The sequence below is a fragment of the Labrus mixtus genome, chromosome 19 (genome assembly GCF_963584025.1).
Source record: "Labrus mixtus chromosome 19, fLabMix1.1, whole genome shotgun sequence".
Classification (NCBI taxonomy): domain Eukaryota; kingdom Metazoa; phylum Chordata; class Actinopteri; order Labriformes; family Labridae; genus Labrus; species Labrus mixtus.
The window spans coordinates 7,578,356-7,841,601 of NC_083630.1; the positions used below are offsets into that span (position 1 = coordinate 7,578,356).

The 263,246-nt window shown below is 40.6% G+C and overlaps 9 protein-coding genes, 1 long non-coding RNA gene and 11 other non-coding genes across 24 annotated transcripts; 4 read left to right on the top strand and 17 right to left on the bottom strand.

Moving 5' to 3' along the window:
* Positions 1–5,497: 5,497 nt before the first annotated feature.
* Positions 5,498–10,533, bottom strand: dtx3la (deltex E3 ubiquitin ligase 3L a). Its single transcript, XM_061064373.1, has 5 exons — positions 10,378–10,533; positions 9,150–9,232; positions 8,903–9,054; positions 6,018–6,229; positions 5,498–5,742 (listed from the first exon to the last, which is right to left on the bottom strand). Exons 2-5 carry the CDS (start codon positions 9,229–9,231, stop codon positions 5,673–5,675), a joined length of 516 nt encoding a protein of 171 aa, XP_060920356.1. The 5' UTR covers position 9,232; positions 10,378–10,533; the 3' UTR covers positions 5,498–5,672.
* Positions 10,534–25,707: 15,174 nt separating this feature from the next.
* c1ql3a (complement component 1, q subcomponent-like 3a) lies at positions 25,708–39,007 on the bottom strand. The gene is made up of 2 exons (XM_061064771.1): positions 37,944–39,007; positions 25,708–26,695 (listed from the first exon to the last, which is right to left on the bottom strand). The coding sequence occupies exons 1-2, from the start codon at positions 38,532–38,534 to the stop codon at positions 26,516–26,518; spliced, it is 771 nt and encodes a 256-aa protein (XP_060920754.1). The 5' UTR covers positions 38,535–39,007; the 3' UTR covers positions 25,708–26,515.
* A 2,034-nt stretch (positions 39,008–41,041) lies between these two features.
* On the top strand, positions 41,042–94,560 carry LOC132994448 (uncharacterized). The gene is made up of 2 exons (XR_009676703.1): positions 41,042–41,181; positions 94,401–94,560. It is a non-coding gene; the product is annotated as an uncharacterized LOC132994448 (long non-coding RNA).
* rsu1 (Ras suppressor protein 1) lies at positions 44,478–71,111 on the bottom strand. The gene is made up of 8 exons (XM_061064228.1): positions 70,974–71,111; positions 68,786–68,836; positions 63,770–63,890; positions 61,186–61,304; positions 60,603–60,685; positions 59,695–59,809; positions 58,926–59,058; positions 44,478–46,378 (listed from the first exon to the last, which is right to left on the bottom strand). The coding sequence occupies exons 1-8, from the start codon at positions 71,080–71,082 to the stop codon at positions 46,276–46,278; spliced, it is 834 nt and encodes a 277-aa protein (XP_060920211.1). The 5' UTR covers positions 71,083–71,111; the 3' UTR covers positions 44,478–46,275.
* trdmt1 (tRNA aspartic acid methyltransferase 1) lies at positions 72,171–84,360 on the top strand. The gene is made up of 11 exons (XM_061064365.1): positions 72,171–72,302; positions 72,679–72,788; positions 73,348–73,424; positions 74,435–74,506; positions 75,105–75,170; positions 75,789–75,858; positions 75,948–76,031; positions 76,316–76,677; positions 77,308–77,365; positions 78,384–78,513; positions 80,949–84,360. The coding sequence occupies exons 1-11, from the start codon at positions 72,239–72,241 to the stop codon at positions 81,047–81,049; spliced, it is 1,194 nt and encodes a 397-aa protein (XP_060920348.1). The 5' UTR covers positions 72,171–72,238; the 3' UTR covers positions 81,050–84,360.
* Positions 86,996–94,232, top strand: LOC132994447 (putative ferric-chelate reductase 1). The gene is made up of 13 exons (XM_061064801.1): positions 86,996–87,715; positions 88,508–88,644; positions 89,197–89,294; positions 89,421–89,592; positions 90,013–90,210; positions 90,569–90,670; positions 90,848–90,992; positions 91,452–91,559; positions 92,456–92,571; positions 92,729–92,815; positions 92,960–93,051; positions 93,580–93,638; positions 93,777–94,232. The coding sequence occupies exons 1-13, from the start codon at positions 87,529–87,531 to the stop codon at positions 94,037–94,039; spliced, it is 1,764 nt and encodes a 587-aa protein (XP_060920784.1). The 5' UTR covers positions 86,996–87,528; the 3' UTR covers positions 94,040–94,232.
* A 988-nt stretch (positions 94,561–95,548) lies between the features above and the next one.
* On the bottom strand, positions 95,549–141,990 carry cubn (cubilin (intrinsic factor-cobalamin receptor)). The gene is made up of 67 exons (XM_061064802.1): positions 141,857–141,990; positions 141,573–141,702; positions 138,552–138,647; positions 138,286–138,324; positions 138,100–138,201; positions 136,723–136,826; positions 136,337–136,463; positions 135,487–135,655; positions 134,852–134,983; positions 134,509–134,604; positions 132,731–132,855; positions 132,213–132,405; positions 131,405–131,523; positions 130,705–130,939; positions 130,267–130,448; positions 129,403–129,565; positions 128,877–129,067; positions 128,402–128,558; positions 127,353–127,528; positions 126,430–126,595; positions 125,870–126,095; positions 125,654–125,784; positions 124,891–125,080; positions 124,401–124,561; positions 124,135–124,316; positions 123,446–123,602; positions 123,076–123,260; positions 122,312–122,471; positions 121,334–121,515; positions 120,815–120,983; positions 120,190–120,371; positions 119,127–119,283; positions 118,661–118,777; positions 118,450–118,563; positions 118,169–118,297; positions 117,928–118,060; positions 117,191–117,396; positions 116,316–116,497; positions 115,994–116,186; positions 115,670–115,867; positions 115,348–115,494; positions 113,375–113,565; positions 112,577–112,745; positions 111,534–111,708; positions 111,004–111,182; positions 110,612–110,821; positions 110,105–110,245; positions 109,352–109,536; positions 108,215–108,386; positions 107,558–107,761; positions 106,955–107,104; positions 106,750–106,871; positions 106,294–106,519; positions 106,022–106,209; positions 105,173–105,329; positions 104,861–105,010; positions 104,417–104,602; positions 103,814–103,943; positions 102,513–102,730; positions 101,934–102,133; positions 100,305–100,467; positions 99,726–99,934; positions 98,771–98,915; positions 98,193–98,374; positions 96,850–97,015; positions 96,153–96,388; positions 95,549–95,659 (listed from the first exon to the last, which is right to left on the bottom strand). The coding sequence occupies exons 1-67, from the start codon at positions 141,973–141,975 to the stop codon at positions 95,552–95,554; spliced, it is 10,884 nt and encodes a 3,627-aa protein (XP_060920785.1). The 5' UTR covers positions 141,976–141,990; the 3' UTR covers positions 95,549–95,551.
* A 4,303-nt stretch (positions 141,991–146,293) lies between these two features.
* trnag-ucc (transfer RNA glycine (anticodon UCC)) lies at positions 146,294–146,365 on the bottom strand. Its single transcript has one exon. It is a non-coding gene; the product is annotated as a tRNA-Gly (tRNA).
* A 2,273-nt stretch (positions 146,366–148,638) lies between these two features.
* On the bottom strand, positions 148,639–175,170 carry jcada (junctional cadherin 5 associated a). 4 transcript variants are annotated; one of them, XM_061064301.1, is made up of 7 exons: positions 174,857–175,170; positions 173,568–173,630; positions 166,490–166,804; positions 160,424–160,968; positions 156,630–157,583; positions 152,269–155,978; positions 148,639–150,956 (listed from the first exon to the last, which is right to left on the bottom strand). In XM_061064301.1, the coding sequence occupies exons 4-7, from the start codon at positions 160,783–160,785 to the stop codon at positions 150,922–150,924; spliced, it is 5,061 nt and encodes a 1,686-aa protein (XP_060920284.1). In that variant the 5' UTR covers positions 160,786–160,968; positions 166,490–166,804; positions 173,568–173,630; positions 174,857–175,170; the 3' UTR covers positions 148,639–150,921. The 4 variants fall into 4 exon arrangements, with proteins under 4 accessions (XP_060920284.1, XP_060920283.1, XP_060920285.1 ...); XM_061064300.1 differs by lacking the exon at positions 173,568–173,630 and having other exon boundaries at positions 166,490–166,791; XM_061064302.1 differs by lacking the exons at positions 166,490–166,804; positions 173,568–173,630 and having other exon boundaries at positions 152,269–155,972.
* A 38,587-nt stretch (positions 175,171–213,757) lies between these two features.
* Positions 213,758–227,694, bottom strand: mtpap (mitochondrial poly(A) polymerase). Its single transcript, XM_061064005.1, has 9 exons — positions 227,491–227,694; positions 226,134–226,300; positions 225,790–226,014; positions 225,406–225,630; positions 222,690–222,901; positions 220,084–220,310; positions 218,165–218,257; positions 217,985–218,058; positions 213,758–214,738 (listed from the first exon to the last, which is right to left on the bottom strand). The coding sequence occupies exons 1-9, from the start codon at positions 227,675–227,677 to the stop codon at positions 214,409–214,411; spliced, it is 1,740 nt and encodes a 579-aa protein (XP_060919988.1). The 5' UTR covers positions 227,678–227,694; the 3' UTR covers positions 213,758–214,408.
* A 350-nt stretch (positions 227,695–228,044) lies between these two features.
* map3k8 (mitogen-activated protein kinase kinase kinase 8) lies at positions 228,045–236,671 on the top strand. Its single transcript, XM_061064006.1, has 8 exons — positions 228,045–228,193; positions 228,798–229,175; positions 229,300–229,470; positions 231,486–231,747; positions 232,635–232,741; positions 234,051–234,203; positions 235,157–235,403; positions 235,496–236,671. Exons 1-8 carry the CDS (start codon positions 228,191–228,193, stop codon positions 235,618–235,620), a joined length of 1,446 nt encoding a protein of 481 aa, XP_060919989.1. The 5' UTR covers positions 228,045–228,190; the 3' UTR covers positions 235,621–236,671.
* Positions 236,672–240,210: 3,539 nt separating this feature from the next.
* Positions 240,211–240,282, bottom strand: trnag-ucc (transfer RNA glycine (anticodon UCC)). The gene has a single exon. It is a non-coding gene; the product is annotated as a tRNA-Gly (tRNA).
* A 1,713-nt stretch (positions 240,283–241,995) lies between these two features.
* trnag-ucc (transfer RNA glycine (anticodon UCC)) lies at positions 241,996–242,067 on the bottom strand. The gene has a single exon. It is a non-coding gene; the product is annotated as a tRNA-Gly (tRNA).
* A 1,605-nt stretch (positions 242,068–243,672) lies between these two features.
* trnag-ucc (transfer RNA glycine (anticodon UCC)) lies at positions 243,673–243,744 on the bottom strand. Its single transcript has one exon. It is a non-coding gene; the product is annotated as a tRNA-Gly (tRNA).
* A 1,186-nt stretch (positions 243,745–244,930) lies between these two features.
* trnag-ucc (transfer RNA glycine (anticodon UCC)) lies at positions 244,931–245,002 on the bottom strand. The gene has a single exon. It is a non-coding gene; the product is annotated as a tRNA-Gly (tRNA).
* Positions 245,003–245,294: 292 nt separating this feature from the next.
* trnag-ucc (transfer RNA glycine (anticodon UCC)) lies at positions 245,295–245,366 on the bottom strand. The gene has a single exon. It is a non-coding gene; the product is annotated as a tRNA-Gly (tRNA).
* Positions 245,367–247,189: 1,823 nt separating this feature from the next.
* Positions 247,190–247,261, bottom strand: trnag-ucc (transfer RNA glycine (anticodon UCC)). Its single transcript has one exon. It is a non-coding gene; the product is annotated as a tRNA-Gly (tRNA).
* A 3,204-nt stretch (positions 247,262–250,465) lies between these two features.
* Positions 250,466–250,537, bottom strand: trnag-ucc (transfer RNA glycine (anticodon UCC)). Its single transcript has one exon. It is a non-coding gene; the product is annotated as a tRNA-Gly (tRNA).
* A 389-nt stretch (positions 250,538–250,926) lies between these two features.
* trnag-ucc (transfer RNA glycine (anticodon UCC)) lies at positions 250,927–250,998 on the bottom strand. The gene has a single exon. It is a non-coding gene; the product is annotated as a tRNA-Gly (tRNA).
* Positions 250,999–251,290: 292 nt separating this feature from the next.
* Positions 251,291–251,362, bottom strand: trnag-ucc (transfer RNA glycine (anticodon UCC)). Its single transcript has one exon. It is a non-coding gene; the product is annotated as a tRNA-Gly (tRNA).
* A 1,836-nt stretch (positions 251,363–253,198) lies between these two features.
* Positions 253,199–253,270, bottom strand: trnag-ucc (transfer RNA glycine (anticodon UCC)). Its single transcript has one exon. It is a non-coding gene; the product is annotated as a tRNA-Gly (tRNA).
* Between the last annotated feature and the right edge of the window lie 9,976 nt (positions 253,271–263,246).

Genomic DNA, 263,246 nt, shown 5'->3' on the forward strand with positions numbered 1-263,246 from the left:
AACGACGTGGGTACAAACTCATTTTTAAAGCGGTTTATTTTACATCGGGGGACTCTGTGTCGTCTGTCAGAAGGTAGAAGCTCATACTCAGAGTGGAGGATGTGAGACAGGTCAGACAACACTCTGACAACAGACTGCTCATATACTTGACTGTAGGGAGAGGTTTTTCAGTCCTCCCCATCACCTTCATGGCCGTCTGCACCAGACGACCAAGTTTAGATTTGAACTGTACTGTAATTATTGTACTGGCATCCCTCCCCCAAGGATACTCTCCAACACAGCCAGTGGTGTTTACCACTGTGGGAAATGTATTGAATTCAAACCTAAACACAAATTTATAAAACACAATGCAATTTTAATTCTTAATTTGTAGTCATTAAAACAAATTACACAGCATTGTATAACTTAAGCTACACCAGCAATTGCTGTCAAACTTGTTCAACAGGGTCTATTGTCAGACTCTTCGTAATGGTTTGTGCTCATTGAATCAAAGGAGCGCTTAAATAGAAGAATGAGACAGACAATGGACAACATGTAATAGCCTCTGTAGTATTCTCTTTTACTTTTCAGACATTTATTAAAAACAAGCTCCTTATAGTGACATGATAGAAATGAAGGCTTTTATGTGTTCTTTTTAAAATGAATGTGTAGGGTAGAGTCTGCTGCCCCACGAGTTCACAGATCCCAAATGAAAATGAATTAAAGTGTTACATCTGGGCCTAGAGAAAACACAGCTCTGACTCATAGGGGTGAAAGAGAAACCTGGTGGCATTGATTGTCTAGCAGCTGTTGTCTGCCTAGCTGCCCCCCTTTTCTAAGCCTGAGGGGTGATTTGTCAAATATAAGTCCATTAATCACTGACTGGGAGAGCAGAGGAGTACAGTTTAGAGGCACAACATGACCACCCATCCATCTATAAAGATCCAGACACCTCACACAGAACCTGAGGTGCAAGTTCAAGGCCAAAGGGGAGAGCCCTCCCTCGGGTGGATACAAAGTTAGTGGCCAAGCCAATCACAGATCAGAGCTCTTGCAGCTAAGAACTGTAACCCTTAAGCCAAAAAGCCTGCAGGGTATCAACATTTGTACCACAAATTTGTACAACTGGAACAATCAATCAAATCACTGTACAGTCACTCACAACTGAAAAAAAAAACTAAAACATGAACTCTCACTTTTTTATTAATTGCTCCAGTGGGACATTTGTATAATTTTGGCTCAGTACCTCTCTTTCCTAAAAAAGTAATTGTCCTTTATCGTTAACACCAAAGAGATGTTATCTTTCTAATGATAGCTGCCCATCATGATTTGATTATATACAAAAACCTGTACATTATTTCTCTATACATTTTCTCTTGTTAATACTATCTCTATATGTATTTTTATTATTTCAGTGGTGTATTGATTGATTTAATCCATTCATTCATGATTTCATTAAATTCTTTCCACGTTTTGATTGATTTCATCCATTCATTGATTTGATTTATTGCAATGCTCGATTTGATCAATGTAACTTGGTCATTGATTCCTTTGAATGATTTCCCTGATTGCTCTTGTTGATTCGTTGGTCTCAGCTCTCCCAGGATGATTTCACTGAGTTAATTTTCCCTGAGTGTTGAGATTGATCTCATTGACTGATTTATGGATTGATTTAATTGATCTCCTCTAGATTTCATGAATTAGTTCGATTTCATCTCTTGATTGATTTGACTATTTTGTTGAAGGATTTGATACATTTCTTGAATCCATTTGATTTCTTTATTGATTTAATTCATTCATTTGTTTTGTCATCAGTTTATTTGATTGATTACAATTTATTGATGGATTTAATTGATGATTGATTTAATTTAATTGACAGATGTTTGTGTGATAAGATATGTTTTCAAATCCATCGGTGATGCATTCATAGAATAGAACACGTGATATATATCATTCAGTATTTTTTTTTAAATTTGTCTTAAGCAGGCTTGACAATATTACAGATTTTGTATCAGCTTTGACATTAAAAGTGTGAGTGTCAGATTCTGTTTTCTTTCTTTCAAACAGTCAAAGGCCTCCACCTCCCTAACCCAGGATGAATGGTTGTGTCCAAGGGGAGTCGGCATTCTAAGACTCCTTCAGTGCTATCTGAATAGCAATGAAGAAGAAGAAGATGGTAGACATTATGACATTCTCATATGTATAGGCTATCACACTTCCCAATCTCCTGCTATTCAGAATGCATGAGCACAAAGTGAAAGAGGGTTGAAGATCCTATCAAATAACAGAAGATCTGGTGGAGTAAGAAGCTCTCCAAGGCCTCACATAATCTTACACACACAAACGCACACAAACACACGCACACAAGTCCTCTTAACATGGCTGGATCTAACCCTACTGTACAATATGTCTACATAGGCCATTGTTAAGTCTTTGTGAAGGGATAAAGTGAGGGCACAGGGGAAGGTGACCGTCTGGCTGCTGGTGGCCTGGGCTCTGATAGCATTGTGATGAGTGAGTGGGCAGGGCTGGAAAGGGCTGCTTATTGAGGGATAAAAGTGATTGATGACTGTATAGGAAAAGTTAGGGTGACTCTTTGACAGCATACCCCTCTAAGGTCTGAATTCCTTTGCTAGTCAACCAGGTCCAAAGGTTTGCCGATCCTATAATGCTTTTTTCCCCTTTTCTTGACCAAGAAAATTTGATCTATCTGTCCGTCCGTCCGTCTGTCCGTTGCTCTCTTTGGCAGAAAAAGATGGATATCTAGATTACTTCCATTCTAGGCATCCACCATTCCCAACTCTTGCAATTACCAGGCACACAATCTGCTTTGTCTTCTAAAATAGATGGACTCTAATTGTGGGCCAAATTAAAGAGCTTAATGAAACACTGCTGTCGACCATTTATCACCACTAACAAAAGGACAGCGATGACAGAAGAGGAAGGGGAATGCCAACACATGCTATATCTTTGTAGCACAATCAGCCTTAAAATCACATACATTATTTTTTTTTTTAAAGTCTAAATGATTAAACTTATTCTACTGGGGCATAAGAAAACTGTGAGCCTCCTCTTACCTCAGCTGAATCGACTGGGATTGGGTATATAGCTGCCCCTGGAGCTACAAACAATACTACAACCTTGTGCGTCCCTGATGTGTGTGTTTGTTGGTGTGTGTGTGTGTGTGTGTGTGTGTTGCTTTGAAGACAGATTTGACAGGATGTGTGACCTGCCAGAGGTGGACAGATGAGTGTTTGTGTGAGCGTCCAGGAGAAAGTGGTTTAAGAGGCTCCTGGATGACAGAGGCCTCCCAAATGAGATTATACTTTATTGTCAGTGCAAGGACCTGGCTGTAATTCAGTTTGAAGAGAACATCAGGCCTGCATTAAACTGAGAAAGTTCACACTTGGCAATATGGACCAATAAGGGGATGACGAGGCTTTAGGTAGAAGCATGAAGCTAGAAGGGAGAAATAAGAACAATAAACTGCAGATGTCTTCCCACCAGCTCCTACTGGAACAGTTAGGCTGTGGGACCCCCTTAATCCTTACCACGTCCAGTAATAACACAGCAAGAACTAAGGCGTGATGGTCAAATCAGGTGGAAGAATTGTTTACCTTTCACTTGGAATCATCACTGACTACATCAAATTATTTTCATCAAAATATTTCTGGATGATTCCATCAATTCCACTCCCCCCCCCCCCCCCCCCCCCCCCCCCCCCACAAACATCTTTGAGTGTTATGGTACAGGTAATTCTACAATAAGAAATATCACAACAACATTGTCAGTAAAAAGTCACAATAAATTGTTGATATTGTCTTGACCTCAACAGTGGATGGAGCTTGCTTAGTTGTCATGATATTGAATGTTACAAAGATTTTGTTTTTAGCCTTCTTTTTGTGTAATGTGTCATGCATATAGCCTGATTGGTTGATCCTTTGGTCATCATCTTAAGACGTATGAAACTTCAGGCACACATAGTTGCACATGGTCATGATTTGTTTAATTTATTGTAAATTGAACAGGACACTTGGGTTGGGTACATGATGACAAAACGTGGGGCTTGTCACAAAAATACGTAGTGATTTGATTGATTAGGTCTAGTTCTTTGTTTTACAATTTGCTTGCTCAAGGGCACCTCGGCAGTGCCCAGTAAGTGAACTGGCTCCTCTGCAGCTACCAGACCAATTTCCAAACCTGGTCCGCACTTGGTCCGGGACTTGAACCATCGTCTCAATTACCTTATTTTTCTTTTCCTTTCCTTTCCTTCTATCCTTCCCCTTTTTTTTAAAGGACCAACATGTTCAATTCTCTTTTTCTGGCTCATTATCATAAGAGAGGTGTCAAAACTCTGTTATCTAAAAATCAACTGTAACAGCAACTCTTTGGTTAAACATGTTTTAGATTGTTTCTTCTTTGCTATAGTATTTTTCAGAAAAATATTTTTTAAAGTTCTTATATTGTGGAAGTTATCACATGCAGTAATGTCAATCTCATTGTCAAAATCTGACGGGTAATTTACCTGAACATAGATCGCTGTGGATGTCTTGAGAAAGTTGACTTTCACACCAGACGGACAGGAGTGACAGGATGCCAGTGATTCCCCACATTTTTGGTTTTGTTGGGTTACTTTGCAAACTACTGCACATACAGAGAGTTTTGGTGTTTGGAGTTTTTGTGCTGTGAATATTTTTAGAGTTTTTTTCAAGGTAGATCTTGGTGCTCACTATGAACATTGAAACAGTAGAGCCCTGGCCTGAAGTATCATGTCAAGACTTCTTAAACCTTGGGGTATAACAGTATTTGTTCTTGTCCTGTACCATCACGGCTCGGGACATACGATGAATATATCTGAGTGTAGAAAAAAGGCAATCAAACATCACACACCCCAACCCAGGTGTTGGTAATGCTGTAGCAATCAGCGGTCGCACAATTTCCAATTAAGTTATCAATAAAACCACTAGAGAAAGGAATGCTTTGAAACCAGCAAATATTTATTTGCAAAACCTAACGAATATGCTGCTGAAAGAAGACAGTTAACACATTAAGAAACAGCAGGTTGCAACACCTACAATAAAGTATACAACAAATATATAGTAGTATATAGTATAGTATACCTACAAACAATTACAGGTTCTACAACTCCCATATAAGTAACCACAAGAGAAAAGTCACAGTCAAAGTCAAGAAACTCAGGTAAACAGCGTTTTTGACTTTACTCACTGTTGAAGTCCTGCTCAGTCACAGTTTTAGATTTTCTATCCTGATAAGCAATACGACCCACCTGCCTTTTTTTTAAATTAGTTGTGTGGAGACACTTCAGGTTCTCATTGTAATGTTTCATTAAAAACACATCATACCTGCTGATGAATATTATATGTATGGGATTTTTATGCCTTCATTAGAAATAGAGTGGATAGAGTTAGAAATCAACTCAAGAGAGAGAGAGAGAGAGAGAGAGAGAGAGAGAGAGAGAGAGAGAGAGGAATGACAGATTCAATTGTTTTCAACTAAGGATTGTATAAAATAAGGTTTATTATTTTTAATGATAACATTAGAACAATATATTTGAACAAGGACATTGTATTGCACAGATGACACCACCAAGGTTACGATGGATATATTAAATGATAAATACATTTGACGCAAAAAGATGAGATAAAACTCAAGATTACATGATTTGTCATCCATTATTCAACGCCTTTATCTTTCAGTATCTGTCTCACAGTCTTTAGATATTCAGAGTCCGGGTAGCCATCACTGGAAGAACACAAATTAAGAAAAGTAAAAAAAAAAAGAATTATAAAAATAAAGTTTTACATTGAATGCAATGATTTTTCAGAATCGTCCTTGGATTAGTGTGATGTGAGAGTAAAGTTTTTAGATTTCAACAAACTTTACACTTCGGATAGATTTTTCAACTTACCTTGGGTCATTATCATTATGCCTCTATCACACTGTATAATCCTATAATATGTTATTGATGCAAATGTGGAGGCCTTCAGGTGAAGACTGTGGTTGTAATATATACTCACACTTTGCTCCCTGCGTCTGGTTGTGTTTTTAGCGGAATTGAAGTTGTAGTGACCATGTCTTTTCCATCTTGGTTTGTGGCAACAGTAAATAGGAGCTGCTGGTTGAAGGCCTTGTCCAATAGCTTCCTCACCTTCCTTCCCTCACGGCTGTCCGGCAGGTAAGCACAGAGCCGGATCCCTGCATAAGGCTGGCCAGGGTTAGGATGTTTCTTCTGCAAGAAGAAAGTACATTTTCAGTGTTAGAATAGAAACACTGTTTTTTATATAGACTTATTTTTTTTAGCTTTTAATACTTTATTTGGTCTACAATGTTTTGGTTGACTCCAGGAAGAATAGCTGTGGCTTAGGCCATGGCTAATGGAGATCTGAATAAATGAAATGAAATGAAATTTGAGATACAGAGTAGAATATCAGAGAATGGGGAATGACATGCAGGAAAGAAGCCGAAGGCCATTTGCAAACTTGCTTCAAGGACAACAGCCTCAGTACACTGGGCACATGAACTAAATACTAGGCCACAGGCTCCCTAAATAGAAACACTGTTACCTCCGATTATCCTCTTGTACAATCTGTTAGTTAAAACATTGGAAGGAAACATAATTGCTTCCAAATAACGTGCATTGATTGCTCCTCTACAAAGGTGTGACATATTGTACTCGAACCCTCAGTATGGGTAATGATGGATGGAAAAGATCAGCACCTAAGCTGTAGACAATAGACATTATGGTCTTCTTCTTACGTAGCTTCTGATTACTTTAAGCAATCTTAGATGCTTTTGCTCATCAGAAATTGATCAACTTCTGGAATCTTCTTTTATTTATTTTTTAGCTATTATCAGACTGTCCACTACCACATGTGCAGACTGCCATGGACCAATTGTTCATTGTTCTGGTCAAATCTGGTCCCCATTAGTCCAGGGACTACCCCCATTAGTCCAGGGACTACCCCTCTTTGCCTTCAGTGCCTTGACCATCAGACCTATGATCAGCAGCTCTAACATGTGTGCCTCATGTTTCCGAAGCCCAAGAGAGTCCCAGTCCTAGCAAGACACTCGTATATTGTTTAATAATATCAGATATTTGACAACCAGAGCATTACTGTTAAAGACCTTCACAATGAAACATGATCTTGATGTGATGAGCTCCATGACATTTTAACACTTATCAAACTGGCCGTGCAATATGTCTATGCTCCTTGCATGACCACGACAGAACCATTGGCTCCACTATGTTCATATTTTATTTTAAGTCTCAACTCAGCTCATTTGAGCTTTATAACAGACACACTTCTAGCTACAAAAATGTTGTGGTTAACCTCTACTAAGGAAATGACATGATCCATGGCCTATAAATAACTTTTCTAAAGAAGGAATTTGGACTCAACAATATTTGACCTAGATAATTTACAATCATTAATAAGTGGCCAGACATGAGAGACTACAAAACATTTGGCCTGGTGCGTAGTAAAAGAGCTAAATTCATTAATGAAATGTTAGGAGTTACAATGTCTGTGCAGGTTGTCAGTCATCCAGCTCATGGTAATTCAAAGGTTGATCCAAAGGCAACTGGACTTGGTTTAAGGTCTTGAGGTCACCTCTCCCTCGAAAGGTTTCTTCAGTTCTAAACTGACTGGTTGACCAAAATGGATCTGAGCTTTTGACCTTAGTTTCAGCTGGAGTCGTTCACACTCTCGGTCGTCCATGAGTTGTTATCCCAATATACTAGACTTGGTATCTCAATTAAATCTCTTCTTGCAGAAAACTCAGGGTTTGGAATCTGTTTTGCTTCAGTTATTGGAGGGATTTAGCTCCCATCCTCCTGTAGCTCTACTAACCAGACTAACCAGACGATCAGCTTCTTTAGTATCAGGAAAGCTGAGTCCCGAGAGAAACCTATTACCCTACTCGGAGCTCTTTCAGCTTCTCTCACACAAAGTAATCTCTGACATTGTTACCCTTCGTGTTGAAATGATTTTCACCTTTTTAGAGACTGCATTCAGGATGGTGTGATTTGTGCTATCACAGCAGTGCAATGTGATTTTATTTTATTTAGAGTGATGTGAATAGAAGAATGTACAAAATCTGTACTTTTACAATAAATGAGGCTTGTTTCTGACTCCTACTTCTATTACTCTAATGAGCAGTTTGTAAGAAATTGCTAATTGTTTTTCAAAAAGCTTGTTTTTGAATTTATATTTGTACATTCTAACAACATAAACCACACATTGTAGACACACATTAAAACACAAACACACATGGACACTCAACAATACAGAGAGTTTCAGCCTGTACCCATAAGGGTCCCTCAGACTAGGCTGAACTGCGAAGAACATTAATTTGTGCAGATGACCATTAAAATGTTAATAACAGATAATGTAGGATGTGCCATGGGGCCGTGCAATATGTCAATATGTCACTGCTGTAAGAAGGTATTTATGTATTCCATCAAATCATAAAATGCTATGTGTTTTGTATGATCTCTTTTGATGTATTTTTTATTCATTCTCTTGTAACTGCAGGACCGAGTCCGAGACATATTTCCCTTTGGAGACAATTCAGTTTAATTCTATTCAAAGAAGAGTAACTCAAAAGATTTAAAAGAGGAGTTTCAGCCGAGCTTATCAGTTGTGCATCTTTTTAGGGAGTTTTCATACAAAATAAAAACAATTCCTGTCTCATTAAAAAAAATTGGTTATGCACATAATCACTTTTATAATGCTTAAATTGATACTTGTTATTGTGTGTAATTAAAGGGTGTTTTCTTTTGATTTCCACATAATGTGCATGCACATTGACCAAAAGCAAAGCAATCTTTATATCGGTAGTAGATAGTTTTGAGGGTCCTTCATACTCGTATTTAAATTTGACACAGATATTTAATTCTTACTGTTTGTATTCCATCTGGGAATATGTAGTTGATCTGCACGGTGTTGTCATTAGGGAACCCTGGCAGGTCTCTGTGGAGGATCACCCAGGTCATCTGGCCCTCTGGCTGGCTGCCGTGCCCTGCTCTGTACGTCCCATTCACATCTTCCTTAGCTGCACAGATAGCAGGCCAGTTTAATAAATTATCAAGAGAGACAAGAAGATTATCAAGGAAAAACTTATCAGCCGCAATAATGTGTGTAAAGGACCTTGTTGTACAAGTGATGGAGGACCCTGTCCGTTCAGATAGCGGTTACAGTGGAGCTTGTCGCTGCTCTGGCTAGAGCCCATTCTGGATAGGAGCGCACAGGAAAACAAAGGGAGGAAAACAGATCAACACCATTAACTGATTGAAAGGGACATCACCAAAAAACGAACACAGTCAATCACATTTTATACATTTGTACGACTGTTTTAATGGCACACTCTGGTTTTACGCACAAATTTTAGTCAATAAGTCTGAATGCTGCTCCATCAGTGGTAACAATTGTAATGATCTTTAGTGGCTAGTGATGAAAAAATCTCTTTGCTTTGTGATCTAACTTTACTCTCTTCACAATTCTGATGGAGATTTTTATATTTATGTTCCCTGCTTCACACTCTGTCGTGGTATGAAGACCATCAGACTGAAAGTTGTTGAAGTATCATGAATAAATGGATGAAGTGCTGTTAAACATTTACTGAAGAAACATGCCATTTTATAATTAACTATGAACTACAAATTAAACTAACAAGGATATAAAACTACAAAAGATAAGGTTGATGAAACGAGAATAAGACGTTCAAAAAGGATGTTAAACCAGAAACTGAGTATCAATCAAAGAAAAAGGACTAGGAGGTGTTGCTTTCTCTATTCCTATAACTCTATATTTTATTATTTCATTATATTGTTAGAAAAAATAAATCCCACTTTCAGATTGACAAACGAGGGGCAGGTTTCTAGTTTAACCACATAGCAACCAAATCACAGCATCCCACATCACAGAATTAAACAAGATTTATTTATCTTTGCGGGTGTGTCCCTCAGAGCGCACTGCAGTCCTCTCTGTCTAAAAACTCGGTAGAACAAAGTTGACTAATATATCGGAGGTATACATTATGTAGACGAGGTGCTATAATGATAATGATGCATGAGGATGTTTGTCTAATCTTATGGCCCAACACGTTGTCTGTGACTGTTAAGACTGTGTCTGTATCATCAAATATAACTGCAGGCTAAAGTATGGAGCCATGACTTTTTAAAAATGTTGCAACAGAACATTCTGCTTGTCCAGTTTTAAGATAACAGGTGTGTTGTGAAAAAAAAAACTGTGTGAGTGCTATGTCACAGTGTTACAGGATTACATGAAACAGGTAAAGAACTTGTAAAAAATCTTTGTTATTAAAGTAAAGCCGACAAACAGTGAGCTATTGTAACTGCTCCTCTCTCCACCCTACCTTTGTTAGGTTCCTCACTTGTTCTGGCCCTCTTCTGTGCAGGCCCGGAGTTCAGATGTTTGTTCAGCTCATGATAACATGAGAACGAAACAGAAATGGCTTAAAACAAGAGCGAGAGGTGTGGGTGTGTCAAGTTGATGCACTCTCATGCTGAGTGATCTGTTTAACTGGTGTAACAGCTTTGACAGGTACTCTGATGTGTGTGTGTGTGTGTGTGTGTGTGTGTGTGTATCTGTGTGTCTGTCTGTGTTTATGTGTGTGTGTGTGTGTGTGTCTGTCTGTCTGTGTTTATGTGTGTGTGTGTGTGTGTGTGTGTGTGTGTGTGTGTGTGTGTGTCTCTGTGTGTGTGTGTGTGTGTGTGTGTGTGTGTGTGTGTGTGTGTGTGTGTGTGTCTGTCTGTGTTTATGTGTGTGTGTGTGTGTGTATGTGTGTGTGTGTGTGTGTGTGTGTGTGTGTGAGAGAGAGATAGAAAGATAGAGAGAGAGAGAGAGAGAGAGAGAGAGAGAGAGGCAGCATGGAATAAAAACAATAATATCTTTTAATATCTTTAGTTGATTATTGCTCTTTCAACATAGTCGGTGTATCAATGATAATCATAACAAAAACTAAAACAAAACAACAACGCACCCCCCTCAAATGTAAAAAGTAATTCTGACCACCTTCTCCCCCCCCCCCATCTTACAGTTGAAAATGTTATTTAAACAGTCCAGAATCCAAAGAGTCCACTGAACATATGAAATCTGAAATAACATATAACACCGATGTTACCAGACAGTCAAAGTTAGGGTAAAAATGTTACCGTCTGTTGAGACTAAGTGGGTTTCTGTTGGTTTGTGGTGTGCTGCAGTACTTACATGGGATGTTACATTCAATCTTTCCAATGATCATGACAACAATCCCACCTCTGGGCGACATAAACATCATTTATCTGTAAATAAAATGTGTAAATATTACTCTGACATCTACTACTATTATTACAATAATCAGGGATTACATCAGTCTGCAGCTTTCTGAGTTTTCACCCTGTCACAGTCTCACCACATGTGTTCAGTGAAACCCCCTCCCAAACACTGCTCTGTGGATAGGTGGGACGATGTGGATTGCAAAGATTGTGAGATTTAGGTCTACATAAAGAACCATACCAGAATGTTTTACAAGTGTTTTACAAGTGATGGGAATTTCAGCTCTTTATAGTAATCTGGATCATTTGTCTCAGTAGTAATAGGAGAAACTGCTCTTCAACTGGCGACATTTTGGCTCCATTAAATCAGCAAAATGTAGCAATGTTTTGACCTGTGATTGATATGTGTGCATGTACTGAAATTAACGCCAATAATTAACGGTTAATGGATTAACGGATGTGTGCCCAGCTGACTAATCTGTATAAATCCCAATATAAAACATGAATGTAATACCACTGAGCGTTAGGTGTGCCTCTGGCAGAGCGGTGTGGAGAAAAGATCATCCCTGTATTCTGTGATGTAGAAAGTAACAACAAAAAGGGGGGAAATGAAAATGGCTTTCAAACAGGAGGCGACCTACAAATCACTATTTTTCTGCCATTGTTTGCATTTATATAACATAAGTTTGAACATTTGAACTTCTTACATGTAAGAAGTTGAATATTGTATAGCTCTGTCCAATATGCTCACGACAATTATAAAGCTAAAAATGAAATAAAAAAGTTATATAAGGTTAAAAATAGAACAAAGACAGGACTATCAGAATTTTTTTCCCAAGAGTTTCTTAAGTTTTCACAGGAAAACAAACTCACAGCTCTTACAACTTCCCCCATGTAAAGGTAACATCTTTGGAAAGTGAAAGAAGACCTTTGTAATCACATCCACTCAGGCTTGAAGATAGAGTTTGCTTTCTCCTAATGGGATTAGTGTTGTGCGGATTTCTCTCAGTGAGAGCGTAAGCTTGACACTCTATCACGGTGAATGGCACAATTAGCTGCAGCGCTGCTGTCAGGTATTACTGGCATCTGCAGTGAGAAATTAGGCTAAACGACAAAATAAATGGACAGGAGCCTTGTGCACCCACACAGAACTCAATCCCACATCCCCCACCTTCCCTTGCCCTCGATGTCTCCTTAGGCTCCCCTTCAGCCCTCCCTGCCTAATTTTCCCCACTTCACGTTTTCTTCTCCTCTGCTATACTTCCCTTCACCTCCCACTCAACCTTACTTGTCCCCCCCCCCCCCCAACCTATTATCTTCCATTTACACTCCCTTTGCTTCCCCAATTGCCCTCTTTTGGCCTGCCTAACCAACCAGTGTCTACCCCTCAGTTATTGGATAATTTGGCTTTCTCCCACGTGTCTCTATACTAATTAAATGTGGTGTACACTGTCTGGAGAATGTCACAATTGATTTTTCTTCCTACAAAGCAGTGTGGAGCCATTTAATTTTGAGGACCTCATCCCGCCCGTCCCCGAAACACCCTTCATGAACACATGCCATTTCTTCCCTACGAGGAACTGCTACACATTGACTCTGCATTTAAAAGGCTAACTTTGTTCTATATCACCACTTACTGCTGACCCTCTCCGTCTCCTATGACCATGCTTTGTTGTCACTGTCCACCATGCTTGTATGTTCCAGGAGTCAAGGCCTGAGCTAAGTTTTCTCCTTCCTCCTTGTGTTTCTCCTGCAGTATTCTCCTGTGTCTCTCTCTGTTTGTCTCTGGGAGTGATGGTCCTCAGCTCTCCTCACCTGCTCTACCTGATTTCCTGATTGAGCATGGTATGCTCACTGTAACTTTGCCAAATGTTTGCCAAATGTTGCTTAATACTCATGATGGTTAATGTTGGGTCTTTGTTTATAACAATGAGTTGGGCTGGGCGATATGACTAAAAATGTTGTTAGATAAAAAATGTTCCTATCAGTCGATAACGATAATTATCACGATAAATGTCAAATGATTATTTATTTCAAATTGAGGCTGATTTTTCTGAATGGAATTTGAAGAATCAAGGTAAATTGTGGTTAAATTATTGGTTATTGTCAGAACATGACAAACCATAGTTGAACAGAGGAACATTTCACAATCATTAACACAGTGCACGGTGTTGGAAAACGCTGAGAAGGTTGTCGTTGCCGCTTTATCGCCCAGGCCTGACAATGAGTAAGGCCTTTTACCTGCTTTTTGTAAAGTGTCTTGAGATAATATGTGTTATGAATTGGCGCTTTACAAATAAAGATGGATTGATTAACAGGGTGGGTTTTCTCTTTTTTTTTTTTGCAGAACTATCACATTAGTTGCTGAAAATGTATCTAGTTGTAATACATTATGGTCTTTTGATTCTTTTGCATGATATGCCATAACTCCGTTTCACGTATTGAACTACCCTCCTCAGGACATCCCCCTTATTTATCTCTTGTCTCAAGCTCATCATGTAGAAACTAGAGGTAGTTCTTCAATCAGGGTCATCAATCAATCCATTTTTATTTTGTATAGCACCAATTTATAACAAATGTTATCTCAAGACACATTACAAAAAGCAGGTGAAATACTTTACTCATAAGGTCCAAACTAATGTTGTCCATAAAATATGTTGTAGAATGGCACATTTGATTTGTGCTGGTGAAAAGAAAATTGAGAGAAAATAGCAAGAGAGCGCGATGAAGAGAACCATGACAAATGTGCTTTTGCTATCAGGCGTCTGCTAAGCAAGATGAGACTTTTTCACCCTGACAACAAACAGAGATATCAGTGATATTAAAACAGACAAAGCCATTTTAACCTACTTGGCACAATTTGCCTGGAGTTAATAGTCAGTTGTGGGAGATTTGATCAGCAGTGAGCCGAGTGGATTACATCCAGTTCAAACGGTCCAAGTAGCTGTCTCTTCTCATTACATCAGTACCGCTGCTGGCTAAATCAGAAAGAGGAAAAACTGCTGCCAAAGGATGGAATTGTCAAAGTGTGAGTGTGTGCATGTGAGAGTGTGTTTGTGTGTGTGTATCTTTCAGCTCCAACAGCAAAAAAGTGGGTTTGTTGGAGGGCGCAATACGTTTGTCAGAATGTTTTTTTTATTTTTTGCAAAGACACAGAAATACTAACTGTGTTTTTGTTCTTTGAAGGTGACTTTTGCTTGATAGGTCCCTCATTAAATGCCTTTAAATTAGAAATAGAATTTGTTTTCATAAGAAATGATTCAGCTCTTTCCATTCAGCGTTTAAGTTGTGTGGTGCCTGATTTTTGTTCCCCCTATCCACACAACCACATATTCTTATTAGCATACACGACGCATCGCAAAGTAGAAACCTACGGGTTCCATCAAAAAATTAACTACAGTGGAGTGAAGAACTAAAGTAGTCTGCGTGTACCCTTTATAAATGTACAATGTTAGATGTTAAGTGACCCACTAAGCTATTCAGTGGCTCTTCTGCTCTGAGAATTGTAAGTGCCTGAACAGGGGGATACAGGAGACCAGAGATGGGAGCTTCTGTTGCTCCCTTTCTCTTGGTTCCGTAGGTACAAACACCTTTTGAAAACAATACACACAGAGTTAGGCCTATTGTTAGCAGGACATCATCCATCAAAAGTCACTATGTAGACCACCAACACAAAAACTTTGAACCAGTGCATTTTTTTAAATTAGTCTAAGGGTCAGAAAGGCTCCTCTGTTAAAACACGATTGTACACATTTTTGGATGCTACAGTAGTATTTGCATACAAACTTATTTCTTGTATAATCTATATATTGACTTGTTACTTTTTCATCTATTAACTGTGACTATAAGATTAGCCTCATGACTTTTTCTATGCATGTTTTCTGTCTTTGTAAGCTGTTTATTTCCACGAGAGTCCAACTACTTACTTCTAATAGATAACCAACAGTTGTCATAATAACAGAGGTTGTTCATCAGAGACTCTGCAGCAATTCACAGTCTCCTTACATACTCACTGCCACTTCTGACTTGCTGCTGAGCCACTTTCTATGGATGGGATTTGAGGCTGATTGTCATGAGAACTTATGTTGATGCATTATTCCAAGAAGGAGCTATCTGGCTAGCTAGCTTGATCACTGAAATGACTTGACTGAATAGAACACACACAACAACAACAAACCAGAAGTCCCCCTCACTGTAATATATGGGGCAGTAATAAATATTATATTCCACTGGTTTACTTTCTTAGTTAGAGAAAGTTTGTGTAAAGCCATGGAGTTGAAGTTTGTCTTAATAACCTGTGAGATATTTAGGGCTTCTGAGAATATATAATGGGATCATACTGCGGGTTAATATGGACAAAGTATAACAAAGTATAACAAGGTATATAACAATTAACAAAAGATCTGATTATGGGTATAATTATTATTTTAATCTTTGGATGTCTCATAACAAGTAGTCATGGAATTATCTAACTTTGTTTTTCAGCAGGTGGGGTTGCCATTTCAGCCAAATGAAAAAAGCCCCTGAGTGGTGAGAAATCCTCATTATCACTCAAAATAAGAGAGCTGCATGATAGTCAATGGCAACATTTTGCCCACGTATACGAAGACGCTATTATTAACGATAAAAAAAGGTTCACCTCTTATCAATCAACCTTATTTGTGTAGCGCAAAAATCACTACAAATGTTATTACAAGACACTTTACAAAAAGAGCAGGTCTCGAGGGTACTCTTTGTTATATCACTACTATTACTGATGGAGGCGGAAAGATGTTTGACTGGTGGTTATTGTCCCATTAAACTGAAATTATCTGTGTCATCCATAGCACAGATATGCTGAGCATTGCAACGTTAACTATGTGTTTACTACTGTTACCATGACAACAAGGCCTAGTACTGTAATGCCAGTAGTTAATCGTGTCTTATGCACCTTCTGGCCTACAGGTAGTTGCAGTTGAACTCATTTTAAACATTGTAATGGTAACAATTGACACTAAATGTGTGATCTGAAGCCATTGAGGGAAAAAAATCACAAATGACTTTGCTGATTTCAGATGTTTAGCTCACTTCAGTAAAATATAAATAGTAACTGAAGATATAGTTTGTTCACCTTTCACTAAAGGCTGCATTACAATTAAAAGGGACTTCAATAAAGATCTGCGCTGAGTCTGACCGACTAAACCTTGAATGGGGATGGGTTAGATGGGAGAAGGTTGGCTGCGAGGAAAAGAGAAAGTTAAAATAAGAGGAAGTTCACAACATAATTGGACTGCCTGGATTAGAGGAGAGAGTCAGGCAGGATTTGGGACACATGATAATTATCCCATCTGAGATCCCATCTGTGACCCCCCCATGTCCCCAGCCTGTTTTCTTAACCCTCCCCAACCCTCTCAGCTTAAGCAGGATTGTCTTTCTCTGCTCCAGAGTCTCTGAGGTCACTAAAAACAAGCCAGGCTTTTGTGTCACAACAACAAAGGATTTCAAATGAAGAAGCAGATACCTTTTAACTCCCTATGTGAGGAGCTAGCACTTGTTTTGCAGTTTCACACTTTCAGGAAAGCTTGAGTTTCTGTGGACTTTGTTGCTGTGTACGTTAAAGAAACGTGTCTTGTTAACTTAGCAGTTTTTGTTTTCATTGGAAAACAGACGGTAAAATCAATGTGGTATCTATAACTACTAAACAACACATAGATGATGTTTATGTTTTTACTATGCATCATTTCTTTCAACAAGAATACCCCATTAAGCATAAACCAATCAGAATACGTTTATGCTGTACAAAATGTATTTTTACTTAAATATTTTCATCAGACTTGACTGTGATAACTTAAACAACTTGTATTGTCATTAAAGTTGGTACCTCTTGTATCACATCCAGTGGTGATTCTAGAGTCTGTTGGGGCCCTAGGCAAAAATTAATTTGGAGCCCCACCAACCACCGTCTGCCAGTGTCCCAACACTCTTACTCTTTCTTTAAGAATTCTTCTTCATTTTCCTTCAGTGACTTTCATTCTGCTAATGAGAGTAATTGCCGTCAGAGGGGGCCCCCTTAGGGAGGTTTCCTACTGTCATTGCAAAATTGCACGTTTTGAGCTACTGCTGCAGTTTAAAGTTTGTCAGCCCTCTGGGGCCCCTTACTGGCCTGGTATATAGGTATATATTTCCTAAAATCTGTGGAGACATACTTAAAAAACAGTCGATTTGCCGAGCTAGGGTTTAATTCAAATAGCAAGTGAAGTACTCTCAGTTTAAGACAGTACAGCAATTCGAAATGAACCCCCCAAAATTTGTAATATTTAAAGTCAAATAATGAAATTTCAAACATGCGATCAAATATGCAATTTATCACAATTCTAAAATGTAATTGTTTGACAGCCCTTATGTTTATGTATCTAAAACTAATGTAAAAAATCGTATTCAGTGAAGGTCCGTCTCTATCCATGTGGGGAGTAGTTGGGCTGCGCCCCAGTGCCCTCTATTGACCAGCTGCCAATACAATTCATTAACCATGTTACTACATTTTAATTATATAGAAGCACTCTCCAGACAATAAATAGCCATCAACCTTCTGAGGTCCCTTACCCACTCTTTGCTTGATCTTCTGGACTTGAACTGGGAGCATGGGTCACAGTTCTCCCAGTTGCCTCTCGACTGTGTGCACAAACAGAACAAAGTGTCAAGATAACAGATGCATCTCTGATAATAATAGCACTCACAGAAAAGAAAGACATTGATTTTAAATCCCCTCTAACCCAGATGTGGATGGCCTAAATCATTTTTTCTCATGAGTAATGACACATATGGGTCTCAGATCCTGAAAACTATGTCACATTTTTATCATCAATATATCAATTTTATAATACCGACAAATTAACTGTATAGAAATCATGTACCTGCTTTCTGCACCAATTCAATATTCAGCCCCATTCAGAAGCAAGATTGTGACTGGTAGAACTAGACTATAATCCATGACACTTTCATGAGAAGCAGCAGTTTGTATAAACTTATCTCACAAGAGATGCATCCTTACAGCTCAGACGACATGGGCGCTAACCATCCAGTAGGTAGATTGTTCATAGTGTCAGTCTGTTCCAATTCTGGGCAAAGTGATAAGAAGAGGCACTAAAATTGTCTTTCCATGTTGCAGTTATTTATTCTGCTGTCAAACTGGAGCCAGGAAGCTGCTTTCTGGGACATATACTGAAATCCAGGCTAGTGGAATCTGCCTATAGGTAGCTATCCAAGACTGTACAGTAATAGGTTGGGTAATGTTTAAAAAAACTTTAATACTCGCATCATTACCAGAACTCATTAACTGACACTAATACAATATCTCTGTTACTGATTTTCTATTTCTTTTGAGATTCATGAGGTGATTTGAAGAACTCGTTTATTGCCTTACTGACATTATTTTGATAACCAAAAAATTCAATTCAATTAAAAAAACTGTATTTGTTCACGAGGGTAATTCAAAGGCACATTGAGCAGAAGCATATAGACAGTGTATGGACCTCAGCAAAGTGTGCAGCTTTTGTTGTTGCAAAACAACTTACAGTTCTTCATTAGTCAAACTTTAAAGAGTCATTACTCTTTACAGCCAACACCTGGAACTGGACAAAAATATTATGATTTAACATGACATTTATATAACATTTATGATCCGTTGCCCTCCATTAAGCTTGATTTGTGTCCATGCATTGGAATATTACAGGCTCGCTGTGTTACGCTAAAGCACTTAGTTTTAAAGTTCATTCATTAATTTGTTACTGTTATTTGATGTTTAAATGAGTTCACTTTAACTGGAGATATGCGATTATACGAAGCAGATATTTCAGTTCGATAGGTGATAGCACCTTCATGCTTGAGTTTCCACTTTCTCCAGCACATGCCAGTAGCTCCACTCCACCATACTCCACTCCAAATACATACCAACACTATTTTCAACAGAGCCCTGCTAGCTGCTACAGGCGTCAAGCTGAACAGAGCAGATCGACCCGGACAGGAAGCATCCAGTCAACTTCAAAATAAAACACAATGTGCAGACCCCCAATCATATATCCCATCACTCTGTCATATAGGCACCAAACAAACAACCAAGCTACCTCGGAAACACAAAGTAACATGTTGCTTGCACGTTTTTCTTTTTATTCTCGCGTGATCTTTTGGTTCTCCTGTGATCTTGTGAACCCGTAGCTCCAGCTGCTCACGGCTGCGCTCCACTAAGGGACACAGGGGTGTTGGGCGCTCAGTTGGACGAAGCAAAACCACAGCGGAAAAGAGACGCTGCCCACATGGATCCTATAGAAACCAACAGCTATGAGCTTAAACATCCTACAGGTTAAAGTTGTCCGTATTGCTTCTTATACATCTGCATACATATGTTTATGTGCGATGTTAAGTGTGAGGAGTCCTATTCATGTAGGATTGTGTACTGTGTGAAAAGCAAACAGATGTATTTATGAGCACATGCTTATAATCAGCCCACATAGTGCGTGAAGGACATAGAGCTGGAACAGCTGGCCAACACAGGATGAATGACAGCAGGCAGGAGTCACTATGCCAGCTCATTATTATTAACAACAAAACCTTCATCAGAAGAGAGGTGTAATAACAGATAGATCAAGGGATTCCTGTCCCTGAATACTCAGCTTATAATTTAAAATCTTAATTTTTTTTTTTTTTAAATTATTTAATTTTTATTTATTGCACAAAAAAAAAAACATAAACGTAATAGATCAATGGAAAAACAGACAGTACATAATGATTAGTTAATTAACAAAATATACATTTTGAAAGAAATGTGCTGGAGGAGCCAAATAAACCCAGAGGGGCTTGTCGAGTGGCCCTCCTAAAGAGAAACATGTAACACAGACATATTATTAATGTAGTCCAAGCAAAAACAATACAGCTAACAAGAACACATACTCAATAAGGTGTAAAAGAAAGCAAAACAAGAAATAGACAAATTAAAGAAGAAGGAAAATAAGCTCTTATGGCAGAGAAAGATTATGATGGCACATTGCTTGATTGGCCAAGCAAGAAATGAATGGTTTGTTTTTAAATAAGTTGAGGCTGGTGCTGTTTCTAATATGATTGGGTAAATTGTTCACTGGTTGTATGTTCACCTGACTCACGGTTAACTTGCACCTTGTTTCTGCAACACTGAGCGTGCTTACACGCAAGAGGGAGAGAGAGAGAAAGACAGAAAGAGAAACAGAACTTCCATGATAATGATAGTGAAAGAAGCAGACAGAGGGGTCGGACCAGGTGAGTCTGTGAGTAAGAGAGAAAGAGAGTGTTAGGTGAGCTGTGTCTCTCTAGAAAGACAGTCTCAATAATACTGTATATCACAGGGTGTACTAGTGTGCTCTGTTCATATTAACTGAGTTTGGTCACAGTGTGAGAGTAACTACTCATCCAAGAGTGCAATGAAACTCTTATAAAATGGTCCATGATGAACTAGATTTACAAACAGCTAATGTGATGCTAATAGGAAATAAAACTTAGTTCTGATCCCAAGCTACGACAAGTTCAAGTCAAAGTGAAACTAAACCTGAGAAGAAAGGATTTGTACATGGCTTCTCCTATACTCCCTGAAATGCAATAGCAGAAAGGATTTGACCATGAATCAATATGGCTACAGAACCATAACAGAGTGAATGTGTCTTTTTGAAGTCAATGTTACATCATAGTTTCAGATGAAATGCTGTTCCATTATTGTCTTCTCAGTTAGCTGCTATTATGTCCGGTCATATGAAAAACACAATATCAACCATTAAATAAGGTGGAAAAACTTGATATTCATTGAAAGTGATCTTTAACATTTATTAACCAGACAGGTCTGAGGTATGTTGTGCAATTTATGCTGTATGAGGTATAATGTAATAAATAATATATACTGTAATTTGATTTAATTTGTTAACTTTATAAAACCTTTTGGCCAAATCAAGAAGGGAGAAGCTTTCCCTTCATAACGATGTATTTAATTTAAATGACATCAGTGATGAAGGGCAGTGAAGGAGACTGCTGAAGCAATCTTCACACCTCTAGTATTGCTCCAGATGGAGGCTGTAGCCTGGCTGACAGCACAGGGGCCTGCTAAAGGTTACCATCTTATTGTACTGAAACTCCACCACACCACAAGGAAATGAGAAACAAAAAAAATCTGAAAAGACATCTGCTCATTAGACTGGACGTCTCTTTTCTTTTTTGTTCAGTAAAAAGCATTCATTACATTTTAAGCTAACTTTTTATCAACTCCATATCTGCTTTTATTTTCACATTTCTGTTTATTTTTTATATAACTATCTATCTATCTATCTATCTATCTATCTATCTTTATTTGTATGGCACCAATTCACAACAAATCTTATCTCAAGCAGGTAAAAGACCTTACTCATTGATATATTTTCTACAAAGACCCAACGTGTTTTCTGTAGAAAAATAAAACACAGGGTCTGCATGAAGCTTTTGAACATTTGTATGCATCTTAAACCATTCACAGTTTCAATTAAGAAAGCTGACATTCCTTCTCTCGTTTGAAAATGTGTTCATTTGTTTAGAGCTTGTCTTCGATAGAGTAAACAGAGGTGCTGCTTGTCAACAGGCAAGGAAGGCAACTTTTTGGATGGGGCTCCAAAAGGCTGACAAACCCTAAACCACAGAACAGTGTCTCAAAATGTCCAAAGGCTGCCATGACAGTAGGGAACCTCCCGTCTTATTATTCATAAGGATTAGATGAATAGCTACAGTCCCCCATACATGTCTACACTTAACCATTTTAGCCATAATAAGCCTGTGACCTGTAGTCCTGAAGGATGCAGTTAGGTATATTCTCTCTTTTGTTGAGACGTTGTTGGTACTCTTATATTTCTTACTTTCGATGATTTATTAAATAATGTATTTTTTTTCTAATAAACCCTTCACTTTTAAAGGCCCCAAAGGGAGCATGCAAGCGGCAACCTCCGGTGTGAGGCCAATGCGAAGCGTAAAATCCTGCAGTCTGTCGAGTGTCCGCTTGAGGCTGGTTCCAGGAACACCGGAAGTCACATTGACACTACAGGCAAAAATCCCATTTTTACAGCATGAATTAAAATTTACAGCCTGGTACAAAAAACTAAATAGGTCTGATTAGTTATTGTCATCATGGGCACACACTGTACTGGGCAAGATTTTATTTTTAACGCCTCCGTTTTGATTTTATGAACGATACCTGTTATCCAAAGTTAGGAGTTTAGCTGACCTGATTGACAGGTGGGCGCAACTGTGATGTAATGGTTTGTCATAAGGCTTAAAACCCGTCTCAGCTCCAGCTCTCAGCCTGCCGTTAGGTTGACTGAAGGTAAGGATGAGACAGCATTACCAGCATGGCGGCCGCTGCCGATGAGCCTCCGGAGCCCCCTGCAGGAACAGATGGGTGATGTCACTCGGGCTTCATCTATTTATATTTACAGTCAAAGGGGTGTCGTGCTTCTTAAGTCAACATAGGGAATGATGGATGGATAATGTGATTTTAAGAATGAACTGAATTGTCAGTTTGACATCTGGTGACATGGACAAGGTGTTTTAGCTGGTTGTGAAATCCTGACCTTCAGAAATACAGAAGTCTCATGATCAAGTAAAAAAAAAACATACACAATGTTACTCTCATTCATTTAATTGAAATGCTGCTGAGGTAAAAGTACACAGGTGACTCTTGTCGGACAAAAGAAAAGTGCAAAGTTTGTTATAGTATTGCACACACCACACATTGCATCTAACATACATATGCCTTTCACACCAATACACTGGAGAGGGTGCAACTTCAAGACAATCAATCATTATGATTGTGATTATGGGATCATTGAGTTGATTAATATAATATTGAAACATTTCCTCTGTGCTCTTTTACACTCTGTACATGGATTAGGCAGAAAAAATAAGAACAGTTTGTATCACTACAATATTTACACAATTCCAGTAACAGTGATCCATACTTTCTATCGCCAAGATACACAACACTGTACATGGAGGGATATTCTTCTCTACTTCTGCATAGTGCTTTCAGTTCACATTGCAATACTTAACACTGTAATAACAACTCCATATGTGTAAAAAAAAAAATGTGTTAAACATTGCCAAAAACACAGTAATCATTTCATAAGCCCAATGATTAAGTTCAGCATGAGTTGAAGATGTTGTCATAGCTCAGTCAGAGCAACACCGTCCTCATATTTATTGTTAAATGTGACGGACACAGAGTAGTGTCAGAATCCAAGCCATGATGTCTTTCTGAATGCAACTTTAAAGTCTAGATCAAGAGTTTACAACTCATGCCCATCTCATACGTTGTTGGACCTTAAAGATCTGAATGGGGTCAAATTGGAGAAGGACAGGAAGGCATCAGGGCTGAGACAAAGCCTATCAAACAAATCACTTTCATTAACATCTTCAAAGTTGCTACCAGGAGACATATTTCAGTTCAAGTTTCATGTAGACGTAGAAGAACTACTGCTCTTCTGGAAATGGTAAATGACTGTTGTGGTTGTGATGCCCCATTTAAAAATGCCCAAACTGATTTCCTCCTTAGGGAACGGGCATTAAAACTAAAATATTTGGACGAATAGTAGAGCTCACTGAATCATGGTTGATTGATAGACAGGTTGAGTCACCCTGACATACTCAAACATTGAAATGACAGAAGTAAGATCAAGTAATTATGGAACAAATAAGTTGGTTCTATGCCTTCATTTTTTTTTTTGTCACAATCAGATTTCAAAGTTGAGGATATTTAATGATTAATACCTTTTTTGGGGTACTTCTCAAAAGTGAGAGTATACAATAGATTGCTGGTACCAGAGCCACTTTTTGTGTTAATCACTTCTGAGTTATGGACTCCAGGAAGGCCTCACACTTGGATTAGACTCACCCTTAAATGCTAAATGTTCTGGACAGTGTTGGGGGATAGTGCCACCTTGGTCTGTTCCTATTTAGTGTTACTATTTTAAAATACAGTTGTGTCATTGTTCTCAGAAGGAAGTTCAAGCTCTCTTATTCAGCGGGTGTTGAGTTCCTGTAGTGTTCTACACTGATTGTACTTTTGATCTTCCTGGATGGGATCTTCATATCCAGGGTTTGCGGGGCAGCCAGTTTTTGGACCTCAGGATCGCTCTTCCATTTAGATGATGTGTTCTGTTTGCTTCATCAGACCATGACATTCATTATTTTAGAACACAGCGCTGGACTGCTGTAGCTCAAACACTGGGACACTTTGAAGACGCCATTGTTTGCTTAGACAAAGTTTTGTTGCCCTGCTACCGAGGAGTCTCCCAAAAAGAGGGTTTGTGATTTCAGTTACAGCAGAATAACGCAGCATTGAGCCCATGTAGAAGCAGCAGAAACTGGATGGATGGATAGATTTTCATCCAGCATTCTTTGGCAGCATATCTGTGTTGCCGTTTCCTGTAACTCAGTAAGAAGCGCCATAGCGCCACTAAAAATCTAAACTCAATAAGGAAACTTAAGACCATAACTTTACAACCAGTTCTTGCAGCAGCAGTTATCTGAGGTTCAATATGGTTGTCCCTAAATCCTTTCTTTTCACTGTTTTGTGTTTGTAATTACTCTGTGTGCTATTGTACTGCTGCCCCCTCTTGGCCAGGACACTCTTGTTAATGGGATTCTTAATCTCAATGAGGTTTCACCCGGTTAAATACATTTTAAATAAAACATAAAAATGTCCCTAAAAACCACCCAGCAGTCATCAGAAAAATCATCAGTGGTTCATTATTATTTTCAGTCAAACATTTCCCCTTTAAAGCTCAACACAAATCAATAGATCAGTAGAAGGAAACTCTTGCGCTTCAGTCACTCCACAAATGGAGGTCGGTTCTCTCAGAGACGTTAAAAAAAAGAGGCCTTCTGGATTGATACCTTCAACACAGTTGAACACTGTGGACTAAATGAGGAATTAGGCCTCTCATTCTTCTTGTAATGTTGTTTATATCGTCTTAGGCTTTGTCTCAATAGAGGAATAGTAGTCGTCTTATAAATAGAGTATTGTAAATATTATCACATTTGGCATGGGATGTTAAATGATTGGGCTACACATGAGTGTTGTCACAGTTCCGGTATACTCCCTGATTTCCTCCAACTTTCATTAACCAATGAGTGTGAGTGTATTTAGCTTTTTCAAATCTGTACCTGTACTGTTTGACTCTGAGGAAGACACAGTGCGTCAAAACGTAAAATTTGCCTCAAGTGTGTCGTGTGCTCCGTTGTTTTCTTTGGATCCAGTCTGACAGAAGGAGTCAATAGATATTTCTGGGCCACATTTTAAGAATATATTTTGAGCAGAAGTGTTTCTACAACGGCCAACATAATGTATTTAAAGTGATTCTAATAAATACCTGCAGAAATAATAATCAAAGCATTTAAACAGCACAATTGATGCTTCAATCCGGCCATTTTGAATCAAGATTCAAATCAATCATGTTATAACATTTCATAGATATATTTATATAATATATATATTATACCTGTATATTTGTGAGCATAAAATGAATGACGTGTTTATTATGGGAGGTATAATCTGCTGTCAGTCTATCATTATTCTCTATCATAACTTCAAGCTGTCCTTTATGTCGGAGCAGCATGACACCGACAAAGAAAGAAGAACACCCTTATGACTTTCTCTTTGATCATCACCATTAATATGGTTTATTACTGTGTGTATTGCTCTGAATCATTAAATCGAGTCAACTACTTCAATTGTTTAAATGTATATTTGAACATCATTGGTAGATCTTTAGAACTACCTCCGAGTTTCTTGATTTCTTTTTGTTTTTTTCCACCTACTCCTTAATGTAGCTTTCCCAAATTTGAATATACTGTACTGACACCCGGCTTGATCTGTTGGCAGGAAGCTTTTTGCCAATCAGACTTAGAAGCACTAAGCATTTACAAACTCTTCCAATTCCCATTCACCATCATCAGTCATGAGTCCTTAACAGGACATAAAAAAAATAGGCTTCAAGTTGTAGGGAGACGTGAGGGTAAGATAGAGGTCATTGTCTTTCAGCTATTCCATCAATATTAAGGTCCAAAGTCAGTTGCACCGAAGACTGTGATGATGGCAGAGAGTGGAAAATAAAATTCTTTACAGGTTATGGAGGGCTGATTTATATAGGGCGTCTCCACAGATGTTTAAAAGAGAATGTTTGTGCATCTCATCAGTGACAGAAGACTTGAATGTGTTGTCTAGTCAGCGTAGATGATGAATCCAGAGAAGGTGCTGTACTTGTTGTTGTTCCCTCCATGAGCTTTGCCTCCATCCAGTTTAATGTAGACCTCATCTCCGGGCTCCAGATGCAGCACAGCGCTGTTACTGGCATAATCGTAGTTCTGGTCGGCGTCCTGGGCTATAGCACTAGCACGCACCTACAGGATTGCACAAACAAACACAAGCATGAACAAATGTAAAATCATGCAGTAAACATCTAAAAAAAAACATTAAAAGCATTTTATTCTTTCTACACCTGACACTGAACGATCAGCTTTTCAGGCATTCAGCAGTCAGATTGAGTTATGTAACAACATAGAAAAGGAGCATGTTGCTGACGGGGAATATGGGAACTTTGACATGATGCTGCTGGAGGATATATCAGTCAGTTTTTGAAGATTTAAAAAATGAATGCTTTGATGCTTTCATGTGACATTGTCTTTAGGACACATGTGGACATTTCTTAAAGTTCTAAACCGCCTGGTCCCGACGTGTATGGGGATGCATTTGCCTATTAGCTTGTCAAAGGGCACACAACTGCTAAGTGAGGCACAGGGTGCAAAGTGGTTGGAATAAGTCATTTGATTATACATAGGTGGGTTTTTGGCGTAACATGAATAAAACCAATCAGTGTCAGCTCTCATTCCCTTTAAAAGCCAGGTAATATTCGCTGTTTACTCGGCGGATTTCTGCCTTTATTTTCAGATCGATGCACTCTGATCGGCTTTCTAAAACAACAAATAACTTCAATTCATTCATAATTTCCCAGTGTTATGGTCGAAGTGAGAGACATGCCCCCTTCACACAAGATGATGATTTTTCATTGATATTCATTCTCCTGGTCCTGGTCCTGGTCCTGGTCTTGGTCTTGGTCTTGGTCTTGGTCTTGTCTCAGTCTCGGTCTCGCCCTGCCTTGGTCTTGATTCCTAGATGTCTTGTCTCAGTCTCGGATCACTCTGGTCTCGGGTATGTCTTGGTCTCGGTTACTGTGGTCTTGACTACAACACTAGCAGAACACATGAGGGCCATTGTATGAAATATGCTGATTCAGCATTGCCACAGCATCCAAAGCAATCAACACCTTTACACACAATAATGTGTGTAAGGCATCAGATAGGATCTTATGTTAACCAGTGCGCTCATCTCTAAAGATACCTAGTCTGTTATATTTGTTTTGCAGCGGGACTCCATGGCTTTTCTCTCTTCCATGCAGTAATGGACACTGGACAATCTGTATTCATATCTGCGGGCTTGATGTCAATGGCACTGTTAGTTATGTCTCTGATGATAACATTTTTTTGCATGAGATGTGTAAGTGTGAGTGCTTCTGTTTGTGTTTCTGCATGTGTTGGACAGAACACACATCAGACCGTGTGCACATAATGTGCTCAATGTTTGTTTTTGTACATTGACAGACAGCTAACAGACTTCAAGAAGGGGGAAAAAAAGTCAGAGGTTGGAGTAAATTCAAATGCTCTTTATTGTTCCCATCATTCTAATGAAGCAAAGCACCAATAACAAGATGCTATCATTTATTACATGTCCACATACATTTAAAAAAGACAGCTAAATATAGGTTTACTAAGATACGTAAATAGCTGTATGTAATGTAAAAATGTATTGCATATAGTGTACAAAAAATGTGCACAGCTCAACACAATTATTACACCATAAAACACCAGTGAAATGCGTAGCTATCTCCAATATTGGGAACGTTAGCTTGTAAATTACAAGTCATATGCAAAACTACATCAGTGTTATTTGATAAAATACATTAAACAGTATTTGTGTACTGTTATAACGAGTTGCAGTTCCAATTTAAACCTACAAGGGATGCTTTCCAAGGCACAAACAAGGGAAGGACTAAAGGAGCTAGCTTGAGCTGCTGGCTGACCACATGGAGATAATTGAAGCCTTTCCTGATTAGAGTCTCTGAACTGTGACCCAGCCGAGTCACCTGACTAATCTGACCAATCAGAAATGATAGCAAGCTATAAATAGCTAAAATGAAAAGCTTTCACATGACCAGCAGGGGGAAACAGAAATTAAATCATTTGAAACATTCCTGCTCTACATGAGTGAGAGCATGGTGTTGGTCTGGAGTTTTTAGTCCAGGCAGATAGAACAAGAATCACTATTATGTGAAGCAGACGTGTAAGATGTTGTGGTTTGTGTGTTCTCTTCTTCTGGCATCAGCAGCTCTGTCTCACTCCGAAACAAATATAAATACATCAGAAGGCGGGGCAAATATAAGCTCAATGTCTCCCAGTCTGTATCCTATTAAAGGACTCAGTCCTTTCGATCCAAAGGAGCAGGGGCTCAACTCCTAGCTCCTTACCATACAGTATAAGGCTGAGCCAAGACACTCTGGAGGAAACTCATTTTAGCTGCAGGTACATGCCCACATTAATGCTTATGCTGCACCAACCTTTCGGTCATCTTTTGATCCATTTTACCCTTAAAAATACATTTCAAGAGAATTGCAGGAGGACTGCCCCTGAAATCCACTGATCTGGTTGTTGTTCACACACACACAGCTCACAGCGGGATGCTAGCTCTGTCAAACCAAGGACTATCACAACTCATAGTGCCATGAGCACATAGATGGTTTAGCAGTAGTTAATCTAATAAGTATTATTATTTGACTTTCTCCACCTTAGTCAATCAAATATCATTAACCTTCACACACTAGATGTTACAAACTGATTTATTTATTAATAATTGCGTTCCTTAATCTATTTTTAAAACTCATCTTATTAGTGATCAGGGTTAAACTAGTGGAAGTTTATTCCAAACTATACATAGACTGTAAATAATTATTGAAGAAGCCTGAGTGACCCATCTCTAACAGCAGGGGGTTTTGTAGTCCAACTGATGGCGGTCACCATACTGGAAATGTTGTCTCAATCGAACTTTTCTGTAAATCTTTAGGCTGAGAGCTGGAGCTGAGGCGGGTTTAAGGCCTCTTGACAAACCATTACAACCTGCCCACCTGTCAATCAGGTCAGCTACACGCCTTATTGTGAATAACGCTTATCCTTCATAAAATGTAAACAGATGACTTGAGCTAATCATACCAATTTATTTTTTATACCAGGCTGTAAACAAGCTAATTTCTGAGGCAAAAACAGGCTTTTTTGAATGGATGACTTTGGGTGCTTGGGCCTCAAGCGGACACTCAGCAAACTGCAGGATTTTGCTCTTTTTCAATGGCTTCATTTTTCAACACTTGAGGTTGACGCTTGTTCCAAGACGAACTCCAACAAGATGTAAAAAGAACCATGCTGAACGGGATTCGCTATACAACGCTAATGAGAGTATTTGCCGTCATCCCAATGATATGTGCAGTTCAACAGATTCACAATATGAACAAAGGAATGGTGAGAACATACTGGTGAACCGTGAACAGAAAACACAAGACAGAAGTTTAATTATGTGCACAGGGACATGGGCATACAGTCTATGGGCCAATCGCAGGGAATGAATGTTACCACCCCCTCCCACCCCAGCTCGAGGAGAGTTCTCCTGATAATATACTGCTGTGTTCTCACATCAGTTCATACGGACTTCATGCAGAAAAAATACAAGGAGGCTGACAGGAGAAACTCCAGATAAAATACGAGTGAAAAATGTGGTCCCTTTTGTTCACACATGCAGCTCAGCTCACCCCGTGAGTTTTTTCAGGAGTTCTGTACAACTGTGAACAAAGCATGTGGAAATCCCAAACAGATCAGTTAAAGGGGATAAACCTGGTAGAGGCTGACACACACCAGAAACATGTGTGACTCTGTGCTGAGGAAGTGGACACAGCTCTCACTGTACAGGGACCTGATGGCTTGTATAGCAACAGCCCTCTCCCAAACCCCACATCACCATCCTAGGGATATATCATAGGCTTACTCATTACACCAAACACCTATAGACTGGAAGAGAAAATGTTGGGTTGAAGACCTTGCAGACGTGGGATTTTTCCAGTTCACCCTCAGTGCATGGTTGGTCTGTCCAGCAGACTCTCCAGTCAACTGATCCAACTCCCCACCAGGTGGATCACTGATCTCTGGCCTCAGGTCTTCTGGTACCAAATTCACTTGTGAATTATCCAATGCTCTAACACGGTGCATGTTATGGGTAATCCATAACTATCAAAGAAGTCCAATAAAAGAACACTACTACTGTGTTAAGATCAGAGCGGGCAGCCCAGTACCTCTAAGAAGGATGGATACTCTTTACTGTGTACAACTTGTCCTTAACTATTAGGAAGTTCAACTGTTTAATCATGTATACTGGTCACCAAGCCCAGAGCAAGCAATCGTACCTTTCTAGACGAAAAGCAATTTAGCCGCCAGTCTCAAAAAACACATCAGCGACAAAATGCAAAGCGCAAAATCTCTCGTGCATCGTAGGTGTGGTACAATTGTCAGCATTACTATTGTAGACAGGAGTCAACATGAACACATGTTGAAGCTCTATAAATAATGGTAGTTCAAAAATAGATAGGACTAGACTACAGCAGGGTCAGGACTGTAGGCTGCAGATACTTTACAAACAACCACAGTCCAAATCCTCCAAATGACAATTCCAAAGCAAATCTCTCTGAAACAACACTTTCTCGTCTGGGTCACACACACACACACACACACACACACACACACACACACACACACACACACACCCACGTAAAATGTGCAAATTTCCATTTCAGAAACTCAAATGACTAGAGAGAAAATTTGATTTTAGAAATGGTTTTATAGCCTACCTGTCAGGGGTCTGCATAGTGAGCTTTCATCACAGCAAAGGCCTCATCTGATTACTCCTATATTTAAATTGTCTTTCAGTTCATGTTCTGTGGAGATCGTTGACAGCCTTTGAAGTCTCTATTATTTCATTGTAGCCTAGCTTAAAACTGGAAATGTTCAAATAATTGACTCATAAAATACCTTGGAACAGTGTTCGATTCTAAACTAATGTTTTCTAAAAACTGTGAATCAATAATGAAAAGGGATCAACAGAGAAATCATTTGATGTGGAGGCACAACTCTTTCAGTGTTTCTCAAAGCATTTTATGAAGCTTTTATCATTCTTTTGTCGAATTTCTTTCAACATTTTCTTTTTCTGTTGGATTAATGGGTTGTCTGTGAAGGACAAGAGCAGTTTAAACCACATAGTAAAAGTCTGCTCAAAGATTGTGCAGTCCAGCTGACAGACCTGAGCTCCCTGTGGAAGGAGTGTGTGGTCCAGAAAGCAAAAGGAATCATAAATCAACCTGGACACATTCTTTCATCTGTCTTTTTTTTAATGCCCTCTGGACGGCGCTATCTTGCCCCTCCAAGGAGAACCAACAGCTACTCAAACTATTTTTTATCCCTTCAGCTATCGGGCTGTTGAATGCGTTGTATTTATGAATTTCTAGATTTGGAAGCTCTGGCTTTCGTTTTGATAGAATAGTTTCACATCAGCCTCTTTGGTGGACGTTAGCTAGTCGTCAGATTCATTGCCACCCACTGGCCAGCCGAAGTAAGTGTCCAAAAATGAACTCTAAATCAACATGGCCGCCGGAAAGTCACTTTTGCCATGTGTATCTTTCCACTCCTGCTTTTCTAGAAGAACCCTTTCCGGTGATAATTTTTTATAACATCAAGTAACAATGATGGAACAATATTATTTGTCAAAATTCCCAAGTATTGATTTCAGGTTTGTAGAAAAGTATTATTGATTACCTGTCCACTAAGTTGGACATCATACATTTCATATATTTCACTTACAATTAATAGTAATTGTGAGACTTTGCTGATCTTGAAAATATTTGAAGTGGAGTAAAATATTTTCTGTAAATTAATAGATTTTTAGTATTAAACTATAGCTTGTAGTTTTCTTTTACATAAGCAATATTTTGTGTGAGTTATTGGGTAGGTTTCATTCAATGTGTTTCTAATGCAAGAGCTCAAGTCTGAATTAAAACCCTTGCTCTCTCATTAAATGTCTGCAGTTGTGCTGTTCTGGCAGCGCCCAGGCAGAACCTGTGGAGGTAGTTTAGCCTTTAGAGTGTCTTTTCCTGTAGAAGACAGTATAAGACATGAAAACTCCAAAACTTAAAGACTGAAAAACCTCCAAAATTCGAGAAATTTGAAATGATTCTTTCCACTCCAATGGACAATTATAAATATTAGAAAAATAATAAAAAATGCCACTTTGCATGTCATAAAACGTTAAAAAAAAAAAAAAACACAATTAAAAATGTGTTATTTCATAATTCATGCACGCTGCATGTCTAAGCCCAGCTCAGCCTGTCAAACCCAGACACCCCACCTCACTGTCTTAGACAGTTTTTATATAACACATACCAACATGCATTAAACAAAGCTTAGAGGATTACCTTTGACTTTATATTTCATGTTTGGCTCGAAAATTGCCACATATGAGTTTAAAATGAGTGTGAGGCTGTATCTCTAAACTGAGCCTTTAAGTCAAGGAGTGGCGCTGCTGGCTCGCTCCAGAGACCAACCGCAGTACATGCTCTGTTAATACAAACGTTGACTAGAGTGGACGGATGGGCCGCGGCGTGCACAGAGTATATGGACATTGGCAGTTATCAGGCAGTCTGTTCCTTCTAAGAGTGAGCACCAAACCTCCTAAACTGAAGAGCCACTCTACAGGTGCACTTGATGGGGTTGGGCTGTTGTACTGCATGTAGATGTTTTTGATATTTGAGAACTGGTTCAGAGTCTCAGCCCCCCTCAAGTAGTCCATTACTTCTTTTTCTGCTGAGTAGATGCCTTCAGACTCTGTCCCAAAAGAAAAAAAAAAGTCAATTTCATCAGTGCTGCCTGACGTGGAGCCAGTTTGAGGGTCCTCTGTAGGGACCGTTGTGCGACACTCTTCTGTCAGAAGCATCTTATACTCAGCGAGCAAGTCATCTGTCCTTGTCGATCTTCAAGGTAGCTTTATACTTTTGTACCTTACAAATCTATCTCATCTACCATAATAAATGACCCTCTCCAATGTAGCCATTTAGCCACAACCCATAGATATCATGGCAACAGTTGAATATACATACTGTGAACATACTCCACCTGCAAACAGTTTGCAAACAGCAAGCTACAGACTCTGGCAGAGTCATATCTGCACAAAATCCAGTAGTATTACTTGTCAGTTGACATACTTGTTTAGCTTCTCGCAACGTCTTTGAACAAATGCATGTTGTCTAAGAGGGGTAGGGGTAGCAGCACTATGCGTTTCTTTGGCAGTGCAGTTGCACCCAGAGACCTTCGGTTGGCGCCAAAGCGTACCAAACCTAACTCCTTCATATTGTTTCTCGGTGCTTGCTTCAGAAAATGAGAAAATTGAATATAAGGTCTAAAGAAGTCAGATTATTTACATACATAATATCAGCAAAAAAAAATGTTTACTCATATTCTGAGTATGATCTATTGGTTTCAAGCTATTCATGATATCACAGGTATCATTTGAACCTGGGAAAAGCTTGCTAAGCCTATAGCCCTTGTCATGTGAATCCTATGCAGCGCTTTAAAGTTAAAGTGGCACAGGAGGAGGATGTAGTTAACCTGTGAAGTGCTTCCCCATAAGTCTGTTAAATCGAGGCCAAGCTCCTTTCCCCAGTTAACTTTAGTTAATATCAGGTCATATATACTTGAAATGATCCCCGGCGCCTCAGGAGATGACACCATAACTGTTAGAGAACCCATTGGGTTACAAGTCAGAGAATCCAGTTAAACCCCTTTCACTCCACAAAGTGAAAAGAATTACTCAAAATCAAAAGGAAGGACAGTGTGATTATTGCAGATGGGACTGCATGGGATAGGATTGAAAAGTTTACAGAGGGGCTCAACTGCTTCTAAATTGTCAAAGGGGCCCAACTGGATTTTCAATGTAATTGGGACAATGTGGGAGAGTTCAGTGACAGATGATAAGAGCAGTCCTCCATTTTGCTCCAACATAGGTTGTAAGAGTCACAACACTCCTCTTTGAGCTCTTGCTTTTTCCAGCCCAACTGGACTGATTTAAAAGAATATGGGCATAATGTTAATTTAAATAGAACTAATCATCAATGGCGACTCTGGAGTCTGTTGGGGCCCTCGGCGAAAATTCCCAGGGTGCCCTTCAAACCAACGTTCATCACAGCGTTGTGTTGTGTCATACAGTACATGTTACATTCTGTTATGTAATGGCAGCAGAAGTTTGTTTGATACATACCTTATTTGGAAGCTAATTATGTATTTATTGTGTGCTTGTTGTAAATAATTGTGTAAATGGCCTCACTGTTAGATCATGTGGTAGCAGAGTAGTAGTGAGTGGCCTTTTTCTTTGTTCTTTTTTTTCTCATATTTTTTTGTTGAGGAGCTCAGCTAAGAAAATAGTTCTTTGTTTCATCTTTTGTTCTGGGTAAGGGCAGATGAGGAGTAGAATATTACTTTTTGTACTTTTTGGGCACTGCTCATCTCCAAAAGAGTTCAGCTGCTGCTCTGAATCTGATTTGACTTGTGCTGCTGGCTTTCTTGGGAGTCACATATCATGTTGTGTCTATGGTTCTCTTTGGCCAGGGACATAACTGAGGGAAGTAATCAGATCTTTGAGAGGTAGAGTCCAGCGAGAGTCCAGCAGAATGACGTTTTGCAGTGCATGATAACAAGTTAATTGGTGCCTCTAAACGGCCCGTATGTGTGAATGTGTTGGCGGCTGCTTGTCTGTCTATCGATGTCAGCGCTGTGATTGACTGGAGGACAGTCCAGGGTGTACCCCGCCTCTCGCCCAATGACAGCTGGGATCTGCTCCGGGCCCCCCACGACCCCCGAACGGGAAAAGCGGTATAGATAATGGATGGATGGAAGGATGGATGATATCAAGTCAGAGCTTTCAGGCTGCCGGTGTGTGCAGCACCTCTCATGCCCGTGTCTCACACCACAGGAGATGTTGAGATTAGAAGGCTTGCATATTTTGAGCGACATGGAGTTCTCGGCCGAATAGACAAATACTAGTCAGTCAAATGTTCATTTCTCTGCCATTATCAGCCAGATATATTTCATTACAGCATTATCTGAGTATTTTACATAAGCTGTATTTTAAATTCCTGTCAATGTTTTAATGGCTCATCCTGCACTCAGGGTTGTTCACACATTTTTTGGCCCAATTAAAAAGCTTTGTCGAAGCAAACGTTCCAATCACATTCATCCCTTTTGTATGTCTCACTTTCTGTCTTGTGATTGGGTCTTTCCTATTTCATTTGGAAATATGTCATGTCATGGCAGTTTGATTCTCTAAATTCTGTTTCATGGGGACTTTAATAAATTATCTATTTAACTGATGATTGAACAAAAAAAACAAGATTACTGTGATTGCAAAGCTATTATGTATGTATGCATCACACTAACAAATTAAGATTCACAGATGAACATCCCAGTCCATCAGTGAGAAATGGCCTTTTCTTTGGAAACACATTTTCTGCTGGTATTTTAAAATTCCAGGTAAACAAGCAAAAGGTAATGTCCCACAATTAGGATTAATTTTAAATACAGGTTTAGCATTATGAGACTGTTGGATAATGATTCATAATGAATAACCGTATATGTCAAAATGTATTTTTTAAAAAGAGTTTGTTGTCTTTATGGTAAAAAAAAAAGGTGAAATGGTCAAAGACAAGGTTGATGGTATGAAGAAAAAGGAATGGAAAAGACTTTGTCTATCTAGGAACCTTGGAGATCAAAAAGACATGCTGCTTTACCCTAATCCTGCAGAATGTGCTTTCATGTGACTTATGACTTAAAATGTGAATAATTATAACTTCTTTAAGAACGACTTATCAGTATAGTCCATTCTTAGATTCTGAGGATAGATCCATTTGAATATTTTTTAAACATGCCTCAGACTCCTTAAAATAACCGAACATTAAATAACATCTCTGTCACTCTATTGAAGAAGCTAAAGCAAGAATTTAATGTTCGCTACTGTATGTATGTGCACACACACACACACACACACACACACACACACATGCCTCCAGATGCTGCAAAAAACAAAATGTTTAAAATGTTACCTGCTTTAATTTCCATTCTGAACTCAAAAATTCGTTCAGGATTTACTTTTTCTCTACAGTACTGTCTTGTTTAAATTTCAAGATATTATATTATTATATTATAAATATATATTTATATATTATAATATTATTTTTTAAATAATAGGAAATGCAGATACTCACTGGGAATAAGCAGAATCTGTTTTTTTTTTTTTAATTAACATACATGTATGTTCCAGTCCCACTTTTTCATGTGTTTTTAGGAGGCCATGCATTTTGAGCACATGCCGATCATTTACACAGAAATGTGTTTTTCCCTCTGAAAATGTTTTAGAGTCTCAGTAGCTGTACCTCTAATTGAAACATGTCTTACAGCATCTGATTTTTCATGGTGTGAAGCTCTGCTGGTCTAATCCCAGAATTTTTTGCTGTTCTGTGGGGTCTTCAGACGCATTACAGTTGCAGGCTGACAGGCAGGGATGTGCTTGGTGGACCGACGCTGCAACACTGGTTTGCCCCATGGATTAGATCTGCTGCTGACAGCCTGATCACTACAGAGACGCAGAGAGAGCAGGACACAGTGATGGAACAAACACGCAACAGAGAGGACAGGGGGCAACTAAGTACCTCTGTGGTGTAAAGCTCACGTTGTATTATTGTTTTTTCTTCGTCTACTTATTATTATTATCATTATTATTAGTATTATTATTGGTTCAAGGGGCAGGCCTAAACATAGTAGTAGTGGTAATTTAAAACTTGACCACGATTTTTTCTATTGTGTTTGGTTACAGAAAAATTATTATACTTAATCTTTCAGAATTTTTGTGAGTAGGTCTACTTTAAATACTTTATGAATTATATAAAGTAGACCTACTTACAAAGATTCTGACCCCTGACCCATGAAACCCATGAGCTTCAGACCACGACCAGGCTTTGGATTCTTCCTCTTCACCCTTGAGGCCCATAAATTCTCTGTTAAAGTCACCTACTTGTCTAAACAAAATAGCACATACATCCTGGAAGAGACTCTCCGTGGTGACTGGTTTTTGGAAAGATGATTACAATAGGCCTGAAATAACTTGCTGATATTAACGATCGGAGACATACTCCGCTTCTTTTATTAAAAACAATAATAAACGGAGCTGATGTTCTGTGCCTAAACTTTGTTGTCCAATTCAGTTTTAATCTGACTGTCTGAAATGAAACATGGGTGAATGGAGCGCTTACTCTATGAACTACAAGAACTCCCACAACTGCGTAAGGAATTGTTTGTAAACATTAAGCCCGCAAACACTGTGATATCCAACCGTGAAACCTGCGTGTTTAACGTCACACTTAACGTCATTAACGTTTGTTTCTACATGCGCATTTTGTGTTACCTGGTTGTTTTTGCACAGGTCAGCCCACATGCTTGTGCCGTCCCCTCCGCGCATCAGGACATGGTAAGTGAAGTAATAAATCCCGGGGATGGAGCATGTGAACTTCCCGGTGGTCGGATCGTAGTGGTTTCCGAGGTTGGTCACAACGTCGTCGAACTTCAGCACCTCGTAACCCTCGTGTTGCTTTTTCAGCCCTGCGTAAAAGGCAATCTTGGGCACGGTGCTGTAGGTGGCCGCGCTTATGGCACCGGCAGCTGCGTTTGGTCCCGGAGGTCCAGGTAAACCAGATCTGCCCGGTTCTCCTTTTTCTCCCGGTGGCCCCGCTGGACCGGGCACCCCCGGTTCACCAGGAGGTCCTCTAGGACCCGTCTTACCTGGACGACCTGGTTCTCCCTTCGGTCCCTGGATAAAAGTGGGTAAAGACTGCACAAGGCTGTTGTCCCGGACCGTATCCGCCGTAGCGGTGCTGGTCGGAGATTTGGTGCCATAAGGATCGCACACCATCCTACAGGTACCGAGCATCTCGTAATGTGCCGCTGTCCCCGCCGAGTTTACCAGAACTGGGATGAGGATGACCAAAACCAGTACCATAACGACCCCCAGGACCCCTGCCGCCACTAGCCGCTTCCTGCCGACCAGCCGCGTCAGCGCAGGGCGATCCGGTTGTCTGCTTTTGGGTGAAATTTTGCTGGCTAAAGAGGCAACCCTTTAAAGAAAAAATGTAGCTGAGCTACACTGTATTGGTGTTATTACCTTACTTTTAAAAACACTGCCCCCCTCCCCTCGGCTCCCCCTTTCCTCTCCTTTCTACACTTTTTCTGCTGATGCGCTACTTACTCAAATCTCTCTGAAAGTTCAGCCCTTTACTGCATTGTAATGTTCAAAAGAACTGGATTCAGCATCTCCGAGACGCTCTTAAATCCAGGCGTGGGGACTGGCCCCTCTTTGATCCACAGGTCCCAAACCAAAGTATCGTACAGAAGCTGAACTCTTAAGGTGGATCAGGATCAGTTTCTGATACAAAGCGCACAAATACCAAGGCGCAGATACACAGCAGGAGCACGTCAGGGAGGTGGGAGAGAGAGGGAGGGAGAGAGAGAGAGAGAGAGAGAGGGAGAGAGAGAGAGAGACTGGGAGAGAGGGAGAGAGAGAGAGAGATACTGAGAGAGAGGGAGAGAGAGAGACTGAGAGAGACTGAGAGAGAGAGAGAGAGAGAGAATGAGAGAGAGAGACTGGGAGAGAGACTGAGAGAGAGGAAGAGAGACTGAGAGAGAGGGAGAGAGAGAGAGAGACTGAGAGATACTGAGAGAGAGAGAGAGAGAGAGAGAGACTGAGAGAGGGAGAGAGAGAGAGACTGAGAGAGAGATACTGAGAGAGAGGGAGAGAGAGACTGAGAGAGAGAGGGAGAGAGAGAGAGACTGAGAGATACTGAGAGAGAGAGAGAGAGAGAGAGAGACTGAGAGAGTGAGAGAGAGAGAGAGAGAGAGAGAGTAGGATCCTGATTCTTGTCCTTAGGTTCGGTAAGGATGAATCGTTTTATTATTTATTATTTTATTTTATCCACATATAGACCTACACGTATTTATTAAGGCCTGTTTTGGGAATATCTCTTCATAAAAAAAACAACATATTTTGAACTATGATAATCTACTGGGCAGAAAGTGTGTTCATGGAACCATCACAAAACTACTTCACCTGTTCCCAACAGCTTCATTGTTATAACTTTATTATTAAAAGATCGGTAAAGCGACAAAGAATAACTTTGAAAAAAAAAAACAAGGCTATAGCCTAGTAGCCTACTTTACGAATACTAATCTATCAACCCTCTGCTGACTCCTTTTTTTCCATGGCTGCAATAGAAAACTATGTGAGAGCAGCATGAAGACTTTGACTTGGATATAATTGTTGCTACATGTTCCGGACATGAGGGGACACAGGTGTATCAGCGATCACTTTTTCTTCAGGCTCTAACTCAACATGAGGGACGTATGAACAATCCAAAGGGACGTCTAATAAGACACCTCCATCACCAAATACTGCATTTCAATGGAGAGAGGCAGGCAGGCCTACAAGACATCAGACTATTGAAACAACTTTGACATGGATCTCACGTAGAACCTTGTATTTGAATCAATAAAAGAAACCTATAAAACAAATATTTTTTGGATGAAAAAAATATGAATTCAGAGACACCTCTGGTAACAGGCTCTGTCTGGGAACTACAAACATTTTTGACAAATATTTCTTGATCTAGGGAAGGGACAGGGTTTGCTTTATTATTTTGTCGCAATGCCAATATGCTGGTGATAGTTTACAATTTATTCCTACATTAAAAAAAATCTTTACAAAATAATAATAATTACCATTAGGCCTATTAGTTAAGTATTATTGCATGTGCATCTGAGATTCTACTATACTATAACTTTACCAAAGACTATACTCTTAAAATAGTTGGACCTTCATTTGTAATGTAATTCACACTGATGTATTACTTATAAATAAATAAAATACGTCAGACAAAGTCAAGCTAATGGCCCCTTAAAATGTCAGTGAAATATAATAATCCATGCAAAAATAACTTTTAGGGTAGGAGAAAGTCACTTTAAAAAAAGATGTAAATATTTGGATGATAACAGAAAAACTTTGCTATCACTGACCTTTAACCCTGTCCATTAAGTCTTCATTAAAGTCGCCCACTTTCTCTATAAACATGACAACATGGAAACTCTGCGTATATGTACTGCGGACACCACAGGGAGTTTAAAGGGACTGTTTTTGTGAGCACATGCTCTAACCGCCCATTCACAAATCACTGCATATGCAAAAGTCATTTGTCTTTAGAATCCCGAGAACAGTGTGGTAGTCATGGTGTATTGACGCCTCTAAAATCAAAGTGGTCCTGTCTTTTCTGGCCTCATTAGGCCTTGAAACATCCAGTTATCGAGAGTCCCTGAAAATGAGCTTTGAAGGTAACTGAGCATCATTGAATTGGCAGCTCACTCAATATCAGCCCAGTGAATGATGAATTGCTGTTGAGGGTATAGGAGGAACAGAAAAAGGCAAGGGACCAGGCAGAGTAATAATAATAATGATTCTCAACTTTATTTATAGATAACTCTTAGAAACAAATCTTTCAGAGTGCTTCACAAGCAATAAAGAAACACAGTTACACAAAGTGAAAGTAAAGGCAAAAACTTAAAAACACTAAAAAGATCAAGAATGAAAGTCAAATATGAGAGTAGTATAATAAAATTAAAATAATCATATGTTTACACTGTCTATACAGTAATGATATATACCTAGTTTATATCCTTACCCAGTCGAGAGCCTTTCAATCTTAACCTTTTAGGATTGACAAAGTTTTTTTGTTTCTAAAACTAAATTATTTGTAGTTTATTTCCTTATTTGTAATTGCTTACAGCAGTAAGCAAGTGTGCCAGAGTTTCAGGTGGATACTTTCTCCTACCTGGATGTGACCTGAACTCCATCTCACACTAGTGGCCAGAGGAGGACCAATGGGACGTCTATACTTGGGGAAATGAAGCCAGCGCTCATCTGTCTGCAGTCACACCTCACACGTCCAGACGTCTGACCTCTGACATTCTGCAGAAGAAAGTGGATGGTTGATAAGCTGTATTGTCAGAGGACACTGGAGCATCTCATCAATAAAGTGCATGTTTTCTCAAAGGAAGCATGTGTGAGGTCACACACTATACAGCGTCAACTCATAACAAGTGTTACCTCGAGACACTTTACAAAAAGCAGGTAAAAAACCTTATTCTTTGTTATTTAATATTACAAAAGAGCAGGTAAAAAACCTTATTCTTTGTTATTTAATATTACAAAAGAGCAGGTAAAAGACCTTACTCTTTGTTATCAAATCCAACCTGTGGCTCCTTTCCCGTGTGTCATTCCCCACTCTATCTTTCCCAAGTTCTGGCTCTTTCCACTGTTATATCTCAAATTAAAAACTTTAAAAGCCCAAAAAGAAACTGTAGAAAACAGGTATTTTTCTTGAATGTAGTTTAGTTTTCCTTTCCTTTTCCTTTCTGTCGTTCAGGTCTGACTTGTGTATTCACATTAGTTGTTGAAGCCTGCCTGGTTTTCATACTGCTCATGTTTCCTATTACGTCCAATTTTGTTAGTGTTAGGGATTTTTTAGAGCTCCAGGTTGTAGGTTGAGATGTGAAACCTACTCCAATGGTAAAATAAGCTAAAAGTTATCATAAGACAGTGTTAATTACGCTCAGTAAATAGGAAAACGAAACAGAGATGCCAGCCTATCCTGATGAAAATGTTATCCTTTTGGTGAAGCAGGCTTAGCCCCAAATGAAGGTTCTGATCTCTCACACTAATTTTTAAAGGGAGCTGTTACTTTCCTCCTCCTCCAGTTAATATTATGTTTCTGAAGCCAGAGGAAAGTCCACTCAACCAACTGATCCAGAGGCTCAGCCCAAATCTCATGACCCGGAACGGAGAGCCTCAGGACCCCGATACACATATAACAAAACGGCTCAGGAGCCCAACAGCTCCCACTTAGACCAAACCAGCCTCAGGATCCCAAATCCCCCCCAGTTTGCTCTAAACCAAATGATTGAGCAAAAAAAGAAAATAAAACTACATGAAATATTGGAAGGAAAAAACCCAAACACAGTAAATTCAAACGATATCTAACCCTAAACAGAGTATACACATTGACAGATTACCTGAGCACTGTAAAATAATTCTGACGATGTACAGACTCAGCGAGCACAGTCTGGCTGCTCCGCCTCCCAGAGGAGGACAGACTGCCCTCGGTGCAACACCTTACAGGTGGAGACGGACTGGAGTTCCTCACATCATGCCCTGTAAATGAAAGGCTGTAAGAGAGGAATACTTCCGCCTAATCACACACATCCATCCTGAATGTAAACACACAACACACATACACAAAACCCTACTGGGAGAACAAAACAAATAGTGAGATTATAGCTGCAAAATGTATCACAGCCTGTCAGGACCAGAGGACGACCAGTGGAACCTGAAAACACACACACACACACACACACACACACACACACACACACACACACACACACACACACACACACACACACACACACACACACACACACACACACACACACACACACACACACACACACACACACACACACACACACACACACACACACACACACACACACACACACAGTAAAACATACAATATAATTTAATGGAATATTATTGCTGCTGGTGCATTGGTAATTACAATTAATAATATAGATTTCTGGATATATTTTTGAAATCAGATATATTGAAAAGTACAATTTCTAAAAGGTCAAAAGAAGTACTGAAATGGGAAGATTAAACGTAATGTTTTAAGACCCTGTATAAATGTGGTGGCCATTAAGAGAAGCAGCAGTTGTATATTAGCTGCTCATCTTGTAGTGGGCGGGGTGGTTGTGTCTCTGCCCTATGTCACCACCCTCATTATAGTGGCACAGTGCAGCCCCCCTTAGACAATCAAGCCTGCCCTAACACACACGCCACCTATAAATCACCTTGTGAAAATCAATGGGCTTTAGTTAGCTTGGGACTCATTGTGTCCTTGCACAGGTGTGAGATGAATTGAGATGAAGCGAGAACAAAACAGGAACAACATCCACCAAAAGAGGAGAAAAAAAGTGCAGCAGTGACTGTGGTAAGGCTGACATGTAGGAAAGACGTGATAGTTGGTGTAGGTCAGTGAATCTTATTTATTTCAAATTCATACTAAATAATATTTTCTATTGTGTGAACAGAAGGCAAAAGACTGAATCAGGTTACCATCAATAGATTCTTTCTCAGATAGATGGAGGTATCAAACTAAGCCTACAGTATTGAATATTATTTTCTTCAGAAACCTGTAAATCAGCAATTTTTTCATCTCAAAAAGCACATTTGGCAATATAAAATATGTTGGATCTATCTGCATCCTGCTCGCTATGTTATATAAGTGAAAAATGCACCTTAAATGATCAAAGGAAATTGTTGGAGCAATGAGGTATAAATTCTATGGGCAGCGTTCAGGAGTAATTTTTGGAATTTGAAGCTAAAGTACAGCAGTTTTATTTCACTTTGTTTTATCCCTTTCCTGACTGGAACTTCAACTTTCTTGTCTCTGAGGGGGGGGAATTTGGTTGACATTGATAGCCATCGAGTTTTTGTAGTTTTTAATAAAAATTGCGAACTTAAAGGTCACGTATTATGTAAAATATGTGTTTTCTAACACTAATGTGTGCCCCTTTTCTGTCTCATCGATTTATTTATTTTCCTTTATGACACACTGACAGATCATTTCTTTATCTTTATTTCCCCACAAGACTAACAGCTGGCCATTTGATGTGGACTTGTTAGTTATAATATTTGATTCTGCTCTTTATAAACTTGAGTAATGAAGCTGTTCTTAGTGAGAGAAAATAAGTTAAAGGAGAACACTCCACAAATAATGACAACAGCAAATCATATTCACACCCATACCACTGTAGCACTGACTTAGCTTGCCTTATATCGTGTTGTATATTGAGCTTTATTTAATAATAATGATAAATACAGAGATACTGTGATAAAAACATGATGCATTTAAAAAAGGTCAACATTCATTCACTTTTTTTGAAATGTTATGGACACTTGGTAAAGCTTTGCAAAGTAACTTATTAGGACGACGCAGCATTTAAGGTACAGTGAGGTTCAAACAGAAGCATACAAGTAGAAATGAAAGTGGAATGAACACAATCAATGGAAAGTGTTGGCAACAGAAAAGAGCAACTGATTCATCGCTCTAATGCCGAGGTCAGACTACACGATCTTTTTGTCTAGTAAGATGCTCACTGTGTCTGACCTGTTAGTGCCCTACACGGTGGTAAATACTATTAAAACAAAGTAATACTGTCTCATTGTTCCATCTCATAGCATCAACTTCATCATTCTTCTTTCGCTTAGCCGTTTTGTTTGTTTACGCTCGTAACCACTGCGCGTGCGGTGCGCTCTGTGTTCTCATTGGTTTACATTACTGCCCTGACGGAGCACATCGTAGAAAACAGACAGATAAATTAAACGTGCTAGATTCGCTTTTGGGATGTCAGGATGTGTCCTTTGATGTGGTCTTGATTGCTGCTCACTATGACACGCTATAAAACGATTGACTTTTGGGATCGACAGGTCCCGAATCCCTACGTCTGCCAGACCAGGTTGAACTTTGTAACATGAAGTCTGACCTCGGCATTAGAGACTTTTGTCTCAAAGTACTGATTCTTGTTCAGAGGAGAATAACATCACTGTCCAATCCCACAATCCCAAAAATAAACCACTGAAATCCCTCCTGCTAGAGACAGTGTGCCTATGTCTACCTATGGTGTGTCCACAATATCTCACCTTTAAGACTTTATACACATGAGATTGTGGAGTGATTAACTTGAGAGAAATAGATCCATTAGGGACTGGTATCTGTTATCGCATCCATTTAAGAGACAAATGTGCGTCCATAATGCTCTTAAACTTGAAAAATGTATCTACATTTGGCTGCAAATGTATTTAAAAACAAACTATGGCTTTCTTTGGACATTGTATGTGGATGTGTTTGAGCTGGGGGGGGGGGGGGGGGGTGGGGGGGTGGGGGTGGGGGGGTGCAGCTGGAATCTGACAGCTGCGTAAAGTGAACAGTCAGGGTTAGTGTTGACGGTGTTTGTGACTCATTCCTGTGGTGCCCTATTGCGTAACCTACAACAAAAAGGAGGGAAAACAAAAGAATATACCAACCGCCATAAAACGGGTACACGGCCATCAAGCGGCGAGTTGAGTGCTCCGGCGCGATCCCTAGCGTCCTCGCCTGAAGCAGTGGAGCCGTACCGTTACTCTCTCACAGCTGCCTCTTTAACATCAGAGTTGTTTCCAGAGAAGGCTGGACACACCCATATGCAACTTCTGTCTTTGGAATCATACGTAACAGTACTTCTTGAAGCTGATAGCATCAAAAATTGAAACAAAAAGGAGTGTAAGCATTTGTAGAAACTGTCTTTGAAAAATCTCTAAACTGGTTTTTATGTGTTACCAATACTCATCTATACGTCCAAGCAATATAAGTAAGAAGCAACAGCACAAAGGCAGATAAAAATAGCTCTTAAAAAACAAACAACGCATCCATGAGGAGTTCCACCTGCGCAGTGGAATACAGTCCAAACAATGTTTAACATAACACTTTAAAAAAACATCATTGACACATATTGATGTCATTCATTTTTCTGACCAAAAAGAAAGAAGGCACATGCAGTGAGTCTGACTGAACGGAGACGACATTCATCTCCGTCTTCTCTTATTTGTTCTTGGTGGCCAGTGGTTTTCGGCTGATCTTCTTCGTCTTGTCGTTGTTCTTCTTCGGGGGTTCTGGGTTGGCCTGCATGTGTCTGCCATAGAGACTGAGAAGAAGAGGGGGGAGGGAGAAGGGAGGGGGACTGTGGTTAGTGTCGCAGACTGCTATTGCATTCTCTCAAATACAGTAGGTGTGTGGGAACAATTAAAAGTAGAATAGGAACAAATATCCCTAAAAACATTACTAATGATCTCTTAGCCTGCAGTTTTCATGATACAATGCCATGGAAAGAGTGTTACTGGTGGCTTATTAATTCAAATACTCTCTGCATTATGACATGTATAATTACAGCACATATATTCAGACCAATTATTAGAAAATGTTGTGGAAAAAATAGTTTCTCTGATCAAAATAATCTTATAGATTATATAGTTTTATAGATAATCCTGCAGTACAATGATGAATCAACTAACCATGAACAGATCACAGTGACTGGTTCTTATCGGCCTAATAGTGACCAGCAGTTTAACCTGGATAAATATTCATACAGCATGAAGGGGTATGGTCAACAGTGGACACATAGATGTGTAGTCTGTATCGATGGGGATCCCCTGGGGATCAATAAAGTATTCCTGATTCTGATGTTCAATGTAGTGTCAATTACTGCTCGGCAGTGGACAAGTCACCCCCAACACACACACACACACACACACACACACTCCCCATGCCGCTCTGTCTGTCACTTTCCCTCTCCCACGGGTGTCTCTTGCACGTAAAGAAGAGAAAGAGCTCATTGGAGTGGAAAAGACTTCAGCTCGGTGTCTCTGTCTTTCACCATGCAGCCTGTTACACAGATATTTGTATCTTTGCAGTACCTCCTCTGTGTCCATGCTTTGTCTGGGTTTGAAAAAGGGAAATATTTGAGTATTTAAGACTCATTTTGCTCATCTGTTGCTCTACAGAACTGAAATGTGTACATCTATATCTATCTCTACAGATCGGACATAGATCTAAGAAAGATATCGGCGATACATCGGTATTGGATTTTCTTTTTAAATTGGTATCGACCCCAAAAATCCCATATCTTCGGCCTCTAAAAAAGAGTGTTCTTAATACAAGTAATAAGAGTCTTTAAAACAGCTTCATGAGGTCTTGTGTGTTTGTATTGTTAAAACCCAAACGTGCACAATGTTATTCAACCCTGGAAAGTCTGAATAAACTATTCATAAAGTAATATAGTTCAACAATTTTGGAAACTGCAGACTTTTATTACTTTCCTGAGTTATTTTCTTTCTCCAAATAGTTTTAAATGATCCATTCCCTTGATGAGACTTTGCCCCTGGCTGGCGAGGAATTCTGGGGTCATAAATAAACACTACAGGATCTGCATCATAACTGTACCTTATTGGGAAATGATGATCTATAGATACGTTTTTTGTAGAGCATTTCTGCTTTATTTATTTCTATAATTGCAAACTAGATTAGCTTTTTAAAAGGTACAATTATCAGGGGGTGCCAGGAATCCGCTTTTAGTTAATTGTCCTTTAAAAAATTAAAGACACATAACGCGTACCTAGCAGTAACACAAACACATTAACACACATACACCAAACACTGTCGGCTCGTGATTGAAGTGTCTTGTATTACTTCTCCTCGCATGCCTCCGTCTCATGTCAACACTTTCAGCTGGGAATTAAATGCTGCCAAAACCCTAATATCTGCTGCCCATCAAAACCACAGCAGCCCTATAGCAGAGACAGACCGAAGTAACAGAGAGATGAGAGGAGAGCGACATGGATACAGCCGGAGGAAACACTGGTGTCATGTAGTCGACTTTTCTCCCTCTTAAATTACTATGATTTACCATTTTCCCTCCTACATATTCCTCCTTTTTGGAGATGTAGGCAATATTTTTGTTTTACAATTTTCAGAGCCCAGCCAACCCCAATGCAGGCCTTACTGTCTGCAGGGATATATGTTTGACGAGCAGAGGGTCAGAGAACAGGGGGGGGGATCTCCCATTCAGCTGGGATGCTGTCTCCCAGAGGAAACGAACGAGGGCACGGTGCCAGGCAACTCCTGGGAGTAGCAGAGTATCTCGAAGCAGCAAGGCACAGTTGGGACAGTTGACAGTTTTAGCCATGCTAGCAGGACGGCTCTAGGGATCACAATGGCTGTCCGTCCAGTCTGCCGGCCTTGTCAGTCCACCACTAATCATTCCAGGAGGAAATATTACAACAGCTATAAAATGGATTGCTGAATAAATATTGGTCAACATTCACGGCACACATGATTTCCAGTCAGTCAATGAATTAAGTTTATTTGTTGCATGCTAAATTAAATTGGCTATCCACTGAAGACGATACAGCCTGTTGGAGGCGCCGGCCAATATACATTCTGATAAGCGATAAATGATACCCAGGACTTTCTGTTCCTTACACATGATCTACAAGTTCTTGAGGATATCCGGAAAAGAGGGTGGAAAGCAAACTGGCCAATATACATTCAAACTGTTATCTGGTTGAAGTAGGCTGCAGAGGCTTTGCAGGCCGCTCTCTCCACAGTCTACACCCTGATGGGCATGAATGAGGTCGCTGAGGAGAAGAGCCATCAGGACTGCAATGGAGGCAGCAGAGGAAGCCTTTAGGTAACTGTGGATATAAAAGGTGGGATTTGTGGCCTAATGCTGCAGGGACACATGTCGGGGCTCGATCAACCCCGGCTGGGTCGCCTGGGCGAGGGTGTACGATGTTGCGACAACCGAAACACCCAATGAACCCAGCAAGCATCACTGATTATGCATCCCAGCGCATCTGTAGGTTATATCTTTAATCTAATTTAAGCAAAGTCATTGTTAGCATAGCAAAATGCTAACAATAGCTCTATACACATACACTGACCACTAATGAGAGCTACTTATGGTGTTCAATCATGGAGTTTGTGAGACATGGTTTGGCATAATAGATCACAGAAGGTGATATTGTGTAAATGTTGCAATGACATTAGCCTAAAGTTGCTAGCTACAGATACTAGTTTGTTTAGCCCTGTTACCACTAGCATCGCTAGGCTAGCCTCAAACAGAGGCTGACGATACAGTGTCAGAGGAGCTGCTTGAAGAGTTCAGGAGTTTGTGCGTTTTGAGTGCACATTTCAAGAAAAGCAAGATTGTCTATGAAATCTGTAAATGGACAACGCAGCACACTTGGTGCTGTCGTTACAAAATAATGTTGGCAACATTTTTTTCTTTCCAGCATTGACGGATGAGTCAAGGGAATGAAGGATGCGGAGTCAAGGGGAGAAGTGGAGGAGGGAAATTATCTGTCAGTGTGTCATGAAGGAAAATAAATAAATCGATGTGATGAGGGGAGAATAAAGCAGACTTATTGATTAAGTGTTACCTGAAAACAATAACAGAAATGTAATGTTTTATTGGCTTTAATCATTTCCTTTGACTTCTAGTATGTGTTGTCTGATGTGATGTTACATCAAAAAGTCTAAATCCATCTCATGTCCATCTGCCTAAGACTGACATGGAGGAGAGCATAAATGTAATACTGAGAGCATGAGGAGGCCCACTGTGACCTGTTCCAGTACAGAACACAAGACCACAGAGAGACTGAACTCAAGGGAGTGTGACGAGAGTTGCCAGTTTATGACAAATGATTTTAGATCATAGAAGCAGTATTGTATTCACTGTCATGTTCTTACACAAGCCAAGGTTTACTTTTCCCTCAACCTTGTGGATCCTGTCAGCCTTAGCACAATGTCCACAGCAATCAATGAACATAGCAATGTCCCATGAAGTAGAAAACAAACCTATCAACGTTATTTTCTCCTACAGTTAGCTCACGTTTGTCCAGCGTGCTACAGAGTACTAGCATGTCAAAAAAAAATATATACAGCCAGTAAGATCGTTCATGCAGAGAGGCATATGCACATCAGCATCATCTCCTCCTCTCCCATATTTTGGTGCATGGACAAAAGTAAACGCTGTGTCCAAAATGCCCAATAAATCTATATAAAACAGAAAGTAATGATGAATAGATATGTTCTTCATTGAAATTGTATTCAAACCAAGCCATTTGGTTTCCACTGTATGCATAACTTCTATAACTTATACTTTACGGTGTGAGGGGAAAAGACATGAGGTGGCTGTTGCTCATCCAAGAGCAGTTGGATTCAGCGATCCTCCAGACCTCACCTCCAACTGTCTTTAGGCAAGATCCTGGGGCCAAAATGGTAGGGGTACCAAGAGTGTAAGGATTGGTGTCTGATCTGTTTTGAAACAGACGGGTTAGTTTGTTGGTCCATTTACTAGACTCACTTAAAACTACAATATTCTAATACATTTGTATGTTTTTTGAAAAATCACAGAAATGAGTCGACACATTTTTTGTTCTTGAAGTGATTTCTTTACTCTCCAAAAAATATTGATATCTGAATCAAGAATCAATAAAGAACCTGAATCAATAAGTGGAACTGGATGTGATATCCAACCAGCCATAACTTTTCAAAATACAAGCATGCACATATACCAATGAAAATAGAAACCATTCATTATACTGTATACAACCAATACAGAGCACATAGAGCTGTAGCTCCAGATCAACACAAAGATTTCCAGTTTCTTTTAAGTACGTTTGTGTGTGTGTGTGTGTGTGTGTGTGTGTATTTCCAGTGATGAACTGTTAGGGCCAATTAAGGGCAGAAGAAGAGAAGCGAATGGATTCAGATTCCTGATGATGTCTTTATGGAGCTCTGCTATTCCATACGGCTTAATTAATCACAGCAAAGTTCTGCATGTGTGTGGTTGCGTGTGTGTGTGTGTGTGTGTGTGGTTGCGTGTGTGTGTGTTAAGAGAATTGAAAGTTGATTTCTTTACCCATAAGTGTGTGTGTGTGTGTTACAAAGCTAAAAATATGTATGTGTGAAGCCGTGTGTGATAAATGCGCGAGGAGGCCAAAGGCCATTGATCTGAAGGGGGCCTTCCTCTCACAGCCAACTCATCTTCACAAGAGGTGCCAGGCAATTTAGTAGCTCCCTTTTATAGTCGGGGAAACATTAGCGTGAAGGAGAAGAAGTTGGGAAAAGAAGCAATTGAGCTAAGGGAAGAATGGAGCAAGAAAGGGGAGGTAAAGGGAGAAGAGTGGAGAGGAAGGACGAAAGAGGAAGGGGTGTGAAAATATCCTAATTAAGATTCATGACAAACAACTTGATCTTTATGCCAGTGGTGGAAAAGATGGCTGCCCTTATCATTAGTTACTTACATTTCCTGCTGACCCACCAGTCCTCTCAGGAAGGTCTGTGGTGAGGTTACGGCTCTTTGGTTGATGTTAAGCAAAGTGTTATTATTTTTTTTTAGTTGTGAATTTAAAAAAAGTTTAAAGTCACTGCTGACCCTCGTGTATTAAAGATAACTATTAAAAACGACTGCAGTCACAATTAGTGAACCGTGGTAGATCAAGATAGTGCAAGATCCCATCTCTTGGCCGAAGAAAAAGACATACCCTTTCTACTGATAAGTTCAGTGTCACATCTTTTTGCAGGTGACCATAATGTATTCATTCGATTTCCCTGAAAAAAAATATTTGCCGTCACAAATAAATTGAACATCAAAGTGATTTTAGGAGACATATACAAAACCATTGTCAGGGAATTCTAACAAAAACATTGCCGTGCAGTGAAACTTTCAGGTGCTATAACATGCATGTAAAGATACAATATGTACATTCTGCCACCAGGGGGCTTTCTATCAATACAATAACAAAAAGATGACGTTGAGGCTGGCGGGGAATCATGGGAGTTCTCTCTGCTACCCCCACCCCTGATCAACTCCGCATTGACCATAGCTTTAGTTTGTTAAGACGAACGGGCAAAAAACACCAGAAGATGACATTATATTTACAGACGAGCTAATGTATCCAAGTATAATTTACACAACGTTTTTATCACCGCAGCACATACAGCAGCAGTACGGCAGCTTTCAGTAGCAGCTCACGCTTCCTTATGCAGCAGTCTTTGATGTAACATCCTGTTACAACTATTAAATTAAGGATTTCTCTGGCTTTGATAACTGGAAATATTTGAGGTAATGCAAGTACTCAATAAAAACATATATTTAACATAGGTTTAGTCCATTTTCAATACATTTATGTAATGAAATTCTACATACTTTATGTTAAAAACTCCTCTGTGTCGAATTGAACATTTCCAACTGGAACCTCTGCTGGTTGGTTGGTCTATTGGTCTACATCTCTGAGGAACATTTTGCGTAATAGAAAATAAATAGTTTATTCCTATGATATAACAGGATTCTCAAAACAGCTGCTGCAACGCTTGCTTTACAGTTTTGAATACAACAGTGAGTTAAACATCGAGGCTAACTTCTCTATGTCCCAGCTGACTCAACAGAAGGCCACCAGCCTCAAATGGACAACATGTGGATGTAATATTCAATCAACTTCAGATCATTATATGCTGATGTTTCAGATATGTCTTTGATGATTGGCAACTAAACACTTGTGCTTTTGTGCCACTTGAATGACCATGGTTTGCATGTTAGTCTTTCACAGTGAATTAATAAGCTGATTTGTTTTTGCGGAATAGATGTTAGTAAAAACGCTGCACAAACACAGAGCAGCAAAAGGACATGTGGTGGTATCAGTTAATAATATGGCCGTTAAGTGTCAGCATTGGGCATCAGTGAGACCAACTTTTGAGCAGTGTAAGGCAAGTTGCACAACACCATTTATTTAATGCATACTATTCACTGCAAAAGTGAGCTTCTAGAGATTCTTGCTGGAGTGAAATACTAAAATATGATCTAAAATATGTGATTTGTAATATTTATCTTAAAAACATTTGGAATATGCATCTATGTATTTTATTGCTGCTGATGAATGTTCCATACATGATGAGTGATTGGCATTTTAGCCAAAGAACTGTATTTAGCAGTATAGCAGTGGCACAGGTCTCCTCCACTTCAAGAAGTTCTCCTCGATTAGAGAGTTGCATTTCAAAGAATAAACCAGTAAAAACACACATGTCCCAACATTAACTTGAGAATTTCTAAGTACTAATGGGTGAAAGAACAACAGCTCCTCTAGCAGCTAAATGTGTATCTACCATCCACAGCCTGAGGGACTCACACAGACTGTTGGAGCCCAAATACAGAGGGTATGTGAAAATGGGGGCTAGACATGAGACAAGGTTGAAACACCAGCTCTCCAATTTTAAAAACCTTCTCACTGCGGGCCCCTGGTGCAGCAATCTTTGTTAGGCATTTATGCGTGAATATAATTAGACAGCAGCTGACAGGGAAGGACTGAGTAATGTGTCCAGCACAATTTATCAGGCCTAGTCAAGCAGAAATGGCCGAAAATGACATTAAATGGGATGAAAGAGGAGTAAAAATGGTAACATGCTGCTGAGGAAGATGGAAACTGCAGAAAGTTACAGGTTTCCTACCTTCTTTGGTGTGCGATGGTAGGACAGAGTAATTGTAAATTATTGACTGCTGTGGAAGCATTTCATTCAAAAGTTGTATTCCAAAAAGCTTTAGGAAGGCCTGTTTTTATCAGATACTGAAAGTACATGTACAACTACCCCTGGATACTGGATACCCCCAAAAGGTTTCACCATCACGTTAACCTGCCCAATCAAAGTAAGCTCAAAGTCTCTTTTTATAAATCTATATATACTGTGTATAGAAAGACAGCATTTATGGCAGGATATCCTATTTCTATCTTTCTTTTTCTCTCATGCACACACAACAAAGATAAAGTTCATCAGTATTTAGAATTTTACAACATATTAAATCTATAGCATTGCTGCTGCAGGTTAGACTGACAGATGCTACCCTGCAATAAAACTCATATTCAATGAACTCCATCCGTACAGACTCTGTGCTTAGAACTGTTTTAAGTTTACTCCTTTAAAGAGTTAAAGCCTTGCTTAGTTTCTCAACCACAACCAACCCTGGCAATTTTTCAGAACAGTTGTTACAAGCCCTCCACCCAGTCCCTATCTGTCTGTGTGCGGGTGCTGAACTGTATAGTTGACCCGGTCCTCTGACCTCCCATTGGAGGAAGCATACAATTTCTCTACCAAAAGAAAAAGAGGAGAGCTATCATACTATTTCAAATTTCACAATCAAAATCCAGCCAACTAAATTAGAGTGAAACTGGTGGTGTGGACAGCTTTGTGTGTGTGTGTGTGTGTTGACAGGGTTAAAACTTGAAGGACATTTAGTCAGGTGTGATGAAGCTGTGAAGACGCAAGATGATCTCTTTGGGAAATGTTTAACACCTGTCTAAAGACAGGCTGCTGCTAGGTGTCAGTATGTGTGTGTGTGTGTGTGTGTGTGTGTGTGGACACTCTTTCACTGTTTCACTTTTTCGTTTGCAATCATACATCTTTGCCACTCACTTACGATCTCACAGTCTGTTCTTACGATGTCTCCCCCATACTGAGGGGTGTCTTCAGTGTGACGGCCATCAAACTAAAGATAGCAGCAATTTGAGTTGTTTAATTTTTCACCTCGCTACAATGACGGACAAGTGTGTTGATCATTGTATGAATTTCTTTGTGGGAATAGGTTAACGTGACATTTATGAAGCTCTGGTCTGTCAGAGGACTAGATAAGTGCTATATAAGTCATTCCATTTACAAAGGGACCAATAAGTTAAGGTGACCAGTTTTTTTATTTTTATTAAATGTATGAAATGTAAAATACACAATGAGGGACCCTGAACTGTTGAAAAGCTGAAATCCTACAAAATAACAGAAACTTGTCTCATCAGTTCCCAAATGTTGTTAAATGAGTTGTTAAACAAACGACATAAAGAGTCCCCCGATGTAAAGTGAACCGTTATTAAAACTCTTTTGTTCCCACGTCGTTTAGAATTCTGAACAATGTTTCGTAAAGGTGTGTGGGTTGTACAACAGCGTCATTGTGTTCCTCTATGTTTTTATATTCTCTTACCTTTGTTCTCTTATCTCTCACGCTGTGTTTTTGCAGATCTGTGCGATATGGGTAATGTGCAATATATATGTTGTGCTGTCTTGCATTGGCATGTGCCTTTCTCTTTACATGTGGATGTGTTTTTCTATTTTTCTTAATTTATTGATTCGAGTGGAATCAATGTGTCCCAAACTTTTTTGAAAGATGTTGCCGGCTTCAATTTCAAAATTGGTTTAAATTTTTTGAAAAACACCATATTCTGTTTTTAGTTACATTTTACACAGCATCTGAACTTTTTAAAAACGGGGTTACATTTATATCCTTGTCATTTATTGGACTCCATTCATCATCACTTCCTATACTGAGACGTTTAGAACTTAAGATAGTGAAGAGGTTCCACAAGGTACTGTAGATGAAACCCTTTTAATCACCATAGGCATGTACCCTTTAGACAATATTATTAGTAAAGACTCATCAAACTTCTATTGTTAAACAGATTAAACTCAATTACATCTATCATTCGAGTCAGCTGGTTGGTAGACGCACTATGAACATTTCATAGTAGGTTGAAAATGTTCTACTTAATAATGTTTGCCTTGTAGTTATTCTGTTAAAGGCTTAGACCGATGAGAGATTTCACATAATGCTCTCTTCCTCTCTTACTATTATCATTACCAGCTCTATCAGGAAACGGAAATGTATCTCTTCCTCTCCATTTCTCTCTTACCATTTCCCTTTTCTACCCGATCAGTCAAGGCAAATAGCAGTCCATCCAGAGTATGGTCCTGCTCGGGGTTTGAGTTAGGTTATCCTTCCTAAAAGGTAAATTTAACACTTAACTGGAATTGATAGCTCTCTATAAAAAATGTGAGAATGAGTACCATATGCTTTGCCATAAATGAAAAGTTCCCTTGATTTGACTGCATTTGGCTGTTTGTGTTAAAGTGTTTGTGTCTGCCCTTCATTGTAGCTATTTTCAAAAGGTGATTTTACATGATGGAGGCAGATGACTGCCGTTGTGTGTGCAATGTGTATGACTGTGTGTGGCTAAAAATTAAGTGTTTTTATTGGGAAAGACCGGACTTGCAATGGGGCTAGAAGTCGCTTGTGGTGTTTGTCTGCAGGTGTATTGATGAAAGTGATGGATTAATTATGCATGTGTTGCTTTTATGAATGCCGGCTAATCTTGACAGTGACTGATCACTAAGATAAAGTTGATGTCCATGAGACAGAATCGCTAGACTCTCCATCATCTAGACTGACAGACACAGGTGACTGGTCAATTTGATCTTCTTGTCATTAAATATAATGTATAGCTTTTCATCCCAAAATGAAAGCTGGATGTTATTGCTGGCAGGACAGATTCCCATCTTCCAGTGGGTCCAGTGGGACGATTCCGGGGGTCCAGTGGGAAACACATATGAATTAAAAAATGCCATGCCTGATGACTGATGTGCTACGTCTGTTTAAACTAATGAGATGCAACTGTGCTGCAATGAGCCTGTCTTTACATATTCCTTTTTAGTATGATACCAAATATGTGGAGTGCTTTTTTAAGTAAGATATCAAAGGCCGCTGCCTGGCTGCGAACAGCGCCCCATAAGCCGCCAGCTTGGCGGTGTGGTACAGAGCCTGGCCTGCCTGCCTTGGACGCAGAAAAGCGCTGGCTGTGAAAAGAGCGCCGGTAATGTCACCAGCATCTTTCTGAAAAGTTGAAAGATTTTCAACTTGAGCGCTCAGAGTTCTTTTTCTCCTGACGGCCGCCTGCTGCTCTCTACTCATGGAAAACAATTGAAAAAAAGACGCTGGTGCTCAGAAAAAAAAAGGCTAGGTGGACACCGCATCTTGTTATTCCATCAAGTATCAAGTCGATGACAAATATTGACTGGTGCACCAACTGTTATTACAAGGAAAGTCCTGGATTACTCCATAAATGTTTAACTGTAACAAAGGTAGTTGTCAAGATACTGATGTCATAGAAAAAAAATACCCTCCCAAGAATGACCCTCAAACATGCCTATAAAAACAAAACATTCATTTTAGGCAATCTAAGCACCTTTCATTCAATGTGATGAGTATTTGCAGGTAGTGTCAATGATACTTTTGAACATTATCTGCATCTATAAAATACCATATAGTTTTGTAAGTCATTTGTAACAACATGGATTTACAGAATTTGGATGAATTAAAAAAAAAAAAGGCCTAGTACTACTCGGTCAGCTCTTTAATAAAACCTGTTTAACGATGGTGATTTGAAATATATGCACCCAGATACAAGACTAACTTGCAAACGAATGCTCATACACGTAAGAAAACATGATTGGAATGGAATAAGGCTGAGAACTGGTCTTTTCTCGTTTCACTCATACACAGTCTAACAGTGCAGGGATCAGTTCCAGAGCATGCCTCAGAGCAGCAGTCTGAAGCATCCACACAGAGGATTTGCAGCATCTCCTTCTAACTGAAACAAAGAATTCATCGCAGCTCTCCGCTACATAGAAGTGCAATCTGTGACGCTTAGCTCCCAACAAGACAAACCATTTCTAGACTCTTGTACACATAAAGTAACATTTGATTAGAAATTGTACATTACACCTCACAAACAAATCACAGTCGGCTGTTTGATAATCACAGGATGTAGATTAATGCTGAGTGTTTGATGTTTTTCAGGGCTGAAAACTGCATCTGTTAAATCTGGAGATTTGGTGTTCTTTCTTTGGCTCTCCATATATCTACCAGTACCACTATTCAAACATTTCATAAAATGTAAAAATGCACTCAACACATCTTCAGAATGATCAGCAGGTTTGAAAAACGTTATTTAATGCAGCAGCATGAAGAGTTGGGTGTGATTCTCTCTCTCTCTGTCTCTTACTCTCATTCCTCCTGCTCTCTCTCTCTTTTCGTGTGTGAGGTATTTATCGAGTTATACCAGTGTGTTTTGGTGTTGATTGATGTTGTTGAATGTCAGTGTGATGGCATTCAGAAACATTTTCTTTAAATGTGTCTGATATTCCTATAAGGGACGGGTCATTTGGCCAGACACAAAAATAAAAGATTCCTTCAGTCATTCATGCTTTAACTAACACTTCACTACAGACAGGGTATAAAGATAAATAAACAGCTGTGCTAAGACACCACCACAAACTCATTCTGCGTGAAACATGAGGTTAAACTAGCTCATTCAACAATGAATGAATCCATTAGCCAAGCGTGTCGACTTTAAGTTTTGATAACTTCCTGTTGGCCAACCCCTCCCTCTTCTCCAGGACCAACCTCTCCTCACAATATGGTCAATTCTGGCTCCAGAATTCAAACATAGCCACAGCCAAATGTTGAACGTAAGGCTTCAAATACGCAGTCAAGAAACCACAGGGTAACGACTCAAACTGGTTTATAGTTTATAGTCAATGGTCATTTCATCACTGTTAGATATAAGGGTATTCTATTCGACGATAACTTGTCTTTTAACTCCCTCATATATAGTTCAGAAATCTCTTTTGTCTTTTGTAGTTACTGCTCTATTTGTTTGTCTCTCTGTCTGCATCTTCTTCTATTCCTTAATCACGACACAGACAGTTGCGTCCTAATTGGTGTAGAATGCAGATTTACTGCTGGTGTAGGAACGATGGTTTGTGTGTTTGTGTGTGTGTGTGTGTGTGTGTGTTTGTGTGTGTGTGTGATTACTTACTACTTATAAGTCTCAGAGCGAACATACTCAAAAACGTGGGAGACACCCAACTGGAACTGGTCCGCTATGGGAGTGACCCAAGGATTGTTCTCAGCTTTAAACACCTGTTTAGGACCAGTCAGATCCAAATTACCTGCAGACAAGACAGAGACCCAAGCACAGCATTGGAACCATATCACCTTTTGATGGGTGAAATACAAGAACATTAATTATCCAGGAGTTATAATAATGAGGGCCCAGGGAACAAGCAGGGTGTGAAACATCTGAAAGTGGTAAAGCAGGTGAGGGAGGAGCTGGGATTGAACGTGTCTTTGTTTTCTGTCCATTGCATTAAGCTGTAGAATAATATCAGTAGATGAGCAAAGGGAGGGCCCTCTGTCATCCAGGCCCTGGCCCATCAACCACGCCATCCAGCTACACATAAGCATCAATATTTGACATACTGAGTGGTATGTTTTGAAGCTTTTTTTCCACCCTGTTTGTGTTAAAAGCAGAGATGTTGTTAACGTCCCTAAAACACCAAATCTTTCTTTTTGAATGTGGACCAAAGGAAGAATATCTGAGCTCTCAGGTACAGCTAATGGGGATCCTAACAAATAAACAAATAGCATTACCTTAGGCCACCATGTGTAAGAGTTTACATGTGTGTATGTGTGATGTAGCATATATATAATATGCCTCTGTATGTGTGATGTAGCATATATATAACATGCCTCTGTATGTGTGATGTAGCATATATATAATATGCCTCTATATGTGTGCTCAGTACCAAGTTCAGGTGGCAGGACGGTCAGCCTATTGCCCTGGATGTGAAGCTCCTTGAGTTGAGCCAAATCCCCTATCTCCTTGGGCAATGAGATCAGATCGTTATCCCTCAGACTCAGCTGGACGAGAGAAACAGAAGGAAGAACTTAGTCAAACTGAATATCTGACATATTAAACATTCAGAAAAATGTGATTCTCTAGGACTTGATAAACATCAGTCGGCTGTTTCCTCTGGTATCTTCTGCATTTGATAATCCACAATTACTTATTGAATAAAACTTCCTTTTGAAAATGGTTCTTTGGAGTAACAATGTTCTGTTTCTTAAATGTCTTTATGATTTGAGCATCAAAGGCCTTTGCACACCGAGTTCAGAAGCGTTTTTTTTAGATCTGCAATCGGATAAAAAATTTTACGCACGGACACCTTGCACACCGAGTCCGCTGCGTTTATTTTTCAATTCATTGAAGAGCGAGGAGAGTTTCACCTGTCGATATGTTTCTGTTGATAAGGATAAGCAGAATTATCTCGATCGGTCCAGTTTGATACGCTGCGCTCTATACTGGAACCACACATTTAAAAGAAGACCACCAATTTCTGCAAAGCAATCGATCCTAAACAGCAGCTGGCAGTATAGTTTCAGAGTCTGTGTGCAGACATGATTTTTTAACGTCTCCATGTGCGATGGCCTTAAGGTTGAATTCCAATTCAATGCTGCTAAAGATTGTTTGTAACACGTTATGTAGTGACTTACATTTTTGTTTTGTAGCACCATCTCTTGTTCAATGTTAAGAATCACTATATATTTGATTTGTTTAAGCATGTTTTCCTTCATTGTTAATCTAGTAACCCCACATTAGCCCCGTGACACATCATGGCGGGCTCATTGTGCCTGTTGTCTGACATTAACTTACTATCTGCAACTTTGTCAGCTTTGAGATGTCTGCAGGCAGGAGCTCGAAGTCGTTGTCACTCAGATAAAGAGCGCGAAGAGTGGCTGAAAAACAAACTCTGTTAGTCGAGTTGCGGTTGATAAATAATACTGATTCATCCTCGCACACACACTGCTTGTCTGTCAACTCAAAACACACACACACACGCAGAGAGAAGTCAGTTTTGTCATGTTAGTGAAAATGAAAGGTCACCACCCTCCTTTTAGAAAAAAAAGAGAGGCTAACAATGCTGTCTCGGAATTTTTACAACATTTAGAAAAAAATCTGCTTTTTCTATGAAGATAGAACAGAAGTTTGGAGCACACTTGTGATCAAGTCTTTTTTCAAGTTCATGTTTGTGAAGGTCACAAGAGTTTATTCCAGTGAAAATATGGATTAAAAACAGTTTTAATTTCTGTAGAAACAACGATATCTGCGGAAGTCCTTTCAGGTCAATCTTTGTTTTTTGAGATTTTTTTGGAGTGTAGCTCTTAAAATCTTCAAACAGACCCGTTTGTCCTTTACGCATAGCACATGTGTGTCTGTGTGTGTGTGTGTCCCTTACTCAGGTAGAAGAAATTTCCAGACAGGGAGTTGTGGTTCAGGTTGTTGTAGGTAAGGTCCAAAACTTCCAGAGCTGGCAATGAACCAAATCCTCTCGGCAGGCCGTTCAGACGATTCATTCTGTTCTCACAAAGACACAAATCCAAAAGATTAGATTCAAACAAAAACCCATAATTATGAAAATAACTTATTCTTATTCAAAGTCATTATATAGTTTGACAAAATGTTCTTGATCAGAACACATACCTGGTTTAAGAGTTGCCTTCCAATTAATGGAACAATCATTCATCTATTTCAGATTATTGGACAAGAGCCGATCATATCAGGTAGAGAGTCAGGGCTTTCAGCCGACTGCTCATCATTCATTACAGCCTGTGTTCCAGTTTATATTCAGAAGAACTCACCTTTACTAAAATCATTCAGATTATTATATTATAAGATATCCGTCTGTGTCAACCTGCTCAGCTGAGAGGAGATGTCAGTGTCAATAAATATGAGCAAAATAATTGAGGAGAAGAAGAATTACTTCTTTTTATTTTAAAGGTTTACTTTTTATGCCTTCATTTGGAGACAGGAGCGGATAGAGTCAGAAATCAGGGAGAGGGAGAGAGAGAGAGAGAGAGAGAGTGGGGAATGACATGCGGGAAAGCAGCCACACAGGTCGGATTTGAACCCAGGCCGACCACCACTACAGCCTCCGTACATGGGGCGCATGCACCAACCACTAGGCTACTGGCGCCCCAGAAGAAACACATCGTCATTACGAAGCATGTCTCAGCATTTTGTACTTGTATATTGTTTGCACCAGCACTTCAGATCCTGCTCTATTTTTAGATGAGAATACAGATATTAAAAGTTCAGTTTATACAACAAACATTACGGTTAATGTGTCAAACACAAGTGACTTTTTTTTTTTTTGGATAAATAAATTGTGTTCATGTTGATATCCCTATTGTTAAATGGTTATGCTGTTTGTTTACTACTTGTCTGTGGTCTTACTCTCCCTGAAGTCAGCAACCAAACAGGAAGAAAGCAGCTTCGATCGCCCGCACGGACAGATTAGCAGACAGGAAGGATGACATGCACATATATGCCTGTCTGTGTTTGTGGACGACTGACAGGTCATAGGGACAACTATTCTATTCAAATTCAATTAAGTGTGTTTGACAAATGAGATTAAATTATTCCAAGGTTCGAACACACAGATGCATGAACACTCACACATACACACATCTACACACAGCCAACACAAAAATAAACAGACAGTGAAAAGTGAATGCACAACCTGAATATCAGTCGGAGGCTTACACTATCCAGATGATGTTTGTTTGTGGATCAATACACAACAAAAGCTCCCTTCCTAATCCCTCTGTCACTGAGACCCTGCCAGTGTCAGCCTGCACCGATATGAAAACACACACATGGGAACCAACGGGTGGGGAACTAAACCTTCCTAAACTTCCTCTGCATAGGTTACATACAGGCACAGACATACTTTCAGTTTGAATTCTCAAACACACAAATATCCCTGTTACCTCTGAGGGTTGACGTGCATGGATTTGTAATCAAGCATCATAAAGCACAAGGGGCAAACAAAATTGTCCTTCGCTCAAGATGATTGCCTGCATTGTTGTGTTAGCATGCTAATGTTAGCACACTTTGGTTAACTCATAACTTCATATTGCACATAAACTGATCTTAAGACCCTTACGTGACATCCAGTTAGTATGTTATTCTTCTTTTCTCTAGTCCTAGACTAAAACATCTTTATACTTAAGGTCGTCCCTTCCATGTAAACACGATGTTAACAGCCTTGTACAGTCTTCCTTTAATTGTATATATTTATATTTTTTCACTTTTTTATTTTAATGCATTGCTTGTTTGTCAGAGTTTTCAGAAAGAGAAAGTGTTAATGGGGACATCATGTGAAAAATCCACTTCTACAGTGTTTGTGAACATTTATTTGGGTAACCTGAGTGTCTACTGACCCACAAAAAATAAACCCATCCAGTCCTTTGTTTGTGGGCTGCATACGTCTTACAACACAGAGAAAAATGCTCTGTTTCAAATTTCCTCCGTTTGTGATGTCACAAGTGGGATTCTGGAGGAAAACAAATCCCCTCCCGTCCCCTGATATCTCCACCCATGGACTCCATCCCCAGCCTACAACAAAACTTTTGCACAGGTCGGCCATTTTTATTCTCTCTACAGAGGAGTGATGTCTACCGGGAAAACCCAGGGGGGGTTCATTGCATTTAAAGAGACACACATACCATAACGGAGCGTTCAGAGAGAGCTGGTTTATACAGGGTCACAAACCTCCTCTGGTGCTTGATTCATGTTATATTTTGACCAAAGCACAGCACAGATGTTTCATTTAGACCACAGGGGGACTGTTTGAAAAGGGGGAAAAGGGGAATAATATGTCTTCTTTAAGAGTGTTTAAGTTAGATAATGTAATCCTGTTTAATAATCGTGAACACATCTTTAGCTCTACAACAACACAGTTTTCTTCTCTTGGAGGATTACTACTTTGACTTAAGTTAAAGACTTGAGTTTTTCTTCCACTGCTGGGCGGCACATACCCGAGGTTGAGGTGTTTCAGCTTCTGGAGGCTGCTTATCTGAGTAGGCAGCTCTTCAATCTGGTTGTTGAACATGTTTAGAACCTCCAGGTTCTTCAGCTCAGATATATTAGCAGGCACCACTGGAAGAAGACACAAGAAGAAAGAAATGACAGGTACATTAAACGCAAGCAACGACATTTCCAAGATGTGCATTGTTTAAAAAATTAAAAAATCTCTCTGCTTAGCAGCAGCCCTGATTCCTGACAGCCATCATTATACTGTAAGCTGCAGGGCACTGACACACCTCATGTAACATTAGCTGCTCTGTCGTCCCTCACTCTACATGAATCTACAACCTTAACATGCGAGGAGAAACATATTGTGCTTTCTTTCTTCATCTGGGTCTTCAGTTTAATTCCCCCGTGGTCTGTGGCCACAGAGGCGGACACAGATCAATGAGCTGATAACAAAGAGCAGGACATTTATCGGATTATCAAGAAGATCAATGGAGAAAGAAAGAGATTAAAGCAATGAAAAGAAGAGGAGAAGAGTAAACCAACCGTGCCCTGACCTGAATGCTGCAAGGAGAATCAGTGTTGGAGAGGTGAGGTGATAGCATACTGATACATCAGTCGGACCTGGATGTTTGTGTGTGTGTGTGTGTGTGTGTGTGTGTGTGTGTGTGTGTGTGTGTGTGTGTGTGTGTGTGGAGGATTACTCTTTTAACCTACTATTTAAGATAAACTTTTATATAGTATGAATTATTAAACTAATAGACAGTTTACTGATACAGAACAGAAACTGTACTCAGATGAGAAGCCACTAAACTGTTAAATGTAACAACTAGAAGTCAAGTAAGGCGGCCACCAGTATCTGTACCATCAGTTGGGAGTTTGGTTAGTAAATAGTTCATCTGTTGGTTTGGTTTATGCACGGTGACTGTAAGAGACATCACAAGAACTTTCTAACATAATTCAGAAAAACAAGATGACGTTTTTTAGGGTTCCAGTCCCTTAGGGATAGAACCCCTTTTGTTTTTAATGGGAATTTAAAAACTCAAGGATTTGAGCCTCCAAACTTCTTTTCTACTCACATTATCTTTGAATCTGTTGCTCCATGTCACCCATTTGCCAGTTAAGGTCACATTAGGGATTTTGAAGCTCTGCAAAAGCATCAGGGGCGATCCTGTCCTCGTCCCAGGTTTCAGTCTGTGTCACAGCAAAAGGCTTTGTGCTATTTGCATATGACTCAGCTTATGGATTTGGTTAATTGTGTTGTCTTTGCTTGTGTGTTCTGGTGTTAAGCGTCCTTGGGTCCCTTCAAAGGTTTAGTCATTTATTATTACTTGTGAAGTTTTCCTCAATTTAAAAATGTAGTGGTCACTAGGCCTGGGAGTTTCCCACAAACTCAGGATATGATACACATCACAATTAAGAGGCCACTATGCGATTCGTATCGCCTGAAGACCACTTCAAACCTGATTGGGGTAGAATTTAGACTGCTTGGCACATTATGCTGTGGGGATGCCTTTCTTCAAGAATAGTGTATGGATACACTTGAAGAACAGTACACAGAGGAAGGCCTGACCCCCTGCTACACACACCTATCTTTATAGGTTTAAATATCCAATTTAATAATATCATGGTGTCATAATACTGACTCAAAGTGAATTCATGACAGTACATTTATTATAACAGTGTCAAGTCTAAAGCTGCTTTACACAAAAAGCCTAAATATAAAAGGATGAAAATGTTTTTTTTTTAATGATATTGAAAAAGAGACGAGAATACAGTTGCTGTTTGGTTTTGCTTTCTTACAAACAAAAAAAAGATCATTATGGCCTGATTTCCCTGTTGATACACACAGTCCCTCCTGTGTCTTTCCTAATCCAGTCATCTTACCCCTTGATGACTGAGGGCTTTTTTGGTGTATATTCATCTTTACGTAATGGATTATGTAAACTAAACAGCGCCATTCCACATTTTAAGTCAATAAAATTTGTCAGAAGTAGTTGAGTGATCTATAAAAAAAAAAAAGCAATATTAGGTGTTTGATAGGATCAGACCAAAGCTCTTCTGCAAGATGGGCAGAGTCTTTCTAAGATAGAAAAGCACCAGTAGATAAAAAAAATCTGCATACTAGATTGTCAAAATGATAACCCATGTCAACTATAACATGTTAAAATGTTGTGTGTGTGTGTGATAAATATTTTCTTGTTTCTCCCACATACAGTAGGACAGTGACAGCCAGTGTCACCGGAGCGTTAAGTGTTACATCTAACAAAGCTCATCCTATCAGAACGCTTTGTCCGTTCTTAAACTGCGCTCAGTAGAGCCAACGTGTTAACACCAGGTTTGATGTTACAGAGTAAGCACATAAAGGGACACTGCAGCACTTGGCGGGGTCACATGACCAGTGCTTACAGTGAAACAGACAACAGATAGATGGTCTAGTGTGTCTAAAAGGTTCAGTAAAGAAACGGCTGGTTTTAAGGTCCCACTGGTTCAGTAAGTTCAGAAATCTATTTCATTTAGCTGCACCCCCCCCCTCCCCCCACTCTCTGTGGGCCAACTGACCAGGGCTTAATCAATAAACCAGCACAACATCCAATCTAGGTGGACAAACCTACAGTGTTTATATGGTCCTCCATACAATATGAAATTGATTTCCAGATTTGCTCCTCTTCCTTTTGTTTGTTATAGTTTGTGAGTGTGAGCTGCTGGATTACCGGTTTGCATGTTGGGATCTCAAGAAGAAAAGCTCATAGCTCTGAGTCATTCAAGATTTCAGATTTGTATTTATTTATTTTGTTTGATCGATGACTGAAATAAAAGTACAAATAAAAAAATACATAAATAGAGCCAGAGACATAACAGGTGACTTTTGGTTTTGATGTGTCATTTGAGTCTTGAGCGCAAACACCAAAACAAGCTCTCTCTATAAACCTCTAATGGAAGACCTCTCAAATGTCTCTCTGACTCCAGAATACCGCCATATTCAGCAGCATTACCCCCGTCCTGTCTGACACACTGTGCAGCTGTATTCTTCACCAAATGATATTGGACAAGATGGTGAACAAGAGGATATGTAAAAAAAAAAAAAAAAAAAAACACACACACACAGTGGTACTTCCTGCTGCTTCCACAGGCGGCTGACAGGGTGAGACAGTTGGGAGTTATTTTCCACGGCTTAAAGTTAAAGAGCGTATATTTGCCAGTGCCTGCAGGAGGGTAACTATGCCAATTATGTTATCAACATTTTGTCTGACAGGCTAAAAATAATCTGGTTAGAGTGTGATATCTTCTCATCTCAAGCAAAAGATTAGAAAGCACAGGGGAAGGTGAACATGTCAGTGAATGAGACAAACACAGATTAAAAAAGGTACGCCTCAAAATGTTTCTTCATTTGATGAAGTAAAATGTAAAAATCAAATGTCCACCTCAACCTCGTACTATATGTTTAAGTATTTGGGTTAAATTTGTCCTTAACTGGAGGTTTTTACTACCCATACGAAGAGAGATTATCTCATTAAAAACTATGTATTTTGCCCTATGATGTCAAAATCCTGTTTACTGTAATGTCAGAAAATACTTGCAGCAACTGAGAATACATTTTTTTTTTTTAAATGATTAAGCTTGAGTCTCTTAACAGACGGACTCGGTGTTTGGCTCTTACAGACCGCCAGTTCAAGGCGGGATGCTTTCGTCCCTGCATGTGGAATCCACAGAGGCAGAATGGTGGGGCGAAGTCATTCTGCCCCCGAGCCGCCATCGAAGGTAGAAACAGAGGTTCAATGGGGGGGAAGACGGTGATGGCAGGGCAGATCAGTGTGTGTGGCAGCACTTGGAGTCCAAGACAAATTTCCCTAAGGGGACAATAAAGTGTATCTCGTGTGTGTGTGTGTGTGTGTGTGTGTGTGTGTGTGTGTGTGTGTGTGTGTGTGTGTGTGTGTGTGTGTGTGTGTGTGTGTGTGTGTGTGTGTGTGTGTGTGTGTGCTGTTAGCAATCTGTAAAGGGCTATTGTCTACATTCAGGAAAGATAGAAAGATGGACTCTATGAAGGATCTCTTGGTATAAAGTGGAGGAAAACTGTTTTCTCTCTGTTGTAAGCCGGTATGAGTATAGAGTCCATTGTTGGTTCACTTTTCTTTGTACCTTATCGAGGACTCTGCTCTGCCGCAAAATAAGAGAATGCAGGAACGCCAAAATAACTGAGAGCTAAAATGAAACGTGCTGTAAATAAATATTTACTGTTTTTGAGTACAGTTTCATGATAACATGTTTTTATAATTAGAATTCAACCTGACAGGACAGAATAATAAACATTTAAAACCAAAGCTTTATTTTGGCATTCTTGTGTTTAAATGTATTTTTATTACAAGTCAGATCACAGAGTAGTGGGAATGAGTTGATGGGTAAATAGTGACCTCTGCTGGTAGAAACCATAACTACATCACTTAATTCAATAAGGCTGTCACTGAACAGGAGCTGCTGCTATGAACAACACTGACAAACTTTGACATTAAAATAGTGTGAGTGTAATGACACTTTTTAAACCCAGCGGTGGAATGTAGAGAATGTACTCAAGTACTATATTAAAGACATTTAATATACTTTCAGGGAATCTTTTCTCAGCATGCCATTTTATACATGTACTCACAATAAAATGTGACAGATAAATGTGATAATAAACTTTTACAGTGTCCAGTCTTTAACATGTTTGAGATAGACTTAGCTTGTGTAGTTTTGTTTTTTAATAGTCTATTTAACTCCATTCCTTTGACACGGTTTTGTCAGACATTCAGGACTGATTCTTTTCCCTTTTTGAATTATTATTGAATGATTATTTCTTAATGAGTGCATGTTGATGATAATGACATCATCTCTCCAGATATTTATCAAACAGACCCAAGACAATGTTTACTTTTTCTCATGTGACACAGTGAGTGTCTAATGTGATAGACCCATTGCACCGTTGTCTGACAGGTCATGTTTGTGTCAGCGAGAGAGCAGAAGGAATGAAGGGAGCAGCTTACCTGTGAGCTTGTTGTGGCTGAGGACCAGCTGAGTGATGTTCGATAGAGTGACTGAAACGACATGGAACATCACGTCAACACAACATCGCAACCAACTCTGCAGGTTGTTTACTCATGCAACTTACTGGTGACCACAGTATACAGTGATGTACTTACAGGAACATTTTGATTTGTTAAAGATTATAAAACATGTTTTAAAATGTTTTTTGGGGCTATCAGGTTAGTCCAGTCAAATGTAACAAAGTAAACGGGTGGGAATGAAACTGCCACTTCAGAGACCCACACTTGAAATATAACGAGGCTCAAATGAGGATTGTGAAGATCATTGTATTGTACTACATTGTGTTTCGTCACTGTATATCAATTTCATCTCAATTCCTAATAAATTTAGATGTTGTACAAAATGTAAATACACACAGAATGTGATGATTTGCAAATCACTGAAACAACACAAAGACAACTCAGGTCTGCAGTGTGTGCAAAACGCTGCAGCCAGATTTTCAACAGGTACACGAGATGTACTCGCCTCCCTGTCGATTTTAGAGTCCATTTTAAAATGCTATAACTTTTTTTTTTTTTAAGTGACAGCAGGGTTTAGCCCCCTCTTATTTATCAGAACTTCTAATCCGTTACAAGTCAACAAGTTCACTCAGGTCCTCTGAGCAGTCTGTCTGTGTCCCCTCATCAGAGGCACCAACTCATTCAATTCATTCAGAGCACAACTCAAAACCCACCTTTTCCCCCTGGCCTTGACATAAGTTAAAACAAATTCAATATATTTTTTTACACCCTTCTTTGTTGTTGTGTTTACGCCTCGTCTGTAAAGCAGAGCCGAGGCTGTTTTAAACATGCTATACAAATAAACTTGACTTAACAACAAGTCAAATGTTGAAACTGAAAAATGTCTTTGTTTTTGAAAAATGATAAGCCCATTTTAAATGTGATGTCAACAACACGTTGAAAAAAAAGTTGGGACATTGGCGACAAAAGACCGGTAAAAGACTGGACACAGGTTAATAACATGATTGGGTCTAAAAACAGCATCACAGAGAAGCTGAGTCTTTCTGAAGTAAAGGGGACAAGGCCTGAAACTAATACTGGCTGGCCGTAATCTTCAAGTCCCCTGACGAGTGCTGCTGCTCTCTTGCTCAGGTCACCCTAGTGAAAGAGATCTTGATCTCAATGACTTAAATAAAGGTAAAAAATAAATAAATTATAAAAACAGGCATGATTCTGTAGTGGACATCTCTACATTCACAAAATGCTCACTGAACTACAACGCAAAGAGGAAACCATTTAAAGACCAGATCCAGAAGTTCTGCCGCCTTATCTTAGTACAGGCTCATTTGAAACGGACTGAGGCGAAGTGTAAAACTGTCCCGAGGTCTAACGGGTCAAAATTTGACTTTCTGTTTGGAATTCCTGGACGCCCCATTCTCTGGGCCAACATTGAGTGGGACCATCCAGCATGTTATCAGTGCAGCATCAGTGATTGAACGAGGATGTGTTACTGCACATGGCACGGGTAACCTGCCCCTTTTGTGAAATATTATAACATCATGGATGTACTACGTCCAGATGGTTGTGACACAATGACACCCTAAACTGTCCTACATTACAGAAGAATGGCAAAACAGACCACTTTAAAAGTTACAGAAACTGCTCTCCTCGGTTCACAGAATGCAAACCAAATGTTGAAGAAAAGGTGAGGCAACAGAGCGGTATAAATGACCCTGTCCCAACTTTTTACTTCTATGTTTCTGACATCAAATTCAAATTTAGCATACAGTTTTCCAAACAGAATGTAATTTCTCAATTTTATATTTTCTGTTACATTTCTGCTTAAATATGGGGTTCAATCATTTTGCAAATGATTACAATCTGTTTTTATTTACATTTTAAATGAATTTTTAGGGGAATGGGGTTGTACACTTGGAGCAAGCAACATGTATCAAACAACATGTAGCAGGATCCACAGAGCCATCACATTAAACCATTACATTAACTACATGCATGTACTGCAACTTCAATGTACTCTAGCAGCACAGTCTCTGTCCTCCACTTGTTTTTCTACGTCACGTAAAGGGAAAAGTGAGCTGCAGTGACGTCATCAGCACAAACACGTAGCCTGCAGTCACATAGTTTGTGTCGTTTATTTACAGACTGAATGTAGTTTTGTGTAACTTACAGAGTCCTGGGACGTCCATCATGTTGGAAATGCCTCTGTCGCACATCTCCACCTCTGGGATGTTCTTGTCCCGACTCTCCTCCACTATCTTCTTCAAGGACTTGGACATTTTTGTCTGATCCAAAACAGTAAAACCTTTAGTTAGGAAAGTCTCAAACGAAAACGTGAAATGACAACCACAACTAGCATGTAAAAGCAGCTGTGTTAAATCAAGACAAATTAATAAAACTGCTTAAACGTACCGTTTACCGAAGATATATGGAAACCAACTAAATGTAAAGCTTCTGGTTCCTTGTAGATACTTCGCTTCAAGCTCACACCCTACCGGAAGTTTATGCGAGAGGAGCCACCACGCCATAATAGGATACTTCCTGTTCCTCACGTATGTGCAGCAAACTGAAGCCGGCAGTCCTAAAACTGAACCAGCAGCTGATAAAACATGAGTTACCTAGTTTAAAATAATAATAATAATAATAATAATACAAAACACAGAAAAAAGAAAAACAATATTTAAAGAATTTCACAGAGACAACAGAAGACGTAGCCTAATCTAAATTAAGACCAGCTCATTCAAGTGTAATTTCATTTAATGATTGGTTAATTTAAATGTTTATTTTATTTTTCTTATTCATGCAAATTTGATGAAAACTTATATATTCTTATACATGCATACAATACAGCCTGTGCTGTGTGTATATATTTCTTTACCAATTTTCATCTATTTATTCCTTCTTAAAAATGTATTTTCACTGATCCACTGGTAATTTTATTTAATGTGTATTACTCTTCTTTAAGATTGCAGTAGCAGGAAGTGTTGTTTTATTTGTTCGCCAAACAGAAGTAAGGACTTCCGGTTTAGTGTCTTACCTTCGAAATAAAAGTAAAAATGTTTACAACATCAACAACAAAATGGTTACAGATGTCATCAGCCAAAAGTCCACCATTCATAACTTGTTTGGCAACAAACAACTGGGACTCATAATTAAATTTTTCTGTCTCAAAATAAAAACACAAAACATCAGACACCTTGGATTTTAAACACATTTTACTGTTTATTCACAAACAATGAAAAGATAACAACACTCCGCTGTGGCCCCATTTATAAAAACTGAATTTTGAAGCGTACCTTTGTCCCTGTGCTATTCTATAAATGTTTATTACCAACCCAGACTCCGGACCTGATAGTGGCAGTATTGTACCATTTCGTTGCTTAGGCAGATATCACAGACATTTGAGAAGAAGAAAAGCAGTGTGGTTGTTTTGCCATGGCGAGTCTCCGGGTGATCGAGCTCTACAGTGGGATAGGAGGGATGCATTATGCTTTAAAGGGTAAGTTTATCATCGTTGCGGTCAAGTTTTCTATTTGCATTTTAAAGTGGTCCTCTCTACCGAGTTGTGTGTAGTTGAATGGGGAAATCGGACATTTAATAGCGATCAACCAGTTTCCACTGTATCTTCACTCGGACTGACACAAGCTGAGTCCAAATGTCTGGACTTTCTGGACTTTCTGGCAAAGCAGAAGTGCGAACTGATGCTTTCCCCGTTAAGTAGCAACAAACAGCACCTGTACCTCAGACTTCATCAGAGTCTGACCACAGACCTAAGCCCAATACTATCAGATACTGTTACATAGCCTACAACAAGACTGCTCATAATACCTGTTCATTGTGCAGTATCTTATAATCTGTTTGTTTCCCTCCACCAGACAGTGGCATACCTTACCAGGTAGTTGCTGCCATCGACATAAACCCCACGGCCAATCAAATCTATAAGCACAATTTCCCAGACACCCCCTTATGGAACAAGACCATTGAGGTGAGCAAGTCATTCACACCTAAACCTAACCTGGTTACACATTGTGTGTACACATGTGTTAGACATTTCAGGTAGTTTTACATGTTGTATGATAAAACAGACTCTGGACTCTTGATGATTAAATGGCCACATTTTTGGTCTTATTTGGGATTTATACTGTTAATAGAAACTTTTAGGTTGTAGTGTTCCTCGTTTAAATTGTAAAAATTAAACATGTTTTATTATAGCTTGAAGTCCTGTAGTATATAACAGATGGAGTTTTGAGCTAAAGCCTGCAATAGCCACGAGAGCAGACTTTTGGCACATGTTTCTTTGAGATCAAATGAAGAATGGAGTGATGTGTCTTAACTGAACTGTCCGATGTGTGCAGGGTTATGACTTAAAAACTGGCAGGTCTGTTGGTTCCGTGGGCAAACACTTTCTTTACATTAGTTAAGAATTGGCAGGACTAAGTGTGTCCTAAAGATGAGGGTATAATTGACAACCAGCTTTGATATAAAGGACTTGTTTGAATACGATAATATGTTTCTTTCATGTGGTTTTGTTTTTTTATCTTAAGGGCATCACACTTGATGACTTCAACAAATTATCCTTTGACATGATCCTGATGAGTCCTCCTTGCCAGCCTTTTACCAGGTATTGTCTAATGTGTTTTTCATGCTTTTGGATCCAACATGTTGTAGAATCGTACCTCACTTGTGTAAGATTACCTGCCAGACAATAAAAGAAACTTGTTTCCTTTGCAGCTAATAATAATAAGTTACTATTAACAAATTTAAAAAGTTGTGGGAAAGAAACGCCCAGATCCCTCAGATTCCAGGTTTGTTCATGCAGTTTACTGCAGAACAACTTATTTTCTTTGTTAGAAACCAACATGATCATGAGATGTATGGGACATATCTTCACAGTGCTCTTATAACCCTACAACTAGGGTTAGTTCTGAGAAGTTGTCAATCACAGCGATCAATCATGACATCACCCCATTTTACAGCATTGATTGAATATTTTTTTTAAAACCATATTTGTAAAAAAAAAAGATCAAATGGAGTTTGGAAGTTCATTCCCACCACCAGGAGGCGACAGAGAAGAGTCTTGTTAGAGAAGTGTGCCCTGATGTGAAGGTTGGATCTGGGAGGGAGTGTAGACCTGGATGATAGAGTTAACGAGGAGCCGTTTTAAAAAAAGAAAAATGATTTGATGCAAGCAGTAACTGTGAGGCAGTGGAAGTGACATGTTCTTTCTCGATTTCAGTATAAAGTAGTGCTTGATACAGTGCTCGGTATAAAGCCGAAATCTGTAAAAGCTTCATTCCTAAGCGACAGTTTACAGGGGTAAGACATTTTCAGCTGATGCCGATAGTTATTAAACTCTCTATGTCTGGGTATTGGATGGATCAAAGTGGGTCAGTGGTTATAGCACTATCATCTCACAAACTGAAGATTTTGAGCCTGCTTGATTCCTGGAGCCTTGTTCTCTCCTTAACCTCCTTGACTTGCAACAGGAGTCAGGAAAAGTGATTTGCTGATCAAATCACTTTCATCTTTTACCACCGACTTCGTTCAGTGATTTGATCCGCAAAGGTTTTAATATTCCATGTTTGTTTCTGTGCAAAACCGCTGAAATCCCCGTCTCTATCCTCTGTACAGGATAGGACTTCAGGGAGACATTGCCGACCCGAGAACAAAGAGCTTCCTCTACATTCTTGATCTCCTGCCAAGGTCTGCAGATTTCTTCTTCTTCTTTTTTGTTGTTGTACTGTCAGCCTGATTGGAAAGAAAACCACTTAATTATGAAATAACATTTAAATAAGCTCAATTTTCTGGCAATTATTTTGATCATGAATCAAATTATTTTATCACCATCATTTGACTGACATTGGATCGGGGTGAGGGATATAGGATCTCTGGTAATGTGATGAGGTGTGACCTCTCCTGTTTGATGTCTTACAGGAAATGTAGTCATTCAAATTAGTTCAATTGACCAATGTATCCCCATCCCATGCCAATCATTGAGTATGAAACACATGGTTTGATATACTCTGCAGCCTGGCTGGTTGGTAAGAACATTCAAACATGAGCTTCAGTTTCAGTCTTCTCTGTTTATTCCAGTCAGAACTTTCCTATGACTCAAAGGCTTTGGAGATTTGTCTTTGTTGGCTAGATTCCACTTAGTAGCAGCACTAAGACAACAAAATGCAGTTAAGCAACCCTCACGTGTTCTCTCTGTATAGTGAAGGAGCAAAACGATAGCATGGTGTCTCTTTATTAAACCCTTTTTTTTTTCCCGCCCAACTTACATACATCATTGTGTGGCCAGGCTGTGCAGGCGTCCCCGTTTCATCCTGCTGGAGAATGTGAAAGGCTTCGAGACCTCCTCTGCCAGGTAACAACGGAGAAACCTACATGCTCAACATGTCAGTATCAATACGATCAGAAGGCAGGTAGCAGATGTTAGAAGAGTACATTAACAGTTTATATAAACAGTATGGGATTGGGAGTGTGCTTGAAAAGCTGTAATATTTAACAATTTTGCTTTTTTAGCAGCTTTAGCTTTAGGCCCAGTGTCCACCTAGCTTTTTTTTTTTTTCAACTGTTTTCAATGAGGAGAGAGCGTTTTTAGAGCAGCAGGTGGACGCATGGAGAAAAAGCACAGCACCTAGCGTCTTTTTCCGAGCGCGTCACCGGTTTTTCAAGTTGAAAACTCTTTTCCAAATGTCTGATATTCCCCGTAGTTTTTCTGCCTACGGATCGTGTCTTGTACCCACATCCTCTCCGCTCCGTGTTTGATCAGGAAACAAACCATCTAAAATATAAAACATGCGGTAAAAAGTAACAGAGCAGTGTCGGTCACAAACGCTTCATGCAAGCGCTCCCGAGTGCAGAGCCAGCGCTGTTCTGCCTGAAGTTAATGCTAGGCGGACACGAGGCTTAATGGTCTTGTAAAGAGGTGAAAACATTTCAGTTGAAAGGGAAACTGTCTTCATCGTGTTCTGTTCTGCAGGGAGCGTTTGGTGAAAACTCTGATGGACTGTGGATACACTTATCAGGAGGTCATGATCTCACCAACGAGTGTAAGTAAGGATTGTATTAAGTACCTATCTGTGCTGTTAGTCACACATGGTCAGAACTGTTTATATGACTTTTCTATTTATGAATGCAGGTTGGGATTCCAAACTCAAGACTGCGGTATTACCTGATTGCTAAGAGTTCCACTGAAAACTTCAGTACAGACACGTGTTCAAAGGTGAGGCTTTTTACAACTGTACATTAAGATTGCTTTATAAAGAAGCCCATATGGCCAGATGGACAAAAAGAGTTCTAACTCAGTGTACAGGCAGGAGTGGGAATATTACACTTTGGATGTAAAAACATACAATCAATCTGTTAATGTTAATCTTATATGAAGAGTATATGTTGTAAATTAAAGCACTGAATTCCCCAGGGGAAAAATGTGGGGTTAATTGTTTTGTATTATAGAAGGAGAACACTGTCTGTAAGTAAGGCTTTTAACTAAGTCTGTTATCTTAGATTTTAGAGGCCTTCCCACATTCTGCTGACAATGATTGTCCTGCCTTCCTGAATCCTGCTGAGAGTAATCCCCCTGAGGAGCCCACAGTCTCCAGCCCTTCTGATCCTGATACCTGCCTGACAGAAGAAGAAGATCCACAGAGGGATCAGGTCCTGTATAAACTAGAGACAAGGATGGATGCCCAGAGGAAGATGAATCAGAACAAAGATGTGTCAGTCAGACAAATACAAGACTTCCTGGAGCCACAAATAGAAGTCAACATGGAAAACTATCTCCTTCCTCCTAAAACTCTGCTGCGATATGCTCTGCTCCTAGACATTGTTCAGCCCACATGCAGGAGGTCTGTTTGCTTTACCAAAGGGTACGTACAATCACTGTCTTAACCTTACTTTTACTTATTCCATTTACTCCCAAGCATGTGTGTTTATGTTGTGTGTGTTTGTGTTGTGTGTGCGCTCGCTTGTGTGATAGCAATGCTGAAAATGCTGACAAAGTGTAATAGGCGTGTCTTGCAGAATAATAGATGATTTGAATTCCTTTAGAGTGAGTCAATAATTGAATGACAAAATGTAATTTAATAAAACGTCATTAGAGTTCATTTTGAACTCTTCACCCAAAGGCTGTAGAGCAGCTCTGGTCTAATGTAGAAGTTAAACAAAGTAAAGCTCATGACATGATGAAAGCTGTATTTGTTTTTTGCATCTGTTAAGAACAAAGAACCATCAAATACAGTTTTCTGTTGTCCTCTGGATCAACATCTTTATCTTTTACTTGTAATCTCTAGTGTCTGATTTAATACTCTTCTGTTTCTGACGTCTACATACTCAGATACTAACATTTATTGTTCTGAACATGTCATGATAGTAGATGTTATCTGATCATTTTTATGGAAATATCTCGCCCCTGCTGATGTGTGTTATTACTTAGTAACTGTTCAAATGATCATATAATTTAGTAATGCCTTTGATTGTGTTGATGTGTTTATTCATAGCTATGGCCGCTACGTAGAAGGAACCGGCTCGGTGCTGAAGTGCTGCATGGAAACAGAGGTAAGTTTGGTTTCAGCACCGGCATGTCCGAGGTGATTGTTTGTTTTGGGAATTAGTAACATCCTCCTTTACCTCAAATGTGTGGCAGCATCCAGCATCTAGCATCTCTCTTTCTCCAATTAAAAAAAGGAGAAATATACCTGCATGTCAAACTGTACTTATCACGCAATCAAGGAGCCATGATTGAAGTGTGCACATAAATGCAGCTTTGTCCAGAATTTGTAAATTAGGCTGTTTAAAATAAATTTGAAGGCAGGTACACTGAGGTCTAAGTCCTGCACCTAAACCTGACATCCAAGATAGACATACACTGAAGTAGCTTCCAAATGTGTTCTGCATTAGATAGATATATAGATACTTTATTAATCCCCAGGGAAATTGAAAGCATTAGCAGTTTACAAAAGACATGCACGACATGAAACATTTGTAACAAATAAACAAACAACCGCTGTCCCCCCTCCCATACATATATTAACCCGAGACAAAGATTTAAGTAAGCCCCTAAATGAAATAAAATTAAACCTGTGCAATTAAAAATAGACTAATACAAAGAAAAGTTTGCAAAACCCCGTTCAGGAATAAAAAAATATATACATGTGCAATTTAAGTGGAATCTATAAACTGTTAAAGGAACATTTGAAAAATTAGACCTGTGCATAAAAATAAGTAAGATGTAGACCTTCTGAAGTTTAGAAAAAGTGAAAGTTCAAGTAAGTTTTCTTTTTTTAAGACTGAAGAAAGAGGAGAATTTCACATCAGAGATGCTGACCACAACAAGAGCACTGGTTTGGAAAACTGTAAGGTTAAAACTTTTGGAAATCAAGAGTAGAAGTCTGCGACTAGTCTTCTCCTAAGTCTTTGTGTTGGGGCTTTACATCTGTCATATTTTAAAGCATCCAGCTTCTATACTGTGTTTGAAAGAAAATAACTAGTGCACAAATCCTTAATTGTTGTCATCTGTCATGTCCTTTTGAGAATCAGAAACATTCGATTCTTTCTGTGTGTCTGTCCTCTGCAGATGGAGAGTGTGTTTGGAGGCCTTGACCAGTACTCTGAAGAAGAGAAACTCCAGCAGCTGTTGAGACTGAAGCTTCGTTATTTTACTCCCAGAGAAGTTGCCAACCTCATGGGTTTCCCTCAAAGCTTCTGTAAGTCAAATATCTTCCAACACTTAGGTCTAAGTCTAGACTGATGTTCTCTAGGCATCTTTTTTTTAGATAAATCGTTTGATAAACAGTCAGTGGAACATCTGTGATCAGCTAATCTGCAAAAAAAAATAAAAATAACAACACTTTCAGATGTGCTTGATCTCAGGCCCTTTTCCTAATTTTCCTATTCATTTTTTTGCTAATGCAACTGATCTGTAATGATTACATGATAACATTATGCTCGCTAATAGATTAACGTTATATACGAAATGGACGAGTAAACACAACCTACAGGTCATTCAGAAAGGACAGTGTAGCGTAATTAAATTATTAAGATGTTATATCTTTATTTAACCTCGGATTTAGAAGGGGCACCACTTCCTGTTAAAGGAAGAAAATAACTTTAATGGTATAAGTTAATTAATTAATCAGTCAGTTTCATATCTTGAAAGAAGTAAGTTCTGGAAATGTTAAACAAGAAAACACACAGACAAAGTCCCGAATTTTATGTGTAAAATTTAATATAAAAGGGGTAAACAATAATGTATAGATGAAACAGATAAAGAATATGATTATTATGATCAGGATAATGCAATTATAACGTATGGTGACATTATATATTTAGTAACGAGATAAGACGCGGTATTGTTTGAATGACTTAATCAGAAAATGGTCAAAAAGAAAAAGTTGATAAAGTAAATTTGGGATTCTATTTGGATTTAAAGGAGGGCTCTGAATAGACACGACTCATGACTTAATCTTCCAACACCCCTTGCCACCAGCAGTCTTACTGTGAGATGTGTTCAATTGAACTCCGCCGGCTGGTCCCGCGTTTCAGTCTCTGGCAAGCGGTTCTTTTCAGGCCCAGAGAGGTCCACGGGCCAGATTAGATGCCTTAACAACTTGGTCGGAGTGTGCAGCTGGGATGGAGATTGCACGTCGGTTCAGCCATCGTCTCAGAAGCTCCAAGAGGATCCAACAGGAAAAAAAATATTAAAGAGTCTTTTGATACGTCGATTTCCAATTCAGATTAACTGGATGGCCATCTTGATGAATCCAAACTAAGTAATTGGCGTTCAAAATTGAAGAGCAAAGACTTTGGAGAAGAAAGTTCAAAAACCTTGCTTGAGCCAGAAAGAATTGATGTTTCCAAAAATTGTGCGTGAAAAAGAAAGTTCGGCAGAGACTCGTCTCTACGGCACAAACTTAAAAGAAGTGATTCTGACCGAAGTCCGAAGAGAAGCGAGCAAGCGCTGAAGCTCTAAACTTCAAGAAACCAAAACTAAGAAGAACCCAAGATCTGAGCTCAGTGTGAACTCTTATCAGCTGGATGAGAAGAGAGGGGTCTGCAGGCAAAGAGGGGTGCCGCCCACGGGTGACTCCCATTCTGACCGGAGGACAATTGTTTAAACTAAACCGAGTTTACTCAATAAGATTAAGAATAAGAATCTAAACATATATACGTCACCATACATTAATTTCGATATTATTTCTATCAGATCCACGTTGATGTAGGTTCACGTCATATATTTAGACAAACATTTCTATCAGATTCATGTTGAGATGAAAATCACACCATCTGGGAACATCCTCAGTTAATCCCAGCCTGTAGGTGAACAAAAACATGTTATACAGTCAACATTCTTAATAAGACATATTAATAAAGTAGGAAAATAAATTGGTGTCTTTAAATAACACCTTCTATAGCTAATATCAAAGAGTATGCTTTATAACACGTCTAAATGTAGAATTATGAAGGTTACGTATTCATGGATATTCTAACACTTGATGGCAATAGCGCTCCACGTCAAATTCCTATTAAACATAATATAACTCTTATTCCTGTTCTGAAGATCAAATTTTGAGTTTAAAAAGATGATTATAATACATTCAATGTGACAATTACAAATATCTAGATGAAGAAAGACATAAATGTTCATTTGATGCAGAATTGAAAGCTGTGGTTTAATTCAGTTCTTCAGCAGTCCTTCAACAGATCGTCAATTTTATGACTTTGCAGAGACTGGTTTCGGTCACAGTTCATGTCTTTGGGGTCAATTCGTAGATAGCAGAGTGTTCTGTCTCCGCTCGGTTGTTTATTTAAGGTGTTGTAAAAGTTCATAATATCCTGTCTGAGAGGGAGACTTAAGCCATTGATCAGTTCCTTTGTTCCTTGGTAAAAGTAATGTTAATCCACAGTCCTGAGTCCTGCAGGAAGAGAGGTCGTAAAACGTGTCTGCTGATAACGGCTACAACAGAAACTACTTACTGTATAATTATTATATTAATAATAATATGAAGATCTGATGAAGATCTTAGTCCTCTGCATGGCCAGTGAATGTGTGTAAAGTGTCCGCTCTCATACACTGTGTGTTGTGCACAAACTCAAGTGTTGACTCTTTTTTTCTCTCTTTGTACTTACATTTCTGTTTCAGCCTTTCCAGAGCAGATCTCGACCAAGCAGAAGTACAGAGTTCTAGGAAACAGCCTCAATGTTGTGGTGGTGGCAAGACTCCTGCAGCTGATGGTCTCCTAGCTGTAAAGACTGGAGAAGGACATTTTATTTATGGAGAAGAACGGTGCTGTGCCTGAAAGTGTACTTATTGTGGGGGACATGTCTGCTACATTTGTTAAGAAATACTTCACTGTGTCAATTCAAGCAGTATGTGTCTTAAAGCTGGACTTGGATATTGTTTTGTTTTTTTGTGAAGAGAAAAAAACATTTTATTAGGATAAAGTGAAAAACGAGCAAGTGAGATTTTCCAAGATTATTTAATATCTACCACTATTTATTTATGAACATAATCTTGGCATCTTCTACCACTTGGGTTATCCGTCATTTTTTTTAAGCGTTTCTTTCATCATCAAACTTCAGAGAAAAATCTTAATGTAATTTAGACTAGAGCCTGACCGATTTATCGGCCAGCCGATAACATAGGTCGATATTAGTGCTAGCAGTTCTCTTTCACCAGCAGAGTGCGCTATATGGATTACAATAGACTGTAAATATTAATAAACGAAGCCTGAGTGACATCACCCATCTTTTACGGCAGGGGGCTCAGGAGGATCATCGGCAGCAGCCGCCGTGCTGGAAATGCTTTCTCAGCCTAACTTTCAGACAGTATAATGAAGACAAGATGGTCTTCCTAATTAGCCGATACTGATTGTCACTGGATAACTAATATCGGCCGATATTATCTGCTGGCTGATGAATCGGTCGGGCTCTAGTTAAAACCTTCATTATTGTAAACATAATACATTGTCTAATAGTTTGAATGATGAGGGAAACAGAAGGGGGACAAAACTAAACTGTATATTTATGACTGTATGTACTTTTTAAAAATATAATTAAATTGTTTTGGAAAAAAAAACTGTTCTGAAGGTCTTCAGCCTCACCTGTTACCTCCTCCACCTGCCTTCCCAAGAATTCTAGTCTGTTACGCTTTTGATGGTTTTTGTGTTGCCTTTTACTGTTTTTCCCAGTGACTGCAGTCGTCTGTTTTATATCTGTCCCGCTCGCTGGCTGGTTTCTTAGATTTCTTTGCCAATCGTGATTTCTTTGTTTGTGCAGCGGTCTCTGCAGACAGCTTAACTTGTAAGAGTAAACCACTTCTAACATCCAGCTGGTCCTCCAGGGGTCTACGTGCATATGAATGCATTGAGGAGTGAAAATCCTCATTCATGTCCATAATGTTTGAATAAGAAAAAAATAAAAAAATAGGTGCAAAAAAAGAGTTCTTCTTGTCCCTCCTGGACCTCCTGATGGCCATCCCACCCCAGAAATAGGAGAGGTGTTATTGAACCCAGCTCACCTGCACTTAAAGCTATAGGAACATGGTGTTCTGAGCAGGGCTGGAGTAGAGAGGTTTATAGGCATGATCAAATACAGGATAACTAAATCACTATTCTATTCTTTGTGTACCTTGAATTAAAGTTTTGTGTTGAGGTGGTGCACCAATACAAGTACCTGGGGACCATCATCGATGACAAACTCACCTTCGAGCTCCAAACTGAAGCTGTCTGCAAAAAAGCTCATCAGCGTGTGCACTTTCTGAGGAAGCTTGGGAATTTTAATGTTGACAGCACTTTTATGAAAATGTTTTATTCCTGTTTCATTGAATCAGTTTTAACATTCTGCATGGTGACCTGGTACGGGTCACTCAGCATCAAAAACCGCAACAAAATGCAGAGCATTGTCAAACTGTGTGCCAGAATCACAGGATCGTCCCTTTCTAACCTTTCTTATTTATATAGAACAAAGTGTCTTAAGAAAGCACAGTCAATCTTGGCAGATCAAAGTCATCCTTTGTCCAAGGATTGAAGTTGCTGCCGTCAGGCCGCAGATTCAGCCTGCCAGCATGCAGGACAAAGAGGACGAGAAAAACTCTTTTCTTCCTGCTGCCATCACCTTTTTAAACCACTAACTGTGTTGCCTCTGTTTCTTATCTATTGTCCTTTCTATGTTGTTTGCTCATTTCGGGCTGTATGTATGTGTGTGTTTTACTGCTGACTGCAAAACAAATTGCCCTCTCGCAGGGATAATAAAGACAACCTTGAACCTTGAACCTTGTGGCTTCCTCCCAGTGCTCCGAATATCTCTCCCCTCAGTCTTCATTATTTCCCAACAGACCCCGCCCAAGCTTGTCAAGGCTGAATAACAGCATTATGTACCGCAAGGTTTCTGTTTTTCAGTTATCGTTTGAGCAGAGTGGGAACTGATCATTTCAATGACATGGAGCATGTTGTGTTGCTGCTGGTTTTTGTTGCTCCCGTGGTTTACTGCTATAGTTCAGGTCTAGTTACGGACAGCTGTAAAGACATGCGACCACACCACTCTGGAGTGAGCCCGCAGACAGATCCTGCACCCTTTAATGTCACTACAGACTACAACAAGTACACACTTGGAGAGGTGGTGACAGGTAAGGATTAGGCTAATCTCTAATGGGTTAAAATGCAAATATAGTAAGGTAGTCAATCAATAAAAAAAAAACAAGTCTGATTCCATCTTCTGCACTTTAATGATTTGTTTATTTTTTCTGTTTTTATTGTCAGCGCAAATTCAGCACTTTGGGTTTCCAAAGCTAGAAGTTAAATCTATTACTAAGATAGTCATGTAACATTTGATTGCTCATTAAATCAATCACTCTAATATTAGAGAATTTTTGTGAAGAGAAAAAAAAGTTTTTAGAATGATAAAGTGAAAAACGAGCAAGTGAGATTTTCAAAGATTGTTTAATATCTACCACTATTTATTTATGAACATAATCTTGGCATCTTCTACCACTTGGGTTATCCTTCATTTTTTTTAAGCGTTTCTTTCATCATCAAACTTCAGAGAAAAATCTTAATGTAATTTAGACTAGAGCCTGACCGATTTATCGGCCAGCCGATAACATAGGTCGATATTAGTGCTAGCAGTTCTCTTTCACCAGCAGAGTGCGCTATATGGATTACAATAGACTGTAAATATTAATAAACGAAGCCTGAGTGACATCACACAACTTTTACGGCAGGGGGCTCAGGAGGATCATCGGCAGCAGCCGCCGTGCTAGAAATGCTTTCTCAGCCTAACTTTCAGACAGTATAATGAAGACAAGATGGTCTTCCTAATTAGCCGATACTGATTGTCACTGGATAACTAATATCGGCCGATATTATCTGCTGGCTGGTGAATCGATGAGGCTCTAGTTAAAACCTTTGTTATTGTAAACATAATACATTGTCTAATAGTTTGAATGATGAGGGAAACAGAAGGGGGACAAAACTAAACTGTATATTTATGACTGTATGTACTTTTTAAAAATATAATTAAATTGTTTTGGAAAAAAATAAACTGTTCTGAAGGTCTTCAGCCTCACCTGTTACCTCCTCCACCTGCCTTCCCAAGAATTCTAGTCTGTTACGCTTTTGATGTTTTTTGTGTTGCCTTTTACTGTTTTTCCCAGTGACTGCAGCCGTCTCTTTTATATCTGTCCCGCTCGCTGGCTGGTTTCTTAGATTTCTTTGCCGATCGTGATTTCTTTGTTTGTGCAGCGGTCTCTGGAGACAGCTTAACTCAGGCATGGGCAAACTACGGCCCGCGGGCCATATACGGCCCGTTGGGCTTTTTAATCCGGCCCGCCGAACTTGTCCAAATTATATTATTATTAAATTAAATTTTATTATAATTAAACCTCGTTCGTTTCCCCCTGTAATGCCCGCGTTTCCCCAATAGATGGCGCACTTCAGAGTGTGGTGTATTACGCCCTTCTTCACTTTTTCGCTTTGCCCTATGAACCCGTATGAGCCCTTCTGTAAAAATGAGCGGATCAAAGAAAAGAAAAGTGGACAGTGAATGCCGAGTGTTTAATACGGAGTGGACAACTAAATATTTTTTCACTGAAGTCCGATCAAAGGCTGTATGCCTGATATGCCAAGAAACTGTCGCAGTTTTCAAAGAGTACAATATCAGCCGTCACTTTGCTACGAAGCATGCTAACTACGCTAGCAAGTAGTCCCCGCAAGAACGGGCGGCTACGGCTCAGAGGTTGAAGGCTAATTTACAGACTCAGCAACATTTTTTTCACCAACAAACTGCGATTCAAGAATCAACTACCAAGGCAAGTTTTTTGCTGGCATTCAAATTAGCAAAGGCTAGCAAGCCTTTCTCCGAAGGCGAGTTTTTAAAAGAATGCATGGTAGAGACAGCAGGTCTCTTGTGTCCAGAGAGCCAAGGCCAGTTTGAAAAAATCAGTTTATCACGCAGGACTGTGACTCGCCGTGTGGAACTGATTGACGAAGATATAGCCAGCGAATTAAACAAAAAGGCTGAGTCCTTTAAGTTATATTCACTAGCGCTGGATGAAAGTAATGACGTAAAAGACACTGCTCAGCTCCTCATTTTTATCCGAGGGATTAATGACAGTTTTGAGATAACGGAGGAGTTTTTGACCATGGAGTCCCTGAAAGGAAAAACGCGAGGAGAGGACTTTTATAACCAGGTGTCTGCTGTCATCGAGAGAATGAAGCTACCTTGGAGTAATCTTGCCAATGTCACAACGGATGGATCGCCAAATTTAACTGGAAAACATGTTGGGCTGCTGAAAAGAATCCAGGATAAAGTGAAAGAGGAAAACCCTGACCAGGATGTTATTTTCCTTCACTGCATCATCCATCAGGAATCTCTATGTAAGTCTGTATTGCAGCTTAATCATGTCGTGAATCCAGTTGTAAAACTTGTTAACTTTATACGAGCAAGGGGACTTCAGCATCGTCAGTTTATGTAAACTGATGCGGACCATCAGGACTTACTGTACCACTCTCGTGTCCGCTGGTTAAGTTTGGGCAAAGTGTTTCAACGAGTGTGGGAGCTGAAAGAGGAGATCAGCGCATTTTTGGAGTTAATGGGGAAATCCGACAAATTTCCTGAGCTAAGCGACAAGAACTGGCTTTGTGACTTTGAATTTGCTGTGGACATATTTTCACACATGAATGAGCTGAATGTGAAACTACAGGGGAATTATCAGTTTGTACACGACATGTACAAAAATATTAGAGCCTTCAAATCCAAGCTAACTTTATTCTCCAGACAAATTGCAAACAAATCTTTCGCTCATTTCCCCACACTTGCCATGCAGAAAGAGGTGACGCGAAATGCAAAGAAATACAGCAAATCCCTTGACGACCTGCACGGAGAATTCTGCCGTCGGTTTTCTGATTTTGAAAACATTGAAAAGTCACTTCAGCTGGTGTCCTGTCCCCTGTCAGAAGACTCTGAAACAGCACCACAGGAGCTGCAATTGGAACTGATCGATCTTCAGTCTGACTCCGTCTTAAAGGAGAAGTTCAACTCTCTTCAACTGAATGACTTTTATGCTTCACTTAACAAAGCCACGTTTCCAAACCTCCGTAGGACGGCACAGAAGATGTTGACTTTGTTTGGCTCGACCTACGTATGTGAGCAGACATTCAGCGTCATGATCATCAACAAAGCCCCTCACAGATCCAAGTTAACTGACCAACACCTCGGATCTATCCTGAGAATTGCCACTACAAAACTAACTCCAGACTTTAATGCACTGGCAAAAAAGGGAGATCAACAACACTGTTCCCACTGAAACTGAACGTGAGTTTCTCTACTGTGTTTATTAAAATTTAAATTAATTAAATGAATGCATTTGGAAATCAATTTGTACAATGAGCCTTGCATATTCATGCTTTACTACCTGTTAAAGGCCAAATCCTTTCATGTAATGGCTTTTACATGTCATTTATATTAGTTCACACAAACACTCCATCCATCTGTTCCTGGCCCGGCCCCTCTGTCAAATTTTGTGCCCATTGTGGCCCGCGAGTCAAAAAGTTTGCCCACCCCTGGCTTAACTTGTAAGAGTAAACCACTTCTAACATCCAGCTGGTCCTCCAGGGGTCTACGTGCATATGAATGCATTGAGGAGTGAAAATACTCATTCATGTCCATAATGTTTGAATAAGAAAAAAAGAAAAAATAGGTGCAAAAAAAGAGTTCTTCTTGTCCCTCCTGGACCTCCTGATGGCCATCCCACCCTGGAAATAGGAGAGGTGTTGTTGAACCCAGCTCACCTGCACTTAAAGCTATAGGAACATGGTGTTCTGAGCAGGGCTGGAGTAGAGGGGTTTATAGGCATGATCAAATACAGGATAACTAAATCCCTATTCTATTCTTTGTGTACCTTGAATTAAAGTTTGATAATGTAACATATGAAACATTTTCTCCTTGCAACAGTAGAACGTCACACCTTCAGCTCTCCCTTTCCTTTGCACACACACAATCAACGACCAACCATTCCCCATCTACCCTGTTATGTAGAGGCAAATGGAACACACGTACACCTGTGGCCTCCTCCCAGTGCTCCGAATATCTCTCCCCTCAGTCTTCATTATTTCCCAACAGACCCCGCCCAAGCTTGTCAAGGCTGAATAACAGCATTGTGTACCGCAAGGTTTCTGTTTTTCAGTTATCCTTTGAGCAGAGTGGGAACTGATCATTTCAATGAAATGGAGCATGTTGTGTTGCTGCTGGTTTTTGTTGCTCCCGTGGTTTACTGCTATAGTTCAGGTCTAGTTACGGACAGCTGTAAAGACATGCGACCACACCACTCTGGAGTGAGCCCGCAGACAGATCCTGCACCCTTTAATGTCACTACAGACTACAACAAGTACACACTTGGAGAGGTGGTGACAGGTAAGGATTAGGCTAATCTCTAATGGGTTAAAATGCAAATATAGTAAGGAAGTAATAATGAGGGGTAATAATTCACAAGTTATAGCCCTTTGAAGTTGAAGATCCTTTGAAAAACAAAAATTATTGAGGAATTTAGGGTTTTATAGTTTTATAAATTTAATTATCTAAGATTTCCTTTTACAGATCTTTACAACACACTGCATAGTAATGATCTGAAACATGAAATATGTATTGAAGACAGTCAAACTTATTTGTGGTTATTACATAATTCATAATTGTCACATATAGTCTGTCAACATAATATGTTATAATAACATTATATATAATATTTCAACAGTTTTCATTGGATTTAAGGTAAAACTTCAAATAAACACAGTTGTCTAATGTGTTTACATGTAAACATGAAAAGCCATTGGATTGCCTGACATCATAATAGTTAAAGAACTTTTTATATCATATAAATATTAAATATACTGTATATTTTATTTGTTAATTATGGCAGATAACCTAGTAGTGGTGACGATAAACAACTTTATAGTTAATGAATAAAAAAAAAAACAAGTCTGAATCTATCTTCTGCACTTTAATGATTTGTTTCTTTTTTCTGTTTTTAATCAAATTCAGCACTTTGGGTTTCCAAAGCTAGAAATTAAATCTATTACTAAGATAGTCATGTAAGATTTGATTGCTCATTAAATCAATCACTCTAATAGTATAATAGTACTGATAATTCATTTTGAGTTGGACACAATGGGCCTGCGAAACTGGTCTGGAATGTTTTTTTTCTTTCAGTGAAGCTCCAGGCTACAGCCTCGATACCATTCATTGGTTTCCTGTTACAAGCGAGAGAGGTGGGGGGCTGGTCTCCTGTGGGCTCCTTCATCCTGACAGATGAGTCTACTCAACAACTCACCTGCAACCAGAAACCGGTGAGTTAAATCCCATACATCTGACTTCAATATTTGATCCCAGGAAGAATAGCTAATGCTCATACTGGTGCTAATAAGGATCCACATAAGGAACGAATGTGAATACCATAAAAGCCTACAGCATGCAAGTTATATTATTTCATAGCTTTATATAGTACTCCAATCTGATCTGTAACTTTTGTATAGCAGCCTGCTGCTAGGAATAAACAATAGTTAAGGACAATGTCTCTGGAGGACTCTGTTCAATCTTTAACAAATGTTATCTCTACACACAAAAGAGCAGGTCAAAGATTAAGATTTAAGATTAAGATTAAAATTTAAGATTAAGATTAAGATTAAGATTAAGATTTACCTTTATTCAAGACCTTACTCTTTGTTTTATTAAGTTACAAAAATTAATAACCGTTACATACGCACAACGCAGGGCCTGACACTGGCCTAAGCCATTTCCCACGCCAAGTTTGTGATCTATAAAAACCACCTGACGATATATTGAACATGTAACGACCTCTCTCTCTCTCTCTCTCACTATGTGTGTGTGTCTTCATGTAGAACTCAGCTTTATCCCACAGATCAGAGTCGGTTAAGACCTCCATTCAGGTGAAGTGGAAACCAGAAGTGTCAGCTTCTGTGAAACCCATTCAGTTCCAGTAAGGTTTGCTTCAACTTGTTGGTTCTTTTCCACTGTTCTGTTTGCCATGTCAAGCAGATGAAGCATAATCCTCCTTGTGTATTTCCACCATGTTTATTTGATACGTGTTGGGGTGTGTCTGCAGGGCTGCCATTGTGCAGAATTACAGGACATTCTGGGTTGATGTTACAAGTCCTGCCCTGACCTTCAGAGAAGACCCTACTGGTGGATCTACAAGTACCCCCACAAAAAACAGTCCTACCACTACAACAGCACTAGCAATGACAGCTACAGTAAATCAGCCTGCACCACCTGCTGTAAGCAATAATTACGATTAGGAACATTGTAAGACTAACTGTCAGCAGCTCTATTAGGCCCTCTGTCCACCTAGTGTCATTTTCTGAGCATAGCTTGGCAGCATCTTTTTTCAGTTGTTTTCAACAAGGAGAGAGCATTCACAACAGAAAGCCATTGTCAACAGACTGTCGTCATAGAGACAGGATGGACGTGCAGCGCTTTTCTTCTCAGCGCACAAACGTGGACATGGAGCCTAAGTTGACAGCCTTCAGGGTAGAAAAAGTTAGATGGAATACTTTCAAAGAAATCTCTTATTATCTTGAAGTGTATCTGGTCTCTCAAAGTTAGATAGACTGCGCTACCAATCACGATCAAGATCTGGGATTGACTTGGGATCCTCTGCTTATGTGACTACACCGCTTTGTTTTGTTTTTCTGCAGAAAAATATCTCCAGCAAAGACTGTGGTGTAACCAAGGTGTGTTTCAGTCAACCTTCAAACTGTGACCCCACAGTCACCGCTGACTGTTATTTCATGTCAGCCAGAGCGTTGTCTCCCAGTGACGTAGCCGTACGCTACGAGATAACAGGACCCTCTGATGGATACATCTCCATTGGATTCTCAGACGATAAGATGATGGTAATGTGACAACGAAATATGTCATTCTTTGTATCAGTTATAACATTTGGGATATTGCAGCGTACATATGTTCTTATTTAAATCAATCTTTTAAAATCTGTGCTTGTATAGAAGGAGGCACTACTTCCTCTATGGAGGAAATGAACACATTAGTGAGTGCTCTTCTTATACACACAGATACAAACACTCATGCTAACACACAACACACAGACCCTGATGAAGGCCACGCGCCTGAACGTATCGGTCTAATTTGTTAATAAAGGTTGATCTTCATACCTCAAGTGTTGCTGGAGGATTTTTAAAACCCTGTCTGAACACAATCCCTCATGTTTTTTTCTTTCTTCTGTATTTTCTTTAGGGAAATGATGACATATATATCTGTGTCATAGGAAACAATGGCCTCGTGCAGTTGCAGCATGCTTTTTCAACAGGAAGAAAAGCTCCTCAAATTGTTCCTCTGGTACTGATGTTTCTCCAATAATGATAATCAATATCTGGAGACTTTTTTTCTTGTAAAATGAAAGACTTCATGCTGTAGTATTATTAGTTATTGCCACTTCTCTTACAAAGACTGGACTGCATACTATATGCTACTGTGTTTATTCAACTCCATTCTGAACTTATTTCTGTCCACCAGGGGAATGTTTCTGATGTGAGAGCGTCAGTACAAGGCAGAGTTATCAGCTGCTCCTTCACCTCCATGAACATCTTGTCTACTCTGAAGACCACTGGCTCCAACAAAACCTACCATATCCTGTTCGCCCATGGACCCAGCAACAACGGTAATGAAGAATTTGTGTTAAAATGCAGAAGATCTACTTCTGATTTGTTGTCAGGGATGAAGCTACTTTCTCCTAAAAAAAATAGTTTTCAAATTTTCATGCCAAGGATCACATGGATATAAATATATATAGTCCATTTGATTCTTTTATGTAACATACTACCTTTATGGGCAGCATTTCTCGAGTGGTATGTTACTCACTCATCTGAATAAGAATCGTCTTTATTGACCAGGGATGTGGAGCTACATATAAGGAATTTGTTCCAGTTTTAAATTGTTCTCGGTTTACATTCTCAGAAATAGACATACTTGCGAATTAAACAAGTAAATGAAGATATTTCGGACCTATAAGGGAGTACACTATGGATGTGATAGTCAGCTTGGAGATTACCCATTACTCACTTAGTGCCATTGGAGAAAATGCTACAGGTGTAAACCTGACTGTTTTCCTCTCCTACAGGACAAATCAAGTTCCATAAAGCTACCTTCATCAGCGCTGACAAGATAGACATTTATAGACCTCAGCTTGTCAGCAAAGGTGGATTGCCTAATTTCATCAAAGCACACGGTGAGATCCTGCCCAAAGATGCAAACACTACATAATAATATCCCAGTAACTTAAGTAAAGTAAAAAAAATAATACACTATAGCATTATTGGAACCAATTTTGTCCATCACCTTTGAAAACACTGGACATATACATTTGCTATGAACAGTCAGGGTCCTTGATGATACCCTTTTATGATTCTGGTGACCCTTGGCTTTTCCTCTAGTAATCTTTCAGACAGGATCTGCATAGAAATGTACTGATCACATGAATACCTCCTTGAAGATGATAACATAAGAACATTAGAGACATGATTGGTCTTGGAGACACGGCTGCTATATTACTTAAAGTGCCTTAAAGAGTCTATACATTACCAACCCCAAGCAACTGAAGGAGGAGGAGCCAGCTAACACCAGGACGTAATCACAACATGCAACACACAAATGAGCGGACGACCACACAGGGTGTTTCTATCTGTGGTAATGTAAAACAATTGAGGAAGCTCTACTCCCGCAAACAGTTAATAATAATATTAATACATTTCTTAATGATCACATTTCCCCAAGAGGACAATAAACTGTATCGTATCGTAATAACCAATTTGCAAAGATAAGCATCCTTCTGGGCATCAACATTACCAGTGACCAAAAGTGGGCCGTGTAAGGAAAAGAGCAGATATTGTTCAGAGAAGATCAATGGCTTGAGGAAATATACAGGCGGTCAAGAAGAGTTCTTCAAGAAACTTCCACAGACATGGCCAAGGAAGGCCCCGGAGTAATGACAGAAGGCAAGGTTGTACATTAAATAAGTCTGGCAGATGACTCCAACATTTTCTGATTGGTATCTTCACTTATTAGATCAACGTCTGGTCATAAAAACCAGCCACGGCAGCATTCTAACATTTCATTGTTTTTCAGGAGCACTGATGCTGATAGCTTGGATGACCATGGGATCAGTAGGAATGATGGTAGCCCGATATCGGCATGGATATGCTAAAGGAAAGAAGCTGTGGGGAAAAGATATCTGGTTTGTGGTGAGATACCAAAAACACTGGGTTGTTTTTACTTACTGTGTTCTTGGTCAGAGCCTGACCTCTCTCAGCTGTGCTTGATCCTGCACTAGTTCGTTAAATAAGCTCTGTATGTGTCCCACTTGTACAGTAACATATTGTACTATTTCTGTTCCTGAAGGTCCATGTTGCTGTGATGAGTCTGACAGTAGCAACCACGGTCATCGCCTTTATCCTTCCCTTCTCGTTTATAAAGGCCTGGTCTGGGGTCAGTACACTACTCCAAATCTCTGTGATCCGACTACGACTCATTATTAACTTTCCTCACATATGTTTGGTCATTTCTGTAAAGAGTTATATATATATAAAAGTTGCATTTCACAATGAATCAGTATTTTTGTGCTGTTTGCAGGGGGCTCATCCTGTGTTAGGCTGCCTGGTAATGATCCTTTCATTCGTTCAAATCACACTGGCTCTGCTTCGCTGCGGACCTGGACATCCAAAGTAGGTATACTGCCGTGTGGGTGTGACTCATCAAATCCTCATTCGTATGACAAAGTCTAGTCACTATGTCTAACAGCCTGATCCTCCTTTTTGCATATATGAAACAAACGGTATCAAAACTGAAATTCCTATGATGTCCAGGAAACTTCTTAAAAATCGTACTAATTTGACCTTTTTTATCAATGATAAAAAATGAAGTACTTTATGAAACAAGAAATGAAATGCACAAACCAAGAAATAAAATAAAAAAGCCACCAATGCACACAACTCAAAACAGCACACTTTAAGATTGGGTATTAAAACGTGCTCCATCAAGTTAAATTAAACATTTCAACCCATCTATGTTTGGGACGTAATTAATGAGTGGTTATTAACAGCTGCCACTCAAGGGACAAACTTTTGAACTCATGCATTCATGCAGTACAGTGTGCAAACTCATGTTTTTGGTCCAGGGGGAATAGTGATGATGTCTCTAACAGTCTTTTTTAGCTGCTGATCATTTGATGTTTGGCCTCTTCTCTTTGACAGGAGGTTTCTGTTTAACTGGACTCATGCTTTAAACGGACTGGGAATAAGAGCTTTATCTGGTAGGCTCTTGACTCACATCACACGTTAAATGCAACAATTGTCCTCTCAACGTTTATATTTTTTGATAACATATTTAGACATTTCATAAAAACATTTTAAAAACATAACTTAATAAATGTGAATATGACATCACACAGTGGCAGGAGTATTTACGGGCTTGAAGTTGATTGACAGCTCTCTGGACCAATGGCTGATGAAAGTGATGGGTGGTTTTGTCGGCTGGGAAGTTTTGTTCTTCATCCTGTTGTTTGTCAATTTTAAATGGAAGGTTCCCAGAAAAGGTAAATTCACTTTTTGCATTTTTATAATAATAAAATATAATATATATATATTATCGTTGTTGTTTTTTTTGTTGTCAGTAGTAGAAGTATTGTTGCCTTGCTACCCCTCAATATCTTAGCGATGAGCAGGTACAAGTTTAAAGGCTATCCATCGAAGTGTTTTGCAGCTTCTATAAAGTGATCTGTAAAACAAGGTTTAAAAGTGAAAGTAATTATATACATCTACACTAGTCTCATTCTATAAGGGCTCCCAGTGCTGTTAAAATCCGGTTTATTATGGTATCTTGTATTTATGTATTTGTTTTAGCTTAACAGAAGCTTGTTTAGAGACGCACCAATTTATTAAGATGTTCAAAATAAAGTAAAATGATGAATGTGATGTAGGCTATAACTAATGTGCTTTTACATTTTTATGTTTGGATTACAGATACTTCGGAGTCAAAGAAGGTAAGAACGCGTTTTAAAAGTCAAATCAGAGAGAAAAATAACTGCCTGATAATGTGAATTGCTTTTGTTTTGGCAGATAACACCCGATGCTCTCCTGATGGTTCTGTTCTTCTTTGGAAACTTGTCCTTTCTGGTGGCTTTACTTGTTGGAATTGGGAGGTCATAAGAAGAACCACAATGAAGCCAAACCAACCTTCAGAGGATATCTATCAACATGAATCAAACATAAGCCATCTTATCTGTTGTCAATGTTTTATTTTTTCAAATAAAATGCTGAAATTTATTGTTTGAATGTCTAATTTGTTGGACTTTTCAGAAAAATAGTATTTTTGTTTGGTATAGCTTCATTTATTTTAAATGTAGATGGAAAGGGTTATAACTTGTAATATAAAAGTAAAGTCTCAATATGTATTTTACATTTACATTTTACATTTTTACATTTCACATGATTTCTGATTCAGTCACTTCTCTGGGAAGCCAGATTAGCAACTGGGTGTGGGTGCAAAGTCGGCAAACAGCGGGGTGACCAGCCGAGTCAAACGAGGCGTTCTCAAAGCAGACAACACAAGCTTGCGGTACGTGGGCTAACGTGCTTGGTGAGAGGAAACAGTGTTGAGTCCGTGTTGGCCACAGACAGAGTGGGCTACAGCGGACGTCCATTAATCCCCAAATGATAGCTTCCATCCTCACAACATCAGAAAGGAGAAAAGACAACACAAGCGCTCATACGCAGGGCATAAACAGGAGAAAGGACAAGCAGTTGATACAAAACATTAGTGGGTGGCTACCTGGTGCCGTGCTTCTGCTGTTTTTCTGTTGCTCTTTGTTGATTAAGATTGACCATGAAACTCAGTCTGTGCATTATGTCAGAGACAGCACCTTCACTGTGGGCCCATGTTTGTGGTTTGAACATTTTGATTTGCACTGTTGGCCATCCACAATTATAAATTGTGAAGGTTTTCATTCTTTGGAAGTTCAGCAGGAATGTTGAACCACATTCGAAATAAAAAAAATGGCTACTTTGTTGTTCTTTTTTTTAATCATTTGTTTATTATTACAGTTTACATGTATTAAGGACATCAAGTTGATTAAAAAATAAATGCACATCTGGAGTTTACCTTAAAAACATTAAGTCAGAAACAGTGAATCTATGTTTGTTTGGATGGAAGGGCATATATATATATTCAGCTGCTCCAGATGAGTCTGAATCCTGAAGGCAGGGTGGCATATTGAGCTTGGAAAACGATGAAGACGTGATGGGAGGAGGCTGTGAATGGAGCAATATTGGTTTCCTGAAAAAAGTCAAACAAAACAGTTATTTTAGTGTTGTATATTTCATTCCTAGTCCAGATACATCTAGCAGATTTTGGTCGTAACTTACACTCTGCCTTGTAGCAAGGGGATTTAAACATGTGGAAACCTGCTACACGTCAAAAGAGACGCTGTGTTCCTACCTCTGCCTTTTACAAATAGTGCTTTGGAGGATGACCGGTAGAAGGTACCACACATCATTTATGCTAACATATTTAGCTACATGACTTACCATGTTGTTATGTTAAAGGAGATGGGACATACTGTTATCTTTTTGTTTCAAAGTGTACATAGAGCGCTTCATTTTCACAAATATTAAACGTACAGTATATAAATCCCGCCTCCAGGGGGCTCTCAATCAAAATAATAACAAAAAGATGAGGTCGAGGCCGGCGGGGAACCATGGGAGTTTGTTTATAGTATCTGCATCCCATGTTAAAGCTTAATATGAGATGGCATTCTTGGATTACATACCAATCCACAGTAAGGTCCAACAGGCGCCGAGGAGGAGTCTGGGCCATCATACAACTTCAAGAAGTTGTTCTGGCAATCACCAGGGTCGTCAATACTGATCTGGGCAAAGGTCACTGTCACCACACGACCTCTGGGTGCCTTGATGCTCCATTCACAGTGGGTGCCATTGGGATAGGTGCCTGGGTAATTTGGACTTGAGAATGAGCCATGGTCTCCAAACAGAATGCCTCCACAACCTGGTGAACAAATGTTTGAAGAAAAGACGTTCAGGGAAACGGAAAGCCATGAACCCTCTGTACTGTGTCAGAGCAACATTTGTGAATGTATGAAATCCATCACTGAATTTAATTATTATTAATGACATTGTAGAGGTACACAAGGACAAAACATCTAGCGAAGATGCTTTAAAGGCTAACTGTGGCTTTACACATAGAAAATAACAGCATACAGAGAAAGCTTGTGGTTCAATTGGTGAGCAACTTAAAAGACATAGGAATCTAACAAACAGGGGAAATCTTATAAGTTAGATTTTTATTTCTTAATGTGAAAAAAAGAATCCAGTGTTTTTGGAACTTGGGTAATACCACAATAAGCCTCGATCTCACACATCATTCAAGGGTTAGATACATATATTGTTCCCTTAGATTGTTTGGAACCTTGCTCCTAAATTCATTTCAAAGAAGAGATAAGTTCTGACCTTGAGGGGAGGAGGTCCACGTAGCCTCGAAGCCATCTCGAGCACTGGAGAAGTCGCTCTTGAAGCGGAGATAGAGTTGATTGGATTGAGGGAAGATTGGGCTTGGCACGGTGTTGCCGCAGTAACGATCAATTAGTGGCGAGTCTGCTGTGCTACCATTACGGATCTGAGGGACAAAAGGAAATGTAGGGGATATCACTTGCACTTTACAGAGAATTATTAGCCAGAACGCTCATACAGATCAGAAACATGCTCTGTTGCACAATAACCTGCGTCCTGATTGTTCACAAGAGGACAGCATGATACAGATATGCATTGAGGACACATTGAGAACTGATTACCTGGAGCCTATTTGGAGCATTTTTCAATAATACTTTGACTGTGCTTGATAGTATAGATACCATTGTGTATCATATTTATTTAGTAAGGGACAGTGCCTTTTAGTAGTAGAGGACGAAGCAACAGAATCCACTTTACGACACCATGAGAATATTTGCCTTTATATCAATATTACGTGTAATTCAATGTAATGAAACTATCAACAAAAGAGTGGAGAAGGACATACTGACTAACAGAAAATGTAATGCAGCCATTTTATCTTAGTGGTCGCAGCTACTGTCAGTACATACATGCACTGACCCTAGTCACAGTATATAAACGTCAGTACACCATCACACTCGCTCAAGGTGGATTCTCTGGATCATGTCCTGCTTTGTCACATCAGCTCACTCGGACTTGATGTGAAAAAAAATACTAAGGGGGCTGGTAGGGGAAACTCCGGGTGAAGTCCGATTGAAAAATGTGGCTGTTTGTGTTCACACATACAGCTCCTCCTGGAAATAACAGGAGTTTTTCTGCAAGGGTGAAAGCCCTAAAATATGATATTCTTTGCAAGACCTTCAGGTATATAAAAGCACACAAAGAGATAATTCCTTCCTGTGATCACGTATGTCAACCTTTTTGCTAAGTACTGCTTCTACAGCTTTAGTTATAAAAACATCATCCAGGACATCTACTGTAGTATGTGTGTTTTTGTACATCCAATCCAATTCAACTTTATTTGTTAAGCACTTTAAAACAACCACAGTTGACCAAAGTGCTGTACAGAAGAATAAATAAAATACATAACAGCTCACACGAGATAAAAGAAAACTACATGTGAAATACAGAATACATTTAAAAGACATAAAACATAAGTAAAATGAATAAATAAAGTCGACCAATTAGAGCAAGATGTGCTTTAATAAACACAGAAACTTGAAGAGATTTCCTTTAAGTGAGCAAGGTATGAAAAGTGTGAAAGTGTGTGTCCATGCATGTTGCAGGTGTTTTGTTTGTCTCACCTCCAGGTAGTCGAATCCACAGTTGCTGTGGCTCTCCAGATCAAAGTTGTTAAAGAAGAAAGAGATGTAACTGTTTTGTGGTGCTTTCAGAACAATTGTGCAGTCCATGTTGTGGGGGTAGATGTCAGGCCAGCCGGGACTCTTCAGGTAGCCATATTCCTGTTCATAGGTCCTGCTGCAGCCTGGAAACCACGGACACAAACAAAGGCAGGACTTTTAACAATCGATGCCCATTGTTTGGAAAACTGCTAGAGCTAGTTCGTCAGGAAAAAAGGAGTCATCTTAACCTGAAAACTAATCAAAAACTTTCTGCATAGAAAGTTTTTTTTACATTACCAAACCTTTCACAATTAGTTGCATGGATTTCCCAATGCTTACTGAGTGGAGAGTTGTTTATTAAGTCTTGTAAAGTGAAGCTGTCTGAACTGTGAAAATGATTTCTTTTAGCAGCAAGTGACATTCCTTACATTTCCTTTTGCTATACCAAACTGTCCCATGTTTGAATGTTATTTGAAGTATTTATTAAAATAAACATTTGATTAACATTTCAGTATGACAGGTTAACTACAGGTACTCACCAGCAATCTGTTGGGTGAAACTCAAGCCATTTCCAGTTATGAAGGCGTCAGATTTGAAGTGAACGAGGACTGTTCTGCCGTAGCTGTAGAAATCAAGTGGATGACCGTCTGATGCACAGATCTTATGCGACTGGCCGTAATCTCCCTGGAACACGAGAAAAATGTGACCGACCTTGTTCAGAATACAGCACATATTACAATACTGCTCATTTTGATGTTTTCCTGTTTAGTTTTAATATTTTGTTAATCTCAGTGTTTAGAATTAATTTCCTGTTTTATTTTGTATTGTTCTTCCCTCATGTTGTTTTGAACCCTGTGAATTTTCTGTTCATATTCCTGGTTTAAGTTTCCAGTCCTTCCTGTTTTATTTTCTCATTTGTATCCTCATGATTCTTTTCCCCTGGCTAGTCTGCATAGCCAGATGACAGACTCACGTCTGACTTGACTGAACTTCAAAATCAATACGTTTTAGTTGACTTAGACGTCTTTCTTGAATTTAACATTTTTTTTATCTTGCCAAAAAGCTGTGCTGAATTAAGAATCCCACTGTTAAACTAATGTGCTCCTCGAAGCCTCATAGTGTTACTCATAGTGTTTCCTTTTCTTAAAGTTACTTCAATCTGCTAATCTAATAGATTAGATTAGAGGCAGATATTTCCATTTAACATGAGTTTCCATAAGCAATACATTTTAATTTATGGACACTATTACAAGAAACATGTTCATTTTCTCTTCCAACTCTGACTAAGTTTATTTTCTTTAAATATATTTTTTTTACGGTGGGTTCCATTGTGGATAAATGATTTTAAGGTAGAAACTAGTTAAATCTCCCATCTCTATTTGGTAATATGTCAGGGATCTACTTTAAGTAATTTGAAATGACAGTACATTAGTGTAATGTACGTTTTCTTTCTATAACACACCACCCTGTGCTCCAGTCCCCGTCTGAACTCACCACAGGCCAGTCCTTTATCTCCAGGTAGTTGGATGAGCAGCTCTGGCTGGGCTGGAGGACGAACGTTTGGAATGACACTTTGACGGTCTCCTGTGCGGGAGCATCGAGGATCCAGCGACAGGAGGTGTAAGAGGGATAGGCACTGGGGAAACTTGGTGACATCAAGGTCTGGACGCTGGTTGTGGCATTCATAGTCCCACCACAAATCACTGAGGCAGACACATGGAATCAAAAGATAGACCATCATGATCAACTGAACAATCCCAATGGAGTCGAGACATTTAAAAATACTTCTATAGCATACTGAAAACATTGTGAGCTAACCACTGCTCAATCCCAAATTAACACAAAAATAGAAATAACATTTCAGTATTCCAATATGGCAAAGTGGAGTTATCTGTGTTTCAATGTTAGCTTTGTCACAGTAAAGTACATTCAAGCCACAAGTTTAGATGGTATATGTGAATTCCAACACCATCATTTGGTGGGTCAGTATTGATATTGAATGAACTAACTGGTGTTAGTTTTCAGATGAAAATCAAGCCTAGTGTAGTGGAGAAAGTAGAGAAAAAGTCTTACATGGCATAGATCTGTAGGTAGCATTGAAGCCTTGTCTCTGGACTGAGCTGTCAGTGATAAATTGGATGGTCAGGAAGTTTCCGGCTGACACAAAACTTGAAGGGATGGTGTTTCCACAAAATGTCCCAACCAGAGGGAAATTGATGTTGTCTCCATCATACACCTGGGTTCCAAAAAATACAAAACCATTAAGAGACATTCAAAGAACAATAAATAATCCATTATGTCATAGCACTAATGTCCTTAACCTCAAAAGAAAAATGATGCCGTATCTGCTGCTTACATTTTATGTTTGATGTCAATGGGCACCATTCTGTCCAAAAACTCTAATTATTATTATTATTATTTTTTAGTTCATTTTACAATTTGAGATAAAGAATCTCTTTTATGGGAGTGTCTTGAAGCAGCACATTGGAAAATAGTTACAGACATACATCACATGAAAAATTACACAACAAAGGTCATCATCATATCCATGGTCCCAGAGCAGAAGGTCCTTATATCTACAGTCTTCCTCCTAAACACCTTCAATCTACACTTAGAAAGATTTAAAGTGACCAGCTTCCCCAGACCCAACCCCTCCTGCAGCAGACTCTAAGTCATAGGGGCAGCATACCTGAAACTCATTTTCCCCATTCTCTCCAGACACACTTGAGGAAAGTGAAAACTGTGGCTTCCAACATACAGTATTTCAAATGAATAAAAATCAGACAAGTATGTTGGAGGCAAGGAAAGAATTGCCTCATAGATACTGTAAATATGTGCTGATGATTGTGTGCGAGTGTTCAATGCAGGCCAGCCAACTTGAGCACACAGCGTAGAATGACAAGTTTAGGGCCTTGAGTTAGTTATGAACCTCAGTGCGCCGTGGAATGATCACTTCATGACATTTGATAGAACAGCATTTCACCAGATGCAGAGACCAGGATGTGTGCACTTCTCCACTAATCACTTTAAATTACTTTTCTAACAAAATATCAAAGCACAGCTCAACATTGGATAATAGTCAGTGCTCAGTTAAACTATGTTAAAGAGGTCATATTATGCCCTTTTTGGGGTTCGTATATTTAATCTATGTACCTACTTTTGTACGTTCACAATAGCTAAAGTTCGATAAAAAGTGTTTGTTTTCATGTACTGCTCCTCCTTGCTCCCTCTACGCTCTGAGTCCGTCAGCTACACTCTGCTGAGCCCTCACTGCAGAGCCCCACGTGGGCCAAGTCTGCTCTGATTGGTCTGCCGATCCGCTCTGTCGTTATTGGTCAGTTGCTCAGCACGCGTCTCAGATATTTCAACATGAGCTGCTGGGCTTGCCACAACGAGCCAATGGGCTTAGATCAGTGATCTCACACTGACAATGACGCCGCACTGACAAATTTCTATCGAGGGGGGCTAGAACCGAGCGTTGCATGCGGCTAATGCTACAGCTAACAGGAGGAGTTAGGAGAAGCCTTGTTTCCGCAGACTTTGAATTTTTGCACATAGATGTGCCTAAACATGCACAGGACACTTGGAAAACACACTACAGGGCATATAAAACCAGAAAAAGCATAATATGGGACCTTTAATATCACAATATATTGACAATATTTTTTCCAATAAAAGTTGAAATTGCTGTAGTTTAATTACTTTGACGTAGTCGTAGCGGCAAGTAGAAGAGCTCTCAAGAGTGAAGGAAGTGAAGGTCAGATTGATAACCCTGTTCACTGGCATCTCAATGGTCCACATGCAGTCCATCCTGGGTTCATAAGTCCCATCAAGGTTTGGATCTGGAGAACCAAACATGCCCATGGGCATGGATAGATACCCACCACATCCCTGTGCTGGACCTGCAGGTAAATCAGAGACACACAGTTATTAACCACCTTTTAATAGTAGCTTGTTATGACTTAGAAAACAGTACATGTATGTATACATGAGCTTATATATTATGTTTCTCTTTTAGGTGCAGAAAATGATTATGAGAGGTCTTTTCAATATAAGCTAAAGCGATCTCTGAGGAAGAGTTTATGTTCAAGTAATGGGATCGTCAAAGACATTTAAAATCCATTAGGCCGCTATGCCAACCACTATTATGGGAAAACAAATCTATGTAGAATTGCAGGTAAGTCTGTTACAACTCAGTGATCATTATGCTTGTGCTACAAACAAATGTTGTAAGCTATTTTATCTTAAATGATTGTTTTAAACACAGTTACATTCACCTACCTAGTGTCTCAGAGTAAACAGCCCTCCAGCCAATCCCATTGACAGAGGCATCAGTGCGGAAGATGATGAACAGCTGGTTGGTGGAGGAGCGCAGATCTGGTGGCAGCGCTGTACCACAAAATTTCCCCAGCAAAGGTGCCAAGGAGTCCTGTCCATCGTACACTGCCACGTAGTCATAGCGACAGGAAGAAGATGCCTCCAGGTGAAAGGTGTTAAACCTGTAAACACAAATAGACTTAAAGAAGAGCCTAAAAAACATGAAATCAGCTTTAGAGCGCTTTCATACAAAAATACTGATTCATAGTCACATATTTACTCAGCACTAGAAGGACACAAGCGAAAAACCCCTGTTGGAACTACGGCTCCATGAACTTAAGTATATTATCATCCTACATATGTGAATTAGGGGAAAACATGGTTGTACACAATAAGATATGGTTATGTCAATGTATCAAGAAAGTAATGGTTTGGGACCGGCCGGATCTGACCTGCCAACCAGTTTCAGAAGATTTTTTGGGGAGAAAGGACATTTTTTGAAAAATATTTAATGAGAATTGTATGAATTCCAGAGGTTCATATGATTAAATTAATACACTTAACATGACATTGCTTCTCAGCAGGGAGAGAAACATCATTAAACTACAACTGCTACTGCAATTAGTTAGCTCAGCAAAAGAGGATTACGGTAATTCAAATCAGAAAGGGTGACACAGAATGCTGGGTATTTCAAAAACAGATGGAATGAGGGGTATTTCTTTTGTCTTATTTGATTATAACAAGCAGCCTAACATTATCAGAGCTAATGGACTGACCCACAGGCGCAGAGCTGCACTGAGTGCTCTCCAGACAGAGTTGTCAAAGTTGCTTTGCAATAATGATTGGACCTTGAACTGTGATCAAACTGTCTCAATGTGTTTCTCAATAAAAGGAAAGTAAATGAAAACTAAATCAACCTGTTTGTTTCGAAAAAAAAATGTAATGCCTGAGACCGAATTACCCCATGAGACACTCTGTATGATCGAGAAAAACAACAACGGAAACATGTCCTTACAGCACAGTCGTCTGACACACACACACACACACACACACACACACACACACACACACAACTGAATGACATAATTAGAATGCTGCTGCTCGTAAACTAGTTTTATTGTCTTTCATTGTAACAATAAAACATGTCAGCTGTCATTTTTCAAATACTAAAAACAATCTATACTGGTTTCCCTTCTTACAGCTTACTTTACTAATGTACTTTTGGTTCTAGTCTGATGAAGTTGGTGCAGCTGTTGCAGTCTTACTTGAGATCCAGCACCCTGTTTGGTTGAACCATGATGTGGTAGGTGCAGTTGATGTTGTGGTGGTAGTTGACTGTGGAGAGGGCAGGGCTGCTCACTGTACCCATCGTGCTGTTGAAGAAACCACCACACGCTGTAGACACACACACACACACACACACACACACACACACACACACACACACACACACACACACACACACACACACACACACACACAATGTGAAAGTGAGTCTTATAACTTCACTTTAATGAGTTATTCAATTTGACCATAAAAAGGAGACTGATTCTTTAATTCACATTTTCTTAAGTGCATATGGCTTCAAATGCCAAATTGAAAGCAGAAGCTAAACTTAAATATGCAACTTCACCTTTATATTCAATAAGTTGTGCTTGAAATTCAAATAATTAACATTGTGCACATTGCTTGGTCAAACTATCTTTGATGTTTGTAAATGCCAAAAGTAACGTAAAATGAATGGAATAAAAATAATGTTTCTTCATGTAAGAATAACAAATAATTATAGCAATTCTCAAGTTGTTTATGCTTACGGGCAAATCTTTGATGGCTATTAAAGTCAATGATATTTACTGATGTTTACTTACGTATGGCTGTGTATTGTGCCAGGAAGCCCCTGTGGCTGACCACAGAGTCAGAGTAGAAGTTAAGTAACATGGGGCCAAAGGAGGTAAACGGCCCTGGAATACTGGTACCGCACAAAGTGGCAACAGCAGGGCCACTAGAGGCCAGGTTGTAGATCTTTAGGCCATCATACAGACAGGTAGAGTGTGCTAGAAAACACAGAAACAGTGCGTAAGTGTAAAGGCATATCTTTGTTTAGAAAACATTCATTTCCAAAAAGGAGACAGGCCAATATTGTGATCACAGTAAGATTCTTGAACTGCATGAAAAGTGAGATTTGGGCCAGTCACTGTTAACTGCTGTGGAAGTTCAAATTAACAGGAAATCACAGTCAACACAGAGAACTGCCTGAAACTGCCAGGAGTTGCCAAAGATTGGCAGTATACATTACCAATACAAACACTTACCTTCTAATTGAAAAGTCTGAAAGGTGAGGACAACCACAGTCTGCTCTCCAGCATTTATGATGTAGTTGCAGTTGGAGTTGTCAGGGTAGTCAGCTGGATAATTTGGGGAAACCACCCGGCCACTTGAAGCTGTGAAGTTTGCGCCGCATCCTGATGGAAAATGCAAACAAATATTCATACTACATTTATTTATTCAATTTTCTACCCATACAAGTGTCTTTCTTTGGAACAATTTTCTCTGCATTTGTATGGATGAAAGTCAGTTCTGTCTTTTTTTCTGTAACAAAGTTTTCTTGGCTGTTTGGTTCTTACTGGTGATGAAGGAGGCTGAAAACCCTTTGCCCTGGGCTCCAGTGGCCTGGAATCGGCTTGTAATGGTATTATATGGAGCAATGATTGGGGCCGGGGCCACAGAGCCACAGTGTGTTGACAGCAGAGCTTCAGTATTTTGGGTCCGACCAGACCATACCTACAAGAAAATGCATACTGGTTCAATTGTTGCCAAATGGACATTATTTAGGTACTGACTATTTCTAAAAGAGCGACAAGGCAACTTTGCACATGGCTTTTTTAAACAACATAAAAAAGCAACATAACTTTAAGACATCACAATACCAAAGCATCAGGTAAATGTTTTTTAAATCAACTGAATAAACTACCGTAGTTTCCTGTGATGCCTTGCACCAATGATTACAATTTGAAGGACTATCTTGCAATACCCAAAATGTGTACCATTAGGCTACCACCGGCTGGATTACTTGTTACTTGTTCAGGCATATTAGCGCTTAGCTTTTGCATGCTAGCATCTATGTTTTGCTTCTGTGTTTGGTACAAGGCAGTAGCTGTGACAGCTCCATGAAAAATTCCCTCCCACGCTAATTGACTAAAGCAAATGCCCTTTGAGCAATCCAAGACACATGAACAAACCAACTTGATGTTGAGCTTTTTGAAGCATATATTTCTAATAATCTTTGTATTTTGGAGATCTGCTGCTGTGATTAGGAAGATTACAGTTTAGCTTTTAGTCCAATGGTGTCAATCACTAAGATTTTGCTTTGGTTTCAGTAAGTTACAAACTGGTGTGACCGTTATTAAGGAACTGCATTCTATATTTCTTTTCTAACATTTGAACTTGTGTCTCGTGTAACTTAATGCTAATACCTTGATAAAGCTGCTCTGGCAGCTCCCAGTGCTGTCTGGAATCTCAAATTCACTGTTGAAGCTCATTTCCAGGTGGTTTCCCTCATGGGCAATAATCTGCCAGGAGCACTCCACATTGGCAGGGAAGTTCTGGGGATAGTTTGGAGACTTGATTGTTCCTGTATCAGCATGGATCACCCCTCCACAGCCTGTACAAAAAACAGAAAAAAATGTGACTAACCAGGCAAATACAGAACAGAAAGATAAAGTTAATTTAGCGAGTGTAAACCCACCTGACGAATCAGAAGACCAGGAGGCCACAAAGCCTCCCCTTGACACACTGTGGTCTGCCAGGAAGACTACAGCAAGCTTGTTGGATCCTGACTTGATGGTTCCTGGGGAGGTCGCCCCACAATACTGACCAATAATGGGGGAGCCAGGGGATCCCCCATTGAAGATTGTGACAGAGTCCCAGCTACATTTAGAGTGGTCCTCCACGTTAAAATAGCTGAAGGTTAGCTGCAGTAAGACAAAAGATATGGAAAGGACATTTTTACAGCTAAGATGCTACAAAGATGTGAAACAACCTGAACAATATCCAAACAAACAGTGATCTCTTAATCAGCAACTTAAATTAACAGCCACACTCAAATTCTTCATATTTCATTAAGAATGTGAGGATAACTAATAATTGAACTGAGGCCATCAAAGTATGCAATATACTGAAAAGATCTTGTTTATAAACTCACCGTAATTGTGTGACCTGCTGGAGCCTCTAGCAGCCAAGCACAGCGACTGGGACTTGGGTAGGTGCTGGGGTAATTAGGACTGGATAACGTCCCTCCCTCTCCTATTTGCAATCCTCCACACTCTGCAAAGTTGGATTAAACCCACAATTAGAGATGAGACAAACTCCTATCTCATAGTCAAGTATATCATAATGTAGTTTCTTACCAGAGAACAAGTATTTGGCCTTGAAGCCGAGGTCTCCCTGGGAGGCATCTGTCTGGAAATGGACCCAGAGCTCTGGGGTAAAGACCACAATTGGAACTGTGGGGGTGGTCTGCCCACAAAACTTTGCCAACAGTTCACCATCTGAATCACCTGGGGGAGAAAGGTAGGAAGTCAAAAACAAACAAAAAAACCATAAAGAAAGTATAAATCCATCCATATTTAGGGCCCAAGCAACGAAAGGGTGAGAGAGCCCTTTTGGGACCCTTAGGCTCTTTGTTCTTTAGCCAGATTAATAGTATTTTTGGAGGCATGAACATGCCCCAAAACTCACCAAAATGTTGACCTTTCGTGAAGCATTGTGAAAAAGTGCCATTGAGATAACATACAATTTTATATTCTTAGCCTCTAACATCTAACCCAAACAAAGAGTTTTTGAACTTGAAATGAAACTGTCAGCTACGGTCAACTTAAAAATCACGGTCACATTTAGACTCTCAGTACATTACTTTATGAGCCAATTATTCCAACACTCCTGATCTGAAATCTATGTGTAGTTACTTTCATTAGTGCATCCATAGCCAATGCAATCTGTGTGGAACTCACCTAAGCGAAACTGGAGGTAGTCTGAATCGCAGGTCTGGTGGTTCTCCAGGTGGATATCTTCTATCAGTACCACAATAGAAGAATTGATGTGATGATGGTTCCTGATTATCCACTCACAGTTGAGGTTGTTGCTGTAGTTGGACACGAGGTACCCAGGGGAAGTGAAGTTCCCACCGGCAGCGTTGCTCAGTTCTCCACCACATACTGAAAGATGGCAACATCAAAATGTCGGGTCACAGAGACGGCGACAGACAAATTAACAAGATAAAAAGACAGAAATGACAAATATCCAATTTAATGACAGAAAAGTTGGAGAAGATATTTGTTATTCTTGGACTTAATAATGACTTCCGTGTTAAACTACACGTGTCTTATAAAGTTTTAACCTAGCATAACTTTAGATTTGTGGACTTGAGTTACTGTAATTTCCTCAAAATGAGGGAAATAAGGACTTTCATAAGCAAAAGTCCATTTGTAAAAGTACTGTATATATCTTGTCATCTGTACACCGCAGAATTTTCAGGCACATGCAGAAATCTATTTTAACAATTTTTTCATTGGCAAAACATTCTTCTTCTTTTTTTTTGATGGATAATTTGTATTTTTTTGGCTTTAGATGGAAGTTTAGTTTGACTTTTGTCTAAGGTATCATCAAACCTGCAGGTTCCTGAGACGAGTACGAAGCCGTAAAGCCACCGTTGGAAACAGAGGAGTCGGTGCGGAAAATGACAGTCATGGTGTTGCCGGAGGAGCGCACTTCGGTGCCTTCTGGTACGGTACCGCAGAATCGTTGTAGGCGAGGGGCATCGTCAGCTAACCCATTCCGTACCTAGAAGAAGAAGAAGAAGAAAAAGAACTGTCATGGAGACTGGGTTGCTGTGTCTGAAGCAAGACAGCAACAATAACAAGATCAAGTCTCCCATTTAAGTATTTGAGTAAGTTTTGTTCAGGTTTAACTGTTGAATTAAACTGTGCAGTGATAAAATAACAGTCAATATGACAGCATCAAATACAAGTTCAGCATGAATCTACTTGATTTAGAATGCTGTGTTATGACAAGAGTAAAAGAAAAAAAACATGTGTCACTTATCTCTTCACTTACTCCCTGTAAAATCTAGGTCTTCATTAAAAAAAGGGTCTTCATTCTCAGACACCATTACAGTTTGGAACCTGAGCGAGTTCCCTACCACCTGACTGGAATCCTTAAGTCAGGGTAACTAGTTCCTAAAGTCTCCAGAAGTAGAATGGGAGTCATAGACGTTAGCTCCGTAGCTCCTCTCCTGTGGTAGAGGTGTTAAGACTCGGTCACGTCTCTATGTCAAACTTGTATGTACTTCTGCATATTTATTTCCCGCTCTGTACCGAACACGTTAAGGCAGAAAGTCGTCCACCAAGAGCCAGCTGAAGATCTAGATTTCTGCTTGATTAAGAAAGTTTACTTTGTCCCTGGTGCCGTATTCTTAGCCATGGTGGAACACAGCCAAGACCAGTCTCATTGCACTGTTGGGTAATCTAGTAATTGCTAAATATTTCATATAATTGGTTAACCAAATCACACAGAGCAATAACACACCAACACTGAATAGTGTCTAACCTTGCTGATAGGCCTGGATTTTGATCAGTTCTTGTTTTTTTTTAAATCTGGTGGTTATAGCTGGTTTCAATATATATATAGTATTTTTCAAAAAAATACTATATATATATATATATATATATATATATATGTATATATATATATATATATATATATATATATATATATATATAGGTACATATTGGCAGAATGGGACTCACTTCAACGTAGTCATATGTACATGAGGTACCAGAACCTTCCAGCCGCAGATCGTTGATGGTGAGTGTTACCCGGCGGCCTGGCAAAACAATTATGTCCCAGCGACACACTCGGCTGTGTGGGTAGAGGTTGGGGTAGTTGGGAGAGGAGATAGTTCCTGAAGGAGCGTTCAGCTCTCCTCCACAGACTGTTGTAGGAGGAGTGAAGCATTACAAACAAAAAGAGACATTTTTTAGTAGCAAAATTTGCTGTCAGCCTACAACAAACATTTATCTGAATGAGAGTAAATACGGGGCCAAATAATGTCACACACTGAACGTGAAAATATGAATGGCAAGGTCACACAAATAAAGAAAGGGCCAGCAACAGCCAAACTGCAAGCTGTGAGCAAAGATGAAAACGGGAAAAAGGAAACTGAATGTCATGAAACATTTTCAAAGTTTGTTGCAAAGTTTATCTTTCTTAAGAGAAGATTTCAGATTCAAAAGTAGTTATATCTACAGTATATGTATAATATATTTCATTTAGTAGCCTTGAACAATCGATGGTTGATGTAGCGAGGTCAACTGTTTTCAGATTCAGTTTAAGATTATTTGTTGTCCCACAAGGGGAAATGTGTTTTGCAGCAGGAGCACGCAGAAGACAACAAATACAAGGACAACATCAGCGCAAAATAAAATTTAAAAAAAAGTGAAAAATAAATGAAAAAATCAGACAACACAACATGAGATGAAACCATTTGAAAATGGTCATACCTTCAACACTGGCTTCAAATGTCAGACTGAAGCCAGCTGCATTTCCACTGGTGTCACTGACAAACCTGACATAGGCAAAACTGTCAGAGGTATCCAAGGCAGCCGGAAGGTTACTGCCACAGTGTCGGCCGAGCAGGCGCCCTACACACACACACACACACACACAGTTATTTCATATACGTATAAAAGTATAAATTAAACTGCCATGATGTCATCCTACTTATGTGTTTGACATTTATCAAAAATAACCAGGAACTCTTGTTCTTCCATTATTTTCGATTCCTTCTTACACTTTGGCTGTAAATGTACACAAAAATGTTTTTATGTCTGTATGAACAGTGGGATACATGTAAGCACTACAACGTGCTGTTTCAGACTTTCAATCTCTATGATGAACAATTTGTACACACAGGTAATCATGTTTAATGTTCTCAAGGTTATTTGATTAAATGTAAACGTATGCTGGCTCTTTAGACACACACATAAGTGATTCTCTAGTTTCCTCACCTGAAGCGTTGTAATCTCTTATCTCCACATAGTCAGCAGTGCAGCCTTGAGTTGTCTGCAGGCTGAAGCTCTCATAGGTAAAGGTAAGGTAGTGTCCTGTGGGACCCTCCATGTACCACTCACAGTTGGAACTGGGGGGATAGTTGGAGTCTGGAAAGCCGGGACTGTGGACTGTTCCCCTCTGACCAATGTATGTACCTCCACATGTTGCTGTGAGGAATTTAAGATGCAAAATGAAAGTAGGGCCAGTGCATACCTGCAGGATATGCACTTTGCTTGTTAAGCCCAGTATGTCATAATGTACAGTAGATCCGTTATCCAAAAACCAAACCCTGGGCTCAGAGGTTTGGAATAATCTTTTGAATGTATGTGATGACGGTGGTTTCTCCTACCTATTGAGTACTTTGCCTTGAAGCCTTTGTGCGTGAGGCTGGTGTCAGTTCGAAACCTGAGCAGCATCGAGGAACCTGTTGAATGCTGGGTAGATGGTCGGGTGTTGCCGCAGAGACGGGAAATCAAGTCAGCATTTGAAGTGGCGCCATCACGCACCTCCAAGTAGTCGTATAAACAGCTGAGGAACACATAAATTAATACATATGTACATCAAATGTGAAGATCATTATCCCAGGGTTTCTTCAACTGGCCTATGACATGTCATTTAAAGAATCTAAAATATCATGACCCACCCTGCAGGGAGTTGTTACACAAATGTGTGAAGGGTTTAATTGTTAACATATAGGCTGTGCTTTTATATAAAAAGGATAGAAAACTTCAGAAAATGCATTCTTGGCAAAAAAAAAAAGGCAGAATGTGTTCATCTTCCCCAAACTGTACAGGTGTTGTTGTTGTTGTTTAATCTATGAAGCAATGAGAAGTTTTGAATGTAAAAATGAACAGGCTCAAAGAAGAATTAGCTGCAAACCTGCTAGAGGCTTCGATATAGAAATCATCCTCAAAGTCAATTTGGACAGCTTCTCCATTCGGTACAGTTATGACCCAGACACAGTCGATGTTCTGGGGGTAGTTCTGTGGATAGTTAGGTGAAGTAATAAAGCCGGGAGGATCGTTATCATTCAGCTCGATGAAGCCCCCGCAAGCTGTGGAAACAGAGAGCAAGAGAAATGATAAGGAGAGAGGAGAGGGGAGGGCATTAATACTGGATCAACAAAAATTGTGTTTTTTGGGGTTTTTTTTACATTGAGAACAAAGCAACTTGTTGATTTTGCATTCTTAATATTATATAAGGTATACTTATTATAAAAGTGCGTATTTACTCAAAAACCGCCTGCTTGTGCTTAGATTAGCTTTGTTTCTGCTAAAAATGTGTGACTGTCTCAGATATAATGTTTTCTGCTTCAACTCTTCTCCTCTCACGCAGAGCTAGGGTTTCCAAACGTTCCTTAAAATACTTAATTGTTCTGAAAACTTTGAAACAAAAAGACGTGTTCCTCATGGAACCAATAAAGAAAGTCACTTTATTCCGTATCTCGCTGCAGTCTCTCTCTCCCTCTCTCTCTGACACAGACAGCGCTGTGAGATGCCGTTTCGTTCTCATTGACAAATAAAAAGCTCTGTGGTGACCGGTGATTCTCCTCCTGTTATACAGTCACGACCTTTTGATGATTGAGACACAAAAAGTGCTTTTGTTTGCAGTTTTCAGCCATGAAATCTTAAATAGTTTTTGCACAAGATGATTCTTTTAATCCAAAGAAAAGGGGTGAGAGAACACTCCTTGACTCCTTGAGGAGGGAGGGAGAAGTGAGAGAAATCCAAACTACACAGGACCATAGAGACATCTCTAACGGATCAATCAACAATCTCTAGCTCTGTCCTTCTATTGCACGCTCTCTCTCTCTCTCTCTCTTTCTCTCTACTGTCCTCTAGTGTCTTTTTTTTATTGCTTTCAACAAAATCAAAAAGGAATACAAGGAAGAAATACACTGCAAAAAGGAGTGGATGTTGTACCTTGACTGTGGGCTTCAAAGGTTATTTCAAAGCCACTGGCCTCAATGGTGGCGTCAGATACAAAATGTATGAAGAGGTGATTGTCAGTAGTCTGGAGTGGAGAGGGCGGACTCGAACCACAGAGTCTTCCCCCAAGAAGTGGAGACGAACCATCCGGGCCATTTCTGAGCTGCGGAGACAGCAGTGAATGTATAATAAACAGGGGCTGTAACCACAAAGCATCCTAAATACAGAGAGTTTCTCCTGGTGACAAAATTCTAAGAACATCATCGGAAAATTTTCTGAGAATTTCCCATAAATTAAGGACTAGAGCCTAGTACATCTGATCACTATGATTGGGCCCAACCATATCATATATTTCACTGTCCTTCCATGGCCATTATCACCAAGGCCTAGTCCACATGTAGGCGGGTATTTTTGAAAACACAGGTTTCGGCCCTTCGTACACACGCGAACTGCTGAAAAAGGCACCTTTTGGAAAAATCCTTACAGGGTGAAGATTTTCAGAAACTCTGTTTGAGGTGTTTATGTGCAGACGAGAGTTTTGGGCTTGTAACATCACACTGTGTGCAGGTTTCTCCTCCGTTTTTATGTGTTATAATGCGACGCTGTCACTTACACAGCAGATCAGTCAAATGTCAGACATAACCAAATGAATGCTGGTGTTAACGTTGCTAACTGGACTTTTTACAAACTTACACATACATACACAGTTGCTCTCCCACTATGCTGAATGGACAACTTTCTAAATGAAACGTCATTATGATGTACAGATTTTGATTATTACGTATTGTTTACCTCCACATAGTCTCCTGAGCTGCATTCGGTCCCATAGCCTTGGACTTGGAAGGGGCTCTGGAAGCTGGCAGTAACTCTGAAGCCAGGCGTCACCATCACATGCCAGCTACAGTCCTGACCAGACGGATAGTTCTGGGGGTAGTGGGGACTGCTCAGGGTTCCCCTGTCTACATGCAGGAGACCACCACAACCTGGAAACACATGTTTTATGGTTATTGTTTGAAAGAGACGTACTTTTTGGGGGTCATCCCAACTTAACGTGTAGTTCAAAGTTGAAAGTAAACGACTTCCTGCTTAAATCCTACAACTCAATGAGTTATTTGTGTTCAAAAAAGACATTATGTTTGTCACTACACGTCTTAGTTATAACGAATTAACACTGAAATCTACAGGTCTAAAACGTCCCCCAGCAGAGCACACCTAGGCTGTTTATTTCATTCTCCTCACAAGGCAAACACCCTGAAACATATTCTGTTCCTTTTGTGATATTCAATCCCTTACAAGCATTGTTGTCAGGGCTTCAATAAATGTATTTGAAATATTTGGCCACCAAAATGTTGTTTAAACAGACCAACATTTGGTAGTTTAATTTGAGGCTGCTTCAGCATCGGAAGAAAAGAAAAAAACACTGCAATCCAAAAAACGTATAATCCAAAAAAGTCAGGGGCGGCCAGATTTTAAACATCATTACCTCAAGTTTGACAAAGATTGGGATGAATGGGTTATAATCTGAATTGTTATAATAAGAGAGAAGTTCCAGTAGTCTCATCCAGCACAGACAGTATTTGCATCAAAAGGGAGAAAACATAACTTGATTTACTACATGAATAACTTGGGATAAACTAGCTTGCTGGTTTGCCTTAGTGCAAGGAAAAGATTGGGAATATAAACTATCCTGTTGCCACATATGATCTTCCACCTGAAACATATTAACATGTTACAGCCTTGTTGAGCGACCTAACATACTGGACTATCTATGAAGACCAGCTAAAAGGCAAGAAAAGAGACCTGTGTGGTGCTGTTAAATCCTGAAGGTCCGCACCTTGTGTTAGACTTAACACAGGAAAAGTCTCGGGAGGGGGGGGGGGGGGGGGGGGGGGGGGGGGGCTGTCCTGCATTGAAGTGAGTGACAAGGCCTTGCCCCAGAAGAAGAACTGAGTATTTGTATAGTAAAAAGAAAAAAGAAAATGACTGAGACTCATGTGCTGAACATCAAACTCCAAACTCCTTCCTGGTAAGAGTGAGTGCTTCATGTTTTCCCGCGGTGAAATCATCAAGTTCACGAAGGCTCTGATGGGACTTTTCAAGGACAAAGATATATGTGATTGACTGGCCCTCCACCAAATGTAAATATATGTTTGAGGGAAAAGTCCAATAAGTAATATGTTGCCTAGGTTATTACTTTTGTGGTTATTTAAAACATGTTGTCTGTGTTTTTTAGTAAAATCTTCACAAAGCATGAATATTTATGGTTTTTTTTACTTTAAATTGTTTAGATACAGACTATAATGAAAGGAGGTGGGCTTATTTCTCATTATATAAAGGCACATTTTGTTTCAAGGCAATGTGTGGGGTCATGATAGTGTGTCCCATTACTCGTTTTTTTTTTATACCATCTCGTCACCTCATGGACTCATGCACTCCTATATTGCATACCTGATGTAATTAAAGTCTGTAAGGGCTCAGTGCTTAGGGTCTAGAGTGGACATTGGAACTGGGCCATCATGTGTTTTGTTTTTCCATTAGGTATTCTCCGTCTGCCATGATTGGGTATAAAAACAATGATTGTGGTGCAGAAGTTTAGGCTCTTTCCCTTCGCTTTAGTTTATTCATGTTTTACCTCTTCCATGAAGATCCTTCTGGATAATATTCGTGGATTACACAAAGACATACATGAACGTGGTCTGTCTATGATTGATGGATGTTTTTGTTAAAAGCAAATGTAAACAGAGAGACTGCTTCTGGTGCACTACCTTTGGAGTAGGATGCATTAAAACCTCTTCCACTGACGCTGCTGTCTGAGGAGAAGTGAATGTACATGGAGTCTCCTGTTGAGTGAAGAGAACCTGGAGGATCCCGACCACACACGCTAGCAAGAACTGGGGAGAGACTTGATGCCCCTGAGAATGAAAAAAACCCACAAAAAAACCACAAACATGAACCAAAAAGAAATGCATACATACTTAAGCATGTGTGTGTGTGTGTGTGTGTGTGTGTGTGTGTGTGTGTGTGTGTGTGTGTGTGTGTGTGTGCGTGCGCGCGTGTGTTATGTTTATGTTTATGTTTATGTCTTACCGTCTCTGATGACAAGGCTGTCAAAGTAGCAGGTGGGGTAGTCCTCCATATCCAGAGACAGGATGTTAAACTCTACAGTTGAGTCTGGAGAACGTATCAGCCAGGTACACTCTTGGTTTGCAGGATAGTTATCAGGCCAGCCAGGAGAGAAAATGAAGCCAGGAGTCTCCCCTGGCATTAGCAATCCCCCACAGTCACCTGACACATGCAACAGAAGAGCATGAAGTCATGAGAAGTCAGCCATGAGATCATTTATTTTTACATTGCTTACATACATACACACATTACTGAAAGACTGTAAGGGATATTTCTTTTTGGTCAGACCTGGTGTGATAGTGGGTGAGGGTCCAGAGTCCTGGACAGCTGTCCATTCCACAAGAAAGCCTCGTCCTCCAATAACAGTATCTGACGTGAACTGCAGCGTTACAGCGCTTCCAGAACTTCTAAGAGGAGGGGGCAGGGCCAAACCACAGAACGTCCCCATGGGGTAGTAATGGACAGTAGGCCCATCGAATATCTGGAAGGAAGCAAAGGGATGAGGGTACATTTGTATTAAAGGACACCTCTTTGCCATCACCCGGCTCTCACTGTCAAACAAAATATTGGAATTACTCGACACCGCGATTGTGACCTCATACAATCTTACTTTGAGATGGTCGTAGTAGCAGTCATACAGGTCCTCTATGTCTATGTCCAAGAAGCGAATCTGGACGAAGCTGTCTCCCTCCACAGTTATGGTCCAGCGGTAGTGGGAATTCATGGGGTATGTTCTGGGATACAGTGGGGATGCTATCTGCCCAAACTCCCCTGTCACATCGTTACCATACACTAGAGAAAAGGGAAAAGACGGTGTTGGATTCATGCATTTCTCTCCACATTATTTGAGGGATTCCTGAAATGTTATCAGGGAATGAAGAAAAATGGGTTGCTGTACAAATGTTAAACCTGGGGCTAGATCGTCAGGGTTGGTATAAACAGAGTTGGCTGTAGGTCCCTCGCCTTTCTCACAGAGTTAAAAGAAAAAGGTCTGTTTTGTCCTGTAGTTTTAACACTTAATTAATTGTTTTATCCTAACATGTAATTAAAGAAGTACATGTGCCATTATGCCGCAGCATCATGTTTGCTAAGTCAACTTAATCAACAACCTTCAGTGGCTTATAAAAAACACTTTTTTGGACTCTGGAATATACATGCACTTTTGGATGAAATTCACTTTGAATCCCAACAGCTCTTATGAATGAAAAGCTCATAACAATGTGATGTCTAGACTGTAATCATTTCATTTCATTAGGACCAAATACAATGTTAGGTACTCCTGCCTGTCTACCTACATACCTTCCTCGCATGCTCTCTTCCTGTGAAACCTGTTGCACATTATTTAAATCTTCTAACTAAATATAGCTAGCTAGTTTCACAGAAATGGCAAGGAAAATGTATATCCACAAGGTGCAAGTAGTTACAATAGCGCATTCACCACTCTAATATAAATGTTCCGGTTTGTCTGCACACTGAAATACTCACAGTGTGAAAAGGTGGCTCTGAATCCTGCTCCGCTGACAGATGCGTCAGAGACAAACTTAACCCACAAGATGTGACCAATCACAGAGGTGTAGTTGGAGGGAAGCGAGTTTCCACAGAAGCGCCCAACAAGAGTCCCAGTAGAGTTGCCTTCTCTGATTTCCACGTAGTCATTTTGGCAGCCATAGTCTCCCTGAAGACTAAAGATACTAAACAAAACACAAGGAGGCTAACATTAACACATGTTCATATGGTATCATCAGCCATATAGGCACTAAAACAAGTGTGAAACATTCAAATGCTTGAACAGGGAATGTTGTCATCTCTTAATAACAACTGCACATAAAGCCCAATAGGGTTTTTTAAAACCCATTTCCAGTAAATTCAAATAAGCTTAAAAGAGACCAGCAAGACCCGGTGGGAGGGGGGAAAGATTCTTTTTAGGAATGACCAGAAAATTAATCAGTAAAATAAAGCTAACATTGAAAATAGTTGTTTTTGTTTTATAACCTTAAAGAGATAGTTATTTTCTAAGAATCTTACATTAATCTATTTTTCTGGATTTGCTTATTCTCTCTATTGTTTTCTGTTGTAAACAGAATAATTCAAAGATTTCTGCACTGCTGGCTGTTTAAAACAAATCATCCGAAGACGGCACCATCGGCTCTGGGACACTGAAGACGGTCAAGGGTTGTGGGATACAGAAAAAGCAAAGACTCTCCGCGCTGAGATTTACGCACATAAATGAGAGCTGCAGACGGTTCCCTGGTGAGCTCCTGATGGTCCACACACACTCCACATTGGGAGGGTAGGCGTCTGGATAGTTGGGACTGTTGAATGCACCACTTTCCATCACCAGATCTCCTCCGCAGCCTTAGCAGAAAAGAATGAGCTTTCTTGAGATCTTGTGACAATGAAAATAATGACTTGAACAGTGTTTGTGTCTTAACACTTTGAGCAGTATGTCACAGTGTAGCTTACTGGAGGTGGATGCTGAGTAGGTGGCTCTGAATCCTTTTTTGGAGACGGAGTAGTCGGAGATGAAGTTGACCACCAGAGAGTTACTGAAGGATGTAACTGGATGAGGTATTTCAGAGCCACAGTAGGTACCTGACAAAAATGTCACATGTTTTTACGAGGCTTTAAACAAAACAACCTAACATAGAAGATATTAGAGGAATAAGAAACCCAGCAACGCTCTTCTTGTTTCCTTTCTCTCACACAGGCACACAATCACACCCACACACAAGCAGTACAACTACCTATGGAAGGTGCCTGGTAGTTGTCTCCATCCAGGATATTCACAGAGTCATGGGTGCAGTCTGAGTTGATCATCTCTACCTCAAAGTCAGTGAATGACAGGGTCACATGGTTGACTGCCCAAAGAGAGACAAATCAAAGGTTTAAAGTACACTTTTTTTATACGACAATCTAAAGGTTGTCTAGTACGGGCCACTGACTGACAAAACTCACATGGTTCCTGTGCTTTGATGATCCAACTACAGTTCAGATTAGGAGGGTACAGAGCTGGGTACCGTGGTGACGCAATAGCCCCTCCCAAATCGTCTGTTATGATGGTTGCACCACAAGCTGGTGAAACGAAAAAAACAAAACGACACAGTCAGCTTCTCCCTCAAGATAACGGTTAAGCTGTTTAACTCAGCCATTGGTTAGAATTTTTATTATGGATTTCTCTCTTTTAAGCCCTCCTGTATAATTTTGATCAACCTCAAATTAAGAAATAATCAGGGGATCTAGACTGCTTCCTAAGAAATTGTCATTTATATACAATAATAATAATCTTGTGATTTGGTATTGTGGTGATAAAAAAGGATTATGGATCCATTGGTTTGGCAGAGCATAAACAAGTATTTAAAAGGATTGACAGATTTAATATTTCATCCATGTTTCATGATTTTAACAGGTTGAAGAAACCCACCCTCAGAGAAGCGAGCACTGAAGCCACGGTGGCTGTTACTGGAGTCAGACCTAAAGCGGACATAGATGGTATTCTGCGTTGAGGTGATGGCTGGAGGAGCACTGGTGCCACACACCCGGGCAAGCAGAGGAGCAGACATGGTTGGACCATCATGGATCTGAGTGGTTGAAACACATGGATTCAGAAAGGTTATGTATCTTAAAAGGTAAAGAATGTGCTTATGTGTTTGACTGACAATAAACTTAGCCACCAATACACCAATACATACAACAAACAAGCAAGGCAATGAACAAGGTGTCAGCCAGCCCATGAGAAGCAGTGCAGCTTAAGTTCCCAAAGTTCAAACTAAGGCAGCTACTAATTACAGCTTATTTTTGCAGGATTCTATGTCGTCTATATAGTCAGGAGTGTATATATTAGACTTTCCTAGCGTCTACGATATCATGAAACCTCATGGTGATTATAATTATTTCGGCAAGACGACAAAGTAGCGGTAGGTACAGCAAATAAATTGCTTTATAAAGTATAGCTGTCACTAAAAGTTAAATATTCAGAGATCTTGAAGAACACCATTGTTGCATGACCCTACATCCTCTGTCTTTTTACAGCTTTACATGAAATGAAGGCAGAAATGCCCAGAGTTTGTTTCTCTGAGAACCTCACATCCAGACATCTAAATGATCCTTACAAGAAACCTAACACAACACTGTGAATTTGTATTTTGGGTGTAATTCTGATACTGAACACTGGGTGGAGTCTTGACTTGTGCTGCTAAAGCCAAGGCAGGTAATTGGATTCATGTGATCAAAACCAAGCATTTTGGCTCCTACAGGATCAACCACGCCTCCTCACTAAGAGCTCCGAGTTGAGCTCTGAGAATGTTTCTACATCACTCCTAAGCAAGAACTCCTAGTTTAAAAAAACAAAAAGGAAGCTATGCTCTCAGAGTATTCTCAGAATGTATTTGATGAAGGCCCAGGTTGATTGCAAATCAGTAAAAAAAAAAAAAATGACGATGTAAAATGTTCTTCATTAAAAAAAAGTGTTGAAATCAGTCACTCACCGCCACATAGTCCCAAATGCAGTCACTATGATGTTCCATATCCAGGTCAGAGAAGTTGAATAACACACGGTGGTTTTGATCCACACTGATCACCCAGGAGCAGTCCACATTGTTAGGATAGCTGCTTGGATACAAAGGAGAATGGATCTCCCCTGATGGAGCTGTGATGGGGCCTCCACAGCCTGCAGGAAGAAACACAGGTGATTAGGCTTTACTAAGAAGTATATTGTAGGTGCTGGTTTGAAGTGCAGAGCTTGTCTCTGATTATTTTTTAAATAATATAACAAAATCAGTATGAGATGATGCTAATGATGGCAGCTACAGTTTCCTTAACCCGTTTAAATTTGGCTTACAAAAAATTCTTCTTGCTAAATAAAGAAAAATCGCTTTAGGCCATTCTGAAAAATTACCCGACTGATTATGTTCCTCTATCTGTCATGATGTTTGGCTTCATTTCTTGTATCAACTTGTAACTTAACTTTTCTTATGTACATGAGGTTAAAGTCACCCTATGTTGATAATCACTTTCCAAAAATAGACCCATACAGTCCATAACATTCCCTATTCTGTTGTATATTGGTACAGAGGTATCACAAAGGGGAATCGATAAGTGAAGTCCACTCACCTCCCTGGACTTCAACCCAGCTTGCATTAAAACCTCTACCACTGACATAGGCGTCAGACTTGAAACGCACAGTGAGCTGGTTGCCAGTGCTCGAGACTTGCATTGGGCTTGATGTAGTGGTGCAGAGCCTAGCCAGTCGAGGGGCCAATAAGTCCGGACCACCAAACACCTGAAGGAAAGTCAAAGGTTATTGTCAAAAGGCAATTAACCATCTCAAGTATAACTGATGCTGAATGGCCACAAGCTACCTAAGTAAAGGGCTTAGAGGTCAATAACTTTTTAAAACCAGGGTACCAAAATCATTACCAAATGCAAATTCTTTGAAAGCCACTTTAAGAGGATACAAATCCATTTTAGGAAAGTTAGCCATAAACTATTCATATGACCCTTTAGCCTTTAAGAACTAATCCTCTGTTCTGATTTTACAAACTAAAGCAATGTTGCAATGATCACTTCAATAGCTTTTTTTGTGAACTATTCATTGGACAAAGCCTAACAGGGAGATGATCAATATCTTACTTCCAGCACGTCATAGTTGCAGTCTTGGTGAAACTCCACATCAAACTCATGGATGGTAATGGTCAGGCTGCTGCCATATGATGCAGTGATATACCAGATACACTCGCGGTTTTCTGGATACTTGATTGGGTAGCCTGGGCTGTTGAAGGAGCCACTGGGACCAGAGAGCTCCCCACCACAACCTACATGGAGAGGGAACTTTAGTGTCAGTATCAAATGGTTTGGAGTGTTTGGAAATGTCTAAATGATGAACCCTGCTGTAAGAGACTGCTTCTGTTTAACTGTGGCCGTTGAGGTGGATAGCTACCACTATACCATCTTCTGGATCTCTTTGAGTAATGCAGGAAAAACAACCCCCTTTACATTTTATATATGGAGCTATATATAATTTAGTTTTTGCTGAACCAGCACTTCACTTTTTTGTTTAAAGACAATTAAAGGACACCTTTGACATTCTTGGAATGAAGACCGTTCTGTACTCTTTATTTTTCATGGACTGAGAAAAGACTCTCTATTTTTTCAGGTAGAATTTACAATTGGATTTATGGAAGACATCAGGTTCAATGCCAGAGGCAAGTTATTAATTATGTTATGTCCATACAGCGTTCATTTTTAATTCATGTGTGTTTTATTACAAAACCAAGGTGAAAAGGTAATTTGCATTCATCTGCACTTATACTAAGGACTTGGGATTTATTTGATGGAGGTGTAAGTTTAATTTTTTATCAGGCTACGGCTGGTTATTTGAAATGTTATTAGGTTGAATGTACATAAGAATTTTAAAATAAACAGGATTGGTTGTAAACTGATATGTGAACTCTGAATTAGTTCTGCTCATTGGTTACAACTATAGTAAGTAGAAAAAAAAGGCGACTGAACAGGGATTGAAATGACACAAAAAAAAAACTGACATCAAACAATAAAGATTGTTCTGTTGATCTGATCTCACCAACAAGAAAAAAAAAAACATTTTCTTACCGTTTTGGTACCACATCATCTGGAAGCCAGACAATGACACAGAGGGGTCTGATCTGAACACCACGGTGAGGGTTGAGCTTGTTGTGCCGTTGGCTGGAGGGGGGTTGTTCCCACAGTATGTGCCAATCAGAGGGGCTTGCGCGTTAGGTCCATTATAAAGCTAGGACAACAATATAGTAGAGAGGGGTATTAGTAAGCGTTACAAAAAACAATTCCCTTCATTTGGGCTGACAAAAATAACAGATTTAGAGAAGACAAATTAAGTATTGCCTACATCTATGGTTTGTAACATGACATAGACAGTTATAGGATTAGTGGAGTTAATTTTGTGCACTATGACTTGGGAGGTTGACAGTTGCTGGAACAGACCACAAGAGAAGAGGTCCCTCTCTTTTTGGACCCTCTTCAAACATAAACCAGCTCAGAGATTAACCCCTGTACTGAAGGAAGGCTGGAGATGTCCTTGAATAATGTCTGATATCAATCCAGTTTAGAAACCATTAAACCTGCTTATGCATTCTTAAGAAGCAAAACAAGACCAGAAGAACTCTGAGACCGGCACAAGTCTCTGGGGCTAACTACAAGCACATATGAAGGTGTGAAACCCCCCAGTTATATCAGAGAGAGAGAGAGAGAGAGAGAGAGAGAGCGAGAGAGAGAGAGAGAGAGAGAGAGAGAAGAAAAAACTGTTCAACCAAGGTGTAGTGGCACAGTGAGTGTGGAATTTGGATCCAATATTGTTGAATAGTTTTTTATCTATGTACCTTTACGTAGTCATAGTAACAACTACTGCCCTCCATCTGGAAGGCATTAAATGTGTAGTTGATGGTGTTTCCACTGGTGGCCTGGATGGTCCAGCTGCACAGCGAGTTGGCTGGGTAGTTGTTGGGGAAGTTCAGTGACTCCACCATTCCTGAGTGTCGGCCTGAGATGAGCACCCCATTGCAGTCTAAAAACAAACACAGTCAATTAAATTAAATTGTTGGATTAATATATGTGTGTATATCTAGAATCCTAAATATAAATACATGTGTACATTTATTTATATATTTAATCTGGCACTATGGAGATGTGCCCAGGGTAGGGTCCCATTGTTAATTACAGAAATGATCCCCCCCTCCCCTTTTCTCATACTTGATGTGTATGATGCAAGGAATCCTCCAGTGCTGACGCTGCTGTCAGTGCGTAGTTTGACGTAGAGCTGGTTGCTTGAAGAGTTGATGGGGACGGGCGCCTGACTGCCACACAGTCTGGCAAGCTCTGGAGCACTTGTACTGTTGCCATCATACACCTGAACACACACAAATGCATGTTTAGTAAATCAAGCACAAAGTAAGCGACATAAAAAACACTCCTGGTCAATTGCTTATAGAAGATAGATCAAAAAAATGAAAATGATATAAATCCTTTCAATGATCCAGATGTTAGTACATTTATTTTGCCTTTTTTTTGTTCTGTTGGTTCTTTTTTTGTTCTTATTCAAAGTAACTTTGTATTTCCATTTAATTTTGAAATTGTGCCAAATTTTCACCTCATAACAAGAGAACTTTGCTCTCATCATTTTTTTTTTAATCTAATGACGTCACCGCTATATATATTATAATTGTTTTATTAAACATGAATTTGTTGGAATTAATGTTTGCTACATGTACCTATCCAACTCCTAATTAATAATCTGCTCTGCTGTGAGTTTGAGGTTTTCTCGGCTTTTCTTCAGGTACCTCTGGAGTTACAAATGAAATTCCAGTTCAATATGATACAGTAAATGAAATCTGTAAAGGACAAACAGCTGTGTAATGCATCCATATGCTGTTGGTACTCACAGCTAAGTAATCAAAGGAACAGGAAGAGCTGGACTCCAGGTGGAAATTAGAGAAAGTGAGGAGGACGTTGCTGCCCTGGCTGATCCTGATGTTCCAGTAGCACTCAGTGTTGGGGTGGTATGGCAGGGGGTAGTTAGGTGAGGAAAACCCTCCAGATGCAGTTGTCAACATCCCTCCACAGCCTTGTGAAAAAAACCAAAAACAAATCAGAGGGACAGGCCCCCCAAAAAAGAAAAACTATCTTTGAAAGTATATCAGCCACCTACCAGTCTGTGTGCCATCCCAATGCGCGTTGAACCCTGATCGCGTAACGATGTAATCAGATCGGAATTTTACCCAAAGACGATTACTATGGGATACCAGGACTGGAGGCCCCTGATCCCCACAGAACTTGCCAATCAAAGGGGATGTCTCATAGCCACCATCCCTGCGAAAGAGATGTGGAAATTGACAATGTCAGTGGTCAAATTTCATAAAGAAAGACAGATGTTTCACCACATACAGACACCTTTAACGATCAAAACATAGGTATTCTGGTATCCAAGAAATAAAGGTATCTATATAACCACAACCTGGCTGATACAAAGCTGGCCATAGATGTATGTTGCATGACAAACTGTGGATTGTCATTTGCGTTTAAGGGTTAGGGTAAGGGTCAAGCTGTAAGTGGGTTTCAGGCTGTGACTATGCTTACAGATAAAACAGTTTCACTTCTCCAAAAGCTGCCAAACTCTACCACCGAAATTCTTCCCCTACCTGATCTCCACAAAGTCAAAGCTGCAAGAGGGAGTGGAGCCCTCCAGGTCAAAGTTGGTGAAGTTCAGCATAATCTGCATGTTGACCTGCACAATGATCTTGAAGACACACTCTCTATTAGTGGGATAGTAGCTAGGGAAGTTGGGTGAAAAGAAGGATCCTGTAGGGGAGGTGAAGGTCTCACTACAGTCTGATGAGAGAGAGAGAGAGACACACAATTTAACAGAAGGTTAGAAACAGAACATTTTTATTATAACAACAACTTTTTGTTTTGTCCAAATAAATAAAAAGTACATTTGTGGAGTGAACTTTTTAAAACACTATCAGATATTATGTTTGGATTATTTTGGACCCTGTCATACGCCTTGTGCAGAGCATCTTGAGGTGTCTTTCCTATTTGTGACAGCACTATGGCTACACATGAGAGCTGTCACAGTTCTGGTATACTCCCTGCTTTCCTCCTACTTTCATTAACCAATGAGTGATGATTCACTTTGAGTAGGAGTGTATTTAGCTTTTTCAAATCTGTACCTGTACTGTTTGACTCTGAGTAAGACAAAATTATATTTTGTGTATGTCTAAGGTCCAGATCTCCATTTGTGGAGTGGCTTCTATGAAACCAATGAGTGTATCAGCCCTCATTGCCTTTAAGAGCTAGGTGCACCTGTATGCCTCTGCATTGGTAATTAAATATAGCAGTGAATCCCAGGGTTTTCAGTTCTAATCCTGTTGTCTGTTGATCGGTTATTTAACGGATGTGTACCTGTGGTGGCATTAATGGAGACATAGCTGGCAGAGAATCCCTCAGAGCCCAAACTTGAGTCAGACACAAACAGCAAGGAAAGCTGGTTGTCTGTACTGGTGATAGATGGAGGCACTGAACGCCCACAATACCTGCAACAAAGCACCGGAACCCATTAAGTCACCAAGTACAACCACACATACAGACAAACATGAAAACAGATAAAGCATCATGTACCTTCCAATCTTGGTTCCAGTATGCACAGTGCCATTATCATACACCTCCACGTAGTCGTAGTTGCAGTTAATGTGGTACTCCAGGTTGAAGGAGTCAAATGTCAGCCGGATTATGTTGCCCGGGGTAACATTGATGTACCAGGTGCAGTTGGCACCATGTGGGTATTGTGTGGGATGGCCAGGGCTTGTGATGACGCCTGAAGGACTGGTCAGAGTGTCACCACAGCCTGATGCAGGAAAACAAGGATAACATATCAACTTTAGAGATTGGTAGAGCTTTAAGACGCTCTTAAGAAGACAAGAGTTAATAAAAGAAAAAGTTCAACTAAATTCAAGGGAGCTTGTCATGTCAAGAACAGCATGTTCAGTTTGTGAAAGGTTCCAGCAAGGTTTTCTTTTTAATGTATTCTGTGTGTTAATTCAGAGTACACCTTACTACATTTAGAGCAACTCAACTGCACACAAGCATAAAATAGCAACAGAAGTACCAATAGTCATAATGGAGAACAGCTAAGTTATTATAAGGATATATATATGTATGGATAATGATACAACTCTTACCCTCCAAGGCTGAGTCATAAGCCGCTTCAAAGCCATGGTTGGTGATAGAGGCGTCAGTTTTGAAGTAGATATACATCGACCTCTGAGTTGACTGAAGCCTGGGGGGAATAGCCACACCACAAAATGTTCCAAGCAGAGGAGAGCTAGAGGTCGAGCCATCCCTGACCTGGAAGGTGATGGAAAAAAATGCAGCATATAACTGATCTATATGTTCCCTCTAATGCATGCATCCATAATACTGTACACAATATTAACTGTATTGTTACTTTTTTATTTTCATTCCACATAAAACAAACATAATGTGTCACTATACTGTATATGTAAGAGCAAGCAAACAGACATGCTTATGCTGAGGCTCTGAACTAGTTCTATTATAATTTACATTGTTTTAAAGTTTTTTGTATTTTTTACAGGATGACAAAAATTAATGTCTCGCAACATCTTATAACAACTCGTATGATAATTTGAGACGAGAAGCAAAATGCAGATTAATCTTTAAGATTAAGATTTCAAATGTTTTTATCTTTTCCCCAATTTTTTATTTTATCTTTGTTTGTTTTCGTTTCATCACTATGATTCAGTTCCCCATTGTTCACAAAGACATGGTCATTGACTAATGAAGAAAGTACTTTTTGGCAGTGTTTTGCCACTCTGAGCAAAAATGTTCAGTACTTTCTAAGAAGCTTTCACATTTAATGTGATTTGTAAAGTTGCTTTCCCTCTGACTACATTTTGTAAAGTGGTATTTTGTGGTACAAATAGTGCTAATGAAATGTATATTGATACATTTTTAGGTACGGGTAATTTAACTTTAACTTAGTCTTGTGGAAATGTCAAAATCAATCAACAAGAAATGGACGCCTGCCTTAAGTGAACCCTGATAACCTTCATAGGTTGTTTCATGTCCATTTTAATGTATTTACCTCAACAAAGTCAAAACGGCAGGAGCCTCCTTCAACATCAAATGACAGGAAGTTGAGGGTGACCACGTAGCCCTCTGGTTGGTTGATGACCCACTCACACGCCTTGTTGTGCGGATAGGCGTTGGGATGGTATGGAGAGCGTATCTGCCCAGTCCCAGACAAAGTTCCACCACAAGCTGGGGAGAGAAAAAGTCAATGGTTAATCTGTGGCTAATAGAATGAAGTGTATGAATTCATCTTTAAACCCTATTTGCACAGGATTAGTATTACCTGAGTAACCACTCTTTGGTTTATTAAATGTCTTTCTCTCCCAAAACTTGTGCATCAAAAACAAATGCATTGTGCATCAAGCGACACAAGATAAGATAAAATAACACTTTTCCGTTAGCACAGAAATTTGTCTTGCATTACATGACTCAAATATTGATTCATCACATTGATCCATCGTCTTAAATGTAAGAAGTAGTGTAGACCTTACTGCATGTACTGTATGGGTGTCTTTCCTATTTTCCTCCTGTCACAGTTGTCAATTTTCTCGCCCAGCACTCACAGAGTCTAAAAAGCTAAATGTAGTCAGACACGCTCCAAATCACCTTGCGCCACACACTTTAGACTATCCCCATCACGCCTTCAAAATAAGGCCCAAAGTGTTTTTCCCTGTTAGCTTTGAATGCATCCCCATAGACGGAGGTCAACTTCTCCCCTGGTCCAGCTCCTAATTGACATGACACTATTTAACGTACCCGTGGCAACATGGCAACCTTTTCTCTTGTCTCTTGGTTGCCAAATGGACCCCTCTCTAACTCTGAGGTAGGCAATGAAGTCAAATGATTGTGTTGTATATTTGTATATTGCAATGGTCTGAAATTCTGTCCTGTATGTCTGTCTACCTAATCGTATTACCTGTACCTGCTGGGTACTATGGATGTAATAATGATGTAATAATAATGTAATAAGAGAAATATCCTGGCAATAATAATTAATCAATAGAGTAGATTTCACATCCCAACATACATGATAACATCTAGTGTCTCTGTGTGGAATCTCACCAACAGTGTAGACAGCCCTGAAACCGGCCCGGGTGACTGAGCTGTCTGATCTGAACCGGATCCATAGGTAGTTGGAGGATGACCGAATGGGAGCTGGCAAGGAGCTCCCACAGTATTTCCCAATCAGGGCATCAGTCTCCAATCTTCCATCACGAACCTAGAAGGAAAAAAAATCAAATACATGTCATGTGACCTTTGTCTGAACAGCCAGGTCGACTTTGAGGTCACTCTGAGTGACAGTCGTCTCAATTCTGCGCTGGTAGGACAGTGCAGGAGCAGGACTCATTTGAACTAAATGAAAACAAACATGTAAGACAGGGTGGTAGCCAGTCAATGGAGGTAGTCAGTGAGAGTCAGACAGTTTAGGTAAAGGATATGCAAAGTGGCTGCAAGAAAAGAAAGAATATTAGAAAGACAGAGACAAAGATTATAAGAAGGATTATTATTGCATTTGTGAGTCATAAAAAAGTCATGCCTCCACATAGTCAAAAATACAGCTGCCGTGACTCTCCAGGTCCATGTGGGTGAAGTTAAGGGACACCTCCACTCCCACTGGCAGTCGGATCAAATAGATACACTGGCGGTTGTGGGTATAGGCATTGGGCCAATTGGGAGATATGATTATCCCTTCGCTGTCTGTGAAGGTACCGCCGCAACCAGGGTCACCTAAAGCACAAAGAACACCTGCGTAAGGAGTTGCATTGCCATTGCAGCACATCTGCATACAGCAGGGAATTGACACAGAGCCTGGGATAGAAGAGCAGTTATTAGAGTTTAATTTCGGGAAGCAAAGAATTGAAACTTGAATCAAACGTCACAGTTAAAACCCAGTTAAAAGCTAGGACATGGATCTATAACCCTAACCCTATCCATAGACCTCCCCCTGTCCTGTTAGCAACTCGGAGTGTCAAAAATAGCCTTCCAAAGCTGTCATATGATTGGCATGCATATTATCTCTCATTGTTGGCTTTACACCATACCTTACTTGCACTGTTTCTTACTTGGTGATGTTGTGTATGTAATGTGGAAGCCTTGGTCCGAAACACTGAAATCAGAATGGAAGTGAATCCATGCAGCTGGACCGGTGGTTTGCACGGGGGCAGGAGATGCAGTACTGCAATAAAGACCCAGAACTTGGTCTTCAGCCAGAAGACCATCCCGGATCTACAACAATGAGTCATAAAAGTAAATAAATTAAAGAACAGATAGTGAAAGAAACAAACATTGTGAGCTTGTTGCCTGGAGTGTATCACTATTGGCATACAGAAGGAAACAGTGCCAGTGTTTGTTAGGTCTGTTGGTGTGTGCTGGGGCAGCAGGCTGAGCGTAGCAAACACCAACAGACTAAACTGACTGAACTGCATAGCCATGGATATACATGGGGATGGAGCTAGACTCTCTGACTGTGGTGTTAACGTCACACCATTGGTTAAATTTTTTTGATAAGCCCCCTCTTTCACCTATGATGCTGTACAAAACAGATGATGAGGGAAAATGAATTCAAAGTTATATTTTAGGGTGATTTAATAAAACATGCTCCTGATGAGGTCCCACTCAGTGAGGGAGAAACAGGAAGAGGAGCGATATGGCTGGTGGGTGTATGGTGAGTGGGCGTATGTCAGGCCCCACTTTGGCCAGGGTCAGCCCTGCAAATTTGAGAATTTGGTGGAAAGATCATTGTTCTAGTTGACTCACAAAAATCTTCTCTTTGAACTATAATGACTTATTTGATTGGCTTTAATAATGTACTTGACAAATACGTAATCTGGCTGTCACTCTTTAACGGTTGAGTCCATCTAAAGCCCTATTTATCCATTTGACCTCTTACACGAAAGCATTGGGATATAAATAGTAGCAGTTTGTACCTCTAAGAAGTCATAGTTGCAGTCAGTGTGATGCTCAAGACTCAGCGTTCCAAATGCAAAGGTGATGAGCAGGCCTGGATCCACAGTCACGGTCCAGTAGCAGTCACGGCTGGGCGGGTACTGTCCAGGGTAACCAGGCGAGTTGATATTGCCATAAGGAGCAGTAAGTTCACCTCCACACACTAATATGAGAGTAAGATTTCAATATAATTTGAAGAGTTGTTTTACAGACCAGGCACATTGACCACTTTGGATTTTCTTCTTCACACTATGTAGTACAACGCTACTTTACCGTTATCCTTAGCGAACAGCGCAATGTAAAGAAATTGATTTGTCAATTATTTATCACATATTGCTTTTAGCTCTAATGCAATTCAGTATCTATTTGTAGACTTGGCATTGTCTCATGGCTGACTGATAGGTAGTTGGGACCCTTACCTGGGTCCTGAGACTCCCACACGACTGTAAAACCACTACCACTGACAGAGCCATCAGAACGAAACCAGAAATACAAGGAATTGTGGGAGCTGTGGAGTTCCTGTGGGTTATTTTGGCCACAGTATTTCCCGAGCATGTGAGCAGAGGCACTGTCCCCATCGTGAATCTGAAGGAAGTCAAAGTTGCAGTTGGTGCTGCTCTCCAGATGAAAGAAGGGAAAGGTTATACGGAGAATCTAAAAAAAACAAAAACAACAACAACACAGAATTTAATGACACTAGAATGAAAAAAATTATCACATCCACCAATGCAAAACCAATGGTTGGGCTTTCTTGCACCATGCCCAATTGTTTACGGTGGGGAGGCAGAACAAACACCTAGCTGTGGGAGTGTCGCCCCACCTGGGGGAGTGGTTTCTGCCCTTTGTGATGTCACAAAGAGAAAATCTCCAAACAACCTGTTTGTGCAGACATTTTCTGAAAAGTGGAGCAGGCAAAGGATGGAGAGTAAGCACTTTTTTCTTGTCATTGGGGGGTTTGTAGACAGACTAGGGACACATATTAATGTGTTTTGCATAATATGGGACCTTTAACTTAGCTGAGCAGCTCAAAGTAGCCAACCTGTTCAGAATGAATCACAGAAACTCATTTACGAATGACAGGAAAGGGCACTTTTATTTTTACAAAGGAAAAGAACTGACCTTGTTTGGATCGATGCGGATCACCCAGGCACAGCTGACCAGGTGATCATAATCATCATGACCTGGGGTGTTAGGAAAACTGAAGGAACCAGCAGGGCCAGACAGATAACCTCCACACTCTGGAACACATTCAGAATAACACTTGATGACATTAGAGTTAGACTCTCTCTATGAAGATTGAGGGCGTTTATTGATACACAATACACACTCCCATGGTCCTTCCATTTTTCTTGCAACTTGCATTTTCTTTTCAGCCAGTTCCATCATCATACTGTACCCTGGTATGTATTTGAAATAAACTACAGACTGGTAGAAACTTTATAAAAACAGACATGGCAACATTAAATTGAATAATTAAGTCGGAAGGACCAACAAAAATCAAAAGAATAAACCAGGAATCCTACCCACAATCTGATGGCATGTAGTGTAGACACAGCTTGTGCAACACTTATAAGGGATTACACAAAAGCATTATTCTTCCAATAAGAACAACTATATGAGGTCAATATGAAACTGAAATTATTAAGTAATCTTTTTCATACATTTTCTACGCCCAAGTGCTCAAACATTTTCCAAGAAAATGCTAATAATGATTATTATGCGATTAATGTTAACATGGATTTAGAGTAATGATGTTAAGAATAAGGATTTTAAGCTTATATTCAATGGTGTCTATTTTATGATAAAAACATATTTAACAGAAATGTCCCTGCATTCTTATATCCTAGGCCCCTTTTTCCTTGCACTTATTAACTTCCTTTCAGCCCACTCTTCCCCTCGTGTAATTATCTTCATTTCCAGCCAATACCTTGCTGTGCAGTCTGGCAGAGGGGGCCAGTCCATTGTGCAGTGCAAGCACATGTGAATCCATTAATGCCGTCGGTGCAGGTTCCTCCGTTCTGACAGGGGTTGCTCGAGCATTCGTTTATATTCTGGTCACAGTTAACTCCCTGCCATCCAGGGGAGCAATTGCAAATGAAGCCAGGAGCCGAGGTGGTGGCCTGTGATTGGATAGCAGCAATACACTAATCAGGCAGCCATAGATTTGTTGAAATAGATGTACAGTATTTGAGTCAAAATGTTATTTTTTGAGATTATCCTTATCACAAAATCAAAATTTGAAAATCCGTTCACGACAGGAATGTGAACTGCAATTTTTTATGTGTTGTTGGTGGGATCAATTCAAACGTATAACTATCCCGATTGTCACGTTTATCCTTCAAATAGGCTGTTTGCAGAAAATATTTTGAGAGCTCTTTGTCTTTGTCTCAGCGGACACATGTCATTCCAAAAGATTTGAACATAGACACAGTCACACACACTTACCACACACTGCCCATTGACACAGGGGTTGTTGGTTTGACAGATGTTGCTCGTCTGGGTGCAACCAGTTGGTCCGTAACCATTGCCTATGTAGCCTGAGGGGCAGGTACATATAGGGAGACTTGACCCTGGTAGACATAGAAGATTTTAATGAGTAATAGATATACATACGGTATCCATAATCATGTCTGACTCTGTCTTAAACTGCACATGTAAAAAAAAAAGAGACAATACGTATTGCTCAGGTCAACTTATAAAGGAACCCACTCAGACATCTCCAACAGTTAATTAAGACTTCAGTCCTGACACATGACCAGTCACTCACTTTTTTCCTGCTCTTTGCATTAAAGACCTTCATTAGCAGGATGTTACAAACTGTGCAGTGAAATTAAAAACCATAGCAATATATGGACAATTCAAATCGATGAGACAAAAACCTCCACGCTCCCGTAAATTCCATCATGCAGTGATTTTGGGCTCGTTTCTAGGTAAATTGAGCCTCATTGCAAAAATCGTACTTCACAAACACTAGCGCTGACAGCCACGCACAGTCAGAGTGAACAGTTACCGTCTGCTGCGAGTTAGTGCACTGCACTATTTAAAAGCGATGTCATTCTCAGTCTGTAAATATTAGTTTTGCATTACGATTAAAGTTACAAACAGAGATTAAATCAGTCCTGGGCTCCATTCAGGTTTTTTGTCTGTCTGTGTTGCCCTTACTGGCTGGATCAATGGTGGAAGCTTGATCCCATCAACACATCTATATTTTTCAAAATTGAGCTCCATCAGTATTACAGCAGAGCTCCGTTCAGAGTGGAGGTACATACAGCGTATCTACATAATGAGTTGAAAAATTAGAGCAAACTGCACGCATCAGGAGAACGTTATGGATGTTTATGCGCTTGAATATCATTGGTGCAATATGCTCAGTGAAAATGACCTTGAGACCGAGGCAATCGATGCACGAGTCATGATGCGCTTATCTGCTGCAATAAATTCTGCTGTGCAGCTGTTTTTATGTTCTTTCAGGGGAGGCGCACCTTTACACTTCAGTAACCTGTCTGTTTAATTAGTTTTATTATGGCCTATTATTGTTTCAGTGTTTGCAAGAAGAGACCCCTCTCTGTGTGATTTACCCAGCTTTATGTCTTTGGAGGACACAGATTGAGGGAGTTAAAAGATAAGCACAGCAAATCAGTCTGTGGAACCAACTCCTCACAAGAAGACAGCACTGGAGAGTCTCCTTGGAGGGCCTTTCGCTGAACAGGCAGTACTGCGGCCCACCAGTGGGATTGAGATAGAGGTTGATAAGTTCAGAATCTGCACAGCCATTCCCATTTTTAAAAGAGCAAGGTAAATGTTGTGTTGTAATGTAAAATGCAATTAAATGTTGATTAGTAATGCTCCATGTGTCCTAGGTTACTGATTGGTCACGTATTTTCTGGTCGAGGCACAAACATTTTCTGGTCTGGGCCTCCATTGACTCTCGTTATAAGTTGCACATTTGCTCCTCTTCAATTCAAGGGATAGGAGCTTCTTGAGGCACTAAGAAAATGCATCCATGAACGCATTACACACCACTACCCAAAGGCAGCAGAGGGATACTTCCCTTGAAATGAGACTTGCCAGGCATGCAGGATCAGAGCATAGACCAGACTAACATTACAAGTCAGCAGTTTTAATCTGCCTAAATTTGTCTAAGATATATCATATGACATGACAGTGTTTTGAAGCAGCTACCCCATCTACCATGGATCAAATATTCCATATGTGTGAATTACCTGGGCTGGAGGAGCAAGTAGCTAATGGGTAACAGCCGCCATTGTTTGTAGCGCAGATATTCGACTGGGTACATGTTTTCCCATTCCCCTCATAACCTGCACAAAAACAAGACCTCCTTCAAGGACTGGTTTTATCTTAGCACAGATGAGCAGAACACAAACATGATCGATCATTAAGAGAGGGGAAAGTTGACACAGATTCAGACATTTGCTCGAGTCTGTTGATTTGTACGTTTTAATCTTATTTTGCTCTGAACAATCATTACCGCTGAGAGATAAATAACAAAAATCAACTTGGATTCATATTGTGCTACTGTCACTGGCAGTCAGCCTCCTCTCCTACCTGGAGGGCATGGACCACAGTGGAAAGAGCCCATGGTGTTCAGGCATTGCACCATTGGAGCGGTGGAGCAGCCACCATTGTTGGTCAAACATTCATCCACATCCTGACAGCTGTAGCCGTTTCCTTGCCAACCTAAGACATTGTATCATTAATTAGAACAAAGATGCACATATTCATGTAATAATAATATGTTTCTACGCACAGGTGAGCACAAACAGTGGGGAATCATGGCTAAAGTGAAGGATAGCCTTTTTCGATTTCATGTAGACACAAACATAATTTAGAAACTACCACATGAACAGTAACAGTGGTTACAAACTCATTTTATCAGGGCTGGAGCAGGATAATTAAAACATCTTTTAAAGGAAAATATTTGCAATGAGAGCTTGGACAGGAAAAACTGGATAATCAAATGAGGTCCTCTTAAATCTTTTTAAATATTGAGGGCAGCTCACTTACAGTTCAGAAGGAGTGTGATGAGAATTTGAGAAAGATCAAAACAGCTGAATTGCATTGTGGGATGACAGAAATGTCACAGTAATGAGTATGCAAACAGGACAACCTGTCTTCATGGAAGCCAGCACTTGAGTTAACACACTTGTAAATAGAGCCAAACATTCAAAACAAAGTGTTACCCGCAGGACAAGCTCCACAGTAGAAGGAACCCTGAGTGTTGTAGCACTGAACAACAGGATTTGATGAACAAGGTTTGTCCGGTAGGTTGCACTCATTCACATCAGCCACACAGGCCGGGTTTCCTGCTGGAGCCTCCCAGCCACTCTCACATATACATTGGTATTTAGGCTGTATAATGAAAAAAAACACATTGTTAACTTAAGAAAACTCTGTCCACCAAAGTCATTCTTCCAGTTGAACATATTCCTGAAAATAGAACTGCAAAGGGGAATAATACTGAACTGTAATATAGAAGCGAGGGCTGCACTATTAATCAAAAGATGCTATTGTTTGAAACTATGCAGCCAAGGTACAATGATATGCCTAAATGATGAAAGGTCAGTCTTTTGCTAGGATTTAGGATTTATAGGGCTTTGTCAAACTCCCAGATGTTTGCCTTGGACAGATGAAGAGAGACAGGAAATCTTTGGAGGAGAGAGTGGGGGATTACATGCACTAAAAGGCCGAAGTCAGATTTTTTTCCCATTATGAGCCCTCCATTGAGGACGAAAGGAAAATAACACATCTCCTATAAGATGCAGCCAATGAAACATCCCATGTTGAAATAATTCAACCTTAGAAGTGGCAAGGAGCGAAAATAATCGTTCAGGGTTCCAAATAAATTCCACACATAAAAGCACGATATTCATTTTGCTTAACCTTGAAAGTAAATTAAAATTGGGGAGGGGTGCGTGTTTTTGTTCTTCTTCTATTAGGTTGTGCTATGGGTATTATTTATAAGAACAACCATCAGTGTTAAGCAAGCCTCAAACAGTTGCTTTCATAAGTTGGGGTTAACTGACTGCTCACCTGTCCAGGTGTTATCCGATCTGCATCAATGCATGTGCCATGAACGCAAAGATCCTGTCCAGCATTCCTGCAGTCATCATAACGCACACTACAGAGAGTCCCAGACCACTCCGGAGGACAGGTACAACTGCACAGAAACGAGGTACTGTGAGAACCATTATGGTGGCAAGCTGTTGTAATTTTATACTCATTTCATTGATCACTGTCAAGGAAAATTATCGTCACTTATCACCACCCTCAAAATATCTAGATCTACAGTACAGGACTTATTGAACAGACTCTTAGCACTAACTCTACAATGTGTCACAGAAATATCCAGAGTTCTAACCATTACCTAAGTCTTCAATCTCATAACAACAACGTTTTATTGGCAGTGTAATGCTTACGTGAATGATCCAGGGGTGTTTACACAGGTTGCTCCATTCTGGCAACCCTGGACTGTTCCTGAATACGCCTGACACTCGTTCAAATCTGTTGCACAGTTAGGACCCTGACTCACGCAACCACAAACAAACAAACATCAACACACACACACACACACACACACACACACACACACACACACACACACACACACACACACACACACACACACACACACACACACACACACACACACACACAGCAAGACGGCAAGATAGATAGAAACACAGACACCTGGTTTATAAACAGCATTGGAAAGATATTCACTTCTAATTGGATTACAGACTTGGTAGAGACAGTCCTAAACTCAGGCTGGTAGAGTCAGTACTGCTCATCCTTGGGTCCTGAATGTTAAGGCCCTTTCACAATCACTTCTAAGATTGCTACTCTCTGTATTGTGCTTTAACAGATTACATTTTTGAAGTTGTTTCTTTGTTTACTGTAGATATGAGAGATCCCACACTGATTTACAGTAAAGTTTCAAAGTGTATGTCATATCATGGCCAATAGTTTACACTGTTTGACGGATCAGCTGGAGGAGTTTCACCAGAAGAATCCATGTCCGTTTGGAGTCTGAACTTTGAACAACATCGCACTCTGTAGGTAACACTTGACATGACTGTTAAACTGACATTAATCTCCACAATGACTAATCTTATTCATTCTGTTAATCAACACAAAGGACCAAAGCCAGGGTTTCAACTGCTAAGCCTCGTCTACTGATTATGATTTCACTTGAAAGACAATCGCCAGAAGCAACAATCACCAAGTTAAAATAGCCAGCAATTCACAATGAAAGTGATATAGAAGCCTGAATACCAGTCATGACTTCAGAAATCATTGAAATTAACTCTTAAAAATTGGTGTTTATAAATAATTTGTTAATTTGTTAATAGTTGACACTGGTTTTGCAACAATTTTCAAACAAATGCCCTCAGTAAAAAAGGTCACTTATCTGAAGCTTAGCAGAAGAAATGAGAAATCTAATGTTTGATTTTGTCTGCGTCACTCTTTCTACATCCTCGCTCATGTATATCATCTGCATCGCAGATTTTGTTATAAACAGAATAAATAAACAGACAGAACCTGTAAGACACGGTCTCTCAAATTATTTAAAGATTTGGACCTAACTTCCGCCAAACTTCAGGATGCTACCTGCACCATCATTTCCTCGTTATGATGCACATTCCAAATTGAAATCCATGGCTTTGGGCTTTGCCAATAGTTTTGTAGTGTTCAACATTCAGCAGAGACATTCCCACCCTTGGTAATTGGCATTATTTCAGTTAAAAAACAATGTAAAATTGTAATTTGCAATCATCAAACATAATGAAACTCACAGCCCAGTTGCTGGGACACACACAGTGGTATGAGTTGAGTAAATTCAAACAGGTTGCTCCGTTTTGGCAGGGATTACTGCTGCAGGACACCTTCTGGACGGTCTGGAGGATAAAAGAGAAGAGGTAGGTATTTTACATTCTGGAGTTTGAGCTGTTACAAATAACAGTTCATGTGTTCTCTCTTACTGATTCAAGTGTAGTCACTTTAGTCTCAAGTGTTGACACCTGTAAAAAAAAAAAAGCAGGGAGAACAACTTTGCGTCAATGGCTATTTACAATGTATGAAAACGTCACAATATGAGTTATTTGGACAAATAAAATCATAGAGCTTTAATTCTTAAGATACAGTAGACATAAGAGTCTTGTCTAATCCAGTACTTTGACAGTATGAAAACAACTCACAACTAAAAATAACAAAGTCAAATTCCAAAAGGAGTAAATGGTTTTCCTACCCTGGTATCAAGCTGGTTTAGTTTGTTGGTGACTTCAGGGGGAATTCCACCTCCATGACTCTTAAGGTCTTCAATCTCGTCTTTGTTGGATTTGATCTAAAATCAGAGAGATCAAATACAGACACTCAAGTATACAAAAAGCTAGAGCTCGATAGGAAATTGTTATAGGAGACATTATCCATCTACCTGTAAGAAAAAAAATATTAGTGCCAATAAAAACAAATTATGAATTACATTTGTTGGACATTTGTCTAAACATTTCAAGATGTTTTGTTCTTATACTGCCTTTTCTTAAATAATTGGTATTACATTTGGAGAGAATATTTTTGTGAATACATTTGTGACACATCTGTTGCGGCTTTATCGGCCTGTGCAGGTCGTGAAAAAAAAAGGGACAAAAGAGGAAAAACACTGTGAAGCGCTGTTGTAATAACTCACTTCTAGATTAAAGACGCTTTTTATTTATTTGATAAACACAAGAAATTACAACCGGTATTGATGGATCAGTGGATTGCACTTGTGATCTGCTGTTGATAACAGCCTTTGCGTCGCAGAGAACAGTGTGAAGGAGGCCCTCCTCGTCAAGATTCTGACTTTAAGGCTGGAATTCACGACCTTCCAGCCCTTATCCATCTCTCCCATACTTCACCATAATGTGATCCAGTAGCTGGATTGAAAAACCACTTTATTCCTTTCTGAAGGAGGGTGTTGTTGATTAGTGCAAGATTCTATTGTTTAGTTGCCTTCCTCAATTCACACTCAGTCCCAACAAAGTTTGTTCCATTGTCTCACCTCATTTCCAACACTGGACCATCAATAAAGAATCAACCCCAACTCTGTTCCTACACAAGTCTGCTATCTGCTGGTGTCCTGGAGCTGAATACTGTAGCAGATATATATGAAGACATGATACTGCCTATAGCCATGAAAGCGCCAAGTGTCCAATATTTCTGATGAAGGTTAGAGAGCATGTGGTTGTGTCCCACCTCTTTTTGTATATTTTGCAGAATGATGTCTGATATGTGAAGATCCTTTGCCAATACGGCAGAATGTTTGGATTTTTCAGGCATAGCTGCTCTTTGCATATTGTACCCTTTTGAAGGCTGTTATTTCATTTGGGAACCTCTGTCCTTGACAAAAATTGTCAATTGTCAACTGAAAAAAAGCCACTTCAACCTGAGTTCCTTGCGTCTCTGCTTCCTGTTGGTCCTTTTCCAGACCAGACTGAACCAGAGTCAGACATGATTGTTTTATTTTCTGACAAAGGCAGAGTAGCAGGCTCTTGAACTTGAACCATTACAGGATTGCCACAGTTCTAGCAATTAAACTAGAGTATTTAACAGCCAAATAGCCAAATATATTCATCAAGAAAGGGGTAAAAAAAACACCAGAAAAAGAGCAAGAAGAGAGTAGTAAAAATATCTGAGTATCAAAACTTCTGACAACCTTAAGTGTGTTCTGAATAAATCATAAATATTGAACAATTGAAAACCAGTTAGACCCAAATATACTTCACTGTTGGATGCTTAAAAATACACAATAAAAAATGTAAAAAGAGAGGAAACAATAAGATGATGTCGTGTCTATAACAGGTTTCCCCCTCCCAAAAGTGGTCCAAAAGTTTAAAAATTGTAGGTTTAAGCTTGAAAGAGGAGCACTTAAGTTAAGTGACACACAAAACGAAACAAATACACAAATAATACAAAGATAAAGATTTCCTACCAAATGTTATAAAGTATGACCCACTCACTTAAATCCACCCAGGACCTGATCTTTGGTCCTCTACAAAGTGCTCGGTCTGATCCTCACCTGTTAATCATTCATAGTCTCATATGAGCAGCAGCACGGTTTCAGTTCATAAAAACGTCAATAACCTCTAAAAATATGTAGATTTTGATCACAACATTTTAAAGCTGCGGTAAGCAGTTATGTATTCAATGAAACATCATGCTGACATTGGAAAGTGATTTGTTTAGGAACATGTGAGTCAGGCAAAAAGGGTTGTAGATGGATATTCCAATAGTGGAACAGAAACACATGGATTTGTCTTAAGTGGACATTTAAAGTGAATGTTGTTATTTTTACAGTTTATAAAGTATGAATGGGGTTACTGAAGTGCATTAGCATGAACCTTTCTTCCAGTTGTAAAGTTTTCCTAAGGGTGTCATTGTAACGTGATTGAGATGTTTGTTTGTGAATAATCTCACTACAAATTACCAGTCCTGAACTTTCCCCCTCTTTATTAAGTAAAAAGTCTTCACAAAAGTCATGACTGCTGGGTATTTCTGTTCATAATACAAAGTAAAATATCACTTTTTATAAGATTAAACGGCATTCACTTAACTCAACTGTTTAACTATAAATAAACACCTATGTTTAGTAGAGCACGACCAATTAATCGGCCAGTCGATTATATCGACCGGTATTAACATATCCAGTGACTAATGGTATCGGCTACTTCGTTGCATATAATCGCTGATAACACTAGATTTATTCACCAGTTAAAAAGCATTTAATTTGAGTTTCATTGTATTACACTCTGCTGGTGAAAGAAAACTGCTAGTGTAATACAATGAAACTCAAATTAAATGCTATACAACAACCATTATCACTCTCTAGAGTGTCAAGTGTTGATGCACGGACATGTGCAGTTACTTTCCAGTTGAGTGACCATCTTGTCTTCATTATAAATCTTTTCCACAAGTGTTTGATAACTACATTTGACGGATGAACGCAATAACTATATATAAATAAATATATATATATATATATCTAGAGATCGAACACATATCTAAGAAAGATATCAGCCAATATATCGGTATAGGATTTGTCTCTTCCTAAAATCGGTATCGGACCCAAGAATCTCATATCGATCGGGCCCTAATGTTTAGTATTAAGAACAATTGGGCTGTTGAATGCCATGACATTAATTATGCACCTTATGGTCTATTTGTGATCTTAATTTAAAATTAAAAAAACCACACATATACAATTGTTTGAATGTACTTGTCTTAAGCCTACCTGACTCAGAAGTTGTGTGAGGTCTTCATCATCAACTTTAATCCGACCTGAGGTTGACGTCTGGAAGCGGATCTCTTTACTGTCACCAGCTGTGAAAACAAGGTGACCATTGTCTGACAGCATCCGAGGCCTACGGGGTCACATCATCAAAAGTCTATCAACAGTCTTTTTCGCCCATATTTAAGAGTTGTATTAAAGTATTTCCTATAGTAAAATAATATGTTTAAGGCTTGCTTAAAAAAATCACATAATATTAAAATTCATAAACAAAATCCTCGACTCACTGGATATTACTGACGTCCCTCTTGCTACGTTTCTGTGCAGCGTCCCTGAGCTCTCCTTGCAGTCCCGCAAGGAAGATGAGGATGAGCAATAGCCATGACAGCTGCGGTGTCCCAGCCATAGAAAAGAGATGTGTTGCCTTTGACAGCCTCAACACCTTTACTGGGGTCTGATGTCCTGCACACTTAATGCTCACAGATAAGACTTTGACCTGACAGCACCATCATAAAGTACAACACTTTACCAAAGCTGGTTAACTTTATTATTACGTGAGAATGTCCATCACATGACAGATGTAGATCAGTTACCTTATTATAGATTTGTGTGTATATGCACTTCCTAGATGCCAGAGTGTGTTGTACAAATGGCTTTCCTCCAATTATTCTTCTTTCATCTTCATATCTTGCTTTCAGTATTCTTTTAAGGAATCCCAATAATGCCATGCTCATATCAGGAACTTTCTAAGGAGCTAACTTACAAGAAATACACAATATATATTATTTTATTTAATCTATATTTTTCAGAGTCCCTTACCAAGAATTAAAAGAAAACATCCTTTATAAACTCTGTTTTTTTAGTGCTGTATTTGTGTTTGAAACCATCAGATTTTGAAAAGTTGAATAAAATGATTTAATAGTTTCGTTAAAGTAAAAATAGTGGGATCAATATTGATATTTGGGAGCAAAGCCACCATTAGAATTTAAAATAATACATTCGTCTTTATTTAATATAAAACTCAGTACATTCTGAATCAATTGTATCCTAATCAATAACAAGTTACAATTAAAGATAATAATCATACATACAATTGTTTTTTTTGTGGTTGTCATTTTGACATGCACTAAAAACAAGGCACTTAAGAAGGTATCTGACTTGTTTAGTTGTGCTCATTGAGGCTTAACTGCTTGTAGTCACGGTAACCATCCTTGCCCAGTATTACACAAAGTCAAAGTGCTCTCCAACACACAACAATGCATGCAGGAAGTTAGTGATTTCCAGAAATCATGTGAGACAGCCAGTAAAGTTAACAGCTTTGCAAAGTTTCAATGTTTTATGGTGGAATTGGCATTTTGTGAAAACGATACTTAGTAGAATTACACGTACATACAACTCTCTGTGAATCTCAACATGACCACAACATATTGTTGGTGTAAAGATGGTGAGTTAAAATCCCAGGTTATATACAACCTCAACTGGGCGGCTGTGGCTCAGTTGGTGGAGTCAGTCGTCTCTCAAACGGAAGGTCGGGGGGTTCGATTCCCAGCTCCTGCAGCTCCATGTCTGATGTGTCCTTGTGCAAGACACTTAACCCCAAATTACTCCTGCTGCTTCATCGATGGCGTATGAATGAGTATAATTGGGATTAGTTACATCTGATGGTCAATTTACATAACAGCCTCTGCCATCAGTGTGTGAATGTGTAGGTGTGACCTGCGGTGTAAAAGCACTTTGAGTAGACAGAAGACCAGAAAAGTGCTATACAAGCTCAAGTCCATTTACCATTTAATGGCAGTAACACAGACACCGTCAGAGAAAGTAATAACAATTATAGCCAGAACTTTACTAATCAGGAAAGAGCCTTTTGTTTCTGAATAACAGTAGTCCCAAGACTGAGTCCTGTGGCACGCCATTTATTATTGTAAGAGGCGAGTCCTTCAATTTGCACACACTGATCTCTTTGCTGAACATTTTACAAACCAATAGACAAATTGTTCTGAAAACACTATACTGTCTGTTTCATAATTACATAGTCAACAGTGTCAATGGCCTTCGACAAGTCAATAAAGAGGGCTGCAAAGTGTTCCTTATTGCCCAATTGAATCAATTAAAAACACTATCTTAATCTATCTGCCTATCCAGGCATTATGCTGCATGAAAGAGTCTTTTAACTTAAATGATTTTTTGTCACAACAGTCATACTCAAAATGATGACTTATTGAAGCAGCTATATTTTAGCCAATGTTTTAACTTAAAAAAAAGAGATAACTTACCAAATGACCTAAACTCTATGCCTACTAATGGAAAACTGGACAGATAGAATGAGAGCAAAAGTGAGTTTTTTATCTACCAATGTCTGACGCACATGTAGGCTACATTTTAATGAAGCAAATATGCTCATATTTGCAGTGTACAAGCAATTATGTCGTCCATTCAATAATAATTGAGCTTCTGTGCTTCTGCTTTAAGCAACATTTCACAAAATTACATTGATTTTCCCAAACATACCTGCAAATCAGAAGGTTCTCAGTTCATAATAATAATAAATCATCATTGTTTATTGGTACATAGTAAATTCAATACCACACATGGTAGGTGAGGAAGACTAGCTTCATTGGAAGGGAAGGGTCCTGAAGCTACACCGCACATGTGAAAAACCACACACCATCTGCATTGACATCCAAGTTCATTACTCTACAGGGGAGTGACGGGATCGCCTCCAGGGAATCAGTCAGCCACCTGCTCGGCCTAACAGCTCCTGTCCAAGAAAAGAAACAAAAACAATGAGTGAACCAGGCCAATAACAGGACTAATATGCTACAGGTAGCTAAATGTGTCAATAACTACCCCTCATACACACACACCGAAACCGATGAACAGCAAGTTGAGTGTGAGATATTCAAAAGGCTTGTCTTGTTTTTGATAATAGAAGATTATAATTTTATTATAGGCAGTTAAGCAAAGATTGACCCAACTTACTTTGTGGATATCCCTCATCCCCACAGTCATGTTGATGAGGAGACCGTTCAGAGGGTGGAGGAGCTGGTGCTGGCGGCGGAGGAACTGGCAACAATAAAGACGGCCCTGAAGGACCTCACAGTGGCTCTCAATCCACAGCAGGTGACAGAAGTGAGGGGCACGTTCCAGTACCTCATATGCAGAGGTTTGTAGCTTTTTATGAATTCAGAACTTTTTTAACCTGTGTTGCTGTTACACCTCCAATCATCATTTCATATCTATTATAAACCTGTTAAAAGCACAGAATAGATGTCATCTCTTTTTTAGAAGCCAATCTACCCCCATCAAACACTTGTTAAAGGTCATGTCAAATTCTAATGCATTTAATTTTCCAAACTCTGAAAAAATATCAGCTTGTAGCGAACTTGACAATTCTATTTTGGGTTGACAGTCAATTTAAAATAAATACAAACGAAATATATTTGTGTTAACCAGCACAAAATAATAAGCAATAGCCATGAACAATTTCATCAAACACAGCAATGAGACCCAAAAGCAAACAAACAACCAGAGAAGCAATTTTCAGAACATTTATTTTCACAACAATCACCAAACAAAAGTGCAAACATTGGGTGAGTGTGTGAGTGTGAGTGTGTCATAGTCACAGTTTAATGTTAAATCTAAACAGATGAAGTCCGCTTCAGTTTCCACACAAAACCACAGTTCAGTCCATTCCAGTTAAATATCAATCCACAAAGTCACAAATCAAAACTCCTAACCGGGTTTGACCGCGGACCCACAACTCAAAGCAAATGAGGAAATCAAAGTCAAGGAAACCAGCGTCTCTGTTCGCTGTGCAACAATCAAAACATTGAGAAACACACACCAGGAGGTCCTCACAGTACCGACGTTTAGAGAGATCAACACACACTCCAGCAGCTGAACCGACGGGGAAATCAACAGATCCAGCAGGGAATCTTGCCGACGTGACTCCAGGGACGATGCCCACACAAAACAGCTAAAACGCGGACTTAATAACTGGCGTTTTCCTTCTTACTGCTCTCACTCGATCTCTGCTGATCTGAACTCATACACAGGCTCCGCTTCCTGGAGGACGGATTCAGACTGCGCGGGGAACTGTGGATGTTTTTCCATTGGATTACGAGATTATTGTGGGTGTGTGGATGACTGTGGATGCGTGGTGTGCAGTAAACTGCGGTCAAGCCAGCCGCCGCTTGAAAAATGATGCTTGTCTGGTCTATACACCGGGGTTTACGGTACAGGTGCTTTGAGCGCCCAAAAAGATTGAATGCGGCCCCGTATTTCAGCAAAAGATACCAGAACAAAAAACACAATGTTAAGACAAAAAACATTCACTGGATTCTTATTCCTTCTGTCCCTGGCTGTGGTCCTGAACGTTTTCAGCAGATTTTACTGTATAGTTTTTGAGACAATTAAAGTTTAATTCTGCTCAAATTGCATTAAGACGCTTTGATATTTTAGTCATATCATAGTGTACACAAAGTTAGCTGCAAAATAAAATCACAACAAAAGGATTAGCCGACTAGCGGTGTTTTTTACAAATCCACTGTTTCCTGCAGAGGGCGCCCTCACTCCTCCCACTGATTGAATTGAACTGTTTGGACCAACAACACCGCACAGCTGGTCAGTATTGCAAGATCCACTCACAAGCATATGTGTGTTTCTGTTTTAACAACAGCATAGTTACAGATTTAGTTACCAGTTCTATAAATTTAAAGATTTGCGATGGCCGGGAATCGAACCCGGGTCAACTGCTTGGAAGGCAGCTATGCTCACCACTATACCACCATCGCTTGATAGTTTTCCCACAGAATATAGGAAGTTTGTTGCATAATGCTTTAAGGCGATATCCTTCTCAAAACAGCAGAATCCCGCAGATGATGCCTTACTAGACCGTGTTTAATGCTTAGGTTCTTAATTCTGATTTTACCTTTGACTATTGCTACTGTTTTTATGGTTTTATTGAAATTGTAGCACTTTGAGATTTTCGTTTAAATGTAAAGTGCGTTATAAATAAAATGTATTATTATTATTTATATAGCTCGCACAACAACTCTTAAGAATGACGATATTAATGTTTTACGCTCTTGAATTACCCAGAATGGTTATTACAAAAAGTGTATGACTTTACCGAAATTATTCTAATAAAAAAGGACTTTCCTCCAACATGAAAGGGTCATGTTTAAGAATAGTGTTTATTTCCATGTAATTAGAAACAACTTTTGAGGGTGGATTGGACTAGTTTTTACTGCTTTATGCTTCTCTGTGGCAATGCTTATTTTGGCCAGAAGAGGGCAGCAAGCTCATCCTCTATGTACAATATGTCCTTATCTGGTCCCTATGCACGTTGAGTATCATTAACATTACAACAATGTTAGGACAATAAAGTAAATCAAAGATGTTCCGCCTGAAGCTAAGTTTAATAACCATTTATCTTAGAGCCTCAGAACAAATCACACAAATACGCAGCTTAGAATGCACTGATGTAATTAATGAGGCTGTATATGGTATGGAGACAAAACTGATAATAAATATGATTATAAACACAACAAAATAGTAGATTGCAATGCAGTCCAGATCACCTGTACCACATAATATAAGAAATTACGACTGAAAACAAAGCACTGTAAAACATCACTATAATAAACAATTACATACGCAATAAACAAAGCGCTTGCTCAGCAATGACTTTAAATCAATATTTGGATGTAGAAGGGGGCATTTGAGGCAGTTACTGTGAGTGAGTCAGTAAATTAGGAAGCTGTGCCAACATATTCATGTTGACTTCTCTGTAAAGTATAGCCGCGGAGCTAAATCATGCCTCAATGCAAACTAAGAGCTAAATCAAAGGTCGAGCGTCAGCATCAAGCCCTTCAAAGCCATGATTCATATTCTGAAGCAGTCGATGTGCTGGACTGCAGCCAGGAGCCACATAAAATCCTGTCAGCTGTCTTTTCAAGGTCCAATGACTTGCATCCTAATTTCCTTTAAAACCCCTCTATATGGATTAATTTATGCCATGATTTGATGTAGACCATGATACACTGCGATTCTTTTTACTGATGTGGGTCACGTTGGGTAAAGTGGATTTTGTGACTCTGTGGTATTAAAGTGCTCCATGGACAGCAGGCAGTGCAAGGTTCTTTTTCTGCGGGCCTACATTCAAATAGAAGTTTAGGATTATATCCTCTGCCATTTTGTGTCGTCATCCTCCTCTCTGACGGCTCAGACGCAGTGTTGAGTGATCCAATGTGATGAAAAGGCATTCATGTCATTGGTGTTACATGTGGCTAGGGCTTTATATACCTTATTCCTGTGTTTCTATGTGACCTGCAGAGTGAGTGGAGGACACCTGGCTCATTGGCTCCCATACAACAAAAGAAGCTGCAGGTAAGGAGCTGGTGCGCCCACTGGCACGCCATCCTGTGAATAAGACAGAGAGAGCTCGGGGTACTGCTAATAATAATGATGATCCAAGTACAAACGCTTATCTCATTGTCTTACACTTACACGCTTCTTTTTTTATATTATTTAACCTTTACTTTCAAGGGTGACCTGGCAACGAGAACGAAAAAGTTCAAAACAATAAAGTAAGAGCAACAACAAAATACATTTGCTCAAAATCTTAAAAAGTGTATCTGGGGAAAATTACCAACCCTGCCTTTAAGATACTAATTATGATGGAAGAGGGATGTTGTCAGTTGGCTGGTACGGGAGGATGGACTGACTGCGGGGCAGAGGGAGACTCAGGATGAGCGGTTCTGTCTCAAGAATAATTCTGCCTGAGCTGATCGAGGCCCAGACTGTGCCTAGAATTAGACAAACAAGATGAAGGGATGAGGAATGAGGGTGAATGGATGAGAGGAAGGGAAGAGAGGGTGGGTGGAAGAACTGAGACAAACGGGGTGGAGCGGGATGGCTCGGCATACGTCGGCTTGTCAGGTGATTGTAGGTGTGGGTTGGTGTGTGGTCCTTCCCCTGAACCTAAGTTAATACAATAACGTCTTGAGATGACATTTGTTTTGAATGGGCGCAAATTAAGATTGAAGTAAATCAGACAAAAAAGTTTCATGCAAAGACTTTTATTTATGAATACTCTGCAGTACTGTACATTAGCACACATTTGTCTCCATGTCTGATCATTCTCAACGATCAAATATAGACAAATATTGTGCCTTCACAAACGCTTCCCTTTTCACAAGAATCTAAAAATACCCTTTTTTTTTTTTTAAATATGTAGCATAACTTTTTGAAAATAAAATATACATTATATGAAATATAACAGTTGTTTATTGGATAGACTATATAGTACCAAATGCAATTATATGCAAATTACACCTTCTCTCTGTGACTTCTTACGCATTTCATGCACACAAAAAAAAGAAGAAAAAAAAAAGAAAAGATGCCGCGCATACAAAAGAAGCTGTACATACTTCTGTATGAAAATAGAAAATATCAAAGCAACATGTGCACCAATAGTCTATATCATGTTACAAAGAACTTGCAGTACAAAAAGACCGACGATAATGACCAGATAACACCATAATTACCTGGAACACAGAGGTACGCGTACTGGGCTGGGAACAGGACAAAGACAAAACCTTCTTTATTTGAACTCCAGTCAGAGACACACTTCCATGCAAGTCCAACACCAGATCCAACAGGTTCCACGTCAAATACAGCCGCTTTTAAAGAGTGACTAACGGGCGTACAGAAGTTGCAGTTCTAGCTTTGAATTTGGTGTTAAACCCAGTAAATGTAGATGTCCAAATGCATAGCACAAAGTTTGGTTTGGTATGTTTTTTTTTTTTAATACTTGTATTGCTACCCCATAAGTGAAGTGAGTGTAAACCAATTGCCAGTTATGCCCACAACTTATAAAGCACTGATATGTGTACATCACACTACTGAACATGTTCAGACACTAAGATTAGCATCATCACACAAACGTTCTTTACAGTATCAACACTTAACGTCTTCAGCTAAACTACAATATTATTATTATTAGTATTATTGCCGGAACGACCTCAAATGTTTCTGTTTTCACTAGAGATGAAATACTGACGTCCAGTTGAAACTAGGATTTGCAAATGAAAAGTAGTGAGTGTGAAGTTCTCCACAGAAACAGTGTGTACAAGGCACACTGCGATCAATATAGCTACATCTATCATTTCCTGCTAAAAGCACTTCAGAAATCACACCTAAACTGAGATGTGTGACTGAAGAAGAAAAAAAACTAACATCCTGGTTAAATATAGACGTCTGGTAATGCCACAAAGTATAGATTTTCTACTTCCACAGTATGAGGACGAACGAAAAGCAACACATCAGACGTCTCTGATACACGTTGGGATTGCTGATGCTGAGAGTGACGGCAGCGGAGGACGGGGGAGGGTGTGAACACCAATCCTCCGAGTATTATCTCAGAGTATTTGAAGAGATTATTAGGGTGCTCACTCGGTAACATAAAGCCAATAATCTCAGCAGTGCAAATCCAACACTTGTACCAAAAGGTAGAGCTTTAAAGCAGACGTTTAAATGCGATGAGCTCCATGAAATGGAGACTTACTACTCGATTCATGTCACAAACATCCCACATACGACGACTATATTGCTCTTAAGTGAAACTATTCACGAATCCACAGTGTTTCTCATTGCATCCAGGCTCTCCGAGTACATTCTCTATCACACGAGTATAAGAATAAAGAGCACAGGGTTTCATTATTAGTAATACACCCAAAGACTACACTTCCAAAAAATCTAGTTTTTCCTTAACAGATATGAAAATATACATTTGTCAGCAATTAAATGTCTTAAATTGATTTTTTTATACTCTTCATAAAATCTTATAACTCTTTCTTATTTACATTTGGTGTAGGTTAATACTGATTGTAATGCAATACTGTCGCCTTATTTTCTTGTGTGTTACATTACTTAAGTTTGTGAAGCAGAAGCACTTTTACATTCATAGTTCAACTCGAGAAGGAGCCCGAGTGCAGACAGGAAGAATGACATGCATTTTTCCAAAAGAGAAATAAGACAACTTCACGGGAGGATGTCCATTTGTTGAGCAAAAAATAAAACTTGGGAGAGAGAGAGAAAATGAAAGGACAAGGGGTGGTCATGGTTGAAAAGGCCTGGAGAATAGGCACCAGGAGGGGCACCTTTATTTGGCTATAACAATGCTCTCGCAGCACCAGGACAGTCAGTTCTGTAAGAAATAAATGTGTAACAATATTGGAGGGTCACAGCTGACTAAGCCATGAGGTGAGATGAAAGCCTTTGTTGTTGGAAAAGGTGTTAACTTGAGAAAGACTGATTTCCACAGTGGTGAAGGCAGAGTCAGAGGTCACACTCTTTCCACTCGACTGGGGTCGTAGGAGTCTGATGAGAAAAGAGAGACAGAGAGAGAGAGAGAGAGATGAGTCAACACAAGCCAAACAAGTCAGAACAATATTATTTGTCCTACCTAAAGGTGGAAGTTCCCCTCCCTGTGAATTTTTATTTTTACCACTAGCAACTCTATAAAGTCATCTTTTATTGAGATTGGATTGTGCATCCTTAAATGTTCCTGTCTGCAGAAGAATTTGACATTTTGTTCCAAGATCTCCTCCACCTCTAAACAAATGTACTCGTGTTCTTTATATTTCGTAAAAACACTGGATATACAATTCAACGTTAAAAATCTGTCTCTCCAAAACATTTAGGCGTGGCGTCAGCTGCTGCTTTGGCTTTTTTTTCTTCTAATAACTTCAGATTAACATTTCTGGAGACTAAAATCCTCCAATAAACAAAAACGACAAAATGCAGTGACGTGACCTGAAAAACTACAAATACAAGGCTGGGTATATTCGATCTCCGGTGGGCAAGGCAGCCAGCGTTGCTGAAACATAAGATCAGGGTTTAGAAATATTGAAGTTTTGTGTTGCTGAACTGACAAAAAAAGATAAAACAGCAATATCCTAATCGACTCGACTGATACAATTCTGCCTTTTACACTGCACTGTAAAGGAAGAACGTGTGACACTTTACACATAACTACAGCAGAAATCAAGTATCTCATATGTAAACGTCTGAGTCAGGACTGTCTACAATGAGTGAGTCCCGGCAGCTGTGTTGTTGTCGGAGCCGTGTTTACATCATGTTTACACTAACGGGACGGCCTTACGTATAAAGTTATTTCACTAAAGGACTAAAGAAAAGAAGAATAACAGTCTACTCACTGCTAATTTGGATGTCTTTAGATCGCGGTCATTAAGTGTTACGTTATTATGTGCAATATGAAGCTATGCTAACGTGTTAATATTAGCCTGCTAACATGTCAATGCAGGCCACAGGTAAGTGCAGCTCAAGCAAAGGACAATTTTGTGCTTAATGGTGCTTAATTATGGTGCGTTCAAATTCATATCGCCTTTGTGAGATTGCGAGTGGAGAGGGGTTGGAGGTGTGCTGCTGGAGGAGAGCGGAGGCTTTACTAAGGCGGAGGTGTGGCCTAACAGCAGTTTGTTTTGGTTTAATGCTGGTGCTCTAGGGCGACATCTACTGGGTCAAAAAGTCGCACATTCTTCCTTTAAGAAGTACAATCAAAGTCATCAGTGTACACATTTTTTCTAAAACAAACATATGTCCAGGCTGCTTCACTTTGAAAGCAAAACAAAACTTTTGAAGGATCATCTTCTAATTCATTTGAACCCACCTGAGACAGAAAGCATATCCTCATCCTCCGTGTTGGAGGGGCCGCAGGTCCCAGTGCTGAAGCTGAGTGGCAGTGTTATTTCTCTCTTGGGAACACTGCGAGGTTTCGGAAGCAAAGGGGGCTTCTGGAGCCTGGTGCGCTGCTTCGGCTTGGGCAACTTTTTCCCCCTGGCACCTTGTGTTGTGTTGGCTCTACTGACCACGGCTGCATTCTGTCCCTCTGCCACCTTCTCCAAAGGCTTTTCTTTGTCATCCTCCACAATCTTCAGCTCCACCTTGTCTCCTGGTTCTTCTGCCTTGAATTCATTCTCTTGTTCTTTGCTCCCTTTAGTTTCAATATCGATTTCTTTATCCTCTTCATTTTCTGCTTTCAATTCAACGTCTGCTTCTTTATTTTCTTCATTTTCTGCTTTCAATTCAACGTCTGCTTCTTTATTTTCTTCATTTTCTGATTTCAATTCAACATCTGCTTCTTTTATTCCTTCATTTACTGCATTCAATTCAATATTGCCTTCTTTACTCGTTTCATTGTCTTCTCTTAGTGCAATCTCAACATTCAACTCCTCTGTCTCTCCTTCTCTTTGTGGTTCCTCACACATGTCATCATTGGCTTCTTCTTTAGGTTTACAATCGTCTTCATGATCCCCTGACTTGTACTGTGGTGTTTTTTGTACTTTTTCTTCCTCCAGTTTCTGTCTTCTTTCCTCTTCTCGTAGCTCCACGTCCTCCTCCCTTATCTCTTCTTGAACTTCACCTTCCTCTCTGTCACATTGCCTCTCGTCAGACTCTGAACCTTTGAGACTCAGGCGTCGTATTCGAGACACTGAGTCCAGCTCTTTTAGACGAGCCATTCGTTCTGGCGTTGACCTGCCCTGAGATGTAGTAGCTGAAGAGGCAGCAGAGTTTAGCTTGTCTTGCAGGGATTCGATCAGTTTGCTGTTTCCGCATCGCCCCTTTTTCTCCACATTACACACGCTGAGTGCTAACTTCTCAGTGGTGGAAACAGGCAGGGACAAGTGAAGCTTAGTGGGAGGGAACTCAGGCAGGTCCAGTACCACCAGGGACTGGCCTTCAGGGTCCTCATTGTCTGCACCATCACTGTGGTTGCTGCTGTGCTTTTGTCTGTCTCCTTCATGGTTCACATCTGATTCAATCTCCTTAACCTCATCCGCCTCTGCTCCCTGCTCAATAGGGAACTCCTCTTTCACTTGCACACACTCGTCTATCACCTGCTGTGTCTCTTCACCTTGACTTTGTAGTCTCCTGTCTTCAGTGGTGTCCTTATTATCCTGGTTGTCCTCGGACTCCATGTCAGCCACACCCAAAGCCTCCACTGGAACAGCTATGCCAAGGATTCGAGCGGCCCTCTCCTCAATGGACTCATTTTCAGGGATACCTTTTGCACTTTTGACTTCGTACAGGTTACTAAGGTCCTCTGCAGGCAAAGAATTGGCTTTCTCTTTAATCAATAAGTTTTCCAGGTGCTTGTCTGCTATGGTCGATTCATTCTTATACCTCATCGGTTCAGTGATAGAGTATCTTTCATCGTAATTCTCAAGCATAAAAGTAACCTCCCTGGTCAGTCTGCTGAAATGTGGTGAACCCTCTTTCTTAGGTGATCTGCTGCTTTCACTTCTGGTCCTACAGATACTCAAATTCACCTCTCCCCTGAATGGGGAAACAGTGTCTGGTTTAGGTTTTCCCTCTGTCTCAGTCTCAACCTCAAACTGCAGCTCCTCATTTGAATTGTGCTCAGGGCTACTGCTATTTTTAACGAGTGCCACCCTGTTGTCCCACGAGAGCTGCACTGACTGACTCAGCTCCTTATGATCAAGCGGAGAAGGGACTGACAGTGAACGCTTTATTGGCTCCCCTGGACCACCAGGAGTCTCTGTGTAGACAGTTAACCCCACATCCCTCAGCAAGGACTCTTGAGGAACCGGGATGTCCTGTCTATAGAGACGGTTTGACTCATTGTGTGGGCTTGGTGAAGGCAGGAGGGCACTGTCTTTGAGGCCTGGGTTTGGGAGTTTTGATAGCACATTTGTTGGTTGTATGTTGTTGGCCAGTGGCCTGGAGAAAGAACTCTTCATGTCCATGGAGTCTAGGTCAGCAGTGGAAGCCAAGGACTTTGATCTAACTTTGATACTATGGGGTATTTCTGTGTGCATTGGAGGAAGGCTGATTGCTTCCCTTCCTGGTTCTGGACCAGCAGTGAAAAGACCTTTACACCGGTCTCGTTTCTCATCAATGCATTGACCCCCATTGGGTCTCTTGCTAATCGTGTCTTCCATCACCTTATTTATGCTTTCCAGTTCACCGATGGCATCACAGGGTCGTCGGCTCACTGGCTTTAAGAGAAACTGACCAAAAGCCACTTGCTCTAAACTCTCTGGACTGGAGGTGCTCTTCCTGGGAGATGATGGCTGCTGATCACTCAGATCATGCGCCATTGATGGGGGGGATGCTTCTTGTGGTGAGGGTTGATGTGATGATGATTGTGTTGGGCTGAGTCGAGAAAAGGCGCTGTTGTTGGAGAGGTGAAGGTTTTTCTGGCCTGCCATAGGAAAGCCATAAGAGGAGCTACTGTCAGTCCCAACACAACTCTCCATTGTGGGGTCTGAAACAGACTGAACATGGTCTTGTTCGCAAAGTGGACTCTGGGGTTCTGGACTTTTCACCACTGACAAAGGTGAGCCAGTCTGGGTTTCCTGATTACGGTACTGGTTTCCAGGCCAGGACCCAGAATAGCACAACTCCTTGTCTTCCCTAGCTTGAAGTGCCCAGGCATCTATTATCTCCTTCCTCAGAGGAGCCCTCTTGTAATTCCTCATTGAGGATGTGCTGCTGGTGTGAAAGTGAGAGTAGTGGGGTTTGATGGGCATTTCATTTACCGACCTGCTCCGAACATTCGGGCTCTCTCTGAGGCCTACAGCAAAAGTGTTTGTGTTGGTGACAGTCAGGTTTGATACTGTCTCATTGTTGTTCTGATCTGAGGCAGAGTCTTTGTGAATAATGGTCGGTGTGTGAACAGGGACAGACACAAGACAGAAGATGGTCTCACTCACTCTTCTCTTGGTGTTCCTGTTGATTTCTGGCACTGAATCTGGGGCAATTTTCTTCACTTGGGTGATGGTTTCAGAACTCGATCCCAGGTGAGAAGAGCTCCTTGTTAATGGGGCCTGGAAGGCCGATGATGGAGATGGAGGAGGACGTTGGTTTTTGGGATATCTGTTGTTGCAGTTTTGGTCAGTTGCTGGGAAGTTATCTACAGTCTCTTTGTGCAAATCACTGTGCCACCTGTTATTGTCATTGTCGAAGTCGCTAGAGGACGTCTTGTTAGCATCATCAGCCAGTTTGGCAGAGATGAAAGGCCCCAATGGCGGGGGCAAAAAGGCACTGTCGTCGGATGCAGGCTCCGACACGGTGACACTGGGAAGCTCGTTGCGGATGTGGCGGATCTTGTCAGCGTCTGTCAGGGAGTTGCCACCCAGGGCTGAGGAAATATGGCGGATGCGGGGGTCATCAAAGGGGATATATTGGATCCCTCCACCAGGGTGCTCCTGGGTAGTATACACAGGGTACAGCTGCTTTTGACCAGCCATGATCCTTCCACTGTGAGGATCAGGCCAGGAACCAGCTGGATGTCTGGTAAACCAGTGAGATCCATCTGGAGCCACATGTATCTGCTGGTACACATCCCCTCTGTACCTGAAACAACACAGTTGTGCTTTATTTCAGCAATGTCTTTAAAAGAATACAATAAAATAAAAGAATGGCTTTAATGGTTTATTACCCATCTATGCTAAAGGGGAGAATTTGTAAATGTCACAAAATATCACTAGGGTACATAGAATAGAGAAGACAGGAGCCACTCCATTTTTAGGGAATAACATAAAACCTTTTCTAAAAGATCTACTTTTCTGGCTGGGGATCTAATGCCTGGGATAAAGGTATTCTAAAGATTCGAAGATAAAAAACTTCATTCCACTTTTTTTATTTAAACATCAGCAAAGATGTATTAGTGTGAAATGGCATACCCAATTAGGGGGCTAAAGTCATACACTTTCAAGTCATAAGATAACTTGGTACAACCAGAGATAGCACAGCAAACCTGCTATATAATGTGGCTTGTGATAATTTCCGTTTTCATTGTTACAACTTGACAGAAATATGTTTACTTGGCTAACTTAGCTATACAATTCATGATAAAAGATGTATTTTATATAGTTATATGTTTACAAAACAGAACATGTTGAAGAAGTTGACAAAATTGTATTAATATTAAACCATAGCCAATTAATAAAAAAAACAAAAATAACTCAGATATTTTTATAAGGGAATCAGAATCAAAGGACTTACCTGTAGTCAACTGTTATTTCCCCATATCCCCGACGGCCCCCTGCCATTATAGGAACTCTTTTATATGATGGAGGGGGGATGTATCCTGGAGGTCCAGAGTCTTGTGCATAATAGTCCAGTTGGGGGTCATCTGACCTTGATATGGGAAGTGGTGTTCTGTCCCTTGCCTGGGAAATCACAGAGTCTCTCCCAGACAACACCTCACAGCTTCCCCTGATCTGCTGGTGCATCTCATAGGAAGGAGGTCTGGGGGGTCGGGTGAAGCGGGGCTTTGGTGTCATTGAAAGTTGGTTGGCGCTAGCTGGCCTGCCATTTTCTGGCCAGCGGGGTGCCCTATAAAGATCATGTTGTGACAATGGGTGGCCATTGACCCTCCTGTACAGCTCCTGACCTGATGAGGCAATGTCCACATATTGCAGGCTCTCAGGCTGCACCATCCTGGGCAGGGACTGAGATTTAGCTTTGGTCCTGGGGTGGACAACCATGCCCTCAGGTGTCCTGGCATGAAGCCTCTGCTGCTCAAGTGCCCAGCGCTCGCCCTCACTCTGTGACAGCTGGCGGGCAAAGCTCACGGCTGGACGCCACTCTTCTGTCCCCAGGCTCTGGCACTTCCTCTCAGTTACCATCCTCCACTGATGGAGAGCGGCATCCCTCTGTCTCAAACGAGCCTGAGCCTGGGCCTGAGCTTGAACCTGGGCCTGAGCTTGCACCTGAGCCTGAGCCTGGGCTGCCCAGCGCTGCCTCTCTTGGGCTAGCCTCTGACGATCCTCTGCAGACAACTCCTGGCCTCTCGCTTGTTGAGAGCCCTCTGGCCTGCTGTAACACCCTGGGCCTCCTCCATGGGGATCTCTTAAGTCTGCGTAGTCCAGCAACACAGTGAAGTCCTGGCCTCTCCTCCTCCAGTATGCCACATCCTTGGACTGTGGTTGAGGACCTCTTGTTCCATCACAGAACCTGTGAGGGGGGACACAAATATGTCTGTGTCAGTATGCTTCAATAGTATTTGCCATAAAAAACAGAAAATGTTTCCCCATCCATTTTCCATCAACTGAACTATTTTTCTCTTTCCTCTTTATCTTTTCCAATCAGGATATCTCACAGTTTAAGCAGCAATTGGCCACGGGTAGTAGTGCATGGGTAGTCCTTACAATGCATATCATTTATTAGATTACATTAAATGCCACTTCTATGAGCTTCTTTCTGACAGGTGTTTTCAGGCTGCAGCTGTTTTTGAACACACGCTCCTATGCATCCCTAGCCCTATCCAAACTGTAGTTTCAAGGCACGTTGTTTACGTCCCCTTGCTGTTTTGCCTTCTCTATAAATGTTGCACAGTCGTAATGTGCGGACGAAGTGATCCCACTCTGTACCATCTTCGGAGCTTGTATCAGTGGCATTACAGGGGTCATGGTTCCACAATGTCGAAACACAATGTGAATTCATAGACTGGGGCATTAATATAACGCCATCACAGAATCAATATGAATGTACAAAGACGTCATGGCGGCAGAGCTTAGTTACGGTTTCAGAACTTTTGCAGAAACGCAGTATGAATACATGAACAATCACTCTCTGCTTTTAGTTGTCGCAGATTTCAGTCTGACTTGACACTGGACAGTAAGTTGCTTAAAATTGGAAGTGCACAATAGAATTACTTTCAAATGTCTAAGAAACCTTTGGGGTGTCTGAAGAGAGCTCTTGTGTTACTATTAAGTATGGGAGCTCAGGAAAGCAGTGGTTGTTTAATTCTTCAGTTCTTCTAAACCAGAATCAGTAAATTAATTTATCACCCTGGCCCCGATCTTGTTGATTTAAAGATGAGACAACATATTGTGGTAAAATACCCACATTGGGACAATTTGAGCAAATTATGACCTATAAAAACACTGATACACAATTATGCAGGATCTTAAAGTCCCACAGAAAAGATGAAAATAAAACATTTAGTCTACAATGATGACAGATTCAAAAAGGATATAAAGCATCTCCCACTAGATGGAGACAGGTGACCATAAGAAGCAGTGTAGTGTTTAGTAATTGTGATTTTCTATGGGGCATAATGAACACATTACACAATGACACACTGTTTCTGATAGTCCCGGATGTCCTCCAATAGAGATGAACAATTTAAAGGTCGATTCATTAACAATCTTTCTTTGCACACATCAAACGGTCTTCATCAGAAAAAAGAAGCAGCATTTCACTAAACCGGTGTTTATGAAAGCTCCTGCTATTTTTCAAAGAGGATGTTTGACAGGAAGCCTGATGGGATACAACAAGATGCAGTGGGTCTCCGCATAGAGCCTGATCATTTCAGGCTATTTGTGGAGTGACTGACTGAGTGACAATGCAAACAAGACGCAAGCACATGTGTACACCCCCTCAAGGCCAAGGCCGCTGAGCGTCCTTGACATTTTCATCCATGATCACCACTGACCAGAGACGTTTGCTGCGGGAGGAGAGAAGCTAGCCATGCCAATCGGCTAAATTTGAGGGCATCTCATGTAAGATGAGTTACCATCATTAGTCTAATTGGGTCTAAGTAGCACTGCCTAATGGGAGTGCCAAGATAGGCCCGTTCCTTATCTAAACTAAAGCTGCCAGGCAAAACGGATTTGGATGAGAGGAAAAAAAGAAGGATGAACAAACAACAGACTGAAATCACAAAACATATGTCTTAGTGATTCCCACATTCCCCACAGAATGCTCTGATAACACTGGCACAGCAGCGACATGAAAATGCGGATTACTCGTCTCAAAGAATAAAAACTGAAAAGTGAAAAACCACCAGCACAACCGCTGACATTACTCAAGGTCATCGGACTATTTTCAGATGCTCAGTCACTGGCTGGTGGCAAAAAGGGATTAGGGATGAAAAAAAAAGGGACTGTCAGCCAAACAAAATGTAAGGAAATAGGGAAACAATCTGATGAGCCTGCCTAATTGTGTGGACATGGGAACAGCTGTATTGACTTTGTCTCAGTTACAGCACACTAACCCCAGAACTGGTGCAAATAGGCAAATCAAACAATCCTGTTTTCAGGATAAAACAGATTGGCTGCAGCCTGGCGATATCTCTGGAAATATCAAACGCTCTAACAGTCCCTACCCGTGAGGGTTTCAATTACATAACTTCAGACCAGGCTAAATATAGCCTATCCTCCGTATACATATTTAAATAAACCCTATATGAGTCCTGTATAATTGATGGGTTCTACACGTGACATCTCGGTAGGTATGATTCTTGTGACACAGTGGGAGCAGGTTATTTATATACTGAAGGTAATGTTTGTGGGCAGAATGGGGAAGGGGGTATCCTGAAAACCTGGCAACTTGCATGTGTAAGACTGGGCATGCTCAAATGGGTGCACATAGGTTTGCCCAAAGCTGTTTTGATTACAACTCCAAGGTCCCATGTGGCAGATTAAGACTCTAGCACACATTATCCCTCCTCCCCTGCCCGAGACTTGATTGGGAAGAGGAGGAGAGAGGGGAATAGAGATGAAATGAGAGGAAGTAACACACAAGGGGAAAGAAAGAGGCAGGAAGGAGATGGCGGCAGGGACTGAGGAGCAGTGTTAGGCAGTTCCATTTAAGATGTCCCACAAAATCTCTATACTCTTCTCTTTGATGACTCATTAAATTTCATTAATCTGCTCCACTAAAATGAATCATTTTGTAATTAATCAATGCAGGATGAGGACGGTCCTAATTAGGTTAGGTTATGGGGGGGTCCAAAAGGTGTAGGGCATGCAAAAGGTTAAACATACAGGGGTCAGCAGACACTGTCTTACCCGCTGTCTGACGTCAGAGACTCCCCTAATGAATGGGTGTCAATTTGACCCTCCCGTCTGGACTGGCTCCTCTCCCTGGGTTCGTTGTTGTTGTTGGGACAGCCCCCGACGTATCCTTGGGGCTGCCTGGGTCCCCCACCATTCCCATAGGGCACCCCGGGCCCTCTCTCATATCCGTTCACTGTCCTAGGGCCAGGCATGTTCTCCAGGATTTCATGGTGTTTGCTGTAGGACGGCGGAGGGGACGAGGGAGCCTGGCGGGACGAGGAAGCGGGGGCTGGGGTAGGGGTTGACGAGGGGGTGTTGGTATGCTTGGGCAGCTTGTATCCATGAGAGATGAGGAGGTCCTCCACGCTGTACATGGTCGCATTTGTTTATGCTGGTGTGTTTTCTTTTTTTCCCCTTCTCTGCTTTTTTTTCTTTTTTTTTTTTTTCTTCTTGTTGTTGAGCGAGGGAGGAAGGTAGGTCGGTTGTCACAGCGTCTCTGCTTCTTCCCGACGTGCAGCGGCAGGATCACCGGCACAGCTGCGCAGCTGAGGCCATCACTGGGAAAAAAAGAAAAGAGAGGGACGACATGAGTAGACAGGAGGAGAGACGGAGAAAAGAAGGTGGCGGTAAAACCATTATCCCCGCTACCCGTGTCCCATTTTTCTCAACCCATTTGGACAGTTGGGACAAAACAAAAAAAAAAAGACCACCCTCCAAACCCAAATTCTGAGCCGCCACAACAAAACCAAGAACACCCGCCTTCCTATCAGCCTGTTCCTCCCTCCTCTCTTCTTCAGTCATCCTAGCAACAACCCTGTTTCCATCTCTCTGGGAGATCACAGACACCAAACCCACCACCAGCACCAAGGACAGGGGGTTAACAAACACCCTCACAACTATCCAAAATAAAATGACGATCAGTTTGAACAGATTTCAGAAGGATGCTGGTGCTACAGAGAAATGTCACTGTTTACAGTGGGCTCCCTGTAGACTCACATACAGTGGCTGTAAGGTAGCTGTTAACAGCCAACCCCTGCTCATGTTTTGCATGACTGAGACGACTGGGGGATTGTGTTCCTCTCTGCTCACCTCCGCCTCCTCTTGCTCTCGACATCTTTTCTTCATCTGAAAAGTATTTTCTTGTTCTAGTCTAAAGGGATGAGAACATATTTTCAGCTATATGCCCTAAAAAAATTCAAGACTTAGATAAGGGATTGCATACTTAAAGTCTACTTCCTTCATTTCAGAATCTTTAGGAAATATTTTTTATCGACATTAATACAGAAATGAATATCATAATCAAAATGATGTAGTATGCTCCATTCCTTCTTTATGGTGTGACTACATGTAGCGTTAAGTGATGATCTGTTATGAGATAAATAAAAATTCAAATGTGAAAAGAACTCTTTGTAAGTTTTAAGGGGCAATGTATCCTTCACTGGAATCCTCATGCTTGACGGTACAGACTTAAATGTTGTTTTGTCAATTGATTGAACACAGAGCAATGGAAGAGAAAACCTGAAAAAAAAAACCTGCCCCTTAATGAGTTTTATTGGGAGCCAAATGGTCCACAGAGGTACCCTCCCCTGCAAAACAAACAGGTCTGGGTTTCTATTTTGCTCTTCAGCATACACAGCACCAGGTGAGACTACGAGTCTATCTACTGCAGACGTTAGCTTAGTTTGCGCTTCTGCTTGTTTCCAGGTTAGGAAGGAAGAGCTGAAGCACCGTCAGAGGCCTCCTCTGCTACAAAACAAGAGGGCCCAGTAATTAACACCGGCGAAAACACTGTTTAACACAATTCCACATTAAACATTCAGTGTCTCTCCAATGCGCTTCAGTGGGGCTTCCCACTGGGGGCTGTGAGCCAAAGCTGCCACTTAGCCACTTTAGCTCACAGGCTGTCAAAAATCCTTCATCGCATCAAATGATGTAGGTCTGATGCAAATGATTATGTAGCACACAGCTAGCATGGATGGAAAACACAGAGAGAAATGTGCATCTTAGATACATAGATTATACACATATGAACCAGTTTAGGAGTGTGGAGATAAACAGTCAAAGCTTTGTATTGAATAACCAGATCAGATTTAACTGGTGACATTCTGTGTTGGGAAAAGACCCGTACAAATCTGTGGCGCTCAAAATTTAAAAAAGCTTGATTGTTTTCTCCTTGGTCTGTTACTATTGTTGTATGATATGTAACAAAGGGACCTTTAGTTAAATGAGAATTTGAAGGAATTTCACATGAAGGCCTACACGGGATGCCGCAAGAACAGTTAAGCAAAGGACAATTACACCAAATAAAACCTACCAACATACTGACATTGTAGAAAAATAAATGAGCAACAATCCTGAGCTCTCTGTCTAAAAAACAACTTCCTAGTATCAAGCACTGACGAGGAATTGAACTGATGATACCCAGGGTGCATCTGCTCGTGATGTAATGCCCTTGATGAAGCCATGCTTGCTGCCTTGTCAACAGGACAGATGCTGCTGCAGCCCACTCATTCAATACTCTCCACTGGAATAGACTGCCAACAACCTGGCTGTCCTTAATAAGAAATGGCATTCAGGAACAGCAGTGGGAGACTCGGTGCCAGAATCAAATGCTGTTCATACAGTTTAAAAGCCAATCACACTATGATTGTTTAATGGCAGAGCCAAATTGCTTGTTTTCTGTTTCTGAAAAACAGACGGCTGACACAGCCTCAACAAAATGTATTCAGCAGCAAAGCCATTTGCATTTGTTTTGCTTCTTAGCATTTGTTTAGCTATGATAGTCCCATAGAGATGGGAAAATCCATCTATGAAAGGAAAGTGACTCAGAGGGCAGCATCATACCCCTCCTGCTCCCTCCCTCCCTCCTTGTACCTGAACCCTGGGATAGCCTACTAGGTGATTATGAAGAGCCAAGACCGTGAAATGCCGCTCTCTTTGTATGTCTGCCTCTCTAATACGATTATCATTTTCATTTAAAACCTTAAACCAGTTAGTTTTGGAGGATTGACTCTTGGCGCTTACCCAGTTAATACTTTTGTTGAGTTTAACACTCTCCATTTCTATAAGTAATCTCCAAAAGGAGAGGCCGGTTCTGAACAAAAGTTGCGGTTGCTTCATTTGCTTCGGGATGAGCATGCAGACCTTAGATGATACATTTTATGAACTGGAGTTGAACTTGAACTGGGCAGCACGCCACCGTGTGACTTATTGAACATCCGTCTGAAATGCTGTAAATTTCAGCAAAATGGAATCTAAGATGCTCAGATTTGGGGCCATTTGTCACAACAGATTATAGACCAAAACTCAAATGCTTAAAAATAAATGTTCTTTCCACCGGTAACTTCCTTGCCCTTTACCCTACTAGAAAACAACCAGTTTGTGGTTTCTGATGTGGATACCAATCTAAAGCATTTTTACTTAAATTGCTCCTGGTTTAACTTAACTGTCTGAAATTATTCACAAATGATGCATTGATTTCTTCAGCTTCTCAGAAGGCTGCGTTCTTCAACAAATAACTTCAGTAAAGAATAACTTATTACATATTATTTATCAAATGTAATGTGGGCCACTATCTGCTCAGCAGTCATTCTAAGCACAAATGGATAAAGGTATGACTCGATTAGAAAACAATTTCTTAATCACATCAAGCATGGTTTTCTTGAATATATGTACTGTTGTATTGGCTCATATGAGCAAAAATATAGACGGTCAAAAACATCTGTGACAGGCCCATCTTGGCTCAATAGTATCAGTCAACTTGGGCTCAGTTAGTTGAGTCGGTCGTCTCTCAACTGGAAGGGCGGGGGTTTGATCCCCAGCTCCTGCAGCCGCATGTCCGATGTGTCCTTGGGCAAGACTCTTAACCCTAAGTTGCTCCTGCGGATTCTGAATGTAGATAAATGTGTATGAATGGGATTAGTTAATATTGATGGCTACTTTACATAGCAGCCTCTGCCATCAGTGTGTAAATGGCTGTGAATGGGTTTGTGTGACCTGAGTAGTCAGAAGACTAAAAAAAGTGCTATAAGCGAACATATATATCGGTCAACAGGCAAATAGCTGGAGCTGAGGCGAGCTTTAAACCTCCTGACACTAATCAAGCTCTCCAGAAAATCATAACGGGTGAGTTATATTAAAAAAATCACCCCTTATATACAGTGTGTACCGACAAAGAATAACTAGTAAGATGAAATTTTTTTTTTTTTGGACCAGGCTGTAAACCTCTTAGTTTTGGGGTGTTTGGGACTATTGGGTCTTTTGGAGGCAGCCTCAAGTGGACACTTGAGGAACTGCAGTTTTTTCCTCACCGGAGATTGCCGCTTGCTCGGAATGTACCAGAGACTCCACTCATTTTATTGACAGTTTTTCCATGAACTGTAGTTGAACTTGTGCTGGGCAGTGGGCCAGAGTCTGTGTTCAATAACTCTTACAGTGTTCCTGAAATGCTGTAAATGTCCCGTAATCCAAGTATCAGGGATGGAGAGATTTGTGACCATTCTTCACCACAGATTATCGACCCAAACTCGTGTCAAAAGAAAGATTTTGTTCTCTTTTAAATATACATTTTCTTCTTCTGTACTTTTAATTAAGCTTGAGCAGCGGGTCTCCCTGCAGCTCCAAAGGCGCCTATCAGACTGCAAGATCAGAGTCAGATTGATATCACTACCCTTTTCCTCCTCTAGATGAAGCCCGCCCCTCTAACCAGGCTAAGGCTTAATTAAATGAGCTTGAGGTCAGGGGCTAAGTACATTAATATGATGATTCACTTTTGTTATGATATATGCACATTAACCTGTCTTAACTGCACACCCATATGCTGTCTAATCTCACTAAAGCCTTAATCTGAGGCAATTGCTCCTGGTGTCATCACTAAATGAGGATTATCTCCATCATCAGTAAAAGTGAGGATTTCCTCCTGTAAAGTGACCTGCCATCGCTCAGTCGCCCACCCCCCGCCCTGCCCCCCTCGCCCCCCCCATGCCTTCCTTCCGTTGACAAGCTCTGTTTAAATACTCCTAATGCTGTTACGCAATGGAATTACCCATTTTATATCAAATAAAACCTCAGATTCAAGCAACGGTTTGCAACAATGGTCTGCTTTCATCCGCCTAAACACAAACAACATTGTGTTTCACTACAATGCCTCCTTGTGTGAAAAAGACTGGCGTTACAGGAGCATGAATTTGGCAACCTGGGGGAAAAAAAAGTGCAGATCTCCTGCATTTTAATGACATGGCTCACTCAAAAGAGACCATAATGATTTACTTTATGGATAGCATATGCTGCAATGTAAGCTAAAAATAAATGGAACCACATGAGGGCTGACATTTACCTACAGACGACCCCCACACCAGCCCCCACTTTGTCTCTTATCAGCCACTATTACTGAAACAGATTTTATATTTGCAACACAGTGACACCTGCAAGACCTCAGCCTCTATGGTCATGTGAACTTATGTCCAGGCCAAATGCGTGTTTGTTAAAAACAGATACAAGCATTTTTAGCTGTGTGGTGGAGGGCCTGTGCCCTTCCTACTGGTGGCTGCACCCGAGGCAGGCTGCAGGGGCATGACGGCTTGCAGGTTGACAGTTTGGTGTCAGCTCCTTATTCATGGCCCAACTGAGATGAGGGCATGGTGGGGAGGTGGGGAGGAAGGGAAGCAGAGGAACAGCACGGGTGGCAGACAATGCAGGACAGAGACCTGAATAAGGCCTCAGGGTGGACAAAACTGCAGAGTGAGAGGGTGTTAGCAATTATTCCAGATTGCATGCACAGGTTACAGGCTATTTAAAGAAAGCACTTCTGAATATCTAAAAAAATATGACAAGTTGGAAGTACAAACACAGAAGAGTTTCTGCACTATGATCAAAATAAATTGAGTACCAGTCACTTATGGTATGCAGAAGAAGTCAGAGAGTTGTTAAAATAGCACATCTGAAAGTAAAGAACTACAGACAAAAACAAATCTGGATTTAACAGGCCCCAGCATAAATACACCACAACAAAAGAAATCATAAGCCTGGGACCAAAAAGACGATTAGCCTGCTTCTCAAAATATTCCACAAGAGCCGCACCTCTCCAACACATTGTTCCCAGTCTCCTTGGATCTCAAACAAGTGACCCGAGTGGGTGTGTCCTTGGCTAGTCTCTGGCCTGCATCTGTTAGGGCAGTGCACGCACAGGGGTTTCTCAGGGATGACAGCACATCACATTCAGCAAGCAACAACCCTCCACGAATTGTTTATCAATGTGACATCACTATGTCCAGCGGAGGGGCCGTCTCTCTTCCTGAGGAAGTGCGTTGTTGTGTGGACAGAGGAGCGCCGATGATGTCGCAAGTGTTTCCAATCAGGCTCTCTGCAGGCTCCTGTTTGTCCTGAGGAAAGAAGCTGGAGGCCTGTTGTTAGGCTCGGGTCGGAGGAATTACCAGCAAAAACAACCTCAGGATATATTTTACCAACACTGACCCCTGGAAAGCACAATGTTTCCCACCTCAGGTGGATGCAACTCAGCAGCTTCAAGTGTGGGCCTATTATCTGAGGAGCTATCTGCCCTCTGGACACTCACCATCCATCAGAACATCCCACCGGGCTCAGAAGCCATGAGACTATAGTTTAGGGCAAATACTAAACATCAACCCCTAAACATGGATGTTGATTCAAGTCATCAATCAAGGAGACAGCAAGGGGACTTTTGCCAGTAAAAAAATATATATATATATTTTATAATGCTGTGCCATTTAATGTACACAGAAAAATCTAAGAGCTAAAGGCATGTCAAACCGTTCATTTTTTTTACCAAGTTCTGACAAAAAAAATATAATAATATATATAATATATATTTTCACCAGAAGCAGAATTATACTTAAAGATTGCCTCAAGAAAAACAAAAACCTCATGATCAAAATGGGCACCATTACTAATGTTTATTTAAGTGTTCCTCTCAAGCTATTTTTCAGCAGAACTACGACAACTGGCTGAGCTGTCCATTTATTTTTATTTTTTTGGGTCAGGATTCCTTTGGTCCTTCTTCATGTGTTAAATTATCTGCAGAGGACTCTCCAAAAACATATATACCCCTTTTTTAAAAACACTGCATCAATCAAGTCATACTACGAATCTGTGTGTTTCCAATGCTTTTTGGTGGTACTTTGAGAGCTGCAAGCCACGCTCCAACAGTAATGAGAAAAGTAGTAACCTAGAAAAGTTTAATGTTCAGCATAGCGGGCCTTTTTTGTAGAAAACTGATAAACTTACATCTTGAAGGTAAAACATGTAGACTTCATATTTAACAGCAGTAACTGTGGTACAGTCCTTCTGTGATCTACTGCACGCTTGAAGATTCAAGTTTAAATAATCCACTTTCTTAACTATCATGTGCTTTCTCCAGCGCCCACGCCCCTCCTGGTAGAGAGGGTAGCAACAGGCGGGGCCCCGAGCATTGTGATTCAATAAGCTCATGTGGAAAGGTTTCGTGAAAAACAAAACATCCACTTACATTATTTTGTTGAGTATATCCCATGGCAACAGTTGTTTTGCTTTTGTGAATGGCAGCTCACAGACAATAGCATGTGGGCTGCAAAGATATTCCCGCTGCATTTGCCTCAGTCCAAAACTTATTACAGTCAGGCTGCATTGGCAGCGAAATCAAAGGCAGGATGGGGGCGGGGGTAGAGGGGGGGGGGGGGGGGGGGTGGAGGGCTCGGTGGTGTTTTTACTCCACCATATTCCAACACATCACAGTCTGAAACCCAATAGTCTGGTTTTGATTCATTTCAGGCTGTCAAAAATAGTCCAGCCAAACGTTAGTCTTGCGCAGCATCAGTGTTTCATCCAAAGAAGAAGTTCAATAACAACTGGCTTACACACAAGAACAGTACAGCTGATAGCTCATTAAAGTAGAAGACCAAGCTGTGCAGCAACCAGTAAGACACTGATGATGTGAGGGTAAATACATCAACGGGTTCATTTTCTATTGTACAGAAGGTTTAGCTTAGTACGGCTGACGTGTAGCTATTTGACGTCAGGAGATTTCCTTCATCTGAAAGCATCAAACACTGAAGTACCGTGGAAGATGCAGGCCATTTGCTCCAAAACAACACAGCTCATGCCAACATTTGACAATTATCATTTCATAAGAGAGAGAAGAAAGAAAGGAAAATGAGAGGTTATTAGGCACGCTAATCCACCAAGGCTCTGTTCTCAAACACAGTAGGTTTCACCTGCACTGAACTATTTCCAGCCCATGCTGTGTTTCTGAGTATGCCAAACTGGCTTCATGGTAATTAGTGTCTGTCAAGGTCTGGGGCTTGCTAGAGATGACAGTGGCATGGTTTATCAGCAAGAAACACAGTGATCAAAGGGTTAGCACGCTCTGGCTTGCTGCTAATCAGATGGACTCTGCATGCCTCTTGCACTGTATCAAAAAAGGGAGGGAACAATCTGACATAAACGTATTGTATGAAGACAAAATGTCAGAGACTAAGCCTCATCAGGGTTGTTTAAGCACACAAAGAGGAGGATATTATAAAGTTAATTGTACGCTTAAGAGCCCATGTGAGATGTGTTTGTTGAGCCTGAGGCAGATCACCAGATTTTAGAACCGAAAAAATCCCCCGACTTCCCAAATTGTGACCAGAGGAGAAAAGTTTTAACTGTGATTTTTGCAGCAATGTGACTATGTAGAACTGCCCAAAACAGCTGATATCATTACAAACTCGTCTACTTTATGAAACATTATCATACACTGTCAACTAGTGCTACGTAATGAATCACTTCTCTACTCTCCCTGTGATATGATCAGGCTCAACAAACACATTACAAGAGGCTGCATTGTTTAAAATGAAGAGTCACTCCATTCTAAAAGGTGTTCAGTGTTTCCCCAGTGTTGGGGGGGGGGGACACGCCGGCACGACACGCCGACACGCCAACACAAACACTTGAAGGAATCTTGGTGTTCATACGTTACTTTTAATGACAGCAGTCCTTTTCTATCAGAAAGGTATCCTTAAATGGGGCGGGCCGCCCCCCTAATATAATGGTAGGGGAAACACTGGTGTTGTAGAAGGTACATAAGCTATGTGCCCAGCTACAACAGGCAGCGTGTACACCTCCATCGGCCACATGGATGATACAAACAAAAACAAGCTGAGGGAAATCATTAAGACAGACACCTGGTTAGTCAGGCTGGCTAATATATATTTTTTAAAAAGTCTTACATTGAATATAATCATATTGTGGACAAACTGTCCCTGGCAGCTATAATTTGTCAACCAGGAAAGCTACTACTGCGTGTTGCCCTGTAGGCGGACATTGTTGTTTGTTTTGTCAGCTGACAATCAAGTGTTTGCTGTGGCTGGATGACAGATGACACTCTCCATTTTACACTTTTTAAAAGCCCTTGTCTTTGCATGTTAAACGTTCCACCAGCACACTGAAATGGAGTTGACCCAGTGTCGACTGCGGAGTTCGCTAGCATGCCAGCTGAAGACAAGGAAAATGGGGTTGACAAAGACATTAGATGGAATCATTCATTTGGATTCAGGAGAGGACTTGTTTTCACAGACCAGTAGAGCCAAGGAACCGTAAAGGGAGAATGCACACTTTACATTTGGTTATTCTTACAGACCAACATTAGGCCCTGTGTCCATCTAGGGTTATTTCCGGTCAGAAAAGCGCTGGCTGTACACTCAGGAGTGTTAGCATGAAGCGTTTGTGCGCTGAAAAGAAAAGCGCTGCACGTCTGTCCTGTCTCCATGACAACAGTCTGTTGACAAAGGCCGCTGTATGACCGACACTGCTACATTACTTACTGCATGTTGTGTATTTGAGATCGTTTTTTACCCAATCAAGAAGATGTGGGTACAAGACACGATCCGTAGGCAGCAAAACTACGGGGAATATCATACATTTGGAAAATAGCGCTGGTGACGTCAACGGCACCTTTCTGAAAAAAAGAGCTCGGAGCGGCTGCGCAAAAATGGGCAGAGCGCTTGGAAGAAAAGCCGCTGGGCGCTGCGCTTTCTCTTCAGGCGGCCGTTTCCCGCTGTGAACGCTCTCTAACCATTGTAAACAATTGAAAAAAATATGCAGACGCTCAGAAAAAAACCCGTTAGTTGGACACAGGGCCTTAATCGACTGCAAAGATTTCTTATTATTATTTCATATTGTGCAGACAAACACTTCTGAGTTGAATTGAATTCATCATAAAGTGACACAATGAGACGCAGCACACTCTGCTGTACGAACTTTATGACATAAACGTCTCCCAGGGCTGCACAATAAATCACAATTCTATCGTTATTGCATCATGTGCATTCGCAATAAACACGTCGCAAAAGTCTGAATAGATCACAACAAATATGAAATGTGATTTTGCAATGTTTTCTCCCTCAGCATGTGTACATTTGAACTGGAGGTTGTATTACAGCCATGCTCTAATACACTTTTGATGCAGTGAGATTAAGCATAAACAGCTACAAATAATTTCAATTTATTGTATAAGTCCAAACTGATTAGGTTATGATTTAAAAGTGAGGTTTGTGTCAATGTCTTCATCACGGCAGTCACATGAAACTGACACGTAGAAATAACAAAGCAGGCAGCTCAGCCATCTGCCAAACACATGAACATCCACCGGCTACGTCATAACAGCGTCCATGCTAAATGTGTGTTTCATTTCAGCCCTCAGACTTACTGTCCTGCTTTCTCGCTCAGAGACACACACTGGCAGATGTCTGTAGCCTTCACACGTTTCTGGCTGGCTACATCCACCACCCCGCGTCCTCCTGCCTGCGTCACCTCGGCTCTGACATCACATGTGACATCAGGCAGGACCTCCGAGGGGATCCCTGTAGCCGGGCAAACATCAGATGACTTTCAAAGGCTACAGCCGCAGCTACCCAATGGCAGAAAGAAAAAAAAAAACGAATTTTCTTGATGCACTTGGCCTAGAAATTAAACCAAAGAGAGGCAGAGAGCGGACAGAGAGGGCGAGAGAGAGAGAGGAGAGGATAATCTCTAACCTGCTGATACAACTAGATCACACACACACACACACACACACACACGCATTACTGGAAAGGGAAAGTCTAGCCCTGGGATAACCAGACTGCCTGCAACATCAGGAAGTTATCCAAGCCCACACTTATCGCCGGAGCACTCCTGAAAGTTGAACTGGTATGACTCATTTCATAGCCGTGGAGGGCCCCTTCCAGTTTTCGCTGACCAACCCTTTCCTTCGCTGCTGGAAGGAATTAATGAGCTGCTTCCCTTCCTTCTTAATACGCTCCCCATCCCATCCCAGCACACCCCCAACCCCCCCCCCTCAGGGCATCTAGCAGGGTCTTGTGTTCACACACCATCCCAGTCTCAAGGATGTGTGAAAGACCTACCACAAAAAAAAAACACTCCCACGTTTCACACACTGAAGATCTTTCTTACTTTCTCCTGTGAAAATATACGAATGCTGTTGAGGCTTTTCTTTTCTTCTTCTTCTTTTCTGCTCATCAGCTGCAGTTATCTGCAAATGTGTCCCGCACACAGTGTAGAAAAAGCGTCTTTACTGACATTTACAGACAGCTTCGGATGCAAGCTCACTGAGCTGTGAAAGGTCTTTGCAAGAAGGAACAGATCACTCCCGGCAACAGTTCGCCCATAAATACTCGGGATGTAATTCACCAGTTCAATCACGGCAGATACGGTGTGATATACAATATTCGCTGGTATCAATAAGTCTGGCCTGAACACATTGGATAAAGGCCTGGGATCGATATGAGACATAAAAGGCTCATTAATCAAAAGTCAGTTACATCTATAACAACTTACAGAAAACTAAGGAATGGTACATCTGCCCATTTGAATGAAAATCTATCTTTTAAATAAAAGGGGATAAGATAGACCGTCTTCCCTTCACAATAAAGTGCCATATTCCTCATGTCTAAGTGCAAAACTTAACACTCGCACTATAGTGTCTATGCTCTGTTTGCTCTGTGGCAAGCTGTGTTTTGTTTCCTTAAGTGTTTTACCTCACAACAGCCGTGTTTGCATGTGGCATTGCTTTATCTGCTGGCACTTCTTTCCCCTGAAAAACACAAAATATTTCCACAAAGATAATTTATTCCCTGAGAGGGGGAGAAAGTAGTTTTATCGTCCAGCTTGTTTTGGCTGCTTTCGATTACCTATCTGGCTCTGGGTGTGGGCACAGTGACGCAGACGTGCCGATGGAAATTCGGAGTAAAAAGCGGAACGTCGGGATGCTTGATAGGGTTTGTATCAAATGGATTCATCTATCGCTGAGTTCAAGATCGATGAATCCATCGTGATGGACTGATAAACAAAGACAAGAGCCTGACTTACATGTCGGTTGACTGATATGGGCTCAAGCTATATAATAATGTATATCTCACATTTATAATTGGAGTTATGATGCATAAAACAACGAGTTGGCTTCATGATGAAGTTGGTCAAGCAGAGCATCCTTCAACTCCATAGTTCACTCTCTGCACTGTCTGCTACAGCCCAGTATCACAGCTATGACTTGGTTGATAATGTATAGTTTACAAGTGACTTATTTAACCTAGCAGCATTCCTTAGTATAGTAACATTCTTGTAACAGTAGTGCCAAATCAATGCATTGAGTTTTGTATCTTATGTTTGATTTTTTTCCCCCTCTACACGTGTACGACATCAGTGTCCAAAATCCGATCTCAGCTGGGCTTTACGACAGACTTGAGGCTGCAGCATGACCAGCCGAAGGAGGAGTCAATGACATCTGTGGGGATAACAACAGCAAACTGCACAAACATCTGTACTTCAGAGCATGCTACTCCACCTTATTTACTCTATTTAAAGTCTTCACATAGTCTTGGACTTGGAACAGCTCAGGTGAAATCCTGGCTTTGACAATGTGGCCCTTAGAGGCCCCTAAGTGACAGTAACCATTCGTGTGCCAGACCTTCTAAAATTAAAGCCATTAAGCAACACTGTGACATAATTAGAGGTGCGAGTAAAGTGCCGCGCCACAGCAGTGTTTCATCCACCCAGACTTGCAGGCTATTAAATATTACTATGCTGTAAAAACCTTTTAAGTTCAGTGTTCATTATTAAAACGTAAATCAGAGGCATAGAGCTCTATATTTACCAATCTCAGCACACTGAGGTCAGGACTGCTGTTCTTTACTGTGTAGTCATGCAAGGCAGTGCGTGCAGGAGGAGGCTGCATGGGGGAAGGAGAAGAGAGGTCAAGCAGCAGCCATCATCATGCAAACAGCAGGTGTGACAAAGTGACAACATGCAAACATCAAAGCAAGCTCAACTTGGCATTAAACCATTTGCCAAAGGGGGGCTGTTTGCGGCTCATTTGCATATATCCATTTGGTGCTTCCGAGCAGAACCGAGAGCTGCCGGACCCGAGTGCGCCTCGCCATGTCGTTATGAAATGATTGACAGGTTTGGCATGAAGCTAGCTCCCGCTGGTTCCCTTCCTATGCAGGTTGCTGCCACGGCTTTCTAGCCTGGCCCAAAATGCGCGCTGCCAGCGTCCACTTTAACATCTGCCGTGTCAGGTCTCCTTACAGCAGCAATTAGATTAATACTTCTTTTAATGAGATTTAAGACTTTACACGGATAAGCAGAGGTCCTTGGTTGAATTCGGCGGATGAATGACCAACTATAAAGACAGCATGTCAACGCTTGCTCTGTTTTATAACTCCATATGCGCACTGTCGCCCGATACACAACATTATGGATGCTCGAAATTAAAGGCAAAGCAATTCCACAAGTTAAAATGTTATATGAGTTAAAGGCTTTTGAAGGCAGACAGAGTGCCAAACGAACACAAGGCATGTCTAAAGTATTTCGCTTAAGTCCTCAAGTAGTGTTCTCTTGATATGAATATCGACTCCTGCGGGGGAACATTTAAAACTGCGTATTTTGCAGGGAGTTTGGCCTCTCTTCCACAGCCCAGAGAACGGCACATACAGCTGGGCTAGCGCTAGCCTGGCTAGCTCCATCAGCAATCTTTAACCTTCAGCTGAGAGGAGCGCGTCCGCAAACAGTGGCAGGCTTCTCCACCGCACACGCTTCAAGTTGGGGGGGGGGGGGGGGGGGGAATAAAGACCTCCGTCCTCCCAGCACCCCTTCACCTTCTAATACCGCGTCCTCGCAGAGCCACAGTCCTGTCCTCAATCCTCTAATCCCGGCGGAGGAGGCAGGGACAGCCGGGCAGGAGGCAGAGCTGGCTCGGCTTTTGGCTGCAAGTTGAGGGAGCGCTGGAAATGTTGAACGCAGAGCAGATGCGACTCTCAACCTCTGTCTGCTCCCTCCAGAAGCAGCTGCCCGCCTCCCCCGCAGACCACATGGGTCAACGAATAAGAAAACATTAATCCAAACCAACGTCTGAGTTAAAGGCGGTGTGTCGCCGGACCTCGGAGACAGTCTTACCTGTGAAATGCGTCGTTGCGTTGCCGCCTAGTCCCCAGCGCTCATCCCCGCCGCTGCTCTGGACGGACTGAGCTGGAAAGTGTTGAAGGAACAGCCCCTCTACAGCACAGCGGCGAGGAAACATCCCTCCTCTCCTCTCCTCTCCTCTCCTCTCCTCTCCTCTCCTCTCCAGAGGGGAGGCAGCTGGATGCTGCTCACAGATAAGGTCACTCAGCATTTCAAGACAATATAAACTTATCTATCTATCTCTATATATATATATCTATCTATCTACAGTCGTTTTGCAGAGCTACACAATTACTTAATTAACCCTCATCCTATCAATGTCTAAAATAGAAAAAGCCACAATCATGAAGGCAATGTGTTTCTGCATTTCAAGTTACATAACTAATGTAATCTGGAGCAGAAAAACAAACATAGATTTAGACAAGTCACATTTAATTTGCATAATGTCACGAACAAAATTCATTTAATAAAACATATAAATCTTTGGCTGCCCTATCTGTGTCTGTCTCAGTTATTGCCAAGGACCTGATCCCGTGTGACCCTTCTGAAAGATGAGATCCATAGTGAATATGAACTCAACAACAACCTGACCTGTGGCTCCTTCACTGCATGTCCTCACTCTCTCCCTGAGGTCTGCATCATCTACTGTCCTATCTCTAAAATAAAGGCCAATATTGTAGGGCCTGACCGATATGGTAATTTTTGGACCATAACCGATATTGGGGTGGGAAAAAAATCAGATACTGATATCTCGGCCGATATCTTAGATCCAATCTGTAGAGATAGATAGATATAGATATAAGCCCCCCTTTCGACCCGAGGAACTATCCCCCAGAACTTTGGTCTTTTTGAGTTATTGCGTTGATCGCTCAAATGTCGCTCACTTGTGGAAAAGATATGCAATGAAGACAAGATGCTCACTCAACTGGAAAGTGACTGCGCATGGATGTGCATCGCTGCTTGACAATCTGGAGCGTGATGATGCTTGTTGTAGTCCATATAACACACTTTGCTGGTGACAGCCAGGAATATAATTGTTAGTGTAATACAATGATGCTCAGATGAAATGTTATTCAACTGGTGAATAAATCTAGTAATATCTGTGATAAAGTTAGCCGATAGCGATAGTCACTGGATATGCTAATATCGGCCGATTAATCGGTATAGGGCTCTAATAAAAAGCCCACAAAATATAAACCATTAAAAAGCACTGATTAAAATAAACTGCAGACAATGATTATTAGGAAGTTATCCAGAAAAAGTAACTAATGAAGTCCTGTCAAACTGGAACAATATGGTGAGGATCCACTGGGATTTGTACTTTTTGGGAGCTTTTAAATTTTGTCTTGACTTTTTTAATTCCTAAGGGAAATTCTGGATTTACACTCTGCTATTGAGCGCTTCAGAGCAGGTGGGGGTTCAGTGCCTTGCTCAATGGCACCTCGGCGGTGCTCGGGAAGAGCCCTGGCGCTACCGTATTTTGGTCCACGCCGGCACTCGAACCGGCGACCCTCTGGTTCCCAACCCAATTTCCCTACAGACTGAGCTACTGCCGTCCCCAAGTTAGGAAAATTAGGGTTAATCAATTTAATCAAAATAAATGCATATGCGAAAATATCTACAATTGTAAATTCAACAACACTGTTGTCCACCCGCTGGCCGAACAATTCATCTTTTTATTGGAAAGTAGATTCATCAGTAGCTTAAAATCCCTCAGTTGCAGTTGTTACCAATGAAAGTGAAACTTTTCATTAATCTGCCTCACTCCTCTTCAACATTATGTTTATCATTTTCATTCAAAGCAGTTGATCAAACTTTGTTTCACTTCTTTCGTTTGGATTTCTCCTGCAAGGTTTGCCAAAACTTACTATACAGCCGTCTGGCTCGAGGCCTTCAGAGCTGAAGGTTTTGCACCCTCTCCACCTCTTAAAAGAACAGAGGACCCTAAAACCTCCATAATATTGACACAGATGTTGTATATAGCTGAAATCCCTGGAACTGAAGGGAGGCTGGTAAGCTTCTGCTGCGGCCCTGGCTTGTATATTCCTCCCAGTGGAAATCATTTGCAGAGTATCTGACCACTGAGAAACATTTATTACAACGATTTTGTGAGTCCAGTTTGCCCGGTCACGGCTGTTAATGTGTCCCCTCGGCAATAGCTGCAATAATAATGTCATGTCATTGACTTTAAGTGAGCTTAACTTTGAATTACCTACTTGATCATTATCTCCTTTCCTGTAAAGCTAGCTATTGTTGTAGTTGTTGACTTTGAATATCCTGTGGGCGACTTCTACATGGAGAAAATCATCCATAATGACTTGATAGAGTCTCATAGAGAGTGGTTTTTGTTCCCTTGTACAACAGAATGCAACATTTGGACAACAGAGGTTATGGACTGCATGACATGTCAGGGCGAACATGAGCTGAGAAGAAACCTGACAAGAACAATATGAGTGATATGAAAAACCATAGCTGCTGTGTTACAGTAGTTTCAAAGGGACATATCGTTTCGCCTGACCTGTAACTTAACCGGCATCTGCTCAGTATCACTGAAGGTCAACACTCCTGCTGCTCCCAGTGTTCAACGCGGTGCACGCTGCCTTTACTACACTGCACCCAACAATCTGCTCGCGTCTGTTTCCAATTGTGTCGTACACATGCTGCTCATATGCAATGCACTGAAATGTGGTGCAGAGACGCTGATGTCACAGCTCTGTTTGCCAGTTGTGGTTTTTGAGCGTTTGTGAGCCTGGAGAGCGGCTCCGCCCACGGTGGGTCTGCTGCTGCAGAATTCCCCCCGAACTGAAGCCTAACATCTTGACTCTGTAGGTGTGGATGTCTCCCCCTGCTCCTCTCTTCAGTGAGCGATATCAGCCTTAAAGAAATCTCTGACATGAATTCATGAATCTTAAGAGTGTTAACTTTATACGGGGCAGCAGCGTTTCTGACAGAGCAGCAAATTTAATAAAAAAAGCTGAATCAGGTGAACTTCTTCCCCACTAAGCTGCATTCTGCGTTGCATGAAAGTTAAAGTGAAAATCAAGGACATCTTCGACACATACTGCATTCAAATGATGTCGAAGCTTGAGAAATCATTATCAGATTCATCTGCTTTGGTTTATTTATACTTTCACCTTTGTGCTTGGGACAAATATGGGGGTCATAATACTGAAAGCTTCTGGGATAGAATGGCTGAAGAGTTATCTCTCAAGGAAAATGAGCCCAACATATACCTCTTATAACATATAGGAGTTACTGCTCCAACACTTTGACTGGTTAAGCAGATATTTCATTGTTTCATCTTTTATCCAGACTACACATTTAAAACACCAAAGTTACATAATAAACCAAACGTACTTCCTTGTATTGTACTTGTAATCAGGCCCGCCCGCAGAAATGGCTGGGCCCCTTAAAGGCCCAGTGAATGGGCCCAGGGTATGATTTAAATGAACATAATGCACATTTGATCAGTTGTGTTAGTGCTAGCCTCCTGGCTAACATTATCTCCCTCTGGGTCTGCTTACATCTTTAACATTGCAACAAATGAATAGTTTGTATGGACCCGTCTGTTGTCAGAAAATGTGAATGTTTGTGGGGAAAAAATGACCATTGTAATGGACATACTTTACAGCTTGTTTTTCAATTGGTGGTTGAAGCAACTTACTGAAGATTGAAGTTTTATATGTATTGGTCATTCAGATACCACAATATGTATTTCAAACGAGGCCCATGTTAAAATATACCAGAATTCCCCTTTTAAATATGAACCTTCAGACAGTCTGAGTACTTTACCATTGAGAATGGAAATAGAGGCTTTTCTCAGTCTGAAGGGCAAAACCCCGACTATACCCACACATCTACTTTGTTAAAGAGTCAAGGTGTCAAGCAAAGACAAGAACATAACCTTCAGGAAAAAAAGGACCATTATTCATTTTGACACTTTGGCTTGTTGTACATAAAAACAAATAAAACACAACATGTGTTTTACTAGAAAGCTTCTCCCCCTGCAACCTCCCCCCGTATTCGATGTGCATGCTGGTTGCCACGCAGACACGGAAGCTTCAGTGTTTATCCAGCTCTGCATCGGTCTTGAAACCTGTCTGCCCTCTAACCTCTCTCCATTTTTCAAAAGCATCTCCAATATTTATCCTAGATTTACCACGTTTCTGCTTGTGGGGCTCTTGCCAAGGTTTTTTTTTAGCTCGGGTTAACTCAGTTCACTTGCCTGCTTCCATCGTTGCAACACCCGTTGGTTTGCCGGGATTACTGGTCTGATATCTGGCAAACCGAGGGGTGTCCAAAACAGTCATGTGGGGGTGCCATAAAACGGCTTCCCTTCTCTGGTCAGGACCGGAATCAAGACTAACTGTTGTCAGAGAAGCCATCACTTCAACATAGTATGTTTCCTTAATGTTTAATGACATAGTTAGGTAATTTAGTCATTTAATTCAGTAGATATCTTACATATTGCTCCTTTAAATTACAGACATCATCATGGTATGTAGTCTCAGACAGTGAGTGAACTTATTAGAAAATGTCAAACAGTCGTTTTGATTGGTGAAATGTTCAGTTTTAAAAAAAAAGCAACATTTTGTTGATACTCTGATTGTAAGCCAGGTATTCAATGTATCAGTGTATGGAATTACCACAGTTTATTTGATATTCATTAAATGTACAATGCATGGAGACGAGCAGTAACAACAGCATTTCGGATTGGTGACTAATGTGAAGCAAAATCTCAACACTCAGAAAAAAAAAAAACCATGAGCTCTGTGTCGTCACAGTCTGGTCTAAAAGACTGTCATTATGTCTAATCAGTGTATATGGTGTATTGTGTAAGCTGCCTCTGCTGAGGTGAGATGCACATCAAAGGTAGCTGAGGAAAGAGGCTTGCTACAGTAGCTTTAAATAGATCAGCAGGTAATGGGCTTTGGAAGGCTGTAATAGTAGCAATCCTAATGTAGCCAGTGTGGCCACCTTGTAAAGCTTGGCATGGTTGGGACAGATTACCATCAGGGGGGGCTTCGGTGCCACCTGGCAAACATGATCCTTTCTGTGATCGGCCTAATTTACGGCCACTGGTCATTTAGGGGCTGGCTTGAAGGGATTTCTATTGAGTTCCCTTCTGACAAATAGCTTGATGATGATTTAACCTTTATTCTGGACAACAATAGGAAAAGTTGCCAGGCCGTTTGAAACATGCAGAGGAATGTGAAAGTGTTTCCAGATGGATTTTGTTGAACATCACCTCAGTGGCTCGCTCTCAAAGAGAACGCCAAAAAGGATTTTCTATTACGTCTGATCTATCTTGTCTGAATTCAAAAAAGTTGGACGCGTTCTTCATACAGAAAGAATGTGCTAAACTTGGCTCGGCTATTATAACTGCACATTTGTGGGCCTTGTGGAGCAAAATTGTCCATTTCCCATCAGAATCCATCTGCAGACCTATAATTATGATTATTTTAGGAACGCCAGAGTACCCAGTGGTCACTGCGTCCTCTGAATCTATCTCACAGAGCCGCAGGAGCTGCCCTGAACCCAAACAATTACGCCGCAGTGCAACGCAAACACAAAACTAATTCTGTGCTACATTCCTCCGTCTGTCACCGCCGACTCGATTGCAACAGCAGGAAGCCGTCGTCAACATTTGGGGGTATTGTTGTGCTGCGATGATGAACATGTGCTCCTTGTTTAGAGCTCAGTAACTCTGCTGTCTGTCTGTTTAACTAAACGTCTGAATACGCTTGGAAAACAAAATGTGTTACTCACCACATCACATGCTACGACATGATGGCTTTTCAAAAACACTGAGAAGGAGTGAGGACATTACATCATATCCCAACACTGGTTATCTAATCTACTCAGTTTCTTCCTCCGGAAAGCTTTTATTTTTCTTGGATGCGATCCCGCAGCAAGTTGTTGGTAACTAGCTGAAACAGCAGAGACAAACTGTGTGAAAAATAACAGTTTTTATTAAAGCGCTAACAAACACAGAAGCCCTGAATCCTCTCAAATATGATTTTAAGGCCTCTCCCACGTTAAGCAGACGTGATCAAACCAGCTCTGCACCAACAAAGCGTATCCCCAAACAGCTGGGTTTGACAGAGTAAAGTGCCTACCGTAACTCGGGACAGATGTGGAGAGGGCCTGACTGTATGAGGTCTGAGCCTCGCTGGGTGTATCGCACCACCCACAGGCCTCTGCTCAGGAGATCTAAGAGGCCGACCGGGGACTTCTTTGTGTTTTAGTCCGGCCTTGGATCGTGGTTATTTTTCTAAGGTAAGAGATCTGTGGAGAAGAGGGCATGCAGGCCACTCTCAACACATGAGGATCATGTAAAGCCCCCTCACCTCTGAACCCACGGTGTGAACAGCTGCCCTGTGTTGTTGCAGAGATTCACTTTGATCCACCTGGATACAAATTCATAACGATAAATGTGTTCATATTGTGTTGCTTTTGGAGATTGCACGGCGTTCATCTACCTGGTTGTATTCTATACTTGTCCAAATTAAATATTCTCCCACAGGGCTAGATTAAGCCACTGGGGGGTCAAGGGAGCTGTGGGGAGCTACTCAGCTCGCTGTGTGCCTCAATTTAGTCTGATTATAAGCTCCATAAATGTTTGATGACTACACACCATAAAAGCATATAATCAACTTAACTAGTTGAATTTTACTTACTCTAAATCATAAAGCAAACCGGGGTCCCCTGGGCAGTTGCCTGATTTACCACGCTGATATTAAGCCTTGCTACTAACAGATACTCTTACATCACCAAATCCTTATGAATCATATATTCCAACATTTATTTCTGGATTAAAAGCAGCAGTAAATTCCCTCTTAAGTCGTCCTAATTTTTCCAACTTGCTTCTTCTACTTTGTAAATGTCTTCCTACAGTTCCCAGAAGGCCTCTCATCAAACCTCTGAAGCACTTTGCAATAATAACAACCAGTCGTTCTCTGCATGGGAGTACTTTTGCAGTTGCCATGAATGAAGAGGATGTTGCAATATCACTAATTATTCATTTAAATGTTAGTTTTTGGTCTAATATGTTGTGCATGTATATGCAAGAGTTGGTCAAGTGTTAATGATTGGTAGATTCTCTTCTTACAAATACGAACTACGAGTCGTCTGACATTAAAACTCTTCCCAACCAGGGGAGTGCTGGTGGTGTAGTGGTTGGTGTGCGTGCCCCATGTGTGGGGGCTGTGGTCCTCCTGATGGCTCTTTGCCTGCATGTCGTTCACAGCTCTCTCTCCCTGGTTTCTGACTGTCCACTGTCCTGTCCCTAAATGGGTCCAAATAAACCCCAAAAATAAACTTTAAAAAAAAAGAGCTCCACGATCAGCTGCAGATTCGACTCCTAACCTTTGATGCTCTCTTTTCCCTGCATGTCCTGTCATTCTTTAGCTGTCTTATTCATAAATTTTTTTTTTTTTAAATACCGCCCAGCAAGTGACATCAGAGAAAAAGTCTGAATATGAGGCTTAGTCAATAAGAGCAAGGCAAAATGGGAAACACTAAATTCTTTTATGGAGACATCTGGTCAAATTAAGAATGCAGACAAGTTCAGTTTTTCAAATCTCCATCTGTTAATCCCCCCCACCGAAAAATGATCCTGCTATCACCAGACAACAAGCTTTGTTATCATGAGATCAGGAGATAAATAAATCTGTTCTGCTGGGAAAACCAGCTTAACTTAGAGATAACGAGAGAAATAATTGGAGATCTCAAGATACAACTGAAATACACTCAACATCACTGAAAAAGTAGTGTGCATGGTTTTCTTGAAATAACAAAATATACAGGTTGAGATCTCAAGTAAACAACCAGACATAATAATAGTAATAATAATAATAACCAGAGCTCAGCTGTTGCATTGATTTAAAAAAGAAAAAGGATTAAAGAGGTTGGAAAAATTTGAAGAAACATTTGGATTCACAGCGAAAAGAGTCTTCAGTATCTGAGTGAGTGTCATGTTTTGTAGTTGCACTGAACTCTGGTCTCACTCTGCTTCACTGGATGGAGTCATAGTGTTATCTGAAGAATGCCACTATTTAACACTAATGCGTTTTTGTTAAAAATGTTTATTTTCCTAAACAAATTCCATCAAGCTGTATCCTGTCAATGGATGGACTGTTGAGCACAGATTAGGAAAATAGAGACGGCCGTGCGCTGAGGAAGCAGTTTGCATCAATACAATCCTTGTAGTTAATTGCTTGTTTCAGTGGATTTTAGATATTCAGCCAAGGACTGCAAAACAGTGAGCCACTTGGCTGCAGACCTCATCAACCTCCCCTCTTTGCTTTTCTAAGATTTTCATTTAATCTGTTTTAAGATGCCTGTTTAACAGCGGTTGAATAATCTGTGGGAGTGGAACCAATGAAGTAATGTTACACTCATTCTCTCCTTGTGCTAATTGGTTAATTAAATAAGTCCAGCCTCCGTTCTGCTGTTGCCAGCCTGAAATCTCCTTGAAAAGCCTTCAAGGTCACTAGACCCCACTAGGAGGAAACATCCTATTTTCATTTGAAGTCTTTTGCTAAGGTTCAGAGTAATCATTAATTCATCATATTCTCACAGTGTCCATTTTCCTCTGATCGAAGATCAGAAATGCTTTTGTAATTTGCTGCTTGATGATACGACCAGTTTTTCTATCTTCATTGAAAAAGATAAACAGTGAAAATTCAGGTAATATTTCTACTTAAAGCAACATATTTCACTTTTGATTTGATACTAATGTAACCTCATGATAAAGTATAAATGTCTAATAAGTAATACTATCATTATTCTGTTGTTAATAATTCTGCAAGGTTCAGCTCATCTGTTGTAGTTTTTTGTTTAAAATTGCTTCAACTTTCTACACAGAAAATAATGGATGGCCAGGATTCTCCTGCAATGCATTATGTTGAAACGTGTCACACTTCCAAACAGTATTTTTGAACGGTTTTGAGGTCAAATGAACCACTCCAAATGTTCTACATTCATTGTCTTATTGGGTGCTGATCACATTATAACTGTATTTAAGCCTCCTGCTCTGAACCAGACATCAGAGGGAAATTGCCATCATGTGAAGGGGTGGGGGGGGGGGGGGGGGGTTCCAAAGAAACAACAGGATGGACACATCAGATCAGGACACTAGCCTGCTGCTCTCTCTCTCAGTGACATGTCACATTGTTTGAATGCTTAAAGTATGTCTTCCATTATCTAAAGTAGATAAGATGTAGATGTTTTTGAAGGCAGGACATGCGGTACCTGGGGAGGGAGATATTTGACCTATGTTTGGTATATGAGTCATGCAGATAAGTGCTTTCATGCAGACATCGTGGCTAATTTGATACGTCCACTCTCTGCTCATGCCCGAGATGACATAAGTACACTTCTCAGAGGGACAACACATGTGAAAGTCAGAGTGACTGATGGATGTCATCTTATGGGCTTTTAGAGATGAAATATGGTGCGGGTAATAGTGGAGTCACAGTGATCTGATTCACATTAGGCGTCTGCAGCCAGGATACTGAAACCCCATTGCACGAAACAGTACTTCATAAATCATTATGCTTAATTCATTTCACAACACGTATCATTTGGATGACAGATCTACTTGGAATTGGTGCACTATGAGGAATCACTGTTTTGGAAAATACTTACCAGACTTGGTAGAAAACTAAATGAATCACTCAGTGTGTGTGTGTGTGTTTGCCATCCCAGTGTGCTGTTTGCACTCCTTGCTCCTCTTGGTATCACTAGGCCGTTATATGGCACACACACACACACACACACACACACACACACACACACACACACACACACACACACACACACACACACACACACACACACACACACACACACACACACACACACACACACACACACACACACACACACACACACACACACACACACACACACACACACACACACACACACACACACAGACACGGTCAGACTAATACAGTCTGTCCCCGATTTCTCATGGGACCTGACTGGAGTGCAGCAGACACTCAGACAGCCCCGAGAGCCAGACATGGAAAAGTGAGTGGAAAAGGATGGGAGAGTGCCAGAGGGAAAAGTACAGGCTTATCGTGTAGACGGCCCTGTGTCTCCAATCTGCAAAAAGTTTTTATAAGTTTGCAGTGATGTGTAATTACTCTACCGCTAGCCTAATTAGCAGTCTGACAATGCAGGAGAAAGGACATTATGTCAGGGCTAAGTGTGGGATGATGAAAAAGGTGACAAGCTTCGTCCGCCCACAATCCACTCCTGCTTAACTCTTGTGGTATCTAGCTGAGTACAACTTTTTTGTCACTATGGATCATTCAAATTCAAAAGTTTTCATTGGAAACATTATACGCACTCTAGAAGTGATTTTGTGAGGTCCCTCGCTTACCATATAGCAGCGAGAAGTGAAATAATAGGATGTTATCTGATGAATAAGCATAAAATCTCCAATATGCATCTGCAGTCTACTCATGTGATGTCACCTATCTGTTACTGCAGGGGGCTTTGGAAGCCCGTCGATGGCGGTCACAATGCTTCTGGAAACGCTGTTTCAACATTACTTTCAATCAGCCTAATGACAGGAAGAGAGCTGGAGCTGAGGCTGGTCCTAACTCCTTATTTCCACATACTCCGCTGTTCGTCAGCACCACGACTTTGCTCTGTTGAACGGTGCACACCCTGCACCACTGGATCCATTTCTGGAACGGGAGCGCAGCCATGAGCAGCTGTTCGTACATCACAGCAGAACTACAAGATCACGTGGGAATAGAGAGAAAAACATGCAGACAACATGTTCATTTGTCTTTCTGAGGTAGCTTTGTTACTTGCCTGATTTGATAAAGCGATGGAAAATAGGAACGTGAGTCCATATTTTATGTTTTGTTTTCAAATTGGCTTTGTCTGACTTCCTGTCTGGGTCATTCTATTATGTCCAGAGGGCATAGGAGCAAAGCATAATGTCGCTGCTGTCACACTCCAGAGACGGACTGAGGCCACTCGCTGTGGAAACAGGAGCTGACTAGAGCGCCAGCAAAGTGTGGCAGTGTGTACAGTGTTTGCCGATAGAGATATGATCTAATCAGACCAATTTCGTTTTTTTTTTGTACCAGGCTGTAAACATGTCAATATCTGCTGTAAAAACTGGCTTTTTTTGAATGGGTGTGTATGTGACTTATGGTGCTTCTGCAGCCAGCCTCAAGTGGACACTCGATGAACTGCAGGTCTTTGCACTTGGCTTCATTTTTCAACAGCTGAGGTTGCCGCTCGGGTCTACCTTACCCCTGTTTCCCATAATGCAAAGTGCTGGAATGCGTACTAAAAGCACACATTTAAAACCAGATGGGTGTGGTTTCACAGAACATAGCAGTGCACACTCCCCATTTTGGTATCCCAGATGGGCCCGACATGTAGGCCAAGGTGTTACCCAATTTAGCCACATGTGGACGTGTTGGTAAGAAATGAGGTTTAACTTGCAGAGTGCTTGAATCTTAACATAATAAGTATTGGTTAATCCTTCAATGTTCAAATCTCTGAAAACATTCTTGTACTTTTCTTGTAATCTTTTCAACCTTTTCAGTATCACATTTTGTGTCCCAAAAACATCGACACTATAACAAACATGTCTGGACAAGCCAAGGCCACATGTCTCTGTAGAGGTGGAGTCATTTAACCCCTCGATGTCATATGTTTTAATACAATCTCTGTTATTTTAATGGATAATAGTATCAAAAAATAAAGAAGCTTCCAAAATATTTTTTCACATCTTCACATTTTTAATCATAAACAGCAGAGAGCACTGTCTAGATAGCAAAAACATGTTGCCAATGGAATTTAAGACTATCCTGGCCAAAGACTATTCTGTTTTTGTTGCTGTGGAATTAAAACAGGTTTCTATCAACATTGTTTGATTTTACTAGAATGAGAGGTTAAAAAAGCTGGTATCATGACCATCCTCCTTGGGTCAATGAGTGATGCCATAGCAGCGGCATTCATTTGTTTTTAAAATGACCATCCTCATCCAGACATAAAGCTTGAACCCCATTAAACAAATATGTTAAGTGACACTGAGCAACATTGTACCACATAAGGCTGAATTGCTCAGTAGTTATTACTTCGACAATAAGTTTCTGTTTCCCCTAAGCTCTCTGTCGATATAAAGAGGCAGAAACTCAGTGACATAGACCTGGACTAATCAACCAGAAGCTATTTGCAAATGTTTTTTGTAGTTGCAGTGAAGCATCCTCATTATGGAGGATGACGCAAATCCTTCCCTGAACAGTACCAGGCACCCATCTCTACCCATCAACCCCTAGTTCATCCCCCCCCCCCCTCTCAGTCCACACACCCCAGCTGGGGGTTGATGATGAGCATGCAGGGCCACTGACAATGGGAGAGATAACTCACAGCTGGAGCCACAAACAAGGTCTCCACTCCACTTTTAGACGCTCGAGAGAGAGAGGACACAAAAACCTTCTTTTGAGTCAGCTGTAAAGATACTTTCACTGAGGAGAACCTCTGAGTCTGCTCTCCTGCACTGAGCCTCTCCTTACTCTTTGTTCAGTGGGTGAGCAGAGCAGTGGTTCAGTTAACAACAGCCAGAGAAAGGAACATTGAAACTGACCAAAACCACAGGATTGTAGAACGTCTGTAAAGACCTTCCTATCAAAACTTAACTTCAGAAATAGCTGAGGGTGATGATAACATGTTTATGGTTCTAAAACCTGCAACCCCTTTCCATCCCGATAGCTTTCCACAGATGTATGCAAAGGTTATGATTTGCTCTCTAGTGAATGCCACAGTGTGTCCATCATCAATTGCTTACTTTTAGCCAGCACACAAAATTCACAGAAAAACATCCCTCCTTCCCAGGAGAGACATTAGCAGTATGACTCGTTCTTTTTTTGGGGGGTGGGGGTGGGGGGCAACAGGCACGAGAGATGGATGAGCGACAAAGGTTGATGGAAAGTGCACACACACACACACACACACACACACACACACACACACACACACACACACACACACACACACACACACACACACACACACACACACACACACACACACACACACACACACACACACACACACACACACACACACACTGAGAGTAGACATGGTTGGGATTCCTCAGCAGGTTGCCTCCCTCTCCTGACATGTACTTCGGGGATAAGAAACTCTCTTCCTCCGCCCTGAGGACTCACAGCGGCCACTGTTAGCTTTTCATGGAACCCTTACAGTGACTAATTATAGTGTCAGCCTATCTGCACCCATTCCTACATCCAGCTGTTCCACTTACTCCCTGGCCTTTGCCTGTAGTAAGGAAAACTTTCCTCTTACGTGCAGGAAACAACTACTTTCTTACTCCTCATTCTATTTTAATGGATGGGTTCTGTAGGAATTGAGTGGGAGCCGATGGCATGTGGAGTACTTCCGAAAAATGTAACATAAGCACCCCCTGCTCTTAAAAAAGCTTACCTGAGTGTCTGCTCCGGGAGATATTATTTGGAGTACTTGGCAAATGTTGCCTTATCTGAAGCAGAAATTTGCGAGAAACTGAGCCAAACGAGAGAAAAATAGAAATAAGCAGAAAGACACAGGGGAGGTAGAGCACTGAGAAGGCATAAGTGGGAGAGGTGTGTAGTGAGTGTATCAAAACAAAACCACCCGCCTTTTCAAGCTCAATTGAACATTAAATCACTTCGGGGTGAGGGAAATATGACACATTGTTATTTTTTGCTGAGCTCCAATTCAGGCGCTCTGGAGAGGTAAAAGCTGAGCGCGGAAATTGAGCCAAAAGGACTAAAAGCGTTTGTTGTTGTTCAGCTTGTTGATCCTGAGCGGAATCTAACCTCTCTGTGCACAACGCTGGAGGTCTGCGGCAAGGAGTCACTCAAGGATGAAGTTAAAGGCTCAATCCGCAACTCTCAGGGGCCCGTCCCTGCCTCATTATTTTTTGCTCTGGCGCTGCAAGCGGTGGGACAGAGCTGGAAAGGGTGTCATGTTTGTCAGATTTATAATTCATGCGTCTGGTCGACTGCTCATCTCCACTAGTTTGTACTTGTAAACAATGTGTTGTAGCACAGCAGGACGATCAGGGACTAAGTCTAGATGCTCTATTGTTCCACGAGCCCAATCCAATTACCTCAGCTTCCAATCAAGACCTCCTTTGACGAGGCTGCATACCAGCAAAGTGCTTACAGCCACCGGGACATTGACTTGAAACTGTAAACATACAGATATGATATCAAAGCTGAGGTTTTCACTAAGGATAGACCGAAATAGGAGTTTAAAAAAACAGTCATAACTATGAGAAAAGCTTATCGGAAACAGCTAATTTCCCTCAGAGCAGAACAGAGTAAGAGTGGTAGATCTCCTATTGAGGAACATTTACCTGGCACATCACACATTTTGGTCCGCTTGTAAACACTGACCAAACCTGTGGTAATGATGCAACAACGTAACAAATTGGTCCATGATTGAGACCAGAGCAAACAAACTATAGGTGAAAACAACTGTGTGTGTACAAAGCTAATTAGCTTTAATGTGTCCTGTTCTTTGGGATGCAGAATGAATACTTTTACTTTTTCTTTCCACCATAATGAAATTCAAACCCTGCAGCAGCACTGCAATTTGTATGTAAATAAATATTTTGGTTTCCGGTTGCGGTTGTTTTCCAGTCATCCCAGCAACTCGTTCATTAAGTTGGAAAATGATCAGAAATCCTCCCGATCACTGTGAGTCCCCCGACACAGACTCAGACTGCAGGCTGCAGGCACAGGCAAAAACCGAGCATCAGCACTGAATCATTCTTCCAGAGTTTAGTCAGAGCCATATAAGACCAAGGCTGCTGAATACAGATGGAGCTGTAGTGACTTACTGCTGCTCCAACCTCAAGCTGAACTGCTCACTTTTATAAGCTGTTCAAGGTGTGTATACAATCTAATCTATGCACAAGTTAATTAGGAGGCATGGGGTTCTGTGTTAAAATGTGCCTCTTCAGCTCTATGGCGCAGTGTCGAGGCAGTTTAGCCTTCTACCGTCCTCATTCTAATTGCCATGATATATTAAACAGAACCTGTAATGCCAGAGGTCATTCATTCTGCAAACTGATGCAATAATTAGAACATACCCATGTCTAAGCTAACATACTTTAGGTGGCTGCTGTTAATATAATCTAACAGTATTAAGAGGCTGTGGTGCTTTCATTAGTATGCAAATGTATGCATCTAGGTGCTCCAGTATCTGATCAGCTTGTCCGCACTACAGAGGGAACATGTGCTGTAGCTGTCAAGTTGTTCTTAACGTGTTGTTCTTCGACGGATTCAGAGAGATAACACGGACAACTACACAATGCGTGGGAGACATTACAGAGACTCCGGGATGAATGCTGCAGGACAAATGCAAGACTTTATAGACAAGCACTAAATGCTGAGGAAGCCCAGAGTTTCAGATGAATCTTATAATGTTTTCATTTAGGTTTAGCTTTCAGACTCTGGTTTGTTACTTTGACACCTCTAAAAATCATCAGCACCTTCCTGTGATCATGTGATGCAGACAGCTCCACATCTGCTGAGGCTTGTCCAGACATGCCCAGAAAGAGGGGATGCAGCAGCCAGGATCAGACCACCTTTAAACCTGCATGAAAAACACTGCCCCCTCATGCATGTGGATGGCACCAGTCTAGAAACACATTCAAGCAGGGATACCATCATGCATGTGCTCATGATGTTGCTTCTATGGCTCTGTCTTCTACACAGCTCTAAATCTCTGGAGTGTTTCAGAAGTGGAGGGTCTTGATCTTGGGTCCTAATAACTACCCAACTAAAATCTTTCATTTGTCATTTTCTCCTGCAGATTTGTGAAATAACCAAGGGCTCTTTTGTTAAGAGCTGATGTTGTGTTGTAATCATGAATGTATTACAAAGTTTTATGGCCTCCAGTTTCCCTTTCCCCAGCATTGGGTACATGGAAAATCCACTGTTGTGTTTTCTCCTGATTGCAAGTTCCCACTCTCCTCAATGGGTTTGCATTTTGATGACATCATACATTTTTTAACAACTTTTCTTGGCTCTAGGAAAGTTTTACAGATAAAAATCTGCAACCATCAAATTTTCATAACAGAAAGAATAACAGTTGACTTTTTTTTGCAGGTTTTTAGTCTCAACAATTTTACACATTAATGACAGTAGAGACACAAGCCTTTTCTTGGTTACTGCTAAAACGTGTAAATGCACATCCTGTGGAAGCACAACCATTAAGTGGGGTGCTCACTGCTCATGCTCGGGATTGACTACACAGGATATGTCTTTACAAATGAATTTCCAAAACATTCTGCCATACACTGCCTTCAATGAAACCAATACAATTCTAACTCGTGCTTGCAGAATGTTTTTTTTTTTAAAGCGACTAATAATTACAAACTTTCTTGCACTCTATATATTGTCCCCACTTCTTTTTTGAGTTTTTGGCCAGTGACCTCTACTGCCAAATTGTTTTATTATTGTTCAGTAATGCTGATTATTATTGCACACTGCTGAATTTAAGTTATTTTCTGCTCTGTGTTTAATTTGCCAGCCTGCCCAGAGACACCAAGTAGCCAATAGCGACTTCTTGTGCTTGTTCATTGTATCAGGAGAAGAGCGCAACCGATAAATCAGCCAGCCGATAATATCAGCCGATATACGCATATCCAGTGACTATCGGTAGCGGCTAATTTTAAAAAGCATTTCATTTGAGTTTCATTGTATGAAACTAGCAGTTCTCTTTCACCAGCAGAGTGTGCTATACGGATTACAACAAGCATGATCACCTCCCAAAGTGTCAAGCGGTGATGCACGTACATTTACTTTCCTATTGAGTGACGATCTTGTTGTTTGATGTGTTTGTATATCTATATCTATCTCTACAGATCGAACATAGATCTAAGAAAGATATCAGCCGATATATCGGTATCAATTTTTTTTATCAATATCGGTATTGGCCCAAAAAATCCATATCAGTCGGGCCCTAATCAGGAGATAATGTCCCTGTAAGAATAAAGCAACATAAAAAAAGTTAAGTATATAAATAAATACAATGATTCTTTGCTGGTGAATGCATGAATGTAGCGCTGCATGTTAAGAATTCGCTCATGTTGCACAGAAGATGTGAGGCTTCGTGGCATGGCCTGTTTCGCTCTGAGGTTTGAATGCACACAACCTGTGATCTGAAGCCAGCAACCAACCATCCAAGCTCCTCCCTCCTCCTCCATAAACAGCAGGAATCTGCAGTCCAGCTGCAGCTCAGGGACAGTGGTGGGAGTCAGGGACACCGGGCGGCAATGTAAGCCTCCATACTGTATCCAATGGGAGGTTGTATTATGTGTTGATTTATTATGGTAGTTTCATAGTTGCCATTCTCTTGTTTAGAATAATTATGTCTAAGAACTTTGAACTCGGTTTTCTTTTCTTCATTTAAAAAAAAAAAAAAAAATCAGTTTCATAGCTACCACAAAGGCAATCCTCCCTCAACAGCTGGCCCTCTGTCAGCTATGAGGAGCATTGCCTGCTTTACAGTAGCCTCCAGTGCCATCATTGTTTAAGAGAGGAAGAATAGACCTCCATACACATCAGGGTGCTTCCCCACATGAAATACTTTACAGCATTCCAATTGTACTCACCCCTTTTGCTGTGCAAAGAGAGCCCAGAGAGCACCGACAAGACTTGTGCCATAAAATCTGAAGGCAAGGAGGACCACCAACGTTGGGAGGCTCGTTCTGTGGTCGCTTTAGGCCGACCTCCCCACCCTTCTCCAGTTAGTGGGTGTTGCAGGGTTTGCATCAACCTTGCTAATGCCTATGGAAAGAGTAAACGTGAAAGACAACCACAAAAATATCAACACACATGGTTTTTATGCAGAGGCTGGTATAGTGACGTACATTTTGGGATAATGCTGCTAATTGGAGGTTCATTTATCCGTTTATATTTAGTGCTCGGGCACCTGCAGGTTAAATAGGGGTTCAAAAGAAAGAAATGCCACTCCGACATTTTGCTTCTCTTGGAAACAGCTGTTGGTGATGTAATGCCAATGTCTAGGCCCATTCTGTTGTGGGCCTCCACCATTTACCACCAAAGCTCAGAAAACGTTAGGTAGAATTTGTCGAAGATCCACACATCCCATCCTCTCAGCCAGCTGTGGCCTCGGTAAAGCCCAAGGCAAAACACATGAAGCCTTGAGTATGAATCACACCTCTCACCTGGAAAACGATCTCACTCCATTGTCACATACATAACTTCTCTGGATTTTAACATCCAGAAGAGTCTTTAAGACTTTTTTAATGTAAGCCAAACTAAGCCTATTTGTTAAACACCAACGTTAGAAAAATGTCCATGAGCTCTTCTTCAGAGAATTATCAACCAGCCCTGCAGCTTCTTTAGCGCTTAACATCTAGCAACCATTCAGTGTTGCTCATAAATCAATGATCACCAAAAATGAACAATAATCTTAGTTTGAAGTTACAATTTAGCATTTGTTCCCCTGAAGTGCATACATCACTTTATTGAGACACTCTTTGCTCATGGTATTACTAGCCATGAATAGAAGACGGATCCACAAAGGCTAACAAGAACCGGCACAACATGTCTATTGCTCTTTGTTATATTCCTGTGTGGGACCAGCTGATGGACATGGATGGAGTATTTAGCAAATAAAGACACAGATATTTCCCTGCATGGGTTGGTTGAGATGATCAAAATCAGAGTTTGATTAAAGGAAGAATGTGCAACTTTTCAGTAGATGTCGCCCTTGAGCACCAGCATTCAACCAAAACAAACTTCTTTTTGGCGACACCTCCTCCATAATGAAACCTCCGCTCTCCTCCAGCGACATACCTTCTACCCCCCCCCCCCCCCCCCCTCCCTCACTCTCGTTCCAACGAAGAAGTCAAGTGCAAGCGGCGGAAAAAAATTTGGTTTTGTTAGCGTGCTAATGTTAGCGCTCTTTAGTTAGCGCGTAGATTCACATTGCATGTAAATTTACACAGAATGACAGTGATCTAAAAACGCTTTGGGGACATTCAAATAAGCTGTAATGAGTAGGTTATGTTATTCTTCTTTTCTCTAGTCTAAACAGCTTTTATATGCAAAGAGAAGAGTCGGCTGTCCCGTCCATGTATACCTGATGTAAACACAGCTCCGACAACAACACAGCCAGCGGGACTCGTTCTTCTCCCTTATTGTAGACAGACATGACTCAGAGAGATATTAACATACATACTTGATTTCTGCTGTATTTATGTGTAAAATGCACATTCTTCCTTTAAGACACAATCAGATGGAATCTGATTCACAAAATTGTCCCTGTCTGCTAGATATGTAAACAACATTTTACACATAAGCTTAATATTGTATTTAAAGGTTAGTGTTGTGAATTCAGGAGTCAAGGGATTTCTGGATACTTATGAATCTGAATTATTGAATGATTTTTAATGTAAGTACAAAATGTTGTAACACTTATGTAATTCAATGTATTAAAAAAGCATGCTGTTTAATTAAAGACTCATTCCTGTCTGAGTCCATCCTCTCCTCCCCTCCCCTCCCCTCCCCTTCCCTCCCTCAGAGTCTTGACATCCAAACGTCAATGCCACGTCTTGATATCAAGGCAAACTGTGATTTCTGCAGTGTCCTCGCTCTCTCTGGACAGCGTCTCCAATGGGAGACACACCCATCCCAACACGGTGGGAAACCACATTCCAGGAGATAACAGCATGGGAAACTGATAGCACATTTCTGTGATAGCACTCCAAAACAAGCCTGATAACACTCTATAAATACAAACCTTCAAGACGGCTTGATCCCATCAAGAAACAGTTTTTTTTTATGCCTTGGAGCGCTTCACTGACAGACACTCTGAAGACATATAGTAACAAAGGACATCCATCATAATTACAGCGTGAACTTTTAAGTGTACACCCACAGCAGAGATATTCCATTTGTCATGTCAGTTTAATAAGCTACCATGTAGGTCGGAGGAGGGAGCGTGTTGTTTTGGGTTGTAGCGGAAATCAACCTCCACACATTACTCACATAGACTTCAAGAGTTCAAGCTACACGCAAAGTCAGTGTTGGCACATTCATCCAGCATCCATGTGTTGAAAAAAGGACTTCTGTAAATAATGTTTCCATATTTAAACCACGTCCACTAGAAATAAGATGATAGTGCTTTGTGATCCAGGGCTACACTAATGCCTTTTTCACACTCAACTCCTGCAAATTTTAGGAACATTTCAGGACAAGTTGCCCCTGATATCTTCACTGAGTTGCCTGTTGACGTATGCACCTTACAGCGGGAGACTTCCTCTGTCAGACAAGAAGGGAGGTGTCTCAGGAGGCAGGATATGATGTAAATGAATGCCGTGGAAGTGGTGGCAACAGTGTCCAACACTATGGTGACAGTTTTTACCTTTATATCAATGCTAAATTTAATTAGACGCATTTACAGAACCAAGGAATGATTCATGAAGAACAGGCTACTTGCATGTAGAATAGAGTAGTTGAAGCAGCTTGACTTCGTGCATGACTATCACACCTGTTGCTCGGTTTGCTTGCTTGGTACAACATCATGAAAACCGACCCGCTGTGGTTTTTCCCCACATTCCCACAATTTTTTTCAAGGGCTAGCAGGAAAAATTCTGCATAGAGTCTTGGTGAAAAATGTGGCTGTCGACTATCAAATATGCAGGAGTTTTGTGAATGTGTGAAAAAAACACCGAGGTTATGAAACGAAAAGGGAGTGTGTTGTCCCAGAAGTGGAAAGATAATCATACTAATAAATTGCTGTGGGACAAACACAGAGAAGTCACGTTTCAAAACGCTGCAACCCGTGCATGCTGGAGTAAACAGCAAAGTGCGTCTCAGGATAGCAATCTGACGTGCAATGTTTGGTCTAGCAGGAACACGAGCCCACACCGCCCTGAGTGTGTGTCTGTCTAACGAGCAGCCAGGGAGTCCGTCTTCTGAATGGGGCTCTGTTGCATCTCGGTGGGGGCTGGACGAGGGTCAAATATTAGTGAAGATAGAGGTCGGGGGTTAATCTCAGAGGGCTGGGCGGTCACTTTCATGGGTCAGGGGCTCAGAGGCTCTCCAGGCCGCGGGGGTGGCGGTGGACTGGGTGGACGTGAAGGGATCAGGGTCACTGATCTGTGTGCTTGTGCAATAGGACACTAATCTGGGCATTAGAAAAATAAACAAATCAGTCCTCCGGAGAGAAATCAGCCTTTGTGCATTTTGTGTCCTACATGGAAATCAAATGAGATTTCAGGGCGAGTCTTTCCCGTGTAGATTAAAGAAATATAAACTGAGGTTCAGATTTCAAATGGGAGCAGCTTTACCCCAAACCGTCTGCTGAAAGATTGCATGTATGCAGCGAAATCCAAAGAGCAATACTGAAAGGTATGATTAAGATGTGATTACAAGTAGCAGGTATAGCAACAACTTCCCACCATTGCAAACACACAGCATCCTGCACACAAGCACACACACTCACACACACACACACACACTCCTCAACTGGCCTTACTCTGCAGATTGCTCACACATGCTCCTGGCTCCTGGCTGCTTGCCACTCGCCTCCTGCTCTTACCCTCTTTCCTCAGCACAGGAAGCCCAGCAGGCAGGCGAGTGGGGCAGAGCGCTGAGGGTCTGGTGAGACTCCCTGAGTACGGATCAGTAAACCTGGTCTTGACTGAACCAGAAAAGTTCACACTGGGTAACTCTGGCCTCCAGGAACAACATTGACAGCCCTCGTGGCAGAGTACTTCTCAGTCCTCCTCAGCACGGGTGGGTCCTCAAACGGGTCACGGGACACTTTCTGGATGGTTGCCACATTGAGAGATGAACGGTTTACAGTTCAGTGAGTCTGGGTTCCTTTAGAACTACATTTCTTATTTGGGGTATGTTAGTTTAAGAATTGCCCAGAGATATTTGAGTGTTCAAGTCCCTCAGTCCCTGAACAACATGCTTTCACTAAATTGTGCCTTTTCTCCCCTGAATCTGCTGGGCCACTTTTATCTAATTCTTTGTCCATTCCCTTCCCTCCAAGTGGACCTTTAAATGTTAAATTGATGTAATCCAGATGATGTGCTGCAGAGTCTTTTCTTTCAAATTGCATATATTCTTATTTTAGAACTTGTGTTGCATTATATTGCACAAAACTGTACAGCTCTTTCATTTAAATAACAGTCTTTTTTTTTTCTTTTTTTTTTTTACATACCCTCCCCACACACACACACACATTTTATCGTCTATTTTCAGGTTATAAATCTTCACTTGGAGAACTTGAATTCACGTGTCTGTATTCTGCTTTCTATTCTGTTTATTGTTATGGATCAATAATCTAAAGCAAAGTCTTTGTATGTAAAAGTTTACTTTGCAACCTGATTTAAAATTCCTTCTGTAAATGAAAGCTACTTGACAATTTCATTTTAGGGACTGTATGGTTTAGGGGAAACTTTTTCAGTCAAGCTTTTACACAATTAAGATTAAGCCTTAATTAAGAATTTAATATATCTTCACACTTGAGCTTATTGTTCCATGTTTTATTTCAAGAGAAAAACGAGCGAAGTTGTAGGACATGCCCACCCTGATGATCACTCAATGGAGTGATTTGAACAGGGAAACAGGGAGCCAACGAAAAATGGGCAGCCACTGTTGAGCTTTATTTCCCTGTGACTGGGATGGGGGCCTTAAAGCGAAAGCAGCTGAAAATAAGCCTTTCAGGCAGAGGCTTAAATGATGGATTTTACTGATGCCAGTATGAGATAAATAAATAAGTTTTTGAGCTACACATCTCGCAATGCTACTCAATAGGTGTCCCAGACTGACTTTATAAATAGTGAGGTGAGTGTAATATATCTACTTTAAAGGTTAAGTATTTTAATTTGGATTAATACTTCTGATGAATGAGAATCATACTGAATTAAACACATCTAGTCTTTTTGCTGTGTTTGTAAAAGTAGAAAGCTGCACTCCTTTTTTTTACATCATGTGTTATGTTAAAGATGTTCCTCTCAGTGCCAAACCCCAAGAGAGTTATCAGTACACTCTGTCGGTCCCATCGATATAACACGCCATTAAACTATAATTCAGTTCATTATTCTTGTTTTTAAAACATCCGATTTTAAAGTTTTGCTTCGCTGCTCCTCTTTGTGATGCTTGCAGCCACAACCAACAACAAAAATAACTCGGAAAAAAAAACTTGTGCACAATACCTCCCCCAGCACCAAACAGCAAACCAACAAAGCTACTTACTGGTAGATTAGTGAACATCGTGAATCATTTAGCAGGACACGTCCACATTTGGGGTTTCCTGCTGTGAAGAGCTTCTTTGCACTCTGAAAGTGAATGAGGTCATCCAGCTAGAAGTACAGTGAAGAAAATCCTTACACTAATCGACAAGACAAATGGGGACATAGTGTGCATGAAATAGTACAAGTGTAAAATAGTTTCAATGTGCATACACATGGTTTTTTTGGTACTAAAATTAAAGCAACTTGGAGTCACACAAAATAAGGGGACAGTGAATACAGGTGTGGTACAAGCTTGGCCACAGTTGGCACAAATTCAGCATTTTCTTAATGCTGGGAGTACATGAATGTAGAAAGTTGTAATGCTGATTTAGCAAAATCCAAACAGCTTCTGTATTTTATGAATAGACTTCCTCAACAGAATGCAGTCAGGTGGAAATAATAAAGGAAGACGCCTGGGTGACGTCATCCATCTGTTACGACAGGGGACTCCAGAGGCTCATCGGCAGCAGCCGCCATGCTGGAAATCCTGTCTCAGCCTAACTTTGAGTCAATCTAACGACAGGTTAAGAGCTGGAGCTGAGGCGGGTTTTTAAGCACCCTGACAAACCGTTAAATCACGCCCGCCTGTCAATCAGGTTAGCTATGCGACGAACTATGGAAAATACGTATCGTTCATAAAATCAAAAGGGATGTGTTTTAAAAAAAAAAATCACCCCCTGTGCAGTGTGTGCCCATGAGGACAATAACTAATCAAACCAATATTGTTTTTATGTGACTTGCAGTGCTCTTAAAGCCAGCCACAAGCAGACCTTCAACGAACTGCAGGATTTTGCTCTTCTGCATCGGCTTCATTTTTTTACCTCAGAGGTTGCTGCTTGATCTTACCATGTAAGAGTGGGATGTGGGCGTTAAGGAAAACTGAATTTAATGGAAGTCAAAGGTTTGGAGTGTGAATATGCCATGTATGCCTGTTGATAACAATATATGCATTCCCAGTCTACATGAATGGCAATATGTTATGTCATTTTAGGTACTAGTATGAGTATGATGATATGAGATCTCAAATGGATTTAAAATAAGTCTCTGAACTGAGATAGGATTGTAAACACTGTTTTTTTAAAGGATGAAATATAGAAGTTTGGACGAAGCCTGAGTTGACGTGTCTAACCCCACCCCCCAACCTTCTTTTCAAAACTTAAACAAAAGAAAAAAGTGCAGTTTCACACCCATTAGCCATCCCTCAGAGAGCATCACTCCTGACGTCCAACAGATATTGACTGTTAGGAGGCCGACAGAGGTGTCACCTCACTGTGTCCAGGTTCAGGCAGAGGACACAGACTGTCAGTGAGCCACACAGACGTCACACTACACACAGCTGTTCACCTCTCCTTCCTGAAAAGACTATCTTTAGTCTTTACTCTCGTTCATTCCTCTGTCTGCTTTCTTTTTCTTCTTCCTTTCTTTCTTGTAATCTCATCTTCTATCTCCCACTCTTCGTCTATGATGTAAAAACTGGCTTGTCATCACTTTGCTTTGTGAGGTTTCTTTTAAAATCTCTGGATATCCTAAATAGCTGCATGAAAAAAAGAAAGATTCCAGAAGAAATAAAAGTGTTTTCTTCCTTCCTTCCTTCCTTCCTTCCCTCCTTCTCCGGCACACACCCATGTTTTCGTTTTTTAGCACAGGGCGGAGAGCAGGACTTGGCCAGACAGCAGGGGTGGGTTTCATGTAACTCAAACCTGCGCAAAGGGCTCAGAATCACACTCTTTGCTTCCTGTTAATAGCTCATTGCAGCACAGTCGTATGTTTTCCCCGGCTTACGATGACGGAGAAGATGACTTACTGCCAAAGTGTTGTAGCACCCTAAGGATCCCCTTCCTCTTTGTTACATATATCAGTCAAGATGGAATCCCTTTTTTTGCTTTCAGTACATTTTAGAGCTTTTCTCAGCTTGTGATTTGGACAAACAGAAATTAGAGCAGGGTTTGAATACATCCTATATTTCATACGATAGTAATTTACAAAAAAAAAAAAAAAAGATCTTCTCTTTGTAGCTGTGCAGCTGGCGCTATTAACAGAGAAGGAGGAAGAGGCTGGTCATTAGATTCTATATCAATTAGTGCTTGAAAAGGAGAGCACATCTCTGAAGTCAGTTTGGAATAAAGATCTTTTTGGAGCATCAATGTGGTTATTATTCAGGAGAATGGGAATTTTTTTTTTTCCTCTCTGTTACTCGCTGAGAATAGAAAGCTTGTACGTGTGCTCCCAGTATCCGACATATCAAAGCGTTAGCATAATTACTATTTCAAGTAGAAGGGACCCAACTGTTTCCCCAGCCTGCTGCACCATTTCTCGCAGAACACTTCAAAGGCCCTCCGTCGCTGTTCTTTTTATAACCCGGCTTTAAGACAAAAGAAGCCGAAACCAAACCAAGGACGTGAGCACAAAAGCAGGCCACGCGGTCAAACGCAGAGCCACGGATCCAACATATCCCACAGATCCATCACGCCGGCTCTGATTGGGTTACTCATGGCTCGCAGATTCCCGTGAGGAGAAACGGGTGAGACGGAAGAAGGCTTGTTTTGTGGGATGTCGAAAAATGTTTTCTTTTCCGCTCTTATGTAACAGTGGTCATTATTCTGTTGGGGTTGGGAAGCTTATTAAAAGGCATGACTCAGTTGAGATGCAACTCACCATGTGAGGGGTAATGGGCAAACAGCTTCTGAATGATTGAGGGAAGGAAAGTGCGATAACGAGCAGGGGTCATCTCGGTTTAGATAAATATTCTTACACCCTTCTTCTCTCGATTCACCCTCAACAGGACTGCAGTATTTATCCCTCCGTCACCTCTCACCTTCTCATCGTTATCTCTCCATCCTGCCACTCACGCTCACACTCTGCAGTGAACGCTGGCCCTGAAAAACAGAAGTGACTGCTGCTCTCATTCACAGACAGCCATTGTCCTTCTTTTCCAATCCCATCATACATCCCACTCCGAATTCTTTCTCTCCCCTAATTGTTTCTGGGCTAACGTCGTAGGCAAGAGTGGAAAATTCCACAGCAGTAAGATAACTTCACTCCTGAGCTGCCTCGTTCCAAATTAAAGGCATGTGTGGAATTTGGTGCCAGAGAAGGAGATGGAGAAGAGGGCGAAGATGTCAGAGGGAATAGAGGAGAGGACTCGCAGACAGAAACAATCTCCCACCACTTCTTCCTTCAGCACGGCTTTCCCTATCCGGCTCCTTTCTCACCTCTCCCCCCCCTTTGGAGAGGGCCTGAAGAATAAAGGCATTATAGAGGCTCAAGCCCGGCTGCACATGCCCCAAATGCCTATTTAATCAAAAGAAAATAAACCTGGCCAAATTCACATATTGGTGTCTGCTTAAGTTAACCTGCCTCGCTGGTGGGGAATTGAAACCTGCTGTTGGAGCGTGGAGACTTCTGGCCCGTGTCTATGTACCCCCACGCCTGCTACCTAAACACAGCAGAGGAAGGCACGCCCTGCACTCAGCTCGCACATTATGGCGCAGAAAAAGAAACCCAAAATGAAAACACGGCTCTCGATTCACATTCTTATCAAATAACATTTTGAATAAATAGCTTTACAGAATTGCTTTCTTTCCATGTGGACGGATAATGAAATATGATAAGAAAAAAATAATCCGAGCCTGGAAATAAGCAAATGTTTTTTTTCCTGCTGTAGGACACTCAAATATCCAGAGACTAACAGCTTTCCATATCTGCTTCAACATCAGCTGAATTGGTACGAACGGAGCAGCTTTTTGGGGTTTTCTCAGAACCACAACACAGATATAGTTACAGAGTATTTGAGGCTGGATTTTTGCGGAGACAGGCCTCCGTCCAGGAAAAAAGCATCGACATCACGCTGCTTTGGGTCCTCGCCTGCATGGCCTCTTCCTCTCCTCTCCATTATCCCAGACAGGGCTATCGTGTTACCATAATGAATCCCTGTAGAGGAAAGGCCCCCAGTCAGGCTCCGGTCCCACTTCTCAATTCTGGTCTAATGTCTGTCTCTCTTCTTGATTCGGTCATCCTTTCTGTCAGCCTCTCTCGCAATCCATTTCATCTTAGAGAGGCGCTCTAATGAACTCCAACCCGGCAGCAGAGGAAATGCAACATCTTAACCAACATTGGCCTCTTCCGACCTCCCAGACAATGATGCTCTATTTCAGGGGCCCCTTTCAGACGGATACCGGTTTGAAAGGATGCTTCCTTATGCAAAGGGCAACCAGATCCGAAGGTTTTAGACATGCTAAAACCTGAACATAACCTAAAGCAAAGGACTTCGGTGAACAGTGGATGGTTAATAGGTCTGCTTGACATGAAAGCCCCAGGGAGCTCGACCCTCGTAACCTTCCTCGAGGTGACCTATTGACTCTGCTGCATGGAGCACACAAGTTGTAATACTACACCAGATTGATTGCTGCCATTAAATATAGCAGCAAATGGAGCGAAATGTTGAAGTATAGTCATATTACAGCCATATTTAAGGGTTTACAGCGATAATACCAAGCACATAAAAGACTAAGTGATTCACTGAGTGATTCATTGCTGAGGCATAATCTCTAAAGTGCAATGTTCCTGCACTAGCTTTCTGAACTGTAGGTTAATGCAGGACAGCTTCACCCATCTCAGAGGAGTAATTCACCATCAAAAACATGAAACAGTTGATAATCCATCTATAAGGCACATACTAATGTCTCCACCGATGATGCACTGCAGAATATGAAGTCACCAGTCATGTTTGGACTGGAAAATGGGCTTCAACCTACTATTTTATTGATACCTTCCTTCTCCTCCAAATGTAGAGGAATGGCTTTCATATGCACATTTTGAAAAGATATAGCATGAAACAGGGGAGGGCAAAAGTCTGGGTTTTGGGGGTCAAATAGTGGTTTGGTTGTTCAACCAGTCCAGCTCAATGATTTTAAAATGAATGACCTGTTTCCCCATGGACAACTCCGTTTCTTTATGATGGTATCTTAACGTTATGCTATGATATATAATTTAAATACTTGTATCATTAGTTTATCTCTCTAGCATTTAAGTTGATTGAAAAAACAAGTATGGGAACATGCTATTTCTAAAAAACCCACATCTTTTATAGATTAACAATTATGTACGCATCTTTGGAACTGGGCAACGAGAAACCTTTTTCACCAAAGCCAGAACAATCCTCTGGGTTTTCAAAGATCCTCAACAACTAACCCGTTACAAAACTGGTGCTTTTTAATGGTAATACATGAGAGAATCGAACATGTCCAAACAAACTGTAGGTCCTTCTCTGAAAGCAGCACAGAGTCTATTTACCAAGATCTATGATATGTATGTAATGTCTGGTTAAATATGTTATTACCAATACTGCTAATTGAACCATCAATCATTTGGCAATCTACAAGGTTGCAGGCAGTGATGAACCCACATAGACTTATCACACATCACAACAGTCCATTTGAAAAATACTTGTGATCTTGAGCGTACTGTTTTGGTTTAATGGCCTGGATTCAGTGCATAAAGTCTGATAAACCCACTTTACATAGCATCCTGTCTTTATAAACATACTGGAGGCAGCAACACAATCTAAGTTGACATAGTGATGTGACTTAATCACGGCTTTTTTTGCAGAATCATTGTATTAAAAAAAAAGAGTTGAAAGAGAGGAAGCTGAAAGCAACTTCATCACTTCCACTGATACTGTTTGTATTTTTTCAAACATCTATGCTTTAAGAGCTAGAATAGACTTCAAATGTGCACAATGGGCTTCAATAAAGTAACACCCCCTTATGACTGTGAGCCTGAACAGGCAATTATATGGCTCATCTCTTCCTAAAAAACACCAAATGAAGCCAAAGTAAATAACCCACTTTGAAAGAAAGTGGAAACATTAGAAAAGTGCGGGTCAATCAGTCTGGTCAGTCAGTCGGGCTCCCATGTAAGCATGCCGCTACAGATGCTCTCTAATGAGCTGCAAGCCTCTGATCCAGCGGGCCTCGCCACATTCCACTGGCTCTAATAAGACCATGTCCCGCTCTGTGAGCTGATAGCAGCTTCATTAACCACACTGTGAACCTGCACAGGAAGCTGATAGGGGGTTTTATTGGGGTTTTATTACGCAACAGAAAAAAAAAAGGGCCAGTTTAATTGGAGCCAACGAGGAAGGTGGGTAGATGGTGGAAGAGGGGGCAAGGCAGAGACGAACGAGTAATCTGCGTTTCATCTCTGCCTGTTCTGCTATTCTCCCTGATCTTGAGGAAATCAGAGGTGGAGGCAAAGGGAGAGATGAATAGAAATGTGCCGCAAAAATAGGATAATGCTCCTGAGAATGAGTTTGTGTTTGTTCCCTTTCTCTCAATGCTGCGCAGCTAACCTCAATCCTGTTGTGCCGATGGCAGGCATCAGGACTTGTTTGAGGCAAAGTGTTGTGATGTTTGACATGAGCTGGCTGGGGAGGTATTTTGAGATGTTTAAGGAATTTAGGTTGATTCTAAGTATGGATGCCTCTATAGTTAGTTCTGAGCCTATATTTATCCAACCTCTCAGTGTAGATTTGTCTTGAGTACAAGAGGTGACATGAGACGTGCACTCCAGGATTTAAGCTGCAGAGATAAATATGAGGTTAGGCATTGTTCCCTCTTACAACATACTCCCAGTGATGCTGTGACACCAGAGATACAGTAATATCTTCCTGTTTTTGTATTTTTGTTGAAGTCAATCTCCCATCCCACTTCTGCTATGCCGCCTCAGTGCATCTGGATGAGTTCACGTGACACTGCGGGGGTTCCACTGAACATTTGGGTCCCATGGATTATCCACAGACACAATACTGATCTATGTGAGGCTGCCAGAAGAGCCACTTGGAGCTCATGCTGAAACACAGAGCTGTCTTTGTGGCTTCCACCCTCACATCCATATTGTCCTGAACTGAGCCCACCAAGTTTAAGTGCTTGTTTAATGTTTTCCGTCCTTCCCTTGTAGCATCTCCACCTCCCAGGGACTCAAGCACTCAAGCCCTTATTCAAACATTTTTTTAGTAATAGCCTGCAGTATGTATCACTCAAAGCTGAGAGCCATACAGACAAACAAAGGTTTCACAACTTGTTCTAACCAACAGATATGAGAACTATAGACTTTGTTGTTGCACCACAAAGGACCATGTTGTAAAAATCACACAAATAAATGGCCATTTCTGAATCCTCATTACACAGAAACATCAGCTGAAGGCTGGGTTTTACCTCTTGGCTATTGAAGCTAGTTTAGCTCAAGTCAAGGTTGGCTGGGTGCAAATTACAACACTATGGTTGAGTTAGGATACACAATGGAAGAGATTTAATCACTTTTCTCCTCAAGGCCTTCCGTAATTGAAAATCCTACATTTTGATTAGCCAGAACCTTGGTACTGGAGGATTTTTCCTCTCTCTTTATGAGGCAGCAGCTAGAAACAAAAAGGTTAGCTTACAGTAGCAGGGTAGCAGTGTAGCTGACATTTCATCCATTCACAATAATGTGTGTGGTAAAGCTCCGTCTATGGTAGATTTAAAGATGAAACAACCTGCTTTGTTTGTGAATACACTTTTTCCACAGGGCTGTTGCAATGATTTATGTGTTGCAATGTAATAAATCTAAAAACAAAAGGAGAGAAGGCATCACACAGCGCTTCACTTTTAGGTCACATTCTCTGCCTTGACAGAGCGCAGTGACAATTCATCTCAGTGTTTCTGGATGGGGATTCGACCAATAAGAAGTCAACTGTAGCATTAAAGATTCATCTGTGTAGACTACTTTAATCATGTCATGCATTGCACTTGGATGTTTCGCTCCCTCTTTAGTCCCAGCTCCTAGCATCAGCCTTCAGTGAGTTGGTCTCTCTCTGTGGTGCACCGGCAGTACAAGGCTTGTTTTCAGTCTGTCTCATTTCATTTCCGTGCCTTTCTCGTATGCACAGATCTCCAATTTGTACTTACTGGAATACAGTGAGGCAGAGAAAAAACAACATTCCAGCATTTCAGGAATTCACCAGCCACCTACAAGTGACATCTGAAATTAATTGTGCATGGAGGAGTACAGGGAGGCAAATGTTTTCCGTAGAAGTGAAACACATGGCGGTCGCAGTCTATATTGCACGAGCAATACCGCTGAAGGAAAACAATCTTTTACACTGAGGGGGAATGAAATACTGCGGCTTTGATTGGAAAAATAATGGGAAAAAAACGAGCAGCCACTGGTTACTGATTATAAAAACAGAGCGTCTGAATTGTATCTTTATGATTTCCTGGAATGAATGCCATTATGTCTGAACGCTTGGGAGCCGAAGGAACCCAAACACAGGAAAAGGTCTGTTCTGGAGGGATGTTAAAGGGGTATGGTGCCCATTTAAACATATGCACATACATTATTTTTGTTCTGCAGCTCAGTTCAGTTCTTATGAACTTGCACCACAGTCTATTAAAAGTAGTAATTGCATTGAACTTTTTAAATTTCACTGGGATATTTAAATCAACCCTGGCTGCGTCCCAGAATTGTACCATATGCTGAGCTGAGGTGTCGCACAAAATCAATTTTATAGTCGAGCTGTAGCAGATATAGAATAGTACACCCTCATCAAAGAATGGACTCCTACAGAAAAAAAAAGAAGAAGAATGTGCCACTTTTACTGGAGAGGACAATTTGAATTCAAATATAGCCTATCGAGAGGTAACAAGATGAATCTTAACAGACAGACGATGTTCAGCAACTCTGCCAATTTGTAGCCATATTAAATCAAGCAAACACAAACAGTGGGCACAGGCTAGAAGTAGTGCTGTTTTGATCAAGTCCGCTGTTAACCAACGTAAACGGGCTGCTCAGGAGGGCCCATTTGACTGCCACCATGTGTGACCAGTGCAGCTCACCAATCTGTGGATCGATCGTGTGATTTGCGGTAATATTAAATAGAACATGTCTCAATTTTGGAGGTTTGAATATATATATAATATATATACCCTTTATCAGGAAGGAATCACAGCTCAGGCTGATGGGACTCTTTATAGTTTTGCATAATTCATGTTATCACCAAGGTCATTATGAAGCATTGTCTGGAACCGTAAATGTTTGTCCAAAATGACATTGCAATAAAGATGCTGATCTGTTTTAATCTTGTTCTATGTCGTGGTCCTACTGACTGACCAATTACTTTTATTGCTTGCACGATTCAAAGCATTTCTCTTGCGTAACACAAAGAAATCCTTTTATAAAATTGCTTTTTTTGTTGTGTAATATGGTCGATTTTTTGCTATTAAAATACTTGAAAGGGATCTAAAAAAGGCCTCATCATTTTTGATATAACGAATCACAAGTTCAACATTTTTGGAAAACCTGCCGTAAACGATTCAGCCTTATATAAATCAGACACTGATCATCACTCTACAGCCATTATAACTCCTGAATTGTCTCTCCCTGAAAGCCTGCTGCAGTCACTTCTTAGCTGAGTGTGAACTTGAACTCGCCTTGTAGCTGTGCATATGAATGTCCATGCGAGTGTGTGTATACTCAGTCAGGTCTGTCCAGTGCAGGGAGCCAAGGCCGGGGCTGACGTGCAGGCTCTCACACAGCTGATAAGGTCTCTCTGGCTGCGGTGCGGACTCTAGATTAAGCTCTTATAGAAAAGGGAGGAGAAATCTGGCTCATGAGGATGAGGAGGGAGCGGGGGGGGGGGGGGGGGGGGGGGTGTTAGTGATCAACCCCCCATACACAAGGCCAGAAATATTATCTTTACAGCTCTAACACTGTACTCTCAGCTCGCTTTCAGATCCCACTGTCCTTGCTGTAGCCTTGTCTTTAAACCCCTTCAGGGGCTGCACAGACAGACCAAACACTCTGGACTCAGGCCTGATGCTCGGTTCAGGGTCCATATCAGACACCCACTGGACTACTGATTTGTTAAACTGACCGAAGGTTACATCAGCAGTACATGTGAAGGTCCAATATCCTATCAGCTTTCATGACTTTTCTTTCAAATGTTTGCAATAGATGGTGATCGGTAAAGCTGAACATGGTGTCAGGGGTGTGAAAGGAACAGAGTAGTGACACAGGCCCCAGCAAGCCTGGACATGAAGAGCAGGTGCTAACATTGGATCTGTGAATGTTTGTGTCAACAATAAAAGCAGGTGATCCTCAAAGTGTTACAACTTTATCTCCAAAATCTATATTCCCCCCATCAACTGCCTTTTTTAGCAAACATGGCTTAACTTTTAACCAGCCATCATGATAATTGATGCGAGCCAAGCAACCATCTTGAAAAGTAGGGGTGGGAATCAAAGGCTAACTGAATATGACACGATAAAATGATATCACTATACAGTGATTCTGCGATCATTGGTTGGCCGCAGTGTTGCGTGTGTGTTCTTTTACTTTTCCCTCTCTCTCTCTTTTGTGCTCACTCCAGGTGCTGCTCCTTGCCTCCCTGCAGCAGCTGATAAAACACCCCTGTGCCCACTCTGCAGTCGGGGGGCAGAGTGTAACGAGCAGGATGGAGCTGGCAGTCAGTGGGACTATTCTGCTGTGTGCTACTCTGCAGAAGTGTTACGACTTCTGTGGAAGGAGGGAGTTTTCCTGAAGGCCTTGCCGTTCACTGTTCAGCTTAGGATATTTTGGGTTAGAAGTATTTTCTTTAAAGATTGTTCGGCCTCTCTTTATATGTTTGTGTTTTCCAAAAGAAGTTTGTTTTTTCTTATTTTGTAACTACATTTTTTTTTTAATTTGCTCATATTTAGTTCCTCCTTTTCTAGGTTTTATTTTCATTGATACTCCCCTCATCCTCTTGCCATCTCAGTGGAACATAACTTTGGTATATTGCATGTGCATAAAGTACATGACAATTCCATCATCTAATGATGCATTACAATGTCTGATTAACTGAAGAAAATAAAATGCTTAGCACCGACATGTTAGCATTGGGAGTCTCTGTGGCAGGTCAGATAACCACGCAATAATAAATATGTTTGTACAGAGAAGTTCACGGTTACATGAAGGTTTTCAACAATAGATGAAAGAGCAGTCCTGCTTATAAACTCTAAATGTCCGTTTTGTTCTCTTTAGGCCACATTAATAGTGAGAGCAGTAATTGCAGATGATTTCGTTTTTTTTTTTTTTACCTCACTCTTAAAGAGATACAGTGTCCTCACTGATAGTTTTTAAATGTTATTCTTCATCTAAAGATCCAATTGGTTTCTTCACCTATGGATTTGCAGTAGTGAAGTTTTTGAAGTTTCTTCATCTCTAGTTAAAGATATTTTATTTGTTGAGCCACAACGGCCTTTTACTCTCTTAGATGGGAGAACAGTACATCATTTCCACTTTCTTTCCTAGCAGACTGAAAGTGATGGTCGCAAATTAAAGGAGTTTAAGCAGCCCTGTCATTAGTTTGTTAACTAGAAAAGTATGATTATAGACATGTTTTTATTGGAAATTTTAAAGAGGGAAACTTCAGCACTTGCTCAATTTTAACTAAAAGAAATGTTCTCGATCTTAATTCTGTTGTTTTTCAGGAGAGATCCCTTTATTGGATAAGGATTTCCTTATTGTGTTTAAGTTTAACTCTTGTCTCTAAATGCAGTGAATCACTTCAGTATCAGCCTCCTCGTGGCACAGTGGGAGCTTTGACAGAACAGAGGAGGTGTGATGGCGTGCATGCAGCAGTCGGAGCTCTGGGGACTTCTGTCACATGTATATATATATATATATGGGATCACACATGCATTCTCTACTCACGCTGTAAAGGCACCCAGGAGAGCCTGGTGGAGCGAAGTGGGTGAGGAGGGTGGGTTTCCATGGATACCCACACCAAGTCCTGATCGCAGCGGTACAATGGCAGTGTTTGTGTTACTATGCGTTGCGCCCATGTGACGGCTCATCCTCCGTCACAGCCGCGTCCGAACAAGAGGCCTGATCTGGCCGGTGCTGAATGGATGTATCCTTTCTACTGTCCTGTGAGAGAAAGAATGTGCAAACCACAACAGGCCTGATACTAGGACGCTGTGGTTGCTACTGAGTATGTGCCAGGCTCCAATTAGGCAGCCCTGCGTCCAACACTGAAACAATGTAACTGTGGTGGGTACAGTAAGTCCCAGACAGTCCCAAAGACACATAGTTTAAAATCATGCAGTTGGTCGCCAACACTTTACCTCATGCTGTCATTGTGGTGGACATGGAGATACAGGCTGCTACAATTTAAACAGGAGTCATTTGAATTCAGCTTATAATAAGAACATTTTTCAGCCTGTGCGCAGGAGAAACCCTGCAGACAGAGAAACACACATTGATAACCTCAGGAGCCTCAGTGTGCAATATGTGCATTCCATCCTGCCCGTTCTCGCCCAATCAATTCAGAGCAAACTAGGGGTGTTGGTGGCTAAAAATAATTTGGGTGGAAAAAAATAGGAGCAAAAAGGCGTCCCCAAGGAGCACCAGGACGCTTGTCCTTCTACCGGGGGAACCAGCTTAATGTTGCAGGGACAATTCATGGAACCGAGAGGGGAAGTGTTTTGGAGATTAGGTTCTGCACACCGCTCTGAGGTCTTTGTGGAGGTAAGTGGAAGGAGTGGCGCGTTGATCGGATGGCTCGATAAAACAACTTCTGAAAGTGCTCCAACTGATAAGGTCTCCACATCAAACACTTTGTTCTCCAGGAGCGAAACCCTGCAGCGCTAAAGTCATTCTGGGAAAGAGGCTGCTTACGACTTTAAGATTTTTTCGGTGGGGGGGGGGGGGCAATCAACCTAAAAAATGCTTGCCAAGACTTTTTTTTCTCATTTTGTGTTTTTTCTTCCTGACCATGCTCAAATCTCACTGTGTTTTTCAAACCCTCAGGCCCACTCTCTCGTACATTCTTCCAGGTTCTTAAGGCACATTCTGAGCCAAGAAAAAGGCAGCAGCATTAACTCCGGCCATTGCACCAGCTGAACCCCTGGACTTTCTGAGAGAGGGGCGAGCTATATTGCACTTAACACCAGTTTTCCTAATAAATCAGAGCTCACGGTGTTGCTGCCTGAAAACTAACCTTAGGAAGGTCACGTCTGGGCAAGCGAGCTCAACACAACCCCGGGTCTCTTTGCACACTTCAGTCCAAGGTCTCGTAAAAATCTTGACACTGCAAAGGTTGGGACGCGCTACAAAAAAATATCATTAACCTTGTCGCTGACCTGTGGTAGCCTTTCGGGAAGCTGCCACTGATTCTATATATCCCTGTAATTACCCCATAAACTGTTCCATAAATGCAGAGTGCCATCAAAAAGAGAAAAGAGGTCTATAAATTTTTTAAAAAGTAAAGCACGCTCTCCGGCACCACATACAAATCAGAAGAGCTGACATAGCTCCTTCAAATGCTCCCCAGCAGTCCCATTTCATCAAATTCTCCCGAGGTGTTTATTTCCCCACCCAGTTCTTCTCTAACCGCCACATTTCATAACCAATCTGTTGCTCCACCAGAGCAGATTCATCAGTCAGAGAGTCGCTCACAGAAATAAACAAACTGCATACCTCAAAGAGAGCTGCCACTACGAGGGGGGAAGAGATGACTGATAGAGTCAGAGAGGAAGCTGGATTTGAAAGTGAAGCGAGAGGGAGAGGTAGAGGACAGTGATTGAAGTTCAAAAAGCAGGAGGGATGTGAGGCGGTGATGGCCTCTCTTCTGCCTCACTCCTTTTCCTCCCAGCCGTACAGTGCCCCCGTGGCAAAGGGGTGGAGGGGTGGTAGGAGGGGAGGGGGAGGCAGTTAAAAGTCTCTCCTCTCACCCCTCTGACCTCCCACTGCAATGAGCGGAAAAACAGCTGTGGGCCGCACACTCTCACTCCCCATACAGTGTCCCATGGGCCTGAAACACACACATACACAAACACCGATCGGATGAGAACCTGCAGATGCACTCCTCCTAACACATGCTCCCTGAGGTCCTCTTTCTATTGTCTATCTCACATGCACTCAGCTAATGTTACTTTAGCAAGAACAATAGGATACGTATGACCTTATTGGTGTTTGCCTTTTTGTTTCTACCACCATCGGTTTGGACCGTGTTTAAGTAGTGACATTTGTGGACACAGGAAACTGAAACAAGTTCATATATTTAACATGACAGATGAACTGATGGGTTTCCTGAGAGGTCAATCCCTTCTACAGACTTCACCACAAAACTGGCTGACTTTTTGTTTTCCAACTGAACTGGATTACCATCTAGATGGCCCGGTCTAGTTCTATATACATTTAGCACACCACTTTACCATTATGTCACCGTTTCAAAGCTTTTCAACGAAAAACTTAAATCCAGATGGAACTTGAAGAAAATGCAGTTTTTTTTCTTTTAACTCCAGTTGCCGTTCGTTTGTTTAAAGGTCACATATCCTCCTCCTTAACAACCAGTTAGTCTCAGAGCTCCCCAAAACATCTCTGAAGTTTCTTGTACTGTTAGAGAGATTAGACGTGGCCCTTAACTCAGGAGATTTGAAACTGAAAATGTTATATTTTCTATGCAATTTTAAAATTCAAGTAAGCATTTAAGCAATCAGCCATAATGTTGGAGGCCATTTATTGTTAGCCTGAATACAAACATGTCAGTGCTACAGTAGTTTATTCTGCAATGTTGCAGTGGAAGGTAGTAAGTATGAGAAGATTTGTAATGAGTGTGATCTATGTAGCTTTGGGTGAAAAAGCTTGTGTTCAGTCAGTGTGATTATCTACCAGTGCTTTTAGGTTTGATTACTCGCATCGTGCAGCCCTGTTCTCTCTCTCTCTCTTTTCTTGATTCTCCCTCCACCTGCTGCACACCTGTCCTCTCTCTCTCTCTCTCTCTCTCCTCCCTCCACCTGCTGGACACCTGTCCTCTCTCTCTCTCTCTCTCCTCCCTCCACCTGCTGCACACCTGTCCTCTCTCTCTCCTCCCTCCACCTGCTGCACACCTGTCCTCTCTCTCTCTCCTCCCTCTACCTGCTGCACACCTGTCCTCTCTCTCTCTCTCCTCCCTCCACCTGCTGCACACCTGTCCTCTCTCTCTCTCTCTCCTCCCTCCACCTGCTGCACACCTGTCCTCTCTCTTTGCTTGATTCTCCCTCCTCCCTCTACCTGCTGCACACCTGTCCTCTCTCTCTTTGCTTGATTCTCCCTCCTCCCTCTACCTGCTGCACACCTGTCCTCTCTCTCTCTCTCTACCTGCTGCACACCTGTCCTCTCTCTCTCTCCCTCCACCTGCTGCACACCTGTCCTCTTTCTCTCTCTCTCTCCCTCCTCCCTCTACCTGCTGCACACCTGTCCTCTCTCTCTCTTCTCTTGATTCTCCCTCCTCCCTTTACCTGCTGCACACCTGTCCTCTCTCTCTCTTCTCTTGATTCTCTCTCCTCCCTCTACCTGCTGAACACCTGAGTGCAATCTCTTCATTTTCAATAAAACTCATTTGTGTGGCATCCTTGAATGTTTGGGTCTCCATTCTTTCTGAGCCTTTTTGGATTTAATTATTCTTGTGTTAAGGAGGCGGTAACACTTGTAACAAAGTCCTTTGATTGCTCTTGTATGATGTGACTCAACAGGAGTTACAAAAGAAAATAAGCTTACTGTAGACAAAAGAGGAATAATATATATGAGACTTTAATTTACTCTATGAAGTAGAAAAAGAAAAGAAAACAAATCCATTATGACCTAAAGGGATGAATAAAAGTATTTCTTTGACTATACTACAGAAAGACTTTTATTGAGCAGTAGTTTTTTTGAAGTGTCTGATTCCCTTTGCTTTCTTTTATCATTTTTGGGGGACATTTATTAACACATTGGTTGACATTAACCCATGATTACCTATCTGTATTGTTACACTTAAAAGAAAAACATCCAGTGATTCTGTTTGAGGTGAGAACAGATGTTGTTATTGATCGGTGTAAAGTTTAAAATCCATTTTCAATCAACTGTACCTGTAAATCTACTGTCTCTGGTCATACATGAGCATCTGGCAGGACTTGCATCACTTTCCATAGTATGGGCTTTAATCACAACAGAGTATGTAGGTTTACAGAACAGAATCAATAATCACTCCCTTATTCTAGGCCCCAAACATATGCACCTACAGGCCTCAGTTACACCCTCCAGTGTCCGTGTTTGGAACTACAGTTCACTGCAGAAGCTGCTTCTTACCTCCTCTGTGCAGCATCAGGCAATAAAAGCAGATGTCCAACACAGAATGTATTAAAGTGACATAGAGAGGATCAGACCGAGTCTTAGCTTGTCTATGGCTGATTGTCCTTCTTCAAGGACTCCAGCAAGCCTTTTATCCTCTCACTGGCCGGCTCTCGTCTCCTCTTCTTGCCACTTCTAACCGCTGCAATCTGGGAGGGCATGAGGAGGGTAGCGAGTCCCCAAGGTGTGGCAGTGTTTCCGGCTGTACGGACCCCTGGTGTCCTGGTCTCACTCTGTTGGAGCAGCCAGGAGCTCTCCTGACACAAAGCTATGAAGCGTTCTAGCTGCACGGCATTGACGTTCTTGCTGACGTTCAGAGAGGTTTCGAAAGGGTTCTGTATGTGCAGCGGGGCAACCTCCGGCTTGTTCTGCTCTTTGCCCTGCAGACAAGAAAAGGGAACAACGCTGACAGATGAAAACACATTCTTGAGGAACAGAAGCAGCCGTGAGGCCTGTATGTACAGTACATGGTCCATCTATCTTGTTGGTCATGGTTTTAGCACTTTGCAGCTGTGTTTGGGTCACTGACGGCTGACTGAAACCCTGCTCTGCGTGCCAGCAGATGGGAGAAGGATTGACTTTGACATGGCCTGGAAGGGTTATTGACTCGAGTGGCAAAACGTGAGAATAAATCATGAAGTGGAACAAAATAATGACAGGAAAGTGCCGAACTGGTATTAAAACCTGTTATGCATGCCGAACATATTATCAACGGAAGCATATATGATCTGTGCTTCTGTTTGGCACCCATGGCCTTCAAATGAACCACTAATATGTGGGTCACAGAGAAGTCAAGAACCTTCCAGGGTGCTTTGCATGCCGTGTCCTGCCTTAGGCCTGACAGTAAAGGGGCAGGAGTGATAAAATGATGGGGATGTGGGGGACAGAAGATGGCAACATAAAGCCATCAGTCAAAGGAAGGGAGTGAACCAGAGAATTGTTGCACGGTAAAGCAGATTTATGGCTGTTGCTCCTCTGGTGAAAGCCTATAGGTATGGGTCACGGCCAGCGTCTACCTGCAGGCTTCCTCCTCTGTGTCAAACCTGATATTAGTCTCATATATTAGCCTGCAGGGGCCTTCTTTCCCACAGGCATCAATTCATTATCCTCCGAGCTCCGGCCTGTGCCATCAGAGCGTGCACACCTACTTTATCAAGTTAATTTCCAGGGGTAAAAGGAACAGCTGATGAATAGGATGTTGTTAAATGTTGCAAATTTTAAAAGTAGCTTAATTGACTATCTTGTACTTATACAGAGGGCACATTAGCTCCCAAGTGTCCCTCTGATATAACCTTGGAGTCACAGTATGACTTGGAAACAGTTCTCAGCCCTTTGGTTTGAACTTGAACCACTTTGTATTCATAAAAACTCAAGAGTTGTACCTTAGAAGAGGGTTCATTTACCTGTAAAACAGCGGCAAAAATGACAGAGCTGATTATTTCTAATGTCAAGGGTTTCACTGACAAAATTAATAAATTAATTAGCAAATGAAACCGGATGAACGGCTAACAAAAACTTTAAATACATGTTTTTATTAGCCTCTCTCTTAATAACTACTTTCAGTTCTGGATTTCTATTATTATATTTGTGTGCTTATTTTTCCCACTTTGACTTCTGCGTTCTACATTTATTCGTCTTTATCTTTCCACACATTTTATTGACTTATTTAGACGAAGTGAGTCATCCTTACTTTTTCTGACTTGTTTTCTCATTCTTTTTCGAGATGTATATTTCTTATGGAAGTCCTACGACTTCATAGACAGTCGGTGTAAATAGAATAAATATGTGTTTGTTTACACTAAGCCTGATGGAGCTCTTAATTGGGATCCCAGCTCAAGGGCGCCATGCTCTGTGTGGCCGACATCAATCACACATGACAAGGACAGCTGTCGTGTGTGTGTGTGTGTGTGTGTGTGTGGGAAGACGCCTTGCACCGAGCCCTGCCTTTATTACCAACCCATTTCTCTGCTGGAGCTCAGCTCTGAAGCTGGGAGTGAAAAACTTGAAAGGATGCTGAACTGGGTTTCCTCTAGTGTTGATGCTCTTTCTGGAAAGATTTTTTTTTTTCTTTTTGTTCTAGTTTCTCAGTGATGCAACGGTTTAATTTCCAAATCAGATTAGAAGCCATCCAAGAAGCACGATGTCCTAAGGGATGGATGGATCATTTTGTCAGCAGAGTGTGACTGGAACTGGATTTTCAAGGCTTTTACTAACTGATAAAGATTTTGGAGAACTACAGAATCAAGTTTATGGCCAATATTCACTTTTTGGAAACATAAAACACTGTTCTCAGGATACACAATTTTTGCTGCTTTAAAGGAGCAATATGTAACTGTGACCTTTAAAATTGGGAGAGAGCTGTCTCCGCCCGCCCCCTCCACTTAATGTGCATGCAGTTGCAATGATGCAGACACTGATGCTTCAGTGTTTAACCAGCTCTGCATCAGTCTTGAAACCTTTCTGCATCAAACAAAATGCATCTCTAACATTTATCCTAGTGTTACCACGTTTCTGCTCGTGGAGCTTATTAGAAACATGCCGAGGCTTTTTAGGTCGGGTACAATCACTTCTATCTGAACCACTTCTCTTGCCCGCTTCCATCGCTGCAACACCTGTTGGTTTGCCGTTTGCTGGCAAACAGACAGGCGTCCACCGTGTGGGGGGGCCTTAAAACCGCCTTCCTTCTCTGCTCTAAACAATTACAAAACATTCAGGACCAGAATCCAAATAAAGGGGGACATACTGGCTGCTGCATTGTTGACAGAAAAGCCAGCACTTCAACATAGCATGTTTCCTAAATGTCTGATGACACAGTAAGGTCATTTAATCATTTAATTCTGTAGATATGTTATACCAGATTGCTCCTTCAAAGAATGGTTAGTGCTCCTGGTGGACAAACCAAAAAACGGATAACTATTTCAAAGTTATAATGTAAAAAAATCTCCTTTCTACATCTATTAAAAAAGTCTAACATCATTTTTCTTCATTAATATAATATAGATCCTGGCTCGTTGATGCTTCATCTTATAAGAGAGGATGATATTACAGTTTCAGATAGTGTCCAGCGTCAAGGCCCACAAGAAGAAGACTAAAGAAGTGGAGTATAACTGGCTTCATCTTACTTCTGGCCTCCTTCAATTAAATATTTGCCGTATTCTACAGAAGCTAAAAACTCTTATCGTCTTCAGTGTGCCGAGTTCATGCATGATGCATTTGAGATATGTTAGATAACATCAGTGTTTCCCCTACCATTATATTATGGGGGCGGCCAGGCGTGGGCAGCCAGGCGTGTTCCCCCCCCCCCCCCCAACGCTGTAAACCTAGGGGAAACACTGAACATATTCCTATGACGAAGGAGAAGTTGTTGACTTTTTGGTGGCATCCATTCACATGGTGGTGATCATATGAATTACAAGAAGGTCACAAGTGAAGTGACACTCGATATCCTCATCTAAGTGAAACTCATTGTAAAGTAAAAAGTTGCAGCAGATTCAGGTTATTAACATGCTTTTAAATTGATGCATTGTTACAACTAAAAGATGTCATAAACGTTCTCAACCATTCAAAAAACTTAGGTGAATTATTACAGCTTGGTTAATCATCTACAGGGTCATTATGATACATACCTTTCTGACATTTATGGACTTCTGGCTGAAGGAGAAGGTGGAGTAGAACTCGAAGAACTCGCACAGCAGTTTCTCTGAGACACAGCAAGTTAGAAAGTCGAGTTAGCCGCTGACAGAAAGAGCGATATCAATCAAACTGAATTGTAGCCCTGCAGCCCTGATTCCCGCTCTCTTGCTCACCCAGTGTCTCTGTGTTGCTCAGGGGCCGGATCTTGCTGAAGTCGCTGACAAACGTGCAGTCGTTCCCTTCAATCACGCTCTTGTCTTCGGGACCTTGTGGGAGGAAAAGCGGGGATACAAGGTAAATGAGTGGCGTAACAGGTCTATGATGGCCATAAACAACACACAGATGGATGGCGGCGGTACTTTCATGGAGAGGAAACAGACCAGACGGAAGGGGGAGAGGAGGACCAAGTGCATGTACATGTGTGTGTGTGGTCGGGGGGGGACATCATGTCTTTGCTTGGTTTAAGAGTCCAGCAATGCCCTTGTTAGCGGCCTTCCTTTACCCCGATGACGCTGGCTTGTGTCTGTGTGTTTTACTCCGCTGTCTAAATAGATGCCTGTGGTGGGTTAGCTCGTGTGTCCAGAGGAGGTGGGTCATCGACCTTCCCGGAGTGATGGGCCTTTTATTGTCCTGTAAGCACTCTGTGTGATAGAGTCTGCGCTAAACTCGGGCCGAGACGGGGGGTAGGTGGAGGGAACGGGGAAGGGGATGGGGTGGGGGTAGATTGCTTTTGGAAGGCAATTATCAGGAAGCCAAGGTGACAGAGAGAGAGAGAGAGAGAGAGAGAGAGAGATGGAGGAGCTGCAGTGGACTCGCAGGCAGACTGGTGGTTCACATTCAAGACAGATTTATCCTTGTTTATACGAAGGTGAGACATGCGCTGAAGTCAACAGAGCCTAAATGGATGCACTGAAATAGTTAAAAATAACAACAACTGCAGACACATTACCCCAACCCCCTTAGGTTGGTACCAAGGCCTACTGGCTTGTTCTGGCTTCACTTTGATTTATAGCTCATTCATACATTCATAGTCATGTTATTTAAATGTTTACATCAGGAGAGGAAATGAAAAAGGACTGAATAACATCATTTTTCAACACTAAATTTGGTTAGTTCTATCTTAGTCATTCAGAAAACATCAGATAACCCTTAAAAATAGAACTAATGTTACATGGAATCGGCTTCACAATTGTAAACACATTGACTAGAGGTTAAAAGGTTAACACTGCTTTGTTTAAAGTTCTCAGTCTTAGAGGAGCAATATTTCATTCTGACACCTGGTGTTTAAAACGGGTACTGCAGTCCAAATACAAATCATTAGAGAGAGCTGTCTCATGCTGCACCCTCCTCCTGAATCGAAGTGCACGCAGGTCGCCATGTCATGGACACTGTAGCTTCAGTGTTTAGCCAGCTCTGCATCGGTCTTGAAACTTTTTCTGGGTTGTAACCTCTCTTCATTTTTCAAAAACATCTCCAATATTTACCCTAGTTTTACCGCGTTTCTGCTCGTGGAGCTTATTAGAAAAATGTTGAGGCTTTTTAGGTCGGTTAGAATCAGTTCTATCTGAACCAGTTTGCTTGCCTGCTTCCATCACTGAAATACCTGTTGGTTTGCAGAGGGGCGTCCAAAATGACAGTGCGTGGGTTCCTTAAAACTGCCCAGCCTCCTTGGTCAAAACCAAAACAAACCATTCAGGACCAAATCTAAAGTAGATATCTCCCATATTGCTATTTTATTATCTTGACTTCTCTTTGTCTGAGGTTTAAATAGGGTGAATATCTAAGTTTGTGACACCTCACACTTCAACCAAATGTCATCTTTCACTATTTACTGACATTTTATGGACCCCAAGAGTTATTGTTATTGTGGCTCTACACGGTTTCATTCACAGAAAACTAGTGAAACATTGTTAAGCATAAAGTTACTTTTGAAGCCAAAAGACGTTGTGATTGGCTGTCAGGTCAGTGAGCTCCTTTTTTTAAATTGATACATTTGAAACTCTTATGTAACATACATTTACTTACAAAACTGTATTATATTAGAAAAATGATCAATAGGTGAAAGGGGAGAGAAAGGTATGGGTGGTGGTACCTGCTAGGGCCCTGAGGTGGTCCAGGGTGGGGATGATTGGAGGGCTCCTCTTCTGCAGGAAGAACAGCACCATAAATGTGAGGGAGAAGTTGGTGATCCAGGCTCCAGGGATGCTGCTGGTGATGGCGTGAGTTCGGGCCCAGCAGCGCACAGTGAACACCAGGCAGCGAACCCGAGGGTCCAGCTCCCCGTACAGGTAGAGCAGCTCTGTGCTCTTGATCGCCACCCTGTGGAGAACATGCAATATTACTTGTCTACTGCGCTGCAGGTTTTTAAGGGAATTTTTGGAGGCTCAACATTAAGTATAAGCAGAACACAAAGACACGATGTATGCACTTCTGAACTTAATCTATTATCTAGAAAAAACTGGAAAGAAAACCAGTTCCCTGCTCAATGAGGAAACGGTTACTCTTACCGGGAAAAACCCCACTTAGCAGCCAGTCCGTTGTAAAAACTATCTTTGAAATGTTGTGGTGGCTGCTGTCCCCACAGTCTTCAAAGAAATGACTCATGACTTTCCTTTTGAAAAAAAAGTGTTAACTTAGTTCTCCCTGCACACACTTGCTTTGGTGCTGATTTCTATCACTCATTATTCATCATACTTCCCTTCTTGCTTCCATACTCACGTTTCTTAACACTTCTGCCTGCTCTCACTCGTCTTTTATACTCATGTCCTTATGAAAATGCACACGACCTATCTGTAATATCTTTGTCTTCCTTGGTGCATATTAAGATCTCTTAATGCTTATCTTAATGCACAAACCTCCTCTGGTGCTTGATTCATGTTATATTTCAACCAAAGCACAGCACAGATGTTTCATTTAGACCACATGTGACTGTTTGAAAAGGTGGAAAAGGGTTAGAATATGTTCTCTTTAAATATGTAATCATGTTTGAATATTACATTTTAATTGTTCTGTAGATTGAGTGAATACACCACAATGTTGTTTTGTTCTGATTGTATCTCTTAAAGGCATCAGTATAGACCTCTAGATACACATCCAGGAATGATTGGCTGATTCCTGCCCTTAAGTTATTTAGCATTATGACTCAACCATTGACAATCCTTTTCCTCGCATTTTTGGGGGAGGGAGTTATCTTGAAATCCGACGACATGGGCTCAAGTTAATTTTTAATGATCAGAAAACCAAATGAGGTTGTTTTTTTTCTCTTGTTCGTTTCCATTCCCCAGGTCAAACGAAATGTGAAACTGAATTGGGAGTCATTAAAAAGGTGTCATCATATATTATTTAGGGATTTTTATGGATCACACGTGTTCTCACAAAGAAGTTGAAAATGACTTCCTTAGTTGTAGTTTCTTCACCACATTTCAAGTATGTTAGACCAGGGGATTGGAAATGAACCCAAGAATCATTGAGAATTCACTTGAGCCCACGTAGTGCACTTTGCTCTCACACCAAATCTGTTTTTAGGTTCTGATCATCGTAACAAGTTTGCAGGCTGACAATCATTTCATCTTTAGACTTCTTAAATTCGAAATGTTTTGTGTAAAAAAACGCCTTGTTAGGAACTGACACTATCTCCTGAAATGATGATCTATATACACGTTTTGTTTGGATTTGACACAAGGTGTAAAAGGGTTTTACTTTGACTTGCTCCTTGGAATTTTGATGAGCAGAGAATTTTTCTTTTAAATCGTTTAGTCCCCTTACAGGAATTCAAAGGCCCAGTTCATGCAACTGAGAAATGACATGTCATCCATTGAGCTGGATTACGTATTGACCTCTTGTGTGTTAAGTCTGACTTGACTGTGTGATGTGGGTTTTGTTTGAACTATAACTGGTGTGCAAACTTTGCCGAGTCTTCCTCAGAAAAGAGATGTCCATCTCAAGGGGATTCCTAGTTCAATCAAAGTTTAATAAAAAATATGAAAGATAAGTTTCTGTTGCACTGTGGGATTTATTCTTTACCTGTCTTGCTGAACGGCTGTTATCCAACATGGTGCCTTAGAAACTGTTAGAAACTTTAAAGCAATAAAAAAATAGAATTAAAGATAGCCTATTTGGATAAACTCTTCAGTGAGTGAGGGAAATAAAATGGTGTGCCTTGAAATTGAAAGGTCAGTGAAACTCAACACCCATTGATACCACCACTAGAGAGCAGCCTTCAGCGTGTCACACAGAGCTGTTATGAGTTTTCTTTTACACACACATCAGAGGTAGAAAAGTGCTGCGCTTCAGAGATCTCTCAGCACGATTGGAGAAAAGTCCCCCTTACATCCAGCCGCAAGAGGCAGCTCAACTCTTATTTCCTTCGAAACCTGCTGTGTGGTTTTCTGTACGTTAGCAGGTGTGTGCGTGCTGGAGTTATACCATCGATGTGGGGACGAAAGAGAAGAAGTGAAACACAAACAACACTCCCCTTTTTTGGCCCTCCTGTTCAGTTTCACATTAGCAGGCAACTGAACTATCACCACACTTCCTGCCAGTCAGGTTTCTGTTTGGGGCTTTTGCAATGCCAGTGTGGCCAGAACAACATTCAGAACAAGTCAGTTTCTGTGAAGCAAGAGGCTCCATGACCAACTGGAACTGACATTTCCACTACATGAAACTGACCCATGCTGTTAATGTCCGCAGGGTGAATACCTGTTGTTGGCTGTGAGGTCACACTGAAAACCAGAGGGCTGGTGGGAGAAGCGGACCAGGGGACATCTTGCATTGAGAATCTTCTGCACCCCAACACATCCAGGTCCAAATCGGTCAACGCACTCCCCGATAACGGACAAAATGCTCTTAGTCACATCCCGTTCGGAGTTCTCACTCTTCATCTGATACTCCATGAACAGACCGGCTTTTGGCTGCAACACAGAGAGTTTAGAGATGTCACATGATCCTAAATGTATGGTATCAAACATACCAAAGTACATCAGAATTAGTGTATTGTGACAATAAAGTTCTCATGATAGAGCAAAAAAGCATTGCAAGTAGCACTGATCATATCATATGACGAATGAGAAAAAACATCAATTTACGACTTTTTCTAAATTAAATTTATTACTGTGTAACAAAGCGGCACAAACTACCCTAGTGGGACTTTACTGTCTTTTGTTATACATAACATCGGGGTTGTTAACCTTTGCCACTCCGTGAACAGCTCCAAAGTGGTACAAAGCCGACCACATGCACATGATTCATCTTCAGTTACTCTGCACATCAGAAATGTCAGAAATGTCAGCAGTTCAAGATGACGTTAAATGTCTTATTTTTACCTACCAGCAATCAGAAACCAATCGATGTTCAGTTTGCTTGTAATGCATGAAATGTGACTACAATCCTTCAGATGACTGACTTTATGTCACACGTCTACAACGTTTCTGTTCCCCTATTTATAAAGTCTTTATCAGCAGTATTGTTCGATATGTATTCCTGTGGCATCTTTATTGGACCATTAAAACCGTGTTTACGATCATTATCTGTTTCGATATAATCTATGGTTTCTCTACAGGTAGAGTTTTCGATTTAGAAAATGTCTTATATCTGCCTCAATTTTATTTGAATGTGTGAAGTGAATGCCATCACACTAAAATAAAGTGGACGGTTACCATGGTTGCACACGTTCCTTTAAGCAGAATATTATGAAAATGACACTCTGCTCATCTAGTTCATGTCACCTTAACAACATACAGTCATGGAGGGATGTCAGCTAACTGATTGGATGCAATTCATAAACCAACATAATGTTTCTTTAACTAAAAAAGAGTCAAAGAACTGTGGCATCTCTAAAAACCTGCTTCTAACTTTTTTGTCTTCAGTTTCACCCTGCAGTGCTCTGCACCCACTGTGGCCAGTATCAGCAGCTGGTATCTGTTCAGTGGCTTGCAACAGTAGAGATGTGTTTTATTTTGTCTGAATTCCAATCAGTATTTACAAGTGCCTTAAACCTTGAGGCAGATGGCCTTTTGCAAGACATGATGTACATTAACTGTTCAATTAAGCAACTAAGTGAACTGATGAGATAATAATAATAATAATAATAATAATAACTTTATTTATAAAGCGCTTTAAATCAAAGTGCTGTACAAAGCAATACAGTTAAAATACAGGAAAAAACATACAGAGAAATCATGACTCATACTCAACAGTAAACAGATGGGTCTTTAACTTTGCTTTAAAAACCTCAACAGAACAAGCCTGCCTGATGTCCAGAGGTTAAACTCTTCCAAAGTGTCGGTGCACGGAAAGAAAAAGCCCGCTCACCAACTGTCTTCTTTTTGACCTTTGGGACACTCAGAAGACCCCGTCCCCTGAGAACGCAGGGCTCGGGCAGGCACATAGGGGTTCACCAGGTCGGTACGATACAATGGTGCGCTGCCATTTAATATTTTAAAAGTTAGCAGCAGCACCTTAAAGTCTGCTCTGGCATGAACAGGGAGCCAATGAAGAGAGGCCAACACCGGGGTAATGTGTTCATATCTGCCGGCTCCGGTTAGAACACGAGCTGCAGCATTCTGAACCATCTGCAGACGTCGCAGACTTTTCTTTGGCAGACCTGACAGAAGGACATTACAATAATCTAGCCTAGATGACACAAAGGCATGGATGAGGACCTCAGCCTCCTTAAACGACAAGATTGATCTGATCTTGGAGATGTTTCTCAGGCGGAAAAAAGCAACTCTGGTCACCTCCTTTATGTGTAATTCAAACGATAGTGTCTGATCGAAAAGCACACCACGATTCTTAACTCGGTCTCTGCGATTGATTACACAATCATCGAGAGACAAAGTCATGGGATCAAAAAGATGACCCAGTTTCGCTGGTCCGATAAACATCATTTCTGTCTTAGCAGAATTAAGCAACAAGAAATGTTTTGATAACCAGCTCTTAACAGCTGCAAGACAGGCCTCAAGTTTAGCTGTATCGTACTTACTTCCTACACCTAATGGCATGTACAGCTGCAAATCGTCAGCATAACAATGAAAAGCAATCCCAAAAGAACGCAATAGCTGACCCAGATACTGTATGAGATCACAACTGCTGCTCCTATATTTTTTATTTCAATATGGAAATGTATATATCATTTTTAGACACGTCTACTGCTGCTACTGTGTACAGTATATTTGTATATAACTTGTGTTTTTATTTAACTTTTTATATCTGTGTGCTGTTCTATCTTTTGGTGCGAATGGTAGAATCTGAATTTCCCTGAGGGAACCTTCCCAAGAGATTAATAAAGTAACTATCTATCTATCTGATAATGTTCTGTCTGGCAGTATTAAGAAAATCTTCTTCTTAGCTGGTAAATTTGTTTTTTTGGTTTTATTCAGACTACTAGTAATAGACACCTTAAAACCCCCTTTATTACCATTTTTGCTTTTCTCCCACTGATGCCATCAAGGTCCAGGATCATGTCCAGGTCGCAGCCCAGCTTTCCATAGCCATTCACGGATGAGCCAAACGGCTTGATGGTACATTCTGGGAAATAAGTAGCAGCAATGTCCTTGAGTAGAGAGCACACAAGGAAACGCAGTCTGATGTTCTCCTCTGTTAGCTGATAAGCTTCTGTCAGGGCGGTCACCTGTTGGTCTATCTGAGGGGAAATGAAGAGACAGGTTAACACACTTGTTGAGGCATACATTTGCATTACACTTTAGGACATCTACTGAAATAGATTTGTCTTTACTGTTGAATCCAAGTCACCTAATTAGTCCTTCAATTTAAACTTAATACCGAGCAGCAAACCACTTACACTTTCCTCTCTGGACAGTCTCTCGATCAGCGTGTTGATGGGAACAGTGGTTTGTGGTTGGCACAGCTGTCTGTTTGCTGAGTCAGCTGAGCCTATGTTCCTCAGTGACACAAGTCTCGATTTAAAAGGCACCATGCATTCATGGCTGAAACTGGGAAAGGCTGTATCCTCTAGCAATGAGGAAACACTTTCGTGGTTGGTGTACTCAACGACAGCATACATTCCCTGTATAAAAACATCAAAACACACAGTTTAAAATCAACCTGAATCCTTTAATAACTGACAAGTCTGTTTCATGTACATCTTAAAACATGTAGGGAAATAAAGCATGTTCTTTCACTTACATAGCTTTCATAAAAGAAGTATTTCTGGATATCTCCATATTTGGATAAATACTTGACAAACTTTTTCTCATTGGTTTTGGACAGGCAGCTGATAAGAACAGATCTCTCTGCCTGTTCTTGCCTCTTCGCCTGCACAGCATACAAAGATTGAGCTCCATCCTTTACAACTGGCAACAACAATAAAAGGAGATATTAGGGATGCATCGGTATCGTACGATATCGGCCCTGTTGACAGACATCAGCAAACAATGTGGCATGATGATTATTTGTTACTTAATACTGACATCTAGTACACCTAACTACTGATTCAGATTAGAGGTTTTTTGTTGGGCAGATGACGTCACCTGATGAACAAACTCTGACTTGTTTTCATTGTCAAACATTAGAAAAAAGTTGGCATCGTGAGAGTGTTACAGAAAAAGAAGTGATGAAATGAAAGATGAAAGTCATGAAATAGGAATCGGCTAAGTAGTCATTACAAACGTCAGTATCGGCCCTAATTTGCCAATCGGTGCATCTCTAAAAATAAATATATATATATTGATATTTTATCAAGAACATAATTCTATATTGTTAAAGGCAAGACTTGCGTTATTAGCACGCTGCTGTTGTTAAACTCATTTTGTAGGAGAGCAGTTTGAAAAGTGTGGCCCAAAAGTCAAAACTTCTTACAAACACTTACATTTTGACAATAAGACAAACTTTTCGGGGGGAGGCTACAATTGACTAACAAGACTCAAACTCGTCACGTTGGCTGCCTTATGAACTCTATAACTCAGCATGCATGTTTCCCACAGCGGCGTACAATAATCTAATTCAGGGATGGGCAACTTTGGTCACAGCAAGGGCCACATGCATTTAATTCTCACTGCCAGAGGGCCAAATTGTAGTATACAAAAACGATTACAGTCATTTATGTCTCAAACGTAAGTCAACATATACCAGTGATCAAATATTATTATGGACATATTTCTGGTTTTCATGATTTCATGGCAGATTTTTGTCATGTTTTTCTTCATGTTTCCAATTAATTGATATGTAAAATTGACCCGAGGGCCACGTTGAGGGTTGATGGGGGCCGCATGTGGCCCCCGGGCCGCCAGTTGCCCACCCCTGCTCTAATTGTATGTTGAATAATTACTTATGTACTTAATTTATTTATCTTCTCAGTGAACGTACAAAAAGCCGAATTTCACCGAACGCCCCATATTTATTACCTTTCAAATTCTCTATGTAAAAAGTGTTGAGATAGAGTTTAATATCAAGTGTTTCTGAAAATATAAAGATTTTATAATGAAGTTTGGACTGACGCTTACTGTAGGCGAGACATGTATCATAGCTAGCTTATTATACGAACCAGATTCTTCTTTACAAAGTGCTTCACCTTGCGCAACAACAGCGTTGGTCCCAACATTTCTTTTAAGGAGTGTGTCGACCTTCTTTAAGCACTTCACCAGGCTGCCCCTTCCCGTCATATGTAACCTGCACACTGCAATGGAGGACGCCATTGCTGCTCCGAAAGAAACTGTAAGGCGCATGCGCATAGCCGTGTCTACGGCAGACGAGGTATACCAAACTAGACAAATTGTTATTATTAATGTACAAGCGACGGAGGGGAAAAACTGTTTACTTGAAGTTATTTTCCTAAGTGGGTTTTACATTCAAGCTTTACTAAAATTGGTCTCTTGAATCAGGTTATATCCAAGAACTTCAATAAACATTTATTCAGAGATGATTTCACATGAAGCAACATTCCCCACAGGAAAACACCGGAAAGCACCCGATGATTCTGTGGAAGGTGATGCTCTGGTTTTCAACAATTAAGCCATTTGAACTTTGTTTTTCATCTGAGAAAGCAGGAGAAAGGGAAAACGAAACTTACATAGAGTAAAGCGCAGGCACCTGACGTTAAAGCACACTCCTCCCACACGCACTTCCTCTGTTTACTTCCTTCTATACTCAGCAGACCTGAAACTCCGGCAGTCAGTCGGTGTCGGACTCCGCCAGAGACGCACAATGAAGAGACGACAGTCATGTTAAGCTTCTGATTCAACTATATGGTAAGTACAGGCTACAGCATGTTTTCTTACTTACAACATAACATGTGACGGTCGGATCTGCTAATCATTTGCAGAAATTGTTTGTTTGATTGTTTGCAACTTTTATTCCATCTCCCGAAATATCACTGAAATATAGGCTGTTATTTCAAGAGGCATCTTTTTTGATTTTGTCGTTTTTGAAATGTGATAAAATAATCTTGAATCTGTAGTTTATTGGTTTGGTAGGCTTGGAAAACCCCAGTCTCAAAGTCAAATTTGACACACACGGTGTCCATGCATTTCCTATCTGAGGTACCTATTGCAATGGCTACTAATGAGCTTTTCTTACTAACTAACTGATGATCAGCAGTGGTGTTTTCTAGAGGTCAAGTAAGGTCTGAGCTTCCCTTGGGGGGGGGCTTCCCAGCTTTACTGTGAAACTCCCTTCATTTGCTTGGAAAATATTCTGTTAGCCCCTCCCAGTCAGCTGAAACAACGTTTCATGCTTCTGAGAATTGTCACTCTGTAACCTGAACTCCAGATGAGCTGATCACTGACTGAATCTCTTAACTCTGATTTAAGTGGAGAAATGCTCATTAACTGACCGCTTCATGTTTCTTTTTAGAGCAAACAGCAGAAGTCACGCTTCAAGATGGATTACAAATATGATAATGGAGTAGAACTGCTTTTGGCTCATATGAACCTTGAGGATATCATCAACGCTGCTGAGAGACTGTATAAGCTTGAAGAAGTAGAGGAAGAGGAGGACGGGGGCTTGTCGTTTGAAGAGGAAGGTCTCTCCCAGGAGGAGATGGATGAGAATGAGGAGGTGGGGGACTCAGGGGGCTCTAGTGGTCAGCAGAAGGCCTTTGGGGTTGATGGAGTAAGTGGTGTTCGCTACGGGACAGTAGCAGACCTCTTGTCCTTTGTCAACCTGCTCTCCAACATGCAGACTGCAGCCCTGCAGAATGTGCCTGAGGAGATGGGAGTCCTGCTGAACAAGGTGAGAAGCATCTCAAAAGTAATAACTGAATGTTTGTGAGCATGAAAATGAGTCTTTGTGATCTATTCAGTTTACAAAAGCAAGACACATCTTCCCTTTTTTTCTAACTGACCTTTGTTTGCAGAAGGACATGGCTGTGAAAAAAGGCCGCTACCGGATAAACATGGACGTGCTCCTCTTTCCATGGAAATTGACCTACAAGAATTACGGCTGTGGCCTCGTGCCCAAGGGCTCATTTGGGAAAGTCCACTTGGCTCAAGACACAAGCACCAGAAAAAGAATGGCATGCAAACTGGTGAGTCCTGCTCAGCAAAGACCGGAATACTGAAGCAGCCTGTGCTGAGTTCTGGAAAGTCAAGCTGTATAGATGCCAAGTGTTTCACCTGGCAAGAACTATTTGTTCTCACAGCGACTTTTCCTGTTTGCTCAGTGTGCGTTAAGAGTCAACATGGCATTTTGTACGTTTGACTTTTGAGTAAAAGAGGAACAGGGCTCTTCAAAAGAAGAACCCTTGTTTTTTTTTGTGACAGCCTTACAGAAAGGGCCAAGATAAATGCAAGAATGGAAATGAAATTGGCCCACGTGTGTTTACCATTTCTCACATAGGGGGGGAGTAACTTCCTACCTCTTCTGAGGTTTTCATCAAATTGCAATGTTGACATAGTGTTCTGTACACACTGTTAACAATACACCAAGAGGGCTTACTGGAACTAGCTCATGTGCTTGTTATCTTTTTTTTAGATTTCCTGCATATCAGAGTCTCGTCATTAAACCTTCATTCAACACATGGTCCATCAAGGAAACATTATTTAAGAATTAGTTTGGGGATATATTCCTCTTTGTTCCCTTGCTTGCAGTTAAAAAAAAAGATACCATTTTTCTCTGGCAAGTTTAATTTAGACTAAAGACTGAAAGCAGGAGCAACAGCCAGAGCAGCACCCCACTCAATACACAGAGGGTAGTGTTTGCCTTTCTGTTTGAGAACACATCAAACAAAAATGTAAACGAAGTTCATGGGATAGGTGAAAAAACAATCAGAAGTCCGTGGCACACTGACATTTTTTTTTACTATATTTTTATTGTGCACGAACAACGCGTTTCACCTGTAGCTTCTTCAGGTTCAGCACAATCACAGGGCAGACATTACACATTACATTGGGTTTAATGCAAGTGGTCACATGACCAATCATCACAGTAAACAGCCACAAATGGAAACCTTAATGTGCAAACACAATATATCAAGGTGCACACAGTGTGAGGAAAATCATTTTTCATAGTGCATCAACAATTGCACATACACATTCAAAGCATATTCACATAAAATATGTTTACAAGAGGAACAAGACAACTACCTGTTTAAATCTAGTGGTCAGTGTATTTTCCTATGTCTAACTGAAAATGCAAGTATAGTTGAGGTCAATACTGTACCTGTCCCTCTCCGTCTTAACAGGAAGGGGGGAGTGAGAAGGGTCCTTCCTAGTGCCTTAACTCTCCCTATGAGTCCTCATTCCCTGAGAAAGGAGACAGGATATAATAATTAGCCACACAAACAACAGCTCAGGTCCTGTGCTTCATTGAGTCCATGTGGTTCAATTGTGTTCAGTTCGTAAATCCAAAATGCCTCCCTTCTTAAAAGTTGGTTAATCAAATTGCCCCCTCCAGGTTTAGGCCTCACTCTTTCAATGCCAATGAATTGGAGGGTGGTAGCAGACCCATGGTTTTTCTCCTTATAGTGCCTAGCAATGGCATAATCCATGTTACCATTTCTGATGGCAGCCTTTCTGATTCTTAGCTTTAAGTTTCACTTGCTTTGGCCTACATACATCAGTGCCTTGGGATTGCAAGTAGTACTTCATAGGATAGGTGTTGAGGTGCTAGTAACTGGGACTTATGTACCTTCCCACATAGCCAGGCCGAGGCCAGCCAGGTTCAGGGGCTGCAGGCCGAGTGGTTGCGGACTTAAGCTCACATCCTTTATTTGGTTGCAGAAATGTTGTGAAAACGACATGGAGGCGACTTGATCAGTAAGGAGTGGTGGGCTAGAAATGTTTGTCTTGCTGACAGCCCAAACTTATTTATTAAAAATTGAGTCTCAAAGGTAAAACTTGAGACTTAAGTACCGTAGGCTTACAAAGGAATTTGGTGTGTAGATAAATTGGTGGGAAAGAGACATGGCTCATCAATGATTAATACCGTACAGACAAGTCTGATAGTCAAAATTCCAAGAATTGTGCAGCCTAGGATATACAAAAAAAAACCTAGAATTAAGATAAAAATGATTTTATTTACATCTCATCATCATTTTAACAGATCTCTATGGAGAACTTCAAAGCAGCGGAGGTGGAGTTCCAGGCACGGTTCCACCATGAGAACATAGCTGAACTATACGGCGCTCTGTTCTGGGATCAGAGCGTCCACCTGTTCATGGAGGCCGGAGAGGGCGGCTCGGTCTTGGAGAAGCTGGACAGCTGTGGGCCAATGAGAGAGTTTGAGATCATCTGGGTGGCCAAGCAAGTCCTGCGGGGGCTGGAGTACCTGCACTCGAACAAAGTCATCCACCACGACATCAAACGTAAGGGCAAAATGGTGCAAGGCTTTCCACTCACAGAGGGATTTTGAGGGTTGTGCTGCATTTCAGAAAGATAACACAAATGTGTCAGTAAGTTGTGAAATGTCACTTTTAACTCTATTTACGTCAGAGTCAAGCCACAGGGAGATGCAGCTCTTGATGAGCGAGTCAAGTGCCAAGTAGGAAAAATGTGAATCAGTCTAAGATAACCACAACCAGACAGACCACAGAAATCTGACACTGAGATTCTTACAAACACACACTTAGAGATATAGTGTTCAAATTTAGCCTGGTCACACTGACACACAATCTGGCAGCTAATTACTTAAATGACAAGAAATGCTAGTTAGAGGAGGCATGGCTCAGCTGAGGTTAGATAGGTGGTAGTTTTGCGGTGGTTGGACCACAGTAGCGCTGCTAGGATCAAAGCTTTTTCCCAGAGCCATGTGTCAGCCTCATGGCCTTAAGGCTGTTTGGTGTCTGGAAATTCCAGCCTTCATCTTCTCATACTCTTTCTGGGTAAATAAGAGGGTCCTGAGAGGCAAGTCTCCGACGACAATGGCCGGTCTTGCCCTGTGTCACGTCGCTGTGGCTTAAGTGTTTCCTGCCTGTGATCAAAATATGTAATTAAACCTTGGTGGGTTTTTAAGAGCAATGATGAGACCTTCCACAAAAGGCTTGCCCTCAAATTATCTTTCAAATGCGTTGGCTAAAAGCATGAGACATGCTGGAATCTTACAAGGCTCCAGTGCTCTTTTCCCATTTGCTTGTTAGCTCAGTATTCCTAAATGTTACAAATGTTTACCTTGAATGCCAACCTGCTCTGCAAGCACGGTGCCTCTGCAGGAAGTGTGAATCATAAAAGTCATTTCTCTGTTTGTTTTTTTTAGCCAGTAACATCGTCCTGATGTCAGACAAGGCAGTGTTGGTCGACTTTGGTCTGGCAGTGCAGATGACAGAGGATATATACATTCCCCGAGACCTGAGAGGAACAGAGGTAAGAAAAAAAAAGCTTTAGTATTACTTATGCAGAACTAGTATCACCTGGGGACCTTATGTGACTCAGACATGAACTGGGCTTTTCTTGTTTCCTGCTCATTTGCACTAGAAAAGCCACGTCTGGGTTTTACAGGCTGATGTTTTACGATTTACTGACGTGATGCCAAAGCTAACATTTGCTTCATAAGTTTACAATAACGACAATTAATACCGCATAATAACATAAAAATGGTTGTGATATGTCATTTTGTTCTACCTGAACATTCTCTCTACGAGTGTATTGAAATTAGTCTCCGGAACATGCAATTCATACAAAAGTTTATGACGGCCTGCTTCTATACTTAGTGATAAGGGGACATATAAAACACAGACAAAACAACTTTGAAAAAAAGGAACAACCCCAGAGCTGCAAGATATGGATTTAGAGAGAAGAACTAATGTTATCAAAGGACTTTCTCAGTTTTTCAAAATAAAGTGCTTTAGTGGTGGAAGTTTAGCTTTACATTGAGAATAATAAATTTACAACAAGGTCTGTTTGCAAATGTAGATTACAGGCTGAAAATATAAGGCTAAAATGCATGTGAAAATCCAACATATCTTCTGTTTTTGTTTGGGCTAATCAATAGAGGAGTTGATAGTGGGTGTGCTTTAACAGAAGACGGCAGCACTCTTAATGACTCATGACTGAGGCTAGATTTCCTTATGACCTGGAACACTTAAGACTTGTCAGCACTTGTCTGTGTCATTTCCAAAACGATTATAGGAAGTCAATGATTGGCAAGAATTACTGCAGAGCAGTCAGTGCACTCATTGACCTGATGCTAATAACATCCTGATGTTGTGGTCTTAGTGCAGATGTAATCAGCAGTTTTGGGATTAATTCAGAAGATTTCTCACAAGGCTTTTCTCTCATGATGTATCCGTCTAGCTTTCCCATGTACTGGCTTTTGTTTGTTTGTCAGTGTGTTAGTAGTCCTTGTACTTGCACCCTGGGCCTCTCATGGCTTTACTTGTGGAAATTCCCACGGCAGACATCAAGCAGTAATAATAAGAGATATAGAGCTAGCCTAACACTGGGCTGCTCAGGCTTATATTTACATGGGAAAGTAGGCTGGAATTTCCAGCAGAGAGGGATGTTACTTTGTTTACTTTTCACACTCAAAGTGAACTGCCCTAGTGCCCTTAGCTTGACCGTGATACACACGGTTTTAAGTTTGTCGTAAACCCATTAAAGCGGAACTACTTCACACGTTTTCCAACAGCTGCACCATTTTGTTGAATTCTTGTTATGTCTTTCTTTCATATAGATGCATATGAGTCCAGAGCTGGTTCTGTGTCGAGGACACAACACCAAGACGGACATCTACAGCCTGGGCACCACCATCATTCACATGCAGACTGGGAGCCCTCCGTGGGTCAGGAGATACCCACGCACCGCATACCCATCTTACCTCTACATTGTAAGCGTTTTGCATCTTTTATGAAACATGGTTGTTGATTGGTCTGTTTGTTAAGAACCTTGATCCAGAATTAAATAACTCTTAATATTACACAACACATTTCCCTTAAATTCAAAGTCATCAAAGGATGAAGCTCGTTGACCTATGCTCATTTTTCATCTAGCCTTGCCATTTTTGATAATTGATGTTTTTAGTATAATGTCTAAACTAGTGTTGAATTTGATTGCATTGGAAGTTGCTGGAAAAAATGGTTGTTACAAAAGGGGGAATCCCTGAATTTAAGTAGCTAACAGATGTGTATTTTATCCTGAAGGGGAACCAGGGAGAGACTTGTTGCGGATGTTGATTTTGCTTTTACACAAATCTAATAGTGCCCAAAAGTAGGTCACAGTGGTAACTGTGGCTAGAGTATAAAATTCTGTACAACTTTGGTTTACAACTTACAATTAAAGCTATTATACCAGACTTGCATTCAGCCAGAGTATTTTGTTTTCCATGACATTGCTCCGGTCTTCCACGGTCTAGATTATCACAAGATAAAAAAGGCTTAATGTGGCTGGTAACTGTGTGTGATCTATTGCCCGTGTAGTCAGACACTACTTCTGTTTTTCAAAAGTTTCCATGACATTGGTTCTTTGCTTTGTTTCTGGTTTTTTAAATGACTCTAAGCTGTCATGACTTAGACCATTACTCACTTCCTCTTCAAACTGCTGTCATGGGGAAGTAAAGTGCCCCTCTTTTACAGGCTGAGCTATGCTACTTTTGCGTGTTTCCTCTTGCTACACCAAACTTGTATTGTTAGCCACAAATCACAATGACACTCAAAGAAGAAAACTGGGTCACAGCTGCAAGATGACTTCTACCAGGCCTGTTGTTTTTCATTATTTGGAGGCTGTTACTCTCTGCCTTTTTCTCTCGTGCTAATGTGCTTTTCCTTTTTTCTATCCTCACAGATCCACAAGCAGGCCCCACCTTTGGAGGACATACCAGAAGACTGCAGCCTGGCAATCCGCTCCTTCCTGGAGCGAGCCCTGGAGAGGAACCCTACCCTGCGTAGCTCGGCCTCTGAACTTTTAAAGCATGAGGCCATCAACCCACCAAGGGAAGATCAACCACGCTGCTGGAGCCTGGACTCTGCTCTGGAGGAGGCAAACCACACCATGCTACGTCAACAGAGCCAGCACCCTGACACCACACAGGGTAAGGACTGAAGTGTTTAGGACAGTTTTGTTCAGGTACTCAATGAGAAACACTTATGACATTTATGACATGCTCTCTTCTTTTTTTTGCAGAATCTTCTCTGTACTCTGAAGACTCCGGTCACATGAAAAGGAAGGGCTCCTTGTACATTGATCTTGGTGCCTTGTCTGGTTACTGTAAACTCGTGACAGGGCCCCCCACCTCAGAATATGGCTAACACCGGACTGCAGCTCAATATTTGTGAAGCTGTACATTTTTTCATTTAAGTATGGCCGACACTCCACTTCTGGATGACCGGTAGAATTTTTCAGAAGGATGACCAGCTGCAGGCAACATGGCTCATCAATGGACTGAAATGTGTTTACAGGACACAAGAGACTTAAAAGGAAAGGTACTAGCTCAGTCTTGTTGCTGGAAATAGACAACGCTGCAGGACAGTGGTTGAAAGAGATGCATTGTGTATCAATATGTGTTTACTGTTAGCTATTGGTTATATGTACATGCTATAATGTAGAGTGGTAGTTAATACAGTAATTAAATGTGCTTTTTATCTCACAGATCAATGGCTTATATATATGTTAAGCATTAAAATAGTTAAGCTATCTTTTGAAGTATGGGTGCACTCTGCTAACATGTATAATTTGTAGTTCTTAGGGACTTCCTCTTGTTCATTCCTATGGAATTTCAATAGTATTGTGATGCTGTGCAAATGCAGCTTATATGGAGTGCTTGTGAAATCTGATTTCTGTTTTGTACATCCTGTGAGATGAGGCCTGCTGTGCTGGTTTGAGCCTAATTGATGCAGTATTTATGAGATACTTATTTTAAAAGGGGAAAAAATTAACCTTTCACTGATTAGGACAACCAATATAGAAAATATCTGAAATGCAATCCAATTGTTGCCCCCATGACTCTTCAAAGACACTGTGAATTAGCTAAATTGATACATTTTGAGTATGTTTCTGCACCTTCCTGCCTGCATGTGCTGCAGACAGTGCTAAGAGTGTTGTAAACTGTGGTGATGACAACCTTGGAAACTATGTGATAACACCAATTCAAAATCAACCTAAGCATTTGTTGTCTTCATAATCAGTTCATAGAGACCACACATGTTCACGGATACCAAAACAGGCCATAAGTTCAAATTGACTTTTTAATTCAAATGACTTTTGTGTTACTTGTGTTTTCTTCAGTACCAAAAGTTGCAAATGCCAAAGTCTGAAAGTGTGTCAGTTATTATGAATAAATGCAATAAAATGAAAATCCCATCCTGTTTGTGATACTTTGAGAATGTCCAATCGTCACACATATGATACACGTATCTTTTACAAAGACGGTCATGGCTTTCCTTGCACAACTTCTAGCTTTAAAAGCTGTGTACACAGATTTGGTATTTGATAATGAAATGACAGTCCTGACCACTTATGAGTGTTATTGGAAAGAACAGAATGAGTTTTGTCACTTCGTAAAGGGGACACAGTTCTGCGGTTGAGAGTGGGTAGGGACATTAAAGTTTCCCTTTTCATATGGCTCGGTCCCCTTTCTACAATTAAAGTCAAAAAAAGAAATATGACCCGGCAGCATCAGTGTTTACTGCGCCCACATAGACTATCTTCTCTCACCATCTACTATGCTGATATAAGCCCACTAACACACTCACTACATGTTTAGACAAGCTTCTTTCAGACAAGTGGAGCATTTGCTTTCCATCATGGACCCCAGATTGGGAATGAGTGTTCTTATTTAACATAAATGAGTTTATTTGGTAAACATTACCTGTACCGTATAACTTTGTGTTAGTTCAATGATTTTCTTTGGATTCTTCTTCTGGAGTTTTAGTTACATTTTCAGAACAGATATTTGACTTTTATGAGAGGTGAACAAGTAGAATCTGAAAACTTCACTGCTGCACTTCGTTTTTATGTCAGCCATCCATAGTATTTTATTTGTGTTTTTAGTTGCATCGGGACAATGTATTTACCCACGTGAAGAAAAAATAGAAAAACCTAGAATGCTGTGGTTAAATACAGTCGACCTATTCTGCGATATGTCAATAGTAAAGAGGTACATAATGGTAAAATCCCCAAACTAATGTTTAATACAAATCTTATTAGTAATCATTTTTTCTAGATTGCCACACTGAAAGCTAGATCAAACAGGTGAGAAATTAGTAGCGGAGGTATTTTCCTTCCTACTGTTAACTGTTACTCAATCATGGTGCATATCTATCACTAGATTTGCATCAGGGAAACACAAGCGTTTTTCGGTAATCTGTTACACAGGCGTATGCTTCCTCTTTCCAAAAGCATCACATGTGAGTGGGTGTGAAGCTCTGCAGTAGAGGGGCTTGCCTCAGAGTTAAATATGAAAGTAGATCCTTTTTTCTGTCATTTTTCATGGGAAGCCAATAAGTTTAGTTTTTCTGTATTTGAATCCGGGAAAGTGTATGAAAAAACATAAGTCTCAGAAGAGAAAAGATGCTTTGTACGGATTTAGCTGACTAGCTAGTTATTATCGGTTGTCCCTGGGCAGATGATGGCAACAGCAAAATACAGATCAACCAGTCATGCACGCACACAAACACACATTTTATGAGAGAAGAACACAGTTTAAAACATTATGTACACGGTTCTTTGAGTTGTAGAAAAGTTGACGAAATGACAAATTAATGCTGACAAGACTGGTTCCTTAAAATAAATTTTCTGACTTAGTGTGAGTGGAAGTGAAAGTTTCAGATGAATACAAAAGACAAATACTGCCACCTAGTGGTCATAGTAGATGCAGCTCTATTGAACATATTGTTCAGAGAAGAAATCAACATTACAGTAATATCCTTTATGTTGATTAACAGATATAAAGAGGAACATTTGAATAAAACAAAGCCTGATTTATGGATTTAACAAGGGGTTATGTAGACGTCCTGCTAAAGATACCACTGAGAGGTTTTTCATTCTGAGCTCAGAAGATCATGGCAACCCTGCAAAGCATGATTTAGATGTATCAGACGTGATTTTCTTTGTGTTTCTCTTTACTACGTTGCATTGTTTGGATTCAGCATGGTTGTAATCCTGCTATTTAGCATTATCCCAATCTTAAGTGTTATATGGCATTGCTTGTTTTGCTTTTCACTTCTTCACAAGATCTCTATTTCTAAAGTGTTTATTCCATTTACAGACTTTTTCTACACAGCCTTTAATGTTTCATCAAACACACTTCCTGACTTCTCTTAAATGTGTGTATATTTGTCATTTCTGGTATGTTTATATGTTTGCTGATATACATTTATCCTACCAAGCTTGAAAAATACCAAAGGAAATTACAAGTAAGGGGGTCTAGGGGGATTCTTCCGCAGAATAAAAATGAGCAGGTAGATTTAGAAAAAAAGACGTGCTTTCGATAAAGAAATAAGTGACAGTGGAAGAAGTACTGAGATCTAAAAAGCAGCCTTTAAGTAGTAATACCACAGTGCAGAAATAACTTTGAACAAGTTTAAGTCCTGCTTTGAAAGTGACCTGCATCAAAATGACCAAATCACCAAAGTCTACTTCTAAGTAGACCAGTCTCTCAGGCACAGTCAAGCCGTGCACTCTCAACCTTGTGACGCTGGGAGATAACTACGAGATAATCATTAACTTATCTACTTACATTAAGTCAAATCTCCAGCTTCTTCTAATGCAGAAACATTCACCTCACAACTCCAAAGCATTTGTTGTTAGAGAAATTATTTTTCTGAGTTTGAAACAGTCTGATGTTCTGAGCAGAGTGGGATTCAAACCTGCACAGAGACCCCAACAGCTTTCAAGTCCATCACCTTAACCACTCGGCTAGAACTGGAGCTAAAGGAACTGCCAGGGTGGGGGGAAAAGGGATACAGACAGAGGGGAAGAAGAAGAGAGAACTACTTTAATAATAATAAAACAGGTCATTTTCAACACAATAGAGTCCTTTCAGTGACTTTAAACTGATTAAAAAAAAGGTCAATTTAAGTATGTTTCTCAGTAAACGGTTTTGGCCTCGAGTAAAACAGATTTGAATTCTTGATGAATGTTATTGAGTTTCACAACTCTGATTTAAAAAAATTAATCCACTAACAGCCTATTCATGCATTCAGGCATGTTGATTTCTGAAAAAAAAAATTAGTCCAGCCCCTAATGAGGTCTCGTTTAACAAATCCGGCCCACTACCTAATATGAGTTTGACCCCCCCCTCACTAAGGGGAAATTCCTGCACTTCCACCAGTCAAACCTATAAGGGATAATAGTAAATGTATAGCTGGAAGAGAAGATGCTGGTATCAGAACATGGGTAAGCAGGGGATTATGTAGTATAATGAATCTCTACAATGATGGGAGGCTAATGTCATGTAATCAACTATGAGAAAAGTATGATATTCCTTTACAGGACTTTAAGATTTCATTTGATTTCTGCATCTCAAAATAACTCACGCTCAGCCACCTCTCTTAGAAAGTTTGATAATGAAGCAGTTTGCTTAAGGACACAAGTGGCATTGCTCCATAAAGTGTTTGTAGATAACTCCCCTGAATCTTCAAAGGCTGAGCGCCAAAGCTGGAGTGCAGATTTTCAGGAGGGTTTTCATGTTACAGTCTCTGAAACTCTAGTGAATATGACACCTGATGTATAATGTAAAGCTGTAGAATAAGTGACATTTCAAATAACTGCAGCTCAACGACCAACCAGAGTGAAAAGAAAACAGAGAAACAAAGATGAGAGGATCTAATTATGGGATTTATATTTTTAACACAGGACCTACCTTCACTATTTGTACTACTAAAGAAAACAATGTACGCTGCGATGGCCGGGAATCGAACCCGGGTCAACTGCTTGGAAGGCAGCTATGCTCACCACTATACCACCATCGCGATGCAAGAGAAAAGTTCTATTGCCAACTCAGCAGTCACCTCAGCGTGAGTTTGACTGAGAGAGGGAGGAGAGGGGGAAAAGGAGGAGGAGCCGATGAGAGGAAGAGGGAGGGCCACAGTGAGTCATTTTGAGATACAGATGCAGTTATAGCTCTTTAGTACTGTAAATGCTGCTTACTATATACCACCACATAACACTGCAGCTGTAAAAAAAAAATGCAATATTGGTGCCTTTAAAGGGTTAATGCAGAGATGTTTCCTGCTGGAGTCAGACTGTTTTCTTCACCACATTCTTGTCATTCTTTTAATCGCTAAAAGTTACAGAGCGGCAAAAACAGTCAGGCGAGATTCACAAAAATTGGCATTTGGGTTGCAACACAGACACAAAACTCATGCACATTGAAAACAACAATCCTTGACCCAAAGTTGAGCTGTGACTATAACATTCACAGTGCCCTACTTGTCTTCTGCTCAAAGTAATGTCATGACTTGTGAGGGTTTCTTGAATTGCTTTCGTTCACACCTTGGGATTTGTAAAGCAGACTAAAAAAAACATCACAACATAACACTCATTATTCTGTTACAAAAGAATTATAAAAACACATCATCTTAAGATCTTTAATATGCCAGGCATTTTCTCTACATGTTGCAAACTAAAAGTTTTTCCCTTTCACTGTTTTAATGAAAATGGTCTAACATTTCAAAAAGAGCTTCCTCTAGTCTGGTAATGAATTGAAAGAAAGGTCATTCCCTGTCTCTGCTCTCTCATTCATGAGTTGTAAAATCCAAAAATACGATATCAACTCAAGCAATAATGGTACATTTTTATTTCAGACCTGAGCAGTTTCCACAAGATCTGATGTTTTAATGCAGGAGAGAGGAGTTAACTCTTCTCTGTTATGACTTAAAAGAAGCATATCAAGTTTTTTTAATTAAACTGAACACACTAACCCTTACTCTCTCTCTCTCTCTAAGATTTCTCCTTTCTGATTCCATTACAATTAACAGTGCGAGCAAACCAGGGACGCTGGAGGTCACTTTTAGATAGGGGTGTTCCGAGAAGTCAGTCTATATGATGACATCACAGTACCTGCTGTGCAAATTCATATTTCATGAATTAATCTTTGCACTCAGGATTGTAAATACTTAAATAGTATTAACAGTAGTTCTTACCGATTTTAGAACATTTCACACTCGAGCAGATGGCAACCCTTCAACCCTTGCAGTGAAAGTTTTAACAGGCATGTCCTGTTTAAAACAAACAGAGCAGTGAAGGTGACAAGCAGAAGTGCATATGCACACTCAATGAACATTTGAGCTGTTTGGACAGCATTAGTCTGATAACAGAGACTGCAGTCTGCAGGGTTTTGTTACTTCAGAACAAATCATCAGTTGATGTTTAATTCTCATCTGTTATGTTAGCACGCTCTGACACATCTGTATAAGCTCTCCCTCCCTCTTAGAGGTTGTTCTAAAGTTATTAAGAAATAAGCAACTAGAACCAAAATATAGGATTACTTTAAGTTATGCTGCGCTGTCTGACAGGTTGATCACACGTGTTTAATTATGTTTAAAACTGCTCCTCAATGTGTGCACAACAATAGAAAAGCTGTGACCTGCAGGACATAACTTAACTGTTTATTTCACTTTTTCTGAACACGGGTCACGCCTCTTCTAAATCTGCACTTTTTCTGCTAAGAAAACAATGTAATCTGCGATGGCCGGGAATCGAACCCGGGTCAACTGCTTGGAAGGCAGCTATGCTCACCACTATACCACCATCGCACTGAAGAAGAAAAGTTCTATTGCCAACTCAGCAGTCACCTCAGTGGGAGAGTTTGAGGAGAGGGAAAAAAAAACAAGGAGGAGCTGATGAGAGGAGGAGGGAGGTACTCAGAGAGAGAGGAGAAGTTGTAACCTGTTAGTTCTCTAAATGCAGCTTATTCAGTATGAGGGACAAAAATGACTTAAGAACAGATAATTCAATGAATGAATGAATAAATGAATAAAACATTGTAATGTATTTATTTTGTTAAATGTATTCATTTCCACTTGTATTTGTCTGTACTTCTATGTCCTTGTTGTACAAAGAAAAAATAAATTAAGTGGTTGGTCCTAACTTTACTCTGAAGTAGGATTGTTCAATTTGTAAACCCAGACAGAAGCAATCGATTCCTCACATTTTTAACTATTTGCTTAATTTTAGCCAGTACTAGGCTAATGATGTCCCTTAGGGCAGTGTTGCCCCCCCCCCCAACGGCCCCCCGCACCCCCTGAAGGTCAAGTAAAAAAAATTATAATAATTTATTTCTTTTTTTGATTTATTTTTGGACTTTTTGTGCCTTTATTGTAGGGATAGGATAGTGGATAGAGTCGGAAATCAGGGAAAGAATTCATTTAAGGATACCTTTCCGATAGAAAAGGACATCTGTCATTAAAAGTAACACATGAAAACCAAGATTCCTTCAAGTGTTTGTGTCGTCATGTCGCCGAGTCGGCTTGTCCCCACCCCCCCAACACTGTAAACCTAGGGGAAACACTGCTTAGGGTACGCTTCAGTTCCCTTAATTGCATGCATGCATCCCTCACTTATTGCCTCCTCCACTTGTGTCTTAGTCCCGCCCACCAGAGATGCATGGAGAGATGCAAGGAAACGATGCAGAGGAGAGAGGAAACAAGGAAATATGCTTTAAGAGACATGAGACGTCCGTTCCACTGAAACAGCTGATCACTGTTCAGTTGTCAGTCTGTTTTCACAGAAATACACACTGTATTATTTCTAATAAAATACACAGTTTAGTCTCTTCATGTTACCTGATAACAAACACCTGCACATGAAGAACAACCTGCAGACTACTTCAAACCTAAGGACAATTTGAACTAAATCTATGTTTATTTACTGAAGCATTGGTTCATGTATTCATTCATTTATATATTAATCTATGCATTTATTCCAGCATTTCATTTACTATCCCTTTACTCTTTTTTGTACTTAAAGTCATTTTTTGTCTCTCCTTGAGATAACCATGTCTTCTGCGATGGCCGGGAATCGAACCCGGGTCAACTGCTTGGAAGGCAGCTATGCTCACCACTATACCACTGAAGAAGAAAAGTTTTACTGCCAACTCAGCAGTCACCTCAGTGTGAGAGTTTGAGTGGAATGGGATTGAGATGCAATTATAAAAAGTGGCAGACCTCTACTACTATTTTGGAGATTTTAATAATACTCATATATATGGGCCTGATCCACAAAAAGGTTGTGCCGCTTCTGCAAACACTATAGCTGTGCTAATGAGAGAAAGAATACAACATGCAATCCACAAAGCACAGGCTGAGGGTGAAATGCATTCAAACTGTACTTTTTCTGCTGCTTAAGAAAACAATGTAATCTGCGATGGCCGGGAATCGAACCCGGGTCAACTGCTTGGAAGGCAGCTATGCTCACCACTATACCACCATCGCGCTGAAGAAAAAAAGTTCTGTTGCCAACTCAGCAGTCACCTCAGTGGGAGAGTTTGAGGAGAGGGAAAAAAAAACAAGGAGGAGCTGATGAGAGGAGGAGGGAGGTACTCAGAGAGAGAGAGAAGAAGTTGTAACCTGTTAGTTCTCTAAAAGCAGCTTATTCAGTATGAGGGACAAAAATGACTTAAGAACAGATAATTCAATAAATGAATGAATGAATAAAACATTGTAATGTATTTATTTTGTTAAATGTATTCATTTCCACTTGTATTTGTCTGTACTTCTATGTCCTTGTTGTACAAAGAAAAAATAAATTAAGTGGTTGGTCCTAACTTTACTCTGAAGTAGGATTGTTCAATTTGTAACCCCAGACAGAAGCAATCGATTCCTCACATTTTTAACTATTAGCTTAATTTTAGCAAGTACCAGGCTAATGATGTCAGTGTTTCCTCTACCATTATATTGGGGGGGCGGCCTGCCCCCCCTGAAGGTCAAGTAAAAAAATAAAATAATAATAATAACTTAAGATTTATTTTTGGACTTTTTGTGCCTTTATTGTAGGGATAGGATAGTGGATAGAGTCGGAAATCAGGGAAATAAGTCATTTAAGGATACCTTTCCGATAGAAAAGGACATCTGTCATTAAAAGTAACACATGAACACCAAGATTCCTTCAAGTGTTTGTGTCGTCATGTCGCCGAGTCGGCTTGTCCCCACCCCCCCAACACTGTAAACCTAGGGGAAACACTGCTTAGGGTACGCTTCAGTTCCCTTAATTGCATGCATGCATCCCTCACTTATTGCCTCCTCCACTTGTGTCTTAGTCCCGCCCACCAGAGATGCATGGAGAGATGCAAGGAAACGATGCAGAGGAGAGAGGAAACAAGGAAATATGCTTTAAGAGACATGAGACGTCCGTTCCACTGAAACAGCTGATCACTGTTCAGTTGTCAGTCTGTTTTCACAGAAATACACACTGTATTATTTCTAATAAAATACACACAGTTTAGTCTCTTTATATTACCTGATAACAAACACATCTCTGTTTATTTACTGAAGCATTGGTTCATGTATTCATTTATATATTAATCTATGTATTTATTCTAGCATTTCTTTTACTATCCATTTACCTTTTTTTTTGTACTTAAAGTCATTTTTTTTTCCTCCTTAAGATAACCATGTCTTCTGCGATGGCTGGGAATCGAACCCAGGTCAACTGCTTGGAAGGCAGCTATGCTCACCACTATACCACCATCGCACTGAAGAAGAAAAGTTTTGTTGGCAACTCAGCAGTCACCTCAGTGTGAGAGTTTGAGTAGAATGGGATTGAGATGCAATTATAAAAAGTGGCAGACCTCTACTACTATTTTGGAGATTTCAATAATACTCATATATATGGGCCTGATCCACAAAAAGGTTGTGCCGCTTCTGCAAACACTATAGCTGTGCTAATGAGAGAAAGAATACAACATGCAATCCACAAAGCACAGGCTGAGGGTGAAATGAATTCAAACTGTACTTTTTCTGCTGCTTAAGAAAACAATGTAATCTGCGATGGCCGGGAATCGAACCCGGGTCAACTGCTTGGAAGGCAGCTATGCTCACCACTATACCACCATCGCACTGAATAGGAAAAGTTCTATTGCCAACTCAGCAGTTACCTCAGTGGGAGAGTTTAAGGAGAGGGGAAAAAAAACAAGGAGGAGCTGATGAGAGGAGGAGGGAGGTACTCAGAGAGAGAGAGAAGAAGTTGTAACCTGTTAGTTCTCTAAAAGCAGCTTATTCAGTATGAGGGACAAAAATGACTTAAGAACAGATAATTCAATGAATGAATGAGTAAATGAATAAAACATTGTAATGTATTTATTTTACCCCAAAAAGGGCATAATATGGGCTCTTTAAATAATATTGACCTTATGACATCAAACATTTCACTTTGTGACTGTTCCTTAGAACTGATTTGTTCATTTAATGTCCTAGCCTTCCATCTTCAAGAAGGTCCTAATTTATTTCAAAATAAAAGCTGGACTGAATTCAAACAGCAAGTAAAGTATTCTCAGATTGAGACAAACAAAAAATAAGAATTAAAGCCAAACATTTTTTTTAAAATAAGAAATAATGGCAACTTGCCTTTAAAATCCAGTTAACTTTTTAAATTTAGCAACAATCCCGATTTAAAATTGAATTGACAGCCCTACTTTGCCTATATTTTTAAAGAGTCCATATTATGCCCTTTTTGGGGTTCGTATGGACCTACTTTTGTACGTTCACAATAGCTAAAGTCCGAAAAAAGTGTCTGTTTTCATGTACTGCTCCTCCTTGCTCCCTCTACGCTCTGAGTCCGTCAGCTACGCTCTGTTGAGCCCACACTGTTAGACCCCACGTGGGCCAAGTCTGCTCTGATTGGTCTGCCGATCCGCTCTGTCGTTATTGGTCAGTTGCTCAGCACGCGTCTCAGATATTTCAACATGAGCTGCAGGGCTTGCCACAACGAGCCAATGGGCTTAGATCAGTGATCTCACACTGACAATGACGTCTGACTGACAAATTATTTTCGAGGGGGGCTAGAACCGAGCGTTACATGCAGCTAATGCTACAGCTAACAGGAGGAGGTAGGAGAAGACTTTGAATTTTTGCACATAGATGTGCCTAAACATGCACAGGACACTTGGAAAACACACTAAAGAGCATATAAAACCAGAAAAAGCATAATATGGGACCTTTAAGACTCATGAGGCGAGCTGTCTGAGAGTTTTAATAAGTGGAATGAGACATTTAAAGAGGCAGTAGTGTTTGTTTTCCATCACTGAGGCCCTTTCCGAATAGCCACAGTTCAGTATACAGTACGTACTTTTCAGTAGGGAGTTTCAGTATACTGAACTTTCGTGGTCATTCAGTATGCATTTTTTGGGTCCACCTCAGTATACTGAACATTTCAGTATGGATACTAACTTCCGGGTTTTATGCAGTATGGATCGGATGCGTGCTTTCAGGAAATTAATTGTATTTTACCACCCACAATGCTGTGCGTTTATAATTATAAACAGTATGAACTGATGGATAGAATTGTGTCTCTTATCAGACTTATGATCAATCCTTTTGATTATTAAAAATGTAAACCAAGCATGAGTCGATTTATAAGAATGTATCCACATGTTTTGCTTTGGAAAACTTGACCATAGTTCTGAAATATATCTGTGGGAGATTCTTGCAAAATGGGATTGAGATGCAATTATAAAAAGTGGCAGACCTCTACTACTATTTTGGAGATTTTAATAATACTCGTATATATGGGCCTGATCCACAAAAAGGTTGTGCCGCTTCTGCAAACACTATAGCTGTGCTAATGAGAGAAAGAATACAACATGCAATCCACAAAGCACAGGCTGAGGGTGAAATGAATTCAAACTGTACTTTTTCTGCTGCTTAAGAAAACAATGTAATCTGCGATGGCCGGGAATCGAACCCGGGTCAACTGCTTGGAAGGCAGCTATGCTCACCACTATACCACCATCGCACTGAAGAAGAAATATTCTATTGCCAACTCAGCAGTCACCTCAGTGGGAGAGTTTGAGGAGCTGATGAGAGGAGGAGGGAGGTACTCAGAGAGAGAGGAGAAGAAGCTGTAACCCGTTAGTTCTCTAAAAGCAGCTTATTCAGTGTCTGACACACGATAAAACTATTACTGAAAACATGCAGGGTTTACTAATGAGAGGTCAAAGCAGATGGGCTGAGTTGTTTTTAGTTTTCATCTTCTCAGTTCTTACTTTCTTTGCTGAAAGTGTTTGTGGGTAAAGAACTCGTAACTAACCTGAAGTTGCAAGAAAGCTAAGTTCATACATAACACTCAGATTCATTTAATGACTGAAAGTGACCCAACAAGCTGCTGTGACAATGACATTGATGTTTTTGAACAACACCTTGTGATAAAGTTAAACTTCTCTTATTCAAATCTTCTGGTTTCTCTTTACGCTTTCTTTCTTTTTTTGCTCTAAAAATGTCACATTGATGACTTTTTTCTAGGGCTGTCAGCATTTACAAGTAAATCATAATTAACCTCATGCTATTTTGTCCTTTCTGTAGATCATCCACCCCAGTGTCTCCCTGTAGTCTCAGTGATGGAAGACAAACATTGCTGCCTCTTTAAATGTCTCATTCCACTTGTTTAAACTCTCAGAAAGCTCGCCTCATAAGTCTTAAGTAATATTGACCTTATGACATCAAACATTTCACTTTGTGACTGTTCCTTAGAACTGATTTGTTCATTTAATGTCCTAGCCTTCCATCTTCAAGAAGGTCCTAATTTATTTCAAAATAAAAGCTGGACTGAATTCAAACAGCAAGTTAAGTATTCTAAGATTGAGACTTCCAAAAAATAAGAATTAAAGCCAAACATTAAAAAAAAAAAAAGAAATAAATAATGGCAACTTGCCCTTAAAATCCAGTTAACTTTTTAAATTTAGCAACAATCCCGATTTAAAATTGAATTGACAGCCCTACTTTGTCTATGTTTGAATCCTGTGTTTGACAAGTCTCAATTTAGAATGTAAATTTTAAAACTTCAGCAATCACAATATATTCAGATTTTAAGCAAGGCACCATCTTTAAATGTTACAAAACTAAATCAGTGCCTTTGGGAATCTAATATTGTACAAAGTATCAGGGGTGAGCTTCCTCACACAGTTAGCCAGATAACATAACTGAGTATTCCCTGTTCTCAGAAGTAATTCATTCTATTTTCTATGTTAGTTTCTAATCATAAACAGTGTGAACAGATGGATAGAATTGTGTCTCTTATCAGACTTATGATCAATACTTTTGATTATTAAAAATGTAAATCAAGCATGAGTTGATTTATAAGAATGTATCCACATGTTTTGCTTTGGAAAACTTGACCATAGATCTGAAATATATCTGTGGGAGATTCTTGCATAAAACAAAGCCTGATTTATGGATTTAACAAGGGTTAGGGTCATGTAGACGTCCTGCTAAAGATACCACTGAGAGGTTTTTCATTCTGAGCTCAGAAGATCATGGCAACCCTGCAAAGCATGATTTAGATGTATCAGACGTGATTTTCTTTGTGTTTCTCTTTACTACGTTGCATTGTTTGGATTCAGCATGGTTGTAATCCTGCTATTTAGCATTATCCCAATCTTAAGTGTTATATGGCATTGCTTGCTTTGCTTTTCACTTCTTCACAAGATCTCTATTTCTAAAGTGTTTATTCCATTTACAGACTTTTTCTACACAGCCTTTAATGTTTCATCAAAGACACTTCCTGACTTCTCTTAAATGTGTGTATATTTGTCATTTCTGGTATGTTTATATGTTTGCTGATATACATTTATCCTACCAAGCTTGAAAAATACCAAAGGAAATTACAAGTAAGGGGGTCTAGGGGGATTCTTCCGCAGATTAAAAATGAGTAGGTAGATTTAGAAAAAAAGACGTGCTTTCGATAAAGAAATAAGTGACAGTGGAAGAAGTACTGAGATCTAAAAAGCAGCCTTTAAGTAGTAATACCACAGTGCAGAAATAACTTTGAACAAGTTTAAGTCCTGCTTTGAAAGTGACCTGCATCAAAATGACCAAATCACCAAACTCTACTTCTAAGTAGACCAGTCTCTCAGGTTTATTAAAGAGCGCACAGTCAAGCCGTGTACTCTCAACCGTGTGACGCTGGGAGATAACTACGAGATAATCATTAACTTAACTACTTACATTAAGTCAAATCTCCAGCTTCTTCTAATGCAGAAACATTCACCTCACAACTCCAGTTGGAGTTGGAGAAATTATTTTTCTGAGTTTGAAACAGTCTGATGTTGTGAGCAGAGCGGGATTCAAACCTGCACAGAGAGACCCCAACAGCTTTCAAGTCCATCACCTTAACCACTCGGCTAGAACTGGAGTTGAAGGGACAGCCAGGGTGGGGGGAAAAGGGATACAGACAGAGGGGAAGAAGAAGCGAGAACACCTCTGATTTAAACAAATGAATCCACTAACAGCCTATTCATGCATTCAGGCATGTTGATTTCTGAAAAAAAAAATTAGTCCAGCCCCTAATGAGGTCTCGTTTAACAAATCCGGCCCACTACCTAATATGAGTTTGACCCCCCCCTCACTAAGGTGAAATTCCTGCACTTCCACCAGTCAAACCTATAAGGGATAATAGTAAATGTATAGCTGGAAGAGAAGATGCTGGTATCAGAACATGGGTAAGCAGGGGATTATGTAGTATAATGAATCTCTACAATGATGGGAGGCTAATGTCATGTAATCAACTATGAGAAAAGTATGATATTCCTTTACAGGACTTTAAGATTTCATTTGATTTCTGCATCTCAAAATAACTCACGCTCAGCCACCTCTCTTAGAAAGTTTGATAATGAAGCAGTTTGCTTAAGGACACAAGTGGCATTGCTCCATAAAGTGTTTGTAGATAACTCCCCTGAATCTTCAAAGGCTGAGCGCCAAAGCTGGAGTGCAGATTTTCAGGAGTGTTTTCATGTTACAGTCTCTGAAACTCTAGTGAATATGACACCTGATGTATAATGTAAAGCTGTAGAATAAGTGACATTTCAAATAACTGCAGCTCAACGACCAACCAGAGTGAAAAGAAAACAGAGAAACAAAGATGAGAGGATCTAATTATGGGATTTATATTTTTAACACAGGACCTACCTTCACCATTTGTACTACTAAAGAAAACGATGTACTCTGCGATGGCCGGGAATCGATCCCGGGTCAACTGCTTGGAAGGCAGCTATGCTCACCACTATACCACCATCGCACTGAAGAAGAAAAGTTGGCCCGCCCCCCCCGCCCACCAGAGATGCATGGAGAGATGCAAGGAAACGATGCAGAGGAGAGAGGAAACAAGGAAATATGTTTTAAGAGACATGAGACGTCCGTTCCACTGAAACGGCTGATCACTGTTCAGTTGTCAGTCTGTTTTCACAGAAATACACACTGTATTATTTCTAATAAAATACACACAGTTTAGTCTCTTTATATTACCTGATAACAAACACATCTCTGTTTATTTATTGAAGCATTGGTTCATGTATTCATTTATATATTAATCTATGTATTTATTCTAGCATTTCTTTTACTATCCATTTAACCTTTTTTTTGTACTTAAAGTCATTTTCTGTTCCTCCTTAAGATAACCATGTCTTCTGCGATGGCTGGGAATCGAACCCAGGTCAACTGCTTGGAAGGCAGCTATGCTCACCACTATACCACCATCGCACTGAAGAAGAAAAGTTTTGTTGCCAACTCAGCAGTCACCTCAGTGTGAGAGTTTGAGTAGAATGGGATTGAGATGCAATTATAAAAAGTGGCAGACCTCTACTACTATTTTGGAGATTTCAATAATACTCATATATATGGGCCTGATCCACAAAAAGGTTGTGCCGCTTCTGCAAACACTATAGCTGTGCTAATGAGAGAAAGAATACAACATGCAATCCACAAAGCACAGGCTGAGGGTGAAATGCATTCAAACTGTACTTTTTCTGCTGCTTAAGAAAACAATGTAATCTGCGATGGCCGGGAATCGAACCCGGGTCAACTGCTTGGAAGGCAGCTATGCTCACCACTATACCACCATCGCGCTGAATAGGAAAAGTTCTATTGCCAACTCAGCAGTCACCTCAGTGGGAGAGTTTGAGGAGAGGGAAAAAAAAACAAGGAGGAGCTGATGAGAGGAGGAGGGAGGTACTCAGAGAGAGAGAGAAGAAGTTGTAACCTGTTAGTTCTCTAAAAGCAGCTTATTCAGTATGAGGGACAAAAATGACTTAAGAACAGATAATTCAATAAATGAATGAATGAATGAATAAAACACTGTAATGTATTTATTTTACCCCAAAAAGGGCATAATATGGGCTCTTTAAATAATATTGACCTTATGACATCAAACATTTCACTTTGTGACTGTTCCTTAGAACTGATTTGTTCATTTAATGTCCTAGCCTTCCATCTTCAAGAAGGTCCTAATTTATTTCAAAATAAAAGCTGGACTGAATTCAAACAGCAAGTAAAATATTCTCAGATTGAGACAAACAAAAATAAGAATTAAAGCCAAACATTTTTTTTTAAATAAGAAATAATGGCAACTTGCCTTTAAAATCCAGTTAACTTTTTAAATTTAGCAACAATCCCGATTTAAAATTGAATTGACAGCCCTACTTTGCCTATATTTTTAAAGAGTCCATATTATGCCCTTTTTGGGGTTCGTATGGACCTACTTTTGTACGTTCACAATAGCTAAAGTCCGAAAAAAGTGTCTGTTTTCATGTACTGCTCCTCCTTGCTCCCTCTACGCTCTGAGTCCGTCAGCTACGCTCTGTTGAGCCCACACTGTTAGACCCCACGTGGGCCAAGTCTGCTCTGATTGGTCTGCCGATCCGCTCTGTCGTTATTGGTCAGTTGCTCAGCACGCGTCTCAGATATTTCAACATGAGCTGCAGGGCTTGCCACAACGAGCCAATGGGCTTAGATCAGTGATCTCACACTGACAATGACGCCGCACTGACAAATTATTTTCGAGGGGGGCTAGAACCGAGCGTTACATGCAGCTAATGCTACAGCTAACAGGAGGACGTAGGAGAAGCCGTGTTTCCACGGACTTTGAATTTTTGCACATAGATGTGCCTAAACATGCACAGAACACTTGGAAAACACACTAAAGAGCATATAAAACCAGAAAAAGCATAATATGGGACCTTTAAGACTCATGAGGCGAGCTGTCTGAGAGTTTTAATAAGTGGAATGAGACATTTAAAGAGGCAGCAGTGTTTGTTTTCCATCACTGAGGCCCTTTCCGAATAGCCACAGTTCAGTATACAGTACGTACTTTTCAGTAGGGAGTTTCAGTATACTGAACTTTCGTGGTCATTCAGTATGCATTTTTTGGGTCCACCTCAGTATACTGAACATTTCAGTATGGATACTAACTTCCGGGTTTTATGCAGTATGGATCGGATGCGTGCTTTCAGGAAATTAATTGTATTTTACCACCCACAATGCTGTGCGTTTATAATTATAAACAGTATGAACTGATGGATAGAATTGTGTCTCTTATCAGACTTATGATCAATCCTTTTGATTATTAAAAATGTAAACCAAGCATGAGTCGATTTATAAGAATGTATCCACATGTTTTGCTTTGGAAAACTTGACCATAGTTCTGAAATATATCTGTGGGAGATTCTTGCAAAATGGGATTGAGATGCAATTATAAAAAGTGGCAGACCTCTACTACTATTTTGGAGATTTTAATAATACTCATATATATGGGCCTGATCCACAAAAAGGTTGTGCCGCTTCTGCAAACACTATAGCTGTGCTAATGAGAGAAAGAATACAACATGCAATCCACAAAGCACAGGCTGAGGGTGAAATGCATTCAAACTGTACTTTTTCTGCTGCTTAAGAAAACAATGTAATCTGCGATGGCCGGGAATCGAACCCGGGTCAACTGCTTGGAAGGCAGCTATGCTCACCACTATACCACCATCGCGCTGAAAGAGAAAAGTTCTATTGCCAACTCAGCAGTCACCTCAGTGGGAGAGTTTGAGGAGAGGGAAAAAAAACAAGGAGGAGCTGATGAGAGGAGGAGGGAGGTACTCAGAGAGAGAGGAGAAGAAGCTGTAACCCGTTAGTTCTCTAAAAGCAGCTTATTCAGTGTCTGACACACGATAAAACTATTACTGAAAACATGCAGGGTTCACTAATGAGAGGTCAAAGCAGATAGGCTGAGTTGTTTTTAGTTTTCATCTTCTCAGTTCTTACTTTCTTTGCTGAAAGTGTTTGTGGGTAAAGAACTCGTAACTAACCTGAAGTTGCAAGAAAGCTAAGTTAATACATAACACTCAGATTCATTTAATGACTGAAAGTGACCCAACAAGCTGCTGTGACAATGACATGTATGTTTTTGAACAACACCTTGTCATAAAGTTAAAGTTCTCTTATTTAAATCGGCCAGTTCATATTGATGCTTTATTTTGATACTTTGATTTTTATGATTTTCAGCATTGACTAGTTAATCCTGATTAATTGAGGTCTAAAATGAATGCAACAATGTAAATTCAACTCATAGGGCCTGATCCACAAAAGGATTGCGCTGCCTTCGGGGGGACTAAACCTATGCAAACGAGAGAAAAATGAAGAATGTACTCCACAAAGCACGAGCAATTAAATGAAATGCATGCTGCACTGCCAAGCAGACAGCGTCCTTGGTGCGCCTGTCCTATTTGCTATTTAGGGAATATTCAAAAAGTTGGTGAAGAATTGCCCCCTTCCTCTCAAATAAGCCTCGTTGCAAATACCATGTAATTGACAAAGACCAGCGCTAAGTGCCATAGGCAGTTATAGTGAGGCTGTTCAACTCCATGGAGACCCATGTACTATTAAGTGTCTCTCTCTCTCTCTCTCTCTCTCTCAATTGAACGCCAAAGGACGGCACATTGCACTCAGCTGGTGGTAACTGGGGCTCAGCATTTATAATAACTGTGACATGCACACTTTCACGTGATCAGGAAAACTGCCTCTGTATGACTTGAAAAAATGATCTGTTAAGTCTCTCTACGACATTTTGTCATTACTATTATTAATGTAACCATGAGCGACTTCACACTTCATCCACATCTGTGCACATCTTTGGGGTTTGGAGCCGTTAAGCACGAGGATTAGTTTCCCTTGCTTGCTCCATTTAGAGAGTAAACTTTTTTCTACAACTCATTTGACACTCATTTTAAATTTGTCAAGTCTGGCATTAAAAAAACTGAAAAAGTTTCGCCTCCCGTCCTAGCTCATCATCTTTAGACATAACCGCTCCGACAGCATGCGAGCTCATCTCCGCTAAGAGTAGAGGTGCAGACGACTTTTCTCCACATTCAGACGCAAAACAAAAGCAGACTGCACAGAGCAGGAAAACTGTGTGGGTGTGTTAACACTGACAAATAATTAGTGTAAACTATTTTGTCGATAGGTTGATACAACGGGGCAGATTGCAGGTGCTATTTCTGAGCAATTCATGGTGCTATTAGCAGATGCAATACATTCTTAGTGGCTCAGTCCCTCAGTGTATAACCTGTATTTTCACCTTTGCTTTAGTTGTATTATTCACTTACCTGATCAACTGATGCACTGTGTCTACTGCCAAGGTTATATATTGTTTTATCATTACTTATAATTGAAAATTCCGATTTATATGAAACATTATAACAACCTCTGTAACTGCCCTCAAGTCAATATTAAGTCAAGCATGTGTATTACTTTAATGTCCCTATCATTTTTAGTTCCACATTTTGACCACAAGATGGCAGTGGTTGCACTACCATCACCATGAGTGACTCAAACATTAAGGCGCATGCAGTCATAGTTGCGCAATAAAAAGGGACACAGTGTGATATGTGGTGTGTATTGATGAACTATACCTTGAAGACCTTGAAATGAAGAAGATAGATGTCCTCTATAAACTCCAATGGTTTGAACAATCCTCAAATGTCCAGCCACACTTCAAAGGTGCTGCCATTCATGCGATGCACACATGCAAAAACACAAAGAGAATATTACAAAATAAAAATATTAAAATATTTAGTTAATTAAAGCTTCTTCCTTCTCCGAAACATTTCCTATTACCATTTAACACAGGAGCTCAGAATTACAGTCAGAAAAATCGAGTAAACTGTGCAGCAGAAAAAGCTAATAGGCGATTCAATCATCAGCTAACTTAAGTTAACTACTACTAACTTTTCTTTAGCAGCGACTTGCCTGTGACGTCGTCAACATTCAGCGGCCTTTTAACAACACCTTCACCTGTCTGTGGTTTTGGTTGTTGACTTTTTTATTTCTAAATGTGAGCGGGTTACGCCACCATTAGGCTACACTTCGGCTAAAGTAGACCTTGTCCAGTCCGACTCCGCGTGTGCGCTTCTGAGGGCGCCCCTTATTGAATCACGTGACGTCATCATGCCTTAATTGACAATCGATGGTTCCAGTTTCATGTTACGTCACAATTGTACCTTGTAAAGAGCCACACATTGCATTCATTAGGGCAATACGAGTTTGAAATGCCTGTTTTACCATTTGATCAGTTGACTGTTAACATATCCATGAACAAGATAAATGGTTGAGTGAATAGAGATAACAACTTTATAGTACATGGGTATATCTTAAATCGATTTAGGGTTTTCACCAAACCTGAAAGGAATCTGTATTTTAAGTTTATAGACTTGTTAAAAACCACAAAGTTAATTCATAACAATTGTTTTGCTTGGGCCTACCTGTAGCCTACCTGTAGTATTAAATTAATCCGAAACAAAATCTGAATTTACAGATTCTTAGACTGATAATTTACCTTGTGTAATCTATATTCATATAATATAATATGCTGGCAAATCTGTCTGCAAATGATGGTATAGCCTATATGTAGAAATATATATATACATCTAATGTATGTGTATGATGAAGGAAAAAGTTGAAATAGGCCTGCATAATAGAGGGCTGATTCATAAGAGGGCTGTCGCTCAGTTGTTACAGTCGTCGCTTCTCAACCAGAAGGTTGAGGGTTCGATCCCCAGCTGCGCAACATGTCCGATGTGTCCTTAGGCAAGACACTTATTGCTCCCGCTGCTTCAGTGGTGGTGTATGAATGGGATTAGTTACTTCTGATGGATGATACTACATAGCGATCACTACCATCAGTGTGTGAATGGGTACGTGTGACATGCAGTGTAAAAGCGCTTTGAGTAGTCGGGAGAGTAGAAAAGCGCTATATAAGCTCAAGTCCATTTACCATCAGATTCATGAGTGTGGAAAGGGAAAAAAAAGTCCTTCAGTATAGTTGGCAACACATCTGCAACATCTGTTTGTTGTGCAGTGCCACAAACAACATTTTCTGATCTTTCCTGGAGTCATGCAGCTCCTTCTTTGACAATAACCGACCAGGGTATGTACAAGCTGTTGGCTGTTCACATGAAAATGATTTACAGCTAACATACTTTATATGTCTGACCATAGGCCTTAAAACAAGGAGGTACAGATTTCTTTAAGCCTAAGTATCCAGTCCTTGAATGCTGGTCCAGGGGCATGGAGTGATAGGCTCCACCCATCTGTCCATGTCAGGGTTGGCAATATGTTTCCAGATGTTAATTTGCATGTGTGCCTGGGGGCGGAGAGTCAGTTAAGGCTGTGGTGAAAACAAACTCTGACTGCCAAACACGTGGACAACAGGCGTCTGGCTGTAATCCTGTCTTCTCTGTAAGGAACATAGATGTTTACCACTGCAAAAACTGATCAGTTCTGTTTACAAATGAGGATATTTGTCCTCTAGTAGAAGAATCACTCCTTTGTCTATGAAAAATAGTACTTTGCTGTTGCACAATTTGTCTTTCTTCACAATGTTTCAGCTCCTCACCACCGAGATCCAGCTGTTGTTAAACCACTGTGGTCTTTCCAGGGAGGAATTTGACAAAATGTTTCCAGTATCTCAATAAAAGGGGTCAAGGGCTTGGGGAAGAGGACATCCATCTATGTAACTGACATCATCTTCCTCCTCTCCACCCTTCTTTTCTCACAAGTGGCCACAAATCAGAAAACCTGTTTTTGTTTGGTCGCTATCATGGCTAAGCAACGCGACGCAGAGTCTGAAGCTGTGGTGAGAAGGCCTCAGAGAAATCAATGTTTAGTGTTCACTGGACAGACTGAGCAGAGGAGACAAATACAGAATGAGGGCAACATCTGGCACAGATCAAAGGAAGAAAACGAAGGACGGAGCTGTTTCGATTTTCTCGAGTGAAAACTTGCGAAAATAACCCCACGCTAAATGACATTGCAAAATTATTTGCTCTGAGAGTTTGGGGAGAAGGGATTGCAAAACATTACCTCACTTGGGGAAAGTACACCCAGATGAGGAGCATGAATGCCTGGCCAGCAGACAAACTTTACATAACATGTTGTGTAGCTTCACCAGCTGTCACATTCTGAAGACAGAAGTGTAAGGTAGCTTCCAAGTTCTGCAGGCAGCTGCTATTTTGTAAGAAGCCTCCCTTTGTATCTCCACCTGACTGATTATGTAAATTACCAAAGCACACATTGAATGGCAATGGAGAGGAAACCTCTGTCTTTAATTATTAAACTTGGCTAACAGTGGCTCATAAACAGTACAAGGTCTGCCAGGCTTCTTGCACAGGCTTAGTCATGAATTAAAAATGAACTGGAGGGACTTTACGTACAGCCGAGCATGATACGGAGACACATCACTCAGGTTTGGCGAGTCAAAACTCTAGATCTCTCTCTCTCTCTCTCTTTCTCCTTCTTGAGTTTTTTTTGTTGCTCTTTTTTTCAACATCTGCTTTAGTTTCAGCACATGCATATGCCACATGTCCCGCAAGGCAAATACTGTGGTTTCCCAACACTATAATTCATAGGTTTGCAACTTCATTTCAACTACTTTTCCTATTCAAAAAAGGAACAATTTCCAAAGCAATAACATCCCATAACCACACAGAGCCTGCACAAAGAAAAAGCAAGAAACTTGATTGCATCAGTTCCATGTCGTTCTACATTTCACAGGTTTTATTTTGATATTGGGATCGGCTCGAGCCCCCAGCAACCCCGAACAGCAAAAGAGGTAAAGATAATGGATTATTGTTGAAATGCTTTGTATTTTTAAATGTACATTTTTGATATACTATGACGATGATATAAATGATGTCATGTTGAGTGATCCACGCTCTAGTTCTCCTTTGAGGCTATGAACAGGAATAATCTACAGTGATCATGTGATCATATGTATTTAACACACCTGTGTATGCCCATGTGATTATGCTGGATGAACCCGAGGAAGCTACAGGTGAAACGCGTGGTTCTCTCACAATAAAGTGCCAGGTAAGTCATTTTCTGTGTTTGCCTCGGATTATTTATTTTTACACCAGATGTTAGTGCAACCGACCAGCACCTGAGAAGGTGTAGGTTGGCTGTGCACGGGGTACCCTCATCTGGGTATTAGAGGGATTGGCTAATCAAATTGATATTGGTTTGATTCATGTAATTCCCAAAAAAGATTTCTTTGCAATTGCATCATTCTTGCTCCAAGTTAATGCACCACTTACTGATTTAACAAGCTTAATCAGAAAAAATATTTATATATACGTATATTTAATGGAATTAATGCTGAAGGTCTAAATGCTGAAGGTGTCCATACAGCCCTGTGTGTAAGTGTTCATTTCATGTTATTTAGCTAACTCCAAACAATAGAGCTCACTGCCCACTCTGAGCTACAAAGAGCTACATAATGTGCACATTTCTGAATATATTGCACAGTGGTCTACTGTTGATGTGTATATATCATGTGTTCATGTGGGTTGCATGCATTGGAAAATAAGCGATACTGACCGTGCTGTTTTCCACCAGTTGAGGCTGTGTGGTCATTCAATTAAACTTGACTTCTTTCCACATAACTGGCCGATAACTTGGTTGACTGTCTGAGCCGTCCTCAGGTTAATCATGTGACTGGTTCCTGGCTACTGCACTCAAGAAACATATTCTCATAAATATACAAAATATGAGAGTGCTGACTTTGGGACAGGGTAGCTGGAGAGGTGCCAGTTCATTTCCAGATCACTGCTGAGATGCCTTTGAGCAATGCACCAAAACTCCAACTGCGCTCTTTTGTGTGCAGCCCCTCGCTCTGACATATCTCCATTAGTGCATCAGCGCATGTCCAGTGTAACAGAGTGTAAAAAATGTATTTCTTCTCAGGAGATTAATTGTGTGTCTTCTTCTCCAGACAGACATCACGTCAGACATGCACGCACACCACTGGCTCCGCCGAAACCGTCTCGCCTCTGTTGCTACCTTCAAAGGCGGCACAGAGGTGGGATCACTTCGTCCCCCCATTACGCTTCCACAACATTCAGATTGAAGGCAAAACGTCACAGGGGCATAAATATCGCAGCTTGAAGCGACAGTCTAAATAGGGTTTATGAAACCTATATGTGTAACAGCATTTTGTCCGATTATTCTTACACAACAGATTGGGTTGTTTCAATGGGTCTACTGCGCAAAGAAGTATCTCATGCACACACTTGTTTCATATTTATCACATGCACTTAAAGAACAGAATGTCTCTGTGAAGAGCCATGCTGCTTGGACATTTGTTGAAAGGGTTTTTCCCATGATTGACATCGGTAGTGACAGAGATGAGAGAGGAGGAGGGCAAGAAAAGAAGGGATGGATGGACTGAGGATGAGTGAGGTCGTTCTCCTAAATCTGCAGGGTCCCCCCTGACAACAAGGGCTGACAAAGAAGGATGAATGCAGTGGTACAGACCACCCTGGATCTGGCAAGCCATCAGACAGAAAGTCAGCAACCAGACAGGCCAAGCTGTTGCTGTGTTGCTGACAAGATCTGACAGTGACAGAGCAGCTGTGGAGCCAAAGTGGTGGGATTTGTATGAACTGCCTGTCTGACACACACACACACACACACACACACACACACACACACACACACAAACACACGCATAAACGCTGAGGAGACATAAACACACACAAACAGACCGACTGAGACACAAACAGTTTTAGAAAATAGATCCAGATCAACGTTCACTTGGCACATAGAAAATCATCAGTAAAAATAGAAACACTCACACAGACACTGATAAACACACCTGATTCCAGACATCTAAATTCTAACTCATAAGTTTATTCTTAGACTTGAAATAGGACCAGTACTCTGCTCTTTTAAATTAGTTCCCTTGATAAAAAAGTTGGTCAGTGGGGTCAAGAATGAAGCGACTAATCGTCTCACAGAAATAACTCTTGAAACAAATTGATAAAAGCCTTTTTTATAACCTTTCACTGTTTGGTTGTGATTGTTTTTCTTTTTTTTTAAGATTTATTTTTGGGCTTTTATGCCTTTTATTTGAGAGACACGACAGTGGATAGAGATAGAAATCAGGGTGAGACAGAGTGGGGCCACAGGCCGGAAATCAACCCGGGCCACCCGCTTCGACGACAGCAGCCTTCGTACATTGGACGCGCAAACTAACAGCTAGTCCACCGGCGCCCCTGGTTTTGTTTCTTGTGTCAGGCCTTTGTTTACAGTCTGACAAACTTGAGAATCGAGAACAGAGTGTTAAGAGAGGACGTCATAGTGCAGATCATTAGCTGAGATTAACCAGATCTCTGCTTAAGGTCCTTATTTGAAGTCAAATTGTCATTTGAAAACTGCAGATGGCTTTAAGGGATGGCATTAAGGCTGTTTGTGCTCCACCCCTTTTGCTCTCCAAATGAAAGTTTTTCCAGTCCTCTGAAACGTTAGTGGACAATGCTGCACAAACTTTGAAAACCAGAAACACTTCCGATTCCAAAATCTGGTTCAGTAAATAGACTTGAGTTTATATAACGCTTTTCTAGTCTTCTGACTACTCAAAGCACTTTTACACCGCATGCCACATGTTCACATTCACACACTGATGGCAGAGGTTGCTATGTAGTGAGACCATCAGAAGTAACTAATTCCATTCATTGGCATTGATGCGCCGCCGACGTGTCTTGCCCAAGGACACATCGGACATATTGCTGCAGGAGCTGGGGATCGAACCCTCGAACTTCCGCTTGAGAGATATTACCAACTGAGCCACAGCCGCCTGGTGCACTAGGTTGTAACGGTCCATAATTGCATCAGATGCTCGAGAAAACCAATGAATCTGCAATCTAAAGTCTAGCCTTAAACCTTAAAACTGATTACTGCTGACTATCAAACTAAACCTTTACTCCTTTGACATTTTAAAATTGGACATTATTTGATGTCAGGTGGGGTCCAGCTGAAGAAAAGACAATTAACACACACATTGTTTTGATCATAGGCACAGAAAAGCCCTCTTTCACTAGCATTCTGTCTCTGCTCTCATCTTGTCATCCCCTCCATTCTTTCATGTTTTCTCTTGTCATTAGTCTCTTGCGTGCAAAGCCTTTTCTCAACAAAAGTCTGACTTATAAGCACCATTGTTTTTTGTTCTCTCTCTCGGCTACACAGCGTGCTGAGCTGCTGCTTTATTTATGTTTGTCATTATTCTTCCTTCGAGGCACAGAGACAAAAGTTTTATGAAGTATAGTTCATTTTTACGCGTGGCTCTGCTTTTGCTGTACGGGACGTAGTTAGTTAGATAGAAACTGATATGCTATGGCATGTTTTCAGGGTCACAAAAGGCTGAAAAGGTTGAGCATGATGCAGACATGCCTCAGTTAATTAATGCCAAACAGCCATTTGGATTATATCACACTCAAAGTTTATCCAGCTGTATCACATTAGGGTTTAAAAATATGTTGTGTAAGGAACAGAAGTGGTTCGCTTTTTCCTGCGACACTGGCTTCATCCAAAGTGAAATGTTTTCAACCAGCCAGTTTTATTTGTTAATACGTCAGATTTTAACCTGGATAACGGTTAAAAGCAGGTTTTGTGCCACAATCACTACTCAAAAGTTTCTGATAGTCCATAATCCATGGCCATATTGACTATTGGTTATATCACTCTTACTGGCCCAGTGAGGACCCGTCCCGTAGAAAGCGTTGTTACCTCACAATAATCAGTCGCAGATGTGAATATCTCATTGGTTGGCCTCATCACAGGTTTGTGGTGATCTTAGAAAAACAAGAACTCTCTCACATACACTTTCACTCAATTCAATAGCCCACAATCCTTACACCTGTTTCTCATTTCTGCTTCCACTAAACGATGACTGTACAACAAAAACATGCCACAAAGTGAGGTCACATGTTGTTGATGACATTAGTGGGAAAACACTAGTATTTCTAAAATCACAACACAAGCGGAGTCTGAATGGAACTCCCAAAAAATAACAACAGAAAATGTGAATACTCCAATTCAACGTTTAAATGACATAAGATGTTGATAGCATTAATGTGTAAAGATTTGACCCGAAAAAGACTTGAGACGGGACAGTGGGGAACGACTTGTGTGAAGGTAGCCACAGGTCAGATTCTGTTTGGGGAGCTAAAGCCTCCGTACGTGGGGCGCACACACCAACCACTAGACTTGAGAAAAGATTTGGTGTTGAAGCCTGAGGAAGTCATATCGATGATGTCATGTATACGGTGACTCAAATGGCTCAGACAGCCATCGGCGCCAACCTGTCACTCAAAATGCCTAACCCCTCAGTTATTCATCACTATAAGCCTTAATGAAACGTAAGCAGGTGAGTTACATAGATGATGTTAATAAATGACATTTCTCATTTATATTTTTACATAAAAAATATTTTAAAAACTTTAAAATCAGCCACACCCTTACTTATGAGCAACTCCAGGCTGAACAAAGTCAAAACAGATGTGTTTAAAAAAAAATCATCTCCATACAGTGTGAACTTATACAGGAATGAGCAAGTGTTGACAAATCAGATTTTTTTTTACAAGGCTGTTAACATGAATATTTCTCATGTCAAAAGCCCCTTTCAGATTGGATTTCTG

Coding starts and splice junctions, on each gene's coding strand:
- dtx3la (XM_061064373.1), bottom strand. CDS start 9,231: ATGGGCTCTAGCCAGAGCAGCGACAAGCTCCACTGTAACCGCTATCTG. Junction 6,230..8,902: donor TCCCAGATGGAATACAAACA/GTAAGAATTAAA, acceptor TTCTTCTTGCAG/AAGAAACATCCTAACCCTGG. Junction 5,743..6,017: donor CCAGACGCAGGGAGCAAAGT/GTGAGTATATAT, acceptor GTGTTCTTCCAG/TGATGGCTACCCGGACTCTG.
- c1ql3a (XM_061064771.1), bottom strand. CDS start 38,534: ATGGTACTGGTTTTGGTCATCCTCATCCCAGTTCTGGTAAACTCGGCG. Junction 26,696..37,943: donor ACCTGTGCAAAAACAACCAG/GTAACACAAAAT, acceptor GCAATCCTGTAG/GTGCGTGCTAGTGCTATAGC.
- rsu1 (XM_061064228.1), bottom strand. CDS start 71,082: ATGTCCAAGTCCTTGAAGAAGATAGTGGAGGAGAGTCGGGACAAGAAC. Junction 59,810..60,602: donor AGCTGACAAAGTTGCAGATA/GTAAGTTAATGT, acceptor TCTCTCGTCCAG/CTGAGTCTGAGGGATAACGA. Junction 59,059..59,694: donor CGTCCTGCCACCTGAACTTG/GTACTGAGCACA, acceptor TCTTGTCTGCAG/GTAATTTGGATCTGACTGGT.
- trdmt1 (XM_061064365.1), top strand. CDS start 72,239: ATGGCGAGTCTCCGGGTGATCGAGCTCTACAGTGGGATAGGAGGGATG. Junction 74,507..75,104: donor ATTCTTGATCTCCTGCCAAG/GTCTGCAGATTT, acceptor TTGTGTGGCCAG/GCTGTGCAGGCGTCCCCGTT. Junction 75,859..75,947: donor TCATGATCTCACCAACGAGT/GTAAGTAAGGAT, acceptor TTATGAATGCAG/GTTGGGATTCCAAACTCAAG.
- LOC132994447 (XM_061064801.1), top strand. CDS start 87,529: ATGGAGCATGTTGTGTTGCTGCTGGTTTTTGTTGCTCCCGTGGTTTAC. Junction 90,211..90,568: donor TCTCAGACGATAAGATGATG/GTAATGTGACAA, acceptor TATTTTCTTTAG/GGAAATGATGACATATATAT. Junction 93,052..93,579: donor TGCGGACCTGGACATCCAAA/GTAGGTATACTG, acceptor TCTCTTTGACAG/GAGGTTTCTGTTTAACTGGA.
- cubn (XM_061064802.1), bottom strand. CDS start 141,975: ATGGCTGGGACACCGCAGCTGTCATGGCTATTGCTCATCCTCATCTTC. Junction 134,984..135,486: donor CTGTGGAGCTTGTCCTGCGG/GTAACACTTTGT, acceptor ACAATGTCTTAG/GTTGGCAAGGAAACGGCTAC. Junction 130,940..131,404: donor TCCGCATCGATCCAAACAAG/GTCAGTTCTTTT, acceptor TGTTTTTTTTAG/ATTCTCCGTATAACCTTTCC.
- jcada (XM_061064299.1), bottom strand. CDS start 160,785: ATGTACAGCGTGGAGGACCTCCTCATCTCTCATGGATACAAGCTGCCC. Junction 155,979..156,629: donor GAAATAACAGTTGACTACAG/GTAAGTCCTTTG, acceptor GTGTTGTTTCAG/GTACAGAGGGGATGTGTACC. Junction 150,957..152,268: donor GGATATGCTTTCTGTCTCAG/GTGGGTTCAAAT, acceptor TTTTCTCATCAG/ACTCCTACGACCCCAGTCGA.
- mtpap (XM_061064005.1), bottom strand. CDS start 227,677: ATGCGCATGCGCCTTACAGTTTCTTTCGGAGCAGCAATGGCGTCCTCC. Junction 218,258..220,083: donor CCACCTCAGGGCCCTAGCAG/GTACCACCACCC, acceptor TCCTCCCACAAG/GTCCCGAAGACAAGAGCGTG. Junction 214,739..217,984: donor AGTCCATAAATGTCAGAAAG/GTATGTATCATA, acceptor TCTTGTCTGCAG/GGCAAAGAGCAGAACAAGCC.
- map3k8 (XM_061064006.1), top strand. Junction 229,176..229,299: donor TGGGAGTCCTGCTGAACAAG/GTGAGAAGCATC, acceptor CTTTGTTTGCAG/AAGGACATGGCTGTGAAAAA. Junction 232,742..234,050: donor GAGACCTGAGAGGAACAGAG/GTAAGAAAAAAA, acceptor TCTTTCATATAG/ATGCATATGAGTCCAGAGCT.